The 288,358-nt window shown below is 39.3% G+C and overlaps 4 protein-coding genes, 3 non-coding genes and 2 pseudogenes across 20 annotated transcripts; 6 read left to right on the forward strand and 3 right to left on the reverse strand.

The window, feature by feature from the left end:
* Nucleotides 1–3,712: 3,712 nt before the first annotated feature.
* On the forward strand, nt 3,713–3,785 carry TRNAK-CUU (transfer RNA lysine (anticodon CUU)). Its single transcript has one exon. It is a non-coding gene; the product is annotated as a tRNA-Lys (tRNA).
* An 18,931-nt stretch (nt 3,786–22,716) lies between these two features.
* PHC3 (polyhomeotic homolog 3) lies at nt 22,717–106,743 on the forward strand. 6 transcript variants are annotated; one of them, XR_002180631.2, is made up of 17 exons: nt 22,717–22,785; nt 25,276–25,441; nt 29,618–29,773; nt 30,864–30,941; nt 48,961–49,119; nt 51,324–51,422; nt 57,556–57,802; nt 68,022–68,893; nt 69,182–69,229; nt 73,168–73,321; nt 78,217–78,467; nt 81,738–81,897; nt 88,300–88,414; nt 92,185–92,317; nt 92,409–92,640; nt 92,815–92,942; nt 98,115–98,251. XR_002180631.2 is itself a non-coding variant. In XM_019959740.2 (16 exons), exons 1-16 carry the CDS (start codon nt 22,772–22,774, stop codon nt 98,267–98,269), a joined length of 3,039 nt encoding a protein of 1,012 aa, XP_019815299.1. In that variant the 5' UTR covers nt 22,717–22,771; the 3' UTR covers nt 98,270–106,743. The 6 variants fall into 6 exon arrangements, 4 of the variants coding, with proteins under 4 accessions (XP_019815299.1, XP_019815307.1, XP_019815316.1 ...); XR_011567391.1 differs by lacking the exon at nt 92,815–92,942 and having other exon boundaries at nt 92,434–92,640; nt 98,115–106,743; XM_019959740.2 differs by lacking the exon at nt 92,815–92,942 and having other exon boundaries at nt 98,115–106,743.
* On the forward strand, nt 91,116–91,213 carry LOC139185294 (U6 spliceosomal RNA; annotated as a pseudogene).
* Nucleotides 106,744–107,500: 757 nt separating the features above from the next.
* GPR160 (G protein-coupled receptor 160) lies at nt 107,501–177,423 on the reverse strand. 9 transcript variants are annotated; one of them, XM_070792040.1, is made up of 5 exons: nt 177,286–177,395; nt 176,443–176,568; nt 176,173–176,230; nt 114,663–114,778; nt 107,501–108,898 (listed from the first exon to the last, which is right to left on the reverse strand). In XM_070792040.1, the coding sequence occupies exon 5, from the start codon at nt 108,831–108,833 to the stop codon at nt 107,820–107,822; it is 1,014 nt and encodes a 337-aa protein (XP_070648141.1). In that variant the 5' UTR covers nt 108,834–108,898; nt 114,663–114,778; nt 176,173–176,230; nt 176,443–176,568; nt 177,286–177,395; the 3' UTR covers nt 107,501–107,819. The 9 variants fall into 9 exon arrangements, with proteins under 9 accessions (XP_070648141.1, XP_070648172.1, XP_070648157.1 ...); XM_070792071.1 differs by lacking the exons at nt 176,173–176,230; nt 176,443–176,568 and adding an exon at nt 109,417–109,565 and having other exon boundaries at nt 177,286–177,423; XM_070792056.1 differs by lacking the exons at nt 176,173–176,230; nt 176,443–176,568 and adding an exon at nt 109,417–109,615 and having other exon boundaries at nt 177,286–177,423.
* Nucleotides 118,655–118,781, forward strand: LOC139185351 (small nucleolar RNA SNORA40). The gene has a single exon (XR_011568977.1). It is a non-coding gene; the product is annotated as a small nucleolar RNA SNORA40 (small nucleolar RNA).
* On the forward strand, nt 163,949–164,306 carry LOC109558302 (large ribosomal subunit protein eL36 pseudogene; annotated as a pseudogene).
* On the forward strand, nt 169,279–169,351 carry TRNAG-UCC (transfer RNA glycine (anticodon UCC)). The gene has a single exon. It is a non-coding gene; the product is annotated as a tRNA-Gly (tRNA).
* Nucleotides 177,424–216,465: 39,042 nt separating the features above from the next.
* SEC62 (SEC62 homolog, preprotein translocation factor) lies at nt 216,466–248,165 on the reverse strand. Its single transcript, XM_019959771.2, has 8 exons — nt 248,044–248,165; nt 239,051–239,159; nt 237,944–238,049; nt 232,193–232,397; nt 231,855–231,947; nt 223,876–223,936; nt 221,919–222,038; nt 216,466–217,687 (listed from the first exon to the last, which is right to left on the reverse strand). The coding sequence occupies exons 1-8, from the start codon at nt 248,077–248,079 to the stop codon at nt 217,218–217,220; spliced, it is 1,200 nt and encodes a 399-aa protein (XP_019815330.1). The 5' UTR covers nt 248,080–248,165; the 3' UTR covers nt 216,466–217,217.
* A 22,215-nt stretch (nt 248,166–270,380) lies between these two features.
* SAMD7 (sterile alpha motif domain containing 7) lies at nt 270,381–284,968 on the reverse strand. The gene is made up of 7 exons (XM_019967833.2): nt 284,883–284,968; nt 283,504–283,628; nt 279,960–280,038; nt 278,075–278,703; nt 276,973–277,094; nt 274,301–274,411; nt 270,381–270,557 (listed from the first exon to the last, which is right to left on the reverse strand). Exons 1-7 carry the CDS (start codon nt 284,966–284,968, stop codon nt 270,381–270,383), a joined length of 1,329 nt encoding a protein of 442 aa, XP_019823392.2.
* Between the last annotated feature and the right edge of the window lie 3,390 nt (nt 284,969–288,358).

Genomic DNA, 288,358 nt, shown 5'->3' on the forward strand with positions numbered 1-288,358 from the left:
CTGAGAAGATAAGACTGGTATGAAACAGAGGTAGTTGTCTTTCATTGGGAGAGGACTTTATCAAGGCCTAACTGAAAAAATGCTTTATCGAGGACTAACTGAAAAAAATCCTTTGTTAAGCTGTAAAGTCATAATGTAATTTCAAAGAGACCTGGGATCCTCTGGCAAATTAACATGAGATAGGCCACAGGCCTTTTAGTCTTTTAAGCTCTGCATTTCCTGGAAAATGGAAAATGAGAGGGTTCATGATCTCTGTACAGAATTCTTGTATAGTATAGTCTGTATAGTCCATGGGGTCGCAAAGAATCGACACGACTGAGCGACTTTCACTTCACTTCATGATCTCCGAGTCCCATTCCAGTCTAAGACTGTAAGATTCTGGGACCCCTTGGAAACTTCTGGGACCCCTGAAAAACTTACTAGACTGTGACATCATGTATTGACATAAAACTTTCCCAGCACCTAACAAAGTCTATGGGACTTGGTATTTGGAAGTTGACGGTAGGATTCTCAAATCAGCTTTTCATTCATTGAACATGTTTGCTTAGGGTTTACTAGGTCATGGTCCCCTCTGAGACTTGCAGGTAGGAATGCAAAAAATCTTGCCCTCAAGGAGCTCACCTTAACAAATATGTGTCAATATTTACTTAAAAACACATATTCTCTGTCATCTCTTCCACTCCTGTAAATCTATTTTATTTCAAAATAAAAATTTAGAAAGTGTAAACCAAAAAAACAAACAAAATTCCACACATGACAACCTGCTCCAGGATTCTTGCCTGGAAAATTCCATGAACAGAGGAGCCTGGTGGTCCATTGCGTTGCAAAGAGTCGGATATGACCACATACACATTCAGATGTATAAGTAACTCTCATAACTAAAAAAGACAATTCAGTTTCTCTTTGTGAGCAAAGAGTTCCCCACAACTCAGTAGGGAAAATAATAGTTTTGAGGGGTAGGGGGTTGGAGTTAATTTGTTTTAACAGATGATGCTGAAAAAATTGAATATCTATACATGAAAGAATGAAGTTGGACTTGTATCTAAACCATTTAGAAAACTTAGCTCAAAATAGATCAAAGATTTATGTGTAAGAACTAAAATTATAAAACTCTTAGAAAGAAACACAGTAGTAAATCTTTGTGACCTTAGATTAGGTAAGGGATTCTTAGATTGTCACCAAAACTACAACTAGCAAAAGAAAAGGTAAATTGAACTTCATCAAAATTAAAAATGCTGGTATTTCTTAAGGATACATCCAGAAAGTGAAAAGTCTTCTCACAGAATGGGAGATATTTGCAAATCAGATGTCTGATAAGGCAGTGCAGTGGTAAACAATTTGCCTGCTAATGCAGGAGACTCAAGAGGTTTGACCCCTGGCTGGGGAAGATCTCCTGGAGTAGGAAATGACAACCCACTCCAGTATTCTTGCCTGGAAAATTCCATGAACAGAGGAACCTGGTGGTCCATCCCATTACAAAGAGTCAGATACGACCACACACACATTCAGATATGTAAGTAACTCTTATAACTAAAAATACAATTCAGTTTCTCTTTGTGAGCAATACAGAAATACATTTCTGCAAAGAAGACATAAAAATGGCCATAAAAACCATGAAAAATATTTATTATTAGTCATTAGGGAAGGGCAGCTCAATCACTTCATACTTACTAGGTTGATGGTAATCAAAAGACAGATGATAACAAGTGTTGGAGAGAATGTGCAGAAATTGGCACCTTCATACGTTGCTGGTGGGAATGCAAAGAAGTGCAACTTTGGAAAACAGTTTGACATTTTCTCAAGATGTTAAACATAAAGTTACCATAAGATCCGGCAATTCTTTTGCTAGTTATATAACAAAGAGAACTTGGTTATAACCATAAAAACATATGTCTACACAAAAACTAGTTCACAAATGTTCATATAAGCATTATTCAGAGTAGCTAAATTGTGAAATCAGACCAAATGTCCATTATAGTTGAAGAATGGATAAACAAAACGTGGTACATCCCTAAAACAGTTGCAAAAGAGTCCGACATAATTTACAATTAAACAACAGCAATAAAAAGGAATGAAGTACTGAGACACCTGACAATGTGGATAAACCTTGAAAACACTAAGCTATGCAAAAAGAGGCCAGACACAAAAGGCTACATATTGTATGGTTCCATTTATGTTAAATGTCCAAAACAGACCAATCTATATAGACAGGAAGAGATTAATGGTTGCTAGAAGTTGGAGGAAATGGGAAATGGGCAATGATTGCTTAGTGGTCTTGGAGTTTCTTCTGGGGTGATGAAAATGTCCTGGAATTACAGACTAGTGATGATTACATGACATTGTGAACATACACTTTGTTATATGCTTTAAACAGATGAATTTTATGTGAATTATATCTTAATTAAAAGCAAATACCTGCTAAGTATTATTAGAGGGGCTTTCCCAATGGCTCAGCAGATAAAAAATCCACCTGCATTGCAGGAGACATGGATTTGATCCCTGGGTCAGGAAGATGCCCTGGAGGAAGGCATGGCAACCCACTCCAGTATTCTTACCAGGAAAATCCCATGGACAGAGGAACTTGGCAGGCTGCAGTCCATGGTGCTGCAAAGAGTTGGACACAACTGAAGCGACTGAGCACAGCACATACAAGTATAGTTAGAGGATTATAAATAGACTACTGTGAGAGTCTTGGGGAGGCTGCGAAGCCCAAAGGAAGAAAAGGTTGAGCAGAATCTGAAGAAGAATGCTGATGACTACAGTAGGTGGAGAGGGTCAGCACGGAAGAGGCCAGAGTAAGTATCTCACAGGTGGACTTCAGTTCCAAAGCTAATCCTGCCACTTAGTAGCAGTATGACCTTAGACAGGTACTTAATCCCACTAAAATGTGTATCCTCATCAGCAAAATGGAGTATAATACCTGCTTCATGGGTTTGTTGTACAAATTAGGTATGTACAGCAAACCCATATATACAGTGCTTGCTGTATGTAAGCACTCAGTAGGGAAGTTGGTCCTCTATATCTTCAGGTTCTGAATCCACAGATTCAATCAACTATAGATATTTTATATATATATATATATATATATATATATATATATATATATATATATATATAAGCTAAGCTAAGTCACTTCAGTTGTATCCGACTCTGTGCGACCCCATAGATGGCAGCCCACCAGGCTCCCCCATCCCTGGGATTCTCCAGACAAGAACACTGGAGTGGGTTGCCATTTCCTTCTCCAATGCATGAAAGGGAAAAGTGAAAGTGAAGTCGCTCAGTCGTGTCTGACTCTTCGCGACCCCACGGACTACAGCCTACCAGGCTCCTCTGCCCATGGGATTTTCCAGGCAAGAGTACTGGAGTGGGGTGCCATTACCTTCTTCGATATATATATATATATATATAGAGAGAGAGAGAGAGAGAGAGAGAGAGTGTTCCAAAAACCAAAACTTGAATTTGCTGTGCTCTGGCAGCTATTTCATAGCATTTACACTGTCTTTACAACTATTTACATAACAGTTACATTGCATTAGGTATTATAAGTAATCTAGACATGATTTAAACTATACAGAATGATGCACATAGGTTATATGGAAATATTACACCATTTTATAGAATGAGGATCCACAGGTTTTGGTATTCAAGAGGGTGCTAGAACCTATCCCCCATGGATACCGAGCAACAACTATATTTAATAAGTGTAGGGAATTCCCTAGTGGTCCAGTGGTTAGGAATCCACACTCTTATTGTGGACGACCCAGGTTCAATTCCTGGCTGGGGAGCTAAAATCCCAGAAGCCACGCATTGTGGCAGAACAAAACAAAAAACAAAAAAACCCCAACCAACCAAACCAAAAATCCCCCAAAACACAAGTGAAGCCTTCTCTTTCTTTCTTCAACCTCCCCTTATTTCTTTTTTAGGTGGATTAATGTTGAGTGTCATGGTAGGGCAGTGAAAAGGCCTAGCTTGAGTCTGACTGTCAGAAAATTTAATGAGGCTTAAATATAAAGGCAGTTGGAAGCAGAGGAAGGTGTTTCAGAGTCCGAAAATAAAGATTCTGCAAGCCAAGAAAGGTACTTTGGATTTAGTCCTGGGATTTAGTCTTTTTTTTTTTTTTTTTTTACAGAAAAACCTATTTATTTGGATGCTTTATTATTTTTTTTACTTTCACTTTCATAACTTACTTTATTATTTTTTTAAATTTAATTTTATTTTTTAACTTTACAATATTGTATTGGTTTTGCCATATATCGAAATGAATCTGTCACAGGCATACATGCGTTCCCCATCCCAAACCCTCCTCCCTCCCTGGGATTTAGTCTTAAATCACCTGAAATTTTAGGGAGAAAAGGAATGTGAAGACAAGATGCAAGCAGAGGGAAGAATGGCTCAGAAGAGACAAAAATAGTACCTCTGGGACCTCAGGAAAGGACACAGATTTTTAATTTCATTAAGTAAAACCAATGTCTATATCTTAGAGGCACTTGATGTGGTCTATTTGCCAGAAATGATTTTCTAATGATTATTCCATGACTTCCTCTTTTAATTGCTTGATTCAGGAAGCATTTTGATAAAAGTGAAGTTGCTCAGTCATGTCTGACACTTTGCGGCCCAATGGACTGTAGCCTACCAGGCTTCTCCATCCATGGGATATTCCAGGCAAGAGCACCGGAATGGGTTGCCATTTCCTTCTCCATCAAATCCAAGTCTCTCACATTGCAGGGAGACGCTTTATCCTCTGAGCCACCAGGGAAGCCCTAAAGTGAAAGTGAAGTTGCTCAATGCTTCCCTGGTGGCTCAGTAAGTAAAGAATCTGCCTGGCAATGAGGGAGACCTGGGTTCATTCCCTGGGTTGGGAAGATCCCCTGGAGAAGGAAATGGTAATCCACTTCAGTATTCCTGCCTGGAGAATCCCATGGACAGAGGAGCCTGGCAGGCTATACAAAGAATCAGACATGACTTAGCGACTACACCACCACCAGCACCAAACCTTAGCTGATTCCAGCAAAAGAAGGTGCTTGTTTATTGTAGGGAGCAGTGCCACACCAGTCTAAGCAATCCATGGCAAAATTGAAAGCCGTTATATAACTTGCTCTGTGTTTATTTCCCTTTCAGAGATTAAATGAGAACAAATTTAACCTAACTGACTTCAAAATCTTATGAAAATAAGTAAACGTTTCAAAGCTGTTTGAAGTACTCTCCATCAATGGAGAGTATCTTTTAAATCCAAAATTTCATTCGGTGTAATAACTAAACAGTGAATTTTTATTCTTTTCCTGAATGAATTTTTAGTGTTCCCCCTCTAATCACAACTTTGAATATTTCTACAACAGCAACAAAAAACCTGAATTCTTATTCTGAAAAAAGTCCTTGCAGTATACTGCAGTAACAGTGAAACTCAAACATTATATGGTGCCTTGCAGTTATAAAACACTTTGACAAATATAACCACATTTAGATTAATCTATTTCTCCCAATAAATTCATCTGGTAAATATTACTGTCATCCCTGTTGTAGGGATGATGAGCTTGGTGTTCAGGGAGGTTAAATGAATTGGCTAAGAGCATCCAACTAGAAATGGGAAGGGTCACTGAATAAACTCAGTTTCTTAACTCCTAATTTCAGACTCTGCCCATCTTCCTGCATTAAACTTTACAAAAAATTCACACACACACATGTGGTTATATATTTCATCTGGAAATTTTAATTGGGAAATGAACAGTCATAATATCTAAATTAGGTTAGAAGTGTATTAATTATGGTTTTTATTTTGTATATTTTATGATGCTTTGCTATCTTGGTGGCCTTAGTGATGAAGGGGAGGATTTCCCTCCCAGGGCTTTGATCTCTGGAAATTATCCTAGAGCTAGCAAACAACTTCCCCTGTGAACGTGCCTTTCCTCTGGAAACCATCCAACCCAAAACCCATATCCCCCAAATCCTCCTTTATTTCTCATATATGAAGCCAATATCTCCCCTGTTCCAAATCACCCCCGGGCTAGATACTGGAAAATTAGAGACCACCCCTATAGAGCAGAGCCTGCCAAAACTATTTTAACTATCCAATCCCAAATTCACTCAGACTTTTGTACACTGTCCCACCCATTTGTTCCTGCAGAAACCAAAATAAAGTCTCTGGGCTATGCTTTCTCTTTCACTCCTTCTGCCTCCAGACCGACTCTGGTGCTTCCCCATGTGGCCCTGCACTGTGCGGCATGCCGCCTGCTCTTGAACACTGTAAATAATAAACTCTTCTTTTAAAAGCAATTGTCCTTGTGTCTGTCACCTTACCATATTTGATTAAAACAAATCCCAGGTAGGAATCCAGACAAGTACAATTGAAAAATGTAGGGAGCTAGGGGCACTAACTCTTGGGCTATTGAAAATCTGTGTATAACTTTACAGTTGGCTTCTGTATCCACATCCACAGATTTAACCAACTGTATACCATGCAAGAACTGTAATACGCATTTTCTGAAAAAAAGAATCCGTGTATAAGTGGACCTGCATAGTTCAAGCTCATGATGTTCAAAGGCCAACTGTATGGTATTGTTTCTTAACTAAGAATAAAGAAAGAACTGAAGAAAAAGAGAAAACAATGCTCTTCCATCATGGATAGGAAATGAAAGAACAAATACACTTTTTTTCAGTGTGTTACTTATATGTTTATTTCAATATATTTATTGAGAGCTCACTACATGCCTGGCATTGTGCAAGGCACTGAATATACAGTAATGAACAAAACAGGTTTGTTCCCTGTCCTTGTAAGACTCAATTTAGAGAAAAAAAGTAGGCCCCCCCCAAAAAAAGTAAACAAACATACAATTACAAACTGTGGTACTTGCTTCAAGGGAAATAAATATTGTGTAGTGGGAAGAACCCTATAAATTGATCTGGAAAAATCTATCCAAGGAAATGACATTTATGCAGAGGATTAAAGGGAAACAAGGAACTAGCTTTGCAAAGTATGGGAAAGAACATTCCAGGATTGTATGGAAGGTCGTGAGCTAAGCAAAGTTTGGCATCTTTGAGGAACTGGAAGAAGTCATGTACACTGATGTGGCAGGATATACTGCTAAGTGCAGAAGAGCATATATAATCCAATACCATTTTTGACAAGAGACATATACATATATGCATGTCAGGACAAAGAAAATTAAGAAGAATATAAAATAGGCTGTAAATAATGATTATTTTTGGAAAGAGTGGATTTCAGTGGATTTTCACTTTCTATTTCATATATATTTCTGCACTATTTAGATTTTTGGAAATTTTGTATTCATGATTTGATACTGCAACCATGAAATTAAAAGACGCTTACTCCTTGGAAGGAAAGTTATGACCAACCTAGATAGCATATTCAAAAGCAGAGACATTACTTTGCCAACAAAGATCTGTCTAGTCAAGGCTATGGTTTTTCCAGTGGTCATGTATGGATGTGAGAGTTGGACTGTGAAGAAGGCTGAGAGCTGAAGAATTTATGCTTTTGAACTGTGGTGTTGGAGAAGACTCTTGAGAGTCCCTTGGACTGCAAGGAGATCCAACCAGTCCATTCTGAAGGAGATCAGCCCTGGGATTTCTTTGGAAGGAATGATGCTAAAGCTGAAACTCCAGTACTTTGGCCACCTCATGCGAAGAGTTGACTCATTGGAAAAGTCTCTGATGCTCCGGAGTTCACTCAGACTCACGTCCATTGAGTCAGTGATGCCATCCAGACATCTCATCCTCTGTCCCCTTCTCCTCCTGCCCCCAATCCGTCCCAGCATCAGAGTCTTTTCCAATGAGTCAACTCTTCGCATGAGTTGGCCAAAGTACTGGAGTTTCAGCTTTAGCATCATTCCTTCCAAAGAAATCCCAGGGCTGATCTCCTTCAGAATGGACTGGTTGGATCTCCTTGCAGTCCAAGGGACTCTCAAGAGTCTTCTCCAACACCACAGTTCAAAAGCATCAATTCTTCGGCTCTCAGCTTTCTTCACAGTCCAACTCTCACATCCATACATGACCACTGGAAAAACCATAGCCTTGATTAGACAGACCTTTGTTGGCAAAGTAATGTCTCTGCATTTGAATATGCTATCTACGTTGGTCATAACTTTTCTTCCAAGGAGTGAGTGTCTTTTAATTTCATGCCTGCAGTCACCATCTGCAGTGATTTTGGAGCCCAAAGAAATAAAGTCTGACACTGTTTCCACTGTTTCCCCATCTATTTCCCATGAAGTGATGGGACTAGGTGCCATGATCTTAGTTTTCTGAATGTTGAGCTTTAAGTCAACTTTTTCACTCTCCTCTTTCACTTTCATCAAGAGGCTTTTGAGTTCCTCTTCACTTTCTGCCATAAGGGTGGTGTCATCTGCATATCTGAGGTTATTGATATTTCTCCCAGCAATCTTGATTCCATCTTGTGCTTCTTCCAGTCCAGCATTTCTCATGATGTACTCTGCATAGAAGTTAAATAAGCAGGGTGACAATATACAGCCTTGACATACTCCTTTTCCTATTTGGAACCAGTCTGTTGTTCCATTTCCAGTTCTAACTGATGAGTCCTGACCTGCATATAGGTTTCTCAAGAGGCCAGTCAGGTGGTCTGGTATACCCGTCTCTTTCAGAATTTTCCACAGTTTGTTGTGATCCACCCAGTCAAAGGCTTTGGCATAGTCAATAAAGCAGAAATAGATGTTTTTCTGGAACTTTCTTGCTTTTTCGATGATCCAGTGGATGTTGGCAATTTGATCTCTGGTTCCTCTGCCTTTTCTAAAACAGTAGTAGATATAACGGTCATCTGAGTTAAATTCACCCATTCCAATCCATTTTGGTTCACTGATTCCTAGAATGTCGACATTCACTCTTGGCATCTCCTGTTTGACCACTTCCAATTTGCCTTGATTCATGGACCTGACATTCCAGGTTTCTATGCAATATTGCTCTTTACAGCATCGGACCTTGCTTCTATCACCAGTCACATCCACAACTGGGTATTGTTTTTGCTTTGGCTCCATCCCTTCATTCTTTCTGGAGTTATTTCTCCACTGATCTCCAGTAGCATATTGGGCACCTACCGACCTGGGAAGATCCTCTTTCAGTATTCTATCATTTTGCCTTTTCATACTGTTCATGGGGTTCTCAAGGCAAGAATACTGAAGTGGTTTGCCATTCCCTTCTCCAGTGGACCACATTCTGTCAGACCTCTCCACCATGACTCCACCGTTTTCAGTGGCCCCACAGGGCATAGCTTAGTTTCATTGAGTTAGACCAGGGTGTGGTCCATGTGATTAGATTGACTAGTTTTCTGTGATTATGCTTGCAGTGTATCTGCCCTCTGATGCCCTCTCGAAACACTTACTGTCTTATTTGGGTTTCTCTTACCTTGGACGTGGGGTATCTCTTCACGGCTGCTCCAGCAAAGCACAGCTGCTGCTCCTTACCTTGGACGAGGGGTATCTCCTCACCGCTGCCCCTCCTGACCTTGAACGTGGAGTGGCTCCTCTTGGCCCTCCTGCACCTGCGCAGCCACCATTCCTTTGTCTCCTTAGGTAGGTTTATTCCTAGATACTTAATTATTTTTGTTGCAGTGGTGAATGGGATTGATTCCTTAATTTCTCTTTCTGATTTTCATTGTTAGTATATAGAAATGCAAGTGATTTCTGTGTATTGATTTTGTATCCTGTGACTTTGCTAAATTCACTGATTAGCTCTATCTAGTAATTTTCTGATACTATCTTTAAGGTTTTCTATTTAGAGTATCATGTCATCTGCAAACAGTAAGAGCTTTACTTCTTCTTTTCCCATCTGGATTCCTTTTATTTCTTTTTCTTCTCTGATTGCTGTAGCTAGGACTTCCAAAACTATGTTGAATAATAGTGGTGAAAGTGGACACCCTTGTCTTGTTCCTGATCTAAGGGGGAATGCTTTCAGTTTTTCACCATTGAGAATAATGTTTGCTGTAGGCTTATTTTATATGACCTTTACTATGTTGAGGAAGGTTCCTTCTATGCCCATTTTTGAAGCATTTTAACCATAAATGGGTGCTGAATTTTGTCAAAGGCTTTTTCTGTATCTGTTGAGTTGTCATTGGAGAAGGCAATGGCACCCCACTCCAGTACTCTTGCCTGGAGAATCTCATGAATGGAGGAGCCTGGTAGTCTGCAGTCCATGGGGTCACTAAGAGTCAGACATGACTGAGTGATTTCACTTTCACTTTTCACTTTCATAAATTGAAGAAGGAAATGGCAACCCACTCCAGTGTTCTTGCCTGGAGAATCCCAGGAAGAGGGGAGCCTGGTTGGCTTCCGTCTATGGGGTCGCAGAGAGTCGGACATGACTGAAGCGACTTAGCAGCAGCAGCAGCAGCAGCAGCACTGAATGGTCGTCATATGGTTTTTATCTTTCAATTTGTTACTATGGTCTATCACATTGATTGACTTGCATATATTGAAGAATCCTTGCATTCCTGGAATAAGCCCAACTTGATCATAGTGTATGAGCTTTTTGATGTGTTCCTGAATTCTGTTTGCTAAAATTTTGTTGAGGATTTTTGCATCTATGTTCATCAGTGATATTGGCCTGTAGTTTTCTTTTTCTGTGTTGTCTTTGGTTTTGGTATCAGGGTGATGGTGGCCTCATAGAATGAGTTTGGAAGTGTTCCTTCCTCTGCAATTTTTTTGAAAGAGTTTTAGAAGGATATGCATTAACTCTTCTCTAAATATTTGATAGAATTCTGTGAAGCTATCTGGTCCTGAGCTTTTCTTTTTGGGGAGATTTTTGATCACAGCTTCAATTTTATGCTTGTAATTGGGTTGTTCATAATTTCTATTTCTTCCTGGTTTAGTCTTGGAAGATTGAACTTTTCTCAGAATCTGTCCATTCCTCCCAGGTTATCCATTTTATTACCACATAGTTGTTCATAATAGTCTCTTATAATCCTTTGTATTTCTGCATTGTCTGTTGTAACCTCTACTTTTTCAGTTCTAATTTTGTTGATTTGATTCTTCTCTCTTTTGTTCTTGATGAGTCTGGCTAAAGGTTTGTCCATTTTGTTTATCTTCTCAAAGAACCAGCTTTTAGTTTTATTCATCTTTACTATTGTTTCATTTCTTTTTCAGTTATTTCTGCTTGGATCTTTATGATTTCTTTCCTTCTACTAATTTTGGGGTCTTTTGTTCTTCTTTTTCAGTTGTTTTAGGTGTAAAGTTAGGTTGTCTATTTGATGTTTTTCTTGTTTCTTGAGGTAGGGTTGTATTGCTATAAACTTCCCTCTTAGAACTGCTTTTGCTGCATCCCATAGGTTTTGAGTTGCCATGTTTTCATTTTCATTTGTTTCTAGAAATATTTTGATTTCCCTTTTGATTTCTTCAGTAACCTGTTGGTTATTTAGAAAAATATTATTTAATCTCCATGTGTTTGTGTTTCTTACAGTTTTTTTTTGTTGTTGTTGTAATTGATATCTAGTCTCATAGCATTGTGGTTGGAGAAGATGCTTGATATGATTTCAATTTTCTTCAATTTACTGAGGTTTGATTTATGACCCAAGATTTTGGTCTATCTTGGAGAATGTTCCATGTACACTTGAGAAGAAAGTGTATTCTTCTGCATTTGGATGGAATGTCCTGAAGATATCAAAGAGATCCATCTCATCTAATGTATCATTTAATACTTGTGTTTCCTTATTAATTTTCTGTTTTGATGATCTGGCCATTACTGTGGGGTGTTAAAGTCTCCTCCTATTATTGTGTTACTGTCAATTTCTCCTTTTATGTCTGTTAGTGTTTGTCTTATATATTGAGGTGCTCCTATGTTGGGTGCATAGATATTTACAATTGTTATCTCTTCCTCTTGGATTGACCCCTTGATTATTATGTAGTGTCCTTCCTTATCTCTTATAATCTTTAAGGTCTATTTTGTCTGATATAAAGATTGCTGCTACTACTACTACTACTAAGTCACTTCAGTCGTGTCCGACTCTGTGCAACCCCATAGACGGCAGCCCACCAGGCTCCCCTATCCCTGGGATTCTCCAGGCAAGAACAGCTGAAAGATCAGCTGTTAAGTGTATGGGGTTTCCTTTGTATGCTACTTGTTGCTTCTCCCTTGCTGCTTCTAATATTGTTTCTTTGTGTTTAGTCTTTGCTAGTTTGATTAGTATATGTCTTGGTGTGTTTCTCCTTGGGTTTATCCTGTATGGTACTCTTTGTGCCTCTTGGACTTGATTGACTATTTCCTTCTCCATGTTGGGGAAATTTTCAACTATAATCTCTTCAAAAATTTTCTCATACCCTTTCTTTTTCTTTTCTTCTTCTGGGACCTGTATAATTTGAATGTTGGTGCATTTGATATTGTCCCAGAGGTCTCTGAGACTATCCTCAGTTCTTTTCATTCTTTTTATTCTGCTCTTCAAAAGTTATTTCCACCATTTTATCTTTCAGCTCACTGATTCATTCTTCTGCTTCAGATATTCTGCTATTGATTCCTTCTAGAGTTTTTAAAATTTCAGTAATTGTGTTGTTTGTCTCTGTATGTTTATTCTTTAATTGTCTTAGGTCTTTGTTAATTGATTCTTGCATTTTCTCCATTTTGTTTTCAAGATTTTTTTTATCATCTTTACTATCATTATTCTGAATTCTTTTTCAGGTAGTTTGCCTATTTCCTCTTCATTTACTTGCATTTCTGTGTTTCTAATTTGTTCCTTCATTTGTATACTATTTCTCTTCCTTTTCATTATTTTTCTTTAACTAATTGTGTTTGAGGTCTCCTTTTCCCAGGCTTCAAGGTTGAATTCTTTCTTCCTTTTGGTTTCTGCCTTCCTAAGGTTGGTCCAGTGGTTTGTGTAAGCTTTGTTTTGTGTGTGTGTGTGTGTGTGTGTGTGTAAGCTTTGAATAGGGTGAGATTTGTGCTGAGTTTTTGTTTGTTTGTTTTTCCTCTGATAGGCAAGGCTAAGTGAGCTGGTAATCCTGTCTGCTGAAGACTGGGTTTGTATTTTTGTTTCCTTCATTGTTTACATGAGGCATCCTACACAGGGTGATACTAGTGGTTGGGTGATGCCAGGTCTTGTATTCAAATGGTTTCTTTTGTGTGAGTTCTATTTGATATTCCCTAGGCTTAGTTCGCTGGTAGTCTAGGGTCTTGGAGTAAGTGCTCCCACTCCAAAGGCTCAGGGCTTGATCTCTTATAGCTCTGTGGGTGAGAAATACAGGTCTCATTGTACCTCCAGTACAGGTCTCATTGGCTAAAAACACCATGTCAGCAGTTCTGTGTTCCTTTCTGAAGGCTCTCTGTCTTTAAAGACAGTGATGTTACACATCTATGATCCTGCCTCTCTAGCCTGCTCCAATAAAGGCTATATTTTGAAGAGGGAGCTGATGGCATTGCCAGAGGTCACACAGCTAGTTAGTGGCAAAATCAGGATTCAAACCTAAGTTTGTCTAACTCTACCACTCTACTTATAAAAACTCTTTCAAGCTGCCACAATGCTAATACAGCATAAAAGTTGGAAAAGAATGGAAATGAAAGTCAATAGCTGCTTCAAATACATATCAAGTACCTACATGCTTCAAGTAAGGCTTTTTGGCACAAGGTAGGCAACTCCAGGACTGGGTGGATAGGAGACCAGAGTTCAAATTCTGCTATTACCATGGATTCTTCCCCCATGGGGCATGTGACAGCGAATGTCCCTTCAAGCTTTAAAGGTCCCTGTCTCTATGATTTATCATCTAGGTAAATATAGAGGACCAGGAACAGTGTCCAGAGAAGGCAATGGCATCCCACTCCAGTACTCTTGCCTGGAAAATCCCATGGACGGAGGAGCCTGGTAGGCTGCAGTCCATGGGGTCGCTAAGAGTCAGACACGACTGAGCGACTTCACTTTCACTTTTCCCTTTCATGCATTGGAGAAGGAAATGGCAACCCACTCCAGTGTTCTTGCCTGGAGAATCCCAGGGATGGGAAGCCTGGTTGACTGCCGTCTATGGGGTCACACAGAGTCGGACACGACTGAAGTGACTTAGCAGCAGCAGCAGCAGGAACAGAGGTATACAAGATTGATAGCATTGATTAACACACCAATTATTGTAAGAATAGATGAAAGGTGGCAGGACTAGACTCTTTTCTCAGTTTCAATACTATTTGCTTTATTCACTAAAGTATTTGGTTTTAGGATGTTATTTTCAAGGAAAAGCAAGAACAAGTCCATACAGTGTGCCGTTCCAGTCTACTAGAATGTAGGATGTACTAGAATTTTAGGCTTTATTCATGCAAATATTGAAGCATTCAGTCCCACAACAAGTATTTAAAACCTACTGAGTATTTAGGCAAGACCAGGTGAAGGAAGATCTTGATAAAAATTTCAAAAAGTAAAAGAGGGACTTCCCTGGTAGTCCAATGATTAAGAATTCAAGTGCCAATGCAAGGGACATGGGTTTGATTCCTGGTCCAGGCAGATTCTTCATGCCACAGGGCAACAAAGCATGTGTGTTACAATTATTGAGCCTGCATGCTCTAGAGATCATGCTCTGCAAGAAGAGAAGCCATGGCAATAAGCCCACACTCCCACAGAGAGTAGGGCCTGCTCACCACAACTAGAGAAAGCCTGTACACAACAACAGAGACACAGAGCAGGAACAAATAAATAAAAAAACTTTTTAAAAGAGGACTTTTTTAGACTTTACATTTGGGTTTTTAAGACTGTATGACAATCTTGAAGGTGTTGTTCCTCTTTTTTTCACATTATAAAACTAAAACCTTCAGTACTTTACATTCAGATCTGTTGCTGCTGCATCACTTCAGTCGTGTCTGACTCTGTGTTGACCCCATAGACGGCAGCCCACCAGGCTCCTCCGTCCATGGGATTTTCTAGGCAAAATTACTGGAGTGGGGTGCCATTGCCTTCTCCGATTCAGGTCTGTACCAGTATTCAAATCTGAGTCAGTCCATCTTCTGTGTCATATTAGGAAAGCAATCATAGTGTAGCTGGGTGTTGGACAATGTATATGCCATATTAACTACCGAGAAAGGGCCCAGCACAAGGTGATCAGTGATTTAGAACATAGGTCAGCATTCTTTTTCTGCCAAGTGAACCATTGTAGTGTCTATTGCAATTGCTCACCTCTGCCCTTGCAACGCAAAAGTTGCTGTAGACAGCACATAAATGAATGAGCATTGCTGTGTTCCAATAAGGCCTTATTTATGGATACTGAAACACAAATTTCACATAATTCTCACTTGTCACAAAACATTATTCTTCCTTTCATATTTTTTTTCTATTGTTAGAAAACATAAAAACCATTCTTAGCTTGACAGCTATACAAAAACAAGCAGCAGGTTGGGTTTGGCCCATGGGCTTGTGTTAGTCAGTCGGGGCTGCTATGATAAATACCATAGTCTGAGCGGTTTAAACAACAAAGAATTCTTTCTCACAGTTCCAGAGAGCGGGAAGTCCAGGTTCAAGGTGCTGGCAGGTTCAATGTGGTGTCTGGTGAGAAACTTCTTCCTGGTTTGCAGACAATGGCCACCTTGTTGCTGTATCCTCACGTGGTGGAAAGAGATCATCTCTCTCATCTTTCTTCTTCCAAGAGCACTAAATCCCATTTATAGAGGTTCAACTCTGATGACCTACTTACCTCCCAAAGTCTCCAAATGCTATCACACTGGGGGTTATGGCTTCAATGTTTGAATGTTGGGGGAACACAAGTATTCAGTCTATAGCAATTTGTGAGAGGAGCTCCAACATTCCTGAAGTGGTCAGTGATTGCTCTTCTCTGTAGGCCAGTGGGACCTGCAGCCACTGAACAGAGAAACCTAAATGAAATAGTAGTAATTGGATCCTAGCATAGCAGGGGCCAAGTGGCAGCACACCACTGCCAAAGACAAAGATGGGCATGGTCACCGTGGCGGACAGCAGAATCAAAGCAGCAAGCAGAACGGTCTGGCTTGCGTGGACCTAAGTCATTGGCTAGTTGATCATGGTATTCCTAGAAGTGAAATAGACAGAAAACCCACTAAATTCCTACTGAAACAGTATCAACAGAAAAGTTCTAGGTCAAGTAAAGAGAAGTCTAACCTGAATCATAAAAAGAGAGTCATATCCCTTCCAACATTTCCCAGACTTGAGACAGTTTACAGACCTCAGAATCCCTCAGGTAAAGGGGAGGCTATATCCCCCAGAGAAATGACACTGGTACACCATCAAAATGTATACAGAAAATCTTTCTCCAGACTTCACCAAAGGGACTTCAAATCTTTTTGGTAGGGAAACCGTGCACTGAGAAAAAATAAAATAATCAGACTGTTTGGGAACTAATGGACACTGGCTCTGAACTGAATTCCAGGAGATCAAACATCACTGTGGTACACTGTCTTGGAAGGGGCTTATGGAAGTCAGGTGATCGATTGAGTTTTATCTCAAGTCTGTCTCACAGTGGGGACACTGGGTCCCCAAGCCCATTCTGTGATTATCCTCCAGTCCTGGAATTAATAATTAGAATAGATACACTGAGCACCTCACAGAGTCCCCACGTTGGTTCCCTGACCTGCGGAATGAGGGCTAGTATGGTGGGAAAGATCAAGTGGAAACCTCTAGAACTGCTTCTACTTAGGAAAATAGTAAACCAAAAGCAACACTGAATTCCTGGAGGAACTGCAGAGATAAGTGCCACCACATTTCCATTCAAAAAGGCCTGTGTGGCCTGTGCAGAAGGCAGACGGATTTTGGAGAACGACAGTGGATTATTGTAAGCTAAACCAGGTGGTAACTCCAATTGCAGCCGCTCTGCCAGATGTGGTTTTATTGGTTGAGCAAATTAATACATCCCCTGGTACCTGGTGCAGCTATCAATCTGACAAATGTTTTTTCCTTTGATATCTGTTAGCAAAGACCACCAGAAGCAGTTTGTTTTCAGCTGGAAAGGCCAGCAGTACATCTTCACAGCCCTACGTCAGGGCTAAATCAATTCTCCAGCCTGTGTCATAACTAGCTTGCAAGAATCTTTAAAAAATTAATCAATTATTTATTTATTTAGCTGTGCCGGGTCTTGTTGCCAGGATCTTCTATCTTTATTGCAGCATGTGGGATCTAGTTCCCTGACTGGGATCAAACCTGGACCCCCTGTGTTGGGAGCACAGAATATTAACCACTGGACGACCAGGGAAGTCTTGAGCCCACAGTTCATAAGAATCTTGATCACCTTTGTCTTCCACATCATATCACATTGGTCTTTTACATTGATGACACCATGCTGATTGGATGTGGTGAGCAAAAAGTAGCAACAACTCTAGACTTTTTGGTAAGACATTTGTGTGTCAGGGGGTGGAAAATAAATCTGACAAAAATTCAGTGACATTTCTTTTATGTCAGTGAAATTTCTAGGAGGTCCAGTGGTGTGGACCATGTTGAGATATCCCTTCTAAAGTGAAGAATAAAATGTTGCATCTGCTCCCCACCCTTACCCCTCTGTGGCTCAGAGGTAAAGAATCCATCTGCAATGCAGGAGCCGCAGGGGACATGGTACAATCCCTGGGAAGATCCCTTGGAGGAGGGCATGGCAACCCACTCCAGTCTTCTTGCCTGGAGAATCCGATGGACAGAAGAGCCTGGAGGGCTATAGTCCATGGGATTGCTAAGAGTTAGACATAACTGAAGCAAGCCTTCAGCAGGCCCCTATGGGTAAATCACAGCAAGCGATTAGGATTTTGGAACAAAGCTCTATCATCCTCTGCAGATAGCTGCCCTTTTGAGAAACAGCTCTTGGCCTGCTCCTTGACCTTTGTTGTTGGTTCAGTTGCTGAGTGGTGTCCGAATCTTTGTGACCCCATGAACTACAGCACACCAGGCTTCTCTGTCCTTCACTATCTCCCAGAGTTGGCTAAAACTTATGTCCATTGAGTCAGTGATGCCATCCAACCATTTCATCCTCTGTCTCCCCCTTCTCCTCCTGCCTTCAATCTTTCCTAGCATCAGGATCTTTTCTAATGAGTCAGCTCTTCACATTAGGTGGCCAAAGTATTGGAGCTTCAGCTTTAGCATCACTCTTTCCAATGAATATTCAGGGTTGATTTTCTTTAGGATTGACTGGCTTGATCTCCCTGCTATCCAAGGGACTCTCAAGAGTCTTCTCCAGCACCACAGTTCGAGAGTTTAAATTCTTCGGGGTTCAGCCTTGTTATGGTCCAACTCTTACATCCATACATGACTACTGGAAAAACCATGGCTTTGACTATACAGACCTTTGCTGGCAAAGTGATGTCTCTGCTTTTTAACATGCTGTCTATGTTTGTCATAGGTAGTCTTCCAAGGAGCAAGTGTCTGTTAATTTCGTGGCTGCAGTCACCATCCACAGTGATTTTGGAACCCAAGAAAATGAAATCTGACACTGTGTCTACATTTTCCCCATCTATTTGCCATGAAGTGATAGGACCGGAGGCCATGATCTTAGTTTTTTTAACATTGAGTTTTAAGCCAGCTTTTTCAGTCTCCTTTTTCATCTCCATCAAGAAGCTCTTTATTTTCTCTTCATTTTATGCCATTAAAGTGGGATCATCTGCACGTCTAAGGTTATTGATATTTCTCCCAGCAATCTAGATTCCGGCTTGTGATTCATCCAGCCCGGTATTTTGCATGATGTGCTCTGCATATAAGTTAAATAAGCAGGGTGACAATATATAACCTTGATATACTCCTTTCCCAGTTTTGAACCAGTCTGTTGTTCCATGTCTGGTTCTAATTGTTGCTTCTTGTCCTGCATACAGGTTTCTCAGGAGGTAGGAAGATGGTCTGGTATTCCCATCTCTTTAAGAATATTCCACAGTTTGTTGTGATCCACACAGTCAAAGGCTTTAGCATAGTCAATGAAGCAGAAGGAAATGTTTTTCTGGAATTTCCTTGCTTTTTCTATGATCCAGCATATGTTGGCAATTTGATCTTTGGTTCCTCTGTCTTTTTTAAATCTAGTTTGTACATCTGGAAGTTCTCAGTTCACATACTGCTGAAACCTGGTTTGAAGAATTTATTTGACCTTAGTGAGACTGATCGCTTAATTATGGGTCACCAAATTACCATGGAATTTGAGCTGCCCATTATGAACTGAGTATCATCTGGTCTATCAAGCCGTAAAGCTGAATGTGCATAGCAATATCCTACCCATCAAATGGAGTGGATTATACATGTTAGTGAGACAGGCTGGGACTTGGGACCCTTTGCTGCAGTGCTGCAATGCTCGCACTTGGACACACATCTCCTCAAGCCACAAAACACAAAGAAACTGTATGGGACTAAAAATAACTGTGTGCACATTAAGATAAATTGTGGACCAAAAGATACAAAGAGACGAAAAAACCTGATTGCCACACTTTTGAAGAGCCTGGAGCAATAACAGGGTGTCGGAAGAAAAATCACACCCTTGCACACAACACCACCTAAGGGATAGGCAAACCACCTAAGCCCTTGACCCTTGAACACACCCCTGATGCTGCTGCTCTTGTTCTATATAAGGAACAAGCTTGCCCCCCTCACTGGGAGCAAGCAAGCAAGGGAATCTGTTGTTTGTTCTCACTTCCCCCTGCTGCAGCAGGGGCCCCAATAAAGCCTCACCTGACTTTCTTGTCTGGCCTCTAGTCAATTTCTATTGATTGAGGAAGGCCAAGAACCCCGGTCAGTAACAACAGGGCTGAACAGGTGTTGAAGCCACAAGTGAGTTACATGAAGTGGGCCGAATTCCCATGGTCCCCAGTCTTGCTCCTCTGCCTTCTCTCTCCACCATGTAAGGATACAGTGAGAAGGGACCTCACCAGATACTGAATCTGCTTGCACCTTGATCCTGGACTTCCCAGTCTCCAGGACTGTGGGAAAAAAAGTTCATTTAAGCCATCCAGTGCATGGTCTCTGTCATAACAGCCCAAACTAAGATAGAAATAGTAGTTTGCCAATGCTCGATCTAGTGTTCAGACCAGCACTGTCCAATAGAACTTTCTGTAAAGATAGAAATGTTTTATATTTGCATGGTACCATACAGTTGCCACTAACCACATGTATCTATTGCACTTGATGTGTGACTAGTACACCAAAGGAACCAAATTTTAATCTATCCCTTCTTTTCATTCCTGGAGCCTTTTACCATTTCTCTAGGGATTAATAGAGTTTTCCAATTAGTTTCCAGGTCTCCGATCCCAAAGCATCCTTGCTAGAGGGATTTTTCTAAAATTATATAGGATGCTAGCACTTCTCCAAAGCAACACTTCCTGGAAACTTAAGAAAGTTTCAAGTTCTATTAGCATGACATAAATCTTTTCCATAAGAAATCACCAAGAGGTAAAACACCTTCCTCTGTTTCATCAGATAAGTGTTGGTAAGTTTCTTGAGAGTAGTCCTGTATTATACCTTGTCTCCTCTAACACTTCACACAGTGGCTTTCTGAATGATGCAGTGAAGAAAACTTGACTTTGGCCATGGAAAACTTAAGTTAGAACCCCAAGTCTGGAACTCCATTCTAGCAGTCACCATAGTCATTTAATCACCTTGACCTCACTATATTTCTGTGATAAATGAAAATGATAACTAGTATTGTTGTGAAGATCAAATGAGTTTGTGGAAATCCTCTGCCTTCAGTAAAAGGCTAGACAAATACTAGTTGTTGTTATAATAAATGTTGGGTTTGAAATGTTTCTAAAAAAGTAGTACTGGGAATTCTCTGGTGCTCTAGTGGTTAGGACTTGGTTCTTTCACTTCTGGGCCCAGGTTTGATCCCTGGTTGGAGAACTAAGATCTTGCAAGCCACTGGGTGTGGCCAAAAAAAAAAAAGAAAAGCAGTACTGGCCTGACTTTATCCAATATGTATTATGACTTTTAAGGCCAATCTGCATGAGATGACAATACAGATACAGGCCTTGGATGTTCAAAGAAAGAGGGATGAAAAGGAACAATTTTGGCATATTTTTTCCAAACATTCCTTTGGATTATGCATTTTTCATGTTTAGGTCTAAGACTGCTTTTTAAAAAAAATTAAAATTTTTTATTTATTTGGCTGCACTAGGTCTTAGTTGCGGCATGGGGGATCTTTACTTGTGGCATGCAAACTTAGTTGCTCTATGTGGGATCTAGTTCCCAGACCAGGGATTAAACCTGGGCTGCCTGCATTATGAGTGCAGACTCTTAGTCCCTGGACTACCAGGGAAGTCCTTAAGACTGCTTTCTTCAGTTTTGTTTTGATGAATGAAAATTTCAGCAATACCAATAGACAGTCAACTTGTTTTTTGACCACACAGCATGCAGGATCTTAATTCTTCTGTGATGAGGGATTGAACTCGCACCCCTTGTACTGGAAGTGCACAGTCTTAACCACTGGACTGCCAGGGAAATCCCAACAGTTGATTCTTGGGAATTATATGGCAATGGCAACATCTGAAAAAATCAGAAAAGAAAGATGAAGTAGTAATTTCTTATTTTTAAGCATCTACAGGGAATTTTCAAAGGGGACTTTCTCAGTGAGTTCTCCTAGGGGTTGTAGGAAGGGTTTTGCTTTCAGATAAGAAAATAAGATAGAGAAACAATGTTATCATACAGGGAGATGTGGCAAAGGGACAATTTAGCCGACATTGAAAGTGATCTTTTCCTTCCCCTAGGGACATCCTGATCACAGGATTTGTAAGATTAAGCATATTTTCATTAGACCATATTACACTTTGTGTTGAATTTATATCAGTAATTAATTTCTCAGGTTTTTTTTTTTTTTTTTTTGCCATTGCAGTGCAGCATGTAGAACCCTAGTTCCACCACGGATGAAATCTTGGCCCCTTGCATTGGAAGGACCAAATCTTAACCTTTGGACCACCAGGGAAGTTCCTCATTTCTCAGTTTTGAAATGTGACTCCACCACCTTAAAAAGTGCAAAAAGAAGGCATTATTTGTGTTCAAAATGCTTTATTTGGTGAAGGGCAGTGAAGATTTATTATTCCTTGAATTTAAATTTCCACAGCACTTAATGGATCTATGTCAGAACACTTAGATTGTGTGCCTCTCTCTGTAAAAGACAGATTAAGACTTGTTGGAAGACAGGGACTTGGTTCACTCATCTTCACACATTTGTCTCATCCTGCTTCAGATTAGTTGCCACGTGTGTAGAATACAGTAAATTATCTTAGCAAACTGGTGGCTATTCCCGCTTGTTCTCTCTGCGGTATGCAAACTTGTAATCGCCATTAAGCGGTCAGTAAATTCATGTCAAAGAAGTGGGTGATATACATAGGGTAATACGATAATACCTTAACTGTCTACCGCATGGGCATCCAGAACTCTATCTCTGAGCCCAAGACAGGGCCTGCTGGTTCTATCCCCAAATTGCCATGCGCCCCAGGCAACAAGCCCTGCAGCTACCATGGCATTTCCTTTCACTCTGAGACCTCAGCATCCAATTCTCGCGTCATTCTCTTCCATCTCCCTCTTTGAAGTTTGCACAAGCTTTGGTATATTTTAGATATTCATAAAATTTGTCATTTAACAGTCTAATCAGAACTTTTCATATATCGGTTAGACACCCCTCCCCAGTAGGAAGAAGATCCTAGAAAAAGCGAGGGGGTGCACGTGAGACACTGACACCTAAATCGGCAAAACCTGGTCACTTCCCCGAGCCAGCAAGCCTTCAGGGAGGAGGAACTGGGAGACGAAGGCCCCACGTGACCTCGGGGGCCCGAGGCTGAGCCGACCCCGCCCCTCCTCCCTCTTCTGCCGCGGCCGCCGCTGCCGCCGCCGGGGGGCGCATGCGCAGCCCATGTTAGTGATGGAGGAGAGAAGATGGCGGAAGCGGAGTGAGTGACTTGCTGGTGACTGATGTCGTAACTGGGGGGCGAGAGGGGGCAGCGACAAGTCCCCCCAAGGGGAAAGCTCAGGGCTCTTTCGCGGGCAGTGCGGGGAAAGGGGGACGCGAGAGCTTCCTTATCGTGGAGGAGCCTGCTTGGCCCTTGTCGGGGGACGGAGCCGAACTGTAAGGGTCCAGTTACCTCCAGGCGGGAGCGCCCCTTCCGCCGTCTGGTCCCGGATCTGCGGGGCCCTGTGCGCAGGGTCCCTCCTCGGACCCCTACCGCCGGGGTCTTCTGGAAGATGAGCCCGGGTGGGCCCCTCAGAGGCTGTCATCCCTGCAAGTGGGCCCCGCGGGCAGCGTTGTGACGGCCGCCCGCACCGGGGGCCCGCGGAGGCAGGGTAGGGCTGGGCGGGCACTGCCAGGCCTCCTTCACGCTCGCCTCCTTCCCGCCCCGGCGCCACCCCACTGCGCCTCCGTGGGAGAGCCCGAGACGTGGGGCTGCTCACTCCCTCCCTCGGCAGGCTCGGAGGAGGTGTCTCAGCGGCGGGGGCTATGGCGTGTTTGGCGAGGTTGAAAACACCCTGGTAGGAAAGATCTTTCTTTCCCTCCGGTCTCTGGCTGCAGTGTAGTTGCCGCCCTAGAGGGCCACATTCTTGTGTGGCGGTGTGATGGTATGCTTAGTTAGCGACTCAAACTTAAGTGTTTCCTGGGTAGGCCGCTTGTGCAGCGGAACTGCCGTTTGTGTTTTGCAGGCAATATACAAGGCTAGTCGGTGGAGTTAGCAAAATTGTTCTTTTGTGCCAGGTCTCCAGATGCAGTTTAATGATTTGGCCAGTTCTACCCACCGATGTTTAGACTTGTGTCTAGATTTTGGATTCTCTGTGACCATATTTAGTTACTGAACTGCTTACTGCAGGGTTTGAGGAGATGGTTGAGCAGAACAGCACTGTACAAGGACCAGAATTAAAGCTGGCTTTTTGCATATCATTGATGCGTGGTTCAGAAGTGTTATGACAGGTAGCAATTTGGTAAAAAGTTTATCTACCACCATACCTGTATGATACTGTATTGTTAACATATGCTGCTGTGATTTGATGAATGGAAAGGAGTTTGCAAAACTAATAAACCGCTCCCCAACCCTCCCCCACAGTAAAAACCCCAGAGAAGTCTAAAAGTGTGTGAGTCATTTATTAATCAAAAAGATTAGTAAGACTTGGCTCCCCACTTTTTTTCCTTTCGCGTTTCCTCTTATAAATCGGGCTTTTAAAAACATTTGATTCCTCACAGAGCAATCATACTCTTATGATTATACATATAAATATTGTTTATATATGTGATATAAAAAACAAAGAAAATTTGTAGGTAAAAGGACACTATGTGGAAATAGTGCACGTATACACAGTTAGTGCCAAATTCTTTTGTCTTTTCCTGAAGTAGAAAGTGTTACGTTCTTGTCAGTACTTCTCATGTGAGGTGGGTCATATTATGTTTCTTAGAGGAAAAGAAAGGCAGAGAAAACCAGTATATTCTTAAGTTTGCTTTTTGTGGTGCATTTCTATCCCTACAATAAATATTATAGTTCTAGTTTCTAACAACATTAAAGCACTCAGAAATGACTTAATATGTTGTTTGAATTTATTAAAATAAAAATTCTGTATTTGTATCACAACAGTGAAATGAGTTTGTAATGTTGGAGGGACTATAATCAGAATAGTACAAAACTGCACTTCTTGTATAAGGAAAGTGACATAGTTAACGCTGTTTTCAAAATTTGGAGTTGTATTTTGTGAAAGAGATTTTTGTTAGCAAGTGGGGAAATTGTTTTCCACTGCTTCTCTTATTTACCCAGAGTAATCTGCTTATGAGTATTAACTCAGAGCTATTAGATGTGGTAAGGACAGAATTGTAGAATAATTACAGGGAAAGCAGTTTGAGTTAATAAATTATTTTTTAACTTATTTTCCTAGAGAACGTATTTTTAAATAAAGTACATATGGTAACCAAAAATTGAGTTAATTGGCTAAGCTAAACTAAGCTAGCACAAGTCCACAGGCATCCTTTTTTAATGTCTACATAAGAAGAATGATTTTAATTTGTAATCAGTATGGTCAAAAGAATATAAAGAAGTATTTGAATACTCTGATATTGCTTAAGTTTTAATTTTACCAGGTAGTAAAGTATTCTGTCATCACCTGTTTTGGTTTCAAGACACTCATCTTCCTTCAACAATAAAAAGGTAAACTTTAGGCCAGGCTTTATCTGAGTTCTGTATCCTGAATCCAGAGGGTTCAAATTTAGTAGATATGAATTTTTAATTATGCTTTATCTTTGTAGAGTATTTTTCCGATTCACGTGTTTATGGTGACTGTGTGCCATCTGTATTTTATGAGGTCCTTCTTAGAAATTTAGACTGTTCTGATCATTTCTTGGAATAATTAAATATTCTTTAAACAGTATAACGCTTTTGCCAATACAAATCCTTTGTGCTGTCTGCTAGATTTAAGGACCACAGTACAGCTATGGATAGTGAACCAAACCCGGGAACATCTTCGGTGTCGACGACAAACAGTAGCACCACCACCACCACCATCACTACTTCCTCCTCTCGAATGCAGCAACCACAGATCTCTGTCTATAGTGGCTCAGACCGACATGCTGTACAGGTATTTCAGTTACCGTGATGGGTAGGCTAAGACTTGGGAGCCATTACTTTTCGCTTAAGCCAGGTAAATGTATTGTTTCGTATCCTCAAAGGAGTTACATGATAACCCTCTAAATGAGTACAGTTAGAATTGTGAACGTTTGGAACTACCAACAGAGTTATTTAATAATCATTCTATTGGGAGGGCCTCCATTTGTCAGCATGTAGCTTCGAAAACAATGTCAGGAAAATTATAATTGGAAGGTCCCTAGGTGTTGCTGCAAGTGGGGAAACTCGACCAAGAGCCCCAACATGAAAATGACTCTAGGTTTTTCTGGATTATTGTGTATTTGAACCCAAAATTTGGACTTAGGGTTTATTCAGGTCTGTAGATAAGTTCAGAGGTTCGTTTTAAACCTAAGAACTCTTAAGCAAGAGGATCCATTAGGAGCTATCAGGGGCAGAGGAGAAAGGGAATATTTAATTAGGAAAAGTCTTAGGCTGATCACTTAGTTGAGAAAATAAATTTAGCTGCAAAGTTTAGGAGCAAATTAGCAAAGATGGTGGTGGTCAGGCTCTCTCGCTCCATAGTCTCTTGCTCTCGCCCCACGTTTTGTAAATACAGTTGTGTAACAGCTGAGATCACTTATAGCACAGTGTATGTGTGTCCCGATGTACCCCCTTAACCACGGGCCACTTCTGTTCTGTAAACCTATATAAGCTCCACCTGAAAAGCCCTTGCGGCAGCATTATGGCTATGTCCGTTGGGTCAACCACAAGCGAATACAGCATGTCTGCTGTTATGGCTGCTGTGCCGGTCAGGAGAGAAGAAATGTGTCTGCAGTTCTTCTGGCTCCTTGTATCTTCTTCCAGCTTCCCTGCTCACTCCTTGCCTACCCTGGCTTCAGCAAACAGTGAGATACAGCAAGGCAGCCTTTATAATAATGGAGGTTGAGGCAATATGGTATTGCATAAAAAGAGTATGGGCATTGCAGACTGATGCAGTTTTTGTTTGAATTCCATTTTCTTTACTGTAGCTAGCCTTGAGTGAGAGGCATAATCTCCTTGAGCCTCAGGAAACTATAAAATGAAAATGAGACCACCTGCTTAATAAGTTATGAGGATTAGATGAAGGATCTAGAATTTTGTGGGACACGTTATATACTCAGTAAATGATAGTAACTAATACATACTGAATAATTATGTGCTAAGTATTTGATAAATGCTTTACATGGATTATCTCCATTCAACAGATGGAAAAATTGATGTTTTAAATTGGCTAAATAACTTTCCTAAACTCACATACCTAGTTGGTACTCTTGACTTTAGAGTTGTGCCCTTAAACACTGAGATTTTTTCCCATTAAACCTAATGTTCTTTCTCAAATCTGCATAATTGCACTCCACCCTGAAAAAAAACAGACCTGGTTTAGTCATCTCTCTGATCCATTTTTCTAGAGTGCAGATCCCAGTATACTGACTGTCTAGTTGTTATATGGCTTAGTATTCTGAAATTACTGTGGAGTAGAATCAGGATTGTTGGAAACTCGTCCGTCAGTTCAGTAGAAATTCAGACTGGAACATAGTGGTTTTAATGTTTTTCACCTTTCTCTGAGGCAAGGGAAACAGGGAAGAATATCTAGATCCTTGAACATAAAGATAATGTGATATTTTAAATACCATTTTGTTCTCCACCTATTTTCTAAGCTGGCTGTGTTAATAAAAAAAACAGTTACTCGAGATTTGTAGTTGAAGATAATATCTCACGACGAGCACTAACTCTAATTCTTACAAGATCATAGAATTGCTTCCCTTAAAATGTAATCAAATCAATATTTATTGAACTACCTAAATAGTTTAATACCTTTCAGCTTTTTTTTTTTTTTTTTCCCACCCCTGTGAATCCTTTTCACCTTCCTTGCTCCAGAGGAACAAAATGAGAGCAACGTGCTGTATCTTTAACTTGTTTTTAAAGAGTCTCTCATCCATGAGTATGGCACTGAATGGTAATGAAAAATTGTGCTGACAATAGAAAAAATAAGTTATTCATTTTTAATTTCAGTTTGATTTTAGAGTTTTGTTATGGAATTAGAGCAACATATACAGATGACCTAACCAAAAAGATATATTGTTGTGGTTCTAAAGCACTTAATGCTGGTCTGTACTTCCCTGCAACTAGGGGTCAAAAGCCTATATTGATTTTGTGACAGGAATCTGCAGCAGGTGTAGCAGTCTATTGTTGGCGAATTGAGACATGAATGCAGGAAGGTAAAAAGCACAAGGAAACGTGCTTTCTTGGAATTTTAATAAAGACATTCATAGCTTTGTGATAAAGGTATCCTGACTCAGAAGCTCATACTATAGGATTTTGTCTCTTTTTCTCCATTAGCTCTTTGAAAACTCTGGTTTGATCTTGAGATTGAGGGTGCTGTTTGAGAGTCCCCATGGGCATGACATGACTTTGGGCTGTGATTGCAGAGGACTGGTGTAGTCCAGTGTACCATTCGGACAAATAAAGGATTTTTCTCTTTTATTAGAACTCTTGATTGTTTCACATTTATCAGTTTATGAAGTTTGGGTTCAGAGTTTTTATTTTACTAATAAATAGTCACAGTAATGAGCACTTATAAGAATTTTTTTTTAGTAAGAATAATTTTATTTTGTGTTGAAACAGTTGCACCTGACATTTAAAAAAAAATGAGTGGTTACTTAGTAATTTTCTTAAAAATATGGCTTTATAATTTTATGTGGTTATTACTATAATGAAGCTAAGTTTTTTCAGACATTTAGAAAAAATACAAATGAGAATCAGGTAAAAAGCACTTCTAATCTAGCTACCTATCAGTAGTCTTTTAATGTTTTCCTGAATATTGTTTAAAATATTTTAATATAGATGGTATCTTACTCTGTACACTATTAAGTGACCTTTTTCCACCTAAATGTATTTGGAAACTGTTTTGTTGATAGTTGTTATCTGCTCTGTTTAATATAGTAGCTGCTAGCTGCATGTGGCTATTTTATATTTAAATTAAAATTCAGTAAAATTAAAAACTTGGTTCCTTGGTTGCACTAGTCTCCTTGTAAGTGCTTAGTAGATACTTAGGGTTAGTGGCTACTGTATTGGACGGCACTGATCTGTTATACATTACTGTTTGTAATACATGCAAGGTATCAGTTCAGTTCAGTTGCTCAGTCGTGTCCAGCTCTGTGTGGCCCCATGAATTGCACCACGCCAGGCCTCCCTGTCCGTCACCAACTCCCGGAGTTCACTCAGACTCATGTCCATCGAGTCGGTGATGCCATCCAGCCATCTCATCCTCTGTCATCCCCTTCTCCTCCTGCCCCCAATCCCTCCCAGCATCAGAGTCTTTTCCAATGAGTCAACTCGTCACGTGAGGTGGCCAAAGTACTGGAGTTTCAGCTTTAGCATCATTCCTTCCAAAGAAATCCCAGGGCTGATCTCCTTTAGGATGGACTGGTTGGATTTCCTTGCAGTCCAAGGGACTCTAAAGAGTCTTCTCCAACACCACAATTAAAAGCATCAATTCTTTGGTGCTCAGCCTTCTTCACAGTCCAACTCTCACATCCATCATGACCACTGGAAAAACCATAGCCTTGACTAGACGGACCTTTGTTGGCAAAGTAATGTCTCTGCTTTTCAGTATGCTATCCAGGGTATACATATTCTTTTTATACCCAAATCGCGAATTCTAAATAAAAAGTTTTATCCAAAATGGGTATTCCATTTTATCCAAAATGGGTATTCCAATTTACATTGTTATTAACAGTATATGAGTGAATCTGTTTCTCCAGTAGTAGTAGGATTCTTTTAAATGTTTATCCATTGGAAGGTTGAAAAAGTGTTGTGTTTTAATTTGTAAGTTTTGACTACTAATGAGATTGAAGATATTTTCAGATGCTTACTTAGCCCCTTTTCCTTTTGTGAATTGCCTCTACTGGGTAACTTTAACCTGTACAGATTAGTGAATCCTAGTGACTTAGAAGCAGCAGCAGCAGCAGTGATGTATAACTAGGAGAAAACTGTTAATAAGTGTGAGGATATTGAATATTAAAGGAGTGAAATTTTAAATTTCTAATACTTTATGGTTACTTTTACTTTTTAAAATTTCTAATACAGCTTTTCTAATACTTAATGGTTAAGATTATGGTTTGACATTGGTTCAATTGACTTATCACAGGTAATTCAGCAGGCACTGCATCGCCCTTCCAGCTCAGCTGCTCAGTATCTACAGCAGATGTACGCCGCGCAGCAGCAGCACTTAATGCTGCACACAGCGGCTCTCCAGCAGCAGCACTTAAGCAGTTCCCAGCTTCAGAGCCTTGCTGCTGTTCAGGTGAGACTGAAACGAATTAAGAACTTACAAGGCCAAAGTTGACATTGCCTGCAGACAATTACTGAAAATAAATACACTGGGTATTATTGCAGAGTTTTCAGATATCTTGTGTTGTTTTTTTTTTTTTAAGAAAATATAGTAGGCTGCCAAATAAAAGTTAGTTTAAAAAAAAGAATGTTTAATGTGTTACTCTGTTGCTGAGTTTTGTCCCTCTCCTTTTTATCTACATTGCAGAAATGCTGTACCAGTCTTGTGTGTATAGAATTCTAGGGATGACAGTGAATAGTTAAGGTTACATAAATCTTATTTACATTTTAACCAAAAAAGGTTTTTTAAAATTATGTAAGTAATTTATACTCATTAAAAAAAAAAAAAAAACAGTATAAAATCGTTCATAAGAGGTATAGAGGTGTTCCTTTTCCACACCCACTGGTATTTTCTACTCTTCAGAGGCGGCCACTGTTTATGCACCCCTCTAGAAATGTTCTCTATAAAAATGTGTATGTATACTTTTCTAAAATCCAGTCATATGATTCTTATTGCTATCAGGAAGATTTTATGATTAAATGTTTGTTTTTAAACAGATCTTCGTTATTATTGCATCGTTTATTTAAATAAAACTCTAATGTGAGATTTAAATCTAGTAACCAGAGTAGGATCTCAAGTTGACTGAACCTGAAAAAGGTTTATTTCTGTTAAACACATCCCAGCTATTACTTCTTCTCATTAGTGTAATTTAAAATAACATCTTGTTCATGATAGTTAGGAACTGAAACCCAGTGGCATTTGATATAGCTCCAATTTATTTTTCATAACATTGGATTGGTAATTTCACTTCAAAGATGAGATCTATAGAGTAAAGCTGACAATGGGTGCAGCTCTTAAACTAAGTTGAGCCTCTGGGTCTTCTGATTTCACCGTTCAGTGTTTTCTCTTTTTCTTAATTTTTTTGATCAAAACTTAATCCATGTTGACTGTAAAATGACTGTAAAATAGATGTTTTGACTTTATTGTGATTTTTGTGGTATCCGGGTACAAGAAAGTTTTAAACTTCAGACTTCTTATAGACATAAAGATCTTATTATTTTAGGCAAGCTTGTCCAGTGGAAGACCACCTACGTCCCCCACAGGAAGTGTCACACAACAGTCAAGTATGTCTCAGACATCTGTAAGTGCTCTAATTTTTTTCCTGATTTTAAAATTTTAGATTATTGCTTTCCAGAAATTAACTGTTAAAATCTACAAAGCTGTTACTGTTTATCTGTTGGGTACTGTTTGTAACAAGTGGCTAGAAATAGGAATGGTAAATTTCGAGAATTTGGAACTAATGTCAAACTTCTGAAAATCTGAGTCATAAAAATATTTTTGTATTATTTCTTATACATGTTTTCCCCTTGATTGTGTTCAGGTCTTCTATGATTGTGAATGGTTGCAGTTTTCAATGTGCATTGAGAGCATGAAATATATAATATAGGGAAGTTAAGTCATGCATTTACTGTGACAAGTACTAGAGAATGTCATGTCCTTGGTAGACATCTAAGTGTTTCTAGCTTTTTCTGTGCAGTTTACATTTTAGAAATTTTACTTCCCAGCTTATGCTTACTTGAGTTATCTGGGTCAGATTTACAAGTATTCATTCAAGATAGTGTAATTTATTTTGAGAAGAGAATAAAAGGTGATTTGCTATATTGCACATATTTACTGGGAAATTGTGCAAAGTATTCCAGTTAAAAAGAAATTTATAGGTGTGGTAATACTTGTTTACCCTTTTATTTTGATGTAATTTCAAATTGTAAGAATAATAAAAATTTCTGTATACTTTCTACTCAGATTCATCAATTGTTAGCATTTTGGCTCACTGCTTTATCATTCAGTCTTTCTGTCTACATATATACAGTTACCTTTTTCTGAACCATTTGTGGATAAGTTAAGACATGTTCCTTTACTCCTAAATACTTTGATATGTACTTCCTAGGAACAAAGTCATTCTTTTATGACTACATGTGGCTACATGAAACAGGTCAAAATCAGGAAAATTAACATTGATACACTGTTGTTCATATTCATATTTCATCAGTTCTTCCAGATTTCTCAGCCTCATCCTTATAGACCTTATGGACCAGATAATTCTTTCTTATGGGGGGGCTGTCCTGTGCTTTGTAAGATGTTTAACAGCATCCCTAGCTTAGATATCAGTAGGCTGTGCCCTTCTCCTTTCCCCAGTGTGACAACCAAAAATGTCTGCATGCACTGCTAGATGTTTTCTGAGGGGCCAAATTGCCCCTTGTTGAGAACCATTGAGTTAAACTAATAATGTCCTTCCTAGCTATTTTTTTCTGATCCAGGATGGTAATACTTTGATAAAATAGACTCCAATGGAATATAGTTTATAGATTGCTGAGGAATTAAAGTTGAACTTGTGCTATATTTCTTCAGCTAAGGGTGTGGTCTTTACTAAGTACATGTATAATGAGCACATAGTTATTTGTGGGGTATTGATCTTTTTAATGAAAAAATTCTGTTTTAGCATGGAAGTATCTTAGAACATGAATAAAATTACTTACAAGAAAAATTACTTGTGACTTGAAAATGTTAGACTGAATAAAATGACAAATTTAAGTAATGTATTTAGCCCTAAGCAGTAATGCTATATAGTTGTGGTTACTGATGTCACACAATATCTTTGGCTTCCCTGGTAGTGCAGCTTGTAAAGAATCCACCTGCAATGCAGGAGACCCCGGTTCGATTCCTGGGTCAGGAAGATTTCCTGGAGAAGGGATAGGCTACCCACTCCAGTATTCTTGGGCTTCCCTGGTTGCTTAGCTGGCAAAGAATCCACCTGCAGTGTGGGAGACCTGGGTTCAATCCCTCGGTTGGGAGGATCCCCTGGAGGAGGGAATGGCAACCCACTCCATTATTCTTGCCTGGAGAAACCCCATGGACGGAGGAGCCTGGCAAGCTACAGTCCAAGGGGTCACAAAAAGCCGGACACAACTGAACGACTAAGCATAGCACAGCATGTATTCTGGATTATTTTCCCTTCACATTATTAAAAGGTATCCTTTAAAACTATTTTTGTTCCATTATGATTTTGTGTATGTGACTTTTAGAATCATAGTTCTGGTGATTGTGCTTATTTTTTATGAAATTGTTACTACTGCTTGTCATAAATCAGGGCCAGAATCTCTGGATAACTGGTGAGAGGAAAAGAAGTAGAGAGAATGGATGCCTAGAAAAACAAGAGAATAATACATTGCATTTGTTTTGTGTTCTTTCCCAGCTGAGCAGTAGCTCAAGTGAGTTGACTGGCAGTCCAAATTATGATACCCAGGGTAGCTTAGTAATTTTTAAGAGGGGCAGAGCATAATAGCAGAAATCCCTGGATAGTGATAATAATGAATTGTCTATTGGCAGTCTGCTAGTTTTCAGAATTTTGGTGGTTTTGAGATAGGTGCCTGATAACAATGAACACCAAGAGGGAAGGGTCAATCCTCTCGTACCTAAAAGGGCTACAAGGTAGGTTGTCAAGTCACCTGCCAAATAGGTTGGGATTTAGAGTAGCAGTGAAATGCCAGAGGGGAAATGGAATATTATATTTTAAAAAATGAGGTAAAAAGTCCAGTCTACCGCATGGGGAAACTATGTGTGTGGAGAAGATCATTGTTAATTGATTGTATAGTGGGTGCCAGCATCCTTTTCTTTCCTGTAATTAGAACAGAAAGGCTAATTCTATACTCTTAACCAGTAGTGAGAGTGGTTTGTATGAGTGTTTGATTGATTGGCTCTAAAATTAGTTGGGACTGAATATTTAGGTTGGATGTCTTTTTACTTGTATTAAATGCAATGTAATTAAAAACTTCTGTGAAAAAAGCATCAACAATGTTAAACAATAGAGTGGTTGAAATATATTTGCACCATGTATGTCACATAGCTTGTGTTTGTGAAATACCAAGGGCTGTATTACATTAGTAAGATAAGTAATGTGAATTCACAAATGACCTGAATTGGTAATTTTCAAAAGATAGACTACTTTTGGCTTTTAAGCACATGAAAATATGTTTACTTTACTGGTAATAAAGAAGTGAATGTAAAAACATCAATGTTTTATTTTCACTTGTCAGATTAGAAAACGGGGGAAAAATTGAGACAATAACTGTTGACAGGTATGGTACACTCATACACTATTGGTGGGAATGTAATTGGTACGACTTTTCTAGAAGGTTATTTGGCAGAGTGTATGAAAATTTGAACCGCATGCCCTTTCACATAGGAGTCTAATTTTTAGTGAAATGATGTCATTGGCTAAATATGAGAAATAATTATGACATAGATAATTCCGCAAATATGCATGGTTTGTAATGGTAGAAAATTATAAACAATACATATGTTCTTTAATTGAGGATTAGTTAAGTGATAGTTAATTCAAACACTGCAGCTACTTTAGAATGCTATACATGTGTATATAGAGACAGATTTTCATTAGTTAGTAAGTGAAAATAAGAACATATAGTATTAGTTCATTTAGCTTGCTTAATCAGAGAAGGCAATGGCACCCCACTCCAGTACTCTTGCCTGGAAAATCCCACGGATGGAGGAGCCTGGTAGGCTGCAGTCCATGGGGTCGCAAAGAGTCAGACACAACTGAGCGACTTCACTTTCACTTTTCACTTTCATGCATTGGAGAAGGAAATGGCAACCTACTCCAATGTTCTTGCCTGGAGAATCCCAGGGAGGGGGAGCCTGGTGGGCTGCCGTCTGTGGGGTCGCACAGAGTCAGACACGACTGAAGCGACTTAGCAGTAGCAGCAGCAGCTTATTTAATAGGTTATTCTGTATTTTAGTTCTAAAACTTTTTGTTCTTTTTCTTTTGCTGAGAGTTTATTTTTCATTTGTTTCGAGTTGGGTCATACTTGCTTGTTCAAAGCATTTTTATGACTGCTGCTTTAAAATCTTTGTCAGATAATTAAAATATTTTCCATCTTGGTGTTGGCATCTATTACCTTTTTCATTCAGCTTGAGGTCTTTCTGGTTTTTGGTACAATGAGTGATTTTTGATTGAAACTTGGACATATTGAGTATTATGAGATTGTGGATCTTACTTTTGTTTTGGCTGGCTTCCAAAGGGGAACACGTGCCACCTCCTCACTGCCACTTAAGGGTAGAAGTAAGTTCAGGTTCCGAGTTTGGTTTCCATTGATACCTGAGGGATGCTCCCTGCAATTGCTGAGTCAATGTGAGTTCTGGCTCCTCACTAGGCCTCTACTGATGTTTCTCTGGCTAGGAGGGAAAGGAGTGCCCAGTTATTGCTCCCTATGCGGTCTCCACTGATGCTTCAGGGTTGGGGTGGGTTGTTATTTGTGGTCTGTTATTGCTTGGCTGATATGAAGGTCTTGGCTCTCTACGTGGCCTTTTCTGACACTAACCCATTGGATGGGATCGGGGGTACCTCATTACAGCCTGGTGAGGGGAGAGGCCTAGGTCTTTGCTAGTGTGGATGTGGCCACAGTGTTTCTGTGGTGTTTGGCTGGAGTAGAGCAATTATTGTCTAAAAGTTTTCTGTGTTGCTAGGCTGTCCCTTTTCTGATCCTCAGCTAGAAAGAGCAGCTCATTGGAGCTTTTTCTTTTTTTTGTCTGGACCCATTGCTGTTTCTGGGTTACTAATTTGTTCAGCTTTATGTTTGGATTATATGAAATTAAAAAAAATCCAGGGAGCACACAACTGCATGGTTCACTGAGTCCTGGAGTCTACTTTTCTCCACCTTTTAGGACTTTCTTATGTTTATTTTCTACGCACTGATGGGGTTTTTAGTTATACTTAGGAGTAAAGTATGTGTCTATTCCACTTTCCTGGAAACAGAATTCCTACCACTTATTTTTTAAAACTTATATCTGTCTGGTTATGTAGGAAGAAAATCTGTAATACGCAATAAACTGTTAATCAGTGGTTACCTTTGAGAAAGTAGGTTGAAAAGTTTCATTTTGTCTTAAAAAAAAAACATGAATGCTCTCTTGTTGTCTTACAGACAACACAAATGTATACATGAAAGTGACATCCCGTTTCAGTAGTCCCTTTTGCCCTGACAAAGTTTTGTGTGAAGCTTATCACCTTATTACTGTGCATTTCTGTACATAAATGTAAGTAGATAGGCCTGTGGTTAATTTTGTTTTAGTGTAAGAGAAGTGCCATCATTCTGTCTCTTTCTAAGTCTTTGGGCATTTTCAGCTGGAAAGGATTACGTGGCTGGAAATTGCAGTCGTAAGTCTCTAAATGATTCCAGGGCTCTTTGTGTCTCATTCCCTTTGTTGTTTTTTGGCCTTAGAATCTACATTAATCCCGGATGTTTTGACTTGAATTCACTGTACTGTTCTATTAAAAAGGAAAAACCTTATTTTTTTTTTTTTTTATAACTTTCTAGCTCTGATGCCAGACAGGATGAGCCTTTTTTTTTTGGCTGCACCATGTAGAATCGTAATTTTGTGACCAGGGAGCATACTTGTGCCCCTTGACTTGGGAGCACAAAGTCTTAACCACTGGACCACCAGGTGGTTTTGAGATTTTGAAGCCCAGTTAGTTTTAATGACTTTATTCATTCATAATTCACTCATTTATTCAACAAATATTTATTGAGCATTTAAATACTCCTCTAGTACTGGGACACAGCTGACAAAATCTGTATGGAACTAGGGGTATATCGATAGTAAGTAATATGTTAGTTGGTGGTAAGCTCTGTAGAGAAAAATAAAGCAATGAAGAGGAATGGGATGAAGGAATTTCCTATTTTAATTAGGGTGGTCAGGGAAAGCATTGCTAATAAAAATGGCATGTGAAGGAGGGTGAGGGAGGCAAAGATGCTTAAGAAACAGAAAGGAGGATGGTGTGGCAGGTGTGGAATGAAAGTGAGAGTATGTTTAGAGAGAACTTTAGAGAGGAAATTATCTAATCACAAGAAGATTATTAAACCCTTGGGTTTTATTCAGCATGAGTTGGGAAGCTGCTGGAAAGTTATTTTATTTGGGATGTGACGTGATCTCATATAGACTTTAACAGCTACAATGTTGAGTAGGTTCTAGGGGGGCAATGATAGAAGTAGGGAGAGTGGTTAAATGGTTCCTGTAATCTGAGAGAGATATTTTGGGGGCTGGACCATCATGGTGACAGTAGATGTGGTAAAAAGCGGTAAGCAAGATTCTGAATATTTGTTCCACCAATATTTTATTATAGAAATTTGGATGTTTGGAAAATAGCTAATAGTAGGTGCTGAGGGATTGACTAAAAGATGTGAGGAAAGGTAAACAGTCATGGATAAACTGTAGTATTTTGGCCTGAGTGCCTGGAACGATCTGCCAAAGAAGGTGTTGGAAAAGGAAATCAGGAGTTTGGTTTTAGACATGATGTGTGTTAGACACCCACCCATACATGTTGAGTAGACATTGGCTATATGAGTTTGGAGTTCATATAGCCAAATGGCTATTGGCAGGACTGGTGACGTCTTGTACATCTCATTGACATTTCCAGTCACCGGGGTACCTGATGACTTTACTACCCATTGTGGAGTATTATGAGCGAGTTTGGTAGAATGGAGGACATGAGGGACCTAGCTTCTAGTCTTAATTTTGTGACTAACTGGTGGCATGACTTAGGGCAAGTGATTAACCTCCTTATACCCCACTTTTCTTTCATGTAAAATTAAGTTGTCTAATTAGATGGTTTTTAGTCTTTTCATCTATATATTCCTGGGTTTAGATCAAGGAGAAGTTTCAGGAGATGAACCAGAATGTGCACTGAATTCTGTCCCTCCCAAATTGGTATGTTGAAGTTTTAAACCCACATGTGACTATCTTAGAAACAGGGCTATTAACGAGGTGTGTTAGTTGCTCAGTCATGTCTGACTCTTTTGCAACCCCATGGACTATAGCCCGCCAGGCTCCTCTGTCTATGGAATTCTCCAGGCAAGAATACTGGAGTGGATTGCCATTCCATTCTCCGTTTAAGGAGGTGATTAAGGTTAAATGTGGTCATAAGTGTAGAGCTCTGATCCAGTGAACCTGGTGTCTTTATCAGAGGAAGAGACACCAGAAGTGGACACATAAATGTGTCCCTCTTTCTGCTGAAAGGACACAGTGAGAAGGTGGCCAGCAGAGAGCTCTCACCAGAAACTGAATTGGCTGCACCTTGATCTTGGACTTCCTTATTAGCCTCTGGAACTGTGGGAAATAAATTTCTGTTTGAGCTACCTAGTCTGGCACCTTGTGAAGGCAGCCGCAGCAGACTAAGAGGGATGGGGCTCTGAGCCTTCCCCTCAACTTCTGTTGCCACAGAACAGTTCTGTGATGTTTGAATCTGGGAATTCTGAGTAAGTTAGTGTGTGAAGAAAGGGTACTGTTTAAAAAAGAGAGAACCAGTGGTTTAAATGTTAAATAATGTTTAGTCAGGGTTTTTTAAAATAGTTCTATATGTTATGAAAAATAATGCATATCACATAGTAGGTATGTAATAAATATTTGTTGAAAGATGAAGTTTAATTATAATCATCAACTAGAGTATGCAATACATAGTTATTAATTTTAATTCTTGATTACTGCAAGTGGTTTATCTTCAGTCCAGAGAATCATTTTAGGATATATTCTGATTGCCTGAAATTGCATTGTAGAAGACAGTCTGAGTCCTGACCTCGGTGATAAGATTCTTTCATTGGTAGTTTTGAGCAGCCAGCCAGTTATCAGGTTTATTGTGTTATGCTGTGCTAGTTGCCCTGGGGGAGTCAAAGTCGCTTCCGTCAGACACAGTGTGCCTAGACAACAGTAAACAACGTAGCAGTATATAATCAAGTGATAAATTCTGTGGGAGTTAACAGAAAAGAGATCTTTGGGGACTGGGTAGTTAAAGAAGGCTTTCTGTATGGGACTTAAGCTGAGCTTTAAAAAATACACGGAGTTTGAGAGAAGAGGACTCAATCCTGAGCTCATGATCCTGAAATAGCAGAGCTTAGTTTTGGAGATTCATTCCTGAATGGGATTCTGTGTTCGTCTCCCAGACTCCTGAGGATAATCTGTGCCAGTGTTTCCTTCCTGAATACCTACTTGGTGCCAGGCATTGTGTTAGGTGCCAAGTATCTGAAGTGAACCATGGTCTTAGAGTACAGTGGATATAGTCTTGTTGCTGTTGTTCAGTTGCTAAATTGTGTCCCACTCTTTGCGACCCCATGGACTGCAGCACGCCAGGCCTGCCTGTCCTTCACCATCTCCCAGAGCCTTCTCAAACTCATCTCCATCGAGCTGGTGATGCCATCCAACCATCTCATCCTCTGCTGCCCTCTTCGCCTGTTGCCTTTAATTGGATATAGTCTGCAGACATATAAATAGTCAAAGAACACTGTGATAGGAGTTTTGTTTTACTGGAGTATATTCTAAAAACTTGCTTGTAAATTTGGAATATTTGTAGGCCTAAAAATTGCCTCCCCTATACCTTTTTCATAATTATTTGTATATAAATTCTATATTGAAAATGATTTTTCTTAGGAAACTTGAAAGCAGGAACCGTTGTTTTCAAATTATTAGCATGACCAAAGAAAAGGCTGATTTAAGTCTTAAAATCAGTACTAACTGGTACTTCTTCCCTTCAGGCTTTTAGGTGTGCCTGTTTAGTTTTTCTGGAGTTTCATGAAGGCTGTCTAGATGTCATTGTGTTCAGGACACTTTTTGGACCCTCTTACTGTGAAACTTAGTATTCATGTGTATGAAACTAAAAAAGTCTTAACAAAAATTTCTTTCCTTCTGTTTTTCTCTGTCCTCTGTTTCTGGACTCCTTAGTTGGATATTGGTCTTTCTGGATTGAACCTTTACTTTGTTTAGCTTTTTACTTATTTTCTGTCTTTATCTTTTTATTCTGTTGTGACATATTTCCTTGCCCCCTCCCCCCTTTTAACCCCTTCTTTTTACATTTAAAAGAAAATTTTAGTTTAGCCTTCGTATTTCCAATTTCTAAGAGCATTTTCTTTTTCCTCGAATCCTGTTTTTCTGTTATGGATGAAATGTTTAGATCTCTGTTATCAGATTTCAAAATTCTTTTTCTTGAATCATTTATATTCCTTAGAAACTATCTTGGTCTTTTCCTTTCATGCTGTTGGTTTTTCTCTTAGAAAGTAGTGTTCTCTTAAAATGCTTAAAGTTTATATTTAAGAGTAGATGATTATATAAATTAATCAGCATGGCTTTCTTCCACTGCTCTGAAGATAGGTCTGGCCCTAACAGACCTCTTTCCCTTTTCTTAGTGGAAAGACTGATTAAGATTTCTGTCTTTGCATGTGGAAATAGCATTAGTGGTAACAGTGGGAAGGATATATCTTTGGCAGGTTTAGAATTGAAGGTTTACAGATTAGAAGCTCGCTGTTAGGCTGGTGAGCCTAACAGTTTCAGAGTAAGGAGAGTTTTACTTCCAGGTGTGAGTACCCACTCTAGAAGCCTAGCCTTTCCTTGACTTTTAGAGAAGTCTCCTTCCTTTCTAGGTCTCAGTGCCTGTTCTGCATGGGAGAGGGGTGGGGTTATGTATGGTAAGTCTGTTTTCTAAACAAACCTGTAGATAAAATCTTTCAGTGTTTGGCTCCATTTCTTACCTCTGCTTTCATGTCTAAAGTAAAAGTGAAAGTGAAGTCGCTCAGCTGTGTCCAACTCTTTGTGACCCCGTGGACTGTAGCCTATCAGGCTCGCTACCGGGCTCCTCCATCCATGGGATTCTCCAGGAAAGAGTACTGGAGTGGGGTGCCATTTCCTTCTCCAGGGGATCTTCCCAACCCAGGGATCGAACCCGGGTCTCCCGCATTGGAGGCAGACGCTTTTCTGAGTCTAAATCCACTCTAATCTGTTTCCTCCTGTATTCTGGATTATAGCTTCCTTCTCTGTTTTATCCATTAATATTATCCCATCTTCTTTAGGTCTTACAGAAATGCAGATGGTACTCTCCTCTCTCTCTCTCTTTGCTGTATGTGTGTTTTCTCTGATACTGTTTTTTTTAATCCCCTAAGTTCTTTTTGGAAAAAACATTTAAACCCACAGAAAAATGGTAAGATTAAGCATTGACCCTTGTGTACTCGTAATGTAGCTGTTTACACCAGTTGTTAAGTTCTTCTCTATTTATACACTGTTTCCTGACCATTTTTAAAATAAGTTAAAGACATCATGACACTTCAGTCCCAAGTACTTAGCATGTATTATCCAGGAGGGAGATTGTCTTACATAACCACAGTCACATATCACACCTAAGAAATGTAATATCGAGACAATATCTAGTATATGCCTCATATTTGGATTCCCTCAGTAGTCTCCAGAATACATTTTCCCAAGATTTACTTAAGGCTCACACATTGCATGTGAGTGTCCTGTTTTCCTTTAATATAAAAAGTCTCCCCTGTTCCCCCTTCCTTTTTTTTTTTAAATAGCTCAGGTCACTTGTCCCACAGTCTAAATTTGTATTTTTGTTTCCGCCAATCATTTTTGTTATTGTCTTGACTGCTGTTTCAGTTAGTAGGAGGGAGAAGCAAATGGGTATGCTCAGACCATTATCTTCAGTGAAGTGAATGTCGCTCAGTCATGTCTGACTCTTTGCGATTCCATGGACTATAGTCTATGGAATTCTCCAGGCCAGATACTGGAGTGGGTAGCTTTTCCCTTCTCAAGGGGATCTCCCCAATCCAGGGATTGAACCCAGATCTGCTGTGTTGCAGGTGAATTCTTTACCAACTGAACTGTCAGGGAAGCCCATTATCTTCAGTATTTTTTGTTTTATAAACATGACTTTTAATGGCTACATAGTACTCTATTTAAAAAAAAAAAAAAACTTTTCCGCTTCCTGGCAATTTTAACTTTTCTATTTGTTTTCTTTTTTTGTTGTTATAAGTAAACTTGTATTGAATGTTATGTGTCTTTCTATCTAGTAATGCTCTTTTAAAAAATTTCCTAAGAGTGTACTTATTGGTGAGATTGTTTTTAGATCAAGAACCTTATAAATGATCAGTTTTCTCAAAAAAATGTATAAATCATATCAATTACATATCAAATGAATTCATTATGAATTTATCTGAGGGAAAATTACTTGCTTAAAACCATAGATACATCTATTAATTTTAGAAGGTATTTTAAGTTTTAAAACTCATTGTTTTCAAGGATTCTGAAAATATTTAATTTTAACTGATAGTTAGAAATCTACTCCACAACTTAACATCAATCTAAAATAAAACTGTAGCCTGCATATTTGAATGGTTGTGAGCAGTTATACTGGATTCTTGTAAAATATTCCAGTAGTGCAGATAAAGTGTTAAGTCCTCTTCAGCCTTCTTTCTTTCCCCTTCAGTCCCATCTGTCTCCTCAGTTTGCTGGATATCTTTTCAGGTCTTTATTTATACATTAAGAACATAAATAGTATAAGAAGTGTATGCATATGTGTTTAATATGTAACTTTTTAAACACACCATAAACACAGGTAGGTGTTCTGCATTTTGTTTTTATACTTAACAGTGTGTCTTCAGAGCTGTTTATCTCACTCAGCTACTTGAGCTACCCTATGATGTTGCACACAGTATGGCTGCACTTTATCTTATGTAACCATTTCTGTTGCTGGACCATTATTTCCAGTGTTTTAATTGTTTCAGTGTTGCAACTTTTTTAGGATGTCAAAGTCTGAGGGCAGTTAGGAGGTCATGAAGTTTTTTGTTTGATTGTTTTGCTGCTGTTTTTACAGCCTGTATTGCAGAAAGTAGAAATAATGATTTTCTATAATAAAAAGGATAGGCATTTTACTTCACTTCATTATTAAAAATATGTGGTCTCTTAAAAAGGAAATCCTTCACGGATAGGTATTATTACTTGAATTTTCTATGTAATATTTTATACTTCTAGGTATCTGAATTACTCACATACAGATTCCCACTGAATGAGGCAAGAAAATGTATATGCTGCTTTAATGTGATAAAAACAAAATACTGTACTAAATATAAAAGAAAGGAAAACATTTCTTCTCTGATTCTCAAGTTAATACTACTACATAGAAAAGACAAAAACTTTGAAAAAGAAAATATAAATGATTACCAAATTTTACCCCTAGTAGGCATGATTCACCTCTAGCATTTTGGTGACTATTCTTCCAAATGTGTGTGTATGTGTATATATTGATATAAAATCTAATCAGGTAGTTTTATGAGTATGATTATTGTATGTATATATAGTGTAGTCATTTCTCTCTTAACATGTTTTCCACATGTATGGTATGTATATATCCGTACATGCAGATACTGGTATTCTACATGTTCTACAATTTTTTTCACTTAGCAGTAGGTCATAAAAATATTTTCATGCTATTGAATATAGACACACCTCAGCCTTCTAATATCAGTGTACCATGTCTCTCTGTAGATGCACCTTATGGAATCTGATCAGTCAAATGGCTGTCAGTTCAGTTCAGTTGCTCAGTCGTGTCCGACTCTTTGTGACCCCATGAATCGCAGCACGCCAGGCCTCCCTGTCCATCATCAACTCCCGGAGTTCACTCAAACTCATGTCCATCGAGTTGGTGATACCATCCAACCATCTCATCCTCTGTCGTCCCCTTCTCCTCCTGCCCCCATTCCCTCCCAGCATCAGGGTATTTTCCAATGAGTCAAATGGCTGTTCAGTTCAGTTCAGTCACTCAGTCGTGTCCGACTCTTTGCGACCCCATGAATCACAGCACGCCAGGCCTCCCTGTCCATCACCAACTCCCGGAGTTCACCCAGACTCACGTCCATCGAGTCAGTGATGCCATCCAGCCATCTCATCCTCTGTCCTCCCCTTGTCCTCCTGCCCCCAATCCCTCCCAGCATCAGAGTCTTTTCCAATGAGTCGGCTCTTCGCACGAGGTGGCCAAAGTACTGGAGTTTCAGCTTTAGGATCATTCCTTCCAAAGAAATCCCAGGGCTGATCTCCTTCAGAATGGACTGGTTGGATCTCCTTGCAGTCCAAGGGACTCTCAAGAGTCTTCTCCAACATCACAGTTCAAAAGCATCAATTCTTTGGTGCTCAGCCTTCTTCACAGTCCAACTCTCACATCCATACATGACCACAGGAAAAACCATAGCCTTGACTAGACAGACCTTTGTTGGCAAAGTGATGTCTCTGCTTTTGAATATGTTATCTAGGTTGGTCATAACTTTCCTTCCAAGGAGTAAGCGTCTTTTAATTTCGTGGCTGCAGTCACCATCTGCAGTGATGTTGGAGCCCAAATGGCTGTAGTGGGTCTCAAATAGGCTTTGGTTTCAGGGAGTACTCTGTGTAACCTCCTATTGGGGGCACCAAGGAGTGGTTGGAAATTACATGGCTTTTCTTTGCAGATTTGGTTTCCTCTGGTGACTTGTAGTGTCAGTAGAGGGAGAGTTTCCAGTAATAAGGCTAAAGAAGTAAGTTCTTTTATGGAGTGTGGGGATGGGTTGTGAAGTGACAGGATTGGCCAAGGCTTTAAAATGAAAGGGAATTATGAATGTTGAGATAGAAGTGACAGATAAGATGATGCAAAGAGTTTAGGGCATCTGGTTTAGATGAGCAGAGCAGAAAATAGAGGAGAGCATATCAGTTCTGGAAAGGAAAGGATTTCTTGCAGGGTTGGATACTGATCTTGCCCTTATGGATTACGCCTTCGTTAGTAGACACTGTGAAATGGTGCTTGCCATCAGGAACTTAAAAATAAACATTTATTCTTTGATCTCACAACTTTGACAAAGTGAAATGCAGGTGGCTCGGAGGTTACTGTTTTCTTAGTTCCTTTTTTTCTTTTTTAAGAAAAAGAAAGCATTCTGTTTGTAAATACTTTTTGTTCTCCTTCCTTACAGAGTATTCTCAAGCACTTTAGCTATCAGCCAGTCAGTTTTTAAGAAGACTCTTATGTTTTTGTTTAAAGAGTGTGTGGTCTGTCCTTTATTAGAGTATCTTCCTTCCTGCTTACGTACCTATCTTCCTTTTTTATTTTATTTTTTAAGAATCGCTGACTGGAAAACAGTGGCAAGGCATTATTACTGTAGAGTGACCCAAATTAACAAGCTCTCAGGGTATAGGAAAGCACCCTGTATGCCAAAATGAGTCAGAAAACATGGACCAGTTTTACTCTGCTAAGTGATTTAATCTTTGGGGCAAGGGTTTATCCAAAAAAGTTTGTGGAGTGGTGTAGAAAAAGAATATGTTTTCTGTGGAGGGTTATTAATAATTCCCATCACTTCATGGGAAATAGATGGGGAAACAGTGGAAACAGTGTCAGACTTTATTTTTCTGGGCTCCAAAATCACTGCAGATGGTGACTGCAGCCATGAAATTAAAAGACGCTTACTCCTTGGAAGGAAAGTTATGACCAACCTAGATAACATATTCAAAAGCAAAAACATTACTTTGCCAACAAAGTTTCGTCTTGTCAAGGCTATGGTTTTTCCTGTGGTCATGTATGGATGTGAGAGTTGGACTGTGAAGAAGGCTGAGCACCAAAGAATTGATGCTTTTGAACTGTGATGTTGGAGAAGACTCTTTTGAGAGTCCCTTGGACTGCAAGGAGATCCAGCCAGTCCATTCTGAAGGAGATCAGCCCTGGGATTTCTTTGGAAGGAATGATGCTAAAGCTGAAACTCCAGTACTTTGGCCAACTCATGCGAAGAGTTGACTCATTGGAAAAGACTCTGATGCTGGGAGGGATTGGGGGCAAGAGGAGAAGGGGAGGACAGAGGATGAGATGGCTGGATGGCATCACTGACTCGATGGACGTGAGTCTGGGTGAACTCCGGGAGTTGGTGATGGACAGGGAGGCCTGGCGTGCTGTGATTCATGGGGTTGCAAAGAGTCGGACACGACTGAGCATCTGATCTCATCTGATTAATAATTTATTATATAACACATCAAAGATAGAGGTGAAACTAGTATCACCACACTATTTGCATTTTTACTGTGTTTTGTTAGGGGCTGTACCAGAATTGATTTTTCTTCTTACACACACACTCACTGTGTGATATTACATTTAAAGTATGAAGTATGCCTTAAAATTATATGACATTCATTAAGTTAATTAACATTGATTGAAGGCTGTCTTATAGATATTGAATATAAGAAGATAAATAACACATGGGCCCCACTCTTAAAAAAATCGTTGTTTAGACGAGTGAGATAGAAGTATGTGCCACAAGTATATGGAAGTTATAGAAGATAACAGGCATAAAGGGAGAGGGAATAGTCAGTTCTACTGTGGGGTATAGGGATGTCTTAAAAAGCTTAGCAGGTGATTTTTAAGAGGGAGTTATTTACTACACGGGGTGGGGAAGATGTGTGGTCATGGGCATAGTCGTAGGTCATGCTCAATTATCAATTACGTCAGGAGCATTGTTGCCAAGCCACAAAGGCCTGAGATGTTACGACATTGTCAGTAGCTTCATATGACTAATGTGAAGGGTTCGTATGGAAGAGTAGGAAGAGATGATACTAGAGCGGTAGTCAGGGGAATTTGAATGTTACCAGAGATTTTTAAATGGTTAATTAATGGGAAGGATTATCTGGCAAGTCAAAGGAGATAATATTTCAAGCAGGGAGATCAGTTTGCAGCTGGTAAAGTAGTTGGAAGTGCTGTGGGATCAGGGACTCAAAGTGATTCAAAATCAAAATGAAATTGAGGAAGATAGAGGTATAGAAACAGTAAGATATGTGACTGATTCTGTGTGTGAGTTATAGGAGAGGGAGGAATTATGATGATTTCCTGATAGTCTGTCTTGGGAGAGTGTTAGAAGATGTCAGTGGCCATTTGAGGAGAAGCTGATTTAAGGAGGAATGACAATGAGTTTGGTGATTGAACATGTTGGGTTTGAGTCAGTTTAAGAGACATCCAGAAAGATGTATTCTGTTACTTATTTGGACCTGGAGAGGAAGGATTTGTCATCAAGGATTGAGCATCTTTAGGATTGAATTATTTCAAACTATGGGAGTAGATAGGATAATCTAGGAATTGAAGAGGAAAAGTGTTGAGAACAGAGGAAGAGTTTGGGGGGTGGGCTAGAAAGAGCTGGTAAAGAAGATTGAAAAAGAAGATTTCTAAGAAGAATCCACTGAATTTGTCATAAGGTAGTGGTGATTTTTGCTAATGGGATTTTAGTGGTGTGCTAGGAATAAAAGCCAGATTATAGAATGATTTTTTGTATTTTATTACTTATATTTATGCACTGAATTACAGATTTTAGTTGGGCTTTCCAGGTGGCGTGAGTGGTAAAGAATCCACCTGCAAAGCAGGAGACACAAGAGATGCTGGTTATATCCCTGGGTCAAGAGGATTCCCTGTAGTAGGAAATGGCAGTCTGTTCCAGTATTCTTGCCTGGAAAATTCCATGGATGATATTTCATTAAAATTAGGAAATATTTAAAAGATACAAATAAATTTCAAGAGTTAGTTAACCAACTCAATGTACCCACTATGCAGTTTTCTTAATTTTTTATTTTTAAATGATTATAGACTCAAGAAGTTACAGAAACAGTACAGAGAGATCCCCTGTATAACCTTCACTCAACTCCCTTCAGTCACTTGTTGAGGTTAACAGATGTCCTGGTTTAGTCCAAATGGTGATGCTTTGGGATAGGTTATGGAACTGTGCCGGTGGTGTACCCCTGTATGGCACAAGCCTGGAGTTTTGATTCTCATAAAAACCTCTCTCCTTCCACTGGGAACGGGGCATATACCAAGCTTTCTTGCTGCTTTTCAGGACGCATGGGCAGAGCTTTCCCAGCTGCTTTTCACATATTGAGGAGCCCTTTTGAGGATATTGGCTCAGAAGGAGATTTACTTTTAGGTCCCGTGAAATAGGCTCAAAATCAGGTCTTCTAGCTCTGTGGGCCAGTATCTCTCTAGGTTGCCTTGCTGTTACTTGGATCTTGTATCTGAGTTTCTTCCTTTCTGGCTCCTGAAAATTTCCCTTTCCCCTCCCCTTTTTTGGGTTCAGCTATATATTATTGTAATTTTCATGTTAATCTTCCTTTTCAGTGAGTACATTTGGGCAAATGGATATATTAGCTCAGTCTGCCTTGTTCCTTGAATCAGAAGTCTAATAAACTATTTTTTATTTTCTTAATTTTATTCTATGCATTGTCCATAAAAAGAATTTGAGGTTGGATTTTTTCCTTTAGCCATGGACTTTATTGTTTGAATATTTGCAATTATTATTCTATACACAAATGTTAACTTCTTACAAAACTCTGTATTCCGTATTTCTCGGTCACTTCAGTCTTCATTTTATGTCACATTTTCACCAAGAACTGTTTCCCCAAATCACAGTCTGCCCGATTGTGTGTTGTTGTTCAGTTGCTAAGTTGTGTCCGACTCTGCATTGCCATAGACTGCAGCCCACCAGGCTCATTTGTCCATGAGATTTTCCAGGCAAGAATACTGGAGTGGGTTGCCATTCCCTTTTCTAGAGGTTGATTTTAATTATCATTAAAAATATTTTTAAGTGGATAATACATGATGTCGTGGTTTACGTGTGTCCCTTTGCCCTGTTCCCTATCTGTCCTACCCACTTTGCCTTCACAGATGAAACTGGTTACTAGTCTCTTTTATAGCCTAGAGGTAGACCATGCACTAATTTATTCTTTAACAACAGTTTTAGTTTTTATAGTTTAATCTTTTAGCCAATATTAAGGAGTTTTCCATCTGTATGACAAGTAACAATTCTGTTCTTAGAACTTTTGAAAGAGATTATACTAGTTCTGTGTATGTTTTTATACATGTGAATGGATTATCTATGTTTTAACTTTTATTCATTTCAGAAATCCCTCAAAATGTGACAGAAAATGACAAAATAGTATAAACTGTCGATTCAGATGTTTTAAATTATTACATGGAATATTGAAATAATGGAACAATAGCCTTAATTTTTGGGAAGTAGTAGAAATGATATTTTAAGATGTTGGAGTCTTATGAAACTCAATGAGAATATCCTTAAAAATCGTCCTGATTACTAACCCGTACATGCTGTTGTTTGCATATGTGCAAATAATCACCTAAGAACTGACAGGTCTGTCAAAGATGAAGCCCTCTCTTAGGTTCCTTAGCCACAATATATACCATTGATTGCCTAACTGCAACTTGGTGAAATTCAATGACATGGAAGCAAGAAATGGAAGCCTATGACCTGATATGTTTTCTTCCTTAGATCAACCTCTCTACTTCTCCTACACCTGCACAGTTAATAAGCCGTTCCCAGGCTTCCAGTTCTACCAGTGGCAGTATTACCCAACAGACTATGTTACTAGGGAGTACCTCCCCTACCCTAACGGCAAGCCAAGCTCAAATGTATCTCCGAGCTCAAATGGTAAGATACGAGCTACCAGATTTTTTCAGTGTTTAAAAACTTGAGAGAGATCAAAATGTTTCTTGATTTGATGCAGTAGGAGACATTTTTAATACTTAAGGAATGTTTAACAATTTTTTTGTGTATGTGATTAACTCTACACGTTTATGCCATGAAAAATTCTACTTTAAATTAGTAGGCCTTCTTGATGTAGCTAACATACTGTATCATGAGTGATTATTTTTTAATATCAAATTTCTTTGATTTCAAACCTTTTTTCATATTTTAACATCTCAAAACTGAGATGCATTTTATAATTGGCATCTTGTAGTTGGTTCTTACAGTGATGTATAAAATCACCATGTATCTTTGACATTTTAGATTTGATGAAATTGTTAGAAACATTAAAGACATGGTTTTAACTATTAATTGCAGTTTATATTGTGGAATCGTCTGAAAGTTGGATTGGAGTTCTTGATAATTTACCAGATGAGTCTTAACTTTGGTTATTCCCATCTTAAAATCTGCAAGCTGATTCATGTTCTTATGATCATTTTGATCTTTGGTTAATATAAGAATGTTAATTTGGCTACTGATTTCCTAATTTACTTCTTGAGCTTTAAGGAATGTAAAAATTGGTTGACATTTACATTTACTTTATTTGATGTCTTTACAGATTGCTAGAGAAGAGCTTATCCCTGATAGGAATTTATTTTTATTTTGATATCCAGTGAACTGAATATACATCTGGATTCCCAATTCTTTACTAAAATTGCAAAGCAAGTTTCCATTATATTCCTAATGGGAAGCAGTGATAATGACCCTCTTTTTATTTATAGACTGTTCAGTAGACATGACCATATTTCTGGTTGTCCTCTCCCCCCACCCCACTATGAGATCTTATTTAATCAATAATAAGCTTCAGAATTGGGCTTCCCAGGTGGCTCTGGTGGTAAAGAACCCACCTGCTAACACAGGAGACGTCAGAGATGGGGTTAGATCCCTGGGTTGGGCAGATCCTCTGGAGAAGGGCATGGCAACCCACTCCAGTGTTCTTGCCTGGAGAATCCGATGGACAGAGGAGCCTGGTGGGCTGCAGTCCATAGGGTCGCAAAGAGTCGAATACGACTGAAGCGACTTAGCACACACACACGCTTCAAAATTAGGGAAACCATTTGAAATGATTGCTATTTGGCTGTTTTTAACTTTTAAAACTGGCAGTTTCATATGGTTCATGATAGATAGAACATCTTTTTAGGTTTAGTGCTTCTAGCTGTTTGTATTGAATCCTTCTTGTGAAAGTTATACTTTGTTGTTTAATTCACTTAAATTTAGTATATAAAGAACTGAAGTTTAAAAGATCCCTTGGTTGATAATTTAAACAGAAATGGTTTTTGAGGAGTTGTATAACTTTTGATGCAATTTTGAGATACTCACAGGTTCTTTGAAACAACTGTCATAATGTACTAAGTTGGATTGGGTAATCTCTAAGTGGATTGTATTGCCTTTTTAAATTAATGGCATTGTTTCAGTATTAAAAAATTAAACAGATGGTGATAAATTGAGTATGTCTTTTTTTTGATGTAAAGTTTTTTTTTGCAAGCTGTTGTTGAATTTTGACATGTTGTGGCATTTATACTTAGAATGACTATTTCTTTACAAATACTTTAAAATCAAGAGCAACCTAGGTTTGTACTACACACAGATCCTGTGTAGGTGAGTGAAATAGTATAGTATGTGGCATAGTTGTCTTTTGGGGGTAAAGAGGACTGAAAAGACTTTTTGGTGTTTCTTTTCATGTTTCTCACTGAAATTTAATTTGCATTCAAGAGCAGTGACAATGGTTGTCTATTACAACTTCCATTTTAGGAATCCTGCCACAATAGTTTTGAGCTAGGAAAAGATTAATAGTTTACTTGGGGAAAAATTTGGTATGTGGATTTTATATTGCCAAAATACATTTTCTTTTTTGAGCACTGATTTATTTTCTACTCATCAGAATCATGGACTGTTTGAGAAATGTTTATGGTTTTTTCTTTTTTTTCCTTTTGAGTTCTCTATTATCAAAAACTTCTCCTTGTCATGTAAAACCTTTTGCGTAGGAGACAGTCCTAATCTGCATTGTCTTTCTGTCACAAATTTCAGTCTCTCTTGCCTGCTATACATTGTGTGTGGGACATGTTCTTTTGTCTTAGGGTATTTTTTTGGTTTTTCTGTCTGTACAGCTGATTTTCACACCCGCTACCACTGTGGCTGCTGTACAGTCTGACATTCCTGTTGTCTCGTCGTCATCGTCATCTTCCTGTCAGTCTGCAGCTACTCAGGTGAGCTTGTCTAGCTTCATAAGTTGGTACTCTAAGGTCTGGGTCTTCAGGTTAAAGATTAACGCACATTTGTGTTTAAGTTACTGATGGTTGTCATACATCTCAGATTAACATTTAATATAGTGAGAACTTCAAAAACATTTTTTGGTTCTGTAGAAATTATAATGCCATGAAACATGGATATTTAGGTTATTTGACATTAGTGAAGTTAATGTGTTTTTGCAGTGACATTTATGTTCAGTTTATTGTAAAGCAGATCTGCTTCTTTTATGTGAGATGTATTCTTCAGTTTCCTTTGCAAGCAGTTAAGCAATAACTAAGTCAGGATGGCTCTTGAATTTAAAAATGACAAATTTAAATTAAAAAAATAGAGTTGGATAAATTTTAAATTTAAAAAATTGAGTAGGATATTACTCAATTTTTTGTTTATATTTGTTTGGTTCTATGGAAAACTAATTTTCACCTTACACCATTCACAAAAATAAAACAGAACTAGAATGTAGACCTGAAGACAAAAGACGAAACTATTAAACCTCTAGAAGACAACATAGGAGATAGTTTTACAGCTCTAGGGTGGGCAAAGCTTTCTCATATAGGACACAAAAAGAATTAGCCATAAAAGAAAATAATGATAAATTTGATTTTATCACAATTTAAAAACTGTTCTTCAAAAGACATTGCTACAAAAATGAAGAGGCAAGCCACAGACTGAGGGGAAATGTTCACTATATATATATATATATATATATATATATATCTGTCTATCTGACAAAGGACTTATGTTGAGAATATATAAAATAGGTGTAAAACTCAATGAGATCTTGAACAGTTTAGTTAAAAATGGGCAAAAGATTTAACATTTCACAAAAGAGGATAAGCAGAAGGCCAATAAGCACATGAAAAAAATGTTCAACATTATTAATCTTTCTAGAAATGTAAACCAAAACCACAGTGAGTGTCACTATAGACTCACTACAAAGGCTGAAATGAAGGAGACTGAAAATACCACGTTTGGCAAGAATGTGGAGCAGTCATACTATCACATGTAAAGTTAAACATATGCTTAACATGTGACCCAGTAATTCCACTTCTAGATGTTTACCCTGAGAGATTTGAAAACATATATCCACATAAAGATATTTAAATGAGTGTTTGTAGCAGCTCTATTGAGAATAGCCCCAAATTGGAAGTAACTAGTCTGCTTTAACTGGTGAATGGATAAGCATATTGTGGAATATTGCTCAGAAATAAAAAGGAACAGACTACTGATGCGTCTCAGAAACATTATAATTAGTAAAAGAAGCCAGATATCAGAGATTGCATGCTTTGTGACTTCATTTATATGAATTCCAGAACAGGCAGAACTAATCTGTAGTGAAAAAAAAAAAAGGATTTGTGATACCTAGAGCAGAAGGTGGAGGAGATGGACTGGGAAGGGGCATGGATGAAGGGAATGTTCTATATTTTAATTGGGGTGGTGGTAACATGATGTATACATATGTCAAAACTTAATGCACTGGTTCATTCATTTTATTGTATGTAAGTTACACCTCAGGTTAATAAAAATGAATGAAATTGAGTACATTTTAAATTAAAGCTGTTGAATAGACTTTTATATTGTATGATACCATTTTTTATTATGTTTTTCCATTGTTAATATTTTGGATTGCATATGGCAGAAGTTAATGTATCCTAAGGTCATCCTTGCCTTTGTAATTTTAATTTAATAATCTCAATCATCTAGTAAAAGGTACAAAATGAGATAGCAGTAATATTCTTTGGTATTTTTCATAGGATCTTTCTTTTAATCATAAAGGTCTGTTTTCATATATCAGCATATAAAGGTGGTGATCAGTTAAACTCTGATTTCTCCTAATGTGTTATGTGACCCTCTATAGTTCCTCAACTTATTTGTATATGTCACTTTCCATGTTTACAAAATGAGACCTTTGTTAACATTAAGATGTTTTGGGCTCTAAACTTTAAATGTCTCTTTGTGGAGTGAATTTATTGAAGTAATTATCTTCCCGTTTTTGTCTTTTTGTAAAACCTAATAGAGCTAAACCATTATCAGCTTCCAGAATTATAAAGTGGCATGGAGCTTGGAGTTAGGTTGCCATTGAACTTAAGTGCATGAAGTCCTGTATGGGCTTAAGTTCAACTTCCACTGCAGTCATTTATTAGTTGTATGACTTTAGACAAGTTACCAAACATCTCTAGTGGTTATACATACTTGTAGGGTTAAGTTGAAGAGTAATATATTTTTAGTGCTTAGAATCTTATAGGTACTCATTAGTACTATCTCTGCAAAGGGAAGAATAGGAAGACATGGACTTATAAGCTGACTTGTGGCAAGTCACTTTGTCACTTGCCAGTTGATTCATTTTGGACAGGTCATAGCATGGTGTATATAAGTTTGGACTCTGGAGCCAGATTCTCTGGATTCAAATACATGTTCTACCACCTTCTCATTTTCTATCTTTAAACTCTCAACTTCAGTTCCAAAAATATAAAGTAAAATAAATATTTATGCAATAATTATAATGCCTCATAGGGTTGTAATGAGAATTAAATAGGTTAATAAAATGAAAAACAGAAGTTTCTGTTAACCTAGTTAGCATTCACTAAATGTTAGCTGTTGTTACTACTTATGCTAAGCTTCAATTTCTTCACTTTAAACTGGAAGTAATAGCTCAGAGTTGTTACAAGGAATAAATAGACACTCGGCGTAGTGCCTGGCACATAAAATATCACATGCTACTAATTACTGTTTTTGTTGTACACTGTCTAAAGATGAGTCACAAATTTGGTTCTTAGCTCTTACATAGCTAATAGTGAAGACAGAAACACAACCATTTAAAGGATTTGCAGTTTCCAAGGTAAAATAAACCAGTTATTAGGAAAATAAAATTAACAAATTCTCTATAGAGCACAGTCTGTTTTGTGGGTTCTCATGGAGAAAACATCTTGCATTGTCTTTAGTAGCATCTTTAATGTGAACATAGTCGAAGTAATTTATAGAATTAGCTCTTTGGGTCCAGATATGATATTTATAGGTATGTGGCTCTCTAGTAATCTGACTTTGAGTATTCCAGTGGTAACTTTCCTCAAGTTCAGGGCTGTTTGTTTGAAGAATTTGTGTTCCACTTTGTTTTAAACATATGTTTGCAGTTTTTAAAATATTTTGATTCAAATTGAGAAATGCCAAATTTGAGGTTTTAATATTCTTTAACTTACAAAAGTCAGTGTAAGTTAATTTTTCCTTAGTAATAAAATTTATAGCACACTGTAAAAAATAAGAAATTGGGACTATCTTACCCTTATTTACTATTTTAAATGCTCCATCTCGTATCCTTACCTTGAAAAAAAAATCTGACTTTCAGAAAGTTATCATAATACTAAAAGTATGTTATGGAATAGTAAGAAATCTTACCAAGGCTATCAGGGAAATATTGTAAGAATTGAGGAGAAAACAGTCTTTTAGATTTAGATGTAGAAACAGTTCTGCTGCCAGCACTCTTAATTTCCTTATCTGCAAAGAAGAGATGCTGTGATAATTCACACATAGTTAGGTCCAAATTAAAACAAGTGAGTATTTGGGTAATCCACATAAAAATGTGAGGTGTGAAATTAGCAAGAATATTTTGTGTGAAACCTAGACTCTTTTAAGTCAGAAAGTTTCTACAAAGTGATCATAGGAAAAGTTCAGATGAAATTAAAGTTTGACATTAGATGCCTTAATATTCTTTATCTTAGAAAGGGTGGTTCTTTTTAAAAGTGAAGTTCTGTCAAGGATATCTGAACATGTGATTTTTCTATTAACAGCTCAATTAGCTCTGTATATACTTCAGGAGTATAGTTTACATGTTTGAAATTTATTGTAAATATTTAAGCTAAGATGACCATAGATAGTAAAGCCCTATTCTGAAGTTTATTCATTTATATAAATAAAATGCAATATATGTATACACACACACACTTTCTTTCAGAACTCCAGAAAACAAAGGGAAAATTAGAAGAAAAAAGACTGCTACAGGTTAAGGGTTCATTGTGTCAAATCTTCATTTGCTTTGAATATTCTTTTAATTTGAAAAGTTTTGTTTTTCAGGCTATAATTCAGCCTTTGAATATCATCATTAAGTGGTCCACTTTATGTATTATTTATGGCACATGTTAAATTTTATGATGTTTTTCCCTTGCTTCCTGAGAGTTTAATATTCCTCTGCTAGACATTTGTTGAGATTTTTTTGGTTAAACATGAACAGATTTTAGTGTTAGCTTAAGAAAACTATAAATAGAACAGGATACTTAACAAAATTCATGTCATACATATTTTGGAATCACATATTGGAGAATGCCTCAGACTTGTGTAGTTTCTGTTACGTCTGCAGCCAGAACTGTGGGGATTAAAAAAATGAATGTCAGAGATGAGAGCCTGCCAGTCAGAGCCTCAGTATGTCACAGACACACACATTACTAATTCTAAAATAAGCTAGACCCTTGTCAGTGGTATAGGCCAATATGATCCAAATTCTATGGCAAGAGTATAGACAGGAGGATAAATTATATCTAACCAGAGACATGGAGAGGTTTCTTTGGGAGAATGAGTAGAAATTTAACTGGTCTTGAGCAGTGCATTGGACTTCAGGAGACCATGTTGAGGCAAGGGGAATTTGAACGAGGACTCTAAATGAAGAAAGTGTAAGGTGTGTTTGGAAAAGGATGAGCAGAACAGTTTGGCTAGAAAATGAGGATTGTGAACTGAAATAGTAGAAAAAGGGGCTCAAAGTGGTTTGGGCCCAGACAGTGGAGGACTTTGAGTGGCAAGCTGAGAAATCTCTATTTTAGCATATTTTATTTTTGCATTAAATTTCAGTAACACAGCAGTGATTTAGTGTGTTTACAGTGCTGTGAAATATTTGACAAAAATTAGAGAAGATGCTCCATATGGTCTCACTTAGAAAATTCTTTCAGTAACTTGGAACTGACTAAAACTTCAACTGCGCTGAAGTAAACATTTATTTAGCATCTGCTGTTGGCTGAACACTGCATTGGCACTTGAAAAGAGATGGTATAGAGCATCAGTTAATGGTACTGTTGTAGGGACCAAACACACGTGAAACTAAAGAACATTTACAAAGCAGCAATATATTTGTCACCCTAGAATCTCTCTTACTTCAGTTTCCCTTCCTAGCATTAATGTATTTGGTGCGTTCATTCCAGAGAGGCAAAAAGTTAGGCATCCAGAAGAGGCATTTTCTGTCTTACTGGTTTAAAATGTTACAAACCTCAGATGAGAGTAATTGGGATAATCTTTGCCACCATCCTGACTGGCAGTGTGTTTAGAAGCCCTGGTGTCTGCAGGAGTCAGGCTTCTGTGGTGGCTCCGCCTGCAGTGCGGGAGACCTGGGATCGATCCCTGGTTTGGAAAGATCCCCAGGAGGAGGGCATGGCAACCCATTCCAATATTCTTGCCTGAAGAATCCAATGGACAGAGGCGCCTGGCGGGCTGCAGTTGAGGGGGTCGCCAAAGTGGGACACAACTATCTGAGCACAGCACAGACAGGCGTCATCACAGTAAAGCATTTCAGTGCCGTGCAGGCTCTTCAGTGTGTGAGATCTAGTTCTCAAAGCCAAATGAGTGTTTCGTAACCATCCCAACAAAATCTCACTAACTCTTTAAAGTTAGTTAATGGAAATGCTTTTAATAATTGTCACAGTGGGTTTGATTTCATGAATTTGTTTTCTTAGAAGGTTGGTGTTCCCTTATAATCCTTATCTGTTATTATTATATATACTGTAAAAAAGTTTCTAGGTCTAAAATGCAGCATGTTACAGAGTAATTCCCTCCTATTCATAGTTCTTTTGCAATATGTATGTATGTTCTATTCTTTAGTTCTTAATGATTCTTTTCCTTCATGTCTTTTAAAAAAATTGCCACTTAATGTTTAGGTATGATTAATTAGAATAACAACTCCCCTTTCCTTCAGGGTTAATTAGTTGTTTCACGTGTTTAGAACTTTATGTATAAAAAAGCACAATATAAATATGTTGTCATTGTTATAATGGTAGCGATTACCACATCAATTAATACCATCTGTTTCATCCTTGTTTTTTGTTGTGTGGTTCTTAGGTTCAGAATTTAACATTACGCAGCCAGAAGTTGGGTGTATTATCTAGCTCACAAAATGGTCCGCCAAAAAGTACTAGTCAAACTCAGTCATTGACAATTTGTCATAACAAAACAACAGTGACCAGTTCTAAAATCAGCCAACGAGATCCTTCTCCAGAAAGTAATAAGAAAGGAGAAAGTCCAAGTCTGGAATCACGAAGCACAGCTGTCACCCGGACATCAAGTATTCACCAGTTAATAGCACCAGGTGGGAAAAACTTTTGTTGAAAATAATTGCATTATTCATTTTCTTCACAGGCAGAGCAAAACAAAAGATATCCATTACTTGAACAGGAATACTTTTAAAACATTATAAGGTGTGAATTTTATAAGTTAACAAAAGAATGTCTCAATAGTATAGCTTGAAAAAAGAAAAAGAGCCCAACAGTTAAAGCATTATAATAGATTTTTTGGTCAGTTGACATTTGATTAACATCTTCATTGTGTGCTAGTCTCCTGTTGTATGGATAACACCTGTTAGCTTGAAAAAAAAATTTGCCTGTGGTTTATTTAATATGCTTTACTTGTCCAAAATTAAAAGCTTTTTTAAAAAGCAAGTATGTATTTGTCTTTAAAGTTGTGTCTAGTGGGAGGAATTTATCACTTTCCAAAAATAAGGATTATGCATAATTATTTTCCTCACCGTATTGCTCTTTTTCCATCTTTGATTTCATCTTTGAGAGGAAGATGTCAGGGAACCAACTAAGTTGTTTTCAGTCTCGTCAGCCTTTGAAACTCGTGTCTGTTGCCTTTGCCATCTACAGATAATCTTCCTTCGTGGTTCTTATGCTGAAAGTGTTAGGGCTGTGCAGAGTGAGTTTCCTTATCATGTCTTCTGTTCATCTCAGAATTTCTCAGTTTTGAGCTTTCTTCAACTCTAGTAGGATAAGGAATTATCTGCTCTCCACTTTAAAGTTAGCACTATTTCCTTGTGTCATTGATTGCATTGTTTTTAAACTGGTTCCTGACCTTTCATAGTTATAGCAGCTTGTGTCTCCCTCACGCTTGATCCTTTCTTTTGCTTCTTAAGCCTACTTAGATCTCTACTATTCTTAATATATCTAGTGATAGTGGTAGTGAAGTCACTCAGTAGTGTCCGACTCTTTTTGCGACCCCATGAACTGTAGCCTACCAGGTTCTTCCACCCATGGGATTTTCCAGGCAAGAGTACTGGAGTGGGATATCTACATATGTTTTTATACTAGTTTAATTTGTTTATTGAAAGTGTGTGTGTGTGTCATGCACTGAGCTAGGCACCTCATATATGTTACCTAAAAAAAAAAAATCTTCCTTTGATCCAGCCTCATCAGGTAAGTATCTTCTTTCTATCCTTTTATAATTATGCATTACTTTTTATAATATATATATTTTACTAAAGTATAGTTGACTTACAATGTTTTAGGTGGAAAGCAAGGTGATTCAGTTATACAAATACACATATATTAGTTTTGAACTTATTTTCCATCATAGGTTATTACAAGATATTAACTATAGTTCCCTTGACCATACAGTAAACCTTTGTTGCTTGTTGCATATCTACTGTTTAATTAGAAGTCTAGCATTCTATTCATACTAAGTCAAACAAGTGGAATAAAAATGTCATAATTTTTTTACTTAGACAAAAATTCATAAATTTTCTAAAATATATATTATACATATTTATGTGTAGACAAAAGCTTTTCTACTACACTTGATAAAGGCTTGAGAGACAATATTAAAAAAGAGATGGAGAAATTGGAGAACATAAACTGAATGAAATGGGAGCATTGAATATGAAATAGAAAAAATGAAACTGACTAGATAAAAGTAAAAGATCATCATATAGTCCAATTGTTTTTAAACATGATTGCTCATTAGAAATGTATCTGGAGCTCTGGAGAAAAAAAGCAATACTTAAGCATTTGTATTTTTCAAAAAATTTCAAGATAATTCTGATAATGCATCTGCATTTTAAAAAGTGATTACAGGTTTTTCTATTAGATCCTAGTTTTGGTGAAATAGAGTTCTATTTTTCCATTGACCAATCATGATACAGTGATATTAAGTGAATAATAGTTACATAATCACAATAGTAAAAGATGTTTATCAGCTTTCATAATCAATAGCCAGACAAAAAATAAAAGATAATTACAATTGAAGCTATAATAGGAACATGATTAGCTTAACAATGTAAAATAACTACATACAATTTGGGGGGTCAAGCAGAGTGCTGTGGTAAGTGGAAGTGCGTACATGTACGTGTTTTCATCCACTCAGCCAGGCTGTCTTTTGGTTGGTACGTTTAATCCATTTACATTTAGGGTAATTATCAATATGTATGATCCTATTACCATTTTCTTTATTGTCTTGGGTTTCTTTTCCTTGTTTTTTGTTTCCTACCTAGAGAAGTTAGTTCCTTTAGCATTTGTTGTAAAGCTGCTTTTGGTGGTGTTGAATTTTCTTAACTTTTGTCTGTCTGGAAAGCTTTTGATTTCTCCATAAAATCTGAAGGTGAGTCTTGCTGGGTAGAGTATTCTTGGTTTTAGGTTCTTACCATTCATCACTTAAAATAATCATGGCATTCCCTTTTGCCTGGTGGAGTTTCTGTTAAGAAATCAGCTGATAGCCTGATGGGAGTTCCCTTGTATGTTATTTGTTGTTTTCCCTTGTTGCTTTTAATATTTTATCTCTGTGTTTAATTTTTGTCAGTTTGATTACTGTGTGTAATGGGGTGTTTCTCCTTGGGTTTACCCTTACTGGGACTCTGTGCTTCCTGGAGTTGATTGACTATTTCCTTTCCCATGTTAGGGAAGTTTTCAGCTATTATCCCTTCAAATATTTTCTCTCTCTCTTCTTCTGGGACCCCTAAAATGCGAATCTTGGTGCATTTAATGTTGTCCAAGAGGTCTCTTAGGCTGTCTTCATTTCTTTTCATTCTTTTTTCTATGTTTTGTTCTGTGGCAGTGATTTTCACCATTCTGTTCTCCAGATCGTTTATCTGTTTTTCTACCTCAGTTATTCTGCTGTTGGTTCCTTCTAGTGTATTATTCTTCTCTGTTCTTTAGTTCTTCTAGGTCTTCGGTAAACATTTCTTACATCTTCTCAATCTTTGCCTCCATTCTTTTCCTGAGATCCTAGATTATCTTCACTACCATTATTCTGAATTTTTTTTCTGGAAGGTTGCCTGTCTCCACTTCATTGAGTTGTTTCTCTGGGGTTTTATCTTGTCTCTTCATCTGAGGCATAACTTTCTGCTTTTTCATGCTGATTAACTTTCTGTCATATGTTTTTTGTTTTAGCTGCTATGAGACTGCTCCTTACTGCTGCTTCTGTCTGCCCTCTGATAAAAGAGGCTAAGAGGCTTGTGTAAGCTTGATGGGAAAAATTGGGTCTTACTCTGGTGGGCAGGGACTTGCTCAGTAAAGCTTTAATCCAATTATCTGCTGATGGGTGGGGTCGTACTCCCTCCCTGGTAGTTGTTCTCCCTCCCTGGTAGTTGTTTGACCTGAGGTGACCAGCCCTGGAGTGTGTGGGCTCTACGGTAGGGTTAATGGCGAATTCCAAGAGGGTTTATGCCAGTGAGTCTTTCCAGTGCCTCTGTGCCTGTGGTGAGCCCCTGCTGACCCATCCCTCCACAGGAGACCCTCCAACACTAGCAGGTAGTTTTGATTTCGGTTTTCTGTGGGGTCACTGCTCCTCTCCTCTGGGTCTTAGTGCATGCAAAATTTTGTTTGTGCCCTCCAAGACTGGAGTCTGTTTCCCTCAGTACTCTGAAAGTCCTCTAATCAAATCCCACTGGCCCTCAAGGCCAGATTCCCTGGGGATTCCCAGTCCCTTTGTCGGATCCTCAGGGTGGGAAAACCGACATGGGGTTCAGAATCTTCACAATAGTGTGAGAACGTCTTTGGTATTTCTGTTCTCCAGTCTGTGGGTCACCCACCTGGCATTTATGGGATTTGATTTGATTGCGATTGTGCCCCTCCTACCATCTTGCTGCAGTTTCTTTTTCTTCGGACACGAGGTATATTTTTTTGACGTGTCCTTCTGTTGATGGTTGTTCAACAGCTAGTTGCTGTTTGATTTTGGTGCTTTCACAGGAGGAGATGAGCACACATCCTTCTGTTCCACTATCTTGAACTGCCCTCTATGCATTACTTCTTAAAGTTTCATTTTATTAATACACTGCTGAAGGTTGCTTTTCCTCTATCTAAACTTGTTTCTCTTTTCATATTTCCTCTGTGCTAATATTGCCAACTTTCTCTATATGACATAATCTCAAGATCTTGTTAGAATGTAAAAATAATAAATCCATTGATAGTGTGGTTACATGTGAAGTCTTCTTTATAAACATCTGGGTGCCAGGTCCTGCTGTCTGTATGGCCTGGTAACAGGACTTTTGTACTGTATTGTTTAGAGGGTTCTTGGCCTGGTAACAGGATTTTTGTACTGTATTGTTTAGAGGGTTCTTAGCCTCATACCCGGAGAAGGCAATGGCACCCCACTCCAGTACTCTTGCCTGGAGAATCCCATGGATGGAGGAGCCTGGTGGGCTACAGTCCATGGGGTCACTAAGAGTTGGGCATGACTGAGCGACTTCACTTTGACTTTTCACTTTCATGCATTGGAGAAGGAAATGGCAACCCACTCCAGTGTTTTTGCCTGGAGAATCCCAGGGACGGGAGAGCCTGATGGGCTGCTGTCTATGGGGTTGCACAGAGTCGGACGCGACTGAAGTGACTTAACAGTAGCAGTGGCCTCATACCTGCCCCTGGCCAGTGTTTTGTTTTTTGGTTAATTTTGGCCACGCTGCATGGCTTGTGGAATTTCAGTTCCCTGACCAAGGGTTGAACCTTGGACGGTGCCTTCGGCAGTGAAAGCACAAAGTCCTATCCACTGGACTGCCCGGTAATTCCTGGCCAGTGTTGATAGAAGGAGTTAGTGTGGAGAGGCAGTGACTCACTGTGCTTGGAATGACTGCTCAGGGGAAACTTTCTAGTGATTTCTATAGTTTAAATGGAGGGTAGGTTAATTTCCTTCCAAAAAGAAAGGTACAAAGTCTGTCAGGGTTAGTTCAAGCAAAGAGATTCACTTTTTGATTTTCAATCCCTTTGAACCCCCTAATACCTGGTTTTAAGTTGGCAAGGCAGCAGTTATAATTTTTCTGCCCTTTTAGGTTTTCTCCTCTTGCTGGTGGGGTATTAGTCTTAAGCTAAAATTTTTTTTTAGATTCTTGATTTGGTAATTTGTCCTTTTCTTCAATTGGAAAAATGTTTGCTCTTGCAGTTCACTTTAAAATATTAAAAAATCTACTTGTGTTCTAACATAATGTACAGTCTAATATTTATTATAATAGACATGTTTATTATTTCCTTACATACATTTCTAGGGTGCTAAAATCATTTACTTTTCTTCACCATTTCTTGAGAGTGGAATTCCTGCTTGATATTTATTAATCCTTTTCTTTATATATAAAATAAAGGCAAACTTTAACCAAATATCTGGAAATTATCATGAGCTGTATTAGAACTCAAGTTTTTTAGTAGTTTTTTAGAGCTTTTATGAAATCTAGTTTAAAAAATATGCTTAATTGTTTGCAGATATTAATGAAGTATGTAGAAGGACTTAATGAAAGCCTAATTAGTCTGCTTAGATTGCCATTAAACAATACCATAGACTAGGTAGCTTAAACGACAGAAATTGATCTTCTCACAGTTCTGGAGGATGGAAAGCTCGGGCTCAAAAGCCGGCAGCGTTTGGTCTTTGGCGAGCGCTTTCTCCCAGGCGTGCAGGTGGCTGCCGCCTTGTACATCCTACGTGGTCTTCCTTCTGAGTGTGAGAAGAGGACAGCAGGTCTTCCTGTTGGGTCAGGGTCTTGCCCGTTGACCTAATTTAACCGTTATTGTTTCCTTAGAGGCCCCATTACCAAATACAGTCACAGTTAGGGTTAGGAATTGAACATAAGAATTTTGGGGGACACAAACATTTGGACCATAGTTGGAACCCAGACTCAGCTAAGACTCTGGCTTCTTTTATACCCAGTGCTGCCCCTCAATAGCTAGGTGATTGCAGGCAAGTCACTTCACTATTGAAAGTTTCTTCACCTGAAATATATTGGATTGGTAGAGTACCTATCTTACCTCATGGGGTTGTAGTAGCTATGGAATGAAATGATGTATTTAATAATTTGCAATAATACAATTATTTGCCATAATAAAAGGTTCTTTGTATGTAGACTACCTGACAATATTAAAGTGTTTGTTAAAATAAGAAAAATTAACAAATGTCACATTTTCCAGAACACTAAGACTTTTCTTATACAGAAGTATTGTTTAAGGTATCCTCACAGTTATTCTATAGTATATATGCTTGTCAGTTGGACTTTAGGACTAATAAAAAATATATAGACACTTTCTGATGTCTGATCAAAGAAAAGTTTAGGTGAAAGGATAGCTGTTACTCTAGTGAATTACCTCTCTAGAAAACAAAGTTTGCTCACTTGCTAGAGCACAGAGAGACTTTTTATTCCTGTGACTATAGTCTCCATTGTATTTCAGGAATATGGTAGATCTTAATTATAACTTAAAAAATTGAAGTAAAGTGGGCCTTTGCTATTACGCTCACAAAACCTCTATTTACTTATCTGTAAAAGGACAATAGTGATATCTACTCCACAGGCATTTTGTAAGTACAAAGGAAAGTTATGTGAAAGCATCTTAAGCCCCTCAGTGGAAAGGTACTCTATAGAAAGCCAAGGTTTCATTGACTGTAATATAGAGTGTTTACCAACACATTTATAAGATGGTGACGTAAAATTTTCAGTCTTAGTTTGAAATGCTACTCTAGTTATATGAAGAAATGCTAGTCTAGTTATATGAAGATTATTATCTAATTTCCATTTTGGTTTCAACAATGCTTGGGTATTTGTTAACTTTCTAAATGCTGCTTTCTTGAGATGTTAATCAGATGTTAATTTCTTTAAAGAATCTCCAGAATTTTAAATAATAACCAAATGCAAAAAGATTGAAATAAGTTGTTAGAATTTTTTATAACGTTTTTGTCACAAATGTGGTTCAGTGTAAAAAGGCGTTACAGTCTGAGATTAAGAAAAAAATTTTGACTTTAGGTTTGTTTTAAATGTGATAATTGATACATGAATTTAATATTAAGTAGTCTTTCCAGTTTATCTTCTAGTGAACCCAGTTTCCATTATTTAGATAGGATTTTATCAGCATCTCCCTCTATGTAAAGATATGCACCAATATACAGAAGAGGCATAATGATGTAGAAACCACTCAGTACTTGATTTTGCTAATTCTTATATATATGTGTGTGTGTGTGTGTGTGTGTATATATATATATATATATATACTTTTTTTCCTGTTATGAGTGACTCCCTTGTGGAAAAAACTACTGTTATTACTTACAGATTCAGTTCAGTTCAGTCGCTCAGTCATGTCCGACTCTTTGTGACCCCATGAATCGCAGCACACCAGGCCTCCCTGTCCATCACCAACTCCCGGAGTTCACTCAGACTCATGTCCATCGAGTCAGTGATGCCCTCCAGCCATCTCATCCTCTGTCGTCCCCTTCTCCTCCTGCCCCCAATCCCTCCCAGCATCAGAGTCTTTTCCAATGAGTCAACTCTTCCCGTGAGGTGGCCAAAGTACTGGAGTTTCAGCTTTAGCATCATTCCTTCCAAAGAAATCCCAGGGCTGATCTCCTTCAGAATGGACTGGTTGGATCTCCTTGCTGTTCAAGGGACTCTCAAGAGTCTTCTCCAACACCACAGTTCAAAAGCATCAATTCTTCAGCGCTCAGCTTTCTTCACAGTCCAACTCTCACATCCATACATGACCACAGGAAAAACCATAGCCTTGACTAGACAAACCTTTGTTGGCAAAGTAATGTCTCTGCTTTTGAATATGCTATCTAGGTTGGTCATAACTTTCCTTCCAAGGAGTAAGTGTCTTTTAATTTCATGGCTGCAGTCACCATCTGCAGTGATTTTGGAGCCAAAAAAAAAATAAAGTCTGACACTGTTTCCACTGTTTCCCCATCTATTTCCCATGAAGTGATGGGACCAGATGCCATGATCTTCATTTTCTGAATGTTGAGGTTTTTTTTTTTTTTTTTTTAATTCATACTATGACTTTTATTAATATCTTTCTGGGTGCTAGATATTTTTGTATTCTTTTTTTTATTTTTAAACTTTACATAATTGTATTAGTTTTGCCAAATATCAAAGTGTTGAGTTTTAAGCCAACTTTTTCACTCTCCTCTTTCACCTTCATCAAGAGGCTTTTTAGTTCCTCTTCACTTTCTGCCATAAGGGTGGTGTCATCTGCATATCTGAGGTTATTGGTATTTCTGGCAATCTTAATTCCAGCTTGTGTTTCTTCCAGTCCAGCGGTTCTCATGATGTACTCTGTATAGAAGTTAAACAGGCAGAGTGACAGTATACAGCCTTGACGTACTCCTTTTCCTATTTGGAACCAGTCTGTTGTTCCATGTCCAGTTCTAACTGTTGCTTCCTGACCTGCATACAGGTTTCTTAAGAGGCAGGTCAGGTGGTCTGGTATTCCCATCTCTTTCAGAATTTTCCACAGTTTATTGTGATCCACACAGTCAAAGGCTTTGGCATAGTCAATAAAGCAGAAATAGATGTTTTTCTGGAACTGTCTTGCCTTTTCGATGATCCAGCGGATGTTGGCAATTGGATCTCTGGTCCTCTGCCTTTTCTAAAACCAGCTTGAACATCTGGAAGTTCACTGTTCACATATTGCTGAAGCCTGGCTTGGAGAATTTTGAGCATGACTTTACTAGTGTGTGAGATGAGTGCAATAGTGCGGTAGTTTGAGCATTCTTTGGCATTGCCTTTCTTTGGGATGGGAATGAAAACTGACCTTTTCCAGTCCTGTGGCCACTGCTGAGTTTTCCAAATTTGCTGGCATATTGAGTGCAGCACTTTCACAGCATCATCTTTCAGGATTTGAAATAGCTCTACTGGAATTCCATCAGCTCCACTAGGTTTGTTCGTAGTGATGCTATCTAAGGCCCACTTGACTTCACGTTCCAGGATGTTTGGCTCTAGGTCAGTGATCACACCATCGTGGTTATCTTGGTCATGAAGATCTTTTTTGTACAGTTCTTCTGTGTATTCTTGCCACCTCTTCTTAATATCTTCTGCTAGGTCCATACAATTTCTGTCCTTTATCAAGCCCATCTTTGCATGAAATGTTCCCTTGGTATCTCTAATTTTCTTGAAGAGATCTCTAGTCTTTCCCATTCTGTTGTTTTCCCCTGTTTCTTTGCATTGATCGCTGAGGAAGGCTTTCTTATCTCTTCTTGCTATTCTTTGGAATTCTGCATTTAGATGCTTATATCTTTCCTTTTCTCCTTTGCTTTTCACTTCTTTTCAAAGCTATTTGTATGGCCTCCCCAGACAGCCATTTTGCTTTTTTGCATTTCTTTTCCATGGGGATGGTCTTGATCCCTGTCTCCTGTACAATGTCATGAACCTCAGTCCATAGTTCATCAGGCACTCTATCGGATCTAGTCCCTTAAATCTATCTCTCACTTCCACTGTATAATCATAAGGGATTTGATTTAGGTCATACCTGAATGGTCTAGTGATATTCCCTACTTTCTTCAATTTCAGTCTGAATTTGGCAATAAGGAGTTCATGATCTGAGCCACAGTCAGCTCCTGGTCTTGTTTTTGTGTACTGTACAGATTACTGTAGGGTTTTGTGAGTGTGGGTAAGAAGAGAAGTAAACCAAGATCCTTTATCTAGACAGCATGACTGACGGTATTATTTTTTCTGCAAGCAAAACTAGTGCTCTCCTAGATTTGGAATGGCCTCTGAAATTTCGTTTCACCATGGTTAAAAATCATTTAATCATGTTGTAGGAGTTACACACATGTTTTGCTTAACTGAATTAACTTTTTATACAAAAATTTTCCTGGATCAAATAGTACCAACTGTTTATCTTGGTTTAAATTTGGGAATTTATTTTGAAAGCTTTTTAAATAATTGACTGTTAGCTGGAAGAATGTTTAGACATGGATTAAAAAGGATACAATCTTTATTTTATGATATAAAGATATTATACTTGTTATGCTCTTCTTGCCAAAGAATGATTCAAGTGGATACACGTTGTTAAAAGTTATTGGAAATATTTGATGACCTTTAAAATTTAATTAAATCATGTGTAAATTCAAATTTATATCAGTTGTTTTAGGCCGTTTTCTTTTGGAACTTATCACAGTGTCGTTTATTTTTTGAAATTATGTAGTTTTTCAAGGAAAAGTTGTCATTACATTTTCAAATCATTCTTATTAGGAAGACTCATTATAGATTTTTGATGTGCAAACTTTCCTCCTTTAAATTTATTTTAAAATTTAATGTTTTTGAAATAAAGACTAATTGTCATTTTTTTCTCTTTTAGCATCATATCCTCCAATTCAGCCTCATCCTCTAATAAAACATCAGCAGATTCCTCTTCATTCACCACCTCCCAAAGTTTCCCATCATCAGCTGATACTACAACAGCAGCAACAACAAATTCAGCCAATCACACTTCAAAGTCCAACTCAAGACCCACCGCCCTCCCAGCACTGTATACCACTCCAAAACCATGGCCTGCCTCCAGCTCCCAGTAGTGCCCAGTCACAGCATTGTTCACCAATTCAAAGTCATCCCCCTCCTCTAGCAATGTCTCCTAGCCAGTCACAGTCAGCACAGCAGTCTGTAGTGGTGTCTCCTCCTCCACCTCATTCACCAAGTCAGTCTCCTACTATAATTATTCATCCACAAGCACTTATTCAGCCACACCCTCTTGTGTCATCAGCTCTCCAGCCAGGGTCAAACTTGCAGCAGTCCACTGCTAATCAGGTGCAACCTACAACACAGCTGAATCTTTCATCCCACCTTCCACTTCCAGCTTCCCCTGTTGTACACATTGGTCCAGTTCAGCAGTCCACCTTGGTGTCCCCAGGTCAGCAGATTGTGTCTCCAACATCACACCAGCAGTATTCAACCCTGCAGTCCTCTCCAATCCCAATTGCAACCCCTCCACAGATGTCGACATCACCTCCAGCTCAGATTCCACCACTGCCCCTGCAGTCTATGCAGTCTTTACAAGTGCAGCCTGAAATTCTATCCCAGGGTCAGGTTTTGGTGCAGAATGCTTTGGTGTCTGAAGAGGAGCTTCCAGCTGCAGAAGCTTTGGTCCAGTTGCCATTTCAGACTCTTCCTCCTCCACAGACTGTTGCGGTAAACCTACAAGTACAACCACCAGCACCCGTTGATCCACCAGTGGTAAGCCCTTGGAAGCTCTTTGACTTTCTTGCTGAACTGAAAGTAAACAGTTTTCTCCCACGTTGTGTTTTATCATTTAGATATAAATGCCTATGAATTTAAAAAGCTTGAAATTTCCATCTGTCAGTGTCTGACATACATGCTGTATGGGCCAAAAAAAATGCCATTTGTTGTAGTATGGTTGCATGCTTGATAATTTGTGATGGTTATTAAAGTCCCTCGTTAATTTTATTACTATTTAAACAAATCCATCTGCTATCTTTACAGAGTTGATTTTTTTTCCCCAAGGGAATGCATTTGAACCAGTGTCATCTGCACAAAGTTTTTTCTCTTAAGGTGATTATCCTTCATAGATCCCTTTGTTGGCTTGTATGTTCTTAAACGTATGGTTTATCTAGCTAACCTTTTTGGTTGTATGCATTCTGCAGTTATAGGCCGTTACGGGGCTTTTGCATCAAGGTGGAGGTATGCTTGTATGATGTAATTTTTTGGTAAATTTATATTTTATAATTAAAATTTTGTAAAAAAAAGTTATTCTAGGAAAGAATCCAACTTTGCAAATATTAACCGTAGTCCATCTTTTAGAATTGTAACTTCTGACTTTTAAATTTCTACTAAAGGAAAACATATACTTGAAATATTTCTCATTTAAAAAGCTAAGAAGGATGAGTTGAATACTGAGAATAAAAAAATTCATTGAGAGGAGTAAAAGTTTTGAATAACTGAGACTGTGGTGAAATTTATCAAAATAAACCTCTAAAAATGGCACATATTGCCCAGAAAGCAATTATTCTGTAAAAACATTTGTCTTTTAAACATTCTATAAAGGACTTTTATAAAATAATTTATAATAAAATTGAAATAAGGTCTCTAAATGTTAGAATGATCAAATTTATAACTGAGGAAAACAATATTCCCAAAGGAGATTTATATCAAACCTCACTGAAGAGATCTTATCACTTAAATACAAATAACCATTAGCTCAGAAAGGAGAAGAGTTTCAAAGTTTGTTCCTTAATGGAAAACATTTTGATTCTCGGGATACAAATTTATAGAGTCTTCATTCTTGTCATTCTTACCGATAAGCATGAAGAGGTTGAATTCCACTTTTATTCAGAACAGAACTTGGCAAAGGTAACAGTGGGCATCTAGAAATAAGTTTGCATTTCAGTATTTTCTTTTAATGGATTTTGAAGAGTTTACAATGGATAATGTAACATAAAAGCACAGTCTTTCAGCTGTAAAGTACCTTCAAAGAAATCAAATTTGAATTTATGTTCTCAATTTCTAGTTCAGTGGATTGGCTTTTAACAAGTAAAAAATAAAGTTCCCCTCTATGCCTTTTATTTTTCTAATTATTTTTGTTAGGGCAAATCTTGGAGGACTATTGGGGATAGAAATATCAAAAACAGAACACTTGCATTAAATTAAAGCTAAAAATCTAAGATCTTGTTATTTTCTGCCCTCTATTAATTTTGTGTTTTTTTCCCTTAAAATTTATGTTACCTAATTTTTGGAATTTTTTTCATGAGAAGAGTAGTTTTCTTTGCTATCACTGGTATGGTTATATTTGCTATATATGTTTCCATGTTACTTTTCTTTTACTTTTGAGTTACCATAGCCTGTTTATTATCTTGCTGTATTTTTCTTTTATTACCTTTATTAAGTCTATTTTTTTACCATCAGATTTCTTCATGAATTACTCATTCCTTCACAGTTTCCAGGTTGTTTCAAATGTTTAAAGGTAGAGAGATGTTTACTTGTAAAGAGAAATAATAGGTATTTACTTCTAAATAATAGATGTGAAACTTTCAAACATAAGTGTGAATTTTCAAAATAAAATCAGTATTTTTAAAAAGATTTTTCATTGATATTTGGGTATGATAAATAGGATATGATGAGTGTAGATAATTTAGAACTAATAAATGTTTTCCACAGTTTATTTAGGGAAGGGAGACAGATGAGGCTGATGTACTTTGAGGTAAGTTTGGCAGCCATTGTTAGTTATAGAATAGTTATGAACTAAAGAGAAATTGTAATGTACAGTTTCCAAATGATCTTGTGAGCAAAACCTTCACTTCTTTGCTTTATTCAGTCTTTTAGTTATTGTACTTACGTTTTTTATGTTGATGGTGCCAGGTGTCTGACAGGTCTGTTTTTGCCTACTTCTTTTATTCTTTATTTTGGCTTCACGTGGGAGATGTAAAATAAAGTATGTATAGTTAGGTTTACTTGTAAAGAATGAAAAGTATTTTACAGGATTGTTTGACGGATTATTTCAGAATATGCTATCTGTATTTGCCTCTTTTAATCCTTTAAAACTCTATTCCTATTTTTTTTAAAATCAGAATTCTATGCATGATCTCCATGATCTTTGATTCCTTAAAAGCTATTGTAGCTGTTTGAAAACTTGTGACAGCATTAATATTAAAAAGTTTTCAGCACTTAAGGAAAAGATGCCCTGTGTAAGAAGAGTAATTATCTAATAAAGGAATGCTGCATAGATACAACTGAACTAGTGTAGTTGATAAAACTGTTACTTGTGTAATTACCTATGCATCAACATCCCTACCACTCTGCCAAATTAAGGTAATGACCACTGCAGCAGATGCCCCTCACTAGAAGTTTTTTTTGTTTGTTTTTACTTTAACCCCCAGGACTTTTTTTTGGATGACTTTGCTTATATTGGACATTATCATCATTTAAGAAAATTTATCATGAACAGATAATAGCAGCTGTCATTCTTGCACTGTACAATAACCAACGACCGCTTTCACTACCGAGGATCCAAACACGAGGCAAGGACTCTCTCTTGGTGAAACAGGTTTTCAGATGCAGGGTTGAGAGCAAATAACTTTTTTAAAATGTTGCCTACTTAGTAGCTGATTCAGATCACAACTCTGAATATTATATTTATATAAAATTAGCAGTAACAATAGGAATTTAAAAATTTTAAAACAAAAGGGAAGTTTTTTTTCTCTTAATAGAGTCGAAAAATTAGGAGTTTTTTTGTTTGTTTTGGTTTTTAAATTCTGTTGCTGTTGTTAGATATGCCTTTGTAGTCCTTTTTCTCACACATGGTTTATGCTGGTTTCAGAAATCTTGATCATTTTTAATTTTAAATCATCAAACTTTTTCAGTAGTTTGATTAAAAATATATTAGATACCAATATTGTTAATTTTTTTGTGAATGTTACTGAAACTTTTTTATTTTGACATTAGAAATATTAATCACTTTGGGTAAGTTATCTTAACTCACTTTTATAAACGTAAGTAATAAGCTTTGTACATAAAAGAAGGGGGGTAAATTGCTTTGTGGCTTTGTTTTTAGTAACCTGTCTTTCAGAAACAATGGTTCAATAAAAATGAGGGCAAATTAAAATACCCATGTCAGTCTGTACAAAATTCAGCCTTAATTTTAATAAAAATCAATAGTAGGTTCCATATTTTTTAATTATAAAGTTCCTTCTCAGAGTGCTTTTGAGTCTGTTTTCCTCAAATATTATCTTTACCATTGGATAACAGGGCAGTTAGAAATGTAAAAACTTGCTGCTGTAAGTATGGAAAAATTAAAGAACTACAAGTAATACGTCAAATAGTTTAGGATGGGGTGTGTGTGTGTGTGTGATTCCAGGGACAGATATTTTCTGTTTACTTGATAATTAGCTTATAAAAATTTATTAGATTCTTGAGTAGATTAGAAGATTGAAAATGTAATTACATATAATTTTGTAGGTTCTCAGGCATTACTTTTCAAAATTCGCTCTTTAATTTACATAAATTGAGTAAAGAACTTGGGATATAGTCATTTAGGCAGTACATTTCTTTATATAATATGTGTCATTCTGGAGATTCACCTAACATGCTTTGAAAAATATTAGTATCTGTTTTGATTTATGATAATTGAAAGTTAATAGAAACTTTAGTAAACTCCCCAAATAGTTATTTGAGTGTATAAATTCAAAACATTTAAAAAAATTAACAAAATTTAAAGTAATTCCTGATTCAACTATCACCTTTTGGGAAAACCTTAGTGATTTATAACTTAGGTACTGATCCACAACTTGCTTCCAGTGAAATATCATCAGGTATTATGAATCGTCAGGTATTATGAAAAACTTCATTTGAATGATTTTAAAGCTTCTCTTTCAATCGGTCAAATAGTCATTTTGTCTTTTACATTTTAAAACACTTAGAATTTATTTTGTTAATTAGGAACACCTTATTAAATGCATCTTACAAACATTTTTAGGCAGTGTGGTTTGTCGTCGTAGGTATATCAAGTAGAAGATGTCTGTGAGGAAGAAATGCCAGAAGAGTCAGAAGACTGTGTCCGGATGGATAGAACACCGCCGCCACCCACGCTGTCTCCAGCAGCTATAACTGTGGGGAGAGGAGAAGATTTGACTTCTGAACATCCCTTGTTAGGTGAGGAGGTGCCTAAAATTGGGGGAAATTTCTGTTAGGCAAATGTTAGTAATGGGAGGAGTTCATTTTTTTTCCACCGGAGATGATTTTAAACTAATTTGTTATATAATAAATTGCAGCAAAACATAGATTAGAATTCAAGAGTTTTTTTTGATGAGAAACAATTAGAGCAATTGATGAGGAACTGCCCAAATCAAAAACACATTTCAGTCTTTGAAGTTTTAGTAGTTTGTACAGATGTGTTTCATATGCTCATTCAGATTTATTTGTCAAGCTATTTCTAGCATAAAAATTAGAACAAAGCAAAATTCTATTAGAAAATTTCAATTACACTGTCCAAAAATCACAAAACATTTGAAGTCATGTCTGACATTCCTCATAATTGCTTGTGATTCAGATTGAGTAAATGCTTTTAAAAGTGTTGCTTCCTGGACAGTACTTAAATTAAGCCACACTAATTCTTACTAGAGACATGGATTAAAAAATTCCTAACACCTTCAAATTCTTATTCACTACTTTAGAACTACTTGTGAGTTCAAGTTAATCCTCTCTTTTCTCTGCACATTATCAAAGTGACTGTGAATCCTAGGTACTTCACTAAAACATTATGATGTGTAGCCCAGTATCCAAGTCCTAAAAAAGATGTGTTCTGCATTGGGTGTTGTTTTTTTTTTTTTAATTTTGAATATTTTATTTAGATCAGGGCATGGCAAATGATAGCTCATGCTTCAGATCTTTCTGCTACATGTTTTGGTATGGCCCATGAGCCAAGGATAGTTCTAAAATTTTTAAATGTTTGGAAAAAAAATCAAAGGAAGAGTTAATTCATGTCATGTGAAGATTAGATGAAATTCAAATTTCATAGTCCATAAATAAAGTTCTATGCAACATAACCACGTTCGTTTGTTCAGATATTATCTATGGCTACCTTTATACTACTACAGCAAAGAGGGGTCATTGCAGAGACCATATGTCTTTTATAAAAATGTTTACTGACCCCTCACCCAGATAATGCTAATCTTGATTTGGGCTTTGTTGTAAGTATGCTGTCCTATTGAATATCTCATTGCCTTCATGATCACGTTTAGTTGAGAGGAACCAATGTTATCAGGCATGGAAACAAACTATAATGGGGCGTTGACAGCCTCTCCTCCTTCAGTGTGCCACATCTCTAACCCTTGCTTCTTTCTAGGTTTTATTTCTTACTGCCAGTGTGAGTCTCCAGAAAGCAAGGAGCTAGAACACCAATTTTACTCCAACTTTTTCTCCTTCCTGAAAAATAGAAAACATTTAGTCAATAAAATTATGAAAAATATTTAAGACAAATTCAATATCATTGCCTTTGCTTATTCAAAATAATACCTCAAAAGATAGAGATCTAAGAAAACTTAGCTATAGTACTAAATCTTTGTAGTTTTTGTACACTGAAAATGGATTCATGTTGCTGCAGGTATCTTGGGAGTTTTGATTTAAAGGCAGAAATATATATTTAATTGGATACTAACCCTGCATTGTGACTGTGATTTAATTGCCTAATAAGCATTACTAATGGTACTCAAGAAAATTTAAATACTTTTGAAGTATTGAACCTCGACAATATCTTCACATTATTTCCTTAGAAATATAATCTGAGATCCTGGCAGGCATATTCCTCTGGCTAAATTGTTTCAGTAAACTATAAATTTTTGAATAGTCCTTTAATTTTCTTCATGCTTAACTACTTTTCTGTAGTATGTGAGAGGGAAAAGCAAGTATAGGTTGCTCATCAAATCATATAATAAACTAACCTATAAAAATAGAGGGACTTGTTTCCACCAGGATTGAGTCTTCATAAGTCTGTAAGAATTCTTAAAGCACCCATTAAAGGACTTCCCTGGTGGCACAGTGGATAAGAATCCACCTGCCAATGTAGGAGACACGGGTTCCATCCTTAATCCAGGAAGATTCCACGTACGGTGGAGCAGCTGAGCCTGTGCACCACAGCTGCCGAGGCTGGGCTCGAGAGACTGTGAGCCACAACTAATGAAGCCCTCGCACCTAGAGCCTGTGCTTCACAATAAGAGAAGCCACCGCAATGAAAACTTGCACTTATCACAACTAGAGAAGGCCATGCAAAGCAGCAAAGACCCAGTGCAGCCAAAAATAAGTAAATAAAATGAAAAGCATCTATAAAAAAGGAGAACAAACTCATTGGTTTCCCTAGGAAATGAAACTACAAATAGGCAGAGTAACTTGTGGCAAAGTCTTTATCAGTTAACTTGGGGTTTCTCGATTCACAGTTGTCTTAAATCTAGAGAGGATAATAATTGTGTTTGTTTTACTGTGTTGTGTTTTTTATTTTAACAGCTGATTATGAACTGGCATGTAAAAGCTATTACATTCTTCATAAAGTCAGTAACTCATAAATTTTCAACAAAACTTAGGTCTATTTGTATGTATGATCCAAAAATCAGAACATATATACCAAGCAGTATTTTCTGAATAAACAACATTATACTTAATGCAGTACCTATAAATCTGTAAGGGGACATTAAATTTTTCTTATTTTTCAACTCCATAGATTTGTATTTCCCTTCCAACAGAAAAGTTGCTTTTCAGTTCCTGTTCAGAATTATCTTTTATCCCTTTTTCTTTAGGAGATTATGTGAAAATTAGGTATATGGGATAGGATTTTTATGGAGTTTCTCAGTCCTGTAATACATGTGTATAATTGTGTATTTGTTCCTGGAAATAAGTAAATCAGTATTTCCTGCTGACTTTTAGTTTTTAATGAGGGATTGTGTGACTTTAAATAGGTTTTCTAGTACAATTTATCTTGGTGGATTATTTGGTGGAACAAGGTTAATTTATGGATATAATATTGCTGTGATAAATAAGCTATATAGTAATATTAATTACATCAAAGTTCTAGGTGTGAACCATTAGCTTTTCCTTATCTGACACTACCAGTTATCACTGCACTGTTTCATTAGTGGAAATCTTTATCTATTTATCTTTGGCTGTGCTGGTTCTTCATTGCTGCATATGGGCTTCCTCTAGAGTTGTGGCGAGTCGGGGCTACTTTTTGTTGTGTTTCAAGGACTTCTCATTGCAGTAGCTTCTCTTGTTGCAGAGCATTGACTAAGATGCTCAGGCTCAGTAGTGTGGTGCACAGGCTTAGTTGCCCTGCAGCATGTGGGGTCTTTCTGGGCCAGGGATCAAACCTGTGTCCCCAGCAGTGGCAGGTGGATTCTTAACCATTGGACCACCAAAGAAGTCTCTGAAATTTTTCTTCGATAGGGATTTTTCTTTCTTCTGTACCTAACTGGGCTATGTTTGACCATCTTTGATAGTGATATCAATTCTTTTCATACTGATGGTGGAGAGGAGTTACCATAGGAGTTAAAAGCATTGTCTCTGTTAGTAACCCAGCTCCACTACTTACTAGCTGTATGTCTTTAGGCAAGTTAATCTTTGTCTCTTTTTTTTTTTCACCACATCTATAAAATGGAGATAGTAACAGTACTTACCCATAGGCTTGGAGAAGGAAATGGCATCCCACTCCAGTATTCTTGCCTAGAGAATCCCGGGGACAGAGGAGCCTGGTGGGCTGCTGTCCATGGAGTTGCACAGAGTTAGACACAACTGAAGTGACTTAGCATGCATGCATGCATTGGAGAAGGAAATGGTAGCCCACTCCAGTGTTCTTGCCTGGAGAATCCCAGGGACAGAGAAGCCCGGTGGCCTGCTATCTGTGGGGTCGCGCAGAGTCGGACACGACTGAAGTGACTTAGCAGCAGCAGCAGCACCCATAGGCTAGTTAGGATTAAATGTGTTACAATGTGTAAGACATTTATACATATAAGTGCTGGCACATAAGTGCTCAGTAAGTAGTGGTATTATCTTTACCATATGCCCCTTTTTTTGTTGTTGTTACTTCTCTCAGCTATCTTGTACTCACTGGTATTCCTGGCTATCACCTGGTTCCATCTCTCCACTTTGGTACAGCTTAGTAAAGGTTCAGTGCTAACAAATGGGTAGGTAAAGTCTCTGTCATAGGCTGTTATTGTGGTCCCCAGAGCTTGCCTGGGAAAAATCAAAGTGAACTAGCCCAACATTTTGCAATTGCCTGGTACTACAGTGTTCCTACAAACTGACATGTACAATGTCATTGAAGATTTGTTAAAAATAGCAACAGCAAAGAACATTTGTGCATGGTTGTGGATTACTTGAAATAAAGGTAATGCCCTGTATAATTCATTATAATTTCTACTTATTCTATCGATTTCATGATCTTTTTTTCTTAAGCATATTCTCCCCTCCCTAGTACCATTTGGAATATATGAATAGAAACATAGGAAATTTAATAACTGTAGCTTAAAAATAAAAATAATTGTTCTTAAGTTGACATTCTAAAACATTTTCATGTCTTATGGGACAGTTTTTTTTAACCAAAGTTGGAATGCTAACTTTGAACAAGTTGCTGCCTTGCACTGTAAATGGGGATAGTAGTAAATATCTCATAAGGTTATTGTGGAGATTCCCAGGTAGTGCTACTGGTAAGGAACCCACCTGCCAATGCAGGAGACACAAGAGGTACAGGTTGGATCCCTGGCTTGGGAAGATCCCCTGGAGGAGGAAATGGCAACCCACTCTGGTATTCTTAGCTGAAGAATCCCATGGACAGAGAAGCCTGGTGGGCTACAGTCCATAGGGTCTCAAAGAGTCAGATACTATTGAAGTGACTTTGCATGAATTGTGGAGAGATGAGGTAATAAATATAAGGGTCTCAGAATTTTGTTTTAAAACATAAGACGTTAACTGTTACTGTTATTAATGTTCTCCAGTTTTCTTTCATATTTGCCTGGGCAGAATGGTACAGATTTAAAAAGTGACTTTTTTTTTTTTTTCCCCAGAGCAAGTAGAATTACCTGCAGTGGCATCAGTCAGTGCTTCAGTAATTAAATCTCCTTCAGATCCTTCACATGTTTCTGTTCCTCCACCTCCGCTCTTACTTCCAGCTGCTACCACAAGAAGTAATAGTACATCTATGCCCAGTAGTGTACCTAGTGTTGAAAACAAACCTCCACAGGCTATTGTTAAGCCACAGATCTTGACCCATGTTATTGAAGGTTTTGTGATTCAGGAGGGATTGGAGCCATTTCCTGTAAGTAGCAAGCAAATTTGCATTTTCAAAATTATTCACGTAGCATAATTTTAAAATGTATGATCTATTGGTCTCTAATGTATTTTCTCTAATAAAAAACTTACTTCAAAAGTTATTAATCTCCCTGGAGAGGGAAATGGCAGTCCACTCCAGTATTCTTGCCTGGGAAATCCCATGGACAGAGGAGCCTGGAGGACCACAGACCATGGGATAAAAAAAAAAAAAAAAAAAAAAAATTAGACAATTTCTTTTTGTCTATCCTTTATATATTTCCATATATATCTATAGTTCTAGAATTTTATGCTAGCTATTTAGATGTATAAGATGGAAGCAAACAGTTTCAGGGTATAAGGATATTAGTTTTATAATTTTTAGAGAAGGCAATTAAATGTTCACTCTGAAGGAAACTTTCACTTTTTCCCCTTTAAGGGGATCGAAATGACACCAGAACTGTATTATTTTCTTTTATAAAGGTGTTTCTTGTATAATGTGATACTTGAGAACTTTAACTTGGATACAGAAAATAGTAACTTCCCAATGATCTTATACATCTGAAGTTATCCAGTTGATGGTTTTTAATTAGCAAATAGATTTTCTCATTATTTTTTAAATCTCAGGCTTCAATCAGATTTTAAAAATGCTTCAAAATGTACACATCAGAATTGAGATGCTGTATCCTATCACTAAAAGTAATTTGATTTGAGACTAGTTATACATTATAGCTCTGCTAGCTACATTACATGTTGTGTCTAGAAATGAACATTTTTCCTTAGGAAATATACCAAGACAAGTGGCCAAAATCAAAGCCCCAAAAAAAGACACGAGAAAACAAAATTATGTATTTTGAAGCCCATTGAAGCATCTGATTTTTCAAATTCACAGGTAGGGCATTATGATGGCACAGTGATAGTTGACTGTAGCCAGTTGCCCTTGTTTGCAGTTTACTGTGTGTAGGATCTAAGAACCAAACTTGGATCTAAGAACCTCTGATACAGTGAGTGGAGAAACAGTCTTTTCTCCCTGGTCTCAGAGATTGGATCCTGGCTCTGCCATATACTGAATGTGTAACCTTTGTCAGGCCACTCAACCTTTTTGAAATTCATTTGCTCATACAGCAAATGGAGATGATACTTTGCTCTTAGGGTTATTGTGAAGACTAAATGTGTGTAACTGTTCTATGTAATATGTATTGTTTTTTCACTGAAAATTTGGAAAATGTACAGAGCAAATAGTAATACCACAAAATGTATTTTAATATATATTTTCATATGATCAGGACTATAATTGTATATACAGTTCAGATTTTTTTTTTTTTTTAATTAAAAAAATTTGTTTTGACCACACCTTTCTTCTTACCTCTTGTGAGATCTTAGTTCCCCAACCAGAGATTGAACTTGGGTCCTTGGCATTGAAAGTGCAGGATCCTAACCACTGGACCTCCAGGGAATTCCTTACAGACCAGCTTCTTTTGCTTAGTATAGCTTGAACATTTATTTTCTCATTTGATTAATAGTACCTTGGAAACATTTTGAAAGGTTACCTAGTATTTCACTTTCTGGACAGTCATAATTTATATAATCTTTCAATTACAGTTACCCTCCCCCCCGCCCCCCAATATCCACAGGTTTCACACTGGGGATCAACCCAATTGTAGATCAAGAATCTAGGGGGAAAAAAGAAATCTAGAAAATTCCAAATAGTAAAACTTGAATTAATCATGCACAGGCAGCTATTTACTTCATATTTACATTGTTTTCAGAATTATCAGTAATCTAGAAATGATTTAAAGGGCTTCCCTGGTGACTCAAATGGTAAAGAATTTGCCTGCAATGCAGGGGACTTGGGTTCAATCCCTGGGTTGGGAAGATCCCCTGGAGAAGGAAATGGCAACCCATTCCAGTATTCCTGCTGATTTAAACCATATGGCAGAATGTGCATAGGTTATATGCAAATAATGCTCCATTTTTACATAAGGGACTTGAGCATCTGTGTTTTTTGTACCCTGTGGAGTCCTGGCATCAATCCCCTGCAGACACCGAGGGACATATATACCGTTGGACATTTAGGTTTCCTTTTTTTTTTTTTTTTTGGCTGTTCAAAGGAATATCCTTATATGTAAATTATCCACATTTGAAATATTATTTCTTTGGCATAAATTCCCAGAAGTATAGGTGTTAGATCACATTACATATGTATTCATAAGACTCTTGATATATATTGGCAAATCATTTTCTGCAAGAGTATTTAAATTGATTCATATACCCTAAGTGTATACTCTTATCAGCACTCAATAGTGGTTTTTTCATCAGTAATTTCCACTAATTTTATTTGAGACATAATTACATATACAAACTGATATAAACACAATTTAAAAGGTTATGGGTTGAGAATTCCCTGGTGATCCAGTGGCTAGGACTTGGTGCTTTCACTGTAGGGGCTGGGTTTGATCCCTGCAAGTGAGGCCAAAAAAAAAGTTTATGGGTGATTATTCTCCAGGGTGACATGTAAAAGGTTCCAGTAAGCTGCTGTTCACTATGTATGGAAAATGTTGGAGACTTGACCAGCATTCTCAAATAGAATCAAAGATTCTGTTTTTTAAGATTAGCTGAGGGTTCACTAGTAAATCGGTATATACTTTTGGTGTAGATTATTTTTGCTGAAAGCATTTCTAAAGTAAGTAGTTTTCATGACTTAAATTGGTGTACTGAACATAAGCGACTCTATTTTTGTTGATTTTGATGTTAATATTTGAGGAATTTTCCATTTCTATTTGTGATTAGGTTACTTAACTAGGAGTCAGGAGACTTGAGTTCTAGTCCTGTTTCTGCTATTACAAAGAAATCACCTGCACACTTTGAATATTAATTCCCTTATCTTTAAAATACAGTAATGATGTGTCCTGAGGAAAGAATCTTATAAATAAAAAGTTTTGTGCATGAAAAATCAATCTTAAAGGTTGTTGCAGAAAAAGGTAAAGGTACTTATAATCACAATTTGTTACTGATTTTTTTTAAAGATTTTTTTAGCTTACCCACCTAAACATAGACCCTTGGTTCCATTTGACTGAGACTTTGGTCATACTGCTCATGAGTTGTAATATAAAGTGTTCAGGCAACCTGAACATAACCTTTTCTCAAGAAATAAATGAATGGATCTGATCAGTTGTACAAGTAAATTATCACAGATCCTTTTGATTTCAAGAGACTTTTAAACTAAATTATTTCTGAAGGTCTTTAAAAAGATCATTTCATTTTGTTCTGTCTTTTAAAGGTGAGTCGTTCATCTTTGCTGATTGAACAGCCTGTGAAAAGAAGGCCTGTTTTGGATAATCAGGTGATAAATTCTGTGTGTGTTCAGCCAGAGCTACAGAATAATGCAAAGCATGCAGATAATTCATCTGACACAGAGATGGAAGACATGATTGCTGAAGGTTTGTGGATTTTTCTTTAAGATACTCTTTAACTTTGGCATTTATTGCTTGAATCAGAACATGGGTTTTTATCATACACAGATTTTTCCCTTGGAAGTATTTACTTTTATTCTCATATAATGCATTATTTGACTAAAATAATGGGAACTCGAACCAGACTGTAAACGGCCATGTAATTAAAATAACAAGATTGGTGTTAATTTTTATAATACCATTTTGACCTTTGAAGGGATCTGAGTGGGAAAATTTCCGTTACATATGAAAGCAGTTCAAAATTTTAGGATCAAAACAACCAATTTTCTTCTTTAAACAGACTTTAGTAAATGACTATTTTACTGAGCTTGTTTAAAAATTCAGAGCTTCCTGGTTGTTTGGTTTTAGATTTTATGTATTCTTATGTATTCTTTGATGTCAGGTGGGTATTAACAGTTGTGTGAAGTCTTAATTCTTATGTATTCTTGATATCAGGTGGGTATTAACAGTTTTGTTAAGTCTTCAATCAAAAGATGATTAAATTTGTTCAAGGAGAAAAATACCACTAAATCTTCTCAGTGTCAAAGAATCTTTTTTTTTTTTAATAGGCCTTGTTCTACCAGTGAATATTTCATTAAAGTTAAAGTGGTATGCAAAATGACTTCAGGAAAACAAACACAAATGCAAAAATGATGTTTTTTATTGATTCTAATCATGGCTTTGCAGTAGGTGCTGTTCAATTAAATAGCGTGTAGTATGGTCGGGGCTCTACAATTGTGAATTAATTAACATCTGTGTCTAAGTAATTATCCTCAATATATTAGTGTATTTCATCTAAATTTATTCACTTTGTAAATGTTTACTGAATATATACTGTGTGCCTGTACTTCGCTAAATTAAGTAAAATAGCATGCTGGTAAGCAAAATAGACATTGACTTGGCTCACAGTAATCCTAATTAAGAGGAAGGCATCTCTGTCATTATTGGTAACATATGGACTGTTGCAATGTATTTATCACTGTTGTACTTGTTATTTGAATAGCAAAGAACTGATAGAAGTATAAAATTTTTTATTGCTAACTTATGTTGAGTTCAGTCTGATTTTTTTATTTAAAAGAATGTTAAATGTGAAAAATTTCAAACATAAAATTAGAAATGTAAAATGAATCTCAGCTCACCCAGACTCAATATTATTACCCAGTTTTAAACATTATTTTGCGAAGTTAGCTTCATGCAACCCTTTGTTTTTTTCCCTCCTACATTTCCCCTTCTCTTTTTCTCTATTGCTTTTTCTCTTTCCCTTTTTTTCCTTTCTTCCTCTGTTTAAAACCAAATCATAGTTCTTGTTGTATTTTACTAGTACATACTTCAGTGTGCATCTATAAAATGTACATTTTAATGCTGTGTCACCCAAAACAATAATAATTCTTTGTCATCTAGTACCTGGTTCATATTCAGATTTCCTCAATTGTATAATTACTTAAATTGTATAAATGTCCTTTTATAGTTATTTTGTTCAAATCAGGGTTCAGAAAGTGCCCGGTGGTGGTTTAGGAGTAAAGAGGTAATCACTCAGTTGTGTCCGACTCATTGCAACCCCACGGACTGTCTGTCCAGACTCCTTTGTCCATGGGATTCTCCAGGCAAGAATATTGAAGTGGGTTGCCATTCGCTTCTCCAGGGGATCTTCTACACCCAGGGACTGAAACTGGGTCTCCTGTGTTACAGGCAGGATTCTTTACCAACTGAGCCACCAGGGAAGCCTTTTGTTGTTAGGAATTTAATTTCATTTAATTCCTAAGTACTTGCTTTTATTATAGTTATGCATACTATTTATCTGAGAATTTTTCATTTGAGATGAAGAGTAGTAAAGACAGATGTACAGGGATTTTTTTTTCTTGCCTATGTAAGTATAAACAAAGTTTTCTAGACTAATAAGCTATATAATGTGCCCTCTTGTGTGCGCATATTGGAGAAAAATGGAAAACTGCCTAGGAAACTTCACAGCATACTTTGTGATGCTCATGGTTTATAATATAATACGTATAAAACATATGGTGGACTGTGCTAGAACGTCAAGGAGCTTTTGATCTAGTTCAGTTCAGTTCAGTCGCTCAGTTGTGTCCGACTCTTTGCGACTCCGTGAATTGCAGCACACCAGGCCTCCCTGTCCATCACCATCTCCTGGAGTTCACTCAAACTCACCTCCATCGAGTCAGTGATACCATCCAGCCATCTCATCCTCTGTCATCCCCTTTTCCTTCTGCCCCCAATCCCTCCCAGCATCAGAGTCTTCCCCAATGAGTCAACTCTTCGCATGAGGTGGCCAAAGTACTGGAGTTTCAGCTTTAGCATTATTCCTTCCAAAGAACACCCAGGGCTGATCCCCTTCAGAATGGACTGGTTGGATCTCCTTGCAGTCCAAGGGACTCTCAAGAGTCTTCTCCAACACCACAGTTCAAAAGCATCAATTCTTTGGCGCTCAGCTTTCTTCACAGTCCAACTCTCACATCCATACGTGACCAGTGGAAAAACATAGCCTTGACTAGACGGACCTTTGTTGGCAAAGTAATGTCTCTGCTTTTCAATATGCTATCTAGGTTGGTCATAACTTTCCTTCCAAGGAGTAAGCATCTTTTAATTTCATGGCTGCAATCACCATCTTCAGTGATTTTGGAGCCCCCAAAAATAAAGTCTGACGCTGTTTCCACTGTTTCCCCATCTATTTCCCATGAAGTGATGGGGGTGGGGGGTTTCATCTAGTAGGAAGTAGCTATCTCTACAACAGAAAGATAACTGAGAAGCAGCATATGCTAGGTATTAGGTGAATTATATAGACAGTAAGAACATGGCACTTTAAAGCTGGGTGATATTATTGCCAGACTCGTGAGTTTTCTGTGAAGAGAGGGGGTTTGATTTGGGTCTTGGATGATAAAGCATAGATTGAAGATAACAGAAAGAACCTCTCAGGTTAGCATACCACGAATAAATATACAGAAAATGTACAAGTGCTCAGTAACTTCAGGAGGGGGCAGTGAAGAGTAGGCACTTGAGTTAGAGAACATAGTGGGCAGTAAGGCAAAGTCAGATTCTAGTGTACCTTGAGATTCAATTATGGAGTTAGTTATTTTGCTGTCAAGAGGATGGTTACTGAAAATTTTTAGGCAGGTGACAAGAAAAAATGTTGAAACTGCTGCTCATGTGTGGATGAATAGTAGAGGTTTGGCATGTAATTGATACTTGTAGTCATGGTGGGAAGAGGAAGGAAAGAATTGATGGAAGACAAGGCAAAGGGTAGTTTTAACGAACAGGATACCAGAGTAAGGAAAAGGAAGGTTTAAAGATGATTAATGTTTGCAATGAAGAATAAATAAGCCATAGAAATCTAATGCACAGTATAATGAATATTGACAATATTGTACTATAATCATTAACCTAACTTAAGCTATAATCATCAACCTAACTTAAGCTAAAACTTAATTATTCCAGTGACTTAAAAGATAAAAATGTAATGTGATAGAAATGTTCAGAATTACTACTGAGGCAGTCATTTGTATAAATGTATCAAATTAACACCTTGTACACCTTAAGTTTACACAGTGCTATATGTTAACTGTGGCTAAAAAAAGATGACTCTATTTCATAGTGGAGATATGTTTACTGAAAACGTATCAATTTTAAAAATACTTCATAATTTCCCATGGTAATTTTATCAAGTATTTCTGTTACTGTATACTTCAGTGTTTATGGGAAGTACTATAGGGTGAAATGGTGAGGTCATTTATTTAGCGGCTTTGGCTTTACGAGTGTGTGCAGTTTAATTCAGTATGAAAAACAATATAATGATTATTCTTTTTTTAAAGGATAAACTGTATCTCTATTTGGACTGGTTGTATAACCAGAATCTCCATCTAAAATGTGATTTATCAAAATGTCTTATATCTTCCCTGGTAAATCATCATGCTGATGATGATTTCTATCTCATTGCCTTCTTACTGCTGATCATCACATGATCTCAAGTCTTCAGGAAAATTGAAAAGTAATTCCTCTTTGCACAAAAAAAATTGGGGATCTCTATCAGTTAGGATATATGTTTGGCCACTCCATTAGACACCCAGAGTAATACCTGGTTAAATAAGAAAGAAGTTTCATTTTCCCTGACATAGTCTAAAGGTAAGCAGTGCAGGGCTCCATTTTGTTGGGCACGTAAGCTGTCAGTGTCTCATGGCCCTGCCATCCCTGGAGTGTTGCTCTCATTTCCAAGATAGCTCATCTTCATGATCATATTCTAATTGGTAAGATAGGGCCTCACCCGGAATTTGGTCAGAAATTGGCCACACATAGGGCAGCAGTTGTACTTTTTATCCCCAGTGGCTATATTCCTAGCTAAAAGTTAGGCTTTTGTTACTGGGGGAGAAAAGTGAAGAGCTGATATTAGGGAATTGCCAGCTGTATCTGTATAGAATCCCATCTTTATTATCTCAAGCAGTAGTTTTTAAAAACTTACTTAGCTCTGTAATTTTTTATTTACAAATGTGAAAACATTTGCCTTGGTAACATTACCAGATTTGTTGAAATTATGACCAAAATTAGAACTGGACTTCTTTGAATCTGTTAATGTTCCTCTCGTCTTTATGAGAAATAAAACTGATGTGAACTTTTTGTCAGGTTGTTAACCCTTAGACCATACCTGTCTAAAGGGATCTTGCCTTTCTCATCAGCAAAAACATTTCCTTCTCCTTCATAAGGTTGTCTAACCTATTATCAAGTGTTGCATATTTTTATGTTAATTAATTCAAGGTTTTGAAATAAAGCTTTCAGTAGAGTCAAAATTAAACAGCCCAAAGAATGGGCTCTTTGGGGCTGGATTGGTGGTCAAATGAGAGGTTCTATATCCAGTACAGGCTTTTCAAGGTCAGATTTGGTTATAGGCATGACAGACTAGAAATGAAGTTATGACACTAGGTCCCAGCAACGTCTTGTGGGGCAGAGCTGTGTGAAAGCCATCTCTAGGTCACTGGAAGAAACAGTTTTTACTTTACTTGGTTTCAGACTCTTTGTTCCTCATTGCCACCAAATAGATGAGTTTGCTTATGAAGATAGCCCTGAGAATTTCTTTGAGATGATCTCTTGCTAGTTTATGACTTGATTGGTCATGACAATGTCTTTGGATGTCCCTTGACACTTCGAATATTTCACAGTGTGTTTTTGCTGCCTTCACTTAATTTAGCACTTTGCCATTTGCTTCTCCAGTAACACTGGGATAAAATGATCCTTGAATGTATGAGTACATGTTGTTCATGTCTACATTTCAGAGTCCCTTTCTTCATCTTAACAAGTCTTGGTTAAGTGAATAACATAGAAAAGCACATAAAGAGCTCATAGCTAAAAGCTGTAGTTAGATTTCCTTTTTTTGATATATTTTATATGACTCAGCATAGGAATTATGATGCATGAAAATAGTAAAATATGGTGATTTAAAGAATTAAACAGTTTTCATTGAAGTGTTTACTTGTTATAGGTCTTGGTACTGCTAATTCTTATGTGGAAGATAGGAAGTGGACCTGTAACTTTTTTATGCCTGCTACCTGTTAGGCATTCATGTAATCTTCACTGCATTTCTTTGGGGAAGGTATCATAAGACCCATTTTACAGATGAGAAAACTGGGTCCTGAAGATTAAGTTGCTTGGTTATAGGTGACTGCTGCTGGATACTTGAGGATGTAGGTGGGAAGTTTCTTTAGGTCCTGTGGTATGACTTGAAGAAAGTTATGGATACAGAGATAGAGGAAGGACATTCTCAATTAACAGAGAGCACCCTGACAAAAAAGAGCAGAGGTTAAAAATTATAAAACTATTGATGATTTTGAAGATAAATGTAAATTATTTTAATATAACTAAAAGGGACTTTTATAATTAGATAAATACATCTTTATATATTCTGTTGTACACTGCAGATCTTAGAGAGTGTTAACGATTTTAAATGCCCTCTGAAAGCAGACATCAAAGTCTTCTTTTTGGAGTCCTCATTTTCTCCAGTTAGAATTGTGTTCTTTGCTATGTATATTATACATAGCACAATGTATCAAAATTCATATACTACATAATACTTTTTGGAAGGTAGTGACTTTATTTGCACATTTTAGGTAGGTTGGATTCTTTGCAAATGAACCTTTAAAAATGTATTATTTATTTATATAGAGAAAACTCCATAAGATTTTTATGCAGGAGCTAGAGGGAATTGGTGGAAGTGGTTGTTTTGGGGGGCTTTGCCTTGCCAAAGTGGCTGTGGATTGAAAAGTTAAAAGACCATTCCTTTTAAGTCTCCTGTAGGGTCTGAACACTTAGCAGCATCCGACCCAAAGTAGAAGCTAAAAGAAAATTTGTCACAATTAAGTTTTTGGAATTTTTTCTTTTTTTCTTTTTTAGAGACATTAGAAGAAATGGACAGTGAGTTGCTCAAGTGTGAATTCTGTGGAAAGATGGGGTATGCTAATGAATTTCTTCGGTCAAAACGATTCTGCACTATGTCCTGTGCCAAAAGGTATTTCTGTTCTCAAGTTTCCTAAAGCACAAGCCAAAAACTGCTGTAACAAAACTAAAAAACTTGCAGAGTTTACCATTAGTCAAAACTAGGTACTGTGGAAGAATAATATCAAGTAGACATTATCTGGAGCTACTTTGCTATTCAGTTGTTAAATTGTACTTGGCGAAAACGGTATTCATAACACATATAGCATAATCTAATGACACATACAGCATAATCTAATACTGAAGTAGCAATCTCCAGGTGGTAAGAATATGGTTAGGAGAATCCCTCCTGTGAATACACTGCTCGTCCTTTGTTTTAACAATATTGAAATACCTGGATTTACTTGCTTATATTTTAAAATGTTTCATTTCTTTTAACCATATCTTGTTTATTTTAGGGTTTTAAGTGGGACATCTGTAGCATAAATTCTCCACATTGTTATATTACTTGATAACAAAAATGCTTGTCTTTTCTAAGTGTATTTTCAGTAATATTATAGGTAAATAGTACTCCTGTCAAAAGCCTTTTTAGTATCTTCATTGATGTAGTCACAAATTTGGTTTAAAGAAAGCCTCTCTAATTTGGTTAATAAATCCTAATACAGTTATTTCCCACTGAAGGTAAAGTGTGTGCACAGTTTATTTTGAACTTTGTTCTGTATTCCAAAAGTTATTTTCTCAAAGAATTTAAAATCTTAAAGATACATCTAGGGAATTTCTTGCTCCCTAAATAAATACATTATTTAGTATGGTGCACCTAAAATATATTTAGTAAAACTTAAGTCAAATAAGCAGAAGTATTTTCTTCTGAAAATGGGTTAATGGTTTTTCATTTGTCAGTCTGTTATTCAGATATTCTTTCATGTTATTTTGACAGTCCTAATCAAATTGTGTAACTCCTATTTTGTTCGCATATACCACAAGAAAGAATAGTGGCTCTCAGATTCAGAGGATGAAAAACTGAGGGAGGAGGATTCCTTTCAGAATCTTTTAAACTTCTTAATTATTCAGAAATATTTCAGGACAGTTAACACACTACCATCACTCTTCTCCCAGAGATGACTGTTGAGTTGTCAGGTTAGTATACCTTTAGGTGAAGCTCTTTAGAGGCTTAGAGGTCCTAAGGTAGGAAAATACAGAGCAGAGAAGAGTAAGGAGGAGAGGATAAGTTAGGTCAGGTAAGAAATGCTGTTTACATGTATGCCTGGCTACCTTTTTTCGATATCTCAGTATTTAGGGACTAAATAGCAAATGTAAAGTTAGTCTCTCTTCTCTCTAGTCAGTTGGGAAAGAAGTTTGTTAGTTGATGTAAATGGAAATCAGAAACCTGTAGAGCTGAGCCCCCAGATGAGCATACTGAACACGGGAGGAGCTTGTTTAATTGTTTTAGGGTAAAATGAAGTGACCATCAGGACACTCTTTTCTTTTTTATATTTTTAGGGGAAAAATAGCCTATTTACTCTCATAGTACTTCTTACTTTCTCCTCATTGATATTTTTATAAACATAAGTGAGGGAATTTTCTTTTAGTAAAACAGTTTTCAGTAGCAAAGTTAACTGGGATTTATTCTTGTCATTTCCCTGAAAAATCATCTTAGACCAAAAGAGTTTCAAAAAGAACTTTGAAAATAAGAAATTACAACAGCAATTTTATGTGTAAAAAAAAAGAGGAACTATGTGCATTTTTTTAGCCTTTTTATAACATTTCAGAAATTATTAGATGATCTGTTTTCACTCTTTCTAGGGAAGGAGTCAGCGGACTATACCCAGGCTGAGTCCTTTCTGTAGCCTATTTTTGTATGGCCCCTGAACTAAGGATAGTATTTAAATTTTTAGGTGGTTGAAAAAGAATCAGAAGAATATTTTGTGACACATGAAAATTATATAAAATTCAATTTGTCACTGTAATGTATTGCTCAGTCATGTCCGACCGTTTGTGATTGCATGGACTGTAGCTCACCAGGCTCCTCTACCATGGGACTTCCAGGCAAGAATATTGGAGTGGGTAGCCATTCCTTTCTCCAGGCGATCTTCCCCACCCAGAGATTAAACCCAGTTCTCCTGCGTTGCAGACAGATTATTTACCATCTGAGCCACCAGGAAGGCCCCAAGTGTCACTGAGTAAAGTTTTATTGGAACACATCTATTCTCATTCATTACTGTCTGTGGCTGCTTTTATGTTACAATCACAGAGTTGAATAGTTGTGGCAGAACCTTTGTGTGGCCTAAAAAATCTAAAACATTTAATATCTGGCCCTTTACAGAGAAAGTTGCCCAGCCCGTTTAGGGCATTGGAACCCAATAAATGGCAAAAGATTTTTTTTTTTTTTGGCCACACTGCGTAATGTGCAGAATCTTAGTTCCCCAACCAGAGATTGAACCTGCACCCTTTGCAGTGAAATGTGGATTTTTAACCATTGGGCCTCCAGGAGAGTCCCATCACAGGACTCCTTTAAACTGTCATCATGCCTTAGAAAGTGAAAGTGGTAGTTGCTTGGCCATGTCTGACTCACTGCAACCCTGTGGACTATAGCCTGCCAGGGTCCTCTGTCCGTGGGATTCTCCAGGCAAGAATACGGGAGTGAGTTGCCATTCTCTTCTCCAAGGGAAGCTTCCCAACCCAGGGACTGAACCCATGTCTCCTGGATTGCAGGCAGACTCTACCATCTGAGCCACCAGGGCCTTATAAACATCCATGTTAAAAATGTCATAAGAGTGCTCACTTTGACAGTACATATGCTAAAATTAGAATGCTATAGAGAAGATTAGCGTGGTCCCTGCATAAGATACGCAAATTAATGCTCCACGTTTTAAAATATGTATATATTAAAATATACACTTAAAAATATTAGTCTATTTTGATAAAATAAAAATAATCTTCCAGCCAGTTTTTAAAAAAAAAAGAAAAATTTATTGTGCTAGGTCCTCATGGTTGCATGAGGGCTTTAGTTTGGAGAGCAGGGGCTACTCTGGTTGCGGCGTGTGAGGCTCTCATTGTGGTGGCTTCTCTTGTTGCGGAGCACAGGCTCATATGTATGTGGACTTCAGTAGTTGTGGTGCACACTTAGCTGCTCTGCGGCACATGGAGTCTTTCCGGGCATGTGGACTCTTCCCAGGCTGAGGATCAACCTGTGTCCCCTGCATTGACAGGCAGATTCCCAACTAGTCCACCAGAGAGGTCCTTTTCCAGCCAGTTAAAGAATTAAATATATCTTAGTTGCCTGAATTCCTAAGAACCGTGAATTTCTTGTATAACTTTGATAACTCAACTTTACCTTTCTGTCTTTTAGTTATATTTGAAAAATATTTTACTAGCCATTTGAGATTTCCTCTTCTCTACTATATTAATCTCTTTTTAAAAAATCTCTTCAGGAATGGTTACCCAAGAAAATAACCATTTGAATGATCATCTAAATAGTTAATAATTTCTTCTTCTCCTGGAACCTTGAATTATTTTGCAACTGCAAAAATGAGTTATTGTTTGTATTTGCAGAAAGTTTCCCACTATCATGCTGTTATTAGGAGATATCAGTACCTTGTTATAGGTGTCCAGTATTATATTGAGAGCTATATTATATATAACGAGACCATTTTTTTTTTTTTTTTTTTACTATTAGCATAAGTAAATTTATTGAACACTGTGGTTTACTTTCTGAGGTATTATAATCCATAATGAAACAAATGGCATTTACTGATTCACAACTGCACTTTAATTAAGGTCATAATTACTAAGTGGAGCATCCCATACATCATTTAATATTTTTTTCTTACTTGAATTTCTTAGGTACAATGTTAGCTGTTCTAAGAAATTTGCACTTAGTCGTTGGAATCGTAAGCCTGATAATCAAAGTCTTGGGCATCGTGGCCGTCGTCCAAGTGGCCCTGATGGGGCAGCAAGAGAACATATCCTTAGGCAGGTCTGTAGAAACCTTGATTCAATGTACAATGCCCTTTTCAGAAATACAAGGAAAATGCAATGCTGTATTTTACTTGTACTACATTTTCCAGCTTCCAATTACTTATCCATCTGCAGAAGAAGACTTGGCTTCTCACGAAGATGCTGTGCCATCTGCTATGACAACACGCCTGCGCAGGCAGAGTGAGCGGGAAAGAGAGCGTGAGCTTCGGGATGTAAGGATGAGGAAGATGCCTGAAAACAGTGGCCTGCTGCCAGTGGCACAAACAGAGCCGTCTATATGGACAGTTGATGACGTCTGGGCCTTCATCCACTCTTTGCCCGGTATGTGATTGACCACTTTGACCTTGATTTTTGCCTTGTGCACACACCCAGGAATGACATTAGATCCATCCACAGCTGTTGCACAAAAGGGCTAGAGAAGTTCTGTATATATATACTCATTAAATGGCATTTGCTATTGAAATGTGATCTGTTTCCTCTTGCTTATTCCCTCAGCACAACTGGGTATTTTCTCATACCCCCCAAGTCGATAAAAACTGACTAGTCCTGCTTCTGCTGTGACACCTCAGCCGGTGAAGATATTAAAGGTGCTCTCTTCTCTTCAGTCTGATTTCTCTCGAGAGGTCAGTAGAGAGATTGAGTCAGACACTTCTTCCCTTCTGCTCTTCCAGTTTTCTAGTCTATCAATATTTCCTCCTTATTTCCTAATTTAACCTTTTTTAAATGAAATAACACCAAATTTTTTTTTTTACATTTTTGAAAGCTAATCAAGACCTTTTAGAGTGTGATAAAATTTTGGTTTCTTTAAAAAAACAAAAAAAAAACAAAAATGTTGTTTCTTTTAAAGGAGGCTGCATTCTTTGATTCTTTGCAAAAAGTTTAAGACATCAAGAACACTTCTGAAATTAAGTAGACAACTGAAATTCAGTTATGATATTCTATTCCAATATTGAGGGTTACTTTCTTATTTATATTTCCTGCTCTCTTATTTGGTATTCTTTCCATCAGCTTAAGTCATTATGTTCTTTTATCTTTACTAAACAATAATCTTTTATATCCACTTTGTCTACTGGGCTGGGTACTGAAGACCACCTTTGCCAATGATTGACCCACACTGCCTCTGTATGTTGAGACAGTATGTATTTTTTTAATCAGCAAATCTTTTATCATTCACTTTAACTTAATGAATATGGAAAGTAAGATTTTTAAAAACCTTTGTTCCATTTTGGGTTTTTGGTGAATCATACCATTTCTCTTGAAATAAGCTTTCCAGAAAAATACATCCCCTTAAAACTTGTCCACAGACTTACTAAAACTAATCCACCTATAATTGGTAATCAATCTTTCTATGAAGGTGACCACTGTCTCAGAAGCAGACATAGCTAAATTGTTGAGTGAAGAAAATATATTCAGAAGTATTCTTTTTTTTTTTAATCTGTTAGCCATTTTACCTTACACAGATGGTTCCTGACTTGTGATGGATAGACTTAATGAACTTTCGATTTTATGATGGCACAAAAGTGATATACGTAAAGTAGAAAGTGTGCTTCAGATTTTGGATTTTGATCTTTTGCTGGTGATACAAAGCATGATACTCTCCACAAATTGGGCAGGACAGCTCCGTCAGCCGTGCTGTCATGAGGGTAAATAGCTGACACAGCCATGCTTGACTCATGCACTCATTCTGTTTTTTACTTTCAGTACAATATTCAACAAATTACATGAGATATTCAACACTTTATTATAAAATAGGCTTTATATGTTAGGTAACTTTGCCCTACTTACAGTAGGCTATTCTTAATGTTCTGAGGATGGTTAAAGTAGGCTAAGCTAGGCTATGAGGTTTGGAAGTTTAGGTGTATTAAATGCATTTTTGACTTGATGTTTTCAGCTTTCAATGGTTTTATCAGGATGTCAAGTTTGAGGGAGATAAATATACAGAACTCTGGAGTTTTATTGAATTATTTTTTAATGGCTTATTTTAGGAATGTGAAATAAGCTTTTTTTTTCTACTAAACAAGATATGGTCACTTTTAAAGAAAGATGAAATTGTTTAAAGAAGGGATACATTTTTCATGGGAAGATTTTTAAGCATGCACCTAGGAAAACTTAGGTGTGATTCAAGTGCTGACCATGTGGGTTTAGAATCTGCTTTAAAAAGCTGATGTATTAGAGAATGGTGAGTCTTCACAGGGTATGGCTTTAATAGTTAATGAAATAAATTTTAAGTTTTATACCAGTCTAGGTATCTTTAGAATTAACATTGGAACTGTCATCTTTAGACAGTCTCAGTCTTCCAAATGGGATATATGAGCTGTTTGTTAGCCTGATTTCTCATTTGGAGGGGGAAATATTTCTTTTCCTTTGGGGAGGAGGAAAGTAGTTGGCCAAACAGATAACAAATAACAACTGCTGCTGATTGTTCTATCACTTCATATACTTTTTTTAGGGCTAGTTTTCTAATTTTCCCCCAGCATCTGTTTGCCACAAGGCTACTCTTGGCTGCTTTATTAGGACGAAGGCTAACTTTTTTGTTTTGTTCTTCCTTCACTGAACGGAAAAAAATTATTTCTTATATCTTGAGATGCTTGCCTTACTAAGTTCAAGACAATTTTGTTGCCAGCCTTTTAGAGAAAATTACATACAAGGCAGACCCAGACTGTTTTATAATTTAGAATTTCTTGGTATTAAGAGTGTGCTGAATATAACTACTTTTTTTTACTGATTAAATGGGAGTATTTCTAAACTGTTTTGATAGGCTGAGTAACAAGCTTATTTGTGTGATGCGTTCATCTTCTTTCTCAAAGTTTTTCTCTGAATAATGCCTGTGGCTTAAGGTAAATCTCAGCCAGAAAAGGCCGTTACTGTCATTTCTCTATGTTCATCTGGCCTTTGTAAATCCTTTTGAGCCTCTTTCAGCTCATATAGGGCTGTATTTTATTTTTTACCCTGTGCTCTTCTCATGGAATGAATAAACTTGTAAATTTTGTAATCTCTTGCATTTTTGTTTCTTTCAAGTTGAGGCTAGGTTTCCCTCTTTCATCAGGGCACCTGTATTTATTCCTAGTTTTCTCTTCTTGTTGTATGTCATCTTATGAACCATCTTGGTGGGACCATTTTAGAGCTGGTATGCAGACAAGTCTCAGAGCTGTTACCAGAGTAAAATACTATCTTCTTCTAAATGTTTGTACATTAAAAAGTTCTCTATAGGAAAGGTTCTTTGTACTCTCCATTTACTGCATTTATCTTCTTTAACTCTTCCTTGATACAGTGAACTGCGTTTTGCAAAGATCACTTTAGTCTATTTGTTGGTCTGCGAATCTGCAGTAGGTTTAGTTTCCATGTAGGTGTAAAAAGTAGGTATTGTTTAAAAACATGACTAGTACTATAGTTTCATAATATTGATATTGGGGCTCGTTCGTTCTGTAGTGTTGAGTGCAGGTGATAGCCTTTCATCATCCTTACCGTGGTTAATTTTTGTGTGGGGTGTTTTTGTTTTAGGGTTAGCTGCAAATGTGAATGGGCACTTGTGAGGTTTCTTTGGGACCCATGTCTGTGCAGAGGTCCATCCCATCCTGGTCTGCTTCTGGTGATGTGAAGTCAGCTGAGCTGACTGCTGGCTGCAGTAGGGATATGTTCTGTAATGTTCCTGGAGCACCAGCTGTTCTACAGATGTAGATTCTAAATATGTCAGAAATTCATAGAATTTTAGCTCAGTATACCTTGGGCATCTAGATTTTTTTAAAAAATCATCTTTCTCTAGTTTTAGGAAGCATATTTGCCTTTGCCTCCCCTTTTTAAAATCACTTTATTTTTTCATGTCTATACTAATGTATAAACACCCTTTTTTTGTGGTTGGCTTAAGAAAGTTGTGATCTAAAATTCTGAAGATCATTCCTGTTTTGATCATGCTGTTTCCCCACATTTTGTTCTTTATTATTTTGCTAACACATATTTTGTCTACCTACAAGAAGACATTTGAAGAGGGATCTGATAATACTGAGGAACAAGAACACACTTTGAATTTCTTCATGGAGAACTCCTTGTTTCTATTCCCAAATGTAGCTCTTATGGTCCTCATTACTTCTCACTGCTTCTCTTTTCTGAATCTAAGTAAGTCCTACCCTGTCTTTCTCTTCTTTTCTTTCCTGTGTTCTTGTAAGTAAGACTGAAGAGAGAAGAACATTAGTTCTTTCATAAAAAGAAGGATGAAGTCACAACTAGATGCAAGATTAGTCAGTTTTGTCTGCTCAGTTTTGAGAGCTACCTCTGGGAAAAGAAAAGGGGCTTTTCTATGGTGAGTAATCTCATTTTAACTATTTAGTTTCTTTTATATGGTAAATAGCCAAAACCATAAAAATTCTGTGGAGGGTACTTTTGAAATAACAATTTTTAAAAATCTGAGAAATTATTAAAATAGAGGAATTGAAAAGCTGACTGCCACATAGGAGACAGGCAGGTTACTTAACAGTAAGCAGAGAAGTTGGGAAAGAGATAAGCAAGAGAGAAGCTGGCCACACAGCTGAATACAGGGGGAAAAAATTCTGCATTACTCTTACAGATGGCTCGATTCTGTTTTTGTTCATTATTCATTCAGTCCTTCACTTATCCAAAAATACATGTGTTTAGCACCTGCGATGTTTTGTGTTTGGTACTGGGGTTATAGGGATTACATTATTATCTTACATAAACAAGAGGAAAATAGAAAGAATAATGACTGCAACAAAGTCATATCCAAAGGTGTAATGTAACCACTGTCATTGTGCATTATCTTTTTCTTTGTGTTTTCCCTTAGAATGCCGATTTGAAGAAAAGAGACTTTAAGCTCTTAGTTTTTTTATTCTTAAATTCACTTTCATAATTTTGTCTTTTATAAGGAAGGTTCCACGTTTTTGTATTCTCTCCTCTCATGGGTCCTTAATTCATTACTTTGCCTGCAGGTTTCTTTACCCTTAGTGGGGAAGTTCATTAGCTGTGCAAAATGTGGTGGATAATAAAAACATTCGAGGGTCAAGTAGTGTTCACACTGTTACTTGTTCTAAAGCACCCAGTTTATGCTGAAAGGTAAAATATTGGTTATTCGTCAAGAGATTAGCCCAGCAAGCTCAAAATTTCGTTAAGAATTTGTTTTCTTACCAGAAGTGGAGATGAGTCCAATGATGTTAAGATTTGAAGTTGAAATTACAAGTTGAGTATTGTAGTACATTTCAACGGTAGATTGATACTGTAATTTTGATGGATTGGTTCTATGCTGAGTGAATAATAAAAATGTTTCAGATGTGCCTGGCAGTCAAAGGTTGTAAATCAGAATAAAACTACCAATGAAAATGAAAGTGGTACTTGAGATAACATTTCTAAATTAAGTGGCAAAACAGTACGCTTTATTCTTTTGTACCTGTATGTGAAGGATATCTGAGACAAAGAATGTTACAAGGTGTTATGAGTAGTTAACCCAGGCTTGTGTGTGTGCGTGCCTTCAGCTGACAGCTTGTCCTTTATGAAGGTGTGTTATGTCTGGACTGAATGAGCTGTGCATTTAACTTCTTACTAATTATTTCTGCAGTATTATTTTTAAGACAGGAATTCCAAGTAAATTGCTTTACCTAGATTTTGAATTCTTAATTTTTTTTAGAATGCCAAGAAGTACTGCCTTCTTCCAGAGTGAGCCCACGACTGCCATCAGTAAATTTCATTTGTTTCTCAGCCTGTGTTAAGTCACCCTAACTGTGACTGTTAGCAGTGATGTCTGATTGCTGTGTATTAATTCTAACATCCTTCCTCTGATGAAATTCTAGGCTGCCAGGATATCGCAGATGAGTTCAGAGCACAGGAGATTGATGGACAGGCTCTTCTCTTGCTCAAAGAAGACCATCTCATGAGTGCAATGAATATCAAGCTAGGCCCAGCCCTAAAGATCTGTGCACGCATCAACTCTCTGAAGGAATCTTAACAGGATCATGAGGCTTTGAGATAACAGCAATTGTATTCTTAAACAAACTTGTAAGGGTAAAGGCTCAAGTTGGCCTAAAATATTATCACTTACTGTGGCAGATAGCCAAGCACATTGGGATCTCTGCATCAAAGGCTGACATTTGTACAGATAAAATAATTCATTATACATTTTCATAATTAGCTAACATGGGTGAATTAATTTTACAGGTTACACACAACATTGAAAGACTTGTTACAGAGGGTCATGATATTTTTCAAAGTGTTTTACTAGATAATTTTTTAAAGGTGATGTTTATCATTAATATAAAAATCCTTTTTGAAAGTAATTTAATAATTTACATTTCTCCTCTTTTGATTTGGTTTTCTTATATACATTTTTCTACCCTATAAGTTTTCTATAGGTTGTCATGAGAGATATAATTTAGGAGTAATTAAGGAATAATTTTGGAGTCCAGTGACTGGAATTATATGCAATGAGATATCAGTGTATGTTTAAAAAAAACATGTCTGTTAAACAGTTGCTTTATCTATAAAAAGAATTGCATTCTAGCATGAATAATACTGATCTGGAAGTTAGATTTGGTTTCTCTTCCAAACTTGACCAAATATTTGGTGTGACTGAGGAAGTTCGTTTTCCTCTTAGTTTTTGTTCATTTAGAGCAGTGGTTCTAAATGGAGGTCAGTTTTGTTCCCCAGGGGACATCTGACAATGTCAAGGGACATTTTGGTTGTCATAGCCTAGGGGTTGTCGGGGGGAGGGTTGCTATTCGTATCTGGCATGTGGAGGACAGGGATGTCACTAAATATCCTACAGATGCACAGGACAGCCCTCTACAGCAGAGAGTTATTGGTCCAAAATGTCCGTAGTGCCAGGGTTGAGAAACCGTAATGAAGGAGTGATTAATGTTGGGCTTTTTCACCCAGAGGGATATTTTGGGGGGGAAAAAAAGATGGGATGTAATAAGGAATACATTGTATAATGGAAATATTTCAGATAGCATTAATATTCTGCTGGAATATTGTTCCCAGCTTTATGCATTCTAGTAAAAGGGGGGGAATCCATTAAGTTGGCATATAAAATGAGGACTAGCATACCAATAATTTGCCTCTCAGAACTGATTCATAATAATCATCTTTCGTGTCTCTGCCCTGACGAAGGCATAACCTGATTGCGCCTTAAGAGCCAGGGCTCGGCCTTTGCTGGCAGGGCGCTGGTTGGTGGTGGCTGTGTGGCTGGTCTTCGGATTTTTCTAGTGTTGAACAAGGTGGATCTAGCTAGAATGCACATTCCTTTTTCCTTGACTAAATCCTTGTATGCTTCCTGCAAAGCACTCTTGGATAAATTGAGTCTAATTTTGTATGTACATATTTTAGGGAAAAAATCTTTAAAGCAAAACTTTTCATTGAACAATTAGTGTTGCGTTAGTTATGGCACTAAAAGTTGTTGTGGGAGCCCTGTAAGCTATATATAGTCCTGGACATCAAAAACATTTGACTCTTTTATCATCTTCTCTTTACCATACAATGGAAATGTTTTAGTAATTGAAGGAACATACACAGATATTTGGCAGAAGTTCAGTTAAGTGAGGAAGAGTCCATGGGTTTCAGTCATTGTCACTGATCTTTTCAGAAAGATTGTGTTATGCTATTAGAAGACTAAAGATGTCATTAAAGACATCACAGATATTTATCTTTTGGCTTTGTGTACATTAGAGAATGTTGATTATTTTTATACAAAAATACAGCGGGTAATTTTTTTAACCTTTAGATGCCTCTTGTTTGAATGTATGCTTTGTGGGATTCTTTTGTGTAGTAATGTTTTTTTTTAAAAAAAAAAAAGATGTTTACTGATAGTTATGTGTAGGATTAGAATATGTAATATAGTATAAGGCTCATGTTCCAGACCTACAATAGCTTGTAATGTATGTCACATATTTCTTTTATATCACATTTTTAATTACTGGATTAAAGTTTCAAGGAAAGGTAGGTACTCTACAGTCAGTTTTCATTTATTAGCAGTTAATCTTTATGACAAGAGTGTCATATGGTTTGACCTTTCCCCTCAGCTTGCAATTTCAGGACACAAGTAAAGGCTAAGCGTTAGTAGGAGCCGGTCCACTGTATGAGGGCTGAAGGGCACAAAGGAAACTGTCTCTTGGAAGTACAGCTTTGTCATAGACGATCCATGGACAGTTCACACAAAATTGATTCTTTGGGGATAGACTCCTCCAGCAGTAATGATCACCTCCCATGACTATATTATCGATATATAACCTGCATTACAGGTTCTCCTGTTCACTTGCGTTGGTGATCCCAGTCATCACGTGCCTACCCAGAGCCCCTGTGCCTCACACCGTGCTAGGTGTCCAAGAACACTTACGAGGGGGGCTTCCATTGGAGAGCACCTTATAATCCTAAATCTTACGATAATAAAAACAGTCCAGATCTTCTGTTGTCCCCACTTAAAACATACTTAAAAAATACACTTGCTTTTTTTCCAATTTATTTTAGAAATGGCTCATTGGCTTTTAAGTAGTAGCTTTACCATTGACACAGCTGTTTCTTTCTGGATGATTTAATCATGTGGATTCTAAAATTTCAGTTATATATTTAATGGATATAGATGATAACACTGGATGCCCACCTCCCTCCTAAGCTCCAAGCACAGTTTTAGTATGAAATAGGTGGGGTGAGTGCTGTTATTCTCATTTTCCTTCATATTACTACCTGTTTCAGGATTTTGATTAAGAGGGAATGATAAGCAGAAAGGGGACATGGGAAGTTCTTCTTACTTTTGCTACCTAAGTTTGCATTTTCTGAAGGAAATCCCTACAAGTCTGAAATTTTACTTGCGTTAAGCCATGTGCGCTTAAGAAAGTAAACAGCTGGTTTGTAAAAATTGTTGCTTACACGCTGCATGTTTTCCTCAAGCCTTATGTGGGCATGTGTCTTACACAGCGGTGCAGCCTTGATAAGATCAGTATGAGAGTGCTGTGCCACATCCTGTCGCTTTCTAAGGGGCTGGTTATTTCCCCATCATGGTACTTTTAATTTGCTGGGGCATTCTCTAAACAGACCCTTCTAAAGTTGCAGTTTAAGGGCTGTCCCCTCTGAACAGAGAATGTGGAGTAGGCGGAAAGCGATGTCAGTGATGGGGCTTGAGGACAGGAGAAGCAGACAGGAGACCTGCCACGTTTAGTTTATCCACCTTAACACTGAACACATCTCTGTACTTTTGAAGTTAATACTAATTTTACCTAGTTTTAAATAGATTTAAACAAAAAAAATTTTTTAGGTAGCCCACTTAAATTTTTTACATAGCTAATTTCCCCATATGCAGCATGATGTTATAGTCAGACGTGTATTCAGATACCAGTCTTGGATTGAAATCTGTCCTAGTGCCTCATGTCACCTGACTTGTTCAGCTAAATATTACGAAGACCCATTGTTTGCATTTGCAAGGTTTTGGTACCACCATGGCATAAAGTGTGGTAGTGAGGCAGTGCATAGATTGTGTGTGGTTTCAGGCTGTGTTTACATGTGTGTAAAGAATTTTGGAAAGAAGAAACCAGTACAAATGCATGAAAGATGCTGTCTTCACAGCCGTATCACGTGGAAGAAATCCCCAGCTGGACACACTGTTAGAACATTTCAAAAATGTATTTTCAACTAGAACAGCTTGGTTATATTTTGTGGTTTGAAGATCCTCCCCCTCATTGAATGGCAAGAACTCATGCTGCCTCTGAGCAACGGGCATTGAGGAACACTATTGCCTAACAGGATGAAAGGGCCTCGTTCCCCCTTGCCTCCTCAAGCCCAAAGGAGACTGATAACTTTCTTTGCCTGCGAAGCCCTACAGACAACTCTGTGGTAGGGTTAATTTCGGGGAGGAACTAACTGGGGCAGGAATTTCTAATACCTAGCACTCACTCATGTCTTGAGCAGCCTCTGCCAGTGGAAGCTGGCCACTCTGCACAGTGTGCTCTCAGAGGTTTCCTGCACACTACTGCTGGGCCCTGGGGAAGGTTTTCTAGGGGAGATGACAGGGAAGTGGGGAAGAGACAAACAGGAAGAAAAGCATTCCAGAGCCAAGAGGATAATTCACTTAACTGAGTGAGGTGGTAGTGTATAGATTTGGCCATTCGTAGTTCAAATAAATTGTAATGGTTGGGTTCCATTTACTGCAGTAAACAGGATACGGGGTGCTTTTTTTCCCTTAATGTCAAGATTTACCTGCAATCAAAGTCATTCTTTTACTCTCCTGGTCAAATGACCCTGCCCTTAGGAGCACATTAATAGTTCCAGTGATACATAAATCGGTGATTTTTGACTTCTGAGAAAGGTTAACAGCTAGTATAGTTGGGAAGAGTATTTGTCAAGAACTCAAAGGTTTTATGAGTTATCAGAAGTATATAGAGGAGAGAATATCCATGGATAGTATTTTGTTAGGTTTGTGTCTTGGTCTAAGAATTGGATGACTAGAGCTGTAGGGTTCTGTTTTCTTAGTGTGGATTTCAGTAACTACAAGCCTACCTCTTTTCTTTGATGCACAGCAGTGTGGTTCTTGAAAAAACTGTTTAATCTACTTTCATCAAAATTGGTATTTCCGAATCTATTTAGAGCATTTGATTTTTATCTAACAGTTGTGATTCAATTAAATAAGCACAAATGCAGTATTAGGAAAAGTAAATATGCAATCTTATTAAAATTTAATTTCAACCTATAAGCTGTACACTTTAAAAAGATTCTTTAGGAAGATAATTCCTTTTTTGTTAGAAGTTCAAAAAATGTATCATATAGTTTTACTCATAGCACTAATATAAGCCATTTCTTCAGTAAAAAATGTTGAAAATTATATTATCTTCTTTGGAAAATTCCTAAATTTTTAAGAAGTTTTAACATTATTATTTTTCAGAGCTTATTTAATCTATTTTAAAATACTACTATGATAGTTGTTTTTGAAAGTTGTAGAGCACTAGTACAAATCATCATCATCATATTCCCCAGCAGAACGTGTGGCTTTCTGAACTTGCATTTTAGTATACTTGCGTGAAAAGGGAGACCTGCCCTCCTCCTCAGATCTGAAGCCCAGCTTAGAGTCTCTAATAAAAGCTCTCCCATTCTACTCTGACACACACCTCTTAAAGTGCCGTGTTCATGGAAGCTTTGGGAAATGCTTTCCACAGTTTCATTTTTTTCCTTTGAACAGCTTGTGAACATTTAACTTGACTTATTAAAGGTGACTATTTCAGCCTCCGACATTAGGGAAGAAGTACATTAAAACATTTTTCTCTACTGAAAAGTATAGTTGCTGTCAGTGCTATTGGTGGCATCAGTATGAATCCATGAAAGAAAACCTGTGCCAGGGTTTTAAAATATTTTAAAAAGTAATGAATGAAATTTAATTTGGACAAAAGAAATCTATATAAATTTAAAACACTTATTATGCTAACATGGTACAGTTTTAAATATGAGTAATAAAAGGAAGTCCTCTTAGACCACCTATTTAAATTGACGCCAATAATCTTAAGGATTGATAGTAGTTGTCATTTATTGACTTAAAAGTTATAGTTTAGGGACTATTATCAGTGTTAAATCCTTGATTTTTGTGGAGCTTTAATGGATGGAGGTGAAAAAGTTGATTATAAGAGTGATGAGGAATGGTAGTGAAATGAACATCAACCTATTTTAGAAAAGGAACTTTAGTCTTGCCTCAAGCAAACCAGGTGTATTCATTGCTAAAATCTTTTCTAATATTTATGTTAAAACCATAATTTTAGATAGTACTAAATAATTACTTCATTAGCAAATAATAGGTGGACATAATCATTAAATGAACATGGTAAGTGAAGATAAAATACTGGCTGGGAGACTGGAGTTTTACTTCTAGTTCTTAAATTAGCTGTGTGATATCTTAGGCCATTACTAAGCTTATAACCTGTTCCCTCTTCTGAATATTCAGTACAGAGCCTGTACTACTCAAAAGGTTGATTTTGTTTAAATCATCTTTAAGCTGTATAAACTATGATTCCAGACCACATAGTGGGGTATTTTCAAAAGTTGCTCCTACTTATTTCTCTCTCAATTTCTTTTTTTAATGGTTTGTTTCACACTTAAGAGCTTTGACTAAAAAATATTTATTTATTATGATCCATTTCCTGGGACACCCACAGTCTTTGTTCTCCTTAGGATTAAGGTAGAAAATTCACACAGATGAGCTAATGAGATTTTTCTAAAAGCTTGCTAAATCACTAAACACATCTAAATACTGCCATTCACTTACCCATTCACTTAGCAAACCATTGGAACATCTACTGTGTAGTGTGCAGCGTGTGGTTGGTATACCTGACTGAAGGAACCAGTAATAACAAAATCCTCTCGCCCTCGGTTTTGATTGTGGCATAAACATGTAATTATTACTTAATGCAGTGAATATAAACCTGGAGCTGATTTATGCATTGGGTAAAGGATTAAGCTAGATGATATCCAAGGGGTCTGACTGAATCATATCACAATTCCTATAACACATTTTGCATAAGAATCCATGTACCTGATTAGGTTATAAAATTAAAGGTACTTAATACTAGGATTTACATTTTGAAACTATTTTAACAGCCCATATTTCTCAATTATTTTGACACTTGAGTCTATTCCAGAGGTGCTGATATGCAGGGTGTGTGACAGAACAATTACAAGGAAAGCTGGTGCTGGCTTACTATATACACTTTGTACTACGAAAGCTTTACACCCAGTACTGACTGCAGTAACTTCTGAAAACTGAAAAATCTCAAAGGAGCTTGCTGAACAGGTTTAGTTTTTGTGTTTCTTTTTAAAGCAAGAAATACTACATAAAATTCTACAATTATCACAAATATCTACTTTTTAGAAAGCACACATCTTTTACATAGTAAAAGGGTTTCCTTTAACATGCAGAACCTGTAAACAATCAACAGTTCTGTGCTTGGAGCTTGAATTTACAAGTATTTGGGGAGCAAACATAGAATGGGAGGATTGATTTAATTGGGTAGAAATTTCCTTGCCACCAGAGGATTCTGAGTTATGGTGTAATTTCCTGTTTGACACAACTTTATATGTGTGTCATATATATGCAAAATGAAAGATGCAAAATGAAAAAAGATTAAAAAAACCTTTCTGTATCATAGTTACAGCTTTTTAAAGCAGGAAAATGTCCAAATAAGTGTTAAGAATAGAATCTGTAATAAAGTGTTTGTAAATAGGAACACTAACATCCAAGTAACCAGATAGTCTGGGTTTTTTCCATGGTACTGGTTAAAACTTTTAAAGTATTTTAGTTTACCTAGTTTTTCAAATATTTTTGCTGTTAAAATATTACATAAATATTTTTTGTATGTGTATTCTAAATTTTAAAAAACCAGTTTGAGTGTGCAAAGATGGTAATAATTTAATACATTTAATTTCCAAGACATTTAACTAGATTCTCAATCACCTCTTTCAAAAGCATGTTTTTTTTCCATAGGAAAAAGAAGTCAAAGTAAGCTCTCAAAATTATCCTCAAAGTAAGGGGTGAGCTTGTGATGAAGGTTGGAGTTGTAGACAGCAGTGTGCAGAACGGAGGCTGACATGGGTGTTGGGCATTTCAAGCCTCTTTGTTGAATTAGTCCTTTTTGTCTTCTTGCTTGTTGAAAGCATGCTTTTTGCTGTTGATTTAACAAAGGCAGATTGTGATAAATTTTTTAAAAAAAACTTTATTTTTGATGCTTCAAGCACATGTTAACTGATTTTTTAAATTCCTCCTTTTGGTTCCTCCCATTGTCCTAAAATAGGATTTCCATATTTTAAAACCTCAAACACTGATCCATGCAGAATGAACAAAAAGCATCAACAAGGGGAAAGAAAACATTTTTTATCTTTATAAAAAACAAATGTTAAGATTATATATAGATGTATTCTTTATGTTGGATATTGTACTAGAGTCCTCCTCACAGGAAATAGTTCTAGAACTCTTAGCATTAGCATTCCTAGATTGGTGTCTGTAGCTACCAGTTTTAAAATGTATAACCTGAAAATGAAGTTAATTTTGCATTATAAGAGCACACCATGATCTATGTAAAAAGCTTGTCCATTTGGTGTATTTTTTTAAAAGAGAAAGCACTTTCATATTAACAGTAGCATGTGTATGAATTTTAGATTTTCATATTTGTTGTGTCTGTATTCAGTGAAGTAAAATTGAACATTCAGATGTTTGTTGATGGCAACATTAACTGTTAAATTAAAGCACCTTATACTCTGCTGCTTAAACTTGCTTGTAATTGCACCTTTGTTAACCTGCACATTTTCACATAGAATATTGTTGTAACATTGCTTCATGTGGGTCTGGATGGAAGGTTAGTGGGCCTACAGGATCATTTATTTATATTGTTTATATTACAATAATATATTGTAGACCAGTTGTAAGTTCATTTCTTTACAAATAAAAGCTTCTTCCATTTGGCTGGTCTATTGAATAATTTTTTTTTTTTTTAAGGTTGTGAAGAATGGGGCATCTTGTAAACCAACAGCTTAACAAGGGGCTAGAAACAGTACATTTTCCAGATTTAAAATTTGCAGAGAGTTTTAAGTCTTTACTAATTAATTAGTAAAATAGTTTTAAATCTCTCAGTCCCATGTATGGTCAGTTAGAAAGCCATACATTAAGAAGGAAAGGAACACAGAAGCAGCATATTTAGACATTGACAAATTAGATGGTGTCTTTGTAATTTCCGATTACTCTGCCATTCCGATTGCTTCACTTCAGTAGTTCTCACGCAAGAACTTGCCCGAGGTAAGTATGACAATTTCTGGAGACACTGATTGTGATGACTGGGGAAGGAGGTTCTACTGGCATCTGGTGGATGGAAGGCAGAGGTGCTCCGGAACATCCTATATAGTACATGGGGCAGCTCCCACAACAAAGGATTATCCAACATCAACAGTGCTACGGATAAATTCTACTTTCACACTGTGGTATATTGCCAATGTGACTACAGGTTGCCATGCAGATTCTATGACAGATCTAAGTTACAACTGAAAACAAATCTGGTATGTCATGGAAGAGACCCAGTCACCACTCTCAATTCTTTATGGTGAGCAACAAAAACTCTGCTCTTAGGAATATTTGCATTAAGAACAGATGTATTTTTAAAAATTAGCTAAATTTAAATTGAGCGAATCCTTATGTTAATATTTAAACTATTTAAAGAAAACAATCTTTCTTGCTCTGAGTTTAATAAAAATGTTTATTTAAATCTGAAAAGTTGGCAGAAGAATCTCAGATTTACACAACAGTTTGTATCCAGTAGTTTTCTGGGTAACACAAACATGAGTATGGCCAACAGGTATAAATATGTTTTTGGAAGTATTTTGTTAAAAAGAAAACTAATAAATATAGCCCCCAAAAGACACATTCTGAAAAGGTATGAAAGTTTGGGGTCGGGGGAGAGCTTCAGTTAACTATATGTCCCAAGGCCTCATTCTTTCCTGTTTGTAAAATTATTAGTCTTGTAGCTATAAGTTTTAGTTTTAACATATCAACAAATTATTACTGATATAGGCTTTTCAATTTGCTCAAAATTATGAAGTATAAGTGGAATGAAGCAGCATTTCCAGTTGACAAATGGATCCACAGGTAATGCCATGTCTCTAAAATTAAGTTTGTGACAATTAAACCAAAACATTGTAGCAATGAGAAAACTATTGACAAAGTACAACCATGGAATGTTCATTTCAATGTAAGCTGGAATCTGTACTTCAAGTAAAAGGATAATTACTTGAAGTAGTACAAATGGTAACCAGGTACCAAGAAAACAGATAATCAACTTGGGCAAGAGTGTTTTTTTAGAGTTCACGGTATAAGAGTGTGATGAAAAGGGAAAATACAGGATAGTCTCATTCATGTAGGAAGTTATCCTAACAGCCTGTACCAAGGTAATGACTTCTGACCAAGAGATTATAAAACCCATAAGTAAAATTGTCACCATGGAAAATGACAGCCAGTAACTCTGAGCACCAATATAGAAAGGACATTGATGAGAATAAACATTCTGTGCCTTCAGGCTTTGGTAGATAGCTGGATCTCCCAAAACATAAGTAAGGACAGAAATCCAAATTAAAATAATTGTAAAGAAATAACATACTTTTTGACACTTAAATGGAAGCTTGGTCGCTTTAGAGAAATTCAGGTAATAATCTATACAAGCTATCAGGAAAACTGGATAATGCAAAAAACCGTAAGTAAAAGAAATAATTTGAATAAATAGGCAGATGTGGTATTTAGTAAACCTAATGCCTAAAAGCACAAAATCCCTGAAATAAGATATAATGGAAACATTGACCAAAAGCAGAAGATCAGTAAATGCTAGTGAAATGCAAAAATATTCCAAAAAATTTTGATGGGTGTTTTTCCTTGTCATTCCTAATGTGAGGATATTTAACAGTATTTTCCCAAGTATAATCAAGAGTAACAGACAGTTACCATCTAGAAGCTGATGTGTTTGATGCAGTTGGTACTGAAAAGAGCAGTTCTCTGAATTAAGAGCACTCATTTTTTGAGTTAAATTTCAAAGGCCTGCTGCTACAATCAAACAGTGCTTCACTGGATTTTCCATCCCTGCAAAGAAAAGTGAAAAGAAAACCTTGATGCCATCTTGCTGTTCTCACTACTGTAAAACTACAAAGTAAGCACCTCAAAAATTACTTTAATCCAGTCATTTCCCTAAATAATTAACCTTATATTTCTCACACTTACAGAACACTTATACAGAATATGATCAAGAAGAATTCATGCATATACTCTGGTCATTCTTTTGAGATGCACATAGTCAGAACTCACATTTATAACCAAACTGCTTTATTTAAATTAGTTATTTTTTTAGGATAAATTTCTTGAATGCCCTTCTCTTCCTGATTTCAATTTAAATTGTTTAAATTCAAGATATTTTTTAAAAGCTAGATAAACACTTTATTTATCAGAGCCAAAATACAGGCTTCAAAGAGCAGCCTGATCAGAATACTCAGAACAATCACTGATGGCTGTGGACTCAGTCCCACCCTGACTCTAGACATCACCTGGTTTTGTTTTTCTGCCCATGAAATTTAGACGATACTCATGAGGCCCCTTTAGTATACCTGTTTTCAAAGCTTTTTAGCTGCAGGATCATCATGTAAATACATCTCCAAAACTCAAAGATATAAAACAGATGGTTCAGGTGAAAATCATGAGACTATTGGTAAAGGAAAGATTTATCTTCTGGAATGTGACCTGTTAAGTGTGGCACCTAGAGAGATGAAAGAAGATAGGGAAGGAGCAGGGACCAAGTAGGGTTGCCTGAAAAACATTAAGAATTGCTTAATGGAACAGGAGTGGAGCTGCATAATTTTTTATTCTGCATTTCACTTAAGTAAACCTCCTGTTGAAATTTATCATGGTATTTTTTTTTAACATGTAACATTCACAAGGCATAACATTTAATGTGTAGAAAATATAGAGTGAAAACTAAGTCTTCCTATCCCAAGAAACATTTTTAATGGCTGCATAATAGCCCATCATAAGGAGGTATCACTTTTAGCCTGTCCCTAATTGTTGACATTCATGAGTAAGTTTTTTGTTACTGTTGGGGCTGGGGTTTTTTTTTTTCCTTGCTGTTATACACAGTGGTGGAAGTCTTACAGAAACAACTTTGGGTCAACTGTGTGTTTTGTCTTTAGGATGTTTCTTGAATTTCCTTCTTTCTCTTCCATCCTTTCCTGATTTCTTCCTCTTTGAACTTCCTCTTTCATCATTGCTTTTTCCTGCTTGTAAAGCTGTTCAAACTCCATTCCTGTTCCTTTGCACTTACTTAGCAATTCTTCATGATTTTTAAAGATATTATACATGTACAGAAAAAGTAAAAAGGTACACATCAAGTTATTAATATGGTATTCCACTTACAGGTTTTTCTGAATTTCTCAAATTTTAAGGAAAAAAAAAAACAAGGGAGTATTAAGTCTAAGAAGTAAAAAAAAAAAAATATTGCCTAGAAACAGGTAACACAATTTCAAGGAAGCTATGAGGATCCTGTCTGAGGGTAAAGAAAAGAAATTGGTAAGGGAGAGGGTTGGTCACCAGTTCTGTTGACAAAATCAACTGTAATTTGACAGTGTCTCTCTTAGTTGAGAAGAGAATTCAACTCTTCTCAACTAGGCCAACTTCTAAGCTTTTATATTTGTCTTTACATTACCCAGTCTTAGCAAGAATATTGCTAAGTTGGTTTAGCCAGAATCTCTCCCTCTCTATGTCTGATCAGGTTCCTCAGCCTCACCATCCTTCAGGTGATGTCTAACCACCTTGACCTGCCTTCGGCAAGAATTCTGATAAGTCAGTTTAACGAGAATCCCCCCTCACCACTGATGTTTTCCTTGGTAATAGTCCATTCACAGACCCCTACCTTCTTCCTTGGCTGTAAATTCCCACTTCTTTTGCATTTGAGCTTGAGTCCAGTCTCCACATTACCCTCCACACCCGACTGCAAAATCCCAGTATTGTGGGGCCCATGCCTATTGCAATGGTCTTAAAGTCTGCCTCACTGTTATTTAACAAGGATCATGAATAATTTTGTCTTTAACATACTCTCATGGATATAAATCTACCTTGTCATTCAGTGCAGTTTAGTCACTCAGTCATGTCCGACTCTTTGCGACCCCATGAATCGCAGCACACCAGGCCTCCCTGTCCATCACCAAGTCCTGGAGTTCACTCAGACTCATGTCCATCGAGTCAGTGATGCCATCCAGCCATCTCATCCTCTGTTGTCCCCTTCTCCTCCTGCCCCCAATCCCTCCCAGCATCAGAGTCTTTTCCAATGAGTCAACTCTTCGCATGAGGTGGCCAAAGTACTGGAGTTTCAGCTTTAGCATCATTCCCTCCAAAGAAATCCCAGGGCTGATCTCCTTCAGAATGGACTAGTTGGATCTCCTTGCAGTCCAAGGGACTCTCAAAGAGTCTTCTCCAACACCACAGGTCAAAAGCATCAATTCTTTGACGCTCAGCCTTCCTCACAGTCCAACTCTCACATCCATACATGACCACAATAGCCTTGACTAGATGGACCTTTGTTGGCAAAGTAATGTCTCTGCTTTTGAATATGCTATCTACGTTGGTCATAACTTTCCTTCCAAGGAGTAAGCGTCTTTTAATTTCATGGCTGCAATCTCCATCTGCAATGATTTTGGAGCCCAAAAAAAATAAAGTCTGAAACTGTTTCCACTGTTTCCCCATCTATTTCCCATGAAATAGAATGATGGGACCAGATGCCACGATCTTCGTTTTCTGAATGTTGAGCTTTAAGCCAACTTTTTCACTCTCCACTTTACTTTCATCAAGAGGCTTTTGAGTTCTTCTTCACTTTCTGCCATAAGGGTGGTGTCATCTGCATATCTGAGGTTATTGATATTTCTCCCCGCAGTCTTGATTCCAGCTTGTGCTTCTTCCAGCCCAGCGTTTCTCATGATGTACTCTGCATATAAGTTAAATAAGCAGGGTGACAATATACAACCTTGACGTACTCCTTTTCCTATTTGGAACCAGTCTGTTGTTCCATGTCCAGTTCTAACTGTTGCTTCCTGACCTGCATATAGATTTCTCAAGAGGCAGATCAGGTGGTCTGGTATTTCCATCTCTTTCAGAATTTTCCACAGTTTATTGTGATCCACACAGTCAAAGGCTTTGGCATAGTCAATAAAGCAGAAATAGATGTTTTTCTGGAACTCTTGCTTTTTCCATGATCCAGCGGATGTTGGCATTTGATCTCTGGTTCCTCTGCCTTTTCTAAAACCAGCTTGAACATCAGGAAGTTCACGGTTCACATATTGCTGAAGCCTGGCTTGGAGAATTTTGAGCATGACTTTACCAGCATGTGAGATGAGTGCAATTGTGTGGTAGTTTGAGCATTCTTTGGCATTGCCTTTCTTTGGGATTGGAATGAAAATTGACCTTTTCCAGTCCTGTGGCCACTGCTGAGTTTTCCAAATTTGCTGGCATATTGAGTGCAGCACTTTCACAGCATCATCTTTCAGGATTTGAAATAGCTCAACTGGGATTCCATCACCTCCACTAGCTTTGTTCGTAGTACAGTCAACAAAAACAGGACCGGGAGCTGACTGTGGCTCAGATCATGAACTCCTTATTACCAAATTCAGACTTAAATTGAAGAAAGTAGGGAATATCACTAGACCATTCAGGTATGACCTAAATCAAATCCCTTATGATTATACAGTAGAAGTGAGAAATAGATTTAAGGGCCTAGATCTGATAGATAGAGTGCCTGATGAACTATGGAATGAGGTTCGTGACACTGTACAGGAGACAGGGATCAAGACCATCCCCATGGAAAAGAAATGCAAAAAAGCAAAATGGCTGTCTGGGGAGGCCTTACAAATAGCTGTGAAAAGAAGAGAAGCAAAAAGCGAAGGAGAAAAGGAAAGATACAAACATCTGAATGCAGAGTTCCAAAGAATAGCAAGAAGAGATAAGAAAGCCTGCCTCAGCGATCAATGCAAAGAAATAGAGGAAAACAACAGAATAGGAAAGACTAGAGATCTCTTCAAGAAAATTAGAGATACCAAGGGAACATTTCATGCAAAGATGGGCTCGATGAAGGACAGAAATGGTATGGACCTAACAGAAGCAGAAGATATTAAGAAGAGGTGGCAAGAATACACAGAAGAACTGTACAAAAAAGATCTTCACGACCCAGATAATCACAATGGTGTGATCACTGACCCAGAGCCAGACATCCTGGAATGTGAAGTCCAGTGGGCCTTAGAAAGCATCACCTTGTCATTAAGGCACACAAATAATGTACCTATTTACACACACATCTATATATGTAAAGATAACTATAAAAATCATCCAATACCTATTTCCATAACTATATGTTATAAAATGAAAGTGTGAAGTTGCTCAGTCGTGTCTGACTCTTCGCGAACCCATAGACTGCAGCCTACCAGGCTCCTCCGCCCATGAGATTTTCCAGGCAAGAGTGCTGGAGTGGGTTGCCATTTCCTTCTCCAGTGCATGAAAGTGAAAAGTGAAAGTGAAGTCGCTCAGTTGTGTCCAACCCTCAGTGACCCCATGGACTGCAGCCTACCAGGCTCCTCCGTCCATGGGATTTTCCAGGCAAAAGTACTAGAGTGGGGTGCCACTGCCTTCTCTAATATGTTATGAAAGAACAAATCAAACAAGTTCTGGGTGTATGCTCAATTTTTTTAAACTATACTCAAAATACACTATAAACTTTACCCTCTCAAAAAAGTTCCATTCCAGATTTGATACACCAGGGCACAGAATCATGGCTACCACCCTGACGAATGCTACTGGCTTTGGGTAAGGAAACCTGGGTGGAATGATAAGACCATATGAACTCCTCCTTGTGCCAAGGAAAGAACTGGCTTAATTTTAAATAGCAGATGTTGGGAATGGGGGAGGGGAAGGGAAATGGTATGGGTTCATAAAGACCTACTTTTAAAAGGTATGTTTAGGATTAAAAGAAAGAATCATCAGTATAAAATGACTGTATCCTTTATAACTCCTACCCAAAACTCAGAAAGTATGGCTAAGGAATCGTGTTTAAGTAGGAAACATCCAAGGACTGCTTGCCAAGTTTCCACTTCACCACTGACTCTCTGAGGGGAGCTGCTTGAGAAAGACAGGTCCCCACAGCAGGGAAGTAACCCTAAGTGTCTCCCAGGGGCGAAGGAGGGTCAGAGAAGAGGAAGGAGCGGGGCAGCCCCAGCCAAGGAGTCACAAATCAGGAATCTCTTCAAAAGAAGACTGGAAGAGAGAAGACAAGTTTAAAATGGCGTATGTAAGAGAATCACAGAGCTGTAAGAAACTTCAGAGGCAAGAAAAACAAGACCCAGGGAAGACAAGCAATTAAGGCAATTTTTATTACTTTTTAGCAGTCAAAGGGAAGTATGTTGGAAAATGACGTGGAAACCAAAACTTTCTTAGATGAAAATGTTACACCCCACGTCCTCCAGAAACCACTGAAAGTATTTTAAATTGCAGTATTTTGTTGGACAAAAGTCCTTTGATAGGTTACCTGTCCCCAGTATTCCCTTGACTACTAGGATTCAGATTTATTAAGATACGATCCTTTCCTGCATGATGTTTTAGACTACTTATGAATCAAGCCATGCTCTTATACAACTTAGGAAGTTAATGTGCAAGTCCTTTTCAAGGCATCTTTGGGCTTGCTGTGTGATCTGGCCAGTTTAGAAGTATTAGCAGCCTAGGCCTGAGAGAAACAAAACATTATTTCTTTTCACTGACCCAATCTCTGCTTTCCCATGTATTAATACAACCCAACGAATTCTTAATGACACACTATACTTACTCTGCTTCCTCCAATAGGCCCTTCTTGGCTGATGATCTTCCTATTTTACTTCAGTTTCACTGCCTTTAATTATCTTATTTTTTGTTCCTGGCACACCAAAACGCCATGCAAATAAGCTGTGGTGAAAGAAAACAAAAATAACCATGATTAATAGCCATCTAAATAATTGCAGCTCAGTGCAACTGCCTCCAGATCTCTGCTTAGAAAAACTATTTGTGAGATTAGAGCAAGTAACTAATTGTTTATAATCTTTTTTCCAGCAAAAGGAAGAAAAGAGATACTTAGATTATGTGTGTGTGTGTGTGTGTGTGTGTGTGTGTGTGCACATGTGTTCAGTTTTTTTTTAATGTTTTTAAAAATTATTTTAATTGGAGGCTAATTACTTTACAATATTGTAGTAGTTTTTGCCATAGATTAATGTGAATCAGCCATGGGTGGACATGTGTCCCCCATCCTGAACACCCCCCTACCTCCCTCCCCATCCCATCCCTCAGGGTTGTCCCAGTGCACTGGCTTTGAGTGCCCTGTTTCATGCATCGAACCTGGACTGGCGATCTATTTCACATATGGTAATATACATCTTTCAATGCTATTCTCTCAAATCATCCCACCCTCACCTTCTCCCAGAGTCCAAAAGTCTGTTCTTTATATCTGTGTCTCTTTTGCTGTCTTGCATATAGGGTCATTGTTACTATCTTTCTAAATTCCATATGTATGCATTAATGTACCATATTGGTGTTTTTCTTTCTGCATGTCCAACTCTTTGAGACACCATGGACTGTAGCCCGCCAGGCTCCTCTGTCCATGGGATTCTCCAAGCAAGAATACTGGAGTGGGTTACCATTTCCTCCTCCAGGGGATCTTCCTGGCCTAGGAATTGAACCTGAGTCTCTTGGGTCTCCTGCACTGGCAGGCGGGTTCTGTATCACTGCTGGAGACCCTGATACTTGGATGAAGTCATCAAAGACCCTGAGATACAAGTGTGGATAACAGGAATCCTGCTCACACGGCAGTCTTCACCCACAGGTTCAGAGCCTAACTAGCAGTTCTCAATTGTTTTGTTTCAGGACCTTTTGACACTTGTTTCATGTTAACATAACATTTTTTTTAAGTGAAAAATTCTTTTCCCAAACAGAAAAACTGAGTGAGCACAGTTGCACTCTTTCACATTTCACAAATTACTTCAGTATCTGGCTCAACAGCAGGCAGCTGAATTCTCATCTATAAAAACCAGCTGCAATATCACACATGTAGCTTTTGTAGAGTCTGCTGTACATTAATGAAAGTTTGAGAGTAAAACAAAAAAGGTATATAACTTCATAGCATTATTACAATCAAATAGCTGTGTTACACAATCACAGAAAAATTTAACAAAACCATCTGCATTAACAGGATGGGAAGATGAGCACAGCTAACATTCTGGTCTATTGTTATACAGAAAATTAGATTAGGCTGTAGCTGGATTTGCTGAACCTCCTGAGCGAAGAAAGCCTGTGGGAGAAATAATGTATTAGCCTTGTCCAGCGTTTTCACATACTTTTTTCCTAAGCCTTACTAGCATCATGAAAAGTAGGCATTTTTTCCTATGAGGAAACGCTCGGGGGTTAACCAGCACATTTCCCTGGGATGCATGACTGTTAACTGTTAAAGCTTGAAGTTTAACCTTGTCTGACTTCAAACTCTTCAGGAAGCCACAATTATGGCTCAGCTCACAACTGGAAATGTAGAAGGGGATCTAACTTATGTGGACGAGCTTTCCAAGTAAGAGTGACTATGTAGATTACTGGTACCCATAGGAACAGAGCAGAGTCCCTCAGGGTACTCTTCCTCAGGTTACACAGGGAATCGATGGCATGTATTCCAGACAGTATAGCTCTACACAGTGGGACCTGTCAACCCGGGTTCTTGAGTGACTGTGTGCGGCAGAGCAGCAAAGCCCCCGGGGATTCAGAACGGATGGACAGTGTAAGCAAGGAGACAGTTATATCAAGCTGGAAGGATTCATGATTATATGTTATGGCCTATCCTGACACTTAAAATGCCTTGTAATTCTCTGGACCCTTAACATTTCCTTAAGGAATAGCATGTATTATTTATATTATCAGAATTTATAAATCTATAGTAGAAAAAATAATTTTGAAAAGCAGCAATGCAAATATAAGAAAATCAGGAAAATAAAAATTCAGTTTTAATTTCCACTAAACTAATTGCTTTTGCACTGTGTTGTTCTGACATTCTTATATTGGCCTATATTGGAAGAGAAGGTCTTGACTCAGTGACCCAAATTTTCACCTTAAGAAAAAGAAAAGTAAGGGAGTTCCCTGGAGTGCAGATTAGGACTCTGCACTCTTTCTGCTGAGGGTCTAGGTTCAATCCCTGGTCAGGGAACTAAGATCTCACATGGTTCACAGTGCGGCCAAAAAAAAAGAGTAAAGTAAATCCCAAAGTAACCAAGGGAAGGCTATAATAAAGAGCAGAAAACAACAGAAATTTTAAAACACAACAGAAAAAACAGTCAAAAGCTGGTTCTTTGAAACAAACAAACAAAAAAAACACAATAAAACTGTAAACCTCCAACCAAACTGAGAAAGACACTTAGGAAAATTAGGAAAGAGAGGGCCTCAGTACAGATCCTACAAATATTATAAAGATAATAGGGGACTATTGAGAATAATTTTATTCCAATAAATGAGACAACTGTGATGAAACACACAAATTTCTGGAAAGACATAACCTACCAAAACTCATTCAAAAAGATCCCTTAAAAAAATAGGGCTCATAGGGCTTCCCGGTGGCTCAGTGGTAGAGAAGTCGCCTGACAATGCAGGAGACACGAGTTCAATCCCTGATCTGGGAAGATCCCATGGGCTAAGCAGCAAGCTCCAGAGCACAGGAGCCGTAGCGACTGAAGCCCCGTGAGCAGTGCGTTCAGCCGCAACTACTGAGCCCACGTGTTCTGGAGCCTGATATTGGCAACAAGAGAAGCGGCCCTGATGAGAAGCCCTTGCACTGCAACTAGCGAGCAGCCCCCTGTGCTGCAACTAGAGAAAAGCCTGTGCAGTGATGAAGACCCAACCTAGTAAAAATAAATATATCAACACAGTTTTTTAAATTCCTATTAAAGAAATTGATTTTGTACTTAAAAACCTTCCCACAAAGAAAATTTTAGGCTCAGATGTTTGCACAGATGAATTCTGCCAAACATTTAAGGAAGAAATACCAAAGAGAACAGAAGAGAGAAACACCTTCCAACTTACTTTACAAGACCAAAGCAAAGACATTTCAAGAAAACTGAGTTACAAAGTACCATCCCTCAAGAATATGAGGCAAAAATCCTTAACAAAACATATGCTATGAAATTAAATTCATTAATATACAAAAATAATAATATAACCTAATACACCGTAGCTAATGCAATCTTGGTTTAACACTAGAAAATCAATGTAATTCATCATGTTAACAGAATAAAGGAGAAAAACTATATGATCATCTGAATAGATGTAGAAAAGGCACTTAACAAAACCCAACATGATAAAAAAACACTCTCACAAAAACAAAGAGAAGGGAACTTCCCAACCAGATAAAAAGCATCAATGAAAAAGCCAAATGCTGAAAGAGTGGTGCTTTTCCCCTACAATCAGGAGCCATGCAAGGATGTCCACCCTCCACCCTCCTCAACATTTCATTAGAAGTCTTAGCTAACACAGGAAGTCATTAAGAAGAAATAAAAGGCATGTATATGGGAAAGAAGTAAAGCTGTCTTTAATCATGAGTGATATGATCATGTACTTAGAAAGTCTGCAGTAAGCGCTACTAAAATAAGTGAATTTAGCAAGGTTGCAGATTAATTTTTTTAATCAATTTCTATATACCAGTGGTATAGGAAAATGAAATCACATTTTCCATAGCATTAAAAATATGAAAAACGTAGGGCTAAGTTTAACAAGCCACATGCAAGCACAGTATTCTGAATATCTTAAACACTCAGAAATAGCACTTGTGTGTGCTTTTGTATCATTTGTGGACAAAAACTTATAGACAGGTACAAAACTAAATCCTCTTTTGCAACTTAGAACTCACTGTTCAGCATCAATTTTGATACAGATAAGAAGGAACATGATACCTAAAACAGATTCAAGTAATGTGGGTTCTGATACACACAAAGGTTGCTTCCAGAGTTGATAATTTAAAAGCATAAACTATGAGAGAAATGATTATATTGATTCAGTACTCTAATTTTAGTGTTGACATGAAACAAGGATGGCTTGTTTTTTTAAGACTTTTCATTTTGAGGACATAATGTCTGTACTTCAAAAGGTACTGGCATAGCCCAGTGATCTGTCCTAGGATGTGATAGCTTAGGAGTGAATATGATTTCAACTTTATGAATGTTTAGAGGGTGTGCAAAATTAAGAACCAATCAGATCTGTCTCCTCTGACCCTAAACATGGTCCTAAGATAAATTACTTGAGAAAACTGGATCCCAAAGGTTCAGTTCAGTCGCTCAGTTGTGTCCGACTCTTTGCGACCCCATGAATCACAGCACGCCAGGCCTCCCTGTCCATCACCAACTACCGAAGTTCACTCAAACTCACGTCCATCAAGTCGGTGATGCTATCCAGCCATCTCATCCTCTGTCATCCCCTTCTCCTCCTGCCCCCAATCCCTCCCAGCATCAGGGTCTTTTCCAATGAGTCAACTCTTCACATGAGGTAGCCAAAGTATTGGATTTTCAGCCTCAGCATCAGTCCTTCCAATGAACACCCAGGACTGGTCTCCTTTAGGATGGACTGGTTGGATCTCCTTGCAGTCCAAGGGACTCTCAAGAATCTTCTCCAGCACCATAGTTCAAAAGCATCAATTCTTCGGCACTCAGCTTTCTTCACAGTCCAATTCTCACATCCATACATGACCACTGGAAAAACCATAACCTTGACTAGACGGACCTTTGTTGGCAAAGTAATATCTCTGCTTTTGAATATGCTATCTAGGTTGGTCATAACTTTCCTTCCAAGGAGTAAGTGTCTTTTAATTTCATGGCTGCAGTCACCATCTGCAGTGATTTTGGATCCCAAAGGTTACAGGTGGGGAATTTTTGAAGTGTGTCCATATCCCACTGGAGATCAAAGAAGGTGACCTCAAAGAACTCTGGACTGACAACTGTGGACTGAGCAGAAGTTCTTTTTAAAGGCTATCTTGAAGATTATGACTCAAACACTGGAGGAACTATGGTGACTGGCAGTGGAAGGAATCAGAACATGTTAAATTCCTCAAAAATGTATTGACATATAATTTTGTCTGTGTCACACATAATTTTAAAAGCCCTTTACGCTTATAAATAAAGACATTGCAGAAAGAAATTAAAGAAGATCTAAATCAATGAAGGCATTTATGATGGATTGTAAGACTCAGCAAGTTTTTTTGTAGAAATTGGCAAGCTGATTCTACAATTTATATGGAAATATAAAGGACCCAACAGAGCCAAAATAATTTTTAAGAACAAAGTTGGTGAACTTACATTACCTGATTTTAAGAACTGTTATAAAGGTACAGAAATAAAAAGGGAGTATTAGCATAAGGGGGAGAAGAAAATGGCACCCCACTCCAGTATCCTTGCCTAGAGAATCCAGTGGACAGAGGAGCCTGGTGGGCTGCTGTCCACAGGGTCACACACAGTCAGACAGGACTGAAGTGACTTAGCATGCATGCATGCATGCATTGGAGAAGGAAATGGCAACCCATTCCAGTATTCTTGCCTGGAGAATCCCAGGGACAGAGGAGCCTGGTGGGCTGCTGTCCACAGGGTCACACACAGTCAGACACGACTGAAGTGACTTAGTAGCAGCAGCATTAGCATAAGGATGGGATTCCCAGTGGTAAAGAATCCGCCTACCAATGCAGGAGACACAAGAGACACAGGTTTGATCTCTGGGTTGGAAAGATTCCTTGGAGTAGGAAATGGCAACACACTCCAGTATTCTTCCCTGGAAAATTCAATAGACAGAGAAGCCTGAAGGGCTACATTCCATGGGGTCACATAGAGTCGGCAACAACTGAGCAGCATTTCTGTAAGGATAGTTCTATAAATCAATGGACCAGAAGAGAATCCAGTAGACTCACACATTTATGGTCAGTTGATTCTCAATAAACGGACAAGTTAATTAAGAAGAGGAAGGATAGTATTTTCTAAAAATGGTGCTGGAAAATGGATATCCATATGGATATATCCATATCCACAAAAATAAACTCCAAATGGATTATAAGGCTAACTGTAGAAGTGAAGCTGAAATTTGTAGAAGAATACAGAAGATCTTTGTGATCCCAGTAGGTGTATTAGTTTCCAAGGGCTGCCATAAAAAATTACCACTGGGTAGTCAAAACAACAGAAATTAATTTTCTCACAGTTCTGGGGGCCAGAAACCTGAAATCAAGGTCTCAGCACGGCTGTGCTTCCTCACAGCTCTAGAGGAGCATCCTTCCCTGCCTCTTGCAGTCTCTGGAGACTCATGGCACTCCTCGGCTTGCACCCTCGGGACACCTGTCTCTGCCTCCATCTTCACACGGACTGCTCCCCCGTGTTGTCTCTGTGTGTCCTCCCCTCTTCTTGTAAGAACCCTGGTCACTGCATTCAGGACCCTCCTTATTCTGGTATGAGTTTATCTTCATTACATCTGCAAAAACCTATTTCCAAATGAAGTTGCATTTCAGATAGATAACAATTTGGGGGAGCGTGACCCAAAGCTAGTGGAGGTGATGGAATTCCAGCTGAGCTATTTCAAATCCTAAAAGATGATGCTGTTAAGTGCTGCATTCAATATGCCAGCAAATTTGGAAAACTCAGCAGTAGCTGCAAGACTGAAAAAGGTCAGCTTTCACTCCAATTCCAAAGAAGGGCAATGCCAAAGAATGTTCAAAGTACCATACAATTGCGTTCATTTCACATGCTAGCAAGGTAATGCTCAAAATCCTTCAAGCTAGGCTTCAACAGTATGTGAACCAAGAACTTCCAGATGTTCAAGGTGGATTTAGAAAAGGTAGAGAAATCAGAGATCAAATTGTCAACATCTGCGGGATCATAGAAGCAAGAGAATTCCAGAAAAATATCTACTTCTGCTTCACTGACTACAGTAAAGTCTTTGACTGTGTAGATCACAACAAACTGTGGGAAATGCCTAGAGATGGGAATATCAGACCACCTTACCTGTCTCCTGTGAAACCTGTACGCAGATCAAGAAGCAACAGTTAGAATTGGACATGGAACAATGGACTGGTTCCAAACCGGGGAAGGAGTATGTCAAGGATACATTGTCACCCTGCTTATTTAACTTACATGCAGAGTACATCATGTGAAACGCTGGGCTGGATGAATGACAAGCTAGAATCAAGACTGCGGAAAGAAATACCAACACTCAGATACGATGATATCACTCTAATGGCAGAAAGTGAAGAGGAACTAAAGAGCCTCTTGATGAGGGTGAAGGAGAGTGAAAATGCTGGCTTAAAACTCAACATTCAAAAAACTAAGATCATCGCATCTGGTCCCAACACTTCATGTCATATAGATGGGGGAAACAGCAACAGATTTTATCTTCTTGGACTCCAAAATTACTGTGGACAGTGACTACAGCCATGAAATTAAAAGACTCTTGCTCCTTAGAAGAAAAGCTATGACAAACCTAGACAGTGTATTAAATAGCAGAGACATCACTTTGCTGACAAATGTCCTGAATAGTCAAAGCTATGGCTTTTCCTGTAGTCATGTATGGATGTGAGCACTGGACCAAGGCTGAGCACTGAAGAATTGATGCTTTTGAACTGTGGTGTTGGAGAAGACTCTTCTTGGACAGCAAGGACATCAAACCAGTCAATACTAAAGGAAATCAACCCTGAATATTCATTGGAAGGACTGATGCTAAAGCTCCAATACTTTGGCCACCTGATGTGAAGAGCTGACTCACTGGAAAAGACTCTGATACTGGGAAAGACTGAAGGCAGGAGGAGAAGGGGACGACAGAAGATGAGATGGTTGGATGGCATCATTGACTCAATGGACTCTGGAGACAGTGAAGGACAGGGAAGCCTAGTACACTGCAGTCCATAGGGCCACAAAGAGCTGGACATGACTTAGTGACTCAGAAACAAATGGACATCCACAACAGTAGTCAAGGCTTTCTCAGCATGTGCACATGTGTTCATGCACACACGCAGGCTGATAAATTGGACTCAGTTAAAAAGCAAATATTTACTTCTCTTTAAAAGCATAGTTAAGAAAAACAAAACCTACAGACTTTACAGTGAGATGATATTCAGAGTTATCTTATCAATGACTTAGACCCAGAATAAAAACAGACTCTTATAACTCTAAGATAATTAGCCTTTCAAAAAATGGGCCAAAGATCTGAACAGACGTGTTCAGGAAACAAAGACCACATGAGATACTGTTGCATACCCACTAGAGGAGCTAAAATTTAAAGACTGACAATATGTGTGTTGACAAGAATGTAGAACAATCTGAAAGTGTTTAAACAGTTTGCAGATTTCTCAACATCGTTAACATTTGATTACCATTTTATCCAATAATCCTCCTCCTAGGTATTCACCCAAGAAAAATGAAGATGTATGTCCACAAAGAGAGACTTGGACACAAACGTGTGTGGCAGCTTGATTCATCATGGCTCCAAAACCCACACCACACATCCACCAACAGGCGAATGGATAAACAAACTGTGTGTTAAGTTGCTTCAGTGATGGCTGACTCTTTGCAACCCTACGGACCACAGCCCATCAGGCTCCTCCTCTGTCCACAGGATTCTTCAGGCAAGACCCAGGGATCAAACCCAAGTCTTTTTTTTGTCTCCTGCATTGGCAGGTGGATTCTTCACCACTAGCACCACCTAAACAGTAGTATACCCATGAAGTGAAGTGAAGTTGCTCAGTCGTGTCCGACTCTTTGCGACCCCATGGACTGTAGGCTACCAGGCTTCTCCATCCATGGGATTTTCCAGGCAACGGTACTGGAGTGGGTTGCCATCTCCTTCTCCAGGGGATCTTCCTGACCCAGGAATCAAACCTGGGTCTCCTGCATTGCAGGCAGATGCTTTACCCTCTGAGCCACCAAGAATGGCTAGTATACCCATAGAATATACTTTTTATGGATAGAAAGTAGAATAGCAGTAGAACAGGACTAAAGGAATAAAGTACTGATACATGCTACACAGGGATAAATTGAAAAAACATGCTGAAAGAAAACATCCTAACACAAAATAGTACAGACTGTATAATTCCAATTATATGGAATTATAGAAGAGCAGAACTAATCTATAGGGTCAGACAGACCATCAGTAGAAACCTAGGGCCAGGCTGGGGCAGAGGCACCAGGGAACTTTTTTGTAGAGATGAAGATGTAATTTATTTGGATTGAGATGGTGGTTCAACAAGTTAATATACATCTTTCAAAATTCAAACCGAACATGGAAATGGGTATGTTTTGTTTATTTATTTTTAACGCTTTCATCTCACAATATTAAATTTAAAAGTAAAAATCTAGAATTAATTTAAATATTCAGCAACAGGAAATTGGCTATATAAGCTATGACACAACCTCCAATGAAGCTGTTTCTTTCCTTTCCAAGAAAACAGGAACAGGAACATAAGTATCACATTGGAGCTTGCTACGGGCTTCCTAGGTGGCTCAATTGAACAGAATCTGCCCGCCAAGCAGGAGACTCAGGTTCGATCTCTGGGTTGGGAAGATCCCTTGGAGAAGAAAATGGCAACTCACTCTAGTATTCTTGCCTGGGAAATCCCATGGACAGAGGAGCCTGGTGGGCTACACTCCATGGGGTTGCGAAGAGTCAGACATGACTTAGCAACTAAACAACAGCAGCAAGGAGCTTATTATAAATACAGAATCTCAGGCTCCAACTTGGAGCTGTTGAATCAATCAGCATTTTTAATAAAATCTTCAGATGAGTCATATATACTGATAATAGACTGAAGAATGCCAGCAACAGAGAAAGCACAGTGGCAATCTAATTTATACTTCAGGGCCCCCAAAAGACTAAGGAATTGTTGGCCCAGGTAGCTTTGAAAAGGGATGCAAAGATGGGGCTAAAAACAAGAGGATTACCTGCAAATTAAATAAACAGATCTGAGATTCCTTCCCCAATTCAATGCAACAGGTAACAGTCTCTCTCAAACTGTGGAATAAGAATGGAGGTGTTCTCTGGCATGGGGAACACAGAGTCTCTAGACTATGGCAAGAGTTGACCATGAAGGGCTACCAGGCTGAAAACAGACTCTGAGTAAAACTATGCACATTAAAAGTTGAGACCTCCCCAGCCTTCTTTTCCCCACTTAGATTGCAAGAATACCATTTTCACAAAACATAAAGATCCAAACATCCTTCTCTAGGGATCAATCCAGGAAGAAATAGGAAAGACACTGACACTTAAGTAAACTTACCAGATTATGATCTACTCATAAGTATGACCACACATCCACAGATTCTCAGACATTCGAAGAAAATCTCTACAATGAAAAGTCAAACCCACAAGCAGATAAACAGATAACTTGTAGAAAAGAGACACAGTACTAGAAGAAAACATTATTTAAAAACTCATTGTTTTCAGGGAGAAGGTGCTGCATTCACGAAACAAAAAGAGGAAGCTATGTCCAACCACCACCACAGAAAAGAAATCACTCCTGGAAGATAAAAATCTGATGGCAGAAATGATAAGCTGAACTGTAGAGTTAGAAAATAAAGTTCAGGAAATTTCCCAGAAAATGTAGAACAAAAAGATAAAGGATAAGAAAACAGAAAACCAATCCAGCAGGTGGGAAATCGGAACAAGAGAAGTCACAGAAAGAGAATAAACTGGAAAGAAGGGAATCAAGGAAGAAAAGGGTGTACCATTTTCCAGAACTGAAAGTTTTTCAAGACTGAAAACCTTCCACCTTGATGGAAGAAAATAGACCTATGCTGATATACATCAGATATTTCGAAACAGTGATAACAGAAGAGAAGAAATAACCAGTTTCCCAAGAGAAAACAAATTTTATACAAAGAATTAAGGGATAGAATGGATCCCTTGAAAACAGGTAAATTAAGGAAAAAAATACAGGATTTATGCTGCCTTATATGAGGCGTACCACTAGGTAACCAAGTAGAGGATGAGGGGAAGCAGCTCTTTATGGAGTGTTCCAACTTATACATGAAAAATAAGTTGTAGACCTGAAACTCCACCCATGAATTAACAGCTGCTGGCATTGAGCACCTATGGCTGTGACTGTCACAGCAGGAGAGGAACCGAATGTTCTGTGCCTTCTACAGGCTGAACCTGAGTCTGCAAATCTCTGGATCCAGCTGCCAATTTGCAAGAAATGCAAGGGACACAAAACTGGAAACAATCCAGACTTCGATCAATGAGTGAATGGATAAACAAGAGTGGAGAGTGGAGACCCATGCAGTGGATCACTACTGAGCAATAAAAAGGAGGAGCTATCAATACATGCAACAGTACAGACGAGTCTCAAAGTAACTATGCTGAGTGGGAGAGGCCAGGCAAAAACCAGAATGCATGCTGCGTGATTCCATTTGCATAAAATCTCAGAAAACACAAACTCATCTAGAATGACAGAAAGCAGGTATTATTTGCGGAGGAGATATGAGTGGGAGAAGGAGGAAATTACAGAGGGCCACAGGGAACTCTGGGGTAATAAATGTGTTTACTCTCCTGATGCTGGTGGTGTTTTATGGGTATCATGGGTATATGGTATCAAACTGTACACATTAGATATGTGCAGTTATAGTATGTAAGTTATACTTCAATAAAGCTGTCTTTAAACAAGGTAATGAACACAGAGGGACTATTGAGCTGCACGATGAGTGTGCAATCAGCGAAAGTCACAGTGGTAAACCCTAAAGGTCAAGTGGTCCAGTTCTTCAATAGAAGGAATGGAGACGTGATCTATACATTAAAACAGAGACGTGAAAGACCTCTCAAATACTTTTCAAAGAAAGTGTAGGACTAAAGTCTCCAGGGACAAACACTTGGGTGATAAAACTACTTTTTAGAAATGCAAGAAAGCCTTCTCAAATGTAAAAAAGAATGAAAGAATGGCATTTGCAGCAACATGGATGGACAGAGGTTATCATACTAAGTCAAGTAAAGAGAAAAATATCATATGATATCACATATGTGACATCTAAAATATGACATACATGAATTATCCATGAAATGGAAACAGACTCACAGATAAACAGAACAGACTTCTGTTTGCCAAGGGGGTGGGGAGATGGTGAAGGGATGCTGTGGGAGTTTGGAATTAGCAAATGGAAACTAGTATATAAAGGATGGATAGACAAGGCCTAGGATCAGGCTCTTCAACAACCAGAAGCCAGAAATACCTTTAATGGATTGCTAAATTTAACCAAATAATAACAACACTTTCTGACATAAAAACTATAGGAAAAATTAAAAGAAAATAAATTGGGAAAAAAATATAAAATATAATCTCTTACAAATCAACCAGAGAAAAGATCAGAAGTCCAACAGTGAAATAGTAAAAAGAGCGAAGGACTGGAAGAGACAATTCACAAAAATGGAAAATGAGCTATTAAATATATGAAAAGGTATCAACATCACTCATACAGAAAACCAGAAATTTAAACTATCCTGTCTGTTTCTTAAAAAGATAGGCACCCTCCCAAATTTGTCAATAGTGTATATCTGTGAGACTTGTAGCAGTATAACTGGAAAACCTCCTTTGGAAAGCAATTTGAAAATATCTATCAAAGCTGCAAACGTATGTGTATGTCCTTTGAGCCAACAATTCCACTCCTAAGGATATATCCTACAGATTCACTTTCAGGCATGAAAAAATGTCTATAAGATTATTCATGGAAGCACTGTTTATTTTAACAAAGGAATGGAAATAATCTAAATATCCATCAACAAGGAAACAGTTGAATAAATTCATCCAATGCAATACTACACAGTTATTTTTTAAAAAGAAACTCTCCAGATACTGACATGGACATGTCTCTGAGACACATTAAGGAAAAAGTCAAGATACAGAACAGTGCATAGAACACACCACCATTTGTGTAAAAGCGGTAAGAAAAAAAAAACAAAACACATAGTTCCACATATGCATAAAGAAATCCTGGAAAGACACTTAAGAAGTCAAAAACAATGATAAATGGGCAGGAACTTGTCAGATGGGGTCATGATGGGATGGAGACTTTAATACACTTTACCTACTATTAAAATTCTCCTAACCAAGGATCATACGAGACTACTATAAACAACTATGTGCCAATAAAATGGACAACTTGGAAGATATGGACAAATTCTTAGAAAAGTATAACCTTCCAAAACTGAACCAGGAAGAAACAGAAAATATGGACCGATCAATCACAAGCACAGAAATTGAAACTGTAATAAAAAATCTTCCAACAAACAAAAGCCCAGGGCCAAATGGCTTCACAGGAAAATTCCACCAAAAGTATAGAGAAGAGCTAACACCTGTCCTGCTCAACTCTTCCATAAAATTGCAGAGGAAGGAAAACTCTCAAACCCATCTACGAGGCCACCATCACCCTGATACCAAAAAAATGGACAAAGATGCCACAAAAAAAGAAAATTATAGGCCAACATCACTGATGAACATAGATGCAAAAATCCTCAACAAAATTATAGTCAACAGAACTCAACAATACATTAAAAAGATGATACATCATGATCAAGTGGTTTTTATTCCAGGGATGTAAGGATTCTCCAATATATACAAATCAATCAATGTGATACAAATTGAAAAATAAGAACCATACGATCATCTCAAAAGATGCAAAGAAAGCCTTTGACAAAATTCAACACCTATTTATGATAAAAAAAAAAAAACTCTCCAAAAATAGACATAGAAGCAACATACCTCACATAATAAAGGCCATATATGAGAAACCCAAAGCCAACATTATCCTCAGTGGTGAAAAATCAAAAGCATTTCCTCTAAAATCAGGAACAATACAAGGGTACCCACTCTCCCCACTATTACTCAACATAATTTTGGAAGTCCTAGCCACAGCAATCAGAAAAATAAATTAAAGGAATCCAGAATGGAAAAGAAGAAGTAAAATGCTCACTGTTCGCAGATGACTTGATTCTCTTTATAGAAAACCCTAAAGAAGCCACCAGAAAATCACTACAGTATGAATGAATACAGTATATACAGTATTGTAAACAACAATGAATACAGTAAAGTCACAAGATATTAAATTAATATACAAATCCATTGCGTTCTTACACACTAACAATGAAAAATCAAAAAGAAAAATTAAGGAAACAACCCCATTCACCATGGCAACAAGAGGAATAAAATATTTAGGAATAAATGTACCTAAAGAGACAAAAGGCCTACATGCAGAAAGCTATAAGATGCAGATAAAAGAAATCCGACAGGGGCGGTCCTAAGATGGCGGAGGAGGAATAGGACGGGGAGACCACTTTCTCCCCCACAAATTCATCAAAAGGACATTTAAACGCTGAATAAATTCCACAAAAAAAACTTCTGAATGCTGGCAGAGGACATCAGGCACCCAGAAAAGCAGCCCAGTGTCTTCAAAAGGAGGTAGGAAAAACTATAAAAGACAAAAAAAGAGACAAAAGAGGTAGGGATGGAGCTCCGTCCCGGGAAGGGAGTCTTAAAAAGAGAGAAGTTTCCAAACACCAGGAAACACTCTCAGTGCCGAGTCTGTGGAGAGCCTTGGAACCACAGAGGGCAACATAACAGGGAGGAAAAATAAATAAATAATTAAAACCCACAGATTACGAGCCCAAGGGTAACTCCCCCAGCGGAGAAGCAGCGCAGATGCCTGCGCTGGCCACTAGCAAGCGGGGGCTGGGCAGGGAGGCGCGGGCTGCACTGCTTAGAGTAAGGACCGGGACTGAATGCCCCAAGAGCAATCTGAGGGAACTAACATGGGCTAGCAAACCAGACTGTGGGATAGCTACCACGCGAAAAGCCCTAACCTAAGACACCGCAGGCCCACTCACAGAACAAAGGACTGAGCAGAGCTAGGCAGCTGCAGACCGGCCCATCACCCCCCTCCGGTGACAGGCAGCCAGAGCTGGAAGCGGGCAATCACAGCCCCAGAGAGACATTATCTATCAAACTGCAAGCAGGCTTCTTTGCTAACTAAGACTTCTTGGGGTTCTGGACGGTCAACATCCACCTGAGAAGGTGCGCTGGTTGTACACCCAGAAAACTGAGCGGCAGGGACGGAGGAGGCGATAAGTCGCAGCAACTGGGCTCGCCAAACACCTCATCACCTGAGCTGCTCGGACCTGGGAAGGGCACAAAATGCAGGCCCAGGAGTCTGGGCCTCTGAGGACTACCTGAGTACCTGAACCTGAGCGGCTTAGACCTGGGAGGTGCATGCAGCCCACGGCCGGCCTCAGACGGTTCCCGGCAGAGCAACCTAGAGCCTGAGCAGTGTGGGCAGGGAGGGCACACGTGCCGTGAGCCGGAGCAGGCCCAGTGTGGCTGAGACACTGCGAGCACATGCCAATGTTAATCTGTTTGCAGCGCCCCTCCCTCCCAACAGCATGACTGAACAAGTGAGCCTAAAAAAGTGTCCACCACCGCCCCCTTGTGTCAGGGCAGAAATCAGACACTGAAGAGACCAGCAAACAGAAGCTAAAACCAAGGGAACAGCCTTGGAAGTGACAGGTGCAATAGATTAAAACCCTGTCATTAGTACCGAATACATAGGAAGGGGCCTATAGATCTTGAGAAATATAAGCTGGACCAAGGAACTATCCAAAAATGAACTGACCCCACACTGCCCACAACAACACCAGAGAAAGTCCTAGATATATTTTTACTATTTTTACTATCATTCTTTTTTTTTTTAATTTTTAAAAATTTTAAGTCCTCTATTACTCCTTTAATTTTCATTTTTATAACCTATTACTTTGCAAAAAAAAAAAAAGAGAGAGACCCTATTTTTTAAAGTAAACTTCATATATATATATATATATTTATAATTTTTGTGGCTGTTTTTTTTTTTTCTTTTCTTTAATATAGTATTTTTGAAAATTCAACCTCTACTCTAGATTTTTAATTTTTGCTTTTTGGTATTTGTTACCAATTTTGTACCTTTAAGAACCTAATAATCTTCAGTACCCATTTTTACTTGGGAGCGAGATTACTGGCTTGACTGCTCTCCCCCTCTTTGGACTCTTTTTCTCCACCAGGTCGCCTCTATCTCCTCCCTCCCTCTTCTCTTCTGTACCCAACTCTGTGACTCTCTGTGTGTTCCAGACATTGGAGAACACTTAGGGAACTGATTACTGGCTGGATCTGTTTCTCTCCTTTGGATTCCCTTCTTTTATCCTCCTGGCCACCTCTGTCTCCTTCCTCCCTCTTCTCTTCTCTGTGTAACTCCCTGAACATCTCTTAGCGGTCCAGACTGTGGAGCGCACATAAGGAAGTGATTACTGGCTAGCTTGCTCTCTGCTCTTTTGATTCCACCTCATCTCATTCGGGTTACCTCTAACTCCCTCCTCCCTCTTCTCTTCTCCATGTAACTCTGTGAACCTCTCTGGGTGTCCTTCACTGTGGAGAAACTTTTCATATTTAACCTAGATGTTTTATCAACAGTGTTGTATAGATGGAGAAGTCTAGAGACTACTATAAAATTAAGAATGAAAACCAGAAGCAAGTGGCTGAAGTCCAAATCCTGAGAACACCAGAGAACTCCTGACTCCAGGGAATATTAATCGACAGGAGCTCATCAAATGCCTCCATACCTACACTGAAACCAAGCACCACCCAAGGGCCAACAAGTTCCAGAGCAAGACATACCAAGCAAATTATCCAGCAACACAGGAACACATCCCTGAGCTTCAATATACAGGCTTCCCAAAGTTACTCCAAACCCATTGACATTTCATAACTCATTACTGGACACTTCATTGCACTCCAGAGAGAAGAAACCCAGCTCCACCCACTAGAACACCGACACAAGCTTCCCTAACCAGGAAACCTTGACAAGCCACCCGTGCAACCCCACCCACAGCGAGGCAACTCCACAATAAAGAGAACTCCACAAACTGCCAGAACACAGAAAGGCCACCCCAAACACAGCAATATAAACAAGATGAAGAGACAGAGGAATACCCAGCAGGAAAAGGAACAGGATAAATGCCCACCAAACCAAACAAACGAGGAAGAGATAGGGAATCTACCTGATAAAGAATTCCGAATAATGATAGTGAAATTGAGCCAAAATCTTGAAATAAAAATGGAATCACAGATAAATAGCCTGGAGACAAGGACTGAGAAGATGCAAGAAAGGTTTAACAAGGACCTAGAAGAAATGAAAAAGAGTCAATATATAATGAATAATGCACTCTGGAGGCAACAAATAGTAGAATAATGGAGAGAGAAGATAGGATTAGTGAAGTAGAAGATAGAATGGTAGAAATAAATGAATCAGAGAGGATAAAAGAAAAACGAATTAAAAGAAATGAAGACAATCTCAGAGACCTCCAGGACAATATTAAACGCCCCAACATTCGAATCATAGGAGTCCCAGAAGAAAAAGACAAAAAGAAAGACCATGAGAAAATACTTGAGGAGATAATAGTTGAAAACTTCCCTAAAATGGGGAAGGAAATAATCACCCAAGTCCAAGAAACCCAGAGTCCCAAACAAGATAAACCCAAGGCGAAACACCCCAAGATACATATTAATCAAATTAACAAAGGTCAAACACAAAGAACAAATATTAAAAGCAGCAAGGGAAAAACAACAAATAACACACAAGGGGATTCCCATAAGGATAACAGTTGATCTTTCAACAGAAACTCTTCAGGCCAGGAGGGAATGGCAGGACATACTTAAAGTGAGGAAAGAAAATAACCTACAGCCCAGATTACTGTACCCAGCAAGGATCTCATTCAAACATGAAGGAGAAATCAAAAGCTTTACAGACAAGCAAAAGCTGAGAGAATTCAGCACCACCAAACCAGCTCTCCAACAAATGCTAAAGGAGATTCTCTAGACAGGAAACACAAAAAGGGTGTATAAACTTGAACCCAAAACAATAAAGTAAATGGCAACGGGATCATACTTATCAATAATTACCTTAAACATAAATGAGTTGAATGCCCCAACCAAAAGACAAAGACTGGCTGAATAGATACAAAAACAAGATCCCTATATATGTTGTCTACAAGAGACCCACTTCAAAACAGGGGACACATACAGACTGAAAATGAAGGGCTGGAAAAAGATATTCCACGCAAACAGAGACCAAAAGAAAGCAGGAGTAGCAATACTCATATCAGATAAAATAGACTTTACAACAAATGCTGTGAAAAGAGACAAAGGACACTACACATAATGATCAAAGGATCAATCCAGGAAGAAAATAAAACAGTTATAAATAAATATATATGCATCCAACATAGGAGCACCACAATATGTAAGACAAATGCTAACAAGTATGAAAGGGGAAATTAACAATAACACAATAATAGTGGGAGACTTTAATACCCCACTCACACCTATGGTTAGATCAGCTAAACAGAAAATTAACAAGGAAACACAAACTTTAAATGATACAATAAACCAGCTAGACCTAATTGATATCTATAGGACATTTCATCCCAAAACAATGAATTTCACCTTTTTCTCAAGCACACATGGAACCTTCTCCAGGATAGATCACATCCTGGGCCATAAATCTAGCCTTGGTAAATTCAAAAAAATTTAAATCATTCCAAGCATCGTTTCTGACCATAATGCAGTAAGATTAGATCTCAATTACAGGAGAAAAACTATTAAAAATTGCAACATATGGAGGCTGAACAACACGCTGCTGAATAACCAACAAATCACAGAAGAAATAAAAAAAGACATCAAAATATGCATAGAAACAAATGAAAATGAAAACACAACAACCCAAAACCTGTGGGATACTGTAAAAGCAGTGCTAAGGGAAAAGTTCATAGCAATACAGGCATACCTCAAGAAACAAGAAAAAAGTCAAATAAATAACCTAACTCTACACCTAAAGCAACTAGAAAAGAAGAAATGAAGAACCCCAGGGTTAGTAGAAGGAAAGAAATCTTAAAAATTAGGGCAGAAATAAATGCAAAAGAAACCAAAGAGACCATAGCAAAAGTCAACAAAACCAAACACTGGTTCTTTGAAAGGATAAATAAAATTGACAAACCATTAGCCAGACTCATTAAAAAACAAAGGAAGAAAAATCAAATCAATAAAATTAGAAATGAAAATGGACAGATCACAACAGACAACACAGAAATACAAAGGATCATAAGAGACTATGATCAGCAACTATATGCCAATAAAATGGACAACTTGGAAGAAATGGACAAATTCTTAGAAAAGTACAACTTTCCAAAACGGAACCAGGAAGAAATAGAAAATCTTAACAGACCCATCACAAGCATGGAAATTGAAACTGTAATCACAAATCTTCCAGCAAACAAAAGCCCAGGTCCAGACGGCTTCACAGCTGAATTCTACTAAAAATTTAGAGAAGAGCTAACATCTATCCTACTCAAACTCTTCCGGAAAAGTGCAGAGGAAGGTAAACTTCCAAACTCATTCTATGAGGCCACCATCACCCTAATACCAAAACCAGACAAAGATGCCACAAAAAAAGAAAACTACAGGCCAATATCACTGATGAACATAGATGCAAAAATCCTTAACAAAATTCTAGCAATCAGAATCCAACAACACATTGAAAAGATCATACATCAATGACCAAGTGGGCTTTATCCCAGCGATGCAAGGATTCTTCAATATCCGCAAATCAATCAATGTAATACACCACATTAACAAATTGAAAAATAAAAGCCATATGATTATCTCAATAGATGCAGAGAAAGCCTTTGACAAAATTCAACATCCATTTATGATAAAAACTCTCCAGAAAGCAGGAATAGAAGGAACATACCTCAACATAATAAAAACTATATATGACAAACCCACAGCAAACATTATCCTCAAAGGTGAAAAATTGAAAGCATTTTCCCTAAAGTCAGGAACAAGACAAGGGTGCCCACTTTCACCACTACTATTCAACATAGTTTTGGAAGTTTTAGCCACAGCAATCAGAGCAGAAAAAGAATAAAAGGAATCCAAATTGGAAAAGAAGAAGTAAAACTCTGACTGTTTGCAGATGACATGATCCTCTACATAGAAAACCCTAAAGACTCCACCAGAAAATTACTAGAGCTAATCAATGAATATAGTAAAGTTGTAGGATATAAAAACAACACACAGAAGTCCCTTGCATTCCTATACACTACTAATGAGAAAATAGAGAAATTAAGGAAACAATTCCATTCACCATTGCAACGAAAAGAATAAAATACTTAGGAATAGATCTACCTAAAGAAACTAAAGACCTACATATAGAAAACTATAAAACACTGGTGAAAGAAATCAAAGAGGACACTAATAGATGGAGAAATATACCACGTTCATAGATTGGAAGAATCAATATAGTGAAAATGAGTATACTATCCAAAGCAATCTATAGAGTCAATGCAATCCCTATCAAGCTACCAATGGTATTTTTCACAGAGCTAGAACAAATAATTTCACAATTTGTATGGAAATACAAAAAACCTCAAATAGCCAAAGCAATCTTGAGAAAGAAGAATGGAACTGGAAGAATCAACCTGCATGACTTTAGGCTCTACTACAAAGCCACAGTCATCAAGACAGTATGGTACTGGCACAAAGACAGAAATATAGATCAGTGGAACAAAACAGAAAGCCCAGAGATAAATCCACGCACCTATGAACACCTTATCTTTGATAAAGGAGGCAAGAATACACAATGGGTTAAAGATAATCTCTTTAACAAGTGGTGCTGGGAAAACTGGTCAACCACTTGTAAAAGAATGAAACTAGAACACTTTCTAACACCATACACAAAAATAAACTCAAAATGGATTAAAGATTTAAATGTAAGACCAGAAACTATAAAACTCCTAGAGGAGAACATAGACAAAACACTCTCTGACATCAATCACAGCAGGATCCTCTATGATCCACCTCCCAGAATATTGGAAATAAAAGCAAAAATAAACAAATGGGACCTAATTAAAATTAAAAGCTTCTGCACAACAAAGAAAATTATAAGCAAGGTGAAAAGACAGCCTTCAGAATGGGAGAAAATAATAGCAAATGAAGCAACTGTCAAAGAATTAATCTCAAAAATATACAAGCAACTCCTGCAGCTCAATTCCAGAAAAATAAACAACCCAATCAAAAAATGGGCCAAAGAACTAAACAGACATTTCTCCAAAGAAAACATACAGATGGCTAACAAACACATGAAAAAATCCTCAACATCACTCATTATCAGTTCAGTACAGTTCAGTTCAGTCGCTCAGTCGTGTCCGACTCTGCGACCCCATGAATCGCAGCATGCCAGGCCTCCCTGTCCATTACCAACTCCCGGAGTTCACTCAACTCACGTCCATTGAGTCAGTGATGCCATCTAGCCATCTCGTCTTCTGTCGTCCCCTTCTCTCACTGCCCCCAATCCCTCCCAGCATCAGAGTCTTTTCCAATGAGTCAACTCTTTTCATGAGGTGGCCAAAGTACTGGAGTTTCTGCTTTAGTATCATTCCTTCCAAAGAAATCCCAAGGCTGATCTGCTTCAGAATGGACTGGTTGGATCTCCTTGCAGTCCAAGGGACTCTCAAGAGTCTTCTCCAACACCACAGTTCAAAAGCATTAAGAAATGCAAATCAAAACCACAATGAGGTACCATTTCACGCCAGTCAGAATGGCTGCTATCCAAAAGTCTACAAGCAATAAATGCTGGAGAGGGTGTGGAGAAAAGGGAATCCTCTTACACTGTTGGTGGGAATGCAAACTAGTACAGCCACTATGGAGAACAGTGTGGAGATTCCTTAAAATACTGGAAATAGAACTGCCTTATGACCCAGCAATCCCACTGCTGGGCATACACACTGAGGAAACCAGAATTGAAAAAGACACGTACCCCAATGTTCATCACAGCACTGTTTATAATAGCCAGGACATGGAAGCAACCTAGATGTCCACTGGCAGACGAATGGATAAGAAAGCTGTGGTACATACACACAATGGAGTATTACTCAGCCATTAAAAAGAATACATTTGAATCAGTTCTAATGAGGTGGATGAAACTGGAGCCTTTTAAGCCAGAAAGAAAAACACCAATACAGTATACTAATGCATACATATGGAATTAGGAAGATGGTAACAATAACCCTGTATGCGAGACAGCAAAAGAGACACGGATGTATAGAACAGTCTTTTGGACTCTGTGGGAGAGAGAGAGGGTGGGATGATTTGGGGGAATGGCATGGAAACATGTATAATATCATATAGGAAACAAATTGCCAGTCCAGGTTCGATACAGGATCCTTGGGGCTGCTGCACTGGGATGACCTGGAGGGATGGTATGGGGAGGGAGGTGGGAGGGGGGTTCAAGATGGGGAACACGTGTACACCCGTGGTGGATTCATGTTGATGTGTGGAAGAACCAATAAAATATTGTAAAGTAAAAAAAATAAAACAAAACAAACAAAAAAAAGAAATCAGACAATGCAAACAGATGAAGAGATATACTATATTCCTGGACTGGAAGAATCAATATAGTGAAAATGACTTAAACCAAAGCAATCTACAAATTCAATGCAATCCCTATTAAACTACCTACAGTATTTTTTCACAAAACTAGAACAAATAATTTCATAATTTGTATGGAAACACAAAAGACCCCAAAAAGCCAAAGTAATCTTGAGAAACAAGAATGGAACTGGAGGAATCAACCTTCTTGACTTCAGATTAAACTATAAAGCCACAGTCATGAAGACAGTATGGTACTGGCAGAAAAACAGAAATATAAACCAACGGAACAAGATAGAAAGCCCGAAGATAAATCCACGCACCCATGGACACCTTGTCTTTGACAAAGGAGGCAAAAATTTACAATAGAGAAAAGACAGTCTCTTCAACAAGTGGTGGTAGGAAAAATGGACAGCTGCATGTAAAAGAATGAAGTTAGAACACTTCTTAATACCATACACAAAAATAAACTAAAAATGGATTAAAGACCCAAATGGAAGACCCAAAGCTCTCAGAGGGAAACACAGGCAGAACACTCTCTGATGTAAATCACAGCAAGATCCTCTATGATCTACCTCCCAGAGTAATGGAAATAAAAACAAAAACAAATAGGACCTTCTTAAAAGCTTTAAGTGAAGGAAAACAATGAAGGAAAATATTAGAAAGGTGAAATGACAACCCTCAGAATGGGAGAAAATAAAAGCAAATGAAACAACTGACAAAGAATTAATCTCCAAAATATACAAGCAGCTCATGCAGCTCAATATCAGAAAAACAAACAACCCAATCAAAAAGTGGACAGAAGACCTGAACAGACCTCTCTCCAAAGAAGACATGCAGATGGCTAAACACATGAAAATATGCTCAACATCACTCATTACTAGAGAAATGCAAATCAAAACTACAATGAGGTATCATCTCATACTGATCAAAATCAGATCAGATCAGTTGCTCAGTCGTGTCCGACTCTTTGCGACCCCATGAATCGCAGCACACCAGGCCTCCCTGTCCCTCACCAACGCCCGGAGTTCACTCAGACTCATGTCCATCGAGTCAGTGATGCCATCCAGCCATCTCATCCTCTGTCGTCCCCTTCTCCTCCTGCCCCCAATCCCTCCCAGCATCAGAGTCTTTTCCAATGAGTCAACTCTTCGCATGAGGTGGCCAAAGGACTGGAGTTTCAGCTTTAGCATCATTCCTTCCAAAGAAATCCCAGGGCTGATCTCCTTCAGAATGGACTGGTTGGATCTCCTTGCAGTCCAAGGGACTCTCAAGAGTCTTCTCCAACACCACAGTTCAAAAGCAACAATTCTTCGGTGCTCAGCCTTCTTCACAGTCCAACTCTCACATCCATACATGACCACAGGAAAAACCATAGCCTTGACTAGACAGACCTTTGTTGGCAAAGTAATGTCTCTGCTTTTGAATATGCTATCTAGGTTGGTCATAACTTTCCTTCCAAGGAGTAAGCGTCTTTTAATTTCATGGCTGCAGTCAGCATCTGCAGTGATTTTGGAGCCCAGAAAAATACAGTCTGACACTGTTTCCACTGTTTACCCATCTATTTCCCATGAAGTGGTGGGACCAGATGCCATGATCTTCATTTTCTGAATGTTGAGCTTTAAGCTAACTTTTTCACTCACGTCTTTCACCTTCATCAAGAGGCTTTTGAGTTCCTCTTCACTTTCTGCCATAAGGGTGGTGTCATCTGCATATCTGAGGTTATTGATATTTCTCCCGGCAATCTTGATTCCAGTTTGTGTTTCTTGCAGTCCAGCATTTCTCATGATGTACTCTGCATATAAGTTAAATAAACAGGGTGACAATATACAGCCTTGACGAAATCCTTTTCCTATTTGGAACCAGTCTGTTGTTCCATGTCCAGTTCTAACTGATGCTTCCTGACCTGCATACAAATTTCTCAAGAGGCAGATCAGGTGGTCTGGTATTCCCACCGCTTTCAGAATTTTCCACAGTTGATTGTGATACACACAGTCAAAGGCTTTGGCATAGTCAATAAAGCAGAAATAGATGTTTTTCTGGAACTCTCTTGCTTTTTCGATGATCCAGAGGATGTTGGCAATTTGATCTCTGGTTCCTCTGCCTTTTCTAAAACCAGCTTGAACACAGGAAGTTCATGTATTGCTGAAGCCTGGCTTGGAGAATTTTGAGCATTACTTTACTAGCGTGTGAGATGAGTGCAATTGTGCGGTAGTTTGAGCATTCTTTGGCATTGCCTTTCTTTGGGATTGGAATGAAAACTGACCTTTTCCAGTCCTGTGGCCACTGCTGAGTTTTCCAAATTTGCTGGCATATTGAGTGCAGCACTTTCACAGCATCATCTTTCAGGATTTGGAATAGCTCAACTGGAATTCCATCACCTGCACTAGCTTTGTTCGTAGTGATGCTTTCTAAGGCCCACTTGACTTCACATTCCAGGATGTCTGGCTCTAGGTGAGTGATCACACCATCGTGAATATCTTGGTTGTGAAGATCTTTTTTGTACAGTTCTTCTGTGTATCTTGCCATCTCTTCTTAATATCTTCTGCTTCTGTTAGGTCCATACCATTTCTGTCCTTTATCGAGCTCATCTTTGCATGAAATGTTCCCTTGGTATCTCTGATTTTCTTGAAGAGATCCCTAGTCTTTCCAATTCTGTTGTTTTCCTCTATTTCTTTGCATTGATCACTGAGGAAGGCTTTCTTACCTCTTCTTGCTATTCTTTGGAACTCTGCATTCAGATGTTTATATCTTTCCTTTTCTCCTTTGCTTTTCGCTTCTCTTCTTTTCACAGCTATTTGTAAGGCCTCCCCAGACAGCCATTTTGCTTTTTTGCATTTCTTTTCTATGGGAATGGTCTTGATCTTTGTCTCCTGTACAATGTCACGAAGCTCATTCCATAGTTCATCAGGCACTCTATCAGATCTAGGCCCTTAAATCTATTTCTCACTTCTACTGTATAATCATAAGGGATTTGATTTAGGTCATACCTGAATGGTCTAGTGATTTTCTCTGCTTTCTTCAATTTCAGTCTGAATTTGGCAATAAGGAGTTCATGGTCTGAGCCATAGTCAGCTCCTGGTCTTGTTTTTACTGACTGTATAGAGCTTCCCCATCTTTGGCTGCAAAGAATATAATCAATCTGATTTTGGTGTTGACCATCTGGTGATGTCCATGTAAAGAGTCTTCTCTTATGTTGTTGGAAGAGGGTGTTTGTTATGACCAGTGCATTTTCTTGGCCATCATCAAAAAGTCTACAAACAATAAATGCTGGAGAGGTGTGGAGAAAAGGGAACCTTCTTACACTGTGGTGGGAATGCAAACTGATAAAGCCACTATGGAAAACAGTATAGAGATTCCTTTAAAAGTTAGGAATAAAACTACCATGTGACCCAGCAATCCCACTACTGGGCACATACCCTGAGGAAATCATAACTGAAAAAGATACATGTACTGCAATGTTCACTGCAGCACTATTTACAATAGCTAAGACATGGAAGCAACCTAGATGTCCAATGACAGATCAATGGATAAAGAAGCTGCAATACATACACACAATGGAATATTCAGTTCAGTTCAGTCATTCAGTCATGTCCGACTATTTGTCACCCCATGAACCGCAGCACGCCAGGCCTCCCTGTCCATCACCAACTCCCAGAGTCCACCCAAACCCATGTCCATTGAGTCGGTGATGCCATCCAATCATCTCATCCTCTGGGCGATAGTGAAGGACAGGTAAGCCTGGTGCACTGCAGTTCACAGTCGCAAAGAATTGGACACAACTTAGTGAATGAACAACAAGAATAACAAAATTTATGGTTGTATAATCAACTTGATCCCTTTCATGAATCACTGCCTTGTCATGGTGAATAGGGCTGGTATAACTCAATGAAGCTATGAGCCATGCCTTTAGGTGATGGTGAGGATAGGGAGGCCTGGCATGCTGCAGTCCATGGGGTCACAAAGTGTTGGACATGACTGAGCAACTGAACAACAACAATAATCAATTTGATATACTGGTTTTGATTATTAGTTGTTTTTTGCATATTAAATTTCAGGATTTGTTTTCATTTTTGTTTAACTTTATGTAGTTGAATATTTAAATATCTACATGGTTCAAAGTAAAAACTATATAAAAACACATACTCAGAAAAGTCCCATTCCCACTGTTATTTCCTCCACCCATATCCACCCACTCTTTATCACTTGTTTCTGGTTTATAGTTACTAAGTACTTTCTACAAAAGTGATTTGTGGAGGTGTTTCCTCTGGAATAATTACTATAAGTGAGACTGCCAGGTGAAAGGGTAAATGTTTACTTATACACTTTTGTCAGATATTGCCATATTCTCCTCCACAGGGACTGCTGACCATTCTTGAATGATGGTTTAATATTAAATTCTCTGTTGTTGGAACTTCCCTGGTGGTCCAGTGGTTAAGACTCTGCCTTCCAAGGCAGTGGGTATGGGTTCACTCCCTGGTCAGGGAGCTAAGATGCCTCATGGACAAAAAAAAAAAACAAAAAACACAAAACAGGAGCAATATTGTAATAAATTCAATAAAGAGTTCAAAAATGGTCCATATCAAAAAAGAAAACTGAAAAAAGAATTTGTCAACTCAACTGCTGTTTCTCAGAGGTATGACAGAAATGGTTACTGGTTCTCAAAGTCTGTGCTCTCTTCTTTTCTGAAGCACACAGCTGACCTATATTTCCCAGTCATCCATGCAGTTAGGAATGGCCAAGTGACTGATTTCTCACCAATGGGATGTGGGCAGATGTGATGTCAGCCGTTTCAGGGCAAAACTCATCCTTCTTTCTCTAAGCAACCAGAGCAACTCTGAAGGACACATGGTGAAGGCAGCAGAGCTACCATCAGCTGGGCATAGAGGGCTGCAAATGCTCACACAGGACTGTCACATGAGAGAAACCAGCTCGTACTCAATTTGAGCCACTGTATTTTTTACCTAATTTTACAGCATTTTAGCCTATTCTACTTAATACAAAATACTTCCAATTGCTTCTTTTTCATATCCTTCCCATCCAGCTGCATATGTCCCTGCTTCTATTTCAAAATTTTTATCCACTGTAAACCTTCACTGTATCTTTGGCTGCTCTCAACCTCATGTAAGTATCCTTAGCCAGAGCCCTGGCTTATAAGATGTGGTACTTTACACATATTATAGTTATTGATGGTTCAACTACCTCGTGATTCACCCTAACCAGGGGCTCTTTCTGCCAGGAACAGACAAAAAACCAACCATTCTCCAATGTGAACTTCCCGCTTACAAAATTAGCCTTCATTTGACATTGTTCAGTTTATAAGTACCTAATTTATCCAGGTTATTTTGACTTCTGTTTCCAGTATTTCTGGCACACAAATATTACACAAGATTAAAGTTTATTTAATAAAGAATTGGTTGGTCCCAGACTCACCTCTGAAGGGTTAACTGGTAAGTGCTACTCCATACCAGCAGCACATCATTGATGTCTCTGACCTTCCCACCATCTGACTGTGGTAACATATAAGCTAAACTATGCTTCCCTGGGTTGCTGCTGATTATGTTATTCATAATTAAATCCACAGCATGAGAAAGTCAAGATGTATGTGCCCTGTTTCCTCCAGATCCTTACAATGTTCTGGAAAAAATTAGGTTACATTGATGAGATTCAGTTTTCCATAAGGCTATCATTAATTTTTACCCAATGCTCTAGGTTTGCTTGTAAATTAACATTCTAATGATGTATATTTTCCTATATCCTTCCCTCATAATGTGACTATGTCTTACTTATTGCAAACTCCACACATGTATATTCATCTCTTTATCATTTTGGTGGGAACAAATAGATTAACACAAGTGCAATGTTCACAATTAAGAAGAAAGGAGTTCCATACCTTATACTGCTTTTGACACCAAATTAAAATATTTTTTAATTTATTTTTTAATTGAAGGATAATTGCTTTACAAAATTTTTCTGTTTTCTGTCAAACATCAACATGAATCAGCCATAGGTACACATATGTCCCCTCCCTCTTGAACCTCCCTCCCATCTTCCTCCCCATCCCACCCTTGTAGGTTGATACAGAGCCCCTATTTGAGTTCCCCGCCACTAAATTTTAAGAATGATATCAATAAACAGGAATATACCTAAAGAAGTTAACACATATGGGAAAAGTGCTCATAAGAGCAATAATTAGAGGGTTATAAGATTGGGAGTTGTTCAAAAGTAGGACATGTTATTTGGGAGCTAGTGTTTGCATCACCACCAGAAATGTCCTAATATATATGGGACTAATGCTCAGTAAACATGTTTATAAAGAGGCTTAGTCCTCAAAGGACATTTGAACTAGAGACTGCTTCCTAGTTCTCAACGATTATCCTCAACTTTAGTCCTGCTCTTAAGCAAAGGAAGTGGTTTAAGCGTACAATGATCTGCAAAGTACCAATCAGAAACCTGCGCTCAATGAGACCGCACGCATCAGCAGTCCCGAGCTCTTGGGATGACTCACAGATGATGGCATTGCTCAAGTTCAGTTGTCTATAGTTTCTAAAACTGTGGCTTTGTTGGTTATTGCTGAGAAAGTAAACTAGGCCACCTAAGGAAGATCACTTTTGCAACAATCTGGGATAGCCTACCCAATCAACCTGGGGTCTAGTTGTCCTGTAAGTCATCGACAACAGCATTCCAGACCTACGCTAGCTTACTCTACTACCATAAACACCCACTGGTTTTTTCCCATTCTCTCAGGATTTGGAAAATATAACACACATCTCACATTGATTAATTTTATTATTTTTATTGAAGTAGAGTTGATTTACAATATTACATTAGTTTCAGGTGCACAGCAGAGAGTCAGTATTTTTACAGACTGCTGCTGCTGCTGCTGAGTCGCTTCAGTTGTGTCCAACTCTGTGTGACCCCACTAGGCTCCCCCGTCCCTGGGATTCTCCAGGCAAGAACACCGGAGTGGGCTGCCATTTCCTTCTCCAATGCAGTAAAGTGAAAAGTGAAAGTGAAGTCGCTCAGTCGTGTCCAACTCTTCGCGACCCCATGGACTGCAGACTATTCTCCATTAAAAGTTATTATGAGATAATGGCTATAATTTCCAGTGCTATAATATTCTTGCTGTTTATGTATTTTATATATGGTAGTCTGTATCTCTTTTAATGCCATACTCCTACATTGCTCCTCCTTCCTTCCCCCTCCCAACTGGTAACCACTAGTTTGCTTTTATAATCTGTGAATATGTTTCTCTTTTGCTATATACATTTGTCTTACTTTTTAGATTCTACATATACATTATCAGATCAGATCAGATCAGTCGTTCAGTCGTGTCCAACTCTTTGCGACCCCATGAATCGCAGCACACCAGGCCTCCCTGTCCATCACCAACTCCCGGAGTTCACTCAGACTCACGTCCATCGAGTCAGTGATGCCATCCAGCCATCTCATCCTCTGTCATCCCCTTCTCCTCTTGCCCCCAATCCCTCCCAGCATCAGAGTCTTTTCCAATGAGTCAACTCTTTGCATGAGGTGGCCAAAGTACTGGAGTTTCAGCTTTAGCATCATTCCTTCCAAAGAAATCCCAGGGCTGATCTCCTTTAGGATGGACTGGTTGGATCTCCTTGCAGTCCAAGGGACTCTCAAGAGTCTTCTCCAACACCACAGTTCAAAAGCAACAATTCTTCGGCGCTCAGCCTTCTTCACAGTCCAATTCTCACATCCATACATGACCACTGGAAAAACCATAGCCTTGACTAGACAGACTTTTGTTGGCAAAGTAATGTCTCTGCTTTTGAATATGCTATCTACGTTGGTCATAACTTTCCTTCCAAGGAGTTAGCGTCTTTTAATTTCATGGCTGCAGTCACCATCTGCAGTGATTTTGGAGCCCCCCAAAAATACAGTCTGACACTGTTTCCACTGTTTCCCCATCTATTTCCCATGAAGTGGTGGGACCGGATGCCATGATCTTCGTTTTCTGAATGTTGAGCTTTAAGCCAACTTTTTCACTCTCCTCTTTCACCTTCATCAAGAGGCTTTTGAGTTCCTCTTCACTTTCTGCCATAAGGGTAGTGTCATCTGCATATCTGAGTTTATTGATATTTCTCCCGGCAATCTTGATTCCAGTTTGTGTTTCTTCCAGTCCAGCGTTTCTCATGATGTACTCTGCATATAAGTTAAATAAACAGGGTGACAATATACAGCCTTGACGTACTCCTTTTCCTATTTGGAACCAGTCTGTTGTTCCATGTCCAGTTCTAACTGTTGCTTCCTGACCTGCATACAAATTTCTCAAGAGGCAGATCAGGTGGTCTGGTATTCCCATCTCTTGAAGAATTTTCCACAGTTTATTGTGATCCACACAGTCAAAGGCTTATCATACATTATTTGTCTTTCTCTGAATTATCTCACTAAGCATTAACATCCTCTAGGTGCATTCACATTGCTGCAAATGGCAGGATTTCATTTTTATGGCTGAGTACTATTCCACTGTATACATATACCATATCTTCTTTATCCATTCATCTGTTGATGGACACCTCAATTGCTTCTGTATTTTGGTCACTGTAAACAGCGCTTGCTATGAACACTGGGGTGCAGTGTTGTCTTTTTGAATTCATGTTTTTTTCTTTTCAAATATATACCCAGGAGTGGGATTGCTGGATCATTCAGCAACTTTACTTCTAGTTTTTTGAGGAACTTCCATAGTGTTTACATACGGGTTGTACCAATTTACATTTCTACCGAAAGTGTACAAGGGTTACCTTTTCTCCATACCCTTGCAAACATTTGTTATTTGTGTTCCTTTTCAGCCATTCAGACAAGTGTGTGGTGATATCTCACTGTGGTTTTGATTTGCATTTCTGGAATAATTAGTGATGTTGAGCTCTGTATGTCTTCTATGGAAAAATGTTTGTTCAAGTATTCTGCCCATTTTTGATTAAGCTTGTTTGTTTTTGGATATTGCATTGTATGAGCTGTTTATTTTGGATATTAACCCCTTGTCAGCCCTTTGTCGTTGTTCAGTCTCTAAGTCGTGTCCCTTTGTGACCCCATGGACTTCAGCAGGCCTGGCTTCCCTGTCCTTCACTATCTCCCAGAGTTTGCTCAAATTCATGTCCACTGAGTTGGTGGTGCTATCTAACCATCTTATCCTCTGCCATCCTCTTTTCCTTTTGCCTTCAATCTTTCCCAGCATCAGGATCTTTTCCAATGAGTTGGCTCTTAACATCAGCTGGCCACTTTAAGTACCGGAACTTCAGCAACAGTCCCTCCAATGAATATTCAGGACTGATTTCCTTTAGGATTGACTAGTTTGATCTCCTTGCTGTTCAAGGGACTCTCAAAAGTCTTCTGCAGCACCACAGTTGTCAGCCATATCATTTGCAAATATTTTATCTCATTCAGTAAGTTGTCTATTTGTTTTGTGGATGGTTTCTTTATGCAAAAGCTTTTAGGTTTGATTAGGTCCCATTTGTTTCTTTCTGCTTTTATTCCTTTGCCTTAAAAGACAGATCCAAAAAAAAAAAAAAAATTTACAATTTAGGTCAAAGAATGTTCTCCCAATGTTCTCTTCTAGGATCTTTATGGTTTCAGGTCTTACATTTAAGTCTTTAACCCATTTTAAGTTTACTTTTGTAAATGGTGAGATGAAATATTTCAATCCCATTCTTTAACATGTAGCTGTCCAGTTTTCCCAGCACCATTTATTGAAGAGACTGTCTATTCTCCATTGTATATACTTGACTACTTTGTCATAGATCAATTGACCATAGGTGTGTGAATTTATTTCTGGGTTTTCTATCCTGTTCCGTTAATCTATAATCTGTTTTTGTGCCGATACAATCCTGTTTTGATCACTGTAACTTTGTAGTGTAGCTTGAATGAAGTCTGGGAAGGTGACAGCTCCATCTAAAATTATTTGATATTCCTTTTAAGTCACTGATTTCTCCAGTGCTTAGACAAAGAACCATAGACTTCTAAGTCCCCCAGAATTTTCAGGTCAATGAAAAACTGGGACATAGGCAATGAATATACAGATTTTTTTTTTTTGACAATTGTTTTTAATTAATATTACTAGACACTTAAATGGAAGTATTTTGTCATACCTGTAAGTCAGGTCTCCCAAGCTCAACAAGTAGGAAGCAAGACCTTTTAAGGTCAAAATCTCATTGTGCACAGTTCTGTTATCTTCACATTGATTTTTTTAAGCATGAGACTAATGGCAGAAGTTTCAGAGATTAAGAGTTTTGGAGAGCAGGTAGGTCCCTTAAGTCAGTTCTATCTAAATACATATGGTGCCTTTCAGTTTATAAAACACTTTATGGAGATTATTGGATTCAAACTGTCTAAATCATGCTCTTGAACCTACATCCCATGCATCATGCCAAGATGTTAAAGTGTTAGAAATAGTAACAGTGGTCTTTTCCCTAATTAGACATGATGAACAAGGGCCAAAAGATGAAAGAGAGACATATTCACATGAACAGAATAAAGAAAAACAAATCATATAATCATCTTAAGAAATGCAGAAAAAAGCCTTTGACAAAATTCAACATCCATTCACAATAAAACCTCTCAGCAAAGTAGGAATTGAGGGAAATTTCCTCAACCTGGTAAAGGCTATCTATTTGAAAATCTATAGCTATCATCACACTTAATTGTGAAAAACTGACCACCTTTTCCTTAAAAGAACAAGGCAAGGGGGGGGGGGAAGGCATAGAGATTAGAAAGGATAAAATAAAACTCTTTGCAGATGACGTTTATCTTCTCCTGCAAGAACTCCAAAATTACAACTCACTGCTGACCAATCATCGACAGGACAATGTTCCATCCCCCCAAAAAAAGATACCCCAGGTTCAAGGGCAAATGAGAAGCCCCAGCAAGATGGTAGGAAGGGCAAAATCATGTTTAGAATCAAATCCCATAATCGCCAAAGATGTTCAGAGGGCTCAAACAAAACCTTGTGTGCAACAAGACCCAGAGACCCCACAGGGACTGAGCCAGACCCTCTGTTCAGCAGTGGCCTGCTGCAGGGGCAGAAGCTCTGGGTGCAGCTACCTAGGTCACACAGCCTATGGCATAAGCCCTCTCTCTTGGAGGAGGTCGCCACTAACCCCACCATAGAGCTGCTGAGTGGAAGACCCACAAATTGCAGAATTATACCAAAGAAATTCTCGCACTGTTAAGAAAGTTCTAGGACCCACAACAGCTTTCCCAACCTGGGGATCTGGCAAAGGGACGGAGAACTCCCAGAGAATTTGACTTTGGAGGCCAGTGGGATTTGGCCTTACACGGGCCTTACAGAACTTACACAGGACTGGGGAAACAGACTCTTGGAGGGCACAAACAAAACCTTGTGCACACCAATCCAGGAGAAAGGAGCAGGGACCCCACAAGAGACTGACCCAGTCTTGCCTGTGAGTGTCCAAGAGTCTCTGGCAGAGGCATGGCTCAGCTGTGGCCTGATGCAGGTTCAGGGGCACTGAGCAGGGCAGTTCCTGCACAGGATCTTTTCAAGGAGGCCACCATCATCTTCATTACCTCCACCATAGTTTGGTCTCAGGTCAAACAATAGGGAGGGAATACAGCCCCACCCATCAACAGAAACTTGGATTAAAGATTTACAGAGCATGGCTGCACCCATCAGAACAAGACCCAGTTTCCCCAAGTCAGTTTCTCCTATCAGGAGGCTTCCATAAGCCTCTTATCCTTCTCCATTAGAGGGCAGACAGATTGAAAACCACAATCACAGAAAACTAATCAAACTGGATCCCATGGATCACAGCCTTGTTGAACTCAATGAAACTATTAGTCATGCTGAGTAGGGTCATGCAAGGTAGACGGGTCATGGTGGAGAGTTCTGACAAAACACAGTCCACTGGAGAAGGAAATGGCAAACCACTTCAGTATTCTTGCCTTTAGAACCCCATGAACAGTATGAAAAGCCAAAAAGATAGGACACTGAAAGATGAACTCCCCAGGTCGGTAGGTGCCCAATATGCTACTAGAGAAGAGTGGAGAAATAACTCTAGAAACAATGAAGAGACGAAGCCAAAGTGAAAACAACGCCCAGTTTTGGATGTGACTGGTGATGGAAGTGAAAGTGAAGTAAAATGAAAACAACGCCCAGTTTTGGATGTGACCGGTGATGGAGGTGAAAGTGAAGTGAAGTGAAGTCGCTTAGTCATGTCTGACTGTTTGTGACCCCATGGACTGTAGCCTACCAGGATCCTCTGTCCATGGGATTTTCCAGGCAATAGTACTGGAGTGGATTGCCATTTCCTTCTCCAGGGGATGTTCCCGACCCAGGGATCGAACCCAGGTCTCCTGCATTGTAGGCAGACGCTTTACCGTCTGAGCCACCAGCGAAGTCAAGTCCGATGGAAGTGAAGTCCGATGCTATAAAGAGCAATACTGCATAGGAACCTGGAATGTTAGGTCCATGAATCAAAGTAAATTAGAAGAGGTCAAACAGGAGATAGCACGAGTGAACCTTGACATTTTAGGAATCAGTGAACTAAAAGGGACTGATGGGCAAATTTAATTCAGACGACCATTATATCTAATACTGTGAGAAGAATCCCTTGGAAGAAATGAGTAAACCTCATTGTTTACAAAAGAGTCCAAATACAGTTCAGTTGCTCAGTTGTGTCTGATTCTTTGCGACCCCATGAACTCCAGCACACCAGGCCTCCCTGTCCATCACCAACACCCAGATTCCACCCAAACCCATGTCCATCAAGTAGGTGATGCCATCCAACCATCTCATCCTCTGTCGTCCCCTTCTCCTCCTGCCCTCAATCTTTCCCAGCATCAGGGTCTTTTCTAATGAGTCAGCTCTTCTCAAGAGGTGGCTAAAGTAATGGAGTTTCAGCTTCAGCATCAGTCCCTCCAATGAACACCCAGGACTGATCTCCTTTAGAATGGACTGGTTGGACCTCCTTGCAGTTCAAGGGACTCTTAAGAGTCTTCTCCAACACCACAGTTCAAAAGCATCAATTCTTTGGCGCTCAGTGTTCTTTCGGAGAAGGCAATGGCACCCCACTCCAGTACTCTTGCCTGGAAAATCTATGGACAGAGGAGCCTGGTAGGCTCCAGTCCATGGGGTCGCTAAGAGTCAGACACGACTGAGTGACTTCACTTTCACTTTTCACTTTCATGCACTGGAGAAGGAAATGGCAACCCACTCCAGTGTTCTTGCCTGGAGAATCCCAGGGACAGGGGAGCCTGGTGGGCTGCTGTCTCTGGGGTTGCACAGAGTCGGACATGACTGAAGTGACTTAGCAGCAGCAGCAGCCTTCTTTATAGTCCAACTCTCACATCCATACATGACCACTGGAAAAACCATAGCCTTGACTAGACAGACCTTTGTTGGCAAAGTAATGTCTCTGCTTTTTTTTTTTTTTTAAATTTATTTAATTGGAGGCTAATTACAATACTGTGTTGGTTTTGCGATACAATGACATGAATATGCCATGGTGTACATGTGTTCTCCATCCTGAACCCCCTCCTACCTCCCTCTGCTTTGTAATATGCTATCTAGGTTGGTTATAACTTTCCTTCCAAGGAGTAAGCGTCTTTTAATTTCATGGCTGCAATCACCATCTGCAGTGATTTTGGAGCCCAGAAAAATAAAGTCAGCCACTGTGTCCACTGTTTCCCCATCTATTTGCCATAAAGTGATGGGACCGGATGCCATGATCTTAGTTTTCTGAATGTTGAGCTTTAAGCCAACTTTTTCACTCTCCACTTTCACTTTCATCAAGAGGCTCTTTAGTTCTTCTTCACTTTCTGCCGTAAGGGTGGTGTTATCTGCATATCTGAGGTTATTGATAATGCAGTACTTGGGTGCAATCATAAAAACGACAGAATGATCTCTGTTTATTTCCAAGGCAAGCCATTCAATATCACAGTAATCCAAGTCTACGCCCCAAGCAGTAATGCTGAAGAAGCTGAACAGTCCAAAGAAGACCTACAAGACCTTCTAGAACTAACACCCAAAATAGATGTCCTTTTCATCACAGGGGGCTGGAATGCAAAGGAAGGAAGTCAAGAGATAACTGGAGTAACAGGCAATGTGGCCTTGGAGTACAAAATGAAGCAAGGCAAAGGCTAACAGAGGTTTGCCCAGAGAGCGCACTGGTCACAGCAAACACCCTCTTCCAACAACACAAGAGAACACTCTACACATGGACATCACCAGATGGTCAATACCAAAATCAGATTGATTATATTATTTGCAGCCAAAGATGGAGAAGCTCTATACAGTAAGCAAAACCAAGTCCAGAAGCTGACTGTGGCTCAGATCACAAACTCATTGCCAAATTCAGACTTCAATTGAAGAAAGTAGGGAAAAGTACAAAACTATTCAGGTATGACCTAAAACAAATCCCTTACAATTATATAGTAGAAGTGACAAATAGATTCACGAGATGAGATCTGATAGAGTGCCTGAAGAACTATGGACAGAGGTTCATGACATTGTACAGGAGGCAGTGATCAAGACCACCCCCAAGAAAAAGAAACGCAAAAAGGCAAAATGGTAGTCTGAGGAGGCCTTACAAGTAGCTGAGAAAAGAAAAGAAGCTAAAGGCAAAGTAGAAAAGGAGAGATATACCCATTTGAATGAAGAGTTCCAAAGAACAGCAAGGAGATAAGAAAGCCTTCCTCAGTGATAAATGCAAAGAAAGAGGAAAACAATAGAATGGGAAAGACTACAGATCTCTTTAAGAAAATTAGAGATACCAAGGGAACATTTCATGCAAAGATGGGCACAATAAAGAACAGAAATGGTTTGGACCTAACAAAAGCAGAAGGTATTAAGAAGAGGTGGCAAGAATACACAGAAGAACTATACAAAAAAGATCTTCATGATTCAGATAACCATGTTGATGTGACCACTCACCGAGAGCCAGACTTCCTGGAATGTGAAGTCAGGTGGGCCTTAGGAAGCATCACTATGAACAAAGCTAGTGGAGGTGATGGAATTCCAGTTGAGCTATTTCAAATCCTAAAAGATGATACTGTTAAAGTGCTGCACTCAATATGCCAGAAAATTTGGATAACACAGCATTGGCCACAGTACTGGAAAAGGTCAGTTTTCATTCCAATCCCAAGGAAGGGCAATGTCAAAAAATGTTCAAACTACTGCCCGACTGCTCTCATTTCACATGCTAGCAAAGTAATGCTCAAAATTCTTCAAGCCAGGCTTCAACAGTATGTGAACTGTGAACTTCCAGATGTACAAGCTAGATTTAGAATAGGCAGAGGAACCAGAGATCATATTGCCAACATCCATTGGATCATAGAAAAACCAACCGAATTCCAGAAAAACATCTACTTCTACTTTATTGATTATGCCAAAGCCTTTGACCGTGTCAGTTCAGTTCAGTTGCTCAGTCATGTCCGACTCTTTGCGACCCCATGAATCACAGCACGCCAGGCCTCCCTGTCCATCACCAACTCCCGGAGTTCACTCAAACTCACGTCCATCAAGTCAGTGATGCCATCCAGCCATCTCATCCTCTGTCGTCCCCTTCTCCTCCTGCCCCCAATCCCTCCCAGCATCAGAGTCTTTTCCAATGAGTCAACTCTTCACATGAGGTGGCCAAAGTACTGGAGTTTCAGCTTTAGCATCATCCCTTCCAAAGAACACCCAGGACTGATCTCCTTTAGAATGGACTGGCTGGATCTCCTTGCAGTCCAAGGGACTCTCAAGAGTCTTCTCCAACACCACAATTCAAAAGCATCCATTCTTTGGCACTCAGCTTTCTTCACAGTCCAACTCTCAGATCCATACATGACCACTGGAAAAACCATAGCCTTGACTAGATGGACCTTTGTTGGCAAAGCAATGTCTCTGCTTTTGACTGTGTAGATCATGACAAACTGTAGAAAATACCAGACCACCTTACCTGCCTCCTGAGAAATCTATATGCAGATCAAGAAGCAACAGTTAGAACCAGACATGGAACAACAGACTGGTTCTAAATTGGGAAAGGAGTATGCTAACGCTGTATATTGTCACCCTGCTTACTTAACTTATATGCAGAGTATATCATGAGAAATGCTGGACTGGATGAAGCACAGGCTGGAATCAACACTGCTGGGAGATATATCAATAATTTCGGATATGCAGATGACACCACCCTTATAGCAGAAGGTGAAGAGGAACTAAAGAACCTCTTCATGAAAGTGAAAGAAAAGAGTGAAAAAGCTGACTTAAAACTCAACATTCAAAAAACAAAGATCATGGTATCTGGTCCCATCACTTCATGGCAAATAGATGGAGAAACAATGGAAACAGTGACAGACCTTATTTTCTTGGGCTCAAAATCACTGCAGATGGCGACTGCAGCCATGATATTAAAAGACACTTGCTCCTTGGAAGAAAAGCTATGACCAACCTAGACAGCATACTAAAAGCAGAGACGTTACTTTGCTGACAAAGGTCCCTCTAAAGCTATGGTTTTTCCAATAATCATGTATGGATGTGAAAGTTGGATTATAAAGAAAGCTGAGCACAAAGAATTGATGTTTTTGAACTGTGGTATTGGAGAAGACTCTTGAGAGTTCCTTGGATAGCAAGGAGATCAAACCAGTCAATCCTTAAGGAAATCAGTCCTGAATATTCATTGGAAGGACTGATGCTGAAGCTGAAACTCCAGTACTTTGGCCACCTCATGTGAAGAGTTGACTCATTGGAAAAGACTCTGATGCTGGGAGGGATTGGGAGCAGGAGGAGAAGGGGACGACAGAGGATGAGATGGTTGGATGCATCACTGACTCAATGGATATGAGTTTGAGCAAGCTATGGGAATTGGTGATGGACAGGGAATCCTGGTGTGCTGCACTCCATGAGGTCACAGAATTGGACATGACTGAGCGACTGAACAGAACAGAACTAAAATGGACAAGAATGGGTGAATTTAATTCAGACGACCAATATATCTACCACTGTGGGCAAGAATCACTTGGAAGAAATGGAGTAGCCCTCATGGTCAACCAAAAAGCCCGAAATGCAGTACTTGGGTGCAATCTCATAAATGAAAGAATGATCTCTGTTTCTTTCCAAGGCATGCCATTCAATATTGCCATAACTCAAGTCTATGCCTCAACCACTAATGCCAAAGAAGCTGAAGTTGACAGTTCTATAGAGACCTATAAGACCTTCCAGAACTAACACCAAAAAATGATGACCTTTTATAATAGGGGACTGGGATGCAAAAGTAGGAAGTCAAGAGATACCTGGAATAATAGACAAGTTTGGCCTTGGAGTAAAAAGTGAAGCAGGGCAAAACCTAACAGAGTTCTGCCAAGAAAATGCACTGGTCATAGCAAACACCCTCCTCCAACACAAGAGATGACTCTACACATAATAGCATCAGATGGTCAATACTGAAATCAGATTGATTATATTCTTTGCAGCCAAAGATGGGGAAGCTGTATACAGTCAGCAAAAAAAGGACGAGGAGCTGACTGTGGCTCAGATAATAAACTCCTTACTGCAAAATTCAGACTTAAATTGAAGAAAGTAGGGAAAACCACTGGGGCTTATGAGGTGGCCCAGGTGGTAAAGAACCTGCTTGCCAAAGCAGGAGATGAATGAGACCTGGGTCGGGAAGATTCCCTGGAGGAGGGCATGGCAACCCACTCTAGTACTCTTGGCTGTAGAATCCCATGGACAGAGGAGCCTGGCGGGCTACAGTCCATAGGGTTGCAAAGAGTTGGACATGACTAAAGTGACTTACCACACATGCACAGCTCAGGGAGCACTACTAGGCCATTCAGGCATACCTAAATCAAATTCCTTATGATTACACAGTGGAAGTGACATATTCAAGGGATTATATCTGATAGACAGAGTGCCTGAAGAACTATGGATGGAGGTTCCTAACACTGTACAGGAGGTGGTGATCAAAATCATCCCTAAGAAAAAAGAAATGCAAAAAGGCAAAGTGTTTGTCTGAGGAGGCCTTACAAATAGCTGAGAAAAGAAGAGAAGTGAAAGGCAAAGGAGAAAAGCAAAGATATACTCCTCTGAATGCAGAGTTACAAAGAATAGATAAGAGAGATAAGAAAGATAAGAGATAAGATAAGAAGAAAGATAAGAGAGATAAGTTCCAAAGGAGAAATAAGAAAGCCTTCTTTAGTGAACAATGCAAAGAAATAGAAGAAAACAATAGCCGGGGAGAGATTAGCAATCCTTTCAGGAAAATTAGAGATACCAAGGGAACACTTCATGCAAAGATGGGCACAATAAAGGACAGAAATGGTATGGAACTAACCAAAGCAGAAGATATTAAGAAGAGGTAGCAAGAATACACAGAAGAATTGTACAAATAGTTGTTAATGACCTGGATACCATGATAGTATGATCACAAACCTAGAGCCAGACATCCTGGAGTGTGAAGTCAAGAGGGCCTTAGAATCACTACAAACAAATCTAGTGGAGATGTTGGAATTACAGCTGAGCTACTGCAAAGCCTAAAAGATGATGCTGTTAAAGTGCTATACTCAATATGCCAGCAAATTTAGAAAACTCAGCAGTGGCCACATGACTGGAAAAGGTCAGTTTCATTCCAATGCCAAAGAATGTTCAAGCTACCATACAACTGCACTCATTTCACATGCTAGCAAGGTAATGTTTAAAATCCTTCAAGCCAGGCTTCAATAATACATGAACTGAGACTTTCCAGATGTACAAGCTGCATTTAGAAAAGGCAGAGGAACCTCAGATCAAATTGCCAACATCCGCTGGATCATAGAAAAAGCAACAGAATTCCAGAAAAACATCTACTTCTGCTTCGTTGACTATGCTAAAGCCTTTGACTGTGTGGATCACAACAAACTGTAGAAAATTCTTCAAGAGATGGGAATACCAGACCACCTTACCTGCCTCCTAAGAAACCCGTATGTTGTCAAGGAGCAACAGTTAGAACCAGACATGGAACAACAGACTGGTTCTAAGTTGGAAAGGAGTATGCCAAGGCTGTATATTGTCACCCTGCTTATTTAACTTATATGCAGAGTACTTAATGAGAAATGCTGGACTGGATGAAGCACAGGCTGGAATCAAGACTGCTGGGAGATATATCAATAACTTCAGATATACAGATGACACCACCCTTATGACAGATAGTGAAGAGGAACTAAAGACCTTCTTGATGAAGGTGAAAGAGAAGAGTGAAAAAACTGCCCTAAAAGTCAACATTCAAAAAACAAAGATCATGGTATCTCATCCCATCACTTCATGGCAAATAGCTGGGGAAAACATGGAAACAGTGACAGACTTTATTTTCTTGGGCTCCAAAATCACTGTGGACGGTGACTGCAGCCATGAAATTAAAAGATGCTTGTTCCCTGGTGGGGGGTAAAAAAAACAAAACAAAACACGTTTGCTTCTTGAAAGAAAAGCTATGACCAACGTAGACAGCATATTAAAAAGAAGAGACATCACTTTGCCTACCAAGGTCTGTATAGTCAAAGCTATGGTTTTTCCCGTAGTCATGTATGGATCTGAGAGGTAGACCATAAAGAAGGTTGAGCAATGCTTTCAAACTGTGATGCTGGTGAAGACTCTTGAGAGTCCCTTGGACAGCAAGGAAATCAGTCCTGAATATTCATTGGAAGGACTAAGGCTGAAGCTGAAGCTCCAGTACTTTGGCCACCTGATGCAAAAAGCCAACTCATTGGAAAAGACTCTGATGCTGGGAAAGATTAAAGATAGGAGGAGAATGGGGTGACAGAGGATGAGATGACTGGATGGCATCATCAACTCAATGGACATGATTTGAGCAAATTCCGGGAGATAGTGAAGGACAGGGAAGGCTAGCGTGCTGCAGTCCATGGGGTCACAAATAGTTGGACACGGCTGAGTGACTGAACAACAACAATATATATAGAAAATCCTAAGGCATCTACCCAAAACTTACTGGAATTGCTAAGTTAAATAAGATGGCAGATCAATTTTTAAAACTGTATGTGTGTGTGTGTATAAATCCTACTATTTATTTATTTATTTGGCTGCATCAGGTCTTAGTTGTGACACTCAGAATCTTTCACTGCAGTGCGCAGACCCTCCAGCTGTGGCATGTGGGCGCTCCAGTTGTGGCACACAGGCTCTAGACAATTCAGTCTTTAATAGTTGTGGCACACAGGCTCTAGAGAATTCAGTCTTTAATAGTTGTGGCACACTGGCGAAGTTACTCCACAGTATGTGGGATCTTAGTTCCATGACCAGGGACTGAACCGGCATCCCCTGCATGGCAAGGGGGGATTCTTAACCACTGGACCACCAGGGAATTCCACACAATAGATTTTAGATGACTCTAAAATGTAAAAAAAAAAAAAAAAAAGTAGGGATAAATCTTTTAAAATATGTACAAATCATCAATACTAAAAGCTATAGAACACTGCTGAGAGAAACTAAAGATGTAAATAAATGGCAAGATATACCATGTCTATGGAAGATTAATACTCTTAAGATCTCAATGCTTCCTAAATTGGTAGATTCAGTGTTGTCCTGATCATAATCCAACCAGGTTTTTCTGTAGAAATTGACAAGTTGATTCTAAAATGTATATGAAAATGCAAAAGATTCACTTTGTTATACAGCAGAAACTAACACAACATTGTAAAGCAACTATACTCCAATAAAAATTAATTTAAAAAAAGAAAACGCAAAGGGCCAGAATAGTTGAAAATGTTTGAAAAAGAACAAAGTTGAAAGGCTTACACCACCTTGATTTCAAGACTGATAAACTACAGAGCTGAAGATGGTGCAGTACTAGCTTAAGAACAAACGTAACAGAGAGTTCCAACAGTGCACTTGATTTACAAGGAAGTACCACGGCAATTTAACGGAGGAAAGCCTTTTCAATACATGGCTCTGTATCAAACGTATCAAATGCACAATTGTATGGAAAAGGAGGCGCTCAATCACACCACACTCAATAATTAATTTGGGACTGATCATCGGCCTAAACATAAAAGCTAAGACTCTAAAGCCTCTAGAAGGAAAACAAAGAAGAAAATCTTTGCAACCTTGGGGGTAAGTAGAGAATTATTAAGCAAACACAAAAGCAACAACCATAAAAGAAAAAATTAAGAAGAAAACTCATTAAAGTTAAAATCTTTATGTAAGAAAATGAAAAAGCAAGAGACACACTGGGGGAAAATATTCACTACACAAATATCTAACAAAGGATGTGTGCTCAGACTACCAGGCAGTCTACCTACCTACCTATCAATAGTGCCTAAAAATCAATAATAAAAAAGACAAACTACTCAAAACAAAAATGTGGCAAAACACTTGAAAAGACAGTTCAAAAGGAAAAAGAACAAATGGTCAACAGCATGTGAAAAGATGCTCAACATCATTAGTCATCAGGAAAAAGATAATTAAAAGCATGTAGCCATACAATTTCACATCCATCAAGATGGCTAAAATAAGACAAATATTAAATATCAGAAAAGACACAAAAGTATTAAATGGTACAACCCCTTGGAAAAGTCTGACATTTAAATACACATCTATCCTATGATCCAGTACTTCTAGATATTTACCCAGCAGAAACTAAAATACATGTCCACAAAGAGACTGGTATGAAAATACCAAATGCTAGTGAGTTATGTGGAGCAACAGGAACTCTCACTGCTCGTGGAAATATGGTACAGCCACTTAAGACAGTTTAGCTTAGCAGTTTCTTACAAAATTAAACATATTCTTTTCTTACAAAATTAAACAGCAGTTGCCCTCTATGGTATTTACACAAAGGAGTGTAAAACTTTTGTCCACACAAAAGCCTACACACAAGTCATTACAGCAGCTCTATTCATAACTGCCAAAAGTTGGAAGAAACCAAGATATCCTTCAAAAGGTAGATAAACTTATTACTCAGCATTTAAAAAAAAAAAAAAGAAAGAAAGAAAGCTATCAAGCCATAAAAAGACATGGAGGAACCTTAAAAATGCATTTACTAGGTGAAAGAAGCCAATCTGAAAAAGTTATATGCTGTATGGTTCCAACTATATGACATTCTGGAAAAGGCAAAACTATGGAGATGGTAAAAAGATAAGTAGTTGCCAAGGGTTAGAGGGGAGAATGGAGAAGGCACTGGCAACCCACTCCAGTACTCTTTCCTGGAAAATCCCATGGACAGAGGAGCCCGGTAGGCTGCAGTCCATGGGGTCGCTAGGAGTCAGACACGACTGAGCGACTTCACTTTCACTTTTCACTTTCATGCATTGGAGAAGGAAATGGCAACCCACTCCAGTGTTCTTGCCTGGAGAATCCCAGGGACGGGGAAGCCTGGTGGGCTGCCGTCTATGGGATCACACAGAGTCGGACATGACTGAAGTGACTTAGCAGCAGAGGGGAGGAAGGGATGAACAGGTGGAGCACAAAGTATTTCCAATATTACTCTGTATGATACTATAATGGTGAATACATGTCATTATGCTGCTGCTGCTAAGTCGCTTCAGTCGTGTCCGACTCTGTGCGACCCCATAGACGGCAGCCCACCAGGCTTCCCCGTCCCTGGGATTCTCCAGGCAAGAACACTGGAGTGGGTTGCCATTTCCTTCTCCAATGCATGAAAGTGAAAAGTGAAAGTGAAGTCGCTCAGTCGTGTCTGACTCCTAGCGACCCCATGGACTGCAGCCTACCAGGCTCCTCTGTCCATGGGATTTTCCAGGCAAGAGTACTGGAGTGGGGTGCCACTGCCTTCTCTGACATGTCATTATACACCTGTCCAAACCCATAGAATATACAATACCAAGAGAGAACTGTGATACAAACTATGGACTTTGGGTGATTATGATGTGTCAATCCAAGTTCATTTTGTAACAAATGTACCACTGACTGGAGATGTTGATAATAAGGCAATGCATACAAAGAGACAGGAAATATATGGGATATCTCTCTGGGAAATTGTACATTTGCTCAATTTTGTTGTGAATTTAAAATTGTTCTAGAAGATAAAGTCTATTAAAAAAAAAAAAGGCTTGCACATAGTTAGGAAATATTTCCTAGATATGTAATTAAAAGTGCAAGCCATAAAACAAAAGAAATTGCTGTCTTAGACTTTATCAAAATTGAAAACTTTTCTCTTTAAAAGGTATCATTAAGAAAGTAAAAAGTCATAGATTTACAGAAAATATCTGCATGTCATATACATATGATAAAACCCTTGCCTCTAGAATTTTTTAAAAATTTTGCATATTTTTATTCAAAGATATTTGAATATTTTAAAGAATATAAAAAAGTTTTGAAACTCTGTATTATGATGACAACCCAAATAAAAAATGGGCAAAAGATTTAACTAGGTATTTCACCAAAGCAGATACACAAATGATAAATAATAATGGTAAAGAATCTTCCTGCAATGCAAGAGACCTGGGTTGAAGATCCCTGGAGAAGGGAATAGCTACTCACTCCAGTATTCTTGCCTGGGAAATCCCAAGGACAGAGAAGCCAAGTGGGCTACACTCCATGGGGTTGCAAAGAGTTGGACACAACTAAGCAACTAACACTTTCACTTTCTTTTTTAGAAAAAAAAAAAAAAAGCGCATGGAAAGGTGCTAATCATCATTAGTCACTGTTGTTGTTCAGACCCTAAGTCATGTCCGACTCCACCACCCCATGGACTGCAGCACGCCAGGCTTCCCTGTTCTTTACTATCTCCCAGAGGTTGGTCCAATTCATGTCCATTGAGTCGGTGATGCCATCCAACCATCTCATTCTCATCATCGTCCCCTTCTCCTGCCCTCAATCTTTCCCAGCATCAGGGTCTTTTCCAATGAGTCAGCTCTTCTCATCACATGACCAAAGTACTGGAGCTTCAGCAGAAGTCCTTCTAATGAATATTCAGGGTTGATCTCCTTTAAGATTAACTGATTTGATCTCCCTGCTATCTAAGGGACTCTCAAGAGTCTTCTCCAGCACCACAATTTGAAAGCATCAATTCTTTAACACTCAGCCTTCTTTATGGGCCAACTCTTACATCCAAACATGACTACTGGAAAGACCATAGCTTTGACTATATGGACCTTTGTCAGCAAAGTGATGTCTCTTCTTTTTTTAATATGCTGTCTAGATTTTTCATTAGTAAATCTTTTCAAACTTTAATAAGGGAATTCCCTGGCGGTCCAGTGGTTAGGATTCTGGGCTTCCACTGCAGGGGGCATGGGTTTAATCTCTGGTTGAGGAACTAATCCTGCAAGCAAGCTGAGTGGTGTAGCCAAAAAAACATAAACATAAACTGTAATAAGATACTCTCATATATCCATGAGAATGGCTATGGTAAAAAAAAAAAAAAAAAAAAAACTAACAATATCTAGTGCTGGCAAGAACAGGGAGAAATCAAAACCATCATACATTGTTGGTGTGACTCTAACGTTGTATAGCCACTTTTGGAAAACAGTTTACTTTAAAAGTTAAACATAAACTTACCATAGAATCTAGTAATTACACTCCTAAGAATCTATCCAGGAGAAATAAAAATGTAGACCGCCGTACATCTTACATGAATGTTCATAGAAACATTATTTATAATAGCCAAAAACCAGAAACAATTTAAATGTTCATAAACTAGTGAAGAAATAAAATGTGGTACATCCATAAAACTGAATACTATTCAATGATACAAAGGAAGAAGCTACTGATAAGTGAAAGTCGCTCAGTCATGTCTGACTCTTTGGAACCCCACAGACCATACAGTCCATGGAATTCTCCAGCCAGAATACTGGAGTGGGTAGCCTTTCTTTTTTGAGAGGATCTTCCTAACCTAGAAATCGAACTCAGATCTCCTGCGTTGCAGGTAGATTCTTTACCAGCTGAGCCACAAGGGAAGCCCAAGAATACTGGAGTAGGTAGCCTATCCCTTCTCCAGCAATCCCACCCAGGAATTGAACCAGGGTCTCCTGCATTGCGGGCAGATTCTTTACTGACTGAGCTAAAATTGATGAACTTCAAAAATATTCTGCTAAGTGAAAGAAACAAGACACCAAAAACCTACATATACTAGGATTCTATTTATAGGAAACATCCAGAAAAGGCAAGAGACAGAAAGCAGATCAATGGCTGCCTGGGTTTAGGAGTAGGGACTAAGTTAGTCTGAGGGAACTTTGGGAGTGACGCTGTACACGTCTGTAACAATAAAGAACTTAACGATGGCTGGATTTTACGGTATGCAAACTGCACCTCAATAAAACTGTGTTTTTTAAAAAGGACTTGTAAAAGAAAGTTCACAGCAGTTTTCTTCATTTAAACCCCAAACTGAAAACAACCTAAATGGTCTTCCAAGAAGAATAGATAAATATATGGTGGTATAATCAAGCAGTGGAATACAAGCTATGATAACAGCTATTGTAAAGAACAAACTACTGAGACATACAATATGCAGGAAGCTAACAACCATTATGTTGACAAAAGAAGCCACTTTTGTTTTGCTATTGTATACTGTATTTCATTCATAAAAGTCTGTTTGCTGTAGACAAACTCTGAGTCAAGCACACTTAGGTCCAGACGGTATGGTATGTGTGTGTCTATCTGGAAATCATAATGTGTCAAGTAGTTAATACAAATGAGTGGCTAATGATTTAATATTCAGCTTAAAAATGTTTTAATTATGTCAAATGATAGACACATATACTTAACATGTATATGTTATTTAACATAATCAAACTCATTCTTTGCATATTTATTCACTGACCTACTCCAAACATATTTATAAAGGGCCAAAAACATATTCCTGGCATCCAAGTTCAAACTGTGCCTCAATCACAAAAACGATGTTGATATTTCACTTTTTCTTCATGACAGGATCTGAGTGTACCTTTCAGCACACAGTTTAACATGAATTTCCTGGTGCGCTCCTGGGAGGGAAAGTGTCAGCTGACCCAACAGTCCCAGATTCATGAAGCAAAAACAAGTTTGGTACCAGTCAGGTCCAGCAGGTCCAGGACCAGCAAGTGAGGCTGTCATGTCAGGCCTCCACTAACTAACTTCACGCCCTGCTGCTCCATTGGAAGGCAAGAGAAAACATGCAGAAAACTCTGGCCAGGAGGAAGAAACCATCATAGGTAGTCACCCATCTTTCAGGTAACTCCCCTCTCTCTCCCCAAACCTCCAGGAGTCCCACTTAGAACCTGCTCTGAGAGGGGCCCTGATGCGCGTGATGATAAACAAGCCATGCTTGCTGCTCCCCAGAGAATGTGTCTACAGACCACACTGTCCAGTGCCTGGAAGGGTATCTGTCAGGGTCCTTCCTATACTCCTGCTGTCTTTTAAACACTGTTTAGAAGGTCTGTGCCTTTTGATCCAGGATCTCCACTCCAGGAATTCATCACAAGGAAATAACCAGAGCTGAAGGAAGTAAGCATAGCCTGAGCAGCTCACTTTGGTATACTTAAAATAGCCTACAGAACACTCCCGCCCCAAACGGATCGGAACAATTCAAATGCCTCACAAGAGTTCAGTTCAGTCACTCAGTCATGTCCAACTCTTTGCGACCCCATGGACTGCAGGACATCAGGCTTCCCTGTCCTTTACCATCTCCCGGAGTTTGTTCAAACTCATATTCAGCCTTCCGCCGCGGCAGCCATTGTGGAACAACAGCCATGGCTCTGTGCTACCCCATGGCCGTGGGCCTCAACAAGGGTCACAAGGTGACCAAAAACGTGGGCAAGCCGAGGCACAGCCGCCGCCACGGGCGTCTCATCAAACACACCAAGTTCGTGCGGGACATGATCCGGGAGGTGTGTGGCTTAGCCCCTTACGAGCGACGAGCCATGGAGCTGCTCAAGGTCTCCAAGGACAAGCGGGCCCTCAAGTTCATCAAGAAAAGGGTGGGGACACATATCCACGCGAAGAGGGAAAGAGAGGAGCTGAGCAACGTCTTGGCCGCCATGAGGAAAGCGGCAGCCAAGAAGGACTGAGCCCTTCTCTGTTCACAATCACAATAAATCGTGCCCCCCCCCAAAAAAAAAACCAAACTCATATTCATAAAGTCGGTGATGCCATCCAATCATCTCGTCATCCCCTTTTCCTCCTGTTCCTCACAATAGAGTAGTAGTCATAAGGACTTAGTGTTAGTCGCTCAGTCGTACCCCACTCTTTGCAACCCCATGGACTGCAGCCCACCAGGCTCCTCTGTCCATGAGGTTTTCCAGGCAAGGATACTGGAGTGGGGTGCCATTTCCTTCTCCAGGGGATCTTCCCAACCCAGGGACTGAACCGGGGTCTCCTGCACTGCAGGCAGATTCTTTACCAACTGAGCGACTCAAATGAATTATGACAGTCCTAAGATGGACTACTATCTGCAGCCATGAAAGATAAGCTCTTCAGAAAGATTAAAGAACCAGAAAATGCTGACAATACAATGTTAGATGACAGAAGCGAGATAAAAGCCGTATATATCAAGGTTTCTCACGTGGGGAGACACTGTGGTGAAATTCCCCATGCCACGAAGACACTCAGCTGATCCCTGAGCATCAGTGTTACTGAGGGGAGTGAGCCGTTGTGCTCAGACAGCCTTGAAAGTAGAGGATGGGAGGACGACAACCAGTGGTACATACATAATTATTCCAATATTGGGTAAACAGGAAAAACATATGAACATACACAGATCAGAGGTAATTAATGCCAGGCCACCTGTGATTGGTAAGGTCATGGCCTTGTAGACCAATACTTCTCAAGCATGAATGTGGATTCTGTGAAAAGCTGGATTATGGTTCACTATGTCTGGCGTCAGAGAAGGCAATGGCACCCCACTCCAGTACTCTTGCCTGGAAAATCCCACCGACAGAGGAGCCTGGTAGGCTGCAGTCCATGAGGTCGCTAAGAGTCAGACATGACTGAGCGACTTCACTTTCACTTTTCACCTTCATGCATTGGAGAAGGAAATGGCAACCCACTCCAGTGTTCTTGCCTGGAGAATCCCAGGGACGGGGGAGCCTTGTCGGAGGCCCTCTATGGGGTCGCACAGAGTCAGACATGACTGAAGCGACTTAGCAGCAGCAGCAGCATGTCTGGCGTGGGGCTGAGGTTCTATACTTCTAACAAGCTCCCAATGCAGCTGGTCCACAGCCACACAGGGACAAGCTAGGCTGCAGACTGCACTTCCTGGAGGGACAGATCCAAGCTAGGCTTGCAGGGACTAGGTGAGTACATGGGTGTGCGTTTACTTTTTTATAATCTTCTATGTTTAGCTATTCCAAATCCTGAAAGATGATGCTGTGAAAGTGCTGCGCTCAATATGCCAGCAAATTTGGACAACTCAGCAGTGGCCACAGGACTGGAAAAGGTCAGTTTTCATTCCGATCCCAAAGAATGGCAATGCCAAAGAATGCCCAAACTACCCCACAATTGCACTCATCTCACACGCTAGTAAAGTCATGCTCAAAATTCTCCAAGGCAGGCTTCAGCAATATGTGAACCGTGAACTTCCTGATGTTCAAGCTGGTTTTAGAAAAGGCAGAGGAACCAGAGATCAAATTGCCAACATCTGCTGGATCATCAAAAAAGCAAGAGAGTTCCAGAAAAACATCTATTTCTGCTTTATTGACTAGGCCAAAGCCTTTGACTGTGTGGATCACAATAAACTGTGGAAAATTCTTCGAGAGATGGGAATACCAGACCACCTGATCTGCCTCTTGAGAAATTTGTATGCAGGTCAGGAAGCAACAGTTAGAACTAGACATGGAACAACAGACTGGTTCCAAATAGGAAAAGGAGTACGTCAAGGCTGTATATTGTCACCCTGTTTATTTAACTTATATGCAGAGTACATCATGAGAAACGCTGGACTGGAAGAAACACAAACTGGAATCAAGATTGCCGGGAGAAATATCAATAACCTCAGATATGCAGATGACACCACCCTTATGGCAGAAAGTGAAGAGGAACTCAAAAGCCTCTTGATGAAAGTGAAAGTGGAGAGTGAAAAAGTTGGCTTAAAGCTCAACATTCAGAAAACTAAGATCATGGCATCTGGTCCTGTCACTTCATGGGAAATAGATGGGGAAACAGTGGAAACAGTGTCAGGCTGTATTTTTCTGGGCTCCAAAATCACTGCAGATGGTGATTGCAGCCATGAAATTAAAAGACGCTTACTCCTTGGAAGGAAAGTTATGACCAACCTAGATAGCATATTCAAAAGCAGAGACATTACTTTGCCAACAAAAGTCCATCTAGTCAAGGCTATGGTTTTTCCAGTGGTCATGTATGGATGTGAGAGTTGGACTGTGAAGAAAGCTGAGCGCCGAAGAATTGATGCTTTTGAACTGTGGTGTTGGAGAAGACTCTTGAGAGTCCCTTGGACTGCAAGGAGATCCAACCAGTCCCTTCTAAAGGAGATCAGCCCTGGGATTTCTTTGGAAGGAATGATGCTAAAGCTGAAACTCCAGTACTTTGGCCACCTCATGCGAAGAGTTGACTCATTGGAAAAGACTCTGATGCTGGGAGGGATTGGGGGCAGGAGGAGAAGGGGACGACAGAGAATGAGATGGCTGGATGGCATCACTGACTTGATGGACGTGAGTCTGAGTGAACTCCGGGAGTTGGTGATGGACAGGGAGGCCTGGTGTGCTGCGATTCATGGGGTCACAAAGAGTCGGACATGACTGAGCGACTGATCTGATCTGATCTGATGCTTACTAGGTTTTCCACAATGAAAATTCATTGCTTTTGTAATCAGAAAGAAAACCTTTTACTATTCAAAACCTTTGACTCACACCACTAACAATAAATGCTGGAAAGGGTGTGGAAAAAAGAAAACCCTCCTACACTGTTGGTAAGAATGTAAACTGGTACAGCCATTATGGAAAACAGCATGGAGTGTCCTGAAAAAACTAAAAACAGAGCTTCCATATGATCCAGCAATCCCACTCCTGGGCATATATCTGGACAAAACTTGAATTCAAAAAGATACCACTGGTGGCTCGGTGGTCAAGAATCTACCTGCCAATGCAGGAGACACGGTTTTTTAATCCCTGATCCAGGAAGATCCTACATGCTGTGCAGGAACTAAGCCTGTGCACCACAACTATTGAGCCTGTGCTCTGTAGCCCAGGAGTCACAACTAATGAAGCCCACACACCCTAGAGCCTGTGCTCTGCAACAAGAGAAGCCACCACAGTGAGAAGCCCTCGCACCAGAACTAGAGAATGGCCCCCGCTCGCCACAGCTAAGAAAAGCCCATGCAGCAGTGAAGACCCAGCACAGCCAAAAATAAATAATTTTAAAAAGATACATGTACCCCAGTGTTCACAGTGGCACTGTTTAGAACAGCCAAGACATGGAAGCAACCTAAATGTCCAACAACAAATGAATGGATAAAGATGTGGTATACATATAAAATGGAATATTCAGTTCAGTTGCTCAGTTGTGTCTGACTCTTTGCGACCCCATGAATTGCAGCACGCCAGGCCTCCCTGTCCATCACCAACTCCCAGAGTTCATTCAGACTCCTCAGTCATAAAAAGAATAAAATAATGCCATTTGCAGCAACATGGATGGATCTAGAGATTATCATATTAAATGAAATAATTCAGACAAAAACAAATATCATATGGTATCACTTATATGTGGAAGCTAAAATATGACACAAACGAACTTACCTTGAGAAATCTGTATGCAGGTCAGGAAGCAACAGTGAGAACTGGACATGGAACAACAGACTGGTTCCAAATAGGAAAAGGAGTACATCAAGGCTGTATATTGTCACCCTGCTTATTTAACTTATATGCAGAGCACATCATGAGAAACGCTGGGCTGGAAGAAGCACAAGCTGGAATCAAGATTGCTGGGACAAATATCAATAACCTCAGATATGCAGATGACACCACCCTTATGGCAGAAAGTGAAGAAGAATTAAAAAGCCTCTTGATGAAAGTGAAAGAGGAGAGTGAAAAAGTTGGCTTAAAGCTCAACATTCAGAAAACGAAGATCATGGCATCTGGTCCCATCACTTCCTGGGAAATAGATGGGGAAACAGTGTCAGACTGTATTTTGGGGGGGCTCCAAAATCACTGCAGATGGTGATTGCAGCCATGAAATTAAAAGACGCTTACTCCTTGGAAGGAAAGTTATGACCAACCTAGATAGTATATGAAAAAGCAGAGACATTACTTTGCCAACAAAGGTCCATCTAGTCAAGGCTATGGTTTTTCCAGTGGTCATGTATGGATGTGAGAGTTGGACTGTGAAGAAAGCTGAGTGCCAAAGAATTGATGCTTTTGAACTATGGTGTTGGAGAAGACTCTTGAGAGTCCCCTGGATTGCAAGGAGATCCAACCAGTCCATTCTGAAGGAGATCAGCCCTGGGATTTCTTTGGAAGGAATGATGCTAAAGCTGAAACTCCAGTACTTTGGCCACCTCATGCGAAGAGCTGACTCATTGGAAAAGACTCTGATGCTGGGAGGGATTGGGGGCAGGAGGAGAAGGGGACGACAGAGGATGAGATGGCTGGATGGCATCACTGACTTGATGGACGTGAGTCTGAGTGAACTCCGGGAGTTGGTGATGGACAGGGAGGCCTGGCGTGCTGCGATTCATGGGGTCGCAAAGAGTCGGACACGACTGAGCGACTGAACTGAACTGAAGAAACAGAAACAGACTCACTGCCAAGGGGGAGGAGAGGAGGGGAACAATGGATTGAAAGTTTGGAATTAGCAGGTGCAAACTAGTATATACAGGATGTATAAACAAGGTTCTACTCTATAACACAAGGAACTACACCCAATATCCCGTAATAAACCATAATGGAAAAGAATAAGAAAAAGAAATTGTATATATATATATATATATAACTGAATCACTGTGCTATACACCTGAATCTAACACAACATCGTAAATTATATGTCAGTAAAATAAAAAACAAAAAACCTTCCACTTACTAATCATTCTTATAAAAATCCATCCCAGGTAATTCCCTGATGGTCCAGTGGTTAGGACTCTGCATATCCACTGCAAGGGGCCCAGGTTCAATTCCTGGTGTGGGAACTAAGATCCCACAAGCAAAAAAAAAGAAAGAAATCCATCCAAAACAACAGGAAATGAAACTGAAAGGTAAAAATGCTGTTTCTACTCACAATACTGCTGACACCAAATATGTGGGTTTTTCCACACCAAGCAATTCTGACACTAACTACCCAGAGTGAGTACAGAGCTCACTCTTGTGGATTGAGGGCTCAGTCTCAGAAGACTGCTTTCCTCTTCAGATGGCAGCTGAAAGTCCCTGGTTCTCACCTGTACCTTCTACCAAGTGTTTATAAATCAGCGGTTCCCATGACCCCCTCCTCTGGCTTGATAATTTGCTTTAGTGGCTCACAGAATTTAGGAAAACACTTTACTTACAACTACTGGTTTCCTATAAATGATACAACTCAGGAACAGCCAAAGGGAAGAGATGCACAGGGCAAGGTATGGGGAAGGGGCACAGAGCTTCCCTGCCCCCTCTGCACACATGATCCTCCCAACACCTTGATGGGTTTGCCAACTCAGAAGTTCTCCAAACCCCTTTGCTTGGGGTTTTTATGGAGATTCCATTACACAGGCAGGACTGATTAAATCACTGGCCATGGGTGACTGAATTCAATTCTCCAGCACCTCTTCCCTTCTGGGGGTGGGGAAGAAGGGGCTGAAAATTCCAACCCTGTAATCACGTGCTTGGTTCCTCCAACAACTAGGCCCCAAACCAACCCCTAGTCTCAGCAATCAGCTCATTAGAGTAAACTCAGGTATGGTAGAAAGGGGCTTATTAAGAATAACAAAAGATGCTTCTCTCCTCAGGAGCTCAGGAGCCACGGAAGTAGCACAACCATATTTCTTATAGCACAGAATCGAAGGTTTACATACATTCAATTTAGAATGATTCACAACATTAAAAAATGAGCAAACACTTAGCTCTCTAATATTAAGAGAATGGCTAAAAAAGGCTAAAATAGCATGTGGTTATTATAAATGATAATAATAAAGACATGGAAAGAATGCTGTAATAAATATTAGTCTTGGTGTGACAGCTCTTAAAATGCTAACATAAAATGAATATTTATAAAGTGTTACAATTTATTAAATTTATTTTAAAAAACAAAGGCAAAGGGCTTCCCTGGTGATCCAGTGGCTAGGACTCTGCACTCCCAATGAAGGGGGCCCAGGGTTTGATCCCTGATCAGGGAACTAGGTCCTACCTGCTGCAACTAAGACCCAGGGCAGTCAAATAAATTTTTAAAGAAAAGAAAAACAAACAAAGGCAAAACAAAACTGGAAGAAAATATGTCAAAATGATGTCTTTGGGTCCTTGGATAGTGGGTCACAGAGAATTTTTTTCAACTTTCCAGAATAAAGCTGAATGGAAGAAAGGATACCAACTGGGGTGGGTAGGGGGAGATGGCAGGGGCTGGGGAGGGAAACCCCCTCCAGAACGTGAGAAGGGAGCAGCTCTGTGGCCACCAGCTGGGATGGGGAGGGCTATGGAGGTGGAGGCTGTTCAGTAGCCCCTGGAACAACTGGCTGGGGGCGGAGGAGCAGAAAGGCCACAGTTTCATGAAGGTTCTAGACCTGGGCAGGAGAGGAAAGAGCCGTTCCTCCTCCCCGATGAGCCCACCGGCATTTCCGAGAATGGGTCTGGGCAGGAGCTGTTGACAGGGAGACCTCTGCCTCCTCTGCTTGCAGGGGACTCTGAAGGGACTGGCTGCCTTCCTGGACACAAAGGATGTTTTCAGCTCCCCGGGAAGACTTCAGTTCTCCATCTCTCCCTTCCCGCCCCCAGGATGTCGTCATTCCCCAGGATTCCTTAAGTGCACAAAGAACATGAATTCGGTTACCTTCTCTGATAAAGTAAAACTTTAGCCCAGTCCTCTGTTTCCATCTCTGGGCTCATCTCTGGCCTAAACCTCAGTTCCCTCACGTATGCCTCCTGAGAGCGAAAGGTAACAGAAACAAATGCAAACAAATAACCCCATGTTGCTGCTGCTAAATCGCTTCAGGGGTGTCCAACTCTGTGCAACCCCATAGATGGCAGCCCACCAGGCTCCCCTGTCCCTCGGATTCTCCAGGCAAGAACAATGGAGTGGGTTGCCATTTCCTTCAATGCATGAAAGTGAAAACATAAAGTGAAGTTGCTCAGTCATGTCCGACTCCTAGCGACCCCACGGACTGCAGCCCACCAGGCCCCTCCGTCCATGGGATTTTCCAGGCAAGAGTACTGGAGTGGGTTACCACTGCCTTCTCCAAAATAACCCCATACCATCAGTCGAAGATCAAATTAGCCCTTTTAAAACTACAAAATGCTCTGTAAATACAGATTAACAGCATCTTTATTATTTCTCCAGGTTAAAAGTAAACTGCAGGGGTGCTTGGTCTTTTGATTTCACCACAAAAGGGCAAGTCAGACACAGTACTTTATTGGGCCTGGGTCAAGATTTCATAACATTTCTGTTAGTTCCTCAAAAAACATTCTCAGGAGCGTGCTTCCCCAGCTGACAGAACTCAGGTGGCCATGAGCCCGGCCCCGCCTGCTCCTCCTCTGTGAGGGGGAAGCCAGGGGACTCCTCTCCTTTCCAGATCGGAGTGCATTTAATTCCCAAACAACAGGGCCAAAGCCCTGGGTCCTGGCCCTGTTCTCACCGTCAGTTCCAAGGCTGCCGTTCCACTCCATCAAAGCCCTGTTGACAGCTGTCATGGAGAAGGTTTCCCAAGGCCACAAGGCAGGCCAGGCTCCCTCTGGAAACAGGGAGGTCAGAGCTGGAACTCGTTTCTTCCCTGAGGCCTGCCTTCTAAAATTCTGGGGGAAATCCCCCATATAAAGGTAAAAGCAAAGAAGACAGGGCTCCACGGCAACAGCAGTCAACCTCACCCTCGGAGCCCTATGAGGTGGTCATTATTAGTACTCACATTTTACACAGAAGACGGCTGAAGGGCAGAGTGGTTAAGAAAAGAAACACACACAGGTCAAGGTCACACAGGGAGGTGGTGGGAGAGGCAGAAAGACACCAGCGATCTGGCAAGAGTACACACTCAGTGGCGCCTCGCCTCACCTCGCCTCTGTTTGCTCTGGTTGCTCATCGACACCCTCTCCCTGCCTCCTGCCCGCTGCAGGTTTGGCCAGGGAGTGGTAATCACCTTCCTGAGAACACACCCGCGCACCTGAATCCCAGAGCTCTCCAGAAAGGATGCGAGCAACCCACTGGCCTCTAACCACTTCTTTCAACCACGCAAGGCAGCACCCCCTCCTCGTCCCGTATCTCTTCCCACACTGGGGCATGCACACACCTAGACTGGCAGCTCGAGCGACAAAGGTCTCAGAACAAATATCATCTGAGGCTTCTTGAAAACCACTCCACAAGGCTCCATCTGCATTTCCTCTTTACAGTCACGTTTCTGCCTCACCCACCACACCCACAAACTCTGAGTTCAGGGGAAGGTAACAAAGATGTAAATGAAACTCCAAATGTAGACAGAGGGGAGAATATCTGTCCCTTGACCCTACAGGCCACCCTTGGGCGCCTCAGTTCCTCCTGCCTGCGGAGCTGTCAGACCTGTCACCAGCTAGAGGGGGGTGGGCACAGCATGGGGAGGTGAGTACCTTCTGGGACCCCTCAGAGCAGCCACAAAGAGCCAGCACACAAGCTCAGAGTCCCTGTGGATGCCAAAGGCAGGCTGCTTAAAGAGGGAGGGCTTCTTTGTGGCCCACCTCAGGTGCCCAAGACCCGTCTTCCCACCCACAGAGAGTCAGTGGTTTGGGGTTTTGGAGGTATTTCTTTTTTCCACAGCAGCCTGCCCACACATGTTCTCCATTGCTATTGTACTGTACGGGTAGTAGACTATTCTCTGTAAATGAGTAATGCAGACAGGATGTGAGGAAAGTGATGACATCCCTTGTATTTTCTGTCACAGAATTGCTGCAGACTAAACACAAGAGTCTTCACTCTCTCCAAGGAATATGCTCTTTCCCTTTTCTTGCGGCAAGAGCCCTCAAGCTGCCTTTGGTTACTCCGAGTGGAGTAGACACACTCGCACACATAGGAAGACCTCTTACGGTAAGAACAACGGGGCAAGTGCGATGGTCCCCTGCCTCAAGGATGGGGCCACTGTAAGGAGTGGTGGAGACCAGAGGCAACTGGGGTACACTACCTTTTCCAGAAGGCTGCCCCACTACTTGCCTTCGGGAGATTTGGGGCAGAATACTTGAAATCTCTCAATTGTCAATGTTAACTCGGCTTCATTTTTTTTCCCCCCAAACTCTGTGCTGGACTGATAAAACATTTCAATTGGCACATGCCCCCAGTTTTAACCAGTGTGGCACAAAAAACCAGCTTGCCTGAGACTGGCTGGGAGGGGACTTTAGCGGAGAATGGATATATGTATCGGTGAGGCTGAGTCACTTTGCTGCGCACCTGGAACTATCACAACACTGCTAATGGGCTATGCACCAATGCAAAATAGAAAGCTAAGAAAAAGACAGCTTGCCTAATCAACCAACCTTCTAGAGATGGAAGCTTTGCTGTCTGCTAGCCTTTGGACCAGCACAGAGGCTGGAAATAGCATAAACTCTAAGATCCAGCCGATCAAAGTTTGAATCCTGGCTTTCAGCTGCCAGACCTCAAGTGAACTACTAACCTCTCTTGGCTACAATTTCATCTGCAAAATGGGTTGAAAATATCCAATTTAAAGAGCTTTGTGAGAATTAAAAACACGTGTGAAGATGACTTGAACTCTTAACGAATATTAAATTTCCTTCCCCCATATCACGAAAGAAGCCACCTGGCAAGCCATCCCTTCTTTAGATTTTCAACGTTCTCATCTGTTAAAAATGAAAATAATCCTCCAGCACGGCTGCTCCTCCTCACAGGATGGGATGAAGTGATGGAGATGAGAGGAGAGTGCTTACAAATTAGAAGATGATTACTGACTGGATTGCCAACACCCTTTTCTCTCATTTCTAGTCCGATAAAGTAGTATGCAATTTGCTTTTCAGCGTGTATATACACTTTTATAACACTATGCAAGGAGAAGATGGTATCACATTTGTGGTAATTCCTTAAAATGGCTATTAGCAATCAGCTCTCCAGAACCCAAACCCACCATCCTCCCACCAAGGAGAGCAAAGTTAGGTCACTCCCTGATCACAGGGAGTGGCGAGTTTCTCTTCTCTCTCCCTGCTCTTGTTTTAGAGAATTGAGGTAGAAAATAAAGCTACTTAACAGTTGCATTGTTCTTTTATTCACACAAAGAAAACTAAATCACAAGCTAAGGAATTCCACTTAAGGACCATCATGAATTCACTATGACATTTTCCAACAGTAAGGGGATTTTTCTTGTCCTCTCGTTTTCTCATGCACTACAAGGAAACTGGGAGGTGCTGTGGCATTTCCTCAACAGAACTGACTTAAAGCATCTTTACAACTTTCATCCTAGTGAATCTATATGGGCAAGGCCTATGCTGAGGGATTCATCTAACGCTTCAAGTTTCAGCTATCACAGATATAATTTACTTGACCTTTTTCTCTTAAAGGAGGCATTAAAATCAGTTCCACAGAAGCTACTAAGAAATGTGGGTTTATCTTTGAGGACTATGCCTCCCTTTCCTCCCTCTACTAAACTTTAATAGCTCCCTTGTACTTTTCCAAATTACTAATCAGGCATGACAGAATGAGTAGGAATTATAGGATAAATCCAGAGGCAAGTTGGATGAATGTATCGATATGACTTCCAAGGCCCTCCTCTTGAACACAGGCTTCTTGGAAAAGAAAGTGCAGAAATTTTAGGAACCAGTTCCTTGCTAAGTATTTACACTTCATGATACCTGAAGCAAACAAAGTGACGACAGGAAGAAAGGATACACACACAGATAGGATCTCTTTCAGGTAATAGGCAGGTCTCCACTCACTTTGTTTTACAATGTTGACTTTCTATTGATGTATCCAGTGCTTCCAGAAGTGTACACAAACCCTAAGTGTGTATGGTTTTGTTCACTACTCTGAGCTCTGTTTTTTTGTTGTTGTTGTTGAGCATAACTTGGAAAGGATTTGGGCAATTCAGAAAAACTGCTAACACATTTTACACAACCTGTCCGTTTGGAGTCAGCTCAACCCCCAAGGCTTGCTAATACCCTTTGTATAAAAAAAAGGCTGACCCAGCATCCACCTGCATCAGCTTGATCCTCTCAGCTGTGTCACACTCAGCAAATAGGGTATGCGTCACAGCAAAATAAAGCGGCATCCCCCAGAGGAAGAAAAAGGCTTGAGTGGAGAGACAGCCTTTACACCAAGTTACCAGTGAACATCTGTGGAAGGCTTTGAATCTAGAATCACTAGTGTTACCCTCCAAATCTATCTTCCACAAAAAAAAAAAAAAAACAAAGCTCCACAGGTGGTGTTACTTTTCAAGGGAAATGCCATAAAAAAGTAGAGTCAGCATACAAGGCAGTCCCTACCCCAATACCCTTCATCCAGCTTCAACTATTAACAATTCATGTCCAGTCTCCATCTTGCTCCCCTTCACTTCTCCACTGGCAGCCCTCCCCCAAACTGGATTATTTTGCAGCAAATCCTGAACCTATATTTCAAATTTAGAATGTATTTCTAACAGCAAGGGTTTTTAAAAAACTGTAATAGGTATACCATTACCTAAAGCAACTAAACAAAGCTAATATTCTTCATACTAATGAGTACAAATTTCCCCTATTGGCACAATTTAACTTTTTTTCATCAAATAAGCACCCACCAAGGTTTACACCTCTCACTGCCCTCTTGTCTCTTAAACAGCAAAAGCACAGGTTCCCCTGGCCCAGTGATTCTCACAGCTGGCAGGCTGCTACTCACCTGCAATTCCCAATAATTCAATTCTAGAGATACCACAAAGACAACCCAATCTTAGAGGCTGTCAAGGAAAAAAAAAAGCATATGTTAATTAGTAGTTTTGTCATTGAAGAAGCTTAAGAATAATCTGAAAAGCACAGGTGAAACGATTTGAACTGAGCCATTAGCAATTCTGAGGTCCAAACACTCATTCTTAAGTCCTTTGCATTTCTGGTCTCTGTGGGTTTATCTCTGGGGTTTGAGCAACACTCTTTCCCCCAACCCCGCCCTTACCTGAGTCATTTGCACAAGCAAAGCAATGGGGTAAACCCAGCGCGTTTCCTCCCAGCGGCTGGACCTTCCTCCCCGGCCGCCTCCGGAATGCAGGGGGCGGGCCCTGCTGCCACCTCCCGAAGCCACCTACCCAGGTGAGAAACGGAGCTTCACTGAGACTACAAATTCCGGAGAGTTATTGAGAGAATTTTGAGCCATCCATGACGGTCACGGATGAACCAAACCAGAACACCACGGTCTCTGGGAACAAACAGCTTGAAAAGTCCTCGGGCTTAATCCCAGTGTCCGGGGCTCGCGGGGTACCGTCCCCAACGCCCGGGGGCCAGGAGACTGGACGCCCAACGAACGAAGTCCGCCCCCAACGCACACACGAGCAGGTGCGTCCGCGACGATACGCCCACCTGTGTGTGCCAAGGAGGAAAGTCACACTATCGCTAAAACATCAACTGTTTAATAATGTTTAATACCTTTCTCCTCGGCGATGGGGGTGCGGAGCGTCTGGGTGTGAGTATACGACCAACCCAGACCACCGGTTCCATGCCCGCACCCCAGCCCCGGAGCCCCAAACTCGGGGCCGACCCCAGGCGCGAAGACTACGACCACCCCTCAGCCGGACGGGTCAGGCTTGGGCGTCCTTGGCTTTCAGTCCAGGGCCCCCACTCCAAGTACTATACAACCTCTAGTACATTCCAGCCTCTGAATCCCAGGGAAAGAAATTCCTCTCCCTCCCCGAAGCGCAGAGCGCCGCCGGGGAAGCCGGGAGCGACGCGGTACCGCCGGCGTCCCGAATTCCCTGGTGGGGAAGCTGCGGCGAGACGCCGGGCGCCGAATCCCGCGACTCACCTGATGCGCGGCGACTCCCGGCTCCCGCTCTACGTCCGAGGCGCTGGCGCCGGACCAGACCCGCGACGACGTCGCCGTCTGGACAACTGCCGCGCCCGGCCCCAGGTGACCAGGGACAGGTGGGGACAGCGAGCACCGACCGCTGTACCCTGCAATAACCCTGCGGCCGCTCCGCGCCCGCTACCAGGAAGTGCGGACGCCACCCTTCGAGCGCGCACGCCCCGTCGCGACCCCGGCGGGAGACCGGCCAGAGAGCGCCGCCTGCGGGCGGGGCGGCGAGAGGCGTGCGAGGCCAGCCACCTCGACCCGCGGGAGAGGGGCTGGGGTCGGCGCTGGCACAGGGGACGCCCCAAGGGTGTAGGGTGGAAGATGAGACCCCCTTTTGAGTGCCGGGCCTTCAGATCCCCCTACCCCTGCCCAAGGAGCTCCCATGTCCTCAGCAGGGTGGGCACGCGGCCACTGTCCGTTTCCTCCAGATGAGGGTATGCACAGGGTGACAGAATTTCATGTAAACAAACGCCTGTGAATTCACATTTTAAAATAAAACTGCAAATTGCATATTTGCAAGTAGTACATTTTTATTGCCTTACCTTTGTCTCTGTCAACATTACTAATTTGTTATATTTATTCAACAAAATATTTGTTGAGTACCCACGACTTGCCAATCCTTTAAACAGGATGGGAATTTAATATAATTAAATTATATAATATCATAATATATAGGATATTATATGAAATTCCTATCCTTTAAAATACAGGCTAGGAATTCCCTGGCTGTCCAGTGCTTAGGATTCTGTGCTTCCACTGAGAAACACAGGTTGGATCTCTGGTGAGAGAATTTAGTGTCACACACAGCAGAGCAAAAAAGGAAGAAAGAAAACCACAGTTTTCTCCTCATGCTTTTCCTGAAGAGCCTTGAAAAAGCAGAGTGGCCTGGGCCTTTCTTAACCTCCCAGAAAGACTTTACTGGTCTTACAAGGAACTTAGCAACAGCCTGCCCAAAGGTGCAGTAAGAACTGAACTGTGACAGAAGTTAAGTGTGGGCTCCTGGGGGCTCTGAGGAGTGGCTTGACCCAACCTGGGGAGGTCAGAGATGAACTTCTGGAGAAGGGGAGAGGTGTGCTGAGTCCTGAAGGACTACAGTGTTCATCAGAATTGAAGTATTTCAGCCAACATTCCACCGTGAGCAAACTCAGAAGCCAAAAGCTGGCCAGAAAGGGCATGTTCTGATAGAGGAATAGCAAATTAGTCAGGATAGCTGAGAAGAAGAGGATGTGAACTGAGTTAGAGCAGGGGTGGAGGGGGGCCAGATCATGCTCCTATCAAACATAACAGCCTCCATCTGTGGAGTGTATAGTATAAAACAGGAACTGGCCATGCATCACTTCAAACTACATGATATAGGGTTATTACTCCCCTTTAAAGGAGATGAAAACAAGGTCTAGGATGGTGAGATGTCTTGCTAGTGACACAGCTGGGAGGAGGTGACCCTCAGGAGCTAGCCTGCATTCCTAATGATACTTTCCAGGTTAATCCAAGAGGCTGAATTATTTTCAAATGTTCTCAGCATCCCCAAGTATCCCCAGATGCCCACTGCTGTCTCCCCATTCCAAAGGCTGTGTCAACAACTGTCCTCAGATCCCCTCCTGTCGAGAACGGATTCCAGAGCACATGGCTGTGCACACCAGACTCTTTCCCAAGGGAAACTGGGTTTCAGGGACCAGTGGAGAGACTGGGGCAGAGCCCTTTCTTGTTCCCTAACAGCCATTCTCTACTTCTTCCATAATAATAGAATTGAAGCTGAGCCCAGAGATGCTTAGGACAAAAGCTACATTTCCCTTTCTCCCTTGAGACAAAATACAGCAACAGTGGTGCCCAGGGCCCCTAGAATCCACTCAACCCAGCAGAACTTCTGAGGCAGCTGTTTCTCCCCCAACATCTGTCAGATATTTTTCACGGGGCAGACACTGCTTACTGCCTCCTCAATATCCATTCCCCCTTTTTTCCTTTCTAAGAGAACTCAGATTTTGTTCCAGAAGGCAACGTGCGGAGCTGAAATGCTCACCTTCCCAGAAGCCCTTGCAGTGCAGCCACATGACTCGATTCCCATCAGTGAGGTGGAGAGGGAAGATATCTAGAGATTCCTGAGAAGGATTTTGCTCTCCTGAAGTGAACACCACCACTTTTCTCCTTCTGTTTTATTCTGGCTGTGAGGTTGCTGTGAGCTTGGAAGGTGAGCAACTGTCTTATGACCACAGGACAACACATAAGGGAAAAGGAGGAGCTGCACCTACTGCAGACTGCCAAGTGCCAGACTTATTTCGTGAGAAAAATAATCCCTTTACTTTTTTAAAGCACTCTTGGTTTGTTGCAAGCAATTGAATGCAATCCTAATGGATATACTATTCTTTTCAAAGAAAAGCCTCAGAAATCAGTCTAGCCAACCCTACTTAAAACAGTGTGATAGGAGAAAGAGGGTGGGATTTGGCATGAGACAAATCTATGAATTTCAGCTCTTCCATTTAGTTAGCTAATGACTTTTGGCCATTTTGTAAAATTAGATTACTTACTATAAAATTAGAAATTGTCATAAAAATACAAAGCACAGTGCTTCCTGGCATATGGTGAGTGATTAATAAATTATCAGTTTAGAGCCTCCACCAAGTGGATGCCTGGCCAATATGTAGATTCAGAATCACGTATCCACTTACTATTTCACTCCTTAGACAAATCTTTTATCTATTCAGATCTTCAGTTCAGTTCAGTTCAGTCGCTCAGTCGTGTCTGACTCTTTGCGACCCCATTAATCACAGCACACCAGGCCACCTTGTCCATCACCAACTCCTGGAGTTCACTCAAACTCACGTCCATCAAGTCGGTGATGCCATCCAGCCATCTCATCCTCTGTCGTCCCCTTCTCCTCCTGCCCCCAATCCCTCCCAGCATCAGGGTCTTTTCCAATGAGTCAACTCTTTGCATGAGGTGGCCAAAGTACTGGAGTTTCAGCTTTAGCATCAGTCCTTCCAATGAACACCCAGGACTGATCTCCTTTAGAATGGACTGGTTGGATCTCCTTGCAGTCCAAGGGACTCTCAAGAGTCTTCTCCAACACCACACTACAAAAGCATCAATTCTTTGGCACTCAGCTTTCTTCACAGTTTAACTCTCACATCCATACGTGACCACTGGAAAAACCATAGCCTTGACTAGATGGACCTTTGTTGGCAAAGTAATGTCTCTGCTTTTGAATATGCTATCTAGGTTGGTCATAACTTTCCTTCCAAGGAGTAAGCGTGTTTTAATTTCATGGCTGCAATCACCAGCTGCAGTGATTCAGATCTTAGATGCTTGTAATAGCAAAGTCAATCTTAAAGTTTCAGTAGAAACCAGCCCTTGCCTAGCATCTTGCTTCCTCATTTCCTAGAAAATATGCACGCTACCAAGATTTTTTAAAAGGAAAAGAATAGAAGCATAGACTTTGTAGTGACCAACTATGAGTTACTGGTATACTAGTTTAGCAAGTACACCTGTATATTTCTGTTTAGCTCTTTCTCTTTTTTAAAATAAGAACCTCTAATTTCAATGCTTCTAGGTTTGTATTTTTAATTACCAAACAAGATGTTTTAATAGTCCAAAAACATGCTTTTGTTGAAACTGCAACATATTATTCTATGCTGAAATTGAATAATATTAAAAATTGGTATTATTCACTTTGGCTTTCAATTTTTAAAATAATACATTCTTTCCATCACTACAGAAGTTTTTAAGTTAAAAAAAAAAAAGATGTACCATACTTTATTTAACCTGTCTTCTATTAATGGACATTTAGGTTGTCTATTGCCTGGAAAGTTCCATGGACGGAGGAGCCTGGTGGGCTGCGGTCCATGGGGTCTCGAAGAGTCGGACACGACTGAGCGACTTCACTTTCACTTTTCACTTTCATGCATTGGAGAAGGAAATGGCAACCCACTCCAGTGTTCTTGCCTGGAGAATCTCAGGGACGGGGGAGGCTGGTGGGCTGCCGTCTATGGGGTCGCACAGAGTTGGACACGACTGAATTGACTTAGCAGCAGCAGTAGCAGGTTATCTCTAGTTTATCTCACTTACGAACAACATTGCCTTGAACATCTTTGTCCCTACACTTTTACCCATTTGTGTAATCTGACCACATCGCTCCACTTTACTGCTTCCTTTCCAGGTGCAAGCCAGCATCCATCTCTTGATTGTATTATTGGAATAGCCTCCTGAATGGCCCCCTGTTTTTGTCCTTGTCCTCCTTGTCCTCCAGCAACCCACCACCTGAAACAGTCTTCTTTTTTTTGGCCATGCTGCACAGTTTTCAGGACCTTATTTCCCCCATCAGGGATCAAACCCTGGCTCTCAGCAGTGAAAGCACAGAGTCTTAACCACCGGACCACCAAGGAATTGCCTGGAGTAGTTATTTTAGAATGTAGGTCAGATATTGTCCCTCTCTGGTGAAAGCTTTCCAGTGGCTTCCCTCTCATTCAAAGTCCTTACAATAGTCTGTAGAGCTATATGGGAGGCCCCCATTGCCATTCCCTCTCTGCACCATCTCCTTCCATACTCCCCTCTCTGCTCCAGCCAGCGCACAAGGTTCTCTGGTGGTTTGTTTGAATATGCCAGGTAGACTTCTGCCTCAGGGTCTTTACACTTGCTATCTCTTTTTGGAACTCTGTTCTCCAAATAACACATAACTTAATCCTTCATTTTTTTCAGGTCTTAACCTAGTTTTGTTTTTAATGGTTAACACATGGGGAGGTTAACATGGGCCAGGCATCTGGTTCTAAGCGTTTTGCATGTATTACTTCATTAATCATTACAACCACCCTAAATCTTATGATCTCCATTATATAGACGAGGAACCTGAGGCACAGAGAGATGGAAGAATTTGCCCAAGACACACAGGTTGTAAAGAAGAGAACTGGGATTTGAGTTTCAGAGCCACTACAGTTTGTCATACTAGTGGTAGATGGAGACTGTCTCAGGAACTGCTAACATCCTTTCTACCCAATAACCTTGGTCAATATCTGAAGAGCCACATTTCTTCATAGCCTGGGTTTTGAAGGTTGTAGTTATTTTCTTTCTTGTATAGATGGACTTGTCTAAGCTTTTTATCATTGTTGTTTTCTCTCATTCATTTCAGTAGATTTCCTGGAGAAGCCCAGCATGTACACACTGTACTTCAACTTTACCAGAAATGTTTAGTAGCATTATTTTCAAGAAAACCACAAAGTAGCTATTGACTCCCTTACCCTGTTCAGTTGCTAAGTCATGTCTGACCCTTTACCACCCCATGGACTGCAGGACACCAGGCTTCCCTATCCTCCACTATCTCCCAGAGTTTGCAAGTTGATGGAAATATAAGTGAAACAGATTAGCTGTGAGCTCAGCATTGTTGAAGCAGGATGATGGATACATGGGGGTTATTACATTATTCCATCTACTGTGATATATGACTGAAATTAATTTACCCTAAGAATTTTTCCTTTTAAAATATAATAAATTTTCCTCTGGTCAGAACCCACCTATAGGAGGTAAGCAGACAAGATACAGTGTACAATGAAGGAAACAGTGCAGAACTCTCAATTTGGCTGAGAAGATAGGTCATGACAGGCAGTAGCTTCAGCACTTAGAAGTTTCCTGTTTATATTTTTTATAGGAAAGCTTTGGTACAAAGTCCAAATTCAATGGGTAGTACCTTGGGCCAACAGAAGCTGACCTTATCAGTAACAGGTTTTTCAACAGCTGCTGTTTTCCCATGAAAGTGTTCACACATAGCTTCTGAAACCAGGACAGCAAGTATAAAGCACTGATGAATTGGAAAATATTTTTTATTTTATTGATAGTTTTCTTGCAGCAACATTCAGCCTCAGAATAGTGCAGGGGTGCTCCTTCTGAAGTTAGACTTTCGGGTTTCAAATCCTGGCAGACTGAGAGTTATCTAAGTTTTTAATGCCTTGGTAGTTTTTAAGATACATCTGTAAAATGGGGATAATAAGGCATATCTCAAAGGGTGTTGTAAGGATTAAATGAAATAATGTGTGAAATATGCTGTATACCATACCTGCCCAAAGTAAGGACCCAGTAAATAGTAGTTGTTGTTTTTAAAGCAAATTCCTGTTTTCCTTAGTTGTTTAATACTTTACAGATTGTCTAGGTAATATTCTAGTTCCTATATATAAACCATGAGAAATTAACAGTTTTTGTTTAGTTAAATGACTGTCTTTCCCACTAGACTCAGCTCTCTGAGACCAAGTGGGTGGTGGTGGTTTAGTTGCTCAGTCATGTCTGATTCTCTGTGACCCATGGACTGTAACCCATCAGTCTCCTCCGTCCATGGAATTCTCCAGGCAAGAATATTAGAGTGGATTGCCATTTCCTCCTCCAGGGGATCTTCCTGACCCAGGGATTGAACCTGTGTCTCCCGCATCGCAGGTGGATTCTTTACGAACTGAGCTACGGGGAAGCCTCTGAAGATCCATGTATTATTCACTTTGAATCCTCAGGGTTTAACATAATGCAGCTCATAATTTCTAAAAAAAAATCACATTGAATATAACAAAATACACTTAAAATTGAAGGTCTGAGCATTGTTCTTATGGTTATAAAGTGTTTAGGATACTGTTCTATAAGCAGTTTATAGTATGAAGTTCAGGTGGCTTTTGTCTTTACCTTTCTTGGGGACCTCATTCAACAAATATTTATCAAGTGCTTCCTGAAAGGAAGGGACTGTTTCCTGGTGGCCTCATCATGGAATAAAGCAGACATAACTCTTATGCCCTGGAGAAGGCAACGGCACCCCACTCCAGTACCCTTGCCTGGAAAATCACATGGATGGAGGAGCCTAGTAGGCTGCAGTCCATGGGGTCTCGAGGAGTCAGACATGACTGAGCGACTTCACTCTCACTTTTCACTTTCCTGCATTGGAGAAGGAAATGGCAACCCACTCCAGTGCTCTTGCCTGGAGAATCCCAGGGACGGGGGAGCCTCCTGGGCTGCCGTCTATGGGGTCACACAGAGTCGGACACAACTGAAGTGACTTAGCAGCAGCAGCAGCAGCAACTCTTATGCCCAGAGTTTATTTTTAACAGGGAAGACCTTTGCATGACTACATATGTATAATTGAAGGAGAAGCACAGGGCACTGAGAGAGCAGACAAGGCAGCACTGAGCCTTTGTCTGAGGGCCTCTTAGAAAAGTGATGTGCAGGGTGATCACAGAGCAGGAGTTGCTGAAGCTGAGCAAAGCGGGTCAAGGAGGATAAAGGATAGGCTTTCTGGTCACTGACTCTAACCCAGTCTGAAGGTCTCAGGATCGTAAAGAGACAACATAAAATGTTGCAGGAACCAGAAGGCTGGTTTGACTGAATCTGGGGAGGGCAAATACCAAATTGTGGTCTGTGGTTAGAGGAGTCAGCAGGGATCAAATCATGGCAAGCCATTAAAAGATTTAGAATTTCATTCTGAATGCATGAAAAGATCCCCCCTAGAAGCTATGCTTTCTGCAATTCCCTTCAAATAACCTAAGAACATTGGAGAAAGTAGGTGGGGTATATATGAAACAAAATTCGCCATTCATTGATTATTGTTGAAACTGTGTGATGAGTACATGGAAGTTTATTATACTCTATTTTTTGAATATTTAAATTTTTATGTAATAAAAAAAGAAATCCCTCCAGTTACAATGCAGAGAAAGGATTAAGAGACTTCCCTGATGGTCCAGTGGCTAAGACTCTGCGCTCCCAATGCAGGGAGCTTGGGTTCAATCCCTGGTCAGGGAACTAGATCCCACATGCCACAGCTAAAGAGCTCACATGCCTCCACAAAGACTGTAGATCGTGCATGCCACAACTAAGACCCTACACAGCCTTAAAAATATATACAAGAGAAAGGATTAAGAATAGCTGTGAGGAGACCTGACTTTGCTACACTCCAGGTGAAAAAGAAGACAGTCTTGAACTACGGTCAAGCAGTAGGACTTGAGGGAACTGAATAGCTTCTAGTGATAACTGAGAACTCGAATAGGTGGAAGTTGGTGACTGACTAGATGTAAGGGAAAATGTGTTGTATCATGAATGGGTCTGTGTTTACTGGTTTGAGCAATTAGGTGGAGAAGCTCTCCTGAGGATGAGTGGCCTGCGAAGAGAAGATTCTGGTATAGCCTTAATATTTCTTCCCATTAACTCCATCTACCTTCTCAAGGTTTAGTGTAATTCAACAAACGTTTACTACATTCTATGTGTTAGGCACTATATTGGGAGATGTGGAGTGGGCTAAAGAGGAATCTGCAGGTACAAATACAATAAGCCTCCATTAACTGAGTATCTGTGATGAGAGAGGTGTTTTACACACATTATCCATAATCCTCACAGCATCCATCCTAAGTAGAGGTTATTAGGCCCATTTTATAGATGAGGAAACTGAGGTCCCAGGAGCTTGTATAACTTGCCCAAAGTCACAGCAGGTGTGGGATGGAAACTAAGTCAACTTTTTTGGCTCCAGAGCCTGTGGACTTTCCAGTATATGATACTGCCTCACAGAAGTGCTGAAAAGGCAGGTGGAGATGTTCCAAAGACAGTTCTATCCAAATCACAGTTGTTTTTCTCAGACTTGTACAGTTTCATGATTCGGAGGGATTACAATGCTAATATGTTGCTTGGAAATTAATGTATAAAAAATTCTGATACAGGTCAAGCCAGTTCATCAACTCCGTCATAAAGAACTGCAATTATCTCTTAATCAAGTTAAACTATCTTTTCCCAGATGATATCTTTAGCCCTTTGAATTCAATTACTGGAATAATGTTCCAGAGTTTGATGTGTTTCTTCCCTGGGGGACAGGGTTGTTAACTGTTACAAGCAGCAGGCGAGATGTCTAGTACTTTCTCTTCCCTTCTGTGACTTCAGACTCTGTACAAAATGTTTGTCAAATATTCATTTGCCTGTGTTTATTTATTTTTTAAATCTAGGCAATTATTTAGACAGTAAAATATATCCAAAAGTTGTTTGTTTCAATGACATAAGGTAAATTGTGGGCCTTTTCTCCTCTTAACTTTTCTTATTATGGAAAATTTTAAACATGAAAAAAAAATAGAAGAGTATCATGAACCCCCATGTTCCCATCACCCACCTTCAACAATGATTAACTCATGGCCACACTTGTTTCATCCCTACCCACCCACCTCCTCCTACACCTCTGTTCAGAAGCAAACCCCCAACCTGGTAACATTTCATCTATAAATATTTCAGTATGTATCTTTAAGAGATAAGAACTCTTTGGGGGCCAAGTGTTTCATCAGGTATTTCCTGAGACTGGTTTGTGGGAACCTTTGCCAAGAAGGGGCTTAGATGTTTTCCAGAAAGCTGCAATGGGAAAGGCGGGGCTCGAGGTCAGAGAAGAACGTTTGAATGGGAGCGGCGCCCACTCAGGAAGAGTCATGTCTTCAGATCTCGCCCACCCCACCACTTCGTTGTTAGCTCTCTTCATGTTTGGTGAATTTATTGGTGTTTCTTCCTAAGTCTTAGACTGTGTTTTAATGACTCCCATGGCAGAATCTCAGCAGAGGTGGCAAGTTCTTTGGAAGAGTGACTGCATTTTGAAGTATCTGTCTCATCTGCAGTGTCCTCTCACGCCGGCCAGCTAGCTTTAATCAAACCAGCGACAAGTCTACCCAGGAAGGCTGACTGTAAGCTCCGTGAGGGTACAGTGTGGATATCTAGCTCACTCCACACATACCTGGAATAACCTTTAGCACATCATGAGTGCACAGGTGATTGTCCAACAAAGGAAGGGGGAAGGAAGGCCTGAACAACTAACTGGAAGAGTGTCTTTAGCTCTGGAAATAGCTAAAGGTGACAATAAACCAAGCAGCAAAAGAAAAAAAAAATCTCTGGGGAGTGTGGTGGGCAGAATCATCGTCCCCTCAAAGGTGTCCACATTCTAATCCCCAGAACCTGGAAATATATGGCCTCATTCGACAAGAGGGACTGAGTAGATATGAAAAAGTTAAGAATCTCAAGGTGGGCAGTTTATCTTGGATTTTCTAGTGGGCTCAAAGTAAACACAGGGTCCTTAAAATACAGGAAGGAGGCAAGAGAGTCAGAGGAGATGTGACAACAAGAGCAGAAGTCAGACTGAAGCGAGCACTGACACTGAATATGGAAGAGACTGGCAGCCTCTAGAAGCTGGAAAGGCCAACAAACAGCTGCTCCTTCAGAACCTCCAGAAAATATCCCTGTCAGTTCAGTCGCTCAGTCGTGTCCAACTCTTTGCGACCCCATGAATCGCAGCATGCCAGGCCTCCCTGTCCATCACCAACTCCCAGAGTTCACCCAGAATCACATCCATCGAGTCAGTGATGCCATCTAGCCATCTCATCCTCTGTCGTCCCCTTGTCCTCCTGCCCCCAATCCCTCCCAGCATCAGAGTCTTTTCCAATGAGTCAACTCTTCTCATGAGGTGGCCAAACTACTGAAGTTTTAGCTTTAGCATCATTCCTTCCAAAGAAATCCCAGGAATGATCTCCTTCAGAATGGACTGGTTGGATCTCCTTGCAGTCCAAGGGACTCTCAAGAGTCTTCTCCAACACCACAGTTCAAAAGCATCAATTCTTTGGTGCTCAGCCTTCTTCACAGTCCAACTCTCACATCCATATATGACCACAGGAAAAACCATAGCCTTGACTAGACAGACCTTTGTTGGCAAAGTAATGTCTCTGCTTTTGAATATGCTGTCTAGGTTGGTCATAACTAGACCCCTCTATTTTAGCCCCAGAGGCCCATGTCAGACCTCCAACCTCCAGAACTGCATGTTCCTAAAACAATCCTGTTGTCTCTACATTAAAAATTTATTCTGCATCTGTTCCCTTCCCCATCCCCACACTGTACCCTAAATACACACCACTCTCTACTCTTTCACAGCCTCCTGACCTTAGTCCACTCTCCACAGAGCAGCTTGGTTGAGGGGGTTGCTTTCCATCAGCACACAGACTCCCCAGCACCTGGCACATAGAGCCTTTCACCGGCCTCTCCCCGCTTAACCATACCACGCTCCCCCTCACTCATGATGTCTCATTCTGAGCAGGCAAAGTCCCTTCCTGGCTGAGGGCCTTGGCAGTGCTGGTCCCCTGGCTGGAGCCATTTCCCAGGATCTTTGTGCCACCACAGGTGTCTATTTAAATGTCACTTCCTTCAAGGGACCTTCCGTAAGTCTGATCTATAGTACTGGGCCCACCCTCCTCTTGTTCCCTGTGGAATCTTAATTTCTTCAAAAACACATACTCTCTAAAATTTTATTGTTTGTACTCTTGCTTCTTGTCTATTTCAGCTCACTGAAAAATAGGCTTCTAAGGGTCTGGAGGCCTTGTCTATCTTGTACTTGCTGTATCCACAGTTCTTGCTTCATTTGTTCTTGCTTCATTCATTCACTGAATTGCCTGCTTCATTTGTATTTACTGAATAATGGATAGATGGATGTGCTTCCCGGGTGATAAAGAATCCACCTGCCAATGCAGGAGACACAAGAGATGCAAGTTCAATCCCTGGGTAGGGAAGATCCCTTGGAGGTGGGCACCACAAGTCACTCCAGTATTCTTGTCTGGAGAATCCCATGGACAGAGGAGCCTGGTGGGCTACAGTCCATAGACTCTCAAAGAGTCAGGCACGATGGAAGTGACTTAGCATGCATGCACACATGCACAGATAGATGGATGAATACATTGCTAGTAGGGCCGAAGCTGGACCAGAGATTAAGATCCTCATGTCAGTGACTGGGTTGAGGGAACCTGATGGGCAAGGAATTCATGCACTTAATACCTGGGCAGACCCTGGTGTCAGAGTGTTTGACAGGTCTCTGCCAGTGCTGCTCACCTCCCCTTCCAGTCCAGCCTACCAGGTGCGTGGTGTCACCTTCCTGTAAAAAGAAGGAGATGGCTCATGAAATACAGTCTGTTGGTGACAAATGGTGGAACTGAAGAGCAGGAGGCTCCAAGGGGCAGAGCAGTGACAGGTGGAACGGGCAGAAGGGTGGCCAGGACAAGGCAACATGACATCAGGAGGGTGATGACAGGGGCAGCAGCCCTGGAGGGGAGGGGGCATAGCAAGGAAGGGATGAGCATAGAGCATGGGTAGTCCCTGAGTGTGGGTGAAGAGGCAGGGTGCATGAAAGGGTCACAGAAGGACCCCCGTGGCTGCTGGGGAGCATCTGAGGGTGACTTTAGGGAGCCCTTGAACCAAAAGGAGGGATTTGGAGTTGGGCTGCAGGTAGTTTTGGTGACTAAGGCTGCACCAGGTCACTCTGTTCCTCCCTATTCACAGTATTGTTGTGATTTTCCCCTTGGAATGAGAAATGGGGTAGAAGAAAGAAGGAAAAACAAGTGAAGTCGCTCAGTCGTGTCTGACTCTGCGACCCCATGTGCTGTAGCCTACCAGGCTCCTCTGCCCATGGGATTTTCCAGACAAGAATACTGGAGTGGGTTGCCATTCCTTCTCCAGGGGATCTTCCCAACCCAGGGATTGAACCCAGATATCCTGCATTGCAGGCAGACGCTTTACCATCTGAGCCACCAGGGAAGCCATGGGATAGAAGAGGGGAGTCCAAAAGCCAAGCATGAAGGTTTTTGTAGTGGGGCTACTTGTCACATCAGAAGTCTAGGCTGGTTCTGAGCATATGATTGCTGAAGTGGATGCTGTAGTTTTGAGAGCTACAACTGTTTAATCAGGAGGGTTGTGATCTTTTATTGCTCAAAGGAGAGAGTGAATTAAAAACAACTGTGGGACATGCCGTAGGCCAGCTTGTCTTCTACCTGAACATCCAAAGTCTAAAGGTGATTATATGGTCTTTTCCCAAAGACAGGAAGTTACTATTTCAGAGAAAGAAACTCAGCTCTTTGAATCTCCTGGTTCTGAAAAACGGCAATTAAAGACAGGGGCCTGGGACAGCACCAGTTCAGCCCAAGTCACCTCGAGGATACCTGTTTTTGCAGGCAGCAACACTGGAGGAATCATCTCTAGTTGGCCAGGAACCAACTGGTTTCTGGTAGAAGGAGGTCTCAGCTACTATCTAACCGAGTACTAAGGCCGCTGCTGCTGCTGCCGCTGCTAAGTCGCTTCAGTTGTGTCCGACTCTGTGAGACCCCAGAGACGGCAGCCCACCAGGCTCCCCTGTCCCTGGGATCTTCCAGGCAAGAACACTGGAGTGGGTTGCCATTTCCTTCTCCAATGCATGAAAGTGAAAAGTGAAAGTGAAGTCACTCAGTTGTGTCCGACTCCTAGCGACCCCATGGACTGCAGCCTACCAGGCTCCTCCGTCCACGGGATTTTCCAGGCAAGAGCACTGGAGTGGGGTGCCATTGCCTTCTCTGACTAAGGCTGCTAACACAGGCCAACTATGCTCAGGAATCCTGCAGCTAGGCCAATCTTCAAACATTGATCTTGTCATTTCAGAGAAGTTTCATGGTTAGTGTTCTTGGACTTCCATCTGAATTGAGCGGCAGGCCTTGTGGACAATCAGTCATTTCTTCATTAATTGGCACTTCCTGTGTGCTCAGGGCTGTGCTAGATGCTTTGGGTAGAGGTATAGTTAAAAAGCATTAGAATGGGAGCTGGGAAACCTGGGTACTATCCCTCTGGCTCCCCCATTAGTTAGTAGCATGACCTTTGCAAAGTCATGTAACCTGTCTGTGCAAATGTTTCTTCATGTGTAAAATGAGAAGAGCGGATTCTGTTTGTTTAAAATCTTCTCTAGGGCGTCCCTGGTGGCTCAGTGGTAAAGAATCTGCCTGCCAGTGCAGGAGACATGGGTTTGATATCTGGTCTAGGACGATCCACATACCGAGGAGCAACTAAGCTTGTGTGCCACAACTATTGAGCCTGCGCTCTAGAATCTGGGAACCATAACTACTGAAGCTCGCTCGGCATACAGCCTGTGCTCTGCAACAAGAGAACCACAACAACGAGCAGCCCATGCACACAGCTAGAGAGTAGCCCCTGCTCGCTGCAGCTGGAGAAAAAGCCTGTGCAGCAATGAAGACCCAGCAGAGCCAAAAATAAAATAATTTTAAAATTTTAAAAAAATCTCCTCTAGTCCTATAATTCTAGATTCTTCTAAGGAGTATAAGGAGTAGAAAAATCATACTCTGGAGATTTTTAATTGAATATCCACTAAGTGCAAGAGACTGTGAAAATGTTTGATTCCCCAAATTTCTTCGTTAAAACAGTGGGGAATATTGTTTGCAAGGTTATAATATAAAAGGGACTTCCAAATTCTGTGACTTAATTAACAAAGTGTTCCACCCAGAAGAGACTTGGCACAGAAGTTAGATGTGGTGTCATCCTAGGACCCCTGCTAAGGTGAAGCAGAGGGCTGAGTCCCCATAGTTGCCCTGCCCATGTCTTGGAAGTCATATCTCATGGATAATTCATTAAAAAAATCTTAAATCTCTGGATTCATTAAAAAAATCAATAACCAGCTCAAGTTGAGTTAAGCAAGATGAAATATTTTGGCACACAACACTGAAATGCCCAGGGATTGGCAGGGGCTGGCACAGTTTGATCCAGGAGCTCAGTGATGTCCCCAGGACTAAGCTTCTCTCCATCTCTCTTGTCTGCTCATCTCCACTCCTTGCTGATAAGATGGTGCCAGGGGCCCCAGGCCCTTAGCCAGTCTGCACTAATAGCTGCCATACAGGTCCTGTTAGATTCAGTGGGGAATGTCTTAAAATAAAAAGTGACAATTTGAGCTGGAACTTAAAGGAACTGTGAGAACTTATGAGTTTTTGGTGGAACAGAGGAAATAGCCCAGGCAAAGACAGGAGAACAGATGAAAGCTTGGTGTGTTTAGGGAAATCCCAAATTCCAATTCATCAGAAGCATGTGCAGCGGGCATTAGGGGAAGTAAACAGTCATGTGCCCAATTTTTATCCAGAATTTTAGATAGCATCCACACCCAATTCCACAGTTTGGGCAAAATCTTTCCTTCTAATCTACCTACCTCACTTAAATTCTTTTTATGAGTTGAAAATGTCACCAAATAAACTACAAAAGCTTGACAGGAAAAGACTGACACCCCCAGAGTAAACAAGTTGTACTAAGTTTTTAGGAAGAGTAGGCGATGGGTTCATATTTCTCATCCAAACCCTGGTCCTTTTTGAAAGGGAGAGTGTCAATGGAAGTTTCCACCCCATTGGACCTGGGAGAGATGTTTGCCTTTAAACCTACTAAGGCCCCGACTGTCTTTCTGTCTTGGCTTTGGCTCCCTTGGAATCAGGCCTTGAGATAAGAATTTGAGTGTATGTAGCTTATTAGGTGGGCTTCCCCAGTAGCTCAGCTGGTAAAGAATCTGCCTGCAATGCAGGAGACCCCAGTTCAATTCCTGGGTTGGGAAGATCCCCTGGAGGAAAGTATGGCAACCCACTCCAGTATTCTTGCCTGGAGAATCCCCATGGATAAAGGAGCCTGGTGGGCTACAGTCCATGGGGTCACAAAGAGTGGGACATGACTGAGCGACTAATCACAGCACAGCAGCTTACTGGGCAGGGATCTCAGGAAACACCAACTGGGGAGTAGGAAAGTGAGACAAGGAAGGTGCTATGGGTTGAATTGTATTCCCCTCAAATTCATATGTTGAAGTCCTAACCCCTCAATACCTCAAAATGTATCCTTGCGCTTCCCTGGTGGTCCAGTGGTAAAGAATCACCTTGTAATGCAAGGGACACAGATTCAATCCCTGGTCTGGGAAGATCCCACATGCTCCAGAGCAGCCAAGCCCATGCACCACAACTACTGAACCCACACTCTAAAGCCCACGCACTGAACTACTGAAGCCCACACTCCTAGAGCCCAGGCTCCACGACAAAAGAAGTCACTGCAATCAGAAGCCCATGTACCGCAAAGAAGAGTAGCCCCTGCTTGCCACAATTAGAGAAATCCCATGAGACACAGAGAAGCCCACTACAGCCAAAAAAAAAAAAAAAAATTTACTAACTTAAAAAAAATGTATTCTTATTTGGGACTAGGATATTACACATGTATGAGTTAAGTTAGGATTAGGTTACATGGAGTAGAGTGGGCCCTAAACCAAAATAACGAATGTGTTTATCAAAAGGGGAAATTTGGACACAGACACACACGCAGGTAGAATACCATGTGAACATGAAGGCAGAGATTGGGGTGGTACTTCTACAAGCCAAAGATTGCAAGCAAACCACCAGAGTTGGGGATAAAGGGAGGCAACAGAATTTTTTTTCCTCACAGCCTTTAGAAGGAACCCACACTGCTGACATTTTGATGTTAGACTTCTAGCCTCCAGAACTATGAGGCAATACATTTCTGTTCAAGCCACCCAACCTGTGGAACTTTCTTACAGTCCTAGAAGACTAACACTGAAGGGAAGGTCCCAATAAGGAATGTGTTATCTAGCAAGTTACCAGTGTGACCAAATATACCTTAATCCCAAATGGAGAGAGAACTCTGCAGACAGTGTAGAACTCAGAATTATCCTGCCAGATACAACTCAACAACAAAAGGACAGCACGATTTTAAAATGGACAAGGATAGATATTTCTCCAAAAAATACATGCAAATGGCCAGTACAGTCCAAGAAAAGATGTTTAACATCTGTCTTAGTCTGTGCCAGCTGCTCTGACAGAATACTATTGACTGGGTGGCTTAAACATCAGACATCTATTTTTCACAGGTCTAGAGGCTAGACTCGCAGGATCAGGGTGTCGGCCTGGTCAGATTCTTGGGGAAGACTCTCTTCCTGGTCTACAGATGAATGTCGTCTTGTATTGCATATGAAGGAGACAGGGAGTGCTACCTCTCTTTCTCTTCCAGTAAGGATATTAATCCCATCAAGGGACCCCACACTCATGACCTTATTACTTCCCAAAGTCCCCACCTCAAAATACCATCATATTAAGACTTCAATATATGGATTCTGGGGAACACAAACATTCAGTTCATAGCAACATCCTTAGGCATTGCTGCTGCTGCTGCTGCTAAGTCGCTTCAGTCGTGTCCAACTCTGTGCGACCCCATAGACGGCAGACCACCAGCCTCCCCCGTCCCTGGGATTCTCCAGGCAAGAACACTGGAGTGGGTTGCCATTTCCTTCTCCAATGCATGAAAGTGAAAAGTGAAAGTGAAGTCGCTTAGTCATGTTCGACTCTTCGTGACCCCATGGACTGCAGCCTACCAGGCTCCTCCGTCCATGGGATTTGCCAGGCAAGAGTACTGGAGTGGGGTGCCATCGCCTTCTCCGTCATTAGGCATTAGGGAAATGCAAATCAAAATAGCAATGAGATACCACTTCACACCCACTAGAATGGCTAATGATAAAAAAGATGAGCAATAACAAGTGTTAGAGAAACTGGAATTCTTATACAATGCTGGTGAAAATTTTGGTGTAGCTGCTTTGTAAAACAGTTTTCCAGTTCTTCAAAAAGTTAAGCATAGAGTTATCATATGACCCAGTAATTCCAATCCTTAGATATTTACTCAAGAAAATCAAATTTATATGTCCACACAAAAACATGAATCCAACAGTATTCATAGTAGCAAAAGTGAAAACAACCCAAATATCCATGAGTTGATAAATGGATAAACAAAATGTGGTATACCCATAAAATGGAATATTATTTAGCAGTTAAAAGAATGAAGTACTGATACATACCACAACCTGAATGAAATCTTGAAAACATAAATGAAAGAAGACAGTCACAAAGGGCTACATATTATATGATCCCACTTATATGAAATTGCCCAAAGGGCAAATCTGTAGAGACCAAAAGTAGGTTAGTGGTTGCTAGGGGCTGAAGAGAGGGTGGGATGGGGAGTGAGTACTACGGGGTTTCTTTTTGGAGTAATGAGAACATTCTGGAATTGAGTAGGAGTGATGGTTGTACAACTGTATGAATATACTAAAAACTGCTAAATTGTACACTTTATAAGTGTGAGTTGTATGGCATGTAAACTGTATCTCAATAAAAAAATAAGACATAAAATTTAAAAATACTCTGCTGCTTAAGGGAGGAGGGAGCTGGAATGTTGATTTGCCAGCTCCTAGCAGTCATTGGTTGAAAGCTGTGGCTGAGATACATTAATTTCCTGGAACTTGCGGCCTGATTCATATGTGGACTCAGGGAGCCAGAGAGAACCTACACAAGAGTTGGTACTTGGAAGTTGGGTCTAAAGATGTTCAGGAAGTATCCATTCCAAAAGTGTGGAAAGTTCTCTATGGGCTCATGTGCCAATGCTACTTGCCTTCCAGGGTTATGTAGTGTTGACTTCTGCTCTGTCCTCACACAAGTCAAAAGTAATCTCTCAACTTGGAAGATGAAGTGTTACACAAGGAGGGTTTTCTACGACGTATCTATGATTTAATTCATTTTGAGATTATCCACAGCCATTTTAGCAGCAAACAATAGAAATCAACTAACTTGGGCTAGGATGGCTATAATAAAAGAGATGGACAGTAACAAGTGTTAAGGAGGATGTGGCAAACTAGAACCCTCATTTATAAGAAGAAGATGAAGCTATTGTTAAAGTCTGAGTGGCTCTGAGACTTATGTGTGAAGCTGGAGAATCAGGCTCAAATACTGAGCTGTAGCCAGAGAAACCTCATGTCAGAGCAAGGAAGTCACAGCAATTCTGCTTTGTTTCCAAGGCACACACCTTCAGCACAGCAAGCCTGAAATGGTTAAGCTCACACAGTGATTTCTAAATGAAGGCTAGAGTAGACAGGATTTGAGTACAGGGCTCTCTGAATCCAAAGTCCCCTATTCCTTCTGCAAGTCTGCAATTTCTTCATAAGGGAAACAGACACATGACGGCAGAAAGGTAGCTGCTAATGACGATGCCACTGGGACTCGGACAGTGTCCCTATTTGCCAGACGCAGTTTAAGTGGTATTGTTAGCAAACGCAGTCGCAGTCTGCGGTCATACCTGTGTCTCAAACAACTAATCGCCCAAGCTGCCTGTCCGTTCTGTTTGCCAGGTGCAGCTGGTCCCTGCTGAGCATGTGAATGGTTTACACCCCAGAGACAGTCTCCTCAGAGCTTTCGCCCCTCCTCCATTTTGTGTAACTCTCCAAACTTGAGTTTTCTGGTCCTATTCTGTCGGCCTCCGTTTCTAAACTCCTTTTCCTTTTTTCCTAAACCACAGGACTCTGTGTCATCAAACTCTCCTTATTTTCACTCACCTTTGTCCAGATCTTTTAAAGGCTAAGCTGCTCTCACATGTTTTGATCTCTGGACTCCTTAAATTGCTCTTTTAATAATTATTGAGGATGCTAAAAACTTCTGTTTTGTGAATTATTTCTGTCAATATTTTACTGCATTAGAAACCAAAAAAGCAAAAATTTTAGAAAGCTATATATATGGAATTTAGAAAGATTGTAACAATAACCCTGCGTACGAGACAGCAAAAGAGACACCGATGTATAGATCAGTCTTATGGACTCTGTGGGAGAGGGAGAGGGTGGGGAGATTTGGGAGAATAGCATTGAAACATGTATAATATCATGTATGAAACGAGTCACCAGTCCAGGTTCGATGCACGGTACTGGATGCTTGGGGCTGGTGCACTGGGACGACCCAGAGGGAGGGTAGGGGAGGGAGGAGGGAGGTGGGTTCAGGATGGGGAACGCGGATATACCTGTGGCGGATTCATTTTGATATTTGGCAAAACTAATACAATATTGTAAAGTTTAAAAATAAAATAAAATTTTAAAAAAATGATAAAATAAATAAATAAATAAATAAAAATAAAATTATCCATAAAAAAAAAACAACAGTGAAAGAGATTATAGGTTAACATAAGGTGTTTTTATGAAAACATATTTTTTAAAACAAAAAATTTGTGATTCTCTTTACACAAAATAAATTAACTTATTTGCTTCTATTTCTTAAAATAGAAGCTTAGGCTCTTAATTTCAAAACTTTCTCTTTTTCTAATATAAACATTTAGTGCTATAAATTTCTCTCTAAGCACCATTTTGGTTATATGCTCCAAACTCCTGTATGTTTGATCTTTATTTTCATTTGATTCAAAACATTTGCTAATTGTCCTTTTGATACCCTCTTAGGCTGATCAGTTATTTATAAATATGTTGTCTAATTTCCAAACATTTGAGGATTTACCAGATACTGTCTATTTTATATTTCTGTTTTAATTCTGTTGTGATTAGAAAATTTTGTAGAACAAATTCTACAAATTCAATTCCATAGAACATTTCTTATTGCCTAATATTGTCTATCCTAGTGAATGTTTCATGCGCACTTGAAAAGGATATGTATTCTGATGTCATTAGGTAGTGTTTCTATAAATGGAAACTAGGTCAAGTAGGTAATTACAATAGTGTAATTCACTTTTATATCCTTCCTGATTTTTCTACTTGTCCTGAGGCAATAACATTAAAGTCTCTAATATATTTGTAGAACAGTCTCTATTTCTCCTATCAGTTCTAATAGTTTTTGCTTCTTACATTTTTAAACTGTGTTCTTAAGTGCATGCATATTCAGGGTTATGTTTTCTTAATGAATTAATGCCTTTATCATCATGCAATATCCTGCTTTGTCCACTTTGACATTAACAAAGCCACTTGAGCTTTCTTTTGATTTGCATTGGCATGGTACATCTTTTTCTATCCTTTTCTTTTTAGCCTATCTATGCTTTTAGTTTTATCCAATCTGGTGACCTCTGCCTTTTACTTTGGGGGTATTTGGACCACTTACTCTTAGTGTTAGCCCTAAATTTACCATCTTTCTAGTTTCTTTCTGTTTGATCTGCTCTTAATTCGTTTTCCCTTCTTTCCCTGCCTTTTAATCTAGTCAATTGAGTATTTATTATGGTTTTATTTAATCTTTACTAGACTTATTAACTATGCATCTTTACAAAATTTTGGTAGTTACCTTAAAATTTACAATATATATTTTTAACTTAACACAGTGTACTTTCAAATAATATTATGGCTTTTTGTTGTTGCTGCTATTGGTCTGCATTCAGATGAGGTTTCCAACAGAATGTAAATCAACCGTATCACTAAGCACATTGTTTAGTTCCTGATTTTTTTTTTTTTCAGATCAAGATTTTCTTGATGAAGTAAGCAGTATGTTGATTACATTCTTGAACAAGCTCTCTTTGTGTTGTGATCTAGCAATAACACAGTTTTGGCCCAGCACAACTCCTCAGATCATACTTTGAGTAGCATACTGATCTAAGCAATAGGCCAGAATATCTTTAAGGCTAAGGAGACCTATGTATGTTCTCTTCTACAAGAGCCTGATGCATGATCGAGAGCCCACTACCTTTAAGAAAGGAACAGTCCAGTCTTTTCTCAAAGTACATAAAAGATATCAAAGTAAATAGCCCACATCTACTTTGAGTAAAGTCTTCTTTTCTCAGATACATGTACCCTATGTTCATGGCAGCACTATTCACAGTAGACAAGACATGGAAACAGCCTAAATGTCCATTGACAGATGAGTAGATAAAGAAAATGAGGTACATGTATACAATGGAGTACTACTTAGCCATAGAGAAGACTGAAATAATGTCATCTGCAGCAATATGGATGCAACTAGAGATCATCATACTAAGTCAGTCAGAAAGAGAAAGACAAATTCCATGCGATATCACTTACATGTGGAACCTAAAATATGACACGAATGAACCATCTATGAAGCAGAAACAGACTCACAGACACAGAGTGGACTGGTGGATGCCAAGGGGGAGGGGCTGGAATGGGAAGCTGGGTTCAGCAGAGGTAAGCTATTATATACGGAATGGATAAACAGCAAGGTCCTACTATACAGCACAGAGAACTATATTCAGTATCCGACGATAAACCATAATGGAAAAGAATATAAGAAAAAAGAATGTATATACATGTATAACTGAACCACTTTGCTGTATAGCAGCAATTAACACAACATGGTAAATCAGTTATGTTTCGATAAAGACTTTTCTCATATTCTCTAACACTCCACAAGGTTTGTCTTTGCTTTACTTCTTATTGAAGTATAATCTACACATATAAAAGTGTGCATATGTTCCTCTGTTCATAAGATTTTCCAGGTAAGAATACTGGAGTGGGTTGTCATTTTCTTCTCCAGGGGATCTTACCAACCCAGGGATTGAACCTGCATTTCCTGCATTGCAGGCAAATTCTTTACTGACTGAGCCACCAGGGAAGCCCATAAATGGACAAATCAATGAATTTGCATAAACTGACTACACTAGGGTAACCAGCACACAGATTGAGAGACAGAACACCACCAGAACCAAAGAAGACCTCCTTGAATCCCCCACCCTTCCGCCACTGTCCCTCAACAAGGGTACAGCTGTTCTGACTTTAAACAGCATAGCTTAGTGTTGCTTGTTTTGGAAACATGAATGGAATCACATTATATGTACTCTTTTGTGTCTGCTTTCTTTTTCTCAACCATTATGTTCATAAGATTCACCCATATTGTGGCATGTAGTTTTAGTTCATTCATTCTCACTGTTGTGCAGTGTTCCCCTGTACAAATATTTCACAATGTGTATATCCAATCCACTGTTGATAGGCATTTGTGTCGGTTCCAGTGTTTAGCTATCCCAATAATGCTGCTTGGACTCATCTTTAAAAAGAATCTGTTAAACATCTTTTGATGCATTTCTGTTTGGTATATTCCTAGGAGTGGAGTGGTTGGGTCATAAAGTTGGTATGTGTTTGGCTTTAGTAGATATCACGAAACAGTTTTCTGAAATTATTACATCAATTTATTCTCCTGCTGACAAGGCATGAAAATTCCATTTGCTTCACATCTTCACCAACACTTGAATTTTCTTTTATTTTAGCCATTCTGGCAGTCCATGGGGTCGCTAGGAGTCGGACACGACTGAGCGACTTCACTTTCACTTTTCACTTTCATGCATTGGAGAAGGAAATGGCAACCCACTCCAGTGTTCTTGCCTGGAGAATCCCAGGGACGGGGGAGCCTGGTGGGCTGCCGTCTATGGGGTCGCACAGAGTCGGACACGACTGAAGCGACGAAGCAGCAGCAGTGGTTATGTAGTGGTGTCACACTGTGGTCTTAATTTAATGAACTGTTGATATTGAGGATGTCTGCACATGTTTATTTGAGAAACATTTCAGATGCTTCCTTGGGAGATGCTGAGGGTTCAAATCTTTTGCTTATTCTTTATTTGGGTTTCTGCTTTTTCTTACTGATTTGTAAGAGTTCTGGATACAAATCAGATATAAGTATTATATATATCTTAACTTACTCCAAGTCTTATCTTTTCACCTTCTTAATAGTGTCTTTTGATAAACAGAAGTTCTTACTATTACCGTAGCTAAATTTATCATTTTTCCCCCTTTATGGTCTGCATGATTTTGGTGACATCTTTAAGAAATCTTTACACGCTCAAGGTCATGAAGATATACTCCTCTCTTTTTTTTTATAAAGCTTTATTATTCTACATTTCATGTTTAGATCTTTACTCATCTGGAATTCATTTTTTGTATGATAGGATATAGAGGTCAAGATTTTTTTTCCATATAGGTACTTTGGTCCACATACTCACATTCACTCCCCACCAGACTGGAGTATCATATTTATTTTATTTTATTTTTTATTTTTTTAAATTTTAATTTAATTTTATTATTATTATTTTTTTTTACTTTACAATATTGTATTGGTTTTGCCATGTATCAACATGCATCCACCATGGGTGTACACGTGTTCCCCATCCTGAACCCCCCTCCCACCTCCCTCCCCATACCATCCCTCTGGGTCATCCCAGTGCACCAGCCCCAAGCTTCCTGTACCCTGCATCGAACCTGGACTGGCGATTCGTTTCCTATATGATATTATACATATTTTAATGCCATTCTCCCAAATCATCCCCCCCCACACAGAGTCCAAAAGACTGTTCTATACATCTGTGTCTCTTTTGCTGTCGTGCATACAGGGTTGTTGTTACCATCTTTCTAAATTCTATATATATGTGTTCAGTTCAGTTCAGTTCAGTCGCTCAGTCATGTCCGACTCTTTGCGATCCCATGAATCGCAGCACACCAGGCCTCCCTGTCCATCACCAACTCCCAGAGTTCACCCAGAATCACATCCATCGAGTCAGTGATGCCATCCAGCCATCTCATCCTCTGTCATCCCCTTCTCCTCCTGCCCCCAATCCCTCCCAGCATCAGAGTCTTTTCCAATGAGTCAACTCTTCGCATGAGGTGGCCAAAGTACTGGAGCTTCAGCTTTAGCATCATTCCTTCCAAAGAAATCCCAGGGCTGATCTCTTTCAGAATGGACTGGTTGGATCTCCTTGCAGTCCAAGGGACTCTCAAGAGTCCTCTCCAACACCACAGTTCAAAAGCATCAAGTCTTCGGCACTCAGCCTTCTTCACAGTCCAACTCTCACATCCATACATGACTACAGGAAAAACCATAGCCTTGACTAGACGGACCTTTGTTGGCAAAGTAATGTCTCTGCTTTTGAATATGCTATCTAGGTTGGTCATAACTTTCCTTCCAAGGAGTGTCTTTTAATTTCATGGCTGCAGTCACCATCTGCAGTGATTTTGGAGCCCCCCAAAAATAAAGTCTGACACTGTTTCCACTGTTTCCCCATCTATTTCCCATGAAGTGATGGGACTGGATGCCATGATCTTTGTTTTCTGAATGTTGAGCTTTAAGCCAACTTTTTCACTCTCCACTTTCACTTTCATCAAGAGGCTTTTGAGTTCCTCTTCACTTTCTGCCATAAGGGTGGTGTCATCTGCGTATCTGAGGTTATTGATATTTCTCCTGGCAATCTTGATTCCAGCTTGTGTTGCTTCCAGTCCAGCGTTTCTCATGATGTACTCTGCATATAAGTTAAATACTGTATTGGTGTTTTTCTTTCTGGCTTACTTCACACTGTATAATAGGCTCCAGCTTCATCCACCTCATTAGAACTGATTCAAACGTATTCTTTTTAATGGCTGAGTAATACTCCATTGTGTATATGTACCACTGCTTTCTTATCCATTCATCTGCTGATGGACATCTAGGTTGCTTCCATGTCCTGGCTATTATAAACAATGCTGCGATGAACATTGGGGTACATGTGTCTCTTTCAATTCTGGCTTCCTCGGTGTGTATGCCCAGCAGTGGGATTGCTGGGTTGTATGGCAGTTCTATTTCCAGTTTTTTAAGGAATCTCCACACTGTTCTCCATAGTGGCTGTACTAGTTTGCATTCCCACCAACAGTGTAAGAGGGTTCCCTTTTCTCCACATCCTCTCCAGCATTTATTGCTTGTAGACTTTTGGATCACAGCCATTCTGACTGGCGTGAAATGGTACCTCATTGTGGTTTTTTAAATCAAGTGAATATAAACATGTGAGTATTAATCTTTTTCAAGGCTATTGGCTATTTTGGGTCTGATTTTTGTAGATATTTCTGTCTACATTTTAGAATCAGCCTATCATTTTTCATTAAAGAAATCCCTGTTGGGATATTGATTAGAATTTAATTTAACCTATACATCAATTTGAGGAGAAATGAAATCTTTATAATATTGTCACAATTCAGGAACATGATATATATTAATCCATTTATTTATGTCTTAATATGTGTTAGTTTATCTTAATATTTTTCAGTTTTCAGTGTAGAGGAGTGTTATTTCATCACAGTAACATTGCTTGCACATTTTGCTAGACTTAATCCTAGATGTTTTATATTTTTTGATGCTATTGTAAATGGTAGTATTTTAATTTCTACTTGTTTGTTGTTTGTATATAGAAACATTAATACTATTCGGTTTTTAATCTATGTTAACCTTTATCCAATAGCTTTCCTAGTTCCAGTGGCTTGTCTGTAAATTCTTCTGTATTTTCCCTGTATATAATCATGTCATACAATTTCTTTTCAATTCTTATGCTTTTTATTCCTTTTTCTTTCCTTAGTGCATCAGCTGGTACTTCTAGTATGATATTGAATAGGAGGCCCTTTGGGATTGGAATGAAAACTGACCTTTTCCAGTCCTGTGGCCACTGCTATTTTCCGAATTTGCTGGCATATTGAGTGCAGCACTTTAACAGCACCATCTTTTAGGATTTGAAATAGCTCAACTGGAATTTCATCACCTCCACTAGCTTTGTTTGTAGTGATGCTTCCTAAGGCCCACTTGACTTCACATTTCAGGATGTCTGACTCTAGGTGAGTGATCACACCATCGTGATTATCTGTGTCGAGCAGATCTTTTTCATATAGTTCTGTGTATTCTTGCCACCTCTTCTTAATATCTTCTGCTTCTGTTAGGTCCATTCCATTTCTTACTTTATTGTGCTCATCTTTGTATGAAATGTTCCCTTGGTATCTCTAATTTTCTTGAAGAGATCTGTAGTCTTTCCCATTCTTTTGTTTTCCTCTATTTCTTTGCATTGATCACTGAAGAAGGCTTTCTTATCTCTCCTTGCTATTCTTTGGAACTCTGCATTCAAATGGGTGTATCTTTCCTTTTCTCCTTTGCCTTTTGCTTCTCTTTTCTCAGATATTTGTAAACCCTCCTCAGACAACCATTTTGCCTTTTAGTATAGTACAGAGAACTATATTCAGTATACTCTAATAAACCATAACGGAAAAGAATATTTAAAAAAAAACAATGTATATATGTGTGTGTGTGTATAACTGAATCATTTTGCTGTAGAGCAGTAATACAACTGTAAATCAATTATACTTTAAAAAAATTCTTAATATTCCCTAAGATTAAGTCAATTGGGTCATTTACTATTCTGCACAAAGTATCTCTTATCTGTCTTTATTTTCTACTTGTTTTTACTCAACATGTAACCTAATAATCCCACTGGACCCCAAGACTTATGCAGTCTTTTTCTATTCCCTGAATGTGATTTCCTCTGACTGCAAAACTCCAACATACTTTGTATTCTCTTATCACTTCTAATCAGATTGAGCCCTTGAACGATGGTTGTTTTGTACTCATCTCATTGCTCCTTCTTGGGAATGTGATTCCTGCAGTCCTCTCACAGCACAGTGATTCACACATTGGATGTGCTCAGTAAATACTAGTTGAATTCACAAGGAAGGCAACAGAAGGCTTCTTAACAGGGACTGAGGTTTAATGGTCAGAGAGTCTCAGGGAATTATTCTATCCACCATGGTGGATACTGGTGCGTCTGTTCATCCAGTGTTAGGTCAGGGAGCCAAGGCAATGGTGCAGCACTTGGAGTCCTAGTCTGAGGGAAACCTCCACTAGTCTGCGTGGTTCTCTCTCCCATCCAGGATGTGATTAATCATCTGTGCAAAGACAGTGAAGGAACTGTTGCTACACAGAATACGGATTCCCTCAATATTGAAAAGTTCAGCATAAAAGAGTACGTAAGTTTCATTTTATAGGACATTGAAAACAGGCAGAGGTGAGCATGGTGGGAAAGGGAAGAGTCAGGTGGCTAGGTGGGCACTGGAGGCTTCTGGGTGCTGCTGTTCTACTTCTAGGTCTGGTTGATGTCACACGGGTGTGTTCACTTTGTGATAATTCACCAAGCCACACACTCATGATTTGTATATTTTTCTTTCGGTATGTCACACTTTATTCCAAAATTTTATTTAAAAATATTTCCTGTGAGTGTGCTCATTTAATTAATTATCCAGTTAAGCTGTTCTAGCAACAGAACACTAAAAGGCAACAGGAAGTTTGTCACACACATTAAAGCAAATGCCCTTCTCTAAATGTACTGTTCTTGGCTGCCTTGCTCTGCAGAAGGATCTTATGTTGCTGCAGGAGACACTCAGTTTTATAGTACAAATCTGCTTGAAAAAAATTTCCATGATTACATGCTGTTATCAAGAAAAATAAAATCAGCCAACAGGAAGGAAATGGAATTGTTCTCAGCAGCAAAGAACAATGTCCTGGGTTGCTTCCTCTTTGTAGTGTAGCACAGGGTAAACAAAACGAGCATCCTGATGGATTTTATTTTAAGCAGGTTTAACTTTGACTATGATAAGCATGAGATAATTAAGAAATAAGTAGAATGCTTATTTGACATTGTCTCAGATGTTAAGGCTCTGTACTGGAAGTCTCTCACAGAGGATCAGGGAGTTCTTCTATTTCTTTCTTTTCTATTCCAACAGTTAGTGGTTATTTTTCACTTGGATTTGGAAATTCCTAGAGGGCAATATTCCCAACTTTGGAAAGCATGTTTATAGTAAAAAGGGAATGAGTGATTGCAGTGGTAAAACCATTGCTTGTTGCATGAGGGCTACCCCATTCGCCTTCCTTTTTTGCCTCCCCAGTCTCTCTTTCACGATCTAAGTAAGCCCCACAGCACCAGCGTTTTCTCTATGGCACACAGAGTTCAACTTTGCAGTTGCCTGAATGGCAACCCACTCCAGTATTCTTGCCTGGAGAATTCCATGGACAGAGAGAGGAGCCTGGTGGGCTACAGTGTATGGGGTCGCAAAGAGTTAGATAAGACTGAGTGACTAACACTTTCACTTATCTTCCCCCACAAGGCTGGAAACTTCCAGGTGGCAGAGATCATTCTCTTAGGGTAGAAGATGGATCTCCTTCTGCACTGTTTGCTCTTGTTTGGGCAGAGGCTGGTGGCTTGCTCCTTAACCTGGACTGTGAGCTGCTTGGAGGCAGGGACTACAGGTTCCTCATGTCGTATTTCCCTTGTTTGGTACATTGTGGGGGCTCAGTAAGTGTTGACTGAACAAAGCAAAAGAAGGAAGTTGAATCAGGTCTCCCAGTTTCAAAGTTCTGCAGTTGCCTGACCTCCGAGTGCTACAGAAAACTGTAATTGCTTCGTGGAAAAGCATTCTATGGTCTATATTGGGGGTGTAAATGGCATTCCTTCTGTCCCTACGGGTCACCACACTCCTCTTAATCTGTATAGTCTGGAATAAAGAATGTGAGTTGGGAAAATTCCCTGGTGGTCCAGTGGTTAGGACTTAGTGCATACTGCTGTGGCCTGGGTTCAATCCCTGGTCGGGGAACTAAGATTTCACAAGCCAAGCAACAAGGTCAGGGAAAGAAAAAAGAATATGAGTAGGCAATGGGGCTGAAAGTTTGCGCTTCAGTTGCTCAATTGTGTCTGACTCTTTGAGACCCCATGGACTGCAGTACGCCAGGCTTCCCTGTCCATCAACAACTCCCAGAGCTTGCTCAAGCTCATCCATCAAGTCAGTGATACCATCTAACCATCTCATCCTCTGTTGTCCCCTTCTCTTCCTGCCTTCAATCTTTCCCAGCACCAGGTCTCTTCCAATGAGTTGGCTGTTCATATCAGATGGCCAGAGTACTGGAGCTTTAGCTTCAGCATCAGTCATTCCAATGAGTATTCAGGGTTGATTTAAGATTGACTGGTTTGATCTCCTTGCTTTCCAAGAGACTCTCAAGAGTCTTCTCCAGCATCAGTTGGAAAGCATCAGTTCTTCTGTGCTCTGCCTTCTTTACTGTCTAGCTCTCACATCCATACATGACTACTGGAAAGACCATAGCCTTGACTATATGGACCTCTGTCAGCAAAGTAATGTCCTTACTTTTTAACACACTGTCTAGGTTTGTCATAGCTTTCCTGCCAAGAATCAATCGTCTTCGAATTTCATGGCTGTGGTCACCATCTGAAGTGATTTTAGAGCCCAAGAAGAGGAAATCTGTCACTGCTTCCACCTTTCCCCTTCTATTTGCCATGAAGGGATGGGACCAGATGCTATGATCTTAGTTTTTTTAACACTGAGTTTTAAGCCAGCTTTTTCACTTTCTTTCTTCACCCTCATCAAGAGGTTCTTTAGTTCCTCTTCACTTTTTGCCATTAGAGTGGTATCATCTGCATATCTGAGGTAGCTGATATTTCTCCTGGCAATCTTGATTCCAGCTTGTAACTCATCCAGCCCAGCATTTCATATGATGTACTCTGCACGTAAGTTAATTAAACAGGGTGACAATAAACAGCCTTGTTGTACTTTCTCAATCCTGAATCAGTCTGTTGTTCTAACTATTGCTTCTTTACCCGCATACAGGTTTCTCAGGAGAGAGGTAAGATGGTCTGGTATTTCCATCTGTTTAAGAGTTTTCCACAGTTTATGATCCACACTGTCAAAGGCTTTAGTGTAGTCAATGAAACAGAGGTAGATGTTTTTCTGGAATTCCTTTGCTTTCTCTATGATCCAGCAAATGTTGGCAAGTTGATTTCTGGTTCCTTTGCCTTTTCTAAATCCAGCTTGAACATCTGGAAATTCTCGGTTCATGTACTACTGAAGCCTAGATTGAAGGATTTTGAGCATAACCTTATCAGCATGGAAGATGAGTGCAATCGTCCGGTGGTTTGAACATTCTTTAGCACTGCCCTTCTTGGGAACTGGTGTGAGGACTGGCCCTGTCCAGTTCTGTGGCTACTGCTGGGTTTTCGAAATTTGCTGACATATTGAGTGCAGCACTTTAACCTTTTAGGATTTTAAATTAGGATTTTAAATAGCTCTGCTGGAATTTCATCCTCTCCACTAGCTTTACCACTCTGTGTTCCCCTCCAACACTATTTAATAAGTCACTTTGGTTGGTGACTGTGGGAATCACTAGACATCTTCAGAATCCTTGCATATGCCATTTTTAAGAAATAAAATTTGCAATCTGACCTTTGGAAAGAGATTAAGCTGGGGCAGGCTGGAAGGTGAGGCAGAAGCAAATGCATAGGAATTTGAGAAGTGGAGAATCCTGAGATTTCTTTTATTAAACAGTGATAATAAAGTTATTAAGAATTAGAGTTTCAATCTTGTAAACCTTGTAGAGTATATGCAACTAGAGAGCAGGGATGGAAATGCATTCTGTCTTGTGTAGCATCTAATCACTCTTTCCAGTTGTGAAGTCTGACAGATATTGTATAGACTATACAAATGCAGACCAGTTTCTACATACTCATTGCTATTTTCCTCAGTTTCAGATTAATTTGTTAGTAAAGCCTTTTCTTTGCAGTACAAAGTGCTATAATTGTAAGAGGTGAAGATTTGGTTATATTAATCATTACATCTTCCTCTTCCAATCCCCTCTTGTGTCAATCATCAAACACACTGTAATGTGAAATCTTTGTAACACGCATTTGGTATATACTAAGTCTCAAGTTAACATTAAGTTCACATTTTGAAACTTGAAGTTGGTGAACAGAAATACAATTTAAAATCATAAGCTGGTTAATTTTTCCTCTGGAAAAAATATTAAGTCTAGAGTTTCACTCACACAAATTCTTTTTTCCAGATCAGCAATTTCTGCATATTCTAAGTGCAAAGTTCTTGAATTCATTTAATACATTTTCCCACCTCAGTGAACACAGCTATACTCTTCAGAGTTTGGAAGTATAAATGTATGTTTTAACAATAGTTATTTCTGGAGGGTAGATTTGGGGGGTTTCTTTTTGCTTTTATGTATTTTCTGACTTTTGTGTACTAAGACAATAAGTTCTAATTATTTTAAAGCAAGAGGGAAGTTGTGGTTAGAACATGTAAATTTAAGAACTATTAAGAAATATTCATATGGTCACTCCAATAGCCACATTTTCTTTTATATCTAGACTTGCCTGTCATCAGTCCATTTCCATGTGGTTAGTATAGCCTAAGATGCAATGAGACTGTGACACTTTCCTTTGAATCAATTCCCTCCAAAGGTACCTCAGTATCACTGTTCATACTTACTATCCTGCATCAGTCAGTCATGCTTCAGTTCCAGGTGACAGAAGCCTCACAAAATAGCTTAAGCAAAAATGAGAAATTTGCTTGCTCATGAAAAATCCAGGGTGAGCTTTAGATAGGGCTAGATCTAGGAGTTCCATGATGACATTATGTCTTTTCTTCCTTGGTTTTGCTTTCACGATGGTTTTATTTCTAGGCAGGTGCAGTCCACCTGGAGGAAATACAGTCATTGGCATCTCCAGGTACACTTCATCCTTAGAACTCTATTGTAGACAATGCAGAGAGGACTTGGTCTGCATTGGGTCATGTGCTCTTCCATGGGGTCAGTCACCCTAGAATGGAATGAGGAGGCTACAGAAGGAAGAGTGGTCCCCAAAGGAAGAGATTCTAAGCAAACCATCATTCCCGCAGGGGTGCATAGTTGAGCAGCTTCTTGGTTAGGCCCACTTGGGCCAGCATCCAGGGTATCCTTTGGGTGTACTTAGCCTGCAGCAGCCCCAGGCAGGCCTCCCACTTGTTGCCAACAATCTTGCTACAGGTGAAGCAGTGCACAGGTATTATCATGGCAGCAGCATGCCAGCTGGCTGATCCTGCAGGCTGTCCCAACTTGGAACTTGCTAAGTATGTGTGACTGAAGTAGATGTGAGCTGTGAATTCTATTAAATACTAAACTACACTAAATTAAGTATCACCGACCTTTGAATATAATGTTATAGTTCTACTTGGTATTGGTGTTAACTGATTATCTAGGTAAAGGGTGTTTAACCTGGAGTACACAGAACTCTAAGGGGATTTGTCAGAATTTGGAGGATATGTGAACTTGGTTAGGAAAAAAAAAAATTTTTTTTTCACTAGGCTATAACTGAAATTTAGTATTCCTTTTAATTATAGATACATATAATCCAGAGATGTTTTAGGCAGTAATCTGACTTTGTCGTTAATAGGATTCTCGTCTTTTCATATCACATTGCAGTTGCAGAGATCTCAATATATTGTTCATGCTGCCTCAATGTCATAGCAGCTATTAAGCTCTCTGCTAGATCTGATTAGTAAGTGAACACATACATTACTCTATCACACACATATTTTGATAACTTACACCTCAACATAACTAGTTCTGTTTGTAATGCTATGCATTTTACTTCTGCACTTAAAAACAACATTCTGAGACAGGATCCACGGCACAAGAGTTGAAGTGATCTAGCATTCACTGGAAACAAGATGAGACCAAAGTATGATGATCTGACTCAAGAACTTTAGCCCACCTGCTCTAAGGTGGGGCTGAGATAAGAGATTATGAGCCTTTTCAGTACACTTCAGTTCAGTCATGTCCTACTCTTTGTGACCCCATGAACCACAGCACGCCAGGCCTCCCTGTCCATCACCAACTCCCGGAGTTTACCTAAACTCATGTCCATTGAGTCGGTGATGCTATCTAACCATCTCATCCTCTGTTGTCCCCTTCTCCTCCTGCCCTCAATCTTTACCAGCATCAGGATCTTTTCAAATAGGTCAGCTCTTCACATCAGGTGGCCAAAAGTATTGGAGTTTCAGCTTCAACATCAGTCCTTCCAATGAACACCCAGGACTGATCTCCTTTAGGATGGACTGGTTGGATCTCCTTGCAGTCCAAGGGACTCTCAAGAGTCTTCTCCAACACCACAATTCAAAAGCATCAATTTTTCTGCACTCAGCTTTCTTTATACTACAACTCACAACCATACATGACTACTGGAAAAACCACAGCCTTGACTAGATGGACCTTTGTTGACAAAGTAATGTCTCTGCTTTTTAATATGCTGTCTAGCTTGGTTGACTATGCCAAAGCCTTTGACTGTGTGGATCCCAATAAACTGTGGAAAATTCTGAAAGAGATGGGATTACCAGACCAACTGACCTGCCTCTTGAGAAACCTATATGCAGGTCAGGAAGCAACAGTTAGAACTGGACATGGAACAACAGACTGGTTCCAAATTGGGGAAGGAGTACGTCAAGGCTGTATATTGTCATCCTGCTTATTTAACTTATATGCAGAGTACATCATGAGAAACGCTGGGCTGGAAGAAGCACAAGCTGGAATCAAGACTGCGGGGAGAAATATCAATAACCTCAGATATGCAGATGACATCACCCTTATAGCAGAAAGTGAAGAGGAACTAAAAAGCTTCTTGATGAAAATGAAAGAGGAGAGTGAAAAAGTTGGCTTAAAGCTCAACATTCAGAAAACGAAGATCATGGCATCTGGTCCCGTCACTTCATGGGAAATAGATGGGGAAACAGTGGAAACAGTGTCAGACTTTATTTTTTTGGGCTCCAAAATCACTGCAGATGGTGACTGCAGCCATGAAATTAAAAGACGCTTACTCCTTGGAAGGAAAGTTATGACCAACCTAGATAGCATATTCAAAAGCAGAGACATTACTTTGCCAACAAAGATCCGTCTAGTCAAAGCTATGGTTTTTCCAGTGGTCATGTATGGGTGTGAGTTGGACTGTGAAGAAAGCTGAGCACAGAAGAATTGATGCTTTTGAACTATAGTGTTGGAGAAGACTCTTGAGAGTCCCTTGGACTGCAAGGAGGTCCAATCAGTCCATCCTAAAGATCAGTCCTGGGTGTTCATTGGAAGACCTGATGTTAAAGCTGAAATTCCAGTACTTTGGCCACCTCATGCAAAGAGTTGACTCACTGGAAAAGACTCTGATGCTGGGAGGGATTGGGGGCAGGAGGAGAAGGGGACGACAGAGGATGAGATGGCTGGATGGCATCACTGACTCAATGGACATGAGTTTGAGTAAACTCCGGGAGCTGGTGATAGACAGGGAGGCCTGGTGTGCTGTGATTCATGGGGTTGCAAAGAGTCGGACACGACTGAGTGACTGAACTGAACTGAACTAGGTTGGTCCTAACTTTCCTTCCAAGGAGTAAGCGTCTTTTAATTTTATGGCTGCAATCACCATCTGCAGTGATTCTGGAGCCCCCAAAAATAAAGTCTGACACTGTTTCCTCATCTATTTGCCATGAAGTGATGGGACCAGATGCCATGATCTTAGTTTTCTGAATGTTGAGCTTTAAGCCAATTTTTTCACTCTCTTTCACTTTCATCAACAGGCTCTTTAGTTTTTCTTCACTTTCTGCCGTACGGGTGGTGTCATCTGCATATCTGAGGTTATCGATATTTCTCCCGGCAATCTTGATTCCAGCTTGTGCTTCTTCCAGTCCAGCGTTTCTCATGATGTACTCTGCATAGAAGTTAAATAAGCAGGGTGACAATATACAGCCTTGACATACTCCTTTTCCTATTTGGAACCAGTCTGATGTTCCATGTCCAGTTCTAACTCTTGCTTCCTGACCTGCATATAGGTTTCTCAAGAAGCAGGTCAGGTGGTCTGGTATTCCCATCTCTTTCAGGATTTTCAGCAGTTTTTTTGTGATCCACACAAAGGCTTTGGCATAGTCAATAAAGCAGAAATAGATGTTTTTCTGGAACTCTCTTGCTTTTTTCAATGATCCAGCAGATGTTGGCAATTTGGTCTCTGGTTCCTCTGCCTTTTCTAAAACCAGTTTGAACATCTGGAAGTTCACGGTTCACGTACTGCTGAAGCCTGGCTTGGAGAATTTTGAGCATTACTTTACTAGCGTGTGAGATGAGTGCAATTGTGCAGTAGTTTGAGCATTCTTTGGCATTGCCTTTCTTTGGGATTGGAATGAAAACTGACCTTTTCCAGTCCTGTAGCCACTGCTGAGTTTTCCAAATTTGCTGACATATTGAGTGCAGCACTTTCACAGCATCATCTTTTAGGATTTGAAATAGCTCAACTGGAATTCCATCACCTCCACTAGCTTTGTATGTAGTGATGCTTCCTAAGGCCTACTTGACTTCACATTCCAGGATGTCTAGCTCTAGATCCAAATGAATTTGGATCTACTCAAAAACATGTTAACTAAATGCCACAGACACTGGCTTAAGAGCTTGTTAAAGACAAATTCATTTCTTTGTGCAGTTATCTGCATAGGTATCCACTAGAATTGGATTTCAGTTATCTAAACTGTTAGGACATGGTCTATAAGGTTGTGAGATACTTTCTAACAATGTTTGTTGATAAGGACCCATCAGGGATGAACTCATCAGAACTGTTCTCTAGGAACTTCTCTTTGGTTTACCGGTCTTGGTTTCCAACAGGAAGCAGATAGTTCTTAAATGATGACACTTTGAGGAGATACTAACAAAGATGTGGGTGTGGGGGACTTCACAAGAGGAAACACAAAGCTTCAACAACTCCTGGCTAGTGGCAGATCTGGCATCACCCCTTGGCCAGAAGGGAAGAGAACAAGGAGCAGCAAATTTAAAGAAATAAGCAAAGTTTAGAGGAAGTGGTTACCTTTGAGTACTGAGGTAGCTCACTGTGGGATAGCTGAGACCATCCCTGATCACCCTCAGATCTCCAGCCACGACATTCCTTAGCAAAAACCTAGCTAGAAGCCAGGGGGCGAAGGGGCCCACTGTTGTGGCCTACTCATCAGCCTTTTGGGGACAGAGAGCAGAGTGGAACTGTAAGAGGTAGAGATATCCAGCCCACTTGGCAAATTTCTACCACAGCGATTTTCAAACTATTTGATGGTCTAAAAGGGCAAAAATTAAAAAAAAAAAACAACCCACAGCTACCCCTAACATTCTGGCATGTTAAGCTTTTGGTATTACTGAATGAATAGACAAAGAACTGAAATATTACTGAAACACAGAGTAAAAGGAAACTACAATTAGGAACTACGTGTTTACTTTCAGTCAGAATGGATACTTAAAATGTTATGGAAATACTGGAGCATGGTTCAGCAATAAATTCTATTCTGTAGGTCAGACAGGTACGTCACAGCTTCATAATACAGTTAAGTACAGTTCATCCTCCTTATTTGTGGATTCTTTATTTGTAAATTTGCCTGTGTTTTAAAACTTTCGTGATGCTTTCACAGTCATGCATGGAGTGGTGAAAAATTTGACCTAGCCCAATGCATATGCTCCCAGTTGAGGGTGACAAGATGACATGCTGTGTTCTTGGTTCAGTTCATATAGTTTACACAAGCATCCTTTGCTCTATTTAGCACACTGTTTTTTGCATTTTTGGATTTTTTTAATTGGTGGTTTTACTGTTTAAAATGGCCCCCAAATGAAGTGCTGAAATGCTGTGTAGTGTCTAAGTACTAGACGGCAGTGATAGACCTTTTGAAGGAAGCACATGTATTAGACAAACTTGGCTTGGGCATGACATTACAGTTGCTGTTGACCCATGAATTCAATGTTAGTTAACCAAACAGAAAGACATCTGAAACAAGTTCGTGTTTTGATTAGTTGGTAAACATGTGGCCAGGGACTCACAGAATAACCCCAGTATTCCCCCTAGGAGCAACGGTTCCGTATTTGCTAATTCTGTGTTGGTGGGTACCTTTATGGGCTTCCCACCTTGTGCTAGTGGTAAAGAACCCGCCTGCCAATGCAGGCGATGTAAGAGATGCGGGTTTGATCCCTGTGTCAGGAAGATCCCCTAGAGAAGGACACGGCAACCCACTCTAGTACTCATGGTCCACAGGGTCACAAAGAATTGGACATGACTGAAGCGACTCAGCAAGCACGCAACATGGTGACTTTATAGAACCCAATCACCATGAATAATGACGAGACATGTTGTCTTCTAGTTCCTAATAAAGATTCAAAAAGGAAAATTCAATTTACAAAAGACACCGATGATTTTTCTATATTAGCAACTAATTGGCACTCATAACGCAAAATCAGGAAGGGGGAAAACATTAAAACCTGCGCATAATTTTAATATGACATATTAAAATTTATTACTTTTTGATAGTATTCAGCTAAATCCAAATTATTTCAATTAAAGTTGTCTAGAAGGCCATATAGCTTGAAAATTAAAGAAATCAGTGGGAGGGAAAAGAAAAAACAATCTATTTAATACATTGACTTTACAATCACAAATGCATTATTATCTGGACTCAGTTGGTTAATTCAATCCTGCTTATTAGTTAGGCCAATTTATACCCACTCCACAATAAATCCTACATTATCCAAAAGCTTTACGCTTCTATTTACAGTAGCATAGCAAACCTGAAGTCTTTTTTAAAAAAACAATCACCATTCCATTGACTAATGTAACCAATTTCCCATGCTCTGGCATAAGAATATTTGATGTTAGTCAACAAAGACAGCCATCTATTATTCTTGAGAAATATAAGAGTGGCAGTCTTTTGATTTTTTGTTTAAAGTAAGTAACTCTGAATAGTAAAATAGCTGAAATTTCTAACTTGCTTTCTAGCCACATTAAGAATGACATTTTCCCCCAGGGACCTTCACATATTTAAAAAATTTGGATTAACATTCTTTAAGAATCCACACATATCAATAAGAAGCTGACTTTCCTGCCAGGTTTCAAATGCCTTAAAGATGAGACATAGTACATACATTATAAAGAGTTTATGGATGAATGTTGACTGCCTGGGCATTGTTACAACAGTAAAGGTTAAATCACTTTTATTTCTGAAAGACACTTTTGGTACCATTATCATATCCCAAAATAGGTATTAATGTTACTCATGATTAAGAAGCTCGGAAGTTATAATTATACATCTCTTATTGTAGAAATAAAGTAGGAGAGCTCTGTATTGTGAGGGGAAAACACCCAGGCATTTAAATCAATGCATATTTGCTAGGAGGAAACTTAAACTGACTACAGCCTTGAGAGAGCTGCATTAACATCAAATAGCCACATTTCTGTCCACTTACAAGGAATACTATAAAGAAGCAAACAAGCCATGTTTAACAAAATGTATCAGCATACAGAAAGTGTAGTTTTTCACACTTAGAAAAATTTAAATCTTTAGTCTAACACTTAGATGGGAAACAGCCTAAAGAAAAATGAAGAACTATACACACCACCTATTTCAACTACAAACGCTCTGTGACCGAAGGAAAATAATTCAATATTCACTATCATTTTGTAAGAGTATAACTTCAAGGAATGATTATGCTAAGTAAACACACGATATTCCTAAAGATTTGTAACTAAGGTTTGCAAGACATGAAATCAAATTGCAAAACTAGTTGAAAGCAATTAGAGTCCAATAGTTCTCTTATGTTTTCTTTTATGCTCTTTATTTTAAATTGATATTTTAGAACAGTAAATTATCTTTCATAGCAGTTCTCCTGATCTGATAATATAGTACCCCATTTCTGAATGTAGAGATTTAAGATAAATCAAAATAAACATTAAGGCGTACAAACAGCTACTTTAAGTCTGCTCTTATTTAATAAAGATCATTTCAACTCATATTCAAATACATGGAATGTTGGCACAAAACTGAAGCTGCTGTAGAAAGATCACAGATGTTCTGTGGGTTATTGAAACTTCCATCTAAAAACATACCCTTAAATGGTCGTAATTGTACAAATTTAAGTGTTGAGAAAATGTCTAAATAAGAAGTAACAATTAAAATAAAATGTTTATTTGTAAATTATGTACAGAATACATTTTACTTTACGACAAGGAAATGGGAAGAACCATCACCTCCCAGCCAATTCTGCTTGCTTCCTCTGTTGGAGACGACCATCTTACTCTAAATCAGGCGTACAAATCAGTTTGGATTTCCTAAGTTGGAAAAGGAGAATTTGTAGCTAAACTTAAAGTGTTGCTGCATTATTACTAGTTGGCTTGTTTCCACAAAATGTTTTTGAACCCTGCTAAGTTAGAATCTTAGAAGTTTTCTGATATAATTTAATACTCAACAAAAGCTAAACTAATAAGAACAATAAGTTTAAGCATTTCATCTCAAAGAAACTGTGAAATGGCTACAAAACTATGCTTAATCTAAAATATTGGTGTTTATTTTTATCCCTTTTAGTTATTCTGATCAGTCTAACAGTAAAAAGCCATACAACTATCAAAAATGCCAATAATCTAAATGTCATTGTGGAAAGTGCATCTTTGATAATTGTCAAAATAAATGAGACCTATTTACTGTAAAATTATCAAATAGATAAAACTTATAAATGGCTTTAGACTGTATCAATAATAGTATTATATGAAATGAAGGACTGAATATAACTGCTTAGATGTCAAATCCATTTCAGTAAATGGATTTAAAGAATGCTACAAATGTCATGTGTACATTATGATGATCAGCCAACATAGAAAATCCAACCTCTTGCACATATTTAGTCCCCAAATTAGTCAGATTATGATTTTTCATGTGAAGATTTAGTTGTTTCTCCATCGTTGTCTTCTTCCTCCTCCTCTTCACAATCCCCATCTGTTTGCTGTTCCAGTTCCTCTTTTGTGATCATTTCAAAATCATTCCCATTTCCACTACTGTGTTGGGATCGGTCATCTTCCCTCCTGTCACTGTCTGTGTCTGAATGCCGTTCTCCACCTGAGCCTTCTGTTCCGTGATTTCCTGGTCCTACTTTCCCCTCCTCATCTTCCTTTTTCTCACTGTCTGACTTTTCCTCACTGTCGGACTTCTGTTGCTTTTTGGTTTCAGATTTCTCATCTTTCTTTAAGTCTGCTTTTGGTCCTTTGTATTCATGTGTGTACAGAGGTCTGAAGGAGTCAATGAAGCCCACGTCCGCAGTCAGATTTGGCAAGAACCAAAAATGGTGCCTTCCTCCAGTTATGAGCCAAATGATGAGAAACAGAATGCAACGAGCTGTGGGAGAAAAATTTCTCTAATTGAATAATTCAAGCATTGACTCAGACAGCAGGGAATATTTGTTAATGAAAAAGTGGGAAAACATTCAGAGTCTTCCTATTTGTATATTACATGCACCTTAAATATAAACAGTTAAATCCTAGATTAGCAGCTATCAAGAGTATTCCGGGCACACAGCATTCTGCCTCTGAACTTGAGGGCACAATGCTGCAATGCCATTCAAAAAAGTGCTTTTATGTTTTTTTCATCTGCGCACTGTTTCTTCGATATACTTATATCCAAGTATATAAGTATATCTTGGATATACTTATATCCATTTATTTCTTGGATATACTTATACTTTATGTACTTTGCTATGTTACAATTCAATAAACACAGCTGCCAGTTGGACCCTGGAAGTACACGTGAAATCATGGTAGAAGAAAAAAGGAAATAAACCCAAGTAAGAGATGAATGATATCTTAAGCCTTAGAAAGGAGAAAGCAGGGTTGCACTATGACTTTCCTAGATACTTTTGTCTAAGGCAATTCCTCCATTAAAAAATAGAAAAAATTATGCTTTTTACAACCATTCTGGTATAAACACAAATATAACCCTGCACAGATTCACTATTATAGAGAAGTATATATATTGTTACTTTTCATTTTAGAAGAAATGAAAATGAAATTATTTCCATGGGTTCCTAAATGTATCATGAGTTCAAGGCATGTGCTGACCCTACCTAAAGGTTAAGTCTTCTAAGTAAAAATACTTTTGAACAATAAGAGAACATTTTCCTAACAGCAATTTCTTTTTATTTAAGGACAACATTTCCCCAGTATTAAGTAACATAGAAATCCAGATGGGTTTAACAAATAGGTTTGAAGTTACTCTTTTAGAGCAGTATGACAACTATGGGCTTCCCTGGTGGCTCAAATGGTAAATAATCTGCCTGCAATGCAGGAGACACAGGTTTGATCCCTGGGTGGGGAAGATTCCCTGGAAAAGAGAACGGCTACCCATTCCAGTATTCTTGCCTGGAGAATTCCATGGACAGAGGAGCCTGGCAGGCTACAGTCCATGGGATCAACAATGGTTAGATAATAGAAGAAATTGATAATTTTAAAGTTTATAGTAATGAACTATCACAAACCCCAGTATTTCATACCTTTCTTTTAATTTATCACATATATGGAGCTGAGTGATTTGTCTGGATTTTACTTTTTTAAAGGTCATGATTATGTGAATGTTATGAGCTAATTAATTATGACAGGTTTCTTGGGTTTCATTTTAGTTTTCGTTTTCTTTACAGATAATCCTATCATTGTTTTCTAATAAAGTCTGAGAAAAGCTCATCTATGTTTCTTCCATTATTTAGCTTCAGACAGATAAAATAGTTATAGCTGCCTTGACTTTTATAAAGCACTAATTTCTGTTTTCACAAAAGAACATAAATATTCTGAAAGACTGTATACACACCAGTATCTTTTGTGTATACAAACAGAAAAGGCAAATATGCTTGAAACTATTAAATAAATCAGTGAATAAACCACACTGATAAAAAGAAATAATGAACATCTCTTAAGGAGGTTGCATATTTTTTTCTCCAAATAGAATTATGATGTTACATTAGGTTTTGAAGGGTTGTAAAACAGATAGTTCATAGTATGAAATCTTGCCTGAAATACAAGAAAAAGCAACATTAAAGTGGCAAATAAAGTCACATCCCTATGGGTATAGCAGAATTCTTTTTTTTCAACAGTTTTTCTCTATATGCCAGTATATTACTAGGGGCAAAAAGAGAAGAATCATGAGAAAAACTACTGTGATATGTATGGTCATACCATTTCTATGGCCTGGCGTGCTGCAGTCCATGGGGTCGCAAAGAAATTGGACACGACTGAGCAATTGAACTGACTGAATTGAACCATTTCTATACTAAAAGTGACATATTTAGAAAATTGCCAGAGGTCTTATTTTAAATTGCAGTACTAAATATACATATTCAAAGCAACACCAAATTTGATTTGACCAATAAATAATACTTCATGAGATAATATAATAAAATCTCCAATTTACAAGTAGGATACAGATCAAACCATTTAAAAGTGTATTTGGAATTTTCTAAGAGAAACAACATTTTCTAAGAGAAGTAATAAAAAAATTGGATTTATTTTCTGATTTGATTGACAAGGCTGTTTAACATACATTGCTACTTAAACTCCCAGTATATTTAAAATGAAAAATTGAAAGAATTACTAGAGAAACAATACTTTAAAGAACAAAACAATAACCATAAATTATTGTGAATATCAGTTTAAATGAAAGATAAGCAAGTGGGTTAACTCTATTCAGTGGAAATTAACCTTTGCTGAAAAATTTCAAAAAGCTGCTAAATTTTCAGGGATCTGGGAATCAGAAGACATCAACTTGACTAGTGTATCTAATGGCAGATAAAATTTTATGGCTTCTCATTCTTGATGCAGGTAGTACATTACCACTAGTTACCTGCTTCACACTCTTAGACATTTATTTCTTGGCCTGCAAATGTGCTGTTAACATGCAGAAGCTTCAGGGGCTATTTTTAAGGTGAACAGACTAGAGGTAGGAAAAACTGAAAGGTGGATGAATAAGGTTTCACAAAGAGTCAGAAATTCCCCCCATAAATGGAGGCCCATAAACATGATGAACTGAATGAAAATACTAGATGGATCCCTGGGTCTATGGATGGCAGCACCAAATCAGGACCCTGTGATGTCCAGGGTGGAGGGAAATTGCTTAGCACTATTGCTTAGGGTTAGAGCAGTAATGCTTTATAAACATAATAATCTACTACATTACATATCATAGAATCTCAGAATAACACACATCTCATTCAGACAATCTTGGTCAAATTCCGTCCTCTAAAAACAGATATTAAATCAGTATTCCGGTTGTTGAAAAAATTTTTATAAAGTACTCCTCCTATATGTTCTGGTAGAAAAGCTGATTTGTCATTTGAGGAAAATAATCAGAATTTAGTTACTATATAGCAACATAAGCTCTCAATGATCCAAAGAATTATATATGATAGGAAAAAAAAAATCACTAAACAGCTTAAAAAAGCAGAAAAACATTGCTATTTCCCAAATGAAAAACTAAATTAGACCAGTTCATCCTTTGAAAAAATCTTCAAAGACTAGAATTTTAAGCAAAATAATACTTGTTTTGCCTCATATTAAATAACATGGTCAGTGTAAAAAATACAGACAAGTGTAAATAAGAATCCTAAAATCACTCATAACTACCACCACCTTTTGTATTTAGGTGTATTTCCTTACAGTCAAATCCTTCTTGGCCCTGAGTATTTCCATTTCAAAAAAAAATCTTCCTAATTATATAAGCCAAAAATACTTCATTATCTTAATTATTTGACATCTAGTGATAAGCATTTTTCATATATTTATTAATCATGTTAATTTCCTCTTTTGAATTGGATTATTTTTATAATGCTTTATTTTTAGCTATGAAAGCCCCTAATCATTCAGAAAAGTAAAATAACATTATTTGTATTTTCTTATTGATTTTCAAAAAGGATTTTAAACTTGTTAATGCATCAAGAACTTATTTTGGCCCATGGTACAAACTGATTTTTCCTAAGAATGGCAAATCAATTGTTTATAATCATTTACTATATAAAATGTAAATGTTTAATATGTTTCATTTGTCTTAGGTAAAAAAAGTTTACTGAAAGTATTATGTTTATTAAATGACCAATCACTGTAAAAATATTAAAGTCTTTATGGCAGCTAAATTTTAAAGCATATCTATTTGCAGACTCTTGTTTAGTTGCTAAGTCATGTCTGACTCTTTTGCAAGCCCATGGACTATATAGCCTGCCAGGCTGTCCATGGGATTTTCCAGGCAGGGCTTTCCAGGGATTTCCTGGAGTGGGTTGCCGTTTTCTTCCCCTGGGCATCTTCCCAACCCAGGGATCAAACTTGCATCTCCTGCATTGGCACCAGGGAAGCCTATTTGCAGATTAAGACATATTAAATCCTTTCGTCACACAGAGTAAATCTAATTAAACACATATACTACTTGAAGCCTGAGTCAGTTTTGGGATATGACCAAAAAAGTAGGCCCATATACTTCTTAATTCACCTACATGAATTTTGCTATTAAGTTTTACTGAAGCTCCAGATTGCAGTCCAAACTGCTCAACAGCTACCTCTTATCGAGGTCAGTCTTGCTAGTAACAAATACTTACCAACAGCAAGGAGAAGAATGCTGGCTACAAAACAGCCTGCACCCACACTGAGGTAATAAACACCTACTCTCATTTCTGCTGGCCAAAGAGGGAAGAGGGTGGCTGCTATCACTGCAATCACTGGAACAAGAGATGAAAAGTTACACATACAAACTTTAGATTAAAATTTTAAATGGCTCAGTTGCCAAGACAGTGAATATACATACCCCTACGGGGAGAATTAAAACATAAACTTATTGAAACATATAAAATGCTCAGTTATCGATCACTGCATAGTTCAACCTAACATTTTTAACTACTATTCTCATATTAGGTCAAGATTTCTCTAGTATAAATTATATATAATTAGAAAAGTGCTGTCTAAAAATGTGAAATTGTTAGCTCCTTAAATGATCAACTGCTGCTGTCTTCAACTTCATTTTTAACTATAAGATATCTGTCTACCAAAAAGGGACGCTTAAAGAAATAATCAACCAACAAAACTAACCAAAAATGATTCCAAAGATCCGTCCCTGGAGATTGGTTCTGGGGTGAAACTCTGACATCTACTGAATGAAAAGCTCACCAGATGATTCTGATACAGATAATTTTTGGTGATAGGGAAACCATATACAAGCATCTCCAGTTTTTTTTCCTAAGTACATTGGGACCACATGGAATAACCAAAAGAATGACTGGTATTTAGGTGTTTAGAGCAAGAGAAATAAGGATTCAAATTCTAGCCATTTCATTTAGAAGCTAAGGGTTGAATTTATTATTTTGAATGGGATCCTATGATAACATATTGATCAAATTTGTTCAACTGCTATCTATTTTTTTCTACTTGTTAAATCATTCTCTACCCCTACCCCCAACCAAATTTACAGGAATAACACACACCTATGGTAATAAATAAAACAATAAAGGAAAAAACAATTAAAAGTAAACCAGAAAGTATAATATGAAGTCTTTACCCAATTCTTGGTCCACTCCCCAGAGGTTAACTACTATTGTTTCTTATTTGTATGCCCAGAAACTGCCTGTATACAATTAAAACTAGTCACACAGATATTTAAAAAAAAAAAAAACAAAAAACGAGTTTACAATATTTTCTTTCACAATTTTAATATATTCTAGGTATCCTTCTGAGAGGACACCCTATCTAATTCTTTCAAAGCTGCATGATATTCTGGCATGTATTTGTACTGTAATTTATTCACCAACCTCCTATTGAGGGACTTGAATTGTTTCTAGCTTTATCCTATTATTGACAAGAGTGCAACAATTACCAATGCCCATGTGTGCAATTGATTAAGGTACAGGATAAATTTCTTGAAGTTTAACTATTAGGTCACAAAGTAAGGCATTTAAAACTTGAAAGATATTTGCTAATTATCCTTCTAACTATAGTCTGAACAGGGATTTGGATTAGAATTAAATGTCAATGCATATTTCTGAACAGACACCTTATGCAACTGTATTACTACAAACAGCCATGGGATAAATTCCTAGAAACAGAACACTTGGGTCAGTGTGTATACATTTAAAATTTGAAAGATATTATCAAACTTCCCTCCATAAAAAATAAAACAATGAACATACCAACAGCTATTGGAGCATAATAGTGGTTTTTCTAAAGTATTGGACCTTCATTAATAATAGGTACTATTCCTCTTTATAGTCCTCTTGATAACTGCTATTGTTTTAATTTGTATTTAACATGAGGGTGATTAAGTATCACTCACAATTATTGGTCACTATTTCTTTATCTGTGAGCTACCTTTACCATTTTTCTAGCAGGCTGTTAATTTCTTAAAGATCTTTGCTTTAAGGTAGAGCAAATATTTTCCTCAGTTTATCATTTATATTCTGGCTTTATTTAAAATGTACTTAAAAAATAGCTATTTTATGTTAAACATTTTATTTCTGACTTCTGTATTGTTTACTTTCCTTTCTAAATTTTAGAGAGTGTACTTACCAAGAATTAATCCCATGACAAATGTTTTAAAGTGAACTGGGTCATAGATCCACACAAATACCTAGAAGAATCAAGAAACTCCAGTGCTTAAAGTTCTAAGATCACATTACAGCAACAGTTAGTTCCCACCTATTAACACATAAGAACTACTTAAAGATTAAACAAATTTCAAAGGCCTTTCCTTCAGCAGCAGTGGTTTTTTTGGTATCTATTCAGTTAGAAAATTATTTTTAAAACTATAAATTAGGTAATAAGTACACTTTCATGTACTTGCATGTTTTTAACAATTTACTACTGGGTGCAAACCATTACTTAACCATTACTTATTCAACTTAAAGACCAGCAATTGTACAGCCTTCTGTCCCTAAGGTAATGATGTATACAGGCATGAGCAGAGTAGAATCAATCAAAGAGCACAGTTAAGACAGATTGTAGTCAGGCCCTATGACAGATCCATCAGCTTTCAATTCCACCCTGTTCTCTCCAACTGATGAGATGCAAAGGACCATTATTAAAGATTATACAGAAATACAAAGGATCATAAGAGACTACTATCAGCAATTATATGCCAATAAAATGGACAACCTGGAAGAAATAGACAAATTCTTAGAAAAGTACAACTTTCCAAAACGGAACCAGGAAGAAATAGAAAATCTTAACAGACCCATCACAAGCATGGAAATTGAAACTGTAATCACAAATCTTCCAGCAAACAAAAGCCCAGGTCCAGACGGCTTCACAGCTGAATTCTACCAAAAATTTAGAGAAGAGCTAACACACCTATCCTACTCAAACTCTTCGGGAAAATTGCAGAGGAAGGTAAACTTCCAAACTCATTCTATGAGGCCACCATCACCCTAATACCAAAACCAGACAAAGATGCCACAAAAAAAGAAAACTACAGGCCAATATCACTGATGAACATAGATGCAAAAATCCTTAACAAAATTCTAGCAATCAGAATCCAACAACACATTAAAAAGATCATACATCATGACCAAGTGGGCTTTATCCCAGCGATGCAAGGATTCTTCAATATCTGCAAATTAATCAATGTAATACACCACATTAACAAATTGAAAAATAAAAGCCATATGATTATCTCAATAGATGCAGAGAAAGCCTTTGACAAAATTCAACATCCATTTATGATAAAAAACTCTCCAGAAAGCAGGAATAGAAGGAACATACCTCAACATAATAAAAGCTATATATGACAAACCCACAGCAAACATTATCCTCAAAGGTGAAAAATTGAAAGCATTTTCCCTAAAGTCAGGAACAAGACAAGGGTGCCCACTTTCACCACTACTATTCAACATAGTTTTGGAAGTTTTGGCCACAGCAATCAGAGCAGAAAAAGAAATAAAAGGAATCCAAATTGGAAAAGAAGAAGTAAAACTCTGACTGTTTGCAGATGACATGATCCTCTACATAGAAAACCCTAAAGACTCCACCAGAAAATTACTACAGCTAATCAATGAATATAGTAAAGTTGCAGGATATAAAATCAACCACAGAAATCCCTTGCATTCCTATACACTAATAATGAGAAAACAGAAAGAGAAATTAAGGAAACAATTCCATTCACCATTGCAACGAAAAGAATAAAATACTTAGGAATATATCTACCTAAAGAAACTAAAGACCTATATATAGGAAACTATAAAACACTGGTGAAAGAAATCAAAGAGGACACTAATAGATGGAGAAATATACCGTGTTCATGGATTGGAAGAATCAATATAGTGAAAATGAGTATACTACCCAAAGCAATCTATAGAGTCAATGCAATCTCTATCAAGCTACCAACAGTATTTTTCATAAGCTAGAACAAATAATTTCACAATTTATATGGAAATATAAAAAACCTCAAATAGCCAAAGCAATCCTGAGAAAGAAGAATGGAACTGGAATAATCAACCTGCCTGACTTCAGGCTCTACTACAAAGCCACAGTCATCAAGACAGTATGGTACTGGCACAAAGACAGAAAGAGAGATCAATGGAACAAAACAGAAAGCCAGAGATAAATCCATGCACCTATGGACACTTTATCTTTGACAAAGGAGGCAAGAATATACAATGGAGAAAAGACAATCTCTTTAACAAGTGGTGCTGGGAAAACTGGTCAACCACTTGTGAAAGAATGAAACTAGAACACTTTCTAACACCATACACAAAAATAAACTCAAAATGGATTAAAGATCTAAACGTAAGACCAGAAACTATAAAACTTTGAGAGGAGAACATAGGCAAAACACTCTCCAACATAAATCACAGCAGGATCCTCTATGACCCACCTCCCAGAATATTGGAAATAAAAGCAAAAATAAACAAATGGGACCTAATTAAAATTAAAAGCTTCTGCACATCAAAGGAAACTATCAGCAAGGTGAAAAGACAGCCTTCAGAATGGGAGAAAATAATAGCAAATGAAGCAACTGACAAACAACTAATCTCAAAAATATATAAGCAACTACTGCAGCTCAATTCCAGAAAAATAAACGACCCAATCAAAAAATGGGCCAAAGAACTAAATAGACATTTCTCCAAAGAAGACATACAGATGGCTAACACATGAAAAGATGCTCAACATCTCTCATTATCAGAGAAATGCAAATCAAAACCACTATGAGGTACCATTTCACACCAGTCAGAATGGCTGCGATCCAAAAGTCTATAAGCAATAAATGCTGGAGAGGGTGTGGAGAAAAGGGAACCCCCTTACACTGTTGGTGGGAATGAAAACTAGTACAGCCACTATGGAGAACAGTGTGGAGATTCCTTAAAAAACTGGAAATAGAACTGCCATATGACCCAGCAATCCCACTGCTGGGCATACACACCGAGGAAACCAGAAGGGAAAGAGACACATGTACCCCAATGTTCATCGCAGCATTGTTTATAATAGCCAGGACATGGAAGCAACCTAGATATCCATCAGCAGACGAATGGATAAGAAAGCTGTGGTACATATACACAATGGAGTATTACTCAGCCATTAAAAAGAATACATTTGAATCAGTTCTAATGAGGTGGATGAAACTGGAGCCTATTATACAGAGTGAAGTAAGCCAGAAAGAAAAACGCCAATATAGTATACTAACGCATATATGTGGAATTTAGAAAGATGGTAATGATAACCCTGTATGCGAGACAGCAAAAGAGACACAGATGTATAGAGCAGTCTTTTGGACTCTGAGGGAGAGGGTGAGGGTGGGATGATTTGGGAGAATGGCATTGAAACATGTATATTATCATATGTGAAACGAATCGCCAATCCAGGTTCGATGCATGTACAGGATGCTCGGGGCTGGTGCACTGGGATGACCCAGAGGGATGGTATGGGGAGGGAGGTGGGAGTTCAGGATGGGGGACTCGTGTACACCCATGGCGGATTCATGCTGATGTATGGCAAAAGCAATACAATAATGTGAAGTAATTAGCCTTCAATTAAAATAAATAAATTTATATTAAAAAAAATTATGCTCAGTGAACATAAAAGATTCTATGACTCTCTGCAATAATATTATTGCCAGCTCCCCACAGAGGGTCTGTAGCCCCAAAGCTGGGAACCACTGCTTTAAAGCTTACTTTATACAACAGAAATTTCATTTACAATAATTAGAATTCTGTTCATCGACCATAAAACTCTTAGTTTTATTCTCTTGGTTTTTATAAATAACAGTACTCTTCCATTTCCTGGTTCTATTTTGACCAAAGATCTTTGTTATGGTCTTTTTGATTTGGTTCCAACAATCCTCTTTTTTAACTCAGCATATTTATCCTGGAAATTGGATCTACAGATGTCACTTCTGCCATTTAGCACTCTAAAGAAACAAATTTTAAAAGACATTTCCCATCTTTAAAAGTTTGATTCCTCCAGCTCCGTTCTTTCTCAAGACTGCTTTGGCTATTCAGGGTCTTTTGTGTTTCCATATGAATTGCGAAATTTTTTGTTCTAATTCTGTGAAAAATGCCACTGGTAATTTGATAGGGATAGCACTGAATCTGTAGACTGACTGCCTCTGGTAGTAGAGTCACACAATATTGATTCTTCCTACCCAGCAACATGGGATATCCGTCCATATATTTATGTCATCTTTGATTTCTTTCATCAGTGTCTTATAATTTTCTGTATATAGTTCTTTTGTCTCCTTAGGTAGGTTTATTCCTAGATATTTTATTCTTTTTGTTGCAGTGGTGAATGGGATTGATTCCTTAACTTCTGTTTCTGATTTTTCATCGTTAGCATATAGGAATGCAAGTGATTTCTGTGTATTGATTTTGTATCCTGCAACTTTGCTAAATTCACTGATTAGCTCTAGTAATTTTCAAATAGCCAAAGCAGTCTTGAGAAAGAAGAATGGAGCTGGAAGAATCAAGCTTCCTGACTTCAAATTATACTACAAAACTAGAGTCATCAAGACAGTATGGTACTGGCACAAGAACAGAAATATAGACCAATGGAACAGGATAGAAAGCCCAGAAATAAACCCATGCACCTATGGGTGCCTTGTTTTTGACAAAGGAGGCAAGGATACACAATGGGGCAAAGACAGCCTCTTCAATTAGTGGTGCTGGGAAAACTGGACAGCTACATGTAAAAGAACGGAATTACAACACTTCCTAACACCATACACAAACATAAACTTGAAATGGATTAAAGACCTACATGTAAGACCAGAAACATAAAACTCTTAAGAGAAAAACACAGGCAGAACACTTGATGAAACAAATCAAAGCAAGATCCTCTATGACCCACCTCCTAGAATAATGGAAATAAAACAGAAGTAAACAAGTGGGACCTGATTAAACTTTAAAGCTTTTGCACAGCAAAGGAAACTATAAGCAAGGTGAAAAGACAACCCTCAGAATGGGAGAAAATAATAGCAAATGAAACAACTAACAAAGGATTAATCTCCAAAACATACAAGCAGCTTATACAACTCAATACCAGAAAAACAAACAACCCAATCAAAAAATGGGAAGAAGACCTAAACAGACATTTCTCCAAGAAGACAAACAGGTGGCTAACACATGGTCAATACTGCTCATTATTAGAGAAATGCAAATCAAAACTAAAATGAGATATCACTTCACACTAGTCAGAATGGCCATAATCAAAATGTCTACAAACAATGGATGCTGGAGAGGGTGTGACGAAAAGGGAACCCCTGTGCACTGTTGGTGGGACTGTAAATTGGTACAGCCACTATGGAAGACAGTATGGAGATTCCTTAAAAAAGTAGGAATAAAACCACCATATGACCCAGCAATCCCATTCCTAGGCATATACCCTGAGGAAACCAAAACTGAGAAAGATATATGTACCCCTATATTCATTGCAGCACTACTTACAATAGCTACAACATGGAAGCAACCTAGATGTCCATCGACAGATGAGGGGATAAAGAAGTTGTGGTACGTATACACAATGGAATATTACTCAGCCATAAAAAGGAATGCATTTGAGTCTGTTCTAATAAGGTGGATGAACCTAGAGCCTATTATACAGAGTGAAGTCAGTCAGAAAGATAAATATTGTATACTAATGCATATATATGGAATCTAGATAGATGGTACTGAAGAATTTATTTGCAGGGAAGCAACGGAGTGAACTCTGGGAGTTGGTGATGGACAGGAAGGCCTGGCGTGCTGCGATTCATGGGGTCGCAAAGAGTCAGACACGACTGAGCGACTGAACTGAACTGAATGGAGAAACAGAACTAGAGAACAGACTTATGGACATGGGGAGAGGGGAAGAGAGGGTGAGATGATTGGAGAGAGTAACATGGAAACTTACATCACCATATGTAAAACATAGCTAATGGGAATTTGCTGTTATGTCTCAGGAAGCTCAAACAGGGGCTCTGTATCAACCTAGAGGGGTGGGATGCGGAAGGAGACGGGAGGGAGGTTAAAGAGGGAGGGGATATATGTATACCTATGGCTGATTCATGTTGAGGTCTGACAGAAAACAACAAAATTCTGTAAAGCAATTATCCTTCAACTAAAAAATAGATAAAAATTTTTAAAAAGTTTGAAAGCATATGTCTTTGTACAGAATAAAACCTTAGCCTTTTTGGGAATGCAAGCACCCCATGCATGCTCAGGCTGCTTCCTTTGTTTAATAGGCCTCTAACTCCTTTGCAGTGCACCTGGAAATCTGCCAGTCATCCTTCAAGGCTCAGCTCAAGTGTCCAGGATATCCAGACCATCCTTAATCCTCTTTTGATTAGATTAACCATCCCTGATTGGTATTCTCCCATCATAACACTATCCATGTCATAATACAGTACAGGCATACTTCAGATATTCCAAGATTAGCTCCAATAATACTGCAATAATACCATTTTTTATTTTTTGGTTTTCCCAGTGCATATGAAAGTTACATTTACATTATACTATAGTCAATATTAAGTGTACAATAGCATCATGTCTAAGAAAGCAATATACATACCCTAAGTAAAAAATACTTTATTGCTAAAAAATGCTAACCATCATCAGAGCCTTCAGTGAGTCTTATTTTTTTTTTTGCTGGAAGAGGATTTGAAATATTGTGAGAAACACCAAAATGTGACCCATACAAAGTGAGCAAATGTAGTTGTGAAGATGAAGTCGATAGACTCATGCAATGTAGGGCTGCTGTAACTCTTCAACTTGTAAAAACAACCAACCAACCAACAAACACCAAAACAAAACCCCCTTCCAAAACACTTTATCTCTGAAGCACAACAAAATGAGGTATGTCTGGTTTGTATGCTTGCTAGACTAAAAGAGTTTTCAAGAAGAGAATTTTATCTTTTTATCATGGTATGCCCAGCACCTATAAAAATGACTGGGCATAGAGTTAACCTGATGTTTAACTGAAGGCATTTGAGCTTTCACATTAAGACAGACCTGTGGTTTTCTATTACATTGGTTCTTCAACAGGGCTTCACATCAGAATCACCTAGGGAAATGTAATACAAAACACACACACACACACACACACACTCTAGATTCCATCCTAGGGATCCTCACGCAAGTATGTCTGGAATGAGCCTAGTGCACGTGTTTTCTAAAAAGCCTTCCCAGAATTTCAAGCTGACAGGTCCAAGAACCACTAACTTTTTAAATTTATACTACCTTTGTATTAAGCATAGAAAGAAATTCACAACTCAATGGCTAGTATATAACTAAATGTTTTTATAATGGTCAAATGACTAAATTAAGTGGTCTTCATGGAGGGCTACCACCACACAAACATTCTATTAAATACATTAAAATGATTTTAAGTAAAGCATCAAGTAATGTTGAAAATTTTAGACCCTTATAGTAATGTGTCTGACTGTGAAAGGTAGAAACCAGTATGTGTTCCTCATTAACCATTCTGCTTCTTTTCCTTTTGATTGTAATGGAAACCCTGTATTTTACTGGGCAAAGGATCACTCAGTATGAAAATCATGTTTCTAAGACTTTACTGCAGGAAGTCATGACCATGTGAGTAGGTTCTGGCCAATGGAATCCATACAGAAATGAAACTGCCTGTTTTCTGGATAGTATCCTTAAAAAAGAAGCATGTCCCTCACTTGCCTTCCCTCCTTTGGATGCATATATAAGGCTGGCAGTCATTTTGGACCATGAGATAATCTTTACTAATTGCCTTACACAGGCAGAAAACTTCAGATCCACCATGGAGCTGCTGTATCTGCTTACCATCAGGTTTCTTTAATGAGAGAGAAATAAGTATCCATCTTAAGTCACTGTTATTTCTTTTTTTCTACCTATCACAGACAATTGAACATACTTCTGACTGATTTAATAAATTTTTTATAAATATAAATTCAGAGAAATTCATTTTTAAAAAGGGTAGATTTTATATCTACATGGTTAAATTTATCTAAATTACTTCTTTTCTTAGTGAAGGCATCAAAGACAATTCTAAAAACTCCTATGGAAAATTGGATTTCTACTTTTAGTAGGTACTCTCACCTCATTTCCATCCAGAAAAACTTGATCATCATGGGGCTCAAGCTTGAATTTTTTCTTGGTTTCCTTCTTTTTGGGAGTTCCAGGAGTTTCCTCCTATTAAAAAACAAGTTGAATAGAAGAAAAAGTATTTACAAACAAGCAAAAAGGAGTATGACATTCATATACTCAAAGTTTTACTATATGAGACACAGAAATCAAAATTCTCAATCATGTATTCATCAAAACCCTAATATGGTTTAAGTGGTTGCTGCATAAGATTTTAAAAGTCTTGATATGCCAGTAGTGATAACATGCATGTAATAAATTTTTTATTTTTACTTAAATCTAGTTGAAATCACCTTTTTGGATTCTTCCTTTTCACCATCTTTTTTTTTTTCTTTTTCCTTTTTTGTCTTTTCATCCTTTAGATTTTCTTTCTTGCTCTTTTTATCTTCTTCTTTTCCACTTTCAGCTTTTCCTTTCTCTTTTTCTTTTTTTATGTCTTTCTCATACTTCATTTTCATTACTTTTAGTGCCCGATGAAAAAATTGCTTCTTTAAAAGCCTTTAAAAAAAAGGTATGACATTATATTCCCTATCCATTATGTAGATGTAGACTGAAAAGCAAAAATATCAAGACCTGAATAAAGTGAACAAAGAATGACATACATTGGCAACTCACAAGAAAAATTACAACTAGTAAGTCCATGGAAAAACAGTCTATTCGAAAACTTGTGCAGTCAACCTGATTATATGAAATCTAATTTTCAACTATATAATTTAATGAGATTCCTTTAGTTTTTCTTTAGGTTCATAAGGAGTAATCAAAATTCTGCTTTATTTAAAGTCTCAAATTCAAGAGTGGACATAAATGGAATATAAATATATGGGGAAAATAAATAAAACAGTTAAATGTTAATAGATTAAAAATGTGCCCATGATCTGTTGATCCAAATTGTGTCTTCAGATGTCTTTCTTGATGTTATTTTCTTCTCTCCACGTACCTCACTACTCAGCCTGCCACTATAATGAAATATCTTCAATAATGAATAATTAAATATGCTAAGATAAGATTTCTGAACTCTGAAAACAATTCTTCACAGTATCAAGATAAAAATTGTACAAAATATTTGGCGAGACAACACTATGTGTTTCTCTCAACACATTGTTATCCCATCCACAGCAGTTTTTCTTCTAATACAATTCATGTCAGATGCTTGCTTTGTTCTTTTTTTGTTGTTGTTCTTGTTTATTTGCTTATCTGATGAGTTTGGAAGCTCAGCTGAGACCAAATTAAGTCAACCTTTGTTGACTCAATCTTTTCTAATCCTACTAAAGCAACTGGGTTACGCTTATTTTTATCATCTAAAAGAAAACCTTTTCAAATCTTATGTTCCAGTTTCAGAGTTCCTCATTTGTTCCTTCATTACTGTCTTGATAAAGGATAACTATCAAAACACAACCTAGACACTAGGTCTCACTGCCACCAGCTGGGCCTGTTAATGGTACCTATCCACCTTTCTACCTCCACTGGTGCCTGCTCCAACGCATCACACACTTGCTAACTAGACACTTCCTTCCTGGCCAAATACCACTTATTTCTGATCATTATGTTTTGCCTACCTGTGTTTTGACCTGCTTGGCTGGGCTTCTTTCTGATGCCCAATTAGGACCATCCCATGAACATTGCCAAAAAGCTTTTTCTTGTTCAGAAGAGCTATATAGCATACAATTGTGCAACTGTCTGAAATGTCCCCAAAGAATCTAGCATTAATATCTACTACACATACATATATGAATATCTGTTTACATACACACATATATGTAAACAAGTAAAAATCTGAAATGAGACCCTTAATAATTAACTACTTATGAGCAGAAAGTGCGATTTAAGAGTAGTGTTGAGTATCTGAATGAGGGGGGGAATCTTTCATTTTCATTCTACTTCAGACTTTCTTACAAAAATTTATAATGAAAATATTCTAATTTCTTTATTTTTCACTTATATAATTTCCAGATTTTCTATCAGGATCATTCATTACAATTTAGTATGAAAATGAAAATACATCTTACTCACTGTATGTTAATTGAAGAGCAGCATTTCATACTACAGTTCATATTATAGCTCTCCATATATTAAGAGTACATATGTACACATATAGATACTTAAATATATAGTCTCAAATGGTAATGTAATTATTCCTGAGGCAACATCATTAGTAATTTGCATTTTCTTCTGCATCATTTTCAAAGTCTTCTCAAGTTTCTTTGCGTTCTCAAAGTTTTCTTTGCTTTAGTGAAAAAAATGTTCTTAATAAAGAAATAAATAATTTAAAAAATAAACCACAGAACTTTAGGAGAAAAAACAATTCTTCCCTTGACAAGCAGTTACAGAAGAGGATAGAATCAGCAGGAACATCTGCTCTGTTACTTCTGCACAGCTGCTCCAGCCCATGAGACAAAAGTTAAGATTATTAACCAATCAAATTGGTAATGAGAAATTCACATTCAGGTAGATGGGTTCAAATATCACCTCTACCACTTAATTAGCTACACAGTATTGGGTAAGTTACTTAATTTTAGTATATTTCTAAAATGGGGTATCTATTTCATAGGGGTTTCTAGAACTAAATGAGAAGCATACAGATTGTTTACCATGGTGCCTGGAACGCACGTTCTCAATGTTAGCCATTACCAGTGCTGCAGTGAAATCATTAATTTCATTTAATAGAGAAAACACATTTGGTTTATAAATCATTACATTACACCCTCATTCCATTCATTAATAAGTAGAATCATTGACTTATTCCTTGATAGAGAATGTCTACTTCAATTCACCATATGCCTCAAAAAATGAGATGACACTTACTATTGTAATAAAATCAGTGCCTCAATTTATTTAGCTTTAAACACACCGTACAGAACAAATCAACTACATAAACTGACATTTTCACAGACTACTCGTACTTTCCTAACTCAGGATGTTCTATGCCCTCTGCCAGGATCAAATGTCCACTCCCCTATTATTTGCTGGGTAATCACCTATTTTATGTTTCAAAATTTTATTAAAATGTTTTCTCTGTGAGGCTATTCTTGAACTTTCCTTTCTTTCTTACAGAACACACTATATTGTAACTAGTCACAGATTCTCTCTCAGACAACAATATGTGCTTTGGAGGCAAGAGCCAAGTCACAGTTATCTCTGTATTCCTGAGGCCTGGCCTATAATAGATATTTGATATGTATTTGTAGAATAAATAAATGGATTAAAAGCAGCCTGCAAAATGCCACTAAATTGCTTATTACTTTTCTTCACTTCTTAATTTTTTCCCAGGTTTAGTAAATGTTTATTAAATGCCAGACATGTGTTTAGGACTTTAACTTATCTAACAAGGGTGAGGTTTTATTAAATGCCCACACTGAGCTAACTGCTGTGGAGTTACACTAAAGTATAGAACAGTCCTCCAACTGCCTTCAGATTTAGTCGGCAAGGGAAAAAAAAAAAAAAAAAAACACACACACACACATGTAACAAATCTATTTAAACAGTTACCTTTATAAATTCTATAGAATATTAGATTAATGTAAGCTAGAGGACCCGGGGAATACTAAATACTAAAGATGCAATGTGGGGGACTTATATTGAGAGGCAGGCAGGATAGAACCACGTGGAGAAAGTGGTAGGTTATTACCAAAAGACCAGAAAAGAGGAGTGTGGTATAAGAATGAGAGTGATAAGGACATTAGTAGACTGGGGGGTTGGAGATGCAAAGTCACAGGAAGGTTAGGATGACACTAGATACAAGATTTAAGAGTCTGTATTTGAAACAGGCTATGAAGAGGCATGGAGCATACTAGAAAAGACTGTTTTGTGTATCATACTATAGTTTCCTGTTTTGTTTTTCCTCAACCTCCCTCAAGCACACTTCAGAGAATGAGACAGGACTAGTGTCTCTCTGTGGTTCTGCCTGTAGTCAGTTAGGAACCCATGAGAGCTGGTCATCATGGGGTCTCTATGGTTATTATTAGAAGTGGTTTTGAAAAATTCATGCTTCTCTATCTTAGTGCAAAAAGGACACAAAAAGCTTGATATGAATGGGAATAACATATACAACAAAAAGTGAGTGTATTGCTAGAACCATCGCCATACTCGTTTTTTTTTTTTTTGCTTTTCATATAACAAAGTATCAAGTCTCCTAAAAGGCCAAGAGAAACATATTAATATTGGCTGCTTATCTCGGAGAGTTGGGCTCAGATTTTATATTAAATTTTAGTGTATGTGCTGCCAAAGCAAGCACTAATATTCAAATAATACTGACAGGTTAATCCTTCATCTTAATTTCTGTTCATTAACTGGATCATTATTTTGGAGAAGATAGTATAGTGCAGTGGTTAAGACCATGGACTACACTGCAAAGCCAGATGGCTGGATTTAGAATTTTGGCTAGCCACTTACTAGCTTTGTGACTTTGGGTAAGTGATTTAACTTCTTTGTGCATTTACAGCAGCTTCTACTTATATACTACGTATAAAAAACAAGTCTATTTTGAGGCAGGCAGGGAAATTTGCACTTTGGAATTCTAATACACAGATGGCTAAAAGGAAAATAGTGATTGCACTTCTGTTAGCTAATCCCTGCCCCAACAATGAAATTTTCATTGCTTCTGAAAGGTCCGTTAATGACTCCAGTTTTTGGCAGCTAAGAATTTTTTTTTTTTTTTGGCTGTGCAGCACCACTTGTGGGATCTCAGTTCCCCAATCAGGGATCGAACACCAGGCCAATGGCAGTGAAAGCAGGAGTCTTAATCACTGAACCACCAGGGAATTGGCAGCTAAGAATTTTAATAAACATTTAACAATTCTTCAACTTTACAGCTTTAGCAGACAGACTGTGAAATTTTTTTAACAGTTTTTTAAGAGGGTTCTCATGTGGCTGCTGCTTCCCAGGTGGCTCAATGGTAAAGAACCCGCCTGCCAATACAGGAGACTCAGGTGTGATCCCTTGGTCAGGAAGATTCCCTGGAGAAGGAAAGAGCAACTCACTTCACTAATCTTGCCTGGAAAATTCCACAGACAGAAGGAGCCTGACAGGCTACAGTCCTTGGGGTCACAAAGACTAAGACACAACTCAGTGACTGAGGACTTAAAATGTGGCTGCCACTTTAAATGCCATTAAGCAATATATTAGTAAATGCAATGTGTATCTCCCTACTAAATATATAAGATAATCTAAAATGTCAAATTCCCACCAATTATAAAATTCACTGTCACAGAAGCAATCTGATTTACTAACATCTTAATAAATCTGTTCAAGTAGTAAATAAACCAAAGGGGAAAACTGGGGGAGAAAAAAAAACACAAAACCAGCATACTTCTTCCCAAGAGAAAAGTGATTTTTGGGGGGGGGGGGGGGGCCCATATCATGTGTCATGAGGGATCTTAGATTCCTGACCAAGGATGGAACCTGTGGCCCCTGCAGTGGAAACACAGAGTCCTAACCACTGGACTCCCAGAAAATGGATTTTTTTACACCATTCACCATGAAACGTTTTTCCCAAAGAAGAAGTACCTATAAAACACATGGATATGTTACTGAACTGTCTATACTTCATCTTGGAATCAAGAAAAGATAGATGTCACAGCTGCCTTGATTTCACAAGGAATACAATAGCAATCACAAACAAAACAGAAGAGTGTACCTGGCTAATGGCTCAGTGGGTAGACACACAAACAACAGGGACAACAGGCCAATTAGGAGTTCCTGACAAAGTTTTGGAAAAGACTCCCCACCTGTTTTCTCTAGAAAAGAAAGAACTTTTATGTTCACAATAGGCACTGGTATATGATTTTTATTGCTGATCCCTCAGTTCAGTCAGCCTGCAAATGTACAAATTTAATAGAATACAAATAAAAACTATAAAAATATGATGGTCTAACTCCAAATAAATGCATTTCCTGAGTTACTGAAGATATCCAAGTTACACGTAAAAGTCATGCTTGAGCTACGTTGTAACAGAACTAAACGATAAAAACAGGGAAGGAGCTTTAGGACCACGGAGACCGTTTTTAAATTACTATTCACATTATCCTTCACTAAGAAATAAACAGTACCTGTTGCAGTAGTCAACCACAGACTCCCTTGTTGTAAATAAAGCTTCCTCTCCTTTCTTGGCCTTTGCCCACTTTGAATCCAAGAGGCAATCCACTGCTTTAGAAGCTAAAGAAGAAATTAATTATTCTAAATTTAGTATATAGCAGAACTTGAGTCTATCTAAATAATATTCTATAAGGCAAATTTCAACATTCCAGCATTCGAAAATAAAACCAAGTTCAACAGAAAATTTAAGTCTGACACAATCATGACAAATAGCTCAATTTGTGAAACATACTGATAAGCAGCTTTTTAAAGTAATGCTGTGAAATAAATGATAAATAAAAAATATGAACTCAAGCAATATAAATTGAGAAAATGTTCTTTAAAAAGTTCAAAATAAACGTAAATATCACTCTTATCAAATAATCAAAATATAAGACAAACCAAAAATTGTCCTCTACCACACAGTAAGAGAAATTCTGTCTCCAAGCTTTACCCACCAAGGAATACGTTCTGTAAACAATCTACTGCTGTCACTAGAAAAAACTAAATAGATGAGATCTGAAAAGAATAGCATGTCTATTTTTCAAACTTTTAATGACTAGCAAAATCATTAATCATAGCACTAAAGAGAATATAAAGGAATTTCTTCTCGATAATGGCAATTTAATCTTAATTGATCAGACAGGCAAACTCAACAACTTTTGAGTTATAAGTTATCGGGCAATACTACAGATGATATTAGCTTATAATGAAGTTGTTCAGATTATATGAAGAACAAAAGCTCCCAACTTGGTTCCAACACTGGTTTCACACTAACTTCTATGCTGGAATTTTTTTAAAAAGTATCATTTAAGTACATGAACTATCTGCTTAAAAATCAGTACTGAAAATAAATCTTATTCTATTTTAAAAATATCTCAAATGTCATTAAAAAGTACTTCATTTTTACTATTGACATTTTTAATTATGAAAGGAAAGAATAGGATAATCATGTGCCATATGACCCTCACCTACCTTCACCAATCATTCTTGCAAAGCACTTTTAAAACATCTGCCTATCCCCAAATTAGGTATCTTTATAAAATATGCCCACTAACATAATTTAAAATATGAAATCCTACCAATAAAATAATCAACCCGGTGACCCATCATATTGGTGGACTTGGTTGGACAGTTGAATCGAAGAAACTTGGCTACAGCCTTCTCTTCTTTAGATGGTTCACCAACTTCCTGCAAAGTAACAATATTAAATTTAATGTAATTATTTACTTGAGACATTCATACACTGAAGAATAAATTACATATCTTTTCTGAAAATCTTTTAAAGTGTACTACAGGCCTTTCTTTCAAGCTTTTTCTAGAGCAGACCTGGTAATCTATACAAAAGACAGAATGCAGATTTTAAAAATTACACATCTTTCAAATACAAGTTGAGAGGGCCCAAAGTTGCTTGTCTCTTGGCCTCAGCTACAAGGCATTTATTCTGAGTTGTTTTTCCAGCATGGTAACCACTGTGTACCAGTTCATCTTTACCCTTGCTTGGTCTCTCTTTACAAGCCATAGACAATAATTCAAAACATTAAGAGGCTGTCAATAGTGAGTGCCCAAATGTCAACGTAGGTAGAAACAGGTGCCATAAATAAATGTTAAGTAACAGCCAAAGTTATGTACCCTAAACAAAAGACTAGAGATCGCAGGAGGAGTTCTCAAATTAACCAAAGACAGCTGTCCCAGTGTGGTCCCAGATACAAGATACTACTTGAGATGCTGAAGATTTGTATTCCCTTTCCTTTTAGGGTTACAAATTCTAGATACTGTCGGGGAATCCTTTCTCACCTTGCCTTTCTTCTTCCTTTCTGAACAGAGGTAGAGCAAAAATTAAAATGCAATAGACAAGTAAGTTATAATCTCATTTAAAACTGACTGGGCTTCCCTGGTGGCTCAGCTGGTAAAGAATCCACCTGCAATGTAGAAGACCTAGGGTTGGATCCCTGGGTTGGGAAGATCCCCTGGAGAAGAGAATGGCTAGCCACTCCAGTATTCTGGCCTGGAGAATTCCATGGACTGCATAGTCCAGGGGGTCACAAAAAGTCGGACATGGCTGAGTGACTTTCACTTTACGAACTGATTAATGGAAGTGAACAAAGAGTTTTGAAAAGGCTGCTTTAATCCTTCCCTGTTTTCTAAAATTTTCCCATTCTTTCTTCCAAATTTTTTACCACTTCATTGTTTATCATTTCCCATCTTGCTTTTATTTCCTTACCTTCTGAACTACTTTTGAGTAGTTAAAAGCAGTGTACTTATTCTCTCTACTCATATACTGAAGAAAATGAGAGCAATTTACATTTGTGTATATATATCTTATTTTTTTTTACTTTTAGAAGTTGTCTTACTGCTGTAAGTTACTAATATCAAAATAAAAGCACTGCCTTCACATTTTTAAGCACAATACATAGAGAACTCAAGCAATATTTCTAGCAATGTATAATTTAAATGTGAATGATTTCATGAAGGTCTATTTCTTAAAACGAATAAAGTGCCAAATAATAGCGAAGAATTAACTGCCAAGAATCTAGACTGCTGAGAATAAATAATGCCGAAGACAGTTATCTTTTAGGCAAGACATTCTACTAATACAAAACAGGAAAAATAAACTATCTAAATCATCTGTATTTATGTCAGTTTTTCCACAAATTTCAAATAAGTCTGAATTCAGTTATGTCTGCGGAAAATAAGGGACAACTAACAAAGTCTCAGCTTTAACTTTATCCTGAAGAGGAGTAATTTGTGAGATGAAGTGAAAATCTGTGCCCTTGTTGTTGGGTCACCAGGCAGCTACTTCTCGGATTTCTTCCTTTGCATTTCCCAACTTCTCTGCTTCAAACAGCCAATTAACAGTGCATGAGTTTTACACTCTCATACTACCTCATTTGTGGGTTACTATTTGTGACAATAAAAATTAGAAACCCACACATTGTAAATCAACTATACTCCAATATAAAATAAAAATTTTAAAAAAAGCTAAAAACCCAAACCATTCAATCCAAATGAAGACTATAATAAAAACCAAATATTTATAAGAATAAAAGGCCTTTAGTTTTATATATAAAAAGAAATATCACAGAAAAATAGAATCTTAAAAAACTGTAAATTCAAACTTTAACACTACCAAGTTCACTACAATCTACAGTGTTTATAATTATTTAATCTGGGGTCCAGTACACTCCAGTATCCTGGCCTTGAGAATTCCATGGACTATACAGTCCATGGGGTCGCAAAGAGTAGGACAAGACTGAGCAACTTTTATTTTCACAAAATATAGTTTTCACAAGCTAAAAAGTATTCTATATTTTGGTTTTTGAAATCACACTAAAATACATTAGTATATGTAAAATGATAGCATTTAATTATGCCCAAGTAACACTGAATTTCTAGAAGCCTCATCTATCAGTAACAATATTCTGTATGTTCATGTACAGCCGAAAAAGTCACACTATATAAATAGTTGGAAATAATGGGATAGTATAATTGGCTTTATAGAGACCAATTCTATTTTATAATCACACCCATATATGTTTAATTTTTCCCCTCAGTTAATACATCTGTTGTCAATCTAAAGATTTATCTAATTGACTGATAAGTTGTTACTGGGATATCATTAAAAATGGTATGTGGGGGAGAACTCGTGATAAATGTAAATTGTTCAAACATATAATTACTGAGTTGTTTACCCTAAAATACCATTGGGTGCTACAGTTAATACCAAAAATTTGTTAAGGCACAATACCTACATTATGTTGCTGTTGCTACTGCTGCTAAGTCGCTTCAGTCGCGTCCGACTCTGTGCGACCCCATAGACGGCAGACCACCAGGCTTCCCCGTCCCTGGGATTCTCCAGGCAAGAACACTGGAGTGGGTTGCCATTTCCTTCTCCAATGCATGAAAGTGAAAAGTGAAAGTGAAGTCGCTCAGTCGTGTCCGACTCTAGCGACCCCATGGACTGCAGTCTACCAGGCTCCTCCGTCCATGGGATTTTCCAGGCAATAGTACTGGAGTGGGCTGCCATTTCCTTCTCCGCTACATTATGTTACAACTATCCAAAACAACAACTGTTATTTTTCAAAATAAGTGGTAGAAAAAATATTTTAGGAGTACAAAACAGGATCTATGAAAGATCTCCTGGAAGAGGGACCTAGATTCTGAAAGATGAACAAGTTTAGGATAAGCTGAATGAATAGTATAAAAATACTGTGGCTGAAAATGAGTATAAAATTTGGTTTCACTAGAGTCAAGTTAGAAAGCATTGTGAGGCTAAGTAGGTGTAAGTATAATAGGGCTAAATAGTATTCAAAGCATTCTGAGAATTTTCAAATTTACCCTGTAAGTCACAGAAAGTTTTTGACTAGGAGGAGGACATAATGAGAAAAAAAAAGACTGAGATACTATTTTGGAGCCTACATGTAGAATGAACTGGGGAATAAATGCATAAGGCAGGAAACTAGTTAGTATTCAAGTAAGATGTGATGTGATACTCTGGACTAAGAAGGATTTTGATATCTGAAACATTTCAAATGTAGAACAGATAGGAAGGACTCAATGATAAAGGATGAATGAAATTACTTAGTTTCTGCTGCTGCTGCCAAGTCACTCAGTCGTGTCCGACTCTGTGTGACCCCATAGACGGCAGCCCAGGCGGCACCCCCGTCCCTGGGATTCTCCAGGCAAGAACACTGGAGTGGGTTGCCATTTCCTTCTCCAATGCATGAAAGTGAAAAGTGAAAGGGAAGTTGCTCAGTCGTGTCTGACTCTTCGAGACCCCATGGACTGCAGCCTGCCAGGCTCCTCCATCCATGGGATTTTCCAGGCAAGAGTACTGGAGTGGGGTGCCATCGCCTTCTCCAAAATTACTTAGTAAAAGATGTCAAATAGTCTGATCAACTAAAAGGACAGTTTTTCAATAACAGAATTTCAGAATGAAGGTTATTCTGGGGAGGAAACAATCACATCAACCTTAGGCATGACAGTCTACACTCATACTAACACCCAAACCATTAACTAGACATGGTACCAATCTACTGACTGTTGATACAGGCATCACACATAAAATATGTTACAAGGATACAAAAGAAACTGTTATTATATACAGTACGGAATCTGATTCTACATGAATCCACAACAGTTTAAAAACCTCATTTTAACAATTACTTCAAGTTCACCAAGCTCTTTTCCACAATTGCAAAAACATACTCAAGTATTCTATCTTCCTTCCCTTCCCCTCCTTGGTAAAGGCACTGCTAAGCATGAATAAACAGAAAAGGCCCAGAAAACATGGACTTGGATAATCTCAACTAGACACAGAGTTCCTTATTCACTGATACTTTCTTAAAGTATCAGTAACTTCCCTAAAACATCTGACTAGAATTCTTAACAAGATATTTGTACAACAGAACGGCTTTCTTCCTTGCTCCTCCTTCAAGTTCAAATCCTTAAAAAACTTTTAGTATCTTCTGTGAAATATGACATGTTCATTATACCACATATAACATACATATTGTAGGCTGCCTCTAAGAGTTTAGGATTTGTGCCATCTGCTGGGGCTTTGAAGCCAGAAAGATTATTATTGAAGCATACCAAGATTACATGACTTGGGAAGCTAGTAATACAGAAGAGCCTGCCATGGAATCTTCCTTCTCACTGCTCCCCTGCTGCAGGCTAAAACAGTCTTATCCTCTTCCTGTCTATATACACATTATCTTCAGAATATTTTCCTAACTTTTCTAGAAATCTAATGACAAAATTGAAGGTCTTTTGGGAATAGCATCACCCACTAAAAAAGAGAAACAAGTTTATCAACCCTCCAATGAAGGGAATTTTGTAGCTCAATGAATGAGCCCAAACATCTTAGAATGAGCAAAGAACCAATACATTTTGAGGGTGGACTGCCAACCCAAACACCAAGATGCCAGCAGTTGCAACTCACAGTCCAAAATTACAAAAATGGAAAGTTAGGGAAGAACTTTCTTTTTAAATTATTTAACAAAGACTATTTTTTATTTCAGAATACATCAACATTAAAAAATACTATAATGAAACTGGGGTTACCATTTCTGCTGCTGCTGCTGCTGCTAAGTCGCTTCAGTCGTGTCCAACTCTGTGCGACCCCATAGACGGCAGCCCACCAGGCTCCCCTGTCCCTGGGATTCTCCAGGAAAGAACACTGGAGTGGGTTGCCATTTCCTTCTCCAATGCATGAAAGTGAAAGTGAAGTCGCTCAGTCATGTCTGACCCTTAGCGACTCCATGGACTACAGCCTACCAGGCTCCTCCGTCCATGGGAGTTTCCAGGCAAGAGAACTGGAGTGGGGTGCAACTGCCTTCTCCGTTACCATTTCTAGCTATATATTATTTTAGCTGGTACTTAAGGTAACCTTTCTGAGAAAAAAAAATTAGATCAAGAGTCAGTAAGCCATGGGCTTCAATCTTACAGAAATTTTGACTTAGAATTTCTGCCCCCTCATTCTCCTACCCTCAAAATGATGAAAAAAATTTTAAATCAATTTATTCAACAGAAATAATCTTACGTAATAAATAAGCTTGTTGAATAAATTGAGCAAAAGACATAGATTAGGGCACCAATTGTCAATTTGTATTTTTATACAAGCAGTATTGTCTCAGATGGTAAAGAATTTGCCTGCTATGTGGGAGACCAGGGTTCCATCCCTAGATCAGGAAGATCCCTTGGAGAAGGGAATGGCTACCCACTCCAGTATTTTTGTCTGGAGAATCCCATGGACAGAGGAACCTGGTAGGCTACAGCCCATGGGGTCGCATAGTCAGACACGACTGAGCGACGAACACTTTCACAAGCAGTGTAAAGTATTTGTGAAAATGCAAATAGGTTTCAGGTTAAAATCTAAAAGCCAGAGGAGATCTTAGATAAATCATTTGCTTAAAGTCACATAGTAGCTTGAAGGATGTAAGGGATAATGGTAGTATAGTAGTGGCTACTGAGGTTTCCAAAAAACCCAATTTGAAATTCCTTTTCAACTCTAAAATTTGCGGTACTAGGATTTTAAGCTAACCTTTCTAGTAAACAGCACTTTGTTAACCTATAAGCACTTAGAGTATGTTTCTGAACTTACATGGTTGCATATCTTAGAAAACTAACAATTATTTGTTTTCAAATATTTTATTAATTTGAATTGAGATCACTTTCACTTGGAAATCTCAAACAAGAAAACTTCCCAATGTAATGTCAATGAACACATAGCTCACTTTTGGTTTTCAGTGGCCAGTAAAGTGAGTCCAAGAAGGAAATGTGACAAAATAGTCCTCTTGCTTCCAACTTTGATGGAATACCAGAAATCTAAAATTAGGCTGTCCCAGAAAAAGCATACAAATTAACTACTTTTTAAAACCCTGAACTTACATTAGCAATCCTTTCCCCCAACATACAAATTACAACTCAAGGTCCCTAATTCTATTATATGTAGAAATCTTTTGTAAACATGAAACATCAAGTAACAAACAACAGGAAACCGAGTTGATATTACAGAACTTTTGTCCAAAAGTCTTACAATAGGATGTTTTCTTGTAACTTCAACTGTAAACATGGCCACTACATTTGATCTTTTTGTCTAAAGTAACACCAATATTACATTTTCTGATTCCCTGAAGGGAAAAAAAAGGGAGATTGATAAGCTACTGTTGAGACTGCATAGTAGTACTCCAAGTAGTATGCCCAAGAGCTCTACAACATTCCTTCCACACAACATAGCTATATAGAAAAGTTGGAGGATTTGAGAAATGTCATTTATTTTCACTTAGCAGTATAACAACTTGATTTTTTAACAATCAGATCCTCACATACTTAGCTAATTCACAATTAAACAATAGTAAGTAAAAAATTTTTTATGGCACTCTCAACTCAAAGGTTTATTTACTGAATAGGTAACTGTTAATATTTCTTCAGCATATCAGCTGCTACTGCTGCTAAGTCGCTTCAGTCGTGTCCGACTCGGTGCGACCCCATAGATAGCAGCCCACCAGGCTCTGCGGTCCCTGGGATTCTCCAGGCAAGAACACTGGAGTGGGTTGCCATTTTCTTCTCCATTTCGTGAAAGTGAAAAGTGAAAGTGAAGTCGCTCAGTCGCGACCGACTCCTGGCGACCCCATGGACTGTAGCCCACCAGGCTCCTCCATCCATGGGATTTTCTAGGCAAGAGTACTGGAGTGGCTTGCCATTGCCTTCTCCACCTCAGCATATCAGAGTGCTTAGCAAAAACCAAAAAAAGTAATCCTAAACCCTTCATCCTCGGGGAGGTGGAAAAAAAGTTATGTGCCAAATACTATTTTCATAGCTTTTATAACCTTTAATAACAAGTCATCCACTCACGTATTTTTTTCCACCACAACCCAAATAGGATCCCTTCAAGGTAAATATTTCTTCTTATGGATTTGGAAATAGAGGAAAAAAGCTAAGTAATTCGACCAAAGTTACACAGCTAATAATTACTGACACTGGGGTACAAACAGGCACAGTATGGCTCAAGTCTGAGCTCCCAGTCACTACCACTGCTATACCAGTTTTTAATCTTTTTGCTTAATATGAGATCACAACTGAAATAGAGCTGCTATTCAAAGTAAATTAGGATCACTTTTGTGACCACAGTAAAGAAGAGTTGAAATTAAAAAAAAAAAAAAAATGTTTAGGGCCATAAAATGTACCATATGTGTAAATATAAGAAATTCAGTAAGTACTAATTTGACAACTTCAATACAAATTCTAATAAAAAATTATGTATCCACAACTGACCAATAACATTAAATTCTGAAAGACTAGGAATAGTATAATTATAAACTTCTTTCACAATAAACTTAAGCCTTGGTTTTATGACCTGTCTGAACTTGGGGGAGGGGACAGGATTTGTCTCTTTTTGGTCCCCTTCTGTACTCTACTTGAAACTTTCTTATTTCTGCCAAATTCCAAAATTCCAGATTTACTGATCATATCTTTTTTCCCATAGTACTTCAGACTTTTAAGGATAATTTTAACTTGCATACCTAAATCACCCGTGGTGTAAGTTAAGTGATAAACTTTTTTTCAACAGAGAAATAAAACATCAGACAGAAAGTCATTCTAAGCAATGAAATAGAAAGGAACAGAAAGAAAATGAGTGTAACAATTTGTGATTAGCATATTAACAATTTACAACATGCCCAATTTATGATGACATATGAAGGTTTCTAGGCACATTAACTAACAAGCAGACACACATCCTGAGTCTAAGATGTTCCACATGTTTAATCCTCTCAGCAGAGCATGAACAACAGGGGGAAATTGTAGGGAAGAAACACACAGATGACAGGCCTGTGGAATGAGGGAGGGATGCTATGTAGGTTATGAGATGACATACTGCCATGTCAAAGGTTCCTGGGCGCGACCCGCTCGTTGCAGTACCGAGAGTTTTGTTTATTTACACTGTGTCGCTGAAAGAAAGCCACAAAACTTCAACTGGACGCTTACGTTAATAATAAAAAGGAGAAAGGCGGGTACAAGCAAACGAACACCTGGATACGCAGGTCGCCGCCTGGGCCTCGGGGCAGCTGACCAAATCCCGCTCACTCCCACGTCCTACGGTCCTTCTATCCGCGCACAAAGAACGGGTAGCTTTAGGTCAGTCCTCCGCGTTCTTCTACCCTAGTTACCGTGGCCTCTATTTCGGGACAGCTAAGGCGAAAAGATGGGGTGGAGAAGGGAGGGGAGGAGCTCGGGAGGGTCGATGTCTGTGCTCGGAGGGCGCTGACCTCCCAGCACAGGCCCAGGCCGGCGCCTCCACCAGAATCTTGAACTGACGGCCGCGCCTCCACGGCCGATTCCGAGCGCAGCGCCTTCTGCCTTCCGCTGCAGCCCCAGCACCTCCGCCTGTCTCCGCCGTCTCCAACGCCGCCCTTCCTCAGGCCCCTCACAACGACGCAGCCCACAACCTGCGGCCTCACAGTGGAACCCCACCCCACCTTGTCCTCGATTTCGCTCGCCCTTCCCGGGAGCTTTCCCAGCATCTTCCACTTCCGAGCGCCCTAAAGCCCCCTACCCAAGGGTTCGGCTTTGCTACCTGAATCCGCTTCTTGTGTCGCCTGCGTTCCGCCATGTTGGCCGCTCCGCCCGGTTCCCTCTGACGTGGAGCGAGGCGGGGGCGGTGGAAACCTCGCGAGAGCGCGCCGCGGGACCCGTTATGTAACCTGGCGGCTGGCGCCAGGGAGGAAGGAAGCTGGCGAGTGACCGGTATCGGCCACTCCGACCCTGGATATGCTTTTTCTCCCCTCTTTTCTCGGCTCCTTTTTTTTGCGGCAACTGGAAATCGCTGGGACCAGAAGGAAGTTAATAAGTGGATCAAAGAGCTGGAGGACTGGAAAGAGTCCTCTTGACTAGACATCTGACTCACCTGGAAAGCTGTTAAAAATACAGATTCCGGGGCCCCACCCCCTCGGAGTCAGTAGGTTTGGGGTGGAGCTTTTCCCCTAGGATTTACTGGGACCTGTGGAATTCTAGACAGTCTTTGAGTGTGTTACTTCCTTTCTTGACAGTGAGCCCTGCCCTATCCATTCCCCCATTTGTAAATTCTACTCCCATTTTGAAGGTGGGAAAACTGAGACAGCGGAGGTGCAGCGAAATCAACTGGTTTATCTAAGGCTCCACAGTTAGTAAATAGTACATCCTAGACTGAAGCCCAATTATCTTTCCCCATACAATGTAGAGAGTAGTTGGGCTCATCTGACACAAACTTTGGATTCCGCATTCCGTTTTCCACGTTGCTTCTCAAAACGCACTTTTAGAATCCAAGAGTCAGAACTCAGGGAGGTACGAGGAACTAATAAGACAAATAGAGAACATCTAGGAGAAGGCAATGGCACCCCACTCCAGTACTCTTGCCTGGAAAATCCCATGGACGGAGGAGCCTGGTGGGCTGCAGTCCATGGGGTCGCTGAGAGTCGGACACGACTGAGCGACTTCACTTTCACTTGTCACTTTCATGCATTGGAGAAGGAAATGGCAACCCACTCCAGTGTTCTTGCCTGGAGAATCCCAGGGACGGGGGAGCCTGGTGGGCTGCCGTCTGTGGGGTCGCACAGAGTCGGACACGCCTGAAGCGACTTAGCAGCACCACCACCAGCAGCAGAGAACATCTAAGAAGTTGAAATTAAGAAGACCGCAGGGTACCTGGGAGACTAGTTATAACTATTGTTATTTTGAGTGAGTGAGTTCAGTTGCTCAGTCGTGTCTCTGCGACCCCATGGACTGCAGCAGGCCAGGCTTCTCTGTCCATCACTCACTCCCGGAGCTTACTCAAACTCATGTCCATCCAGTTGTTGATGCCATCCAACCATCTCATCCTCTGTCCTCCCTTTCTCCTCCTGCCTTCAATCTTTCCCAGCATCAGGGTCTTTTCCAGTGAGTCAGTTCTTCATATGAGGTGGCCAAAGTATTGGAGTTTCAGCTTCAGCATCCAGTCCTTCCAATGAATATTCAGGACTGATTTCCTTTAGAATGGACTGGTTTGATCTTGTAGTCCAAGGGACTCTCAAGAGTCTTCTCCAACACCACAGTTGAAAAGCATCAATTCTTAGATGCTCAGTTTTCTTTGTAGTCCAACTTTCACATCCATACATGACTACTGGAAAAACCATAGCTTTGACTAGACGGGTCTTTGTTGGCAAAGTAATGTCTCTGCTTTTTAATATGCTGTCTAGGTTGGTCACAGCTTTTCTTTCAAGGAGTAAGCGTCTTTTAATTTCATGGCTGCAGTCACCATCTGCAGTGATTTTGGAGGCCCCCCCCCCCAAAAAAAATAAAGTCTGTCACTGTTTCCATTGTTTCCCCTTCTGTTTGCCATGAAGTGATGGGATGGGATACCATGACCTTAGTTTTCTGAATGTTGAGTTTTAAGTCAGCTTTTTCACTTTCATCAAGAGGTTCTTTATTTCTTCTTCGCTTTCTTCCATAAGGGTGGTGTCATCATTGTTATTTTAGAGTTGTCCAGATAAAGAGAATGGGCTTAAATTGCTAGTAAGTGTTTCTGGACAGAAATTCTCATGACTTTAATGGAGGTTTTAAAGCATTTTAAATAGTAGAAAATTGGAAAAATGTAGAAAAGCAAGATGAAAGAAATAAAAATCCTTAACACTACCACTCAAAAATCAGTTATCATTTTAGTTTATTTTCTTCTAGTATTTATTTATACTTTGTGTGTACTTATATTTATATATTTCTCCCTTTCCTCCAATTGAGATCATATTGCATAATATGCCTTTTTCACTTAATGTTATGTTGAACATATATCATTAAAAAATTCTCTGTTTACCATAGTATGTATGTAATCTAATAGCAATTAAATAGGCAATTAAGGTGAATAGTGGCATCTTAATGCCTAATCTTTTATAAGATAAGATAGCTGAAGTTCATTTTTGAACTATGAAATTCTGTACTCCAGGAACAGGATCAGCAAGTCCTTTCGTTCCTTTTCCATCTGTAATCTAGAATCAAGGTATGTGAGAGGGGTGAAGGAAAAAGTGATTCTTACCAATTAACCCAAGATAATACAATATGAAACATCTTTATTTCCTTCAGGCCTCCCCATCCAGAATCAGGGTAGATCTGTTTTGTACTGTTGTATTTGGAGAATGGGCTTCCCAGGTGGCTCAGTGATAAAGAATCCACCTGTCAATGCAGGAGACACAAGAGACTCAGGTTTGATCCCTGGGTTGGGAAGATTCCCTGGACTAGGAAATGGCAACCCACTCCAGTACTTTTGTCTTAAAAATTTCATGGAGCCTGGTGGGCTGCAATTCATGGGGGTCACCAAGAGTCAACATGCACATATGCATGCATGAGGTTGCATGCATGCATTTGGAGAATACTGACTCCTTTTCATAGGAAATCTGGTTCATAAACAAAAGTATTACTGCATTTAATAGATGTTCAGTGCCTACAGGAGGCAAAATACTAGGTTAGGACTATGATGGGGAATGAAAACCCTTTGTGGAAAGTGACTTCCTCTCTAGCTACTGCCCTATCACCTTTTTGTTCAGAAGAGATTTAATTTATTGTCCCCAGATTCTCACTGATATTCATTCTTAGACCACAACACTTTGGTTTCTACCTCCACCATCCATTAATAATTCATGTCAAATTCAATGGCTTCTTTTGTAGCATCATATTAAGGATTTGACAATATTGACCATGCATTTAATTTATGCTCCTTCTTTGGCATTTGTAATATCGGGTTCTTCCTTCTTGTTTCTCTTTTGACTCCTCGCTTGTCAATGTTCATGGTCACCAGGCTTCCATGTTCATCTTCTTCCTTTTTCTCTATACATTCTGGAGATTCTTTTTCATGTTCATAGCTTAATTCCAAAATACTGCATAAATGTATATTTCTAACTGTCTTCTGTATATCTCCAATTAACGGCCAACTAGAAATCACCATTTCCCCAGCAAAATCTGTCCCTTTTACTGTATTTTTAAACTTGTAACTGCATCACTGTTCACTTAATCACTCATGCTAGAAACCTTGAAGGTATCCCAGCTGGTCAGTCAACAATCCTGTTGAGTCTACAGCTGAGAAGTTTGGAATCTTCCCTTCCTCATCTTTCCTACTGCCATTGCTTTGTTCAAGTCTTTATCACTTCCTACCTGAACTGTCGTTGCAAAAGCCTCCTAATCATTCCCCCCAATTCCACCCTCTCTATACTCTGTAGACTATCTTCTGCTCATTGTTAACCACCCCCCACCCATTCTCCCCAGTTGTGTATAGCAACATTAAGAATGACTACGTTTACAATTATAACCCAAATGTCACATTCTGGGTCTTCCATCCACTTCATATCTATATAAAAATAGCTCAAGCATTCTTCTCATCACCCCATTTACATCTTTGATAGTGGTAGTGGTGAGTTTTCTCCTGTTGCTCTGATTTCCTTTTGAATTTGCAATCTCATTCCTGTCACTTGGCTTTTATTTCTTTCCCAAATGAAGGACATTGCCTCTTTCCCTTTCTTTTGTCAAAGCAAAACTGCTCTTTATCCCTTGACTCTGTCACTTCTTCTCCCCAGGGCTGCCTCTGAAACTCAGAATTTCTCTTGCTATATGCAGTAGAGAATTTGATGTCTTTACTCTTTATAAGATTCCTTTGGATTCATAAATATAAAAACGCATTACCATGCTCTGCTGAGTAAAGAGTTCTGTGATTTGATATCCTCACTGGAGGACTGATGAATAGGTGGGGACTTGAAGAATTCAGTTTCTTGGGAGCTACCATCCCAGGAAGTGGAAGGGAATAGTATGTAAATATGTATTCCCATTGATCAGAGGTATGCAAACTGGACACTGATACATTTAGGTTTTTGTTTTAAATAACACTTCCTCTGGGTCCATTTGGTATTTAAGTATATATGTATGACTAAACTGAAAAGAAAAAAATTGTAGGGAAGCATAGCAAATAATGGCCAGGCCTTCTGGGGCATTGTTTTTATAAAAGCAGTTTAAAATATGTTAATTGATAATGTCAGTGACTTAATGCTGTTATCACAAAGAAAAAAATTAATATAAATATATTTAAATCAAAATAAAATATGATAAACCTAATTTTATTTAAAATTTCATTTAATATTTTAAAATGAATTGATTCTTTAGACTTCCACTCAGAAAACAGCATAAAGAGGACAAAGAGTATGTATTATTGAAAAATAAGCAGGTATTTTGTTTTGCAAATACAGGAATTTTTAGCATGCTAATATTAGACTAAGAAAAATTCTAAAAGTCACTTTGATTTTTTAACTGAAATGGTAATTGCTTTATTATTCCCCTAATTAAATCCTTGTTAATATATACAGAGTTTCTCTTTTTTGCACTGAACCCCAACTAATAGAGCAAAGATAAGGAAATCATGAGTACTCTGTATATGAATGAAAATTGTATTATTAATGTTGTTTGTAAGGACTTACTTAGAGAAATCAGTTGCTTCCAAAATCATTGAAAGTTTGCAAGAGCAGGATCAAGACTGAGCCTGTTTGAATAACTGTCAGACCCTGCAGAACTAACCAGTCATGGGGATGTCTACCTTGAAGGAGGGTGGAGTCCACAATAGCGACACTGAGTTCAAGAAACTACCAGCTAGCTGTGATCAGCCTGTCAGGAAGCCAGGATCAGAAGTTGTTGTCAACACTGCAATAACTGCCTCTTAGCTCCCACAGTCAAGACTGAACACTGGAGCTGTAGAAAAACCCTGTGTCTCTATGACTTTGCTTGTCAGCAGAGTGAAAGTCAGAAGCAGCAGAAAGAAAGATGGCCTCCTCATCACTTTTGTCCTTCTGGTAGCCAACCAGTACACTGAATTAGAACCAGACTTTAGTTTCAAGAGAGTCTGAGAAATGAAGACTTTAGCTTTCTATCCCCTGCAGTGTGTCAGTTGACCATATCCAACCATCATCTTCTTCCTTAGAATCAGCTGGTTTACTCCTTTTGTGCTTCATCTTTAGACTGTGAGACCACACTTCTCCTAGCTCCCCATCCTGCTAAATGCCCTTCCATAACCACATGTTTCTTTTTTTTTTTTCTCCCCCACTTCGCATTTGACAGATTCTTCAAAGGTCAGGAAACCTTGTCACCTCCAGAGTGAAATCTTCTCTGAATTCTTTCTTCAGTAGACTTAACTATTTCTGTTTCTGGGCTTCTACAGTATTTTGTACAATCAGTGCTATAGTATGTATGATTTGAAAATGAAAGTGTTAGTCACTCAGTTGTGTCCAACTCTTTGTGATCCCGTAGACTGTAGCCTGCCAGGCTCCTCTACCATGGGATTCTCTAGGCAAGAATACTGGAGTGGGTTGCCGTGCCCTCCTCCAGGGGATCTTCCCAACCCAGAGATCAAACCCATATCTCTTATGTCTCCTGCATTGGAAGGCAGGTTCTTTACCACTAGTGCCACCTGGGAAGCTCATGTATGATTTAACATAGTTTAAATATTCAGTTCAGTTCAGTTCAGTCACTCAGTCGTGTCCAACTCTTTGCAACCCCATGAATCGCAGCACACCAGGCCTCCCTGTCCATCACCAACTCTCGGAGTTCACTGAGACTCACATCCATTGAGTCAGTGATGCCATCCAGCCATCTCATCCTCTGTCATCCCCTTCTCCTTCTGCCCCCAATCCCTCCCAGCATCAGAGTCTTTTCCAATGAGTCAACTCTTCTCATGAGGTGGCCAAAGTACTGGAGTTTCATCTTTAGCATCATTCCTTCCAAAGAAATCCCAGGGCTGATCTCCTTCAGAATGGACTGGTTGGATCTCCTTGCAGTCCAAGGGACTCTCAAGAGTTTAAATATATTTCTATATAAATTATATATTTTAAAATATATAATATAATTTAAACAACAACAGATATAATTTATTGTTTTTCTTTCTACCAGACTGTGAACCATTTAAAGGCAGGTGCTGTGCCTTATCCTGCTGTTCTGTGTCTAGTCCAGTGCCTGGCTCAAAGTGAATGCCTGTCAATAGAGTGAATAATGAATGATGACAACGACATAGTCCTTATCCTCTGCGGCTTTTGTAAATCAGAGAAACATACTTACAAGACAAAATTATGTTAAGAAGTCTTCATTATATCCACGGCCTCTATTATCTGTATAGTTCTCTATGAAATTAGAAGAAACTGGTTTAATAAGAAGCTTCCCTAGATTTGATGGAGGAAGCACTTCCTGTGCAAGACAAGAGCTTCTTATATCAATCACTGTGCTCAGTTTCCTGTAATTGTAGTCTTACTTGAAAACAGAGACATGTAAGGATCTACCCTCTCAACCTACTTCCAACCCAGCAATTTGAGAGAAAATACTGGGTTTGACAAAGCAAAAATCCCCCACATTAAATCCTTTTGGACAAGGAAAGAAAGCTAAACTTCGTAGGTTATTAATATGCCTAGAACTTATTTTCTGTCCAAACCCAATGTCTATGAAGATGGGAAGAGGGGAGAGGGATGGCAAGGATGAAAACAGAAGCTCAATTGCCGCAGAATTCATGGAACCTGAAGTCAGGAGGTCCAGGAAAACCAGGGCTTCTAGGCCTGGACCACACATGCAGATTGCGAGAAAAATCCTCACATTCTTTTTTCTTATTGATGAAATAAAATTCATATCTTATGGCAAGACAAGAAAAATTTAAACATAAATTTCTTTTGCCTGTTTGGACCTCCTTCCTTCCCTTTAGTGTGTATTGTGGATCTGCATTAACCAGACCTCCGTAGGAAATAACATTTCTTCTTGATCTTGTAAAGAGTTAGCATGACCCACTACTTGCTTTGTTCATGTAGATCTGGCTTATGTAAACTGTTGGTAGTCACTTAACATATAACTCTTTGTCTCAAAATGTATATAACTGTGCTTTGAGCTCCAATAAGCAGAAGTCTCCTCAGAGATTTCTAGAAGACTATCTCCCATGTATAATCCTCAGTTTGGCTCAAATAAAATTTTCCATTTCTTAGACTGACTATTGATTTTTTTGTCAATGTTACTGGCCTCAGAAAATTTTCAGACAGCCCCTATGCTCAAGAATTGGTTCAGTAATGCTGATTTCTCTGATATGAAAAGAACAAAATGCTAGTAAATCTTATGGAGTAGATATTTAAACTTGTAGGTAAGTACCTAAATAATTGATGGAGGCTGTGGTAATTATGGGTTGCTGCTGCTGCTGCTGCTAAGTCACTTCAGTCGTGTCCGACTCTGTGCGACCCCATAGACGGCAGCCCACTAGGCTCCCCCGTCCCCGGGATTCTCCAGGCAAGAACACTGGAGTGGGTTGCCATTTCCTTCTCCAATGCATGAAAGGGAAAAGTGAAAAGTGAAAGTGAAGTCACTCAGTCGTGTCCTACTCTAGCGACCCCATGAACTGCAGCCTACCAGGCTCCTCTGTCCATGGGATTTTCCAGGCAAGAGCACTGGAGTGGGGTGCCATTGCCTTTTCCGAATTATGGGTTAACCTCCAGTAATTCAATTTTTTGTGTATATAGATATAAGAAACTAGGGCTTCTCAGATGGTTCAGTGGTAAAGAATCCACCTGCCAATGCAGGAAACACAAGAGACTCAGGTTCGATCCCTGGGTTGGGAAGATCCCCTGGAGGAGGAAATGGCTACCCCCTCCAGTATTCTTGCCTGGAAAATTCCATGGACAGAGGAGCCTGGTGGGCTACAGTTGTGAGGTTGCAAAGACTTGGACACAACTAAGAGGCTGAACACACACACACACACATGTAAGAAGCTACTAAAATATAACATTTTGTATTCCTATGTAATATGTAAAATCTTTTGCTTCCCATGGCTCCAATTGCTTCCCTCCCCCCGCACCCCACCCCCGCCACATGTCACTTCTAAGTTATGCATGGTCACCACTACCCCCACTGGAAATGAAAGTACTGCATTTAAAGTGCTATATTTCAGAGCAAACACAAGAAAGTACTAGGCTCTTTCCTAAGGAGAGGTATTTGGGGGTCTTGATCTTTCATCTGCCAAATGGAAAACTTTCTTTTTCTGAACACCTTCCACCTAGGAATTGCTGACCTGAGGACCAGTGAATTGAGCTGCTTGGTTGTAATAAAACAGTTCCAGCAGAGGTCTATTGATATTGTGACAAGGACAGATCAGGATTACCTGTACTTTTATATACAAGTTGCTAGTCTATACTTCAATTTTGTAATAAAATACATGCTGAGAGTTTAGAGTGTGATTTTAAGAAATGTCTGAAAATCCTGCTGTTGTTTTTAGTTGCTCAGTCATGTCCAACTCTTTGAAACTGCATGGACTGCAGCCTGCCAGGCTCCTTTGTCCGTGGGATTTCCCAGGCAAGAATACTGGGGTGGGTTGCCTTTTCCTTCTCCAGGACATCTTCCCGACCTAGGGATCAACCCCATCCTGCATTGCAGGTCGATTCTTTACCACTGAGCCACCTGGAAAATCTGAATAATCCTACACATGACTAATCAAAGAAAAAGTTTGCTTGTCTAGTCTTACATTCAAGAGTGAAGATAATTATTTTAATTAATATGTATTTTTTCATTCTGTCCACAAACAATATTGTGATAAGTAAATTTTCCTCGACCATGGTTTTTAAAATTTATTTTTATTTTTTATTTTAAAATTTTATTTTATTATTTTATATCTATATACACTTATGAGGGAGATCAGCCAGCCCTGGGATTTCTTTGGAAGGAATGATGCTAAAGCTGAAACTCCAGTACTTTGGCCACCTCATGCAAAGAGTTGACTCATTGGAAAAGACTCTGATGCTGGGAGGGATTGGGGGCAGGAGGAGAAGGGGACGACAGAGGATGACGGCTGGATGGCATCACCGACTCGATGGATGTGATTCTGAGTGAACTCTGGGAGTTGGTGATGGACAGGGAGGCCTGGTGTGCTGGGATTCATGGGGTCGCAAAGAGTTGGACACGACTGAGCGAGTGAACTGACTGACTGACACTTATGAGACTTATGAGAAAGCTGAAAGCAAATAGCATATACCCATATACCCTTCACTCAGCTTCTACGAATGGTAACATCTTATTTAACCACTGTACCATTTTCAAAACAGGAAATTGACAAAGTTCTATTAAGTAATCTGCAGACCTAATTCAAATTTTGTCCTGTTCTACTACTTTTTCTGCTGAGGATCCAATCCCAGACTTTAGATTGAATTCAGTTTTCATGTATTGTTAGTCTTTAATCTGGGCCGATCCAGTTTTTCGTTGCCTTTCATGACAGTGAAACAGTGTCTCTCTTTGACTCTGAGAAGAGTATTGGCCAATTCTTTTGTGAAACGTTGCTCATTTAGGTTTGTCTGATATTTCCTCATAACTACATTAAGGTTATGCATTTTTGCAAGACCATCACAGAAGTGACAGTGTGCCCTGCTCAGCATGTTCTGTTAGGAGGAACCACGTTGATGTGTTCCATCACTGGTGATACTAACCTTGACCACTTAGTTACAGTTCTTCCCTTTGAAATTAGTTAACATCTAAGGGGGGTTACTTTGAAACCATGTAAATATTCTGCTTTCCAGCATACTTTTGACCACTCATTTTAGCACTAATTAATTATCTTTGCCTGAAATAATTATTACTGTTGTGTTTGCCAAATGCTGACTTTCTATTGTTATCATTCCTTCTACATATGTTAATTGGAATAAGAGTGTAAGTAGTTTATTTATTAATTTACTCTTACAATTATCTACAATTATCTATGTGGCTTGACTCTCTAGAGGCCATCAGTTAGGAATTGTGAATGAGAATTAATGTGACAACCTCCATCCCTGCCCCTAAGAATTGTTTCCTTTTGTGGTATCTGTGGAGCTGATTTTTTTTTTTTTTTTTTTTTTGGTTGGGGCTGATCTGGAAAAGAACTTGTGTGGTTTTGTAGAGAGGATGATAGAGATTTCTCTCTCACTGTGAATCTGTTTTTATCCATGGATCTGCACTGGGGCTGAACATCTTTCCAAGAAAAAGAACTTGAACTCTGTGAAGGCATATACAACATGAGTGATGGACATGGGGGGTCAGAGTTTTGGAAAGAACAGTGTGGGGCATGAGAACAACGGGAGCTCCTTATAAAAGGAAAAGAAGTCTGATCTGGTAAGTCAGACCCAGACAGAACACTAGCTTCAGAGGAAGTGTAGACTGAGACCACTGAGGTAGAACTTACCTCTGATGTAGAGCACAGACCTCTGGCAGAGTATGACCCTTGGTAAAAGTCGCTTACTGTATTAATGAAAAGAACTGTGTGTGAGAGAGGGATACATTAGGACTTTGGGATTAGAACATGCATACTATTATACATAAAATAGATAACCAACAAGGACTACTGTATAGCACAGAACCACACTCATTATCCTGTAATAACCTATAATGGAAAAGAATCTAAAAAAGAATATATATATGAAACTGAATCACTTTTCTGTGCACTTGAAACTAGCAAACATTGTAAATCAGCTATATTTTAATTTGGTTCTCAACGTTTGCATCTCTATTCCTGCCCTGCAAATAGTTTCATCGGTACCATTTTTTTCTAGATTTCTAATGAAAGTGAAAGTCACTCCATCGTGTCTGACTCATTGTGACCCCATGGACTATACAGTCCATGAAATTCTCTAGGCCAGAATACTGCAGTAGGTAGCTGTTCCTTTCTCCACGGGATCTTCCCAACCCGGGGATTGAACCCAGGTCTCCCACATTGCAGGCGGATTTTTTTTTACCAGCTGAGCCACAAGGGAAGCCCAAGAATGCCGGAGTAGGTAGCCTATCCCTTCTCCAGGGGATCTTCCCAACCCAGGAATCGAACCAGGGTCTCCTGCATTGCAGGCAGATTCTTTACCGATTGAGCTATCAGAAAAGCTCCATATATCTGCATTAATAATGATATTTATCTTTTTCTTCCTGACTTCACTCTGTATGATAGATTCTAGGTCCATCCACTTCACTACAAATGACCCAGTTTTGTTCCTTGTTATATGTACACCCTATTGTGTGTGTGTGTGTATATATATATCTATATATATATCTCACGTCTTCTTTATCCATTCATCTGTTGATGGACTCGGTTGCTTCCATGTCCTGGCTATTGTAAATTGTGCTGCAGTGAACACTGCAGTACATGTGTCTTTCTGAATTATGGGGTTTAAAAATGGCTCCGAGCTTGACAGGAAGGAATGGGTAGGTGTTGAAAGTTCATAATCCCTTTCCACCCAGACACTTGAGTTACTAATCATTTTCCTGTCTCAACCTGTTTTAATGTTAGGATTTCTTTTGCTTCAGTTGTCAAGTTCTCTTACCAAACAGAACTCATTGTTCACAGATCAGTGAAGAACGATTCTCTGCTTGTAACCTTGGAAATGTGGGGAGAGAGTATTTTGAGAATGATACAACAGAGTGTGAAAGAGTTATGAAACAAGAAAGGGAGCTTTAGAGAGAACACCACAATCATCTGACTGAGAATTAATAAAAGCTACATGTAGAGAGATGCTTTCATTATTTTTCTTTTTTGGTTTTCATGCTTTTGATTTTCCCAACTCAGCCACAGAAAGTGTTTGTGGACATGAAAACGTGTTGGCTAGATTTCCTCTAAGACTTTCAGTTTTTAGAAAACAAGCAACAATGCCAGATTTTGTCATAGTACCTCAAAGCCTAGCACTTGGCTCCATTCTTCACTGAAAAAATTCTAAATATATATACACACACGTATGCATGTTTTGTTGGTTGCATGAAGAGACAGACAGACACATAAAGATATAGAATATGAACTGCTCAGGATCCTATTTAGGTCATAGGTCAGTGCCTTCACTTTACAGATTAGAAGGTGGAGGCTTAAAGAAGTCAAATGAGAAATAAAATGACCCAGTTGTAGTTCAAACCTGAATCTTCTAGTTGCAAGTTAAGGGTTTCCTCACTTGTGAAGCACTCCTTTTAAGAAGGGGTTTTCTGGTGGAGTTAACAAATACTGCAATTTCTTAGTGGTTTCAGATGAGTCCCAATACCTGGTATTCCTTTGGCAGGCACATGGCCACAGAATGATAGAGCAAGTTACTGTATTAGCTCTACCGGCATGTGAAAAAAGGAGCAGATTTGAACATTCAGCCATTCATCCTTTTATTGAATACTTCCTCATGTAGGACTGTGTTTGGTTCTCTGAGGAATAAAAGATGAATAAAATGAATGGTGTATAAAGATACTCAAAAGTCTATTTATATAGTAAAATCCCAGAGAGGGAGACAGAGTGAGTGAGCTTAGACTATACACCAAAATGTTAACCCTGGTCCTTTCTAAGAGGGGAAATTAAAGGCTACTCTCACTCACTTTCTTCTTTTTTTTGTTAATCTTAAATGTTTGTATTCTGCATAATAACCATGCATTGCTTTTGGAATAAGGGGAAAAGTTATTTTTAATGAAGAAAATTAGCCAAGACATGCTGTGTGAGTTCTTCAGAGAACCAAGTGGGCTATGGTTGAAGTGTCCTTGGTGATCTCGAGCCTCCCCCAGAGCTCTGGCTTTTGGGAAACCCTGGTTGGGTGGGACGAGGAGGGGATTGTGGCTGTATTCAGTTGGCCGTATCTTACCCTATCTACCGCCTCTGGGGTGTGTTCAGTTGCTTCAGTTGTGTCCTACTGTTTGTGATCCCATGGACTGTAGCCTGCCAGGCTCCTCTGTCCATGGGATTTTCCCAGCAAGAATACTGGAGTGGGTTGCCATTCCCTTCTCCAAGGGATCTTCCTGACCCAGGGATCAAACCCGTATCTCCTGTGACTTCTGCACTTGCAGGTGGGCTCTTCACCGCTAAGCCACCAGGGAAACCCACCTCTTGGGCAGTGAGTGCTTCGCATTAATTCTCACGGTCATATTACTCTCTTGATTGTTATGCTTGTACATGCTAAATAGGGGACAAACTGCTGTCAATGGCATAACATGGAACAATAGAGATGCATTCTTTGGTTACCTAAAATAAATAAATAAATGAAAGCATCAAAAATATTTAAATAATCTTTTTCTAACTTAGAAGTGTATATGAATTTTTTTGAGAGAGGTCAGCTGTGTTAAATCTCATACAAGTATTTCAGTTTAATGGGACAATTGTCTGTGTTCATAGGGAAAAACAAAGTCCTTGAAACAATGGGAAAGTTTTGAGCATGCTTTAGGCTATCTTGTTCTTTAACTTTCAAATTATATTGTTATTGGAAATAACGTGTACCGAGTGAAAGTCTTTTTATTTGAAGAAGGTGAAACTCGTGTATGTTTTGCTGTCTTTGGTTACTGTAAATCATTTACTAGACCATTACTTGGTCTTCTCTAGTCTCTCCATTATATGAAATCAGCAAGAATAGCCAACAAGTTCTTGGGAACAGAGGTACATGGTATAGTTACTTTGTGTGTGCTAAGTCGATTCAGTTGTGTCTGACTCTTTGGGATCCTGTGGACTGTAGCCCACCAGGCTCTGCTATCCATGGGATTCTCCAGGCAAGAATATTGGAGTGGGTTGCTGTGCCCTTCTCCAGAGGATCTTCCCGACCCAGGGATTGAACCCAGGTCTGTTAGGTCTCTTGCATTGGCAGATGGGTTCTTTATCACTAGTAGCTGCTGCTGCTGCTGCTGCTAAGTCGCTTCAGTCGTGTCCGACTTTATGCAACCCCATAGACGGCAGCCCACCAGGCTTCCCCGTCCCTGGGATTCTCCAGGCAAGAACACTGGAGTGGATTGCCATTTTCTTCTCCAATGCATAAGTGAAAAGTGAAAGGGAAGTTGCTCAGCCCTGTCTGACTCTTAGCGACCCCATGGACTACAGCTTACCAGGCTCCTCCATCCATGGGATTCTCCAGGCAAGAGCACTGGAGTGGGGTGCCATTGCCTTCTCCGTTATCACTAGCACCACCTGGAAAGTTGCCATACTATCTTCAGAATCACATGAGAGAAAAGAACTAGTTGGTTTTCCATCATTCTTCAGCTTACTGAACCTACCCTGTAAGGACAGTGTTAGATACTATGAATAAAAGAATTGATGATGTGCAAAAATGGAAATGATGAAACAATTATTTTTCCTTTAGGTTCCATATATTTCTGTGGAGTTAGTTTTGCTTCTGGCCTCTGAAAGTTCTCATTTATTTATCTCAAATGTTTACTGAGTGCTAAGATAGGATTTGGAGAAGGCAATGGTACCCCACTCCAGTACTCTTGCCTGGAAAATCCCATGGACAGAGGAGCCTGGTAGGCTGTAGTCCATGGGGTCGCTGAGAGTCGGACATGACTGAGTGACTTCACTTTCATTTTTCACTTTCATGCATTGGAGAAGGAAATGGCAATCCACTCCAGTGTTCTTGTCTGGAGAATCCCAGGGACCGGGGAGCCTGGTGAGCTGCCATCTATGGGGTTGCACAGAGTCGGACACGACTGAAGTGACGCAGCAGCAGCAGCAGCAGCAAGATAGGATTCTGAAACAATTGGATCAGTAAACTATTTTCCTTATTCCTCTCATCCCTTTTGCACACAGATTATATTGTAATCAAGATAACAATCTATTTAATAAAGTTTCTTCCAGTTCTAATTGATTTGATGCCATCATTTGAGCCACTGTACTGACTTGAAGCAAGATGTCTATATTTTTTAGCCATCAGTTCAGTTCAGTCGCTCAGTTGTGTCCGACTCTTTGCGATCCCATGAATCGCAGCACGCCAGGCCTCCCTGCCCATCACCAACTCCCGGAGTTCACTCAGACTCACGTCCATCGAGTCAGTGATGCCATCCAGCCATCTCATTCTCTGTCGTCCCCTTCTCCTCCTGCCCCCAATCCCTCCCAGCATCAGAGTCTTTTCCAATGAGTCAACTCTTCGCATGAGGTGGCCAAAGTACTGGAGTTTCATCTTTAGCATCATTCCTTCCAAAGAAATCCCAGGGCTGATCTCCTTCAGAATGGACTGGTTGGATCTCCTTGCAGTCCAAGGGACTCTCAAGAGTCTTCTCCAACACCACAGTTCAAAGGCATCAATTCTTCAGTGCTCAGCCTTCTTCACAGTCCAACTCTCACATCCATGCGTGACCACTGGAAAAACCATAGCCTTGACTAGATGGACCTTTGTTGGCAAAGTAATGTCTCTGCTTTTGAATATGCTATCTAGGTTGGTCATAATTTTTCATTCAGTAAATTCCATTGATGGTTTAAACCGATTTGAGTTTGATTTTCTAATTGTGTGTGTGTGTGTGTGTGTGAGTCAGGGTCCTAGTAGGACACAAATGGCACACTTAAACAAGACAATGGAAGGGAGTTTATTGAAGGACCATTTACACGGATGTGAATGGAGTTAAGGGAAACCATGAGAACTAGCCATAGCAGAACAGCTTATCATCCCTGAGCCTGAAATGACAAGAGGAGGGGCTGGTTTTCCAGAATCCAGAACTTGGGAAGGGGGGTAGCTGTTGTTCCTTGAATGGGATGCCTGGAAGGAGCTGTGGCTTTCATGAGGAAAGCAGTCTTGCAGAAAAGGAACTCAAGGATTAAATAAATACTATAACTTCTCTTTCTTCCTACTCCCAATGGAGAACGTTCATCATCCTATAACTCTATCATAATTTTAATGAAGTACTTTGGGATACTAGAGACAGTTCATAAACAAACGAATGATCATTATGATCATCACAACACATCAATCTCGTTTGTTGAGAGTTTATTGTTGTGGGTACATTGAAATGTGCAAGAAATTTAGAATCCATAGTTGCTGCTTTCAAGAGGCTAATACCCAAAAGAGTGAGATAATAGAAATGAAAAACAAAATTAAGGAGCTAAAATATACATACAAATCCAGGCTTTCAGGATGAGCCAATCAGTGTATCCAGCTCATAGGTATTGGGCACAGGAGCCAAAGGAATCAGTGAGACTGAATGACTCCCAGTCACTCCAATTAGAAGAAACAAGTCTTCTTACTTTCTATCCTTTGATTTGATAATATTAGGTCTTGACTGCTACAAGCATTTTGCTACCAGGAGAAGAGGCCCTGGGACCACTTCTATAGAATCTAACAGTAGAGTTAAAGGAAGGCAGCTCAAAGAGAAACTGTATACTTGGTGACATCATTTGAACCACTGAATAAACCTTGCCTGAAGTCAGAATCCTAGACTTTCTAGTTACAAGATCCAACAAGCCCCTTCATGTAGCTTAAGCCAGTTTGAATTGGGTTTTCTGCCATTTGCATAGTGGAGTATCCAATTGCAACTCCAACTGCAACTGAAGTTTTGAAAATATCAGGGAACTGTTTTCCACTGTTATTTATTAAATAATGCTAATGCTTTTCATAAACACTTGTAATACCTGTTTAGAAAGTGAAAAAAAAAAAACTGCAACAAAGTTCTGTTATCAAGGCAAAACACAGCACTGCATGTGACGTAACTCCAACAAATACTGTGCTTCTTTCACAGAACTGGTTGAATTAGTCCCACAAATGTCAAAAAAACAAGTTGACAGTTCAGCACCTTATCTTCTTGGCCCATATGGAAAGCACTGAAATTTCTAGCTTCCACAGAACACTTTGGAGTGTTCAAGGAGCAGTTGAATGGCATTTTCTAGTCTGTGATTCAAGTGGCCCAGTCTACCTTAAGAGGAAAACATCCTTTTTAAAATGATATTGGCTATTCTCTATATAGGAATGCAACTGTAAAAGAAAAGTCCAGAAATTTGCTATTTCTCCTACCCTCCCCAAAATCACAGAATGGCATCATCTGAGATTGCTGAATAACTTTTAGACAACAAAAACCCCAAGAATGTTGAGAGAAGACTAACAGAAAATGGGTTCTGAAGGTGATATAGACTGAATACTTGTGTTCTTCCAAAATTCATATTGAATCATAACCCTAAGTGTGATGGTATGAGGAAGTAGGTAGGGCCTTTGGGAGGTGATGAAGTCATGAAGGTCAAGCCCTTAAGAATGGCATTAATGCCCTTCTAAGAAGGGACATAAGAATTTGCTCCAACTTTCTGAGTTCTGCCATTTGAGGATACAGTAAGCCATCAGTCTGCAACCTGGAAGAGGACCCTCACTAGTACTTCAGATTGCTGGCACCCTGATCTAAGTTTTTCCAGTTTCCAGAACTATGAGAAATGTATTTCTGTTGTTTACAAATCACCCAGTCTATACTATTTTATTATAGTGGCCTGAACTAAGACAAAAGTAAACTTGTTTATAGTAACAAGGTATTTGAGATTCTTGTTTTTGTTTTATTTGATGAGAGTAATTTCTTAGCAAAATGAAAAAAAATACTGATTGAATTCAATTAAACAATCAGCTAGGCTTCAACAGTATGTGAACCGAGAACTTCCAGATGCACAAGCTGGATTTAGAAAGGGCAGAGGAACCAAAGATCAAATTGCCAACATCTGTTGGATCATAGAAAAAGCAAGAGAATTCCAGAAAAACATCTACTTCTGCTTTATTGACTATGCTAAAGCCTTTGACTGTGTAGATCACAACAAACTGTGGAGAATTCTTAGAGGTGGGAATATCAGGTAGCCTTACCCACCTTCTGTGAAACCTGTATGCAGGTCAAGAAGCAACGGTTAGAATCAGACATGAAACAATGGACTGGTTCAAATTGGGAAGGAGTATGCCAAGGCAATGGCACCCCACTCCAGTACTCTTGCCTGGAAAATCCCATGGACTGAGGAGCCTGGTAGGCTGCATGCAGTCCATGGGGTCGCTTAGAGTCAGACACGACTGAGCGACTACACTTTCACTTTTCACTTTCATGCATTGGAAAAGGAAATGGCAACCCACTCCAGTGTTCTTGCCTGGAGAATCCCAGGGATGGTGGAGCCTGGTGGGCTGCCGTCTATGGGGTCGCACAGAGTCGGACACAACCAAAGCGACTTAGCAGCAGCAGCAGCAGCAGCATGCCAAGGCTGCATATTGTCATTCTACTTATTTAACTTATATGCAGAGTACCTCCGGAGAAGTCAATAGCACCCCACTCCAGTACTCTTGCCTGGAAAATGCCATGGACGGAGGAGCCTGATGGGCTGTAGTCCATGGGGTCGCTAAGAGTTGGACATGACTGAGTGACTTCACTTTCACTTTTCACTTTCATGCACTGGAGAAGGAAATGGCAACCCACTCCAGTGTTCTTGCCTGGAGAATCCCAGGGATGGTGGAGCCTGGTGGGCTGCCATCTACTCGGTCGCACAGAGTCGGACACGACTGAAGCAACTTAGCAGCAGCAGCAGTAGCAGCAGCAGAGTACCTCATGAGAAATTCGAGGCTGGATGAAGCACAAGCTGGAATCAAGATTGCTGGGAGAAATATCAATAACCTCAGATATGCAGATGACACCACCCTTGTGGCAGAAAGTGAAGAGTGGCCTCTGCTCACTGGAACTAAAGAAAGCCCTCTCACAGCAATGAAGACCAGCTCAGTCAGATAAATAAAAGAATAAAGTAGCACTCTAAAAAAAAGGTCATTTATGACCATCGTTTAGATCCTTTAGTTTTTAGGTGTGCAAAACGGTGATACTTAAATTCTATCACTGCTTTTTAATGGGTGTAATACATCCAGAGAGGAGCCGTTGCATAGTACTCCATTGTATGGATATGTATTGCACCTGTCTAAACAGAATGTTTTGTAAGTCAGAAGATCCTATTTAGCAAACACATTTTTATTGTGATTGGTTTTCAAACACGAGAGAGAATTTTGTTGCTGTTTTTGCTGTTCTTTGTTTTATTCTCACAAAAGGTACAGAGCATACTCAAGACTAAAGTTGCATTTGCAGAAAAGTTAAAAACTACTTCTACATGATAATATGAGTAAAATTTTCACCCTTCAAAATAATTTTTATCACTAACGTGGGTCTTTTCTTAAAAGGTACCCTAGAGTCATGAATCCGGAAAGAAACAATCTTAGTATGGACAAGCAATTTCAGTCTCCTTTTCTTCCAAAGAAGAGTGTTGAGAGCTGGGGAGAGCCTCTTTTACATGTTTCTTTTTTTATGCATGGTTCTAAAATTAAGCACAGTGCTTTTTTTGGTGATAGTACATTCCAGGATGGCATATCAGAACATTTTCATTAGATCAACACTGAGACACATCTGTTCAAGTGAATCATTTACCAACTCAACTGACTCATGTAGCAGGGATAATAAATTGAAAAACTATCATATGGATTGAATCACATGATCCCTATCTCTTTGCCACTTAAAGTATTAATTAAGCTTTCATTTTTATCCCTTACCATAACACCTGTTAACTCACATTTGGTATTTGCTGAAACTTCTACATGCTGGGAATTATAGTAGGTGAGAGGTCATGTGACAAAATAGTTCTTAAAAATTTGAAATTTGCAAGAATTATTTCTTTCTCTGAGTCTCTCTCTCCACTCAAAGGGACCAACAGTCCCTTTTTGGTCCACGTGCATATTTGACAGTATAGTATAATTTTATGTCAAAAACCCTGTTGTCTTCATGTTAAAAATGAAAGAAAGCAAAGATCAACTAAATTAGCATGACTTGTGGGGATATGAATTCAAAAGCCTACCTTCTAAATCAAAAAGTGGACGTGGGAAGCCTGCTATATGTTTATCAGTGCAACTTAAATTTGTTTGTTTTAGGAAAATATTGCTATGAGACAAATGATTCCATTGATGGCTGGAAACACATACTTATCACCCCACAGTTTCTGTGGGTCAGGAATCCAGGCTTAGCTGGGGGCCTCTGGCTCAGGGTCACCCACAAGACTGCCATCAAGCTGTGGGCAGGAGCTGGATAGTAATCTCAAGGCTTGACATGGGAAAGAGCCACCTTCAAGTTCCCTCATGGGGCTGTTTTGCATGCCTCAGAAGATCCATTTCCAAGTTCAGTCACATTGGCTTCTCCACAGACAGCCTGGAGACATAGAGAAGATCGTTGCCTCCAGAGTGAGCAATCCAGAGAGCAAGAGAGTACCTGAGACAGCGGCCACAGACTGACAAGCCTTCACATCTTCCATATTCTACCCCTTAGAAAGGAGTCCTATGTGCAGGCCAAAGGGGAGGGGATCACACAAGGTGTGAACACCAGGAAACAGGGCTCAGGGGTGGCCACCTTAGAGGCTGCCTGCTTCAGTTTGTTTATTTTAAATATAACTTCTAAAAACAGAAACTACGTTCTCATAGTTAAAATTTTTAAATACACCAGAGGGTATGTAGTAAGAAGTCTCCCTCACCTCCCTGCCACTCAGTCCCCTCATTGAGCAAACACCTATCAGTTTCCTGTGGCTCTTCTCACAGACTTTCTGTTAAATGTGAAGTTGAAAGAGGGGGGCTCCATGGGTATGCACAGAAGCTGCTGTCATCGCCTCCCCTCCATCTTGCCAATTCAGTCCTGCTTTGCGGAGATAACTCTCCCCCACCTCCTGGGTGCAATGCGAGGTGGTTACGATGCCTTTTCCTCTCCCTATTAGATAATAAGCAGTCCTCCAGATATTTTTAGTCATAACATGGTTTCGTATCAGAAGGAAATGTTGAACAGCAGTTGAACTGACTGAACTTTAAAGTTAAAGCTTCTGCCCTGTCCTCTCTCTGGCCTCCTTCAGGCTGGATGCCTGCAGTGAGGGAAGGTGGGAGTCTGTAGAGGTGTAGGTACCTCTACACCCGCTCTTCTGGCTTCTTCTGGCTCCATTGGGTTGCCTTTGTCTCTCTCTGGGTTAGGGGATGGGAAACCAGTAAAGGAGCTCTTTTTTTTTTTTTTTCAGAGTCAGTTCTTCTGGCTGTTGCACAGATTTCCTCCTGGAAACACTCAACTGTAGCTTTCTTGATGTTTCTAAAGTCTCTCCTTCGTTTTGAAAGCAGCCTCCTGTCAGGGAGTCTCACTGGAGAGTGTTGCTGCAGAACATGTTAACTATCCAGCAGAATGTTTACACGTGTCTAGATTCTGATGCTTGCTATGAGGTAACTTGATAGATTTTAGTATTTCCTTTAATTTTTAAATTTTGGTTGTTAGATTTTGTTGATTGAACACAAAGATGATGACCAGAAGCTTCGCTCTAAATAATAGGACTGAATTGTTGACTAATAGCTGGTAATTGAGTAGTGCTTTAGAGTTTGAGCACTTTTATATCTACGTTTCTGTCTTCTTTGTTCTTTGCCACACATTTTTTAGTGGGTTAAATCTCAGCTGGAAAACTCCGACTTGTACGTCAAGTACAGTTGTACGTCAAGTACAAGCCTCTCTTCCATAGTTTTGGTGGTCACCAAAAACGATTTCATCATAGTCAGGCTTCCTTCGTAGCTCAGATGGTAAAGAATCTGCCTGCAGTGCAGGAGACCTGGGTTCGATCCCTGGGTTGGGAAGATCCCCTGGAGAAGGAAATGGCAACCCACTCCAGTATCCCTGCTTGGAAAATCCCGTGGACAGAGGAGCTTGGTGGGCTGTAGTCCATGGGGTTGCAAAGAGTCAGGCATGACTGAGCGACTAACACACACCAGCTACTTTGTGCTGAGGGCTTCCCAGGTGGGTGGTGCTAGTGGTAAAGAACCCACCTGCCAATGCAAGAGACCTGAGATGGGGGTTCGATCGTTGGGTCAGGAAGATTCCCTGGAGGAGGGCATGGCAACTCACTCCAGTATTCCTGCCTAGAGAATCCCCATGGGCCAAGGAGCATGGTAGACTACAGTCCATAAGGTCACAAAGAGTTGAAAGTGACTTAACATGCACACGTGCACACACTTTGAAGCTGAGGTCACTCCTTGAAGCCTGAGAAAGGACCCCTCTGGGACAGCTCAGGTGGACAGGCTTTCTCTCTCTCTCAGCCTCCATCTGGTCCTGGGAAACTCTTACACACCTTTCAGAATATCCTAGAGATTTTTGAGAAACAATTAAGACTGTTCTTGCTCCAGGAGGGTTTTAATTTCTCATATTATCTCACTCAGTTCCTTTAGGAACGATCATATTCTGGGAACAAGGAATGTCCAATGTATCACTCCAGGAGTTAAAATCCAAAAGAGGGTTTGTATCTGTTGGTTGATTGAATGCTTGTTTTGTGTGGGTAGGAAGTGAAAGACTTTTCTTGTAGAACATACTTTCCACATGTTGAGATACCTTTGAAGACAAAATATAGTAATTAAATCTATGAATCCATTCAATAACTCAGCATATTCTTCAAAGACACAGGTGGCAGGCAGGCTGAGGTAATTTCAGGCATAGGGCATCTACACAATTGTGGAGGACACAATTCTAGGATATGGCGGGCTTTTTCTTCCAGAATTATAGTGTTTGAGATGTAAAACTGGGTATCGAGATGGTAGGAACTTACCAATTCCTGTTCTTGGTCCTGCTGCGGTTCATCAGCACACATGATTATTTCGCCCAGCATTCCCCCAGCTTTCCCTTTTCCAGGGGTTCCACAAGAGTTCCCACAGACACCAGACTCCACCATCACCAGCACCCAGCCCATCCTTCTCTGGCTGGGGCTGAAACTGTTTAGAACCTCAGCACACAGCTGGCCTTCAGTGGGCTTTGTTTTGAGACATTAAATAAGGTGGCTCTGGGACTTAGTACGTGCTCAGTTGCTCAGTTGTGTCTGACTCTTTTGAGACCCCATGGACAGAAGCCAGCCAGACTCTTCTGTCCATGGGATTCTTTAGGCAAGAATATCGGAGTGGGCTGCCATTTCCTTCTCCAGGGGATCTTCCTGACCCAGGGATCAAACCCAAGTCTCCTGCATTTGCAGGCAGATATTTTATCCCTGAGTCACCAGGGAAGCCCTTGGATCTTGGTGCCTGGTACTAACCAGTGTGCTTGTGCACAAACCTGACCCTGAGGGGGACCCAGGAGATTTCTATATTGTTCACATTGCTGTAACTCAAACACCAAGCTCCCTCCATTTTAATAATATCTGAGTTCTCAAATTCCAGTGTTTTCTTCTCCTACCCCTCTCCTGTGTGCTCAGTCCAGGTCGATCTCCTAGGTTTCTGTTCTGAAGTGTGGGTTTCCTCCTTCTTAGCAGTTCTTGCTGAAATGGAATTTTGCCCTTGATGCCCATTTTGGAAATTGAGATGCACTCCTGCTTGCTCACCTTCTGGGACTTTCAGATGTTGCTCAGAACCTTTCACTTTTCCTGTTTCAGTTGGACCCCTGGGCAATCCCAATCCCAAGGACTCTGTAACTGCTCTATTTGGTTGAACATCTGGCATCAGTGGGATCTCCCCCCTCCCTTTCCCCTTTCCCCACAGCTTCTGTGGTAGCCCTGCCTTGTTACACTGGGAGATGGAGCCTGGGATGTAACAGCTCAGTTGGCCTGCATGGAGGCATTTACATATATCAGGAGCAGAAGAAATGACTACAGCCTCATGAAAATGATATAGAGGGGTAATGTTAACAGCAAGTGAGGAGAAGATTAAGAATGACTTGGGGTCAGCCACGCTATAAAGACAAAAAACCAAAAAAACACCCCAAAACAAAAACAAAACAAAAACCCAACCAAAGTGATAAATCAAAGCAAAGAAAATCTGATTTGAGGAAAAAGAACTGTCCAATATTTTTGTAAGTATTCCAAGAGATATAGTGTCCTCACTAAAGAAAAATTACTTAAAAGTGAATATCATATTGTACCAATGTTAATTTCTTAGCTTTGACAAATGTGCCATGTTATGTAAGATGTTAACACTGGGAAAAACTAGGTGAACTCTCTGCACTCTATTCACAACTTTTCTGTATCTACAGTTATTCCAGAATAAGAAGTTGAAAAAAACACCACCAATGGAAACCTTAAAGTATTTCCATTAGAAATAAAGAACTTCTTTACCCTAAAAAGTTTAGATAAATAAAAAATGGTTTTTGAAGGACATTTTAGAAACTCAGTACCTGGTCTGAATATGTATTGTAAATAGGTAGAGTACCATATAAATTCTGAAACAATTATTTGAGGCTTCTTGGTTTCGATTTTAGGAAACTCGTTCTTTCAACAAATAATTATTGACCTATTATGGGTTTTGCACATTCTGAGATTATTCAGTCAACAAAACAGATAAAGATCTCTGCTCTAATTGAGCTTACATTCTAGTGGGGTCAGAGAGAAAGAAAAAATAAATATAAAGGTTATAAATGAGTAAACTATATTGTGTGATTGAAGGTGATAAGTGCTATGGGGGAAAAGAGAAGAGCAGAAAAAGGGATGGCAGGAGGATGTATGGGGCTGGGCTGTGTGCAATTTTAAGTAGCATGAACCACACAAACCTCTTTGAGATGGGAGAGTGGAGCAAAGATGAAGGGAGCAAAGCATGAGGCTGTCTGGGGGGTGGGGGAAGCACCACAGCCAGAGAGAGATGTGCTAAGGTGGAGCCTGCCTAGATGTTCAAATAGCATCCAGAGGTGAATGGCAAAAGCAGTAACTGATGGAGAGAGATGTCAAGATGAGGTCAGGAAGGCAAGGGTGGTGACGGGTGGGGAGGAGTGCAAATAATCTATGACTTTGAAAGAGATGGGAAGCTACTGCAGAAGAGTGACATGATCTGTCATGTATTAGAAGAATCATTCTTTACTGTTGTGTGAATAGGCTCTGGGTGGGCAGGGGCAGAACAGGAAGAAGAGTTGGAAGGCTAATGCAGTGATCCAGTGAGAGACAGTGGTGCCTTAGGCCAGAATGAAGCAGTGGAGGCAGTGATGAGAAGGGGTGCTATGGCTTATTTCAGCTCTTGTGACCAATTGTTAAACTTTTAAGAAGTTTGCCAGCTAATTGTTAAAAATACCATTATTACACATTTATTGGCTGTTCTGGGTCTTTGTGGCTGCTCTCTAGGTGCGGTGCACAGGCTTCTCATTGCGATGGTTTATCTTACTGTGGAGCATGGGCTCTAGGCCCACAGGTTCAATAGTTGCAGCATAAGGGCTCAGAAGTTGTGGTTCCTGGGCTGCAGACACAAGCTCAATAGTTGTGGCCTAGTTGCTTCAGAGCATGTCGGATCTTCCAGGATCAGGGATTGAACCCATGTCTCCTGCATTGGCAGGTGAATTCTTTGCCACTGAGCCACCAGGGACACCCTAAAAATGCCATTATTAAAAACTAAATTATATAAAGTTACAATTAGTTATATTATATAGAAAGCTAAAGTATTAATATTAAATAGGCTTCCCAGGTGGCTCAGTGGTAAAGAATCCGCCTGCAGTGCAGGAGATGTGGGTTCAATCTCTAGGTTGGGAAGATTCCCTGGAGAAGGAAATGGCAACCCACTGCAGTAATATTGCTGCGAAATCTCACGGATAGAGGATCCTGGCAGACTACATTATAGTCCACGGGGTCGCACCCAAAGACTCAGACATGATTTAGCAACTAAAGAACAACAAAATATTAAATGCTCCAAACTTATAACTTAATTATTTTATCTACTTATTTTACTATAATTGTTTATTATCATCACTGCTTTTGAGGTTGTTTACACCTGTGCTATCCACATGGTGAAGGGAGTCTAAAATAGGGTGCTGTTGTGCATCTCTTCCAAATCTTGTATTCAGTTGCATTTGGAGTTTGTCAGTCATGGAGGCAGTATTTTACACTACAGAAATTGACAAACACTGAATCAGGGTTCCTTTTTAAAGAGAGCAGGTCATTAAACACTGCCCAATACACCCTTGCTTGGTGCCTTCCCAACTGAACTTAGGGTTGTGTACAATGCCCCATCCGATGCTTTCAGGTTCCCTTATTCTGTTATGTCCACACCCATAGAGGGCAAAAGTTTAGAAAAGAGGTTAGACAGGTATCGTTAATATTACAACCAAAGAAAGGAACATATTTCTCTTAGGCTTCATAACATGAATGCATGTTTAGTTATGAAAAATCACCATACCTGTGATTGAATCTTCAGTGCTGGTCCCAACTTTAATCCCATAGCACTTCGAAGATGCTCCTCTGTGAGTAATGGCAAAGTTTCTCCATCAATTGCATGATCTTTAAATACCTTATTAAACATAAAAGATGTCAACTTTGAATGTTTTTTTTAAAAAAATCTTGTTTTACATATAGATTTTCAGCTTTGGAGGAAACATTAGGACTGCTTGAGGATGACACAAAAATTGTAACATTTCTTATTTTCAGTTACTCTCTTTTCTGTGCTCCAATGGTGTGTTGTTTGTGTTGTTTAACAACCCTTGGAGTACATTGCAATTCTATGAAAGTGAAAAGTATGAAAGTGTTAGTGACTCAGTTGTGTCTGACTCTTTGTGACCCCATGGACTGTAGCCCACCAGGCTCCTCTGTCCATGGGATTTCCCAGGCAAGAATATGGGAGTGGGTTGTCATTTCCTTCTCCAGGGGATCTTCCTGACCCAGGGATTGAACCCGGATCTCCTGCATTGCATGCAGATTCTTTACTGTCTAAACCAGCCAATTCTCTCAATATAGAACTCAATTTCAACATGGAATAGTTCTTATTTGAGGGCAGGCCCAAGTTTTACTCACTGATGTATCTGTAATGCAGTGCCTGGTACAAAACATGTGCAATTGTCCTTGCTTGGACAAATCAGTGAATGAACAAATAGTCTGAGTGAAGGGATATGGGTAAAAACCATTTCAGGCAAATTTCAAATTCTCACATTTACAGACACAGTGCCTCTGTGCCCTGCCTTAGATGAGCAGTGAAGGGAGGAGAGGAAAATGCAAGTGAGAGCTGTTGATAACACCAGCAATTTCTGGGAGGGGAACCAACTTTAGTGAGGAAACAAGAGCAGGACTTGATCCTAAACACATTTGAGAAACACCTAGAAATAATTGTGCCACTCCTAGGGGTGGGGAAGGAAGCACTCACATCCTGTTGGTAAGAGATAATGAGTCAGTAAAGTTTGGGGTCTTTGAGTTTATGTGGCTTCTTGGTACCCACGAGGGAACATTTGGGATTATAAAGTATGAAATGCATGTAATATTATTTATTACAAGAGTGGTTATTATAAACTGCATATGACTGTGAATCACTTACTGATTAAAAATAGCGAGTTCAAACAGATTCAGTCCATCAAAAGTCAGCAATGTAACATTCGTTATACAAGGGATTTCATGTTTCCGGCTATCAGAATTTTGTAACTCCATTGTACCAGTGGTTGATGTGGCACTTGATAAGTGGCACAGATAAATTTAAAAAGTGACTTACCTACAGTTAATGACTAGTAATAAAATAATAAGGTTATACTCCTTGAGTAGGAAAAAATAGAACAAATATTTTTAGCAGGTATGCAAAAGGTAAGTGACTTGAAGAATACAACTTGCCTCATAAGTAACTTGAGATTTTGCTTTCTCTAGAAGCCTCAGATATAATGATGAAATTAGAATATATTGAGTACTTAGAAGGTGTCAGGCACTCATTAATACAATAGTACTTTGAGAAAGTATTATACTATTATCCCCATTTACAGATGAAAAAACTGAGACACCAAGGAGAGAGGCAACTTGTCCCAGGTCACGTGTCCAGAGAGTGGAAAAGCTGGGGTTTGAACTTGTACTTTCATAAGCTATACTCTTAACTACTACTCTGTGACTTTTCCATTGGTTCCATGAAAAGAACAAAGGGAGAAAGAAAGAGGAAAGAAAAGAAAAGAAGAATTTAAAAATTAACAGCATTACACTGAAGGAAAATGTCACAAAATAAGATCTGAAAACAATTATCTCTAACATCAATTAATTACAATGTAGTTAAATCATAATGTCCTTTTCTTGCTTTCTTTTCCTTTAATATGTAAACCGAAGATAATGATGTCAGATTTAGTTGGTACATTGTTGCTTGGAATTGTGTTATTAAAATCACTTGAAAAAGTAAATTATATACTTGAAAATGTAACATTGACATAAACCTCAAAAACTTGCCAACCCACCATTTTTATCTCTGATTTTCCCATTTTTATCACTGATAAGTGATACTGGTTTTACTTTCCAACTATCCTAGCAGTTCATTATAATTTAAAAAATAGTATTTATCTATCAGATTGAATTATATGTGTAGGCATTTTAACATATTGCCCTAGCACAAAAATGGAATTTTAAAATAGTTAATTTCCTACTTTTCAAATGTATTTCCTTCTTGTCCTTTTTAGAATAAAGTACATATTTCTATTATTATGACGAGTACCTAAAACTTGTGATACAGAAGTACATGCCTCCAAAATGTTTGCTACATGGATGAATAGGACATATAGTAGATATCTCTCATTCTTCTTGGATGTTTGACCTTTGAACCTCCTAATTTTGGGAGAATCCCCGCATCTCAGGAGTCTTGAGGAGACTGAAACTAAAGCCAGACACTGGCTTTCCCAGCTTTCCCTGAAGCTGGAGTGTGGGCACATGACTCAAGCTCCATCAATCAGAGGCTTCTGTTTCAGGAGAGCCAACGACATAAAAAGGAAGAGATTATTAGGAATGCTCTTTGGGTTCAAAACCAAGTTAGAACTCATTATGAAGGAAGTATATTTCAAAATGTCTTATTTAAAAAAAGAAGTCAATTGACTTTAAAAAAATATTTAAACGTTACGTCACCTGAGCATAGTCTGAACAACCCGGAAGGCCGCTAATGAAGTTGTACACATCGTTCACGGTCCATTTCTGAATGTCTTCATTCAAAGATAGATTTTCCTTGGTTGTAAGCAAGACGTGTGTCCCTTTCAAATGGAAAGGAAATTATTTTGTGGGCAAGGGTGAAGCTAAGAGTACAGTTGTATATATAGTTACATTAATTGCCGCATATTCTATTACCACAGAGCAGCTCCTTGATGTAGATCTATATGTAACCCCCTTAAAAGCTACTGAGTTACTGAGAGATGATTTCTAAAAAAGCTTAGCTGTCTCCTTTCTTTTCTTCCTCTAGAGGATCTTTAATGACTGCCTTATCATAAATAAAAACAAAGTTCCAGCTTCTCTCAGATTTCAATAGAAATACCCTGTAGATTTCATTCTCCAGATTAACACCATGTTCTATGATGTTACATGATTTATGATGCTCTCTAAGCCATACAAGAATTAGCTCTATCTTCATCAAAATGGCAAATTAATACTTTGTCAGGGAAACAAGCTGGTGTGGTGGCTAGATTACACATACCCCAATCCCTGTGTTTTAAAATATTTTTATCTAAAGAAATTCTGGTTTTATATTTTTTTAATCTAAAAAATTTCTAGAAAACTATTCAGTGTGTTTGGCAGGGGATAGTGTGTTAACACTTATAGGTTAAACTGTATCATAACAATAATGAACATTGAAAGAGATTCTGTTTGTCTGTTTTTTCTATTACTACACTTAAATACAGGGGAGATTGAATCATACTTCTAAGAAAGAAGCCCCTCTATTTTGTGCTGAAGAGACTAAATCAGATTAAAATTTTAATTAAACATTCTGGTAGGTTTTCCCATCCTTCCCCATATTTATACCTTTCTAGACTTCACTGAAAATTCTCTATATAATAATATATAAAAAGAGGTACATTTCACTGTTATGGCTGATTGGAACTAATGTAATAAGTTTTTCAAGAGGGGGTAATTCTAAGTAGGATGGATAAAAAGAAACACAATGGTCACAGATCACTGTGTAATAATCTCACGGACCTGACAACCTGTGGTTCCTGAGGATTGGCCTCTGGACACCTACCTGGCTGAGATGATCGTCGAGCTGGGGGGTACACCCCATTCTTTTCTCCACAGGCTGCCAAACCATGCTCGGAGGGCTTCTCCTTCCCCTCGTCCCAAGCCTTTTCTTCCAGGGGAGTTCCCTGAGCTCCCCAGGGCTTTCTGTGGCTGGGCTCCAGCTCTCCACAGGTGTCAGCAAGAGCTGTAGTTGGCTTTCCACTGGTTTCACCCAACGTGTGATTGTCCAGAGCCTCCATTTCTGGGTCTTTTGTATACTCGTTCTCTTCATAGAGAACTGCATGGGCTTGGCCTAGGGGCTTCTCTTCTACTTGACTTTTAGAACTCTCAGTGTCACTGTCTAGAACTTTCTGACTCCCGGTACCTCTCCTGAGACGACGACATTTTTGCCCCGAGTTGTCTGTAAAGCGTGGACCAGTTGCCACTATCATGGGGTTTCCCTGAAGGTTTCTCAGGGTGCTTCTGTGAAGGTGCAGGTCACTGGCTGGGAGCGTGCCCCTGCCATGGTAGGTGGCTGGGCCCACAGGGATACTGGAGCCATAAATGAATGGGATCCCTAGGCCTGCTAGTCCTTTAGAATTAACTTTTTCTATTCTCCTTTGCTGGTAAATGGCATGCATTTCCATTTCCATCCTAAAAACAAAACAAAATATTGTATAAACCCAAGAAAACCATTAGAAAAATACTTTTAATGGCCCTCTGCCTTCCCTAATGTAGTACCTCTGGTTTTCCTGTAAGTCTTTAGGCCATTTTTCTGAAGTTTGTTGGGCATAAACACAAATCTCCCTGAAAGCCATTGGAGGGAGAGTTTAGAGTAAGATCAGAGGATGAAAGGTTTGGCTAAGTCTCACAGTGGAAGTCCAAGGCCGGTCTTTAGAACATTATCTCTACTGGATAAGGCAGTGTTAGCAGGGATGGGGAGAACACAACACAGAGTAGTTTCTTGCCAGAGATTAATCCTCAAAGAAACTAAAGTCCTGGGAAGAAGGTTTTAAATGTTGCAGTACAATTTTAGTGAGACTCAAGAAATGCAGTGGGTCTCAACTGCTAAAATTAATGACATGGTAAGGATAGGGGAAAGGAGGAGGAGTGGAAGGTTTGTTGGCAATTTTGCTTACTTTACTTTGCTTATTGGTCATCACCTGAACCCCTTAGTGCCCACTGATGAGAAAGTTGACTCTGATGTCTTTTCTCACCCACAGCCAAATGCTGGTCATTATTACTGTCTTCTCCTGATTGCTGAAGGCTGCTTTTAGGCTAATGAGGGGCTGTCTGGGCTCTGATGGCATAGTTTGAAGTGGGATTGGCAAGCTTGACTCCTATCTTCAGGCAGAATTGAAGTAATTTAAGACAGCATTGCCAATATGAATTTCAAAAGAATCATAGGTAGGCATTTAATTATGAGACATCGACTGATTATTATGATCTATAAAGTTAGCTTCACTGTGTAATCTCTAATCTTGCTTTTATCTTTAACCAACCCGTGTACATGTTTGTATATGTCTCTTTTTGTAGTATTCCTGAAATACTTTTTGAAAGTAATCAGAATGTGTGTGTATATGTATATAATCAGTGAATATACATACACAAACCCCCGGAGAAGGAAATGGCAACCCACACTGGTATTCTTGCCTAGAAAATCCCACGGACAGAGGAGCTTGGCAGGCTGTAGCCCATGGGGTCACAAAGAGTCAGACACAACTGAGCGACTAAACAACAATGACATATACACAAATGTAACAACATATACAAAAACAACAGTATACAAATATAATAAATGAATGAATATATATAAAAGTATATAAATAACATATATATGTATTTATATTAAATGAATACACAGACAAGTGAGTGAATAGAAAATAATTAAAACAAGATTGTTACATTACCTGGCAGTATGCTGCCTTTGAATCATTTCATTTCTTCTAGCCATTGCCTTTACGGATTCAGGTGGCAAAATGCCCCAACCTTAAACAAGAAAACCACCATCCCACCCCATGAACAAATTAAAAATATCCACTTGAAGATAATAAAAAGAAAATATAATGATTTAAAACAGTATCTGCAAAAAACTACCAACTGAGCACAATGTTGGAAATGATGTCAATTCATGACTGTCAGCATCTTAGAGTCACTTTGGTGATGGCATGATAACACTAAATAATTTTGGGGGGAGCGGCTGTACTGTATGGCTTGCAGGATCTTATTTCCCTGATACTGAACCAGGGGTCCTGCAATGAAAGCACCGTGTCCTAACCACTGGACTGCCAGGAAATCCCCCAGATAATTTTTTTCTTTAAGTATGGGTCTCATAACTGGCAATGTTTTCCAACCATACTTCAAAAGGAAAAAGATGAAATTAACTATGGATCTCTTGACTACTTGCTTTCGAAGTAAAAATTGATGACTGTTTTGTGGTTTTTTTGGGGGGGTGCAAGAAGAATTAGTTGACTTAAAAAAAAAAAGTAACTAAATGCTTCCTGATGTACTGAAATCCCTGGAAATAAATACAGTGATTTAAGGGGATAAAATACGAAGTTCTCCATGTTGACTTTTTGGTGCAGCTGAGGCAAATACTTTTTACAAAACAATTTCAATGGAGTTGAACAGCAATTACGTTCTTTGTGTCAACCTTTCAAAATGTCTTGAAATAATGACAGCGTCATCAGAATTCAAGGCTCTATTCTTGCCTGGTAACTTCATGCTTACACTGATTTTTTCTTTTTTCTTTCTCTGGATTCCTAACACATTTAGAGTCTACGCTGGTGCTTCTCAAATAATCCATGGTGAAGGATTATTTTTTTCTTTTAAAATTTCCAACCCATCATGGACTCTTTAAAAATACATATATGATGTTTTAGAAAATTGAAATGAAAACAAGAATGAACACAAGCACAATTTGAAACGATCAGATTAATAGACATAAAATTACCCTGTCAAATGGCTGTAAAAGTTTCTAAACCTTTCTGTCTATGCATTTATTGTTCAAACACTTCTCAGACCAGCATAGGTCTACAGACCACACTCTAACAATAACAGACACACAAATGACACTGATATACATAGTTTTGTTCAATGATAGTTTTTCATGTATAAATCTGTTCTTCCCAACAAGAGGGCTAGTATCATGAAGGCTAGAACAGATTTTATATTTGCCTTGCACCAAGCTAGCAGAGCTCTTTAAACTCCTGTTAATAAGAACCTATCTTGAAGTACACCATACTGTATCTATTTTTATGAGATTCTTTCTCAGTTGTAAAATTCAGAGGCTAGATGACATAACCTCTAAAACTTCTTCTGACTCTAAAACTCTATGTTTTTGTAGTTCAGTGGTTTCAAGATATGCTCCTTGAGATAGCAGGCAAGCATGAAATTGCCAACCCATGGGCTAATCCCCAAGGATGCAGAGAACGTCATGTAAAAAGACCAGTGCAGAGGGCACAGGTCTCATCACCTAGATCTTAGCATCCTGTAAAATCTGGACTCATCAAATCTATTTCAAGTTTCTTTTTCTTTCTTAAATAGTTGACATCAAATTTAGTGTAGTCCAGTTGTAATAACACACTCTTTACCTAACATCCCAATTTTTGAAATTGATTCCTGTCTCAATTTCTCTTTTGCTAACTTAACTTAGTAGCTCATTTTCTATAGGACTGAGGCCCTACCTTGCTCTTGCTTGTTCTCTTACACATCAGCCTTGGGGTGGGAGACTGACCTCTGTACCTGGGACAGGTTGTCAGCCTGCCTGTTCGTATCCAACTATTAGCAGTTTTTGGAGTTTTAACCACTAAAAAACTCTCTCTGGGTCACCAATGCAACTATTTCACAGGTCTGCTTATCTGTTACCTATAACTTTGGGCTATGTATTCCCTGGGCTTTTGCTGCCAGAGGGGGCTACCATCCAGGTTCAGCTGTTGGGGCTGTCACACCCAGTGAGTGTGTCCAGTTTCAGATCTGACCCTTGCTCAGACTCATCAAAGTGGATCCATGCACTGTGGTATGTAATATGCTCAAATCCAGGCAGGCCTGCGTCTTCAATGGCCCTGGCACCAATCATATTTCTTTTTGTCTCGGGCTTTTTACTCACATTACTCCTATCAAGAGTTGTTGGAATTGGAGAACCGGGGCAAACAGAAACTCATTGAATACAGTTTTGAGAAGATAAGATGCATCAGTTTCATCTTCAAACTTGTGAGGAAATTCTCACCTCTTATTCTCTCTGGAGCCCCACATTCATGTTCTTGCTGACACTATGCTGAAATTGCTGCTATTTAGATAATTAATGACCTCCGCAAAGCCACATCTAATCATATATTCTTGGTCCTCGTCTTACTTGATCTCTGAGCTGCATGCTTGACACAATTGCTTACTCTTTCCTTAAAAGCACTTTCTTCCCTTGGCTTCCAGGCCTCTATCCTTCCTGGGTTTTCTCCCACCCCACTGGTTGCTCCTTCTATATCTCTCTTCATCTTCTAGATCCTGTTGGTGTGTCCTAGGGGTCATCCTTTTAACTTCTAACTCATCCTTTTTAACTCACTTTATAAATGATCTCATCGAGTCTCATATATACTGATGATTTCCAAAATTACATTTCCAGGTTATCTCCAGATGTCCTCTCTAGACTGCAGCTGCCTTCTGGACATCTCCTATTGATTGTCAGGCAGGCATTGCAAATGCCTGTGCTATCTCTCCTACCCCAAAACTCTTCCTTTCACAGTCTTCCTCAACTCAATGAATAGCAACTCCCCCTCTCCCATTTCTCAGCCAAAATTTTTGATGTCTTCCTTAACACTTCTCCTCTTCTCACATCTCATATCTAAACTCTGAGCAAATCCTGTTGTTTCTCCCTCCAAAGTATTTACAGAATCAAACCATTTCTTACTATTCCTACTGTAACCACCCAGGGCCAAGCCATCATCATCTTTTGACTATTCTAATAGCCCATCAACTCCCATCAGTTTAACTCCAGAACTTGAATCCTATCAAGTCTGTCCCTAACACAGCAGCCAGAGTGATCCTGGTAAAATGTAAGTCAGACCATGTCATTCCTTTGCTCAGATTCCTCAAGAGCTTTCCCTGTTCTCCCAAGTAGAAAGCAAGTTCTTACTGGCCTATCAGACCAAGTATAAACTGCCCCAGGGCCTTTTACTCTCAGATCTCATCTCCTTATGACTTCATCAGTTCCTTGTAAGGTAAGACAGATATTAATTGCAGATTTTCATGTTATTCATCAGTAAATTGATGGTTTGAGGAGTTAAGCAACTTACACAGTGGTGGAGCCAAGATTTAAACCTAGGTAATAATTGTAGAAACTATAAGCATTATCACCATATAGTTTCGCCTCCAAAATTTAGCAATAAATTTCATGGCAAGCTTAATGCAGCAATTCAGTTCACAGTGGTTCCAGAGATGAGAGACATCAGTTTCTCATACCTGAATAGACACGATTGGACAGCAAGTTTGGCGTATTTGCATTTGCTAGAGCTGAAGATCCAAACTGGGAAGGAATACAAAACTGTCTTGGGTCAGCTGGTGCTACAGTAGGAGGCAATAAATCTCTAAGGAAAAAGATACAAAATAGATAAAATGAAAATGGATTTGTACAAAGTTTCCATTGCATAGGCAGTGAGCTTTTTTTTTTAATTGCCATATGGGATTCTATCATTTCTTCCCCAAATGAAGAATGAAAGTCCTGCAATCTCTATTGGCTTAAGAAGAAATATAATAAGAAAAATGGGGAGGCAGGACTCTAGTAGGGAAGGGCTGACTCACCTGACAACATAACAGAGAAAGCAGGAAAGTTTTAGGGATGTTAGGGAAAAAATGATCGAACCAAAGCAATACCAATCTTTGGTTTTTCATGACTATATACTGTTCTTGACCATAACAGTCTTTCCTCATTTGATGAACACACTCTGGCTTGAGTTTTGCCATCTGGAATCAGTCACTACCTGGACGGATGATTTACCAAACTTCAGTGGTCTCTAGAAATCCAACTCTATTGTTCATGCCCTGTGAACAAGTATAATAATGAATTTTACTTCCTCCCCAGATTCCAGAATATATATCCAAAAGAAAAGAAAATAGGAAGGTGCCAGAATGTATAACCAAAATACTGATAATTTCACTTTTATTGCAAAGAAAGATTTCTTCCATCACAGGAAACCTAGGATATCACACTGTTAGGGACTGAATTGTGTCCCCTTCCAAAATCCACATGTTAGAAGTCCTAATCACCCCATGTGACTCTGTTTTGGAGATAGGACCTTTAAGGAGGTAATTAGAATTAAATGAAGTCATAAGGGTGCAGCCCTTACCCAGTAGGACTGGTATCCTTATAAGAAAGAGAAGAGACACCAGAAGTGCTTGCCATACAGAAAAAAAGGCATGTGGGAACACAGTGAAAAGGCAGCCTAGTCTGCAAGCTGAGGAGGGAAGCTTTGGGAGAAACCAAACCTGCCGGCACCTTGATCTAGGACTTTTAGCCTCTAGAACTGTGAGACATAAAATTAAGCCACCCAGTCTGTGATATTTTGTTATGGCAGCCCTAGCGCACTACCCATCCACATTTGTACCTATGCAAAGCCTTTCACATGGCAGGTGCTCATTAGCTATTTACTGAGAGATGGTGTCAAAGAGGCTTCAGAGGGTAAGTGATGGGAACTTTGTTGAAGATGTGGCCCCCAGACTTTCTACACCACAGTTCCTTGAGATAACATTAGACTATAAGACAACACTGAGGTTAAAGCGTTTGAAAACTTAGTAACGTCCATTTTCTCCTTAGACCAGAATATCACATTGGAGAGGAATACCTATCCACACTTGGAGGTTCAAATGGTGAGGGAATCACTGGAATTCTCTGCTGCCCTGATGCTGGCAGTAAAGGGTTCATGGCCATCATTGGATTTATCATCAATATCTCTCGCCACTGATGGAGTTCTAAAAAAAATAAATAAAAGATAGATATGTTCACATAGACCTCCATTTTTTGGCAGACTGAATTCTTCTTGAAATGATGAACACCTTTTGTATTTTCCCAATACTTGGGAAGACTAGCTACACCGAGCTTTCAGTTACACAAAAACCCCTCGATTGTAAGCACCCAGATACAATTGTTGAACTCTGTGTGGCCTTGGAATTTGTTGGAGAGTCCACAAATACCATACTATACGACGACCAGTAATAAAATTAAACCAGTTTTGCAAGATTCCAGAAATACCATTTTCTTTTATTACAACTCATTTTGATTTCTATACTTCTTGAGGCACAAATGTATGCTCCCATATGTTAAATTTGAAAAGATTAAAACAGAAGAGAGGAGGAAAATCTTCCTAAAGGCCCCAAAATACATCTAATTAAAGTGAATAGAGGCTGATTTCACGAGACTGTGTCTAACTAAAACAAGTTATATCCAAACATATAATATATAAACACAAGCTTTCATAACTTTATCTACAACCTAGTGATCAGAAAATGTGACCATTGTAAAAGAGATAAAATTTTGTCTTATATTTTCTTAATTATTAACATTCTTTGAATAATTTAAAATATTAAAAGAGTGCTAGTCAAACAAGTCACTTTAGCTTCTTCATCCTCAATTGTTACTTTTTAAAATATTGAGATAGACAACTGTTTTTGAAAAAAAAAAAAGGAAATTAGGAAGAAAATGTTTTAACTTTTCAAAGTAGTGATGTTTCTTTTTCTCTTTCTCGTGCATATATTTAATTTTTAAAATAGTTAATACATTCACATGATTCCAAAACTAAAAATAACATGGTATTTAAGTAGGCAATTGGGGCTTCCCAGGTCGGGCTAGTGCTAGTGGTAAAGAATCCGCCTGCCAATGCAAGAGACACAAGAGAGGTGTGTTTGATCCCTGGGTTGGGAAGATCCCCTGGAGGAGGGCATGGCAACCCACTCCAGTGTTCTTGCCTGGAGATCCCATGGACAGAGGAGCCTGGCGGGCTACAGTCCATGGGGTTGCAAAGAGTCAAACACGACTGAAGTGACCTAGCACGCTTGCATGCAAGTAAGCAATCACTTCTTCGGCTTCTTTTCTAGATCTAAACCTACTGATCAAATTGGAAATTCAAGTCCATAGGTCACTTAACATTGACTTTCACCATTCATAAATTTTTTCAAAAGTTCTTTATGTGGATTTATTTTCATTGTGTATCTGGGAGGCCAATATAATTTCCTCTCTGACAGTGGCCTCAGGGTAGTGACCAGTCAGACTCAGGATACAAATATCTGCCAGATGCCTGCCAGCCAGGGTGAGATGCCAGGAAAGAACACAGGCCAGGTGTATCAGCTGTGGGCTTGCATCTTTGGTGAGGACGCTGTTCCGTGGCTTGGATCCTCCATATCTGAGGTTTGGTGCACAGCCATCGTTTTCCCCATAGTTCATTATACAAAAGAACAATGGCCTAAGCCAGGCTGCTCAGTTGGTACTAAGTGGCCGGGGTGTAGTGGGCTCTTCCAGTTTTTGGAAAAGTAATTTTAATAAAGGCTTGAGAACTCTGTTCTTTCACTGTGGGGAAAAAACAACAACAACAACGCAGGACACAACTTGATGTTTCCTTTTGAAACATTACTGAACATTGATTTGTGTCATGAATTGACAGATTCTGGTAGAAGTTTGAACTTACCTACGAGTGAGACAGAATCTTTGAAGCTACAACATACCATGATCATCTTGCATGTTATGAGATGCCTGAGACAAATTTGGAAGGAGAACGAAGAAAGGGAGCAGTACAAAATCCCTCCAGAGCAAGCATTGCCTAGAGGCTGACCACCCTGCTACCTTACACATGTTACCACAGGGAAGTGCCATGGAGATTAGTTAACCAAAAATTGGTGAGATCATCTCACTTTGGCATTCCTCCAAAGCAGGCTGGGCCAAGGACTTGAATGCAGGTAAGGTGTGCAGTGGTAAAGAATCTGCCTGCCAATACAGGAGATGCAAGAGGGTTTGATTCCTCTGTCAAGAAGATCCCTGGAGGAGGGCATGGCAACCCACTCCAGTATTCTTGCCTGAATTATCCCATGGACAGAGGAACCTGGAGGGCTACAGTCCGTGGGGTCGCAAAGAGTCAGACACGACTGAGCACACACACACACAAATACATAGTCACAATTCATTGGGAGGGGAATCCCAGGAAGCCTATATGAGGGAGTGGGTGAGTGAGACTAGGGAGGGAAGAAAGCCCCCAAGAGGTGAGTTAAAGTGTGAGTTACCACTATGGGCAAACCTGCTGGGAATACTCTAAGGGAAAAAAATTGTGTACACACCTCATAACTGTCCCAGTGAAAGACGTGGAGTTGGCCATTTACCCTTTGATTTCTTTTTTTTTTTTTTTTTACCCTTTGATTTCTGTCAGCCCCTGCTAGAGGGCATAATTCTCCCTTGCACCCAGGGTATGTCTAAGCTAGATCCAACTAGCTCCTACAGTGTGGGTGAAAGCCTTCAGTCTGAAGCAGAGAGAGGCAGGGGCTTGAGATGGGATATGGCCTCTGTGGTTACAGGTGAACTCAGAAATGTTAACGGGGTAAGGCAGCAACGATGCGTGGTTCTGTGAGGCCAGGCAATTACCTTCCAATGTCATTCCACCGGATAATCGACACAAATGCCTTTCTTCTGGACCTCCGGATTCGCCAGGCAGAGGCATATTTCTACAAGGCTCTGTAGGGTCCATGGTCTGCAACCACACAGCATGATTTTTTCAGTTATTCATGTGTTCAGTGAAACAAGTGAGGAACTCACGGGTATCAGGCCCATGGAGCTGAAGAAGTGAGGCATCAGAGACAAGTCTCATCCAAAGCCCTCCTTGGTACCATACCTGTTCTGGATTCCACAAGGCTTGGGTCTGCTTTCTTTCCTTTTGTGCAACACCAGGGGGATTGAATATAATCTATAAAATTTTGTAACCCTTCTGATATGGTAATTTATTATTTTTAATTGGCCTACAAAATTTTTACTTAAAATGTAAACTATTCCAAAGTCGGGGGAAAAGTCTCTATGTCGGGAAAGTCCCTGGGGAGGGCAAGGAGTCATTGGCATCTACTACCCCTGAATGCGACAGTCTGGCTCTACTTGGCTTCCCTACTTTCTGTTCATCTTTACACTTGTCAGCAAGTGCTTATTTACATGTAGCTATAACAACTCTTGATGCCCTAATTTTTGTTTTAAAACCATTGCCCAGTGCTATAGACCTCATGTCTCCCCTCAAAATTCATAGATTGAAACCTAACCCCCCAAAACAATGGTATTTGGAGGTGAGGTCTTTGG

This window comes from Bos indicus, chromosome 1, assembly GCF_029378745.1.
Source record: "Bos indicus isolate NIAB-ARS_2022 breed Sahiwal x Tharparkar chromosome 1, NIAB-ARS_B.indTharparkar_mat_pri_1.0, whole genome shotgun sequence".
In the NCBI taxonomy this organism is placed as follows: domain Eukaryota; kingdom Metazoa; phylum Chordata; class Mammalia; order Artiodactyla; family Bovidae; genus Bos; species Bos indicus.

Coding starts and splice junctions, on each gene's coding strand:
- SAMD7 (XM_019967833.2), bottom strand. CDS start 284,968: ATGGCCATGAACCCTTTACTGCCAGCATCAGGGCAGCAGAGAATTCCA. Junction 277,095..278,074: donor TCGACGATCATCTCAGCCAG/GTAGGTGTCCAG, acceptor TCCATTTGAAAG/GGACACACGTCTTGCTTACA. Junction 270,558..274,300: donor CACTGAAGATTCAATCACAG/GTATGGTGATTT, acceptor TTGTCTTCAAAG/GTATCTCAACATGTGGAAAG.
- PHC3 (XM_019959740.2), top strand. Junction 49,120..51,323: donor TGTATCTCCGAGCTCAAATG/GTAAGATACGAG, acceptor CTGTCTGTACAG/CTGATTTTCACACCCGCTAC. Junction 78,468..81,737: donor AGGGATTGGAGCCATTTCCT/GTAAGTAGCAAG, acceptor TGTCTTTTAAAG/GTGAGTCGTTCATCTTTGCT.
- GPR160 (XM_019959761.2), bottom strand. CDS start 108,833: ATGAGTGCTCTTAATTCAGAGAACTGCTCTTTTCAGTACCAACTGCAT.
- SEC62 (XM_019959771.2), bottom strand. CDS start 248,079: ATGGCGGAACGCAGGCGACACAAGAAGCGGATTCAG. Junction 231,948..232,192: donor AAAAGGAAGAATCCAAAAAG/GTGATTTCAACT, acceptor GTTTTTTAATAG/GAGGAAACTCCTGGAACTCC. Junction 223,937..231,854: donor TTTTTCTGGATGGAAATGAG/GTGAGAGTACCT, acceptor TGATTCTTCTAG/GTATTTGTGTGGATCTATGA.